We start from the raw sequence: 273,709 nt of genomic DNA, 5'->3' as shown, positions 1-273,709 counted from the left end.
ACCAAAGCACATACATTGCATTTAGAAAATTGCATTAAAGGTTTCCATAGCCTTTAAAGCGTACCTCCACTTTCAGTGAAAAAACAATTATAGTGTAGGAGTGTGCACAATAATAATTTTTCTAAATAGCTTGTATTACCGATTTTGCTTTAGCGGCAGAACAGACTGTGTAAAGTCCTTGCTGTTGGCTGCTCATCATTCTGCAGTTAGAGATAGAGCGTCCTTCTCGTCTCCATGGCTCCCGTGTGCAGAAGTACTATAGTACTGAAATTTTTTTTTATTTTTTTTTCTCCATATAATACCACAATACAGTAATTAAATGAGATTAGCAACCAGTGCCCAAATAGCCATGCTATACAGTACCCACATTTTACCACCATACTATACCCAAAAAATGCAGTAAAATGTGTCTAAATGATACACTTTACTGTCCTCAAATAATAGAATATACAGTGTGCAAACAATATGCCATAATGTACCAAATACAACTAGTGCACTATTTAGGAGAATATTTATAAATGTATATATGCCAGATATAATATAAACATGTATATAAACAGATTAGGCGCCCTGTTGATTAAGCTAGGAAACGCTAAACTCAGGTAGACGCTGACTTGCTGCTCAGACGGTGCACCGGTACGAATTAATCTGCGAGGAATAATTGGAAACCAAACATCTACATCCTAGGACATACGTATCCAGCACACACCGGGGTAGAAAAAGTTCTATCAATTTATTCAGTAAGAAATATAAATACCATTTCCCAGGCTATTGCCTAATAGGATGATTATAATATATTTAAAACACCAACTGGCAAGGTAATACAATACAAAAAGGAAAGAATAGGACTATCACCAATTGATTCTATCTGTAGAAGACCAAGCAAAAAATGGCATATATTAGTCAGAGCCACAGTCCATAGAAATATGTTAAAGGAGATGTCCGCCATGTACAATAATAATAATAGTAAGTTATTCATGAAGTGCACAACGTGTATATTAGCTTGTTTAGCTTATCAAGTTGGTATTCATGCTCGTTTGGCAAAATATATAGCCTGCAGGTTAAATATAGAGTACACAGCGTGTATAATTGCTCATAATGTTTATCAGGTCAGTAACGATGAAGAATTTAGCAAAACACATGGCCTCCAGATTATTAATATGTAGTTCATGTAGTAAGGCCAAAAAGGTAACTTTTTAGATTGTATGTAATGACGGGGTAGGGAGACAGACAGGTGAGTCCTAATCTACCCGCCACTCAGTCCCTGCCTACTTGTCCCGGCCCGTCCTAGGCGACGGCGTACAACTGGGCGACGGTCCCTACGCTCAATAAGTGCACGACAGACAAACAGACAAGGGTACACAGAAGTTAGGGAGATGGGGCAGTTGCCCACGGCAACACCGTGAGCAACGAGAGTAGTGAACGAGTCGAGTCAAACCAGGAGTGTACGAGGAACCAAACGCAGAGCAGGAGAGTAGTGAACGAGCTGAGTCAAACCAGGAGTGTACGAGGTACCAAACGCAGAGCAGGAGAATTGTCAGTAAAGCCAGGGTCAAAATGAAGCAGAGGACAAATCAGCAGCAGCAGCAGAGCCAGGACACAGACAGAATAACAGGCAAAGGAGGAGCAGGAAATGCAGGTATAAATAGACAGAGGGCGGGAGCTAGCTCCATCTGGCCAGGCTGTGATAGGCTCTCCCACTCCTAAGCCTCCCAGCCTGACTGGTATAAGATGGAGTCACTCTCTCAGACTTAGGAGCAGGTGCAGACTGAATACCCACGGGCATTGACACAGAAGCTGTGTCTGGCAGATCGTTTACAGTACCCCCCCTTTTAAGAGGCGCCCCTGGACCCTTTCTAGGTGGACCTGGCTTATTGGAGAAGCGAAGATGGAACCTCCTGAGCAATACCCCAGCGTGAACATCCCGGGCGGGTACCCAAGTCCTCTCCTCAGGCCCGTATCCTCTCCAATGGACCAGGTACTGGAGGGAGCCTTGGACCATCCTGCTGTCCACAATCTTGGCCACCTCGAATTCTACCCCTTCAGGGGTGAGAACAGGGACCGGAGGTTTCCTCGAGGGAGCCAAGGACGGGAAGCAGCGTTTAAGGAGGGAGTCATGAAAAACCTTGTGTACTCGCAAAGACGTGGGTAACTCCAGACGGAAGGAGACAGGGTTAAGGACTTCAATGACCTTGTACGGCCCTATATATCGGGGAGCAAATTTTTTGGACGGGACTTTAAGGCGCAAAATTTTAGAAGATAGCCACACCAGATCCCCGACCACAAACAAGGGGTTAGCAGAATGTCTTCTATCAGCCTGAGTCTTTTGTATTCTCTGGGATGCCTCTAGGTTCTTCTGAACCTGGGCCCAGACTGTGCACAGTTCCCGATGAACGACATCTACCTCGGGATTGTTGGAACTACCAGGTGAAACGGAGGAGAACCGTGGATTAAACCCAAAATTACAGAAAAAGGGGGAGACCCCTGACGAGTTACTGACCCGGTTATTAAGGGAAAATTCGGCGAGGGGAATGAAGGAGACCCAATCATATTGACAGGCAGAGATAAAACACCTTAAATATTGTTCTAGAGACTTATTAGTCCTCTTAGTTTGGCCATTAGTTTCAGGATGGAAGGCCGAGGAGAAGGACAGATCAATCTCCAACTATTTACAGAAGGCTCTCCAAAACAATGAAACAAATTGTACCCCTCTATCAGAAATAATATTGACAGGAACCCCATGGAGACGCAGGATGTGTTTGACAAACAAGGTAGCTAACGTCTTAGCATTGGGTAGTTTCTTGAGGGGCACAAAGTGGCACATCTTGCTGAAACGGTCTACTACAACCCACACCACCGACTTGCCTTGAGATGGAGGCAAATCGGTGATAAAATCCATGGAGATATGGCTCCAAGGTCTCTGGGGAATCGGCAAAGAACATAGTAAGCCCGCTGGTCAGGACCTGGGAGTCTTGGACCTAGCACAAATTTCACAAGCGGCGACGTAGGCCTTAACGTCTTTAAGCAACCCAGGCCACCAATAGTTTCTGGCAATGAGATGCTTGGTACCCAGGATGCCTGGATGGCCAGATAGTGCAGAGTCATAATTTTCCCTGAGTACCCCTAGCCGGAATTGCAGGGGAACAAACAGCTTGTTCTCAGGAAGGTTCCTGGGAGCTGAAACTTGATCAGCCGCAATTTCGGAGACTAAGTCAGAATCAACAGAGGAAATGATTATACCTGGAGGCAAAACACAAGCAAGATCTTCCTCCGAAGGAGGGCTGGCCATGAAGCTACGCGACAGTGCATCAGCCTTAATATTTTTAGACCCAGCCCTATAGATGACCAAAAAGTTGAATCTAGTAAAAAATAACGGCCATCGAGCTTGTCTCGGGTTTAGCCTCCGGGCAGATTCTAGGAAAACCAGATTCCTTTGGTCGGTAAGGACCGTTACCTGGTGCCTAGCCCCCTCCAGGAAGTGGCGCCACTCTTCAATTGCCCATTTAATGGCTAAGAGTTCGCGGTTGCCAATATCATAGTTACTCTCAGTGGGCGAGAACTTCCTGGAGAAGTAGGCACAGTGAAGGAAATAAGTATTTGATCCCTTGCTGATTTTGTAAGTTTGCCCACTTTCAAAGACATGAACAGTCTAGAATTTTTAGGCTAGGTTAATTTTACCAGTGAGAGATAGATTATATTTAAAAAAAACAGAAAATCACATAGTCAAAATTATATATAATTATTTGCATTGTGCACAGAGAAATAAGTATTTGATCCCCTACCAACCATTAAGAGTTCAGCCTCCTCCAGACCAGTTTCACGCTCCAAATCAACTTGGTGCCTGCATTAAAGACAGCTGTCTTAAATGGTCACCTGTATAAAAGACTCCTGTCCACAGACTCAATTAATCAGTCTGACTCTAACCTCTACAACATGGGCAAGACCAAAGAGCTTTCTAAGGATGTCAGGGACAAGATCATAGACCTGCACAAGGCTGGAATGGTCTACAAAACCATAAGTAAGACGTTGGGTGAGAAGGAGACAACTGTTGGTGCAATAGTAAGAAAGTGGAAGACATACAAAATGACTGTCAATCGACATCGTTCTGGGGCTCCATGCAAAATCTCACCTCGTGGGGTATCCTTAAACCTGAGGAAGGTGAGAGCTCAGCCGAAAACTACACGGGGGGGAACTTGTTAATGATCTCAAGGCAGCTGGGACCACAGTCACCAAGAAAACCATTGGTAACACATTACGCCGTAATGGATTAAAATCCTGCACTGCCCGCAAGGTCCCCCTGCTCAAGAAGGCACATGTACAGGCCCATCTGAAGTTTGCAAATGAACATCTGGATGATTCTGAGAGTGATTGGGAGAAGGTGCTGTGGTCAGATGAGACTAAAATTGAGCTCTTTGGCATTAACTCACATCGCCGTGTTTGGAGGAAGAGAAATGCTGCCTATGACCCAAAGAACACCGTCCCCACTGTCAAGCATGGAGGTTGAAACATTATGTTTTGGGGGTGTTTCTCTGCTAAGGGCACATGACTACTTCACCGCATCAATGGGAGAATGGATGGAGCCATGTACCGTCAAATCCAGAGTGACAATCTCCTTCCCTCCACCAGGACATTAAAAATGGCTCGTGGCTGGGTTTTCCAGCACGACAATGACCCGAAACATACAGACAAGGCAACAAAGGAGTGTCTCAAAAAGAAGCACATTAAGGTCATGGAGTGGCCTAGCCAGTCTCCAGACCTTAATCCCATCAAAAACTTATGGAGGGAGCTGAAGATCCGAGTTGCCAAGCGACAGCCTCGAAATCTTAATGATTTACAGATGATCTGCAAAGAGGAGTGGGCCAAAATTCCATCTAACGTGTGCAAACCTCATCATCAACTACAAAAAATGTCTGACTGCTGTGCTTGCCAACAAGGGTTTTGCCACCAAGTATTAAGTCTTGTTTGCCAAAGGGATCAAATACTTATTTCTCTGTGCACAATGCAAATAAATATATATAATTTTGACAATGTGATTTTCTGTTTTTTTTTAAAATATAATCTATCTCTCACTGGTAAAATTAACCTAGCCTAAAAATTCTAGACTGTTCACGTCTTTGACAGTGGGCAAACTTACAAAATCAGCAAGGGATCAAATACTTATTTCCTTCACTGTATATATTGTATATAGCGCTGAATCCTGTATCCTGTATCCGTCAGGTCAACGGGACTGACGGATTCAGTGTCAGCGGGTCCTGCAGGATCGAGCTGTTACCGATCACATCTAAGTTCATAACTTAGATGTGATCGATAATAGGTGACCTAATGGATTCAGGTCTCAGCGCTATATACAGCTGCTCTGTATACAGGATACAAAGCAGCTGTATCTCAAAAGTAACAATAATTTTCAATAAAAAGTAATTAAAACTTGCACCGATCGCATTAATAGATATCTTTATATATCATAGTGACATGTCCGAATTTTTCATCGGTGGGGGACCGAGCTAAAACGAAGCAGCAGAAGTGCTCGGGTGAGCGATGTGCCGCTTCTTTTATGAACCTTGACTTTCTATTGAGCCTGTACACTGCTCCAAGGAAAGCCAAACAGAATTGAAGCGGCACACCGCTCACCCGAGCATTTCTGCTGCTTTGTTTTAGCGACTAGTGGGGGGTCTCAGTGTTCGGACCCCACTGATCAAAACTTCTGACATGTCAAAAGTTTTTTAAAAAGTTGTTACATTTTAAAGAGAATCTTTCACCTGCCCATAGATGTGCATTTGAGTGAAGCATGTAATGGGGAGGGCTGCACAAACTCTGGGGCACTTTTTTTCCTACCCTCTTTCCTTATTTAGATATCGGTGCCGTAATATTTGGCGCCCGATATTTAAATAACCCCATGAACTGCCAATGGGCCGGTAATTGGCAAGGGGACGAGTAACATCGCTGTGACACTGCCCAATCCGCTACGGACAATGTCAACAGCAAGAGCTGGAGAGAGGAGATCATGTGCGCGTGCACACGCTCTCACTCTTCAGCTTTCGGCAGGCAAGTACAAGACTATGTGATCTCTCGCGAGAGATCAGTCTTGTCGTCCTTGTCTACCGAGAGCTAAAGAGTGAGAGCGTGCGTGCGCGCACAGCTCTGATGCCATGAAACAGAAGAAGAATTCACACTCTTCTTCTCCTCTTCTGTTCCTTAGTGGTGGTGGAGCTGCGCGCTCGCGAGCACGCAATCTCTCTTCAGCTCTTGCTGTAACGCTGTCCGTAGCTGATTGGGAGGCCATGATATGCTGCACTCAGCTGCACATGTATGGGGAGGTGAAAGGTTCTCTTTAAGAGAAAGGTGTTATAATTTTTTATTTTTATTTGATATGTTTTATTTTATGGGCCTCATTTTTCGAATTATTTTAATATGTTCTCGAAGGTAGCTATTTATTCATATGTTTGTACGTCTGTGGGGGCATCCATCTTTATTTTTATTTTTCATACTGGTAATTTTTGTTTTGCAGGTTCCACTGGACCATTTGGACTACGTCGTAGATTCGCCTTAGTAATGGCTGCTGTCTGATTGAGAGCGTCCATTACTAAGAAGGGGCTTAGTGTTATCCAGTAATAAGGCTATCACTAACCTCCTATTATTACCCCGGTACCCACCGCCACCAGGAGTACCGGGAAGAGCTGGGTACGATCCAGCACCCGACCGTCTGAAGAGAAGGGCAGGTACTGCCGTGGCTGCAGGCTGGTACTATCAGGCTTGGAATGGCCAAAAACCATGGCCCTTGCCACCCTGGTAATGCTAGGCTGATGCTGCTTTATTGTATCTAGCTGGTTATAAAAAATGGAGGGGATCTCACGTAAATTTTTTTCTATTATTTTTATTTTTTTTAAATGACGCGGGGTTCCCGCTATTTTTCATAACCAGCCAGATACAATAAAGCAGCTGCAGCCTAGCATCACCATGGTGGGAAGGGCCACAGTTTTTATCCCTTCCCAGCCTAGTAAAACCAGCCTGTGGCCGCCCTGCTGCCTTACCGTCGCTTCAGATGGTCGGGTACTGGATCGTACTCCCCTCGTGGCAGTGAGAACCGGGGTAATAATAGGGGTTAGTGATAGCCTTTTTACTGGCTAACACTAAGCCCTTTCTTAGTAATGGATGCTCTCAATCAGACAGCAGCCATTACTAAGGCCATAATAAAGTTTTAAAAAAAACAGACATAAGAAAAACTTTTTTATTGAAATCTAAACTACCCCATGCAATGCTCTTTCACCATTTTATGTTTTTTTTAAAAGTAGATCATCGGAGTAGTCCAATGAATCTGCGACGTAGTCCAAACACTCCAGCGGAACCTACCAAAAAACAGCAGTATAAAAATTTTAAAAACTTAAATTTGCCACAATAGAAACTAGAGGTCAAGGAAAAATAATTCCCCTTCATGTAACTCTGCTTCCTGTCAACTGAAAAGTCATCCGCCAGAGGGAAAAATGTTTCCCCATGGTGGAGTACAAAAAACTCAAATTCCCAGGTGAGGCTTTCTTGTACTTGCCATCAAGAAAATTTTTTCCTACTGGCGGATGATTTTTCCGTTGACAGGTAGCAGAGTTCTTTCGCAGCCTTGTTAAGGGGGAAAACTCGTCAATTGCCCAGTGCCCCCAGAATGGGCCGCTACTCTTGGGCCAGTGCTGTGTGCTTGCCCCGAAGACTAAAATTTGCCAGCCAACTCCTGGCCATTGGCTCCCTGCTCCACCATTTTCTCTTGTAGGCCACAGCCTGGTTTAGACCTGAGGCCTACAAGAGATCTGTAGCATGCTGATGACGTCAACTGCTCGGCACGATGACGTCACTGCATCATGCCGTCCACGCCGGGCCACTGAACTCAGTTAAAATTCATAAGTCTATTAGGTAATAAAAAGGGGGCATAAAAAAGTGGCATACAAAAGGGGGCATCCTTATTGTGGGGGCATAAAGCAGGCATTTGAGTGTGGCAGAAAAAGTGGCATTAGTACTGCATGGGGGCATAAAAGGCCGCATTACTACTGAGTGGAGACATTATTTCTGTGGGGACATAAAGGGGATATTAGTACTGAGTGGGAATTATATTACTGGGTGAGGGCCCTAAAAGTGGCTCTATCACTGAGTAAGGTATAAAGGGGACACTAACACTGTGTAGGGAAACAAAAGTAGCACTTACTGTGTGGGGCCTTTGGGGGAACAAAAGGGTGTGTGTGCTATTACTGTGTGGGGCACCTAGTATGGTATGTATAGGAAGTTTGTGTAGAGGTAGGGAATAGTTAGGGAGTGCGCTAGAAAAGCAAGGAGTCAAAGATATCTGTGTCATATTCTGTAGGTCTTAGGAAATCGTGTCCGGGAGAAGTTGTCATACCGGTCTTTGCTGGATGAAGAAGAAAAGGTGAAAGTGAGCGACTTCAGAGAAGACGTCACCTGTGAGTCACTCAATATAACTATACTGTAATCACTTTTATGGTCTGCAGATTTCCTCTGTATAACTGGCATCTACCTTTATATGGTCACTGTATGGTGGTAATATTGGTCTATATATATATATATATATATATATATATATATATATATATATATATATATATAAATTTGTGTGTTTATGATGTGGGGTATTCAGTATCAGTATGGGGTTATTATTCAGTAACTATTTGGTTATGGTGTGGCAGTATTATTCAGTAATAGTATGGGGGTATTATTCAGTCACTATGTGGTTATGGAGTGGCGCTATTATTCAGTAACAGTATGCTGGTATTATTCTGTCACTATGTGGTACTAATATGTTGTCATGGAGTGGAGGTATTATTCATTAACACTATGGTGGTATGATTCAGTCACTATGTGGTGGTAATATGCAGTCATCGTGTGGAAGTATTATTAAGCCACTATGTGGTTACGGTGTGGTGGTATTAATCAGTAACAGTATGGGGGGGTATTCAGTCACTATGTGGTTATGGTGTGGTGGTAGTATTCAGTACTAGGGGTATTCAGTCACTATGTGGTTATGGTGTGGGGGTATTATTCAGTAACAGTATGGGGTATTATTGGTAATGTTGGTCTTACAATCTATGTAAATTACTGTTGTAGGGGCTGTGGGGAAGTGTGAGTGTGGCAGCAGATGATTAGGTTAAGACAGTCTGCAGAGTGGAATGTGATGTACTTTGACATGTAGGTGAGACTTACGTGTGGGATGTGGGGCCATAACTTGTGTACAGCCCAAGGCCTAAGATTATATTAATCCACCACTGGCATCAAGCCAGCACAAGCAGACTACAACAATACAGAAGGTAGAGCAAAGAAACCATCCCAGGACGTGCCGCTTCAAAACAGCGCTAAGCGCGACCCGTCCTGGACTGGCCTGAATGTAATTGCAGAGAGTGACGCCGCAAATGAGACTGGCTGCCGAGGAAAGATATGGGGCAGTGCAGTGCAGACTGTACTACTTGCACTGCACTGGTTGGTAGTAAGAAGAAATCTTTTCTATACTTCAAACAGCACTTTAACAAATAAACATCAAATGTTTTCCTATTTAATAAATGTATATATTGCGTGTTTGATGTGTAAAGCTAGTAATGAGAAAACGTCGATAGATTTGGGGGGGCGCCTTTTTATAGTTCGCCTCAGGCAGCAGAGGGGCTAGGTTCACCCCTGGTGCATTGGACTGATTAGCTTTTTTAACGCATCTCGCCATGGCATGTGACCCACCACAAAACGTGCGCTCGTGGCGATATCTACAACTGGCAAACCATCTGCACTGACCATCACTGTAGGTGAACCAAACGCCGTTTTTGGAAATTTCTAGATTGAGTTGTACTAGCATGCTGTTGCCTTAAAAGTAGAAAAATATCTCTTTGGCAACATAAGATTGAGCCATAGGCCCACGTCTTTAGCACCCCACTTAATACCTGAATGTACAGCCAATTTTTATCTAAACAGCTCGTCATATGACAGCCATTACATTCCTCCAAAATGCCTATAAGCCTCTAGTATGATGTATATATGTTTAAAAAGACCACCTACATTAGCTTGAGGCTTTTCACATAAAACAGCTGAGAAAACACAAAACGCTTGAAGCCACTTCTGAAAAGACTTTGTAGTAGCTTTTTTCTTCTCATCTTTTTTTATCAACCTTTTTATCACTCTTAACAACTTCCTTAGCAGAAGACAACAACGAAAATAAATCAACATATTTGTTCCTCCATATCTTTTCTTTAACACTGAGTGATAAATGGTAGCCCAAAGGGGATGCTTCACGTGTTAATGCCTCTTTAAGGCACACTTCAGTAACACCAACCCCTTTTTCAATATTAGGTTTATTTACAACAGGCTCAATAGGGTTAACATCAGCAGAACCAGAAACACTAGCAGCACTAAGAGGCTGAACAGAAGGCTGAACATTAGGGTTAATAACACTAGACCGAGCATCAGCCAAAGAGCCCCAGCAGCCACTTCTATTCATCAGCTCAGACAAAGCCATTTAAAGAATTTAAAGCATAAAAATTTACATTTTGAGTATTGCCAGTAGCCAAAGGGTTACTCTGGCTGCTGCTGAACTCACCCTCCTGACGATGACTGCATATCTCCCAACTGTTCCGGATCCGGCAGAACAGTCCCGATTTCTCACCGCTGTCCCGCCGTCCCGGGCAGTCTGAAAAATGTCCTGCTGGGCGCCGCGGTGCCCCGGGTGCAACTCGGATGTAGAGATGTAGAGAAAAGAGGGGGGACCGCAGAGCATCTGTATCAAAACAGCTGATCGCTGCTGACAGGCGCTCTGCATGCCGGACGACTGCAGCAGCAATCAGCGTCAGAAGGAGGCAGGAGGTCTTGTTTTTGGCCCTTCCCAGCCTCATGATACGAGCCTGCGGCCGTCACTACAGATGGTCAGGTACTGGATCGTAAAGGCTCTTCACAGCACCCCTGGTGGCGGTGGGTACGAGGGTAATAATGTGGGTTAGTTGCAGCCTTTTTACTGGCTAACACTAATCCCCACTTTAGTAATGGACGCTGTCATTAGACAACTGCCATTATCAAGGCGCTAATAAAGTATTAAAAAAAATACAGAGACATAAGAAAATATTCTATATAGATAATCGAAGTAGTCCAATAAATGTACGACGTAGTCCAAACGGTCCAGCAGAACCTGCAAAACCAAAAAAGTTAGTAATATGAAAAATAAAAAAACTTCTCCTCACCTCCAGCGCCTTGTGTCTTCTTCCCTGCGCTGCAATAGAAACTAGACGTCAATGAAAAATAATTCCCCCATCATGTAACTCTGCTACCTGTCAGCTGAAAAGTCATCCACTACAGGGAAAAATGTTTCCCTATCATGTCTGATTCCCAGGTGTCTCTTTGTAGTACTCCGACATGGGGAAACAATTTTCTCTCTGGCGGATGATTTTTCTATTGACCGGTAGCGTAGAGTTACACAATTGGAAAAAAAATTCCCCATCATGTAAAGTCATTCACCAGAGGGTCTCCCTCTTGACTTTCATTGTTCTCATCCTTTTGGTTTGTCCTGCCACTGCTGCTGCCGTGATGAGCAAATGCCCAAGATAGGAAAAGTAACATAAAGAAGACATAACCTGATCCATAATATTTGTGATATCCATCCTTTTGGATTTTTGAACCAGTGCCAGATCCACTTCAGTCTGTATGCACGTGCATTTTCGTCTGATGGCGCAAGGGTCGCTTTCATCATCTCTCTCCTCACTGGCAAGGCCCTTGCATGGGCGAATCCTATCTGGGAGAGACAAGGACCAGAGACTTCCAGGGGTTCCTCCGGACATTTCGCATGGTGTTTGAGGAGCCTCAACGAGTCTCATCTGCAGCAGCTTCCTTGCTAAACCTACGCCAAGGAGACACCTCTGTGGGCGAGTACGCCATCCACTTCCGCACCCTGGCGGGAGAACTGTCGTGGAACAATGAGGCTCTGGTGGCTACATTCTGGCAGGGACACTCTCGGGCACTTTCCTAAGACTAAGGACGAACTTGCCGCATGAGATCTACCATCTACCCTGGATGACCTCATCCTTCTGTCCGCCCGGATTGATATGAGGATCCGAGAACGGCTCCAAGAAGTTCGTCAGGAGGGAGGCCTTCATAGTCCGGCCCCACCCTTGCAGCAACCTCTGCTGTCCACAGATGCCAATCCTCCTAAGGAGTCTGTGAGGGTGGACCAGGGTAAGCTATCTACCCAGGAGAAACAACGCAGACGCACTACGGGACTTTGTCTATATTGCGGCCTCGGAAGCCATCTTGTGCGTCTGTGTCCCCAAAAGCCCCAAAGCCTAGGGTTGGTAGGAGAGACAACCTTGGGTAAAATAGGACTACCGTCTAAATTGTCCATACCCGTGACCATAGTGTCCGGCGAGCAAACACATCAGGTCTCTGCATATCTGGACTCTGGATCCGCTGCTAATTTCATTTGTAGAGACCTGGTGGATCTTCTTCAATTACCCACTACACCTCTGGAGAGGCCGTTGATAGTTGCATCGGTAAATAGACTACCTCAGCATTTTCGGACGTCTTCAGCAAGAAGGAGGCAGAGACGCTGCCCCCACACCGGGCGTATGACTGTCCTATCGAGCTGATTCCTGGGGCATCCCTACCCCGGGATAGGGTATATCCTCTCTCCTTACCAGAGACTCTGTCCATGTCCGCCTATGTTAAAGAGAACTTGGAGCGGGGCCTCATACGGAAGTCTTCCTCCCCGGCAGGAGCTGGGTTCTTCGTAAAAAAAAAAATGATGGTTCTCTGCATCCCTGTATCGACTACCGAAGTCTCAAACAGATCACAGTGAAAAATAAGTATCCGTTGCCATTGATCTCAGAACTATTTGATCGTAGACGTGGTGCCAAGATTTTTTCCAAACTAGACCTGTGTGGGGCTTACTACCTAATCCGGATTCGCCTGGATGACAAATGGAAAACTGCATTTAACACCCGTGATAGACACTATGAATATCTAGTAATGCCCTTCGGCCTGTGTAATGCTCCCGCGGTCTTCCAGGAGTTCGTTAATGACATTTTCCATGACCTCCTCTATGTTTGTGTAGTAGTCTATCTTGACGACATCTTTATTTTTCCTCCAGATCCAATGACTCATCAGAGACATGTCCGTCAAGTTTTGCTGCGGTTAAGGGAGAATCGTCTGTACGCTAAGTTGGAGAAGTGCGTGTTTGAGAGAGATGCTCTACCCTTCCTGGGCTACATCATCTTGAATCGAGGTCTCGAGATGGATCCTGAAAAGGTAAAGTCCGTGCTGGAATTGCCACGCCCTCAAGGCTTGAGGGCCATACAGCGTTTTGTGGGATTCGCCAAATTTTACAGACAGTTCATCCCAAACTCTCCTCACTGATATTTCCTATCTCTAACCTCACCAAGAAGGGCATGAACGCCAAGATGTGGACTCCTGAGGCAGAGTCCGCATTCAAAAGCCTGAAGAGTGCCTTCACGTCAGCCTCTATCCTCCATCATCCAGATGTTTCTCTACAGTTCTCGTTGGAGGTGGACGCCTCCTCTGTCGGTGCTGGTGTTCCAGAGAGGTTCCAAGGGCAAGTCAATGGTATGTGGATATTTCTCTAAGCTCTTCTCTTCCGCAGAACGCAACTACTCGATTGGGGATCGGGAGTTACTGGCCATCAAATTGGCCCTGGAGGAGTGGAGACATCTACTAGAGGGCGCAGCTCATCCCTTCCTGACCACAAGAATCTCACCTATCTCCAGATGGCCCAACGGCTGAATCCAGGCCAGGTGGTCGCTGTTCTTTACCGGGTTCCAGTTTGAGCTCCATTATCGCCTGGCTGACAAAAATGTGAGGGTCGATGCCTTGTCCAGGTCTTTCGAGACAGAAGACACCATGGAGATTCCACAGAACAATATTGATCCGTCTTGCATTGTCCCTGCAAGTTGGGGACATTCCTCCAGGGAGGACTTTTGTGCGCCTGGCTGACAGAGGGAGAATCCTCCACTGGGGACACTCCTCTAGACTGGCAGGTCTCGGGTCTTACGGGTCCCCACGTGATCTGATTGCCCGTCATCTCTAGTGGCCCACGCTGCCCAAAGACATTATGGACTTTGTTTCTTCCTGCTCAGTGTGTGCAGCTAACAAGGTCTCTCACTCCAGACCTGCTGGCCTGCTCCAGCCATTGCCTGTGTTCGATGCTCCCTGGCAGCATATAGCTATGGACTTTATCACTGACCTGCCTCTCTCTGCTGGATGCAGTACTGTCTGGGTGGTGGTGGAGGATCGATTTTCGAAGATGGCCCACTTCGTTCCTCTGACCGGTCTTCCTTCTGCCCCTCAACTGGCCAAGCTTTTCATCCAACACATCTTCCGCCTGCACGGCTTGCTGCAGCATATTGTGTCTGTTCGGGGGGGGGGGTTTAGTTCACCTCAAAGTTCTGGAGAGCCCTCTGCGGACTCCTAGGTGTAAAGTTGGACTTTTCCTCAGTCTATCATCCTCAGTCCAATGGTCCGGTCGAGAGGATTAATCAGATCTTGGAGAACTACCTATGCCACTTCATCTCCAAGCAGCATGATGACTGGGTGCAGTTGCTCCCGTGGGCTGAATTCTCTTACAATAATCACACCAGCGAGTCCATAAGGAATACACCATTCTTTATTGTCTATGGCCAACACCCGCAAATTCTTCTCCTGGTGCCTGATACGTCCGAGGTACCAGCTGCTGACACTGCTTTTAGAGACTTTCTGCAGATCTGGCAGCAGACTCGATCCTCCATCCTGCTGGCGGTCGACCGCATGAAACGGAAGGCGGACACAAGGAGAAGAGAACCTCCTCAGTTTCCCCCTGGCACGAAGGCCTGGCTGGCCTCCAGGAAAATATTCGACTGAGGGTGCCATCATACAAATTTGCTCCCAGGTTCCTCTGACCCTTCGAGATCCTACAGCAGATCAACCCTGTCGCTTACAAGCTTCGGCTGCCTCCTACCCTCAAGATCCCCAACTCCTTCCATGTCTCCCTCCTGAAACAAGGGGTTCTGAACCACTTTACCAAGACTCCTAGCCCTGTGGTTGCCTCCAGCGGTCCTTCAGACTCCTTCGAGGTTAAGGAGATCTTGGATACCAAAAAAGTAAGAAGGAAGACTTTTTATTTGGTGGATTGGAGGGGGTTTGGTCCTGAAGAGAGGTCCTGGGAGCCAGAGAAGAACCTCAATACTCCTACCCTTCTGAAGAAGTTTCTCTCTCGCTCTGGCCCCAAGAAGAAGGGGCATAAGAGGGGGGATACTGTCATGCCCATGGCCACGGGCCGTCAGGCTCACTCACCTCCTGACGGCCGCAGCCATGGGTCTGCGAGCGCTGGCCTCAGTCTCCTCCTCAGGAGATGCCAACGCTCACTTCCGCTCACCTTGGCCGGGTCCTGTAGCACGCTCGTGCCTGCTCTTAACCCCTTAAGGACGCAGCCTAGTTTGGGCCTTAAGGCTCAGAGCCCATTTTTGAAATTTTACATATTTCACTTTATGTGGTAATAATAACGTCGGAATGCTTAAACCTATCCAAGCGATTCTGATAGACTGTTTTCTTGTGACACTTTGGGCTTCATGTTCGTGGTAAAATTTGGTCGATATATTCAGTGTTTATTGGTGAAAAATTGCAAAATTTAGAGAAAATTTAGAAAAAATAGCATTTTTCAGAATTTTAATGCATCTTATTGTAAAACAGATGGTTATACCACCCAAAATAGTTACTAGTTCACATTTCCCATATGTCTACTTTAGATTGGCATCGTTTTTTTAACATGATTTTATTTTTCTTGGACGTTACAAGGCTTAGAACATAAACAGCAATTTCTCTTTTTTTTAAGAAAATTTCAAAAGCCTTTTTTTTAAGGTACCTGTTCAGTTCTGAAGTGGCTTTGAGGGGCCTATGTATTAGAAACACCGATAAAACACCCCATTTTAAAAACTAGACCCCTCAAAGTATTCAATACAGCATTTAGAAAGTTTTTTAACCCTTCAGGCATTTCACAGGAATTAAAGCAACGTGGAGGTGAAATTTGCAAATTTCATTTTTCTTGCTGAATTTCAATTTTATTCAATTTTTTTTGTGTAACACAGAAGGTTTTACCAGAGAAACACTACTAAATATGTATTGTCCAGATTATGCCGTTTTTAGTAATGTCCCACATGTGGCTCTAGTGCGCTCGTGGACTAAAACACAAGCCCCAGAAGCAAAGAAGCACCTAGTGCATTTTAAGGCCTCTTTTTTATTAGAATATATTTTAGGCAGCATGCCAGGTTTGAAGAGGTGTTGAGGTGCTAAAACAGTGGGAATCTGCCAATAGTGACCCCATTTTGGAAACTACACCCCTCAAGGAATTCATTTATTGTTGTTGTTATCATTTTGACCACACCGTTTTTTCACAGCACCTATTTGAATTGGGCTGTGAAATTAAAAAAATTTAATTTTTTCCAATAAGATGTAATTTGTGATCAAAATTTCCTATTTTCACAGGGAATAAAATACCCCATTTTGTTGCCCAATTTGTCCTGAGTGCGGCAATGCCCCATTTGTGGTGATAAACTGCCGTTTGGGCCCATGGGAGGGCTCAGAAGGAAAGGAGCGCTATGTGTTTGTTGGAGTCCAGATTTTGCTGTATTGGTTTTCGGGTGCCATGTCGCATTTGCAGAGCCCCAGAGGTATCAAAGCAATGGAAACCCACCAGGAGTGACCCCATTTTGGAAACTACACCCCTCAAGGAATTCATTTATGGTTGTTGTTATCATTTTGACCACACAGTTTTTTCACAGCACCTATTTGAATTGGGCTGGGAATTAAAACAAAATTATTTTTTTCCAATAATATGTAGTTTTGGCTGAAAATTTCTTATATTCACAAGAAATAAAATACCCCATTCTGTTGCCCAATTTCTCCTGAGTGCAGCAGTACCCCATTTGTGGTGATAAACTGCCGTTTGGGCCCATGGGAGGGCTCAGAAGGAAAGGACCACCATTTGGCCTACTGGGGATTTTCTGGTGCGAAGTCATGTATGCAGAAGCTCCTGAGGTACCAGTACAGTTGAAACCCCCAAGAAGTGACCCCGTTTTAAAAACTACACCCTTGAGGCATTCATCTAGAGGTGTAGTGAGCATTTTGACCGGAGACATACACCCCATAAGCTGTAATGTGGGTTCTCACGGGTACGTCAATACCCTCAATGTGGCTGTTATCAGCTGCCTGGGCAAGCAGCAGGACTCAGAAGGGAAAGACGAGGGGGGATAAGCTGTGCGGAGTGCATCAGGGTAAGTAAAACTGGGGTAGATTAAAAATCAAGGGATCTATGATAAATTTTGAAGCACTCCTTCATACTGAGCCTTAGTTTTTCGGGACACGTGTCACATTGATATATTGTGTCCTCCCTTATCCCCCTCTTATAGCAGACTTTGTACCTCTTTTGACTTTTTCCTTTCTTGCCAGTTTGGGGAACTTCTCCTGGAAAGTGTTAAAAATCTACCAAGGACTCATCAATAGAAATACAATTCCAGGGGGTGTATGCTTGGGAAAACTGGGCACTGAAATGGTCTAATAGGGGTCTCCATTTATACAAACTGTCAAAACTGGTTTCATCTCGGGGTGGGCACGGCTCATTATCAGTATAATGTAAGAAGCGAAGTCTTGCCTAATTTATTTATTTTTTTTAGGTTCCAGTTCAGTTCTGAAGTTGCTTTTAGGGGCCTATATATTAGAAACCCCTATGAAACACCCCATTTTAGAAACTAGACCCCTCAAAGTATTTAGAAGAAAACAGCATTTAGAAAGTTTATGAAACCTTTAGGTGTTTCACGGGAATTTAGAGCAAAGTAGAGGTGAAATTTACATATTTTTTTTGTCAGAAAATCCTTTTTATACCATACTTTTTTATAACACAAAAGATTTTACCAGAGAAACGCAACTTAATACTTATTACTGAGATTCTGCAGTTTTGAGAAATATCCCACATGTGGCTCTAGTGCGGTAATGGACTGAAGCATCGGCTTCCGAAGCAAAGGAGCACCTAGTGCATTTTGAGCCCTCCTTTTTATTAGGCACCATGTCCGGTTTGAAGAGGTCTTGGGGTGCCAAAACATTGGAAACCCCCCAAAAGTGACCCCATTTTGGAAACTAGACACCTTGAGAAATTCATTGTAGTTTTCATAGGGTGCATGCGACTTTTTGATCAGTTTTTATTCTATTTTTAAGTGGCGCGGTGACTAAAAAACAGAAATTCTACTATTGTTTTTTTATTCTATTTTTTTTACAGCGTTCACAGTGCGCTATAAGTGACATATTCACTTTATTCTGCGGGGCGATACGATTACAGCGATACCAGATGTTTATAGTTTTTTTTATGTCTTATGGCGTTTGCACAATAAAATACGTTTTGTAAAAAATCATTTACTTTTTGTGTTACCTTATTCTAAGAGCCAGAACTTTTTTATTTTTCCATCAATAAAGCCGTGCGAGGACTTATTTTTTGCGTAACGAACTGTAGTTTCCATCAGTACTTTTTTTTAGGTACATGCGACTTTTTGATCTCTTTTTATTCTATTTTTTGGGAGGTGAAGTGACCAAACAATTGTGATTCCAGTATGGTTTATTATTATTTTCTTTTACGGCGTTCACCGCGCGGGATAAATAACAAAATAATTTTGTAGTTCAGGCCGTTACGAACGCAGCGATACCAATTATGTATAGTTTATTTGTTTGTTTATATGTTTTTATTAATAATAAAGGACTCATAAGGGAAAAGGGGGGATTTTTACTTTGATCACTTTTAAATCTTTTATTTTCTTATTTTTACACATCTTTTTTTAACTTTTTTTTTACTTTATTACTTTGTCCTACTAGGGGACTTGAGGGCAGGAGGCCCTGATCGCTATTCTAATACACTGCACTACATGCGTAGTGCAGTGTATTAGAGCTGTCAGCTACTCACTGACAGCAAGCATAGTGGGTCCTGACTTCGGCTAGGCTTCCACTAGGCTTCCGTCGATGGCATAGCCGGACGCCATTGTTTGGTGTCCGGTTGCCATAGTCACCATCGCCAGCCGCTATCGTATAGCAGGCTGGCAATTGTAGCTTAACCCCTAAAAAGCCGTGATCACTATTGAACACGGCTTTTCAGGGGTTAATCAGCGGGGACACAGCGATCGGTCCCTGCTGTAGGAGCTGCGGCAGCTGCTGTATGAGACAGCAGCTGTCACAGCTCCTGTATGTGTCGGGAGGATGGCCGAAATGGCCGTTACTCCCGAGACGTACTATTAGGTCATGGAGCGCGAACGCAATGGTTACCATGACCTAATAGTACGTCCAGGAGCGGGAAGGGGTTAAAGGGGCATCGCGCGCATCGGACTTTAATGTAAAATTAGCCCATGATTACCCTGGACTATAAGAGGGGCCCAGCCCCTTCCTTTCTTGCCTGAGCGTTTTTGTCATACCCAAAGTTTGTCTATGCAAATGGTCTCCTAGTGTTTTCCAGTTCCCAGTGTTTCCGGCTCCTGTATCCCGTGCTATCCTGGTCAAGTGCCATGCTGAGCTGTAGTCGTGCTGTGCTGCATACCATGCCTGTCCTGCTACACCACGCCTGACGTCCGCCTGCTGCCTAGTCCCAGCCGAGCCTGCCTTGCTACTGTCCGAGATTCCACAGGTACCCTACACGAACTATAGACTGTGACCTGCGCCCTGTTGGCCAGCTGCCATAATGTCAAGACGGTACGGCCCAGTGGGTCCACGAACCCTTGTCCAGATTCCAGAAGAATGCAGCGTTCTTCCCGGTAACCACCTAGGCCAATAAACTCTGAGAAAAAGGTAAGTACCAAGAAACCCCCACAAAGGGGGTGGGTAGAGAGGGAAACAGAAGAACATACCATTTATGTAATAATAATAAGGGTGAGGGGCACCGTTATTCCATGTGGCCCCTGGGCTTAAGGCTTGTTGCCTTACATTCCGCCTTCCTAGATTGTCCAGGGAGGTAAAAACCAATGGTGACGTGAAAACTAAAAGTAGTTTGTGAAAGTTTTGACATGCAAGTGTATCATGTAAGTATGATCAAGCCCGGACCATTAGGAGGGGTCCACATGGGATTACAATCATCCCTGTGGTTTCATTCTAAAGTTTTAACGTTTAAGCGGGAAAAGCTGCCCTGCTGGTGCTGGGCAGATTTTATATTTTGCCCAGCGATTGCCTGTCATTGGGCCTTAGTGTTGGCCCATGTGACATGGCAACACTGGGAAGATTTAGCTATGCCCTGTAACGGGAATTGGATTGGGAGGAGGGCGCAGTGGTCTGGTCATAACTCCCGCATATTCCTGAAGAGGATGGAAGAACGCTGCTCCCTCCCCTCCACCCTCTTTTTATTACGCTGCGTTCCAAATTATTATGCAAATGTTATTTTTCGCTGATTTTCCTAAATAGTCGATGCAAATGACAGTCAGTATAATCTTCAAGCCATCAACCATTGAAGTTTAATGCAAATTTTATTGAACAAATCTCCTAATGATAACAGATTTTTTTTTAGAAGTAAAAAACTCAAAATACACTGTTTCAAATTATTATGCACAACAGAGATCAAAACATTTTAAAGGTTGTGAAGAGAACTAAAATGGTAATTTGTTGAATTTGCATCATCAGGAGGTCATATTTACAGAAATCAAAAGCTCTTTCAATCAAAAAAACGTAACAGGCCAAGTTACATGTTAACATAGGACACCTTCTTTGATAACACCTTCACAATTCTTGCATCCATTGAATTTGTGAGTATTTGGACAGTTTCTGCTTGAATATCTTTGCAGGATGTCAGAATAGCCTCCCAGAGCTTCTGTTTTGATGTGAACTGTCTCCCACCCTCATAGATATTTTGCTTGAGGATGCTCCAAAGGTTTTCAATAGGGTTGAGGTCAGGGGAACATGCACACCATGAGTTTCTCTCCTTTTATGCCCATAGCAGCCAATGACACAGAGGTATTCTTTGCAGCATGAGATGGTGCATTGTCATGCATGAAGATAATTTTGCTACGGAAGGCACGGTTCTTCTTTTTGTACCACTGAAGAAAGTGGTCAGTCATAAACTCTACGTACTTTGCAGAGGTCATTTTCACACCGTCAGGGACCCTAAAGGGGCCAACAGCTCTCTCCCCATGATTCCAGCCCAAAACATGACTCCGCCACCTCCGCGCTGACATCGCAGCCTTGTTGGGACATGGTGGCCATTCACCAACCATCCAGTACTCCATCCATCTGGACCATCCAGGGTTGCACGGCACTCATCAGTAAACAACACGGTTTGAAAATTAGTCTTCATGTATTTCTGAGCCCACTGCAACCATTTCTTTTTGTGAGCATTGTTTAGGGGTGGCCGAATAATAGCTTTATGCACACTTCCAAACCTCTGGAGGATCCTACACCTTGAGGTTCACGGGACTCCAGAGGCACCAGCGGCTTCAAATACCTGTTTGCTGCTTTGCAATGGCATTTTAGCAGCTGCTCTCCTAATCCTATTAATTTTTCTGGCAGAAACCTTCCTCATTATGCCTTTATCTGAACGAACCCGTCTGTGCTCTGAATCAGCCACAAATCTTTTCACAGTACGATGATCACGCTTAAGTTTTCTTGAAATATCCAATGTTTTCATACCTTGTCCAAGGTATTGCACTATTTCACGCTTTTCGGCAGCAGAGAGATCCTTTTTCTTTCCCATATTGCTTGAAACCTGTGGCCTGCTTAATAATGTATAACGTCCTTCTTAAGTAGTTTTCCTTTGATTGGGCACACCTGGCAAACTAATTATCACAGGTGTCTGAGATTGATTACAATGATCCAAAGAGCCCTAAGACACAATACCATCCATGAGTTTAATTGAAAAACTAATAATTAAATGTTTATGACACTTAAATCCAATGTGCATAATAATTTGGAACACAGTGTATAATAACGATTTTCTTAATATTGTCATGGTCTGATTATTGTCACGGCTTTTATTGTAAGGTGGTAATGTTGCTTATTTAAGCCTTATTTAAAGTTAAGTCTTTAAGTCTTTAAGTCTTATTTAAAGTTACGAAATGGTTATTTATATTTATTAAAGTTTATTTGGTAACCTAAAGGCCGTGGCCAAAAAAATGTACACCATCGACCAGCCTGCTTGCCTTGTTTTATTTATTGTTTGTTTAAGTATGATTTGTAATCCCATGGTGTGCAGAAGCACAAGACTATCAAGATGACAAGGTTGCCAGGTAAGTAGAAACAAGTCCATTGTATCGTACGACTGGCAATGATTTTCTCATATAGCATTATAGAAGATATTGTATCCACTATCTCAGAAATCTATCATATTGGGGATTTCCACGTGAAGGCGATATGATTTGTGCAACCAATATATTGAAAATCTGATTATGTAGGCTGGAAGTCTGTCACCTAACAGATAAACATATAGCCATAGGGGGCAAGGGACCCTATAAATAGAGGTTTTACAACGGATTCAAAGATTGCGTGAATAAATAGGTCCACATACAATCACTAGGTGAATACAGAGAGTTTACCTAGTTGCAAAATATACATATAAAAAAATACAAAGAACTAAGTAAACAGACAAAACATATAAAGGCACCTAGTATTCACCTGGCTTATCTGGGGAGTGCCCGCTATTTTGTATTTTTCTAACACATAAAAGTCCCAATGAGAGTAGCGCAGGCTTCTGGACGCAGCAGTTCCAGATGAGCTCTGCTTTCTTTGTCTATCCAATGTTTCTAATTAGCCTGACTGTTTCAAGTTACCCCATACACAACCCATGACAAATCTCCAGATTCTAAAAGTTTCAAGACTACCCTTACATTCATGCGCATGCGTGCTCAGAGCTCGTACTGTTAGGAATGTCCTTGTGATTTGGTACTCCCTCCGATGCATCTTCGCATTCTTAAAAAGTAAAAACACGCCCAGTTGGCCATTAAGAAACGAATTGGCATAAATCTAAAATTTCTCATAACTTGCTAAAAAATGATTGTTTTTCAAAATAAAAACCACTGTTGTTATCGACATTACAGCGCCGATCAGATTATGTAGGAGATAGGGCACTTATAATGTGGTGACAGAGCCTCTTTAATTCAAACTGGTAGAACCAACACAAATTAATTCCTCACTTACAATAGATTTGTAGGCAAATAAGTTATTTGTTTCCAGAATTTTGAAACCAAGGGCATATCCACCATATAGATGGGTACCAGTAGTGGGGCAGCCTCTAAAACAATTTAAGTGTAAAGGATCTGCCAGGCACAGCTTCGGGGTTAACGCCAATAGATAATCAGTCTGCACCTGCTTCTATGTCTGTGAGACTGACTCCATCTTCCACCACTCAGGGTGGCAGGCTTAGGAGTGGGAGAACCTATCACAGCCTGGCCAGACGGAGCTAGCTCCCGCCCTCTGTCTATTTATACCTGCCTTTCCTGTTCCTCCTTTGCTTGTGATTCTTCTCGTCTGGTTTCCTTGCCCTGCCGCAGCTTCTTGTACCATTGTCCTTGCTTCATATTGACCCCGCTTGCTGACTACTCTCCTGCTCTGCGTTTGGTACCTCGTACACTCCTGGTTTCACTCGGCTTGTTTACTACTCTTCTACTCTGCGTTTGGCACCTCATACTCTCCTGGTTTGACTCGGCTTGTTCACTTCTCTTGTTGCTCACGGTGTTGCCGTGGGCAACTGCCCCTTTCTTCCCCTAGCTCTGTGTACCCTTGTCTGTTTGTCTGTCGTGCACTTATTGAGCATAGGGACCGTCGCCCAGTTGTACCCCGTCGCCTAGGGCGGGTCGTTGCAAGTAGGCAGGGACTGAGTGGTGGGTAGTTTAGGGCTCACTTGTCTGTCTCCCCACCCCCGTCATTACATAATCCCAAGCCTATACCTAGTCTATCCTGGTCCCTGACACCACTATGGACCCCCTTGAGACCCTGGCTCGCAAATGCAGGGTCTCTCCCTACAGGTCCAGGCCCTGGCTCAGAGGGTCAACCAGCCTGATGCTACCATGGTAGTCCCCCTCACCTCACCTCTTGAACCCCACCTCAAGTTGCCCGACCGGTTCTCAGGGGACCTGAAGACTTTTCTCTCCTTTCGGGAGAGTTGTAGGCTCTATTTTCGTTTAAAGCCCTACTCCTCAGGTTCTGAGAGCCAGCGGGTGGGTATAATTATGTCCCGGCTCCAGGAAGGGCCCCAAGAATGGGCCTTCTCCTTGGCTCCTGATGCCCCTGAACTTTCCTCTGTTGATCTTTTCTTTTCTGCTCTCGGACTCATCTATGACGAGACTGACAAGACTGCTTTTGCCGAAAGTCAGCTGGTGACCTTACGTCAGGGTAAGAGACCTGTTGAGGAGTATTGCTCTGACTTTAGAAAGTGGTGCGTAGCTTCTCGGTGGAATGACCCTGCCTTAAGGTGCCAGTTTAGGTTGGGTCTGTCGAACGCCTTGAAAGATCTGCTAGTTAGTTATCCCTCTTCTGACTCCCTAGACCAGGTTATGGCTTTAGCGGTACGACTTGACCGACGTCTCAGGGAACGACGACTTGAACGTCTTGATGTTTTCTCCTCTGACTCCCCCATGATGCCTCCCGAGGTTCCGTTGCTTCGTTCCTCCCCGGAAGACTCGGAGGTACCTAAACAACTCGGGGCCTCCGTGTCCCCCCAACAACGTAGAGATTTCCACAGGAAGAATGGTCTCTGATTCTACTGTGGGGATGACAAGCATCAAGTGAACAACTGTCCTAAGCGTAAGAATGCAGCCGGAGAACTTCCGCGCCTAAGTGATCATCGGGGAGGTCACTTGGGCGCACAGGTATTTCCCGTAAATATGAAACGTAATAAAATCTTGCTTCCCTTTCAGGTCTCTTTTGGTGGTAGGTCTGCTACCGGCAGTGCCTTCGTGGATTCAGGGTCTTCTGCTAATATCATGTCTGTGGAATTTGCTATGTCTCTAGCTATGCCTTTGATTGATTTGCCTAAACCTGTCCCGGTAGTGGGTATCGACTCCACTCCTCTTGCTAATGGTTATTTTACACAGCATACCCCTGTTTTTGAACTCCTTGTTGGCTCCATGCATTTGGAGCAGTGCTCTGTACTGTTAATGCAGGGATTATCGTCTGATTTGGTTTTAGGCCTTCCCTGGTTGCAGTTGCATAATCCCACGTTTGACTGGAATTCTGGGGACCTTACCAAGTGGGGTAATAAATGCTTGACGTCATGTTTTTCTGTTAATTCTATTTCTCCCCTGAGGTGGTGAACACGCTACCTGAGTTTGTTCAGGACTTCGCCAATGTTTTCTCTAAGGAGGCCTCCGAAGTGTTACCTCCTCACAGAGAATATGATTGCGCAATCAATTTGGTACCAGGAGCTAAGCTCCCTAAGGGTAGGATATTTAATCTCTCTTGTCCTGAACGTGAAGCCATGAGAGAGTATATCCAGGAATGCCTGGCCAAGGGTTACATTCGCCCCTCTACTTCTCCGGTAGGTGCTGGCTTCTTCTTCATAGGGAAGAAGGATGGTGGTCTTAGGCCATGCATTGACTACCGAAGCTTGAATAAGGTCACTGTAAGGAACCAGTATCCCCTTCCTCTGATTCCTGATCTCTTTAATCAGGTTCAGGGGGCCCAATGGTTCTCTAAGTTTGATCTACGTGGGGCGTATAACCTTATCCGCATCAAAGAGGGGGATGAGTGGAAGACTGCGTTTAACACGCCCGAAGGTCATTTCGAATACCTCGTCATGCCCTTTGGGTTGTGTAATGCTCCCGCGGTCTTCCAGAATTTCATAAATGAGATTTTAAGAGACTACCTGGGGTTATTTCTTGTAGTGTACCTTGATGACATACTTGTGTTTTCCAAGGACTGGTCCTCCCACATTGAGCATGTCAGGAAGGTGTTCCAGGTCCTTCGAGAAAACAAACTGTTTGCAAAGACTGAAAAATGTGTGTTTGGGGTGCAGGAGATACCATTTTTGGGCCAAATCCTCACTCCTCATGAATTCCGCATGGAACCCGCCAAGGTCCAGGCTGTGGCGGAATGGGTCCAACCCAGTGGCGGATTATCATATGGGCGTTTCGGGCGGCCGCCCGGGGCCCGAGGCTCCCAGGGGGCCCATGGCAGCCCGAAACGCACATTATCTCTTAAATCTATTCAGCGCGCTAGCGCTGCTAACGGCCGAAGATGGGGAGGAGCAGGGAATTCGCCGGGATCCAGGGGTAGGACACGCCTCCCTGACAGTGCGGGCCGCCGCCATTGAGTAACAGAACAGCGACGGACGGCTGTTCTGTTACTCCAAAGCAGCAAGAGAAGAGCCGGCGGGCGGTCACCGGCGCTGAGGTCAGTACAGGCTTATCCTCCTGCCCAACTGGTTCCTGACCGCTGGCTGTATTTTTACGGCCAGCGGTCAGGGACGGGTGCTTAAAACCCGAGCCATAGACTTTCTACGGCTCGGGTTTTAACTTGCTGCCCGCGCGATCGGGCAGCTGAATGTCGGGTCTCCGGCTGTCAGTGACTGCCGGGGACCCTGAGGAGAGGATAGAAGCAGCTTTCGCTGCTTCTGTCTTCTCTGATCTCTTTTACACAGCGTTCAATGAACGCTGTGTACAGGAATAGAGACAGCAGCAGCGGCGCTGTCTCTATTCCTCCCGGTGATCATGTGACAGGTCACATGATCGCCGGGTGCCGTTAGTGGCAGACTGTTGCTGGGTCTTACTAGACCCAGCACAGCCCTATTAGTGACAATCGTCACTGTGAGAGGGCTGATTTCCCCTGTAACTGGGGCTGCTGTGCAGCTCCAGTTACAGTGGAAAAACATGGTGTAAAACAAAGAAAAAGTAGATATAAAGTTCCCCAAAGGTCTTTTTTGACCTTTGAGGATCAGAACATAGTAATAAAAAATAGTAAAGTGCAAAAAAAAAATTAAATAATAAATACACATAAAATACCCACCCCAAAAAAAACGTTCCCCCCCCCCGCCAATCATTGTTGTAACGCTAGCGCTGACCCAATTACCCTAATATAGACATGTAATATATTAAAATTTACGGTAGACAATGACGATCACAAATAAAAGGTCTATTTTAGAGTAAAACTGTTATTACAAAAAAAAAAAATAGCTGAAACGTAAAAAAGCTTATTTTTTTACTATTATTTTCAAACTTTATGAATAAAAATTCTAAAATGGCAAAAAATGTGTGCATAAAAACGATAAAAAACGAAACCTGCATTGTCTACGGAAAAAACGTCGCAAAAATCACGTCGGTTTTATTTTTTTTTAATAAAAATGTGTGTTTGGTGCAACTTTGTAATTACGTTTTATTAAAAAATATTTTCACTTTTTGAGATACAGCTGCTTTGTATCCTGTATCCGTCAGGTCAGCAGGACTGACGGGATCAGTGAAACGGGCCCTGCGCTAAATTATAATCTTAGATGTGATAGATTTGAGGTGGATCCTGCGTGTCACTGATCCCGTCAGTCCTGCTGACCTGACGGATACAGGATACAAAGCAGCCGTATCTCAAAAAGTAAAAATATTTTTTAATAAAATCAATCAATCACACTGATACACACACATACTATATATATATATATAATTATAATATAAAGTTTTTAAATGTGTACATAACCTTGTGGCACTATATACAAGGGGGAGCGCTGTGTGGCACTATATACAAGGGGGAGCTCTGTGTGGCACTATATACAAGGGGGAGCGCTGTGTGACACTATATACAAGGGGGAGCGCTGTGAGGCACTATATACAAGGGGGAGCGCTGTGAGGAAACTATATACAAGGGTGAGCGCTGTGAGGCACTATATACAAGGGGGAGCGCTGTGAGGCACTATATACAAGGGGGAGCGCTGTGAGGCACTATATACAAGGGGGAGCGCTGTGAGGCACTATATACAAGGGGGAGCGCTGTGAGGCACTATATACAAGGGGGAGCGCTGTGAGGCACTATATACAAGGGGGAGCGCTGTGAGGCAAGGGGGGGCTGTGTAGTGCTATCCACCGTGGTATGTGTGTGGCGCTCTTTATAGGGGGGGCTTTTTGGTGCTATTTACAAGAGGGGGAGGGCTGTGTGGCGCTCTCTACAGGGGGGCTGTATGGCACTATCTATAGGGGGCTGTGTGTAACGCTCTCTACGAGGGGGATGTGTGATATATAGAGGGGGCTGTGTATGGCGATATCTATGGGGGTGTGTAATATCTACAGGGGCTGTGTGTGGCACTATGTACAGGGGGCTGTGTGTATGTGGTGTTTTACAGTGTGTGGTATTATTATATTCAGGCGCGCAGTGTTTGGTGCTATTATATTTAGGGGCACAGTATGTGGCACCATGATAACTTTATTTTCGTTTATAGGTGTGGAAATGTTGGAAAAGTGAGGAGACGTCTAAGTGGCAAATTCTGCAGAAATGAGTCATGGCCGGGAGAAGTCGTCATGAGCGCTGGACCGGATGGAGAAGAAAAGAGGAAAAAAACTACTAGAATCTGAGACGTCGTCACCTGTGAGTCACTAGATTTATAGAGAATCTGTCACCTCTCCTGACATGTTTATTATAGGAAATCCTTGTATTTCACAAAAAGTCTTTCTGCGGTCCAGAACTGATAGACAATTCCCCTTGTCAGGAGGTTGTGTCCCTGCACAGTGTGATCCTGTCAGTATGTTGGGACACCGCGCTGTGACAAGGGGAATCGTAACACTGTTAATGCTTGCCCAAAAAGGTAGTGTTAAAAATAGTTACGGTGAGGAAGGGGGGCCCAAGTTTGGGTAACAGCCCAGGGCCCATGGTCTACTTAATCCGCCACTGGTCCAACCTGCTTCCCTGAAGGCGTTACAGTGCTTCCTGGGGTTCGCTAATTATTACAGGAGGTTTATTGCTAACTTCTCAGTCATCGCTAAGCCTCTTACGGATCTCACTCGCAAAGGTGCTGATCTCCTCCACTGGCCTCCTGAGGCTGTCCAGGCTTTTGAGGTCCTTAAGAAGTGCTTTATCTTGGCCCCGGTGCTGGTTCAGCCCAACCAAATGGAGCCATTTATCGTGGAGGTTGACGCCTCCGAGGTGGGAGTGGGAGCTGTCTTGTCCCAGGGTACCAGGTCCCTCACCCATCTCCGTCCCTGTGCCTACTTCTCCAGGAAGTTTTCACTCATTGAGAGTAACTATGATATTGGCAACCGCAAACTCTTAGCCATTAAAAGGGCATTTGAAGAGTGGCGCCACTTCCTGGAGGGGGCTAGGCACCAGGTAACGGTCCTTACCGACCACAAGAATCTGGTTTTCCTAGAATCTGCCCGGAGGCTAAACCCGAGACAAGCTCGTTGGGCGTTATTTTTTACCAGATTCAATTTTGTGGTTACCTATAGGGCTGGGTCTAAAAATGTTAAGGCTGATGCACTGTCACGTAGCTTCATGGCCAGCCCTCCTTCGGAGGAAGATCCTGCTTGTATTTTGCCTCCAGGTATAATCATTTCCGCTATTGATTCTGATTTAGTCTCTGAAATTACGGCTGATCAAGGTTCAGCTCCCGGGAGCCTTCCTGAGAACAAGCTGTTTGTTCCCCTGCAATTCCGGCTAAGGGTACTTAGGGAAAATCATGACTCTGCACTATCTGGCCATCCAGGCATCCTGGGTACCAAGCACCTCATTGCCAGAAACTATTGGTGGCCTGGGTTGCCTAAAGACGTTAAGGCCTACGTCGCCGCTTGTGAAGTTTGTGCTAGGTCCAAGACTCCCAGGTCCCGACCAGCGGGCTTACTACGTTCTTTGCCCATTCCCCAGAGACCTTGGACCCATATCTCCATGTATTTTATCACCGATTTGCCTCCATCTCAAGGCAAGTCGGTGGTGTGGGTTGTAGTAGACCGCTTCAGGAAGATGTGCCACTTTGTGCCCCTCAAAAAACTACCCAATGCTAAGACGTTAGCTACCTTGTTTGTCAAACACATCCTGCGTCTCCATGGGGTCACTGTCAATATTGTTTCTGATAGGAGGGTACAATTTGTTTCATTGTTTTGGAGAGCCTTCTGTAAAAAGTTGGAGATTGATCTGTCCTTCTCCTCTGCCTTCCATCCTGAAACGAATGGCCAAACTGAGAGGACTAATCAGTCTCTAGAACAATATTTAAGGTGTTTTATCTCTGACTGTCAATATGATTGGGTCTCATTCATTCCCCTCTCCGAATTTTCCCTTAATAACCGGGTCAGTAACTCGTCAGGGGTCTCCCCCTTTTTCTGTAATTTTGGGTTTAATCCACGGTTCTCTTCCGTTTCACCTGGTAGTTCCAACAATCCCGAGGTAGAGGTCGTTCATCGAGAACTGTGCACAGCCTGGGCTCAGGTTCAGAAGAATACAAAAAACTCAGGCAGATAGAAAACGTTCTGCAAACCCTTTGTTTATGGTCGGGGATCTGGTGTAGCTATCGTCTAAAAATTTGCGCCTTAAGGTCCCGTCCAAGAAGTTTGCTTCCCGGTTTATAGGGCCGTACAAGGTCATTGAAGTCCTCAATCCTGTCTCCTCCGACTGGAGTTGCCTCCATCTTTTCGAGTACACGGCGTGTTCCATTCCTCCCTCCTTAAACGCTGCTCCCCGTCCTTGGCTCCCTCGAGGAAACCTCCGGTCCCTGTTCTCACCCCTGAGGGGTCAGAATTCGAGGTCGCCAAGATTGTGGACAGCAGGATGGTCCAAGGCTCCCTCCAGTACCTGGTCCATTGGAGAGGATACGGGCCTGAGGAGAGGACTTGGGTACCCGCTCGGGATGTCCACGCTGGGATATTGGTCAGGAGGTTTCACCTTCGTTCCCCCAGTAAAACAGGTCCACTTAGAAAGGGTCCGGTGGCCCCTCATAAAAGTGGGGGTACTGTAAAAGATCTGCCTGGCACAGCTTCGGGGTTAACGCCCATAGATAATCAGTCTGCACCTGCTTCTATGTCTGTGAGACTGACTCCATCTTCCACCACTCAGGGTGGCAGGCTTAGGAGTGGGAGAACCTATCACAGCCTGGCCAGACGGAGCTAGCTCCCGCCCTCTGTCTATTTATACCTGCCTTTCCTGTTCCTCCTTTGCTTGTGATTCTTCTCGTTTGGTTTCCTGGCCCTGCTGCAGCTTTTTGTACCATTGTCCTTGCTTCATATTGACCCCGGCTTGCTGACTACTCTCCTGCTCTGCGTTTGGTACCTCGTACACTCCTGGTTTGACTCGGCTTGTTTATTACTCTTCTACTCTGCGTTTGGCACCTCGTACTCTCCTGGTTTGACTCGGCTTGTTCACTTCTCTTGTTGCTCACGGTGTTGCCGTGGGCAACTGCCCCTTTCTTCCCCTAGCTCTGTGTACCCTTGTCTGTTTGTCTGTCGTACACTTATTGAGCGTAGGGACCGTCGCCCAGTTGTACCCCGTCGCCTAGGGCGGGTCGTTGCAAGTAGGCAGGGACTGAGTGGTGGGTAGATTAGGGCTCACTTGTCTGTCTCCCCACCCCCGTCATTACATTAAGGAACTATTAGGGTGAATATGGAACTAGGTATGCTCAAATTACATTTTTCATAGAATCTCAGCTAGGGTCACATGGTGGATGCTATCCGATTTTGTGGTACAAGAATAATGCCACCTTGGAGCGTCATAGAGAGTTTAAGGCCTTTCTCCTGTATACTCATACAATAAATAGGTTCCCATCAGGTTAAAGTAAAATACAACATAGAAAATAAATCCCATTTAACCCCTTCCCTCCAGAGCCAATTTTCGTGTTTTCATTTTCGTTTTTTCCTCCCAGCAATCCAAAAGCCATAACTTTTTTATTTTTTCATTGACATAGCCGTATAAAGGGTTGTTTTTTGCAGGACGAGTTTTAGTTTATCATGGCACCATTTAATGTACCATATAATGTACTGTGAAACTGGAAAAAAATTATTTGTGACGTGAAATGGCCGAAAAAACAGTGATTACGCCATTATTTCTTGGGTTTCGTTTTACGGCGTTCATCATTTGGTAAAAATGACAAGTTAACTTTATTCTACAGGTTGATATGATAACAGCAATACCAAATTTATATATATATTTTATGTTTTACTACTTTTACAAAGAAAGAACTAAAAAAAAAATGTTTTGTGTTGCCATATTCTGAGAGCCAAATTTTTTTTATATTTTCATAGATTATTATTTGCGAGACGAGCTGTAGTTTTAATTTGTACCATTTTGGGATACATGTGACTTTTTCATCACTTTTTATTCCAATTTTTGGGAGCTAAGATGACACTAAAACAGCAAATAACGTTAAATTGTGATAGTTCAAACTTTTATGGACGCGGTAATATCAGTTAAGTTAATTTGTGTTTTAACATCATTTTAGGGAAAAAAATGGGAAAATGTTTTTTTTTAACTTTTAATATTTTTTTATTGCACATTAAAACTTGAACCAGCGATTCAAGTGAACCAAACTTGAATCACTTGCACTATATTCTGCAATACTAATGTATTGCAGTATATTGTAATTTTGACTGCCATGAAAATTATCGTTACCCCGCGATCACAACGCAGGGGACGTGATGGGATGTTGGGGAGGGCTGCCCCATCTTTCTAATGGCTCAGATGCCGCGGTCGCGATTGACTGCGGCATCTAAGGGCATAAACGGGCGGAATAAAGGTGATCTTTGATTCCACCCGCTCAGTATGGAGCGCGCTCGGCCATTATGACCGCTCCATACAACCCCTTAACCCCTATCCGCACGAGGACGTAACTGTCCGTCGTTGCGGGAGGTTACTTCCCTCACGAGGACGTACAGTTACTGAGTTTTTCCCGGTGCACACTGTCGGCGACGGTGTGCACCGGGAACCGGGAGGTCAGCTGTCGCCGACAGCTGACACTCCCCTCTTGCCGGCCAGCGGTCCTTTGCCGCTGATTTAGGCGAATTAACCCCTTAAATTCGGCGATCGGTTGCAATCGCCGAATTTGAGGGGTTTCTAGCATACTGGCAGACCCCGGTCTGAAATCGCGGGGTCTGCCAATAGTTAGTATGGCAAACGGGTGCCAAACAATGGCTTCCGGGTCTGCCATGGACGGAAGCCCATCAGGACCAACCTTCGGCTGGTCCTGATAGGCTTCCTGTTAGAGTGTTCACTGTGTCGGGAACTTGGAGATCAGCTGTCCCCAACAGCTGACACTCCAGTGTTGCCGATCAGCGGCTCATCGCCGCTGATTTCGGCAATTAACCTGTTACATGCGGGGCTCGATTGCGATCTCCGCATGTAGCGGGTTTGTAGCGCATCAGCAGCCCGCATGCAATCGTGGGGGCTTCTGATGCTTGTGATGGCACCCGGGGGCCAAACAACGGCCTCCGGGTCTGCCATGTATGGAAGCCTATGAGGATCAGCCTCTGCTGATCCTCGTAGACCAACTGTCAGAGTGACTGTGACGTCACACTGACAGTTGGAATACGTTACACTACCTAGGTAGTGTAATCTATTCTAGCAGCGATCAAAGCTGCAGGTCAAAAAGATAAAGTGTAAAAAGTAAAAAAAAAGTTAATAAAAATGTTTTATAAAAGTGTAAAAATAAAAGGTTTTGTTTTCCTATAATAAGTCATTTATTATAGGGAAAAAATGAAAACGTTAAAAAAAAGTACACATATTTGGTATCACCGTGTTCGTAACGACCCAAGCTATGAAACTCTAATGTTCATTTTTTCGCACGGTGTACGCCGCAAACAAAATAAACGGAAAACTGTCAGCATCGCTATTTTTTGGTCACCACCCCTCCCAAGATATAGAATAAAAAGTGATCAAATAGTCTCATTTACCCCAAAATGGTACCAATAAAAACTACAACCCGTCCCGCAAAAAACAAGACCACCCACAGCTTTTTTGACGAAAAAATAGTTACGGCTCAGAATAGCGTGTCTCAGAAAATAAATAATTTTATAGAAACGTAATTTTATTGTGCAAACGCTGCAAACTTAAAAAAAACTATACACATATGGTATCGGCGTAATCGTACCGACTGGCAGAATAAATTAAAATGTAATTTATTGCGCACGGTGAACGCTGTAATAAATAAAGAATTTAAAGCGCCAAAATCGCTGTTTTTTGGTATCCTTAGCTCTAAAAAAGATCCTGAGGGGCCAAAATGCTCACTATACCCCTAGAAAAATTCCTTGAGGGGTGTAGATTCCAAAATAGGGTCACTTTTGGGGGGTTTCCACTGTTTTGGTCCCTCCGGGGCGTTGCAAACCCGACATGGCACTGAAAACCAATCCAGCAAAATCTGCGTTCCAAAATCCAAAAGGCGCTCTTTCCCTCCTGAGCCCTGCTGTGGGTCCAAACATCAGTTTGCGACCACATATGGGGCATTGCCGTAATCTGGAGAAATTGCTTTACAAAGGTTGGGCGGCTTTTTCTCCTTTATTCCTTGTAAAAATGAAAAAATTCTATGTTTCCACAGAAAAATAGGTGATTTTCATCTTCACAGACTAATTCCACTAAATTCTGCAAAAAAACTGTGGGGTCAAAATGCTAACTATACCCCTAGAAAATTGCCTTGAGGGGTGTAGTTTCCAAAATTGGGTCACTTTTTGGGGGTTTCGACCTCCTCAAACCTGACATGGTGCCTAAAATATATTCCTAAAAAAAGGAGGCCCCAAAATCCACTAGGTGCTCCTTTGCTTCTGCGGCCTGTGTTTCAGTCCATTAGTACACTAGGGCCACACGTTGGATATTTCTAAAATCTGCAGAATCTGGGCAATAAATATTGAGTTGCGTTTCCCTGGTAAAACCTTCTGTGTTACAGATTTTTTTTTATTAGAAATGAATTTCGGCAAAAAAAATGAAATTTGTCAATTTCACCTCTACTTTGCCTTAATTCCTGTAAAACGCCTAAAGGGTTAAAATACTTTCTGAATGTGGTTTTGAATACCTTGAGGGGTGCAGTTTTCAAAATGGGGTGATTTATGGGGACTTTCTAATATATAAGGCCCTCAAAGCCACTTCAGTCCTGAACTGGTCCGTGAAAAAATGGCCTATTGAAATTTTATTGAAAATATGAGAAATTGCTGCTAAAGTTCTAAGCCTCGTAACGTCCTAGAAAAATAAAAGTACGTGAAAAAAAATGATGCAAGCATAAAGTAGACATATGGGGGATGTTAACTAGTAACTATTTTGTGTGGTATTACTATCTGTTTTACAAGCAAATACATTAAAATTTAGAAAAATGCTAATTTTTGCTAATTTTTGCTAAAATTTGAAGTTTTTCCACAAATAAATATTGAATTTATCGACCAAATTTTTTCACTAACATAAAGTACAATATGTCACGAGAAAACAATCTCAGAATCGCTTGGATAGGTAAAAGCAATGGTGCAAGAATTCATCGTGGGCCCCCTACCCCTCCCCAACACCACCAGACCACTGCTGCGCCTATGCCCAGCCGCCTTGCCCAACAGCCCCCATGGAGGCCCACACAGTATAATGCCACTCATAGCCGCCCCCACACAGTATAATGCTCCCCATAGCTGCCCCCATAAAGTATAATGCTCCTCGTAGCTGCCCCCACACAGTATAATGCTCCCCATACAGTATAATGCCCCCCATACAGTATAATACTCCCGATAGCTGCCCCACACAGTATAATGCCCCCATAGCTGCCCCACACAGTATAATGCCCGCATAGCAGACCCCATACAGTATAATGCCCATCATAGCTGCCCAACACAGTATAATGCCCCCCATAAGTGCCCCCATACAGTATAATGCCCCCATAGCAGTCCCATGCAGTATATTGCCCCCATACAGTATAATGCCCCTCATAGCTGCCCAACACAGTATAATGCCCCCATACAGTATAATGACCCCATAGCCACCCCATACAGTATAATGCCCCCATAGCAGCCCCATACAGTCTATTGCCCCTCATAGCTGCCCCAACAAAGTATAATTCCCCCTTAGCTGCCCCCAGTCTATTGCCCCCATAGCTGCCCCATACAGTATAATGCTTCTCGTAGCTGCCCCATACAGTATAATGCTCCACATACAGTATAATGCCCCCCATACAGTATAATGCCTCCCATAGCTGCCCCACACAGTATAATGCCCGCATAGCAGACCCCATACAGTATAATGCCCCCCATAGCTGCCCCACACAGTATAATGCCCCCGATAAATGCCCCCATACATTATAATGCCCCAATAGCAGCTCCATATAATGCCACCATAGCAGCCCGATACAGTATATTTCCACCATAGCAGACCTCATACAGTATAATGCCCCTCACAGCTGCCCAACACAGTATAATGCCCCCCATAAATGCCCCCATACAGTATATTGCCCCATAGCAACCCCATACAGTATAAATGACCCCATAGCAGCCCCATACAGTATAATGCCCCTCATAGCTGCCCCCACACAGTATAATGCCCCCTTAGCTGCCCCCCCAGTGTAATGCCCCCATAGCTGCCTCACACAGTATAAAGCCCCATAGCAGAACCCCATACAGAATAATTGTAATGCCGGGGTAGGGAGACAGACAGGTGAGCCCTAATCTACCTGCCATTCAGTCCCTGCCTACTTGCAACGGCCCGTCCTAGGCGACGGCGTACAACTGGGCGACGGTCCCTACGCTCACTATGTGCACGACAGACAAACAGACAAGGGTACACAGAAGCTAGGGGAACGGGACAGTTGCCCACGGCAACACCGTGAGCAACAAGAGTAGTGAACGAGTCGAGTCAAACCAGGAGTGTACGAGGCACCAAACGCAGAGCAGGAGAGTAGTGAACAAGCCGAGTCAAGCCAGGAGTGTACGAAGTACCAAACGCAGAGCAGGAGAGTAGTCAGTAAGCCAGGGTCTATTTGGAGCAGAGGACAAAAGTACAAGCAGCAGCAGCAGAGCCAGGAAACAGGAGAATCACAGGCAAAGGAGGAGCAGGAAGTGAAGGTATAAATAGACAGAGGGCGGGAGCTAGATCCGTCTGGCCAGGCTGTGATAGGCTCTCCCACTCCTCAGCCTCCCAGCCTGATTCGTAGAAGGAGGGGTCACTCGATCAGACTTAGGAGCAGGTGAAGACTGACTAACCACGGGCGTCGACATAGAAGCTGTGTCTGGCAGATCCTTTACAATAATGCTCCTCATAGCTACCCAACACAGTATAATGCCGCCATACAGTACAATGCCCCTCATAGCTGCCCCCACACAGTATAATGCCCCATAGCTGTCTCGCCACAGTGTAATGCCCCCATAGCTGCCACCATATCAGCCCCCCATACAGTATAATGCCTCCATAGCTGTCCCACCGCAGTGTAATGCCCGGATAGCTGCCACCATATCAGCCTGCAATACAGTATAATGCTCCCATAGCTATCCCCCCACAGTGTAATGCCTCCATAGCTGCCAACATATCAGCCCCCAATAAATTATAATGCCCCCATACCTGTCGCCCCACAGTGTAATGCCCCCATAGCTGCCACCATATCAGCCCCCCTATAGAGTATAATGCCCCCATAGCAGGCCCCATACAGTATAATGCCCCTCATAGCTGCCCAATACAGTATAATGTCCCCATAAATGCCCCCATACAGTATAATGCCTCTCATAGCTGGCACCATATCAGCCCCCTATACAGTATAATACCCCCATATGTGCATAATAGAAAAGTAATAAAATTACTTACCTTTCCCTGTTCCCACGATGAGTGGAGGAGGAGATCCTTCTCTTCCTTTGCCCTGTGTTAAGATTTTCTGAACGAAATGACGCAACATGCGCATGTAGTCTAAGGCTGGATTCACACGAGCACATTACGTCCGTTATGTACGATGATAGGAGTCCCTGCCTCGCTGCCGGACAACTGTCCCGTACTGTAATCATGTTTTCAGTACGGGACAGTTGTCCGGCAGCGAGGCAGGGACTCCTAGCATCGTACATAACTATGATGCTAGGAGCCCTGCAGTGTGTTCGGTCCGGGACTTCCGGCCGAAATACGTTCCGTCCATTACGGACGTAATGCGCTTGTGTGAATCCAGCCTAACAGGGAGACAAAATCAAGGCACTACATTAAAGGGGTTTTCCCACGAGAGACAGTTATGACATATCCGCAGGATATGTCATAAGTGTCAGATAGATTCGGGTCCCATCTCTGGGACCCGCACCTATCTCCAGAACGGGGCCCCTGAAACCCTGTTCAGCTGCTGTGTCTTTCAGCTGAATGAGGTAAATTCCAACAATGAAAAATTTTATATGGTCGTGAGTTACGTAAACAGCGTAACTCGCTGACCTTTGCTGTTTCCGTAATTCCTATAGTAGTGAATGGCAGTTACAGAAGCAGCGTAGCATGCAAGCTATGCTGTTTCCGTAACTACCATTAAGTTCTATGAAACTTACAGAAACAGCGTAGCTCAGCGAGTTACGCTGTTTACGTAACCATGATCATATAACATTTTTCATGGTCGAAATTTACCTCATTCAGCTGCAACACACAGCGGTTGAACGGGGTTTAGAAGGCTCCGTTCTGGAGATAGGTGCGGGTCCCAGAGGTGGGAACCGCATCCATCTGACACTTATGACATATCCTGTGGATATGTCATAAATGTCTCTCGTGGGAAAACCCCTTTAACCCCTTAATGACCGGGCCTGTTTGGACCTTAATGACCAAGCGAGATTTGTTAAATCTGGTATGTCTGACTTTATCAGAGAATAACGTTGCGAAAGTTTTGAATATCCAAGTAATTCTGACATTGTTTCTTCGTCACATGTTGTACTTTATTTTAGTGGTAAAAGTAGACTGATACGATTTGCGGAAATTAATTAAAAAATAAAAAAAATTAAGAAATTTTATAAAAATTATAATTTTTCCCTATTTTTACTCTTTTACAAAAATGTTTTGAGCAATTTAGAAGACTTACAAATTTAGTAATAATTGTATAAATTTTGAAGTACATTTTGTTTTCCTGCACCAAGCCAGGTTTTCAGAGGCTCATAGGTGTCATAATGGTGGAAACCCCCACAAGTGACCCCATTTTGAAAACTACGCCCCTTAAGGTATTTATTAAGGGGTGTTGTAAGTATTTTGACCCACAGTTTTCTTGTAAGAATTCATGCAAAGCAGGCGTAAAAAAATATAATTTCACTTTTTTCATAAAAGTATCACTTTGAAGACCGAGTTCTTTGTAAAGCAACCACCACACCCCAAAATCTATCACCCTGTTTCTCCTGTTCTAAAAAATGCCCCCATTGTGACCCTAATGCGTTGCCTGGACACACGGCAGGGCCCGAAAGGGAGGGAGCACCCGGAGGCTTTCAGGACTCATATTTTGCTTGAAAATGTTTTAGGCACCACTGTACATTTGAAGAGGTTTTGAACTACTAGAACAATACAAACTCCCCATAAACGACCCCATTTAGAAAACTAGACCCCTTAAGGTATTTATCTAGGGGTGTAGTGAGTATTTTGACCCTACAGTTTTTTGCTAATTTTAATGCATAGCAAGTGAAAAAAAAAACAAAACACTTTTTTCATAAAAGTATCACTTTGAAGACCGATTTCTGTGTAAAGCGACCGTAAGAATGAAGAAACACACCCCAAAATCTATCACCCTGTTTCTCCTGTTTTCAAAAATGCCCCCATTGTGACTCTAATGCGTAGCCTGGACACATAGCAGGGCCCGAAAGGAAGGGAGCACCCGGAGGCTTTCAGGACTCATATTTTGCTTGAAAATGTTTTAGGCCCCACTGTATATTTTGAGAGGTTTTGAACTACCAGAACGATAGAAACTCCCCATAAACGACCCCATTTAGAAAACTAGACCCCTTAAAGAGGCTCTGTCACCAGATTTTGCAACCCCTATCTGCTATTGCAGCAGATAGGCGCTGCAATGTAGATTACAGTAACGTTTTTATTTTTAAAAAAATTAGCATTTTTGGCCAAGTTATGACCATTTTTGTATTTATGCAAATGAGGCTTGCAAAAGTCCAAGTGGGCGTGTTTAAAAGTAAAAGGGGGGTCCTTAAGTAAGTGTACACAAAAAGAATGAAGGGGAGACCCCAGGTAGTTGGCAGGCACACTATTAATTGACAAGAGAAAGAGGATCGCCCTGAGGCGACGAGCCAAATTTCCCAACTACCCAAATACATTTTTTCCTTATGTAAAATAATTAATCTTTATTCGCTACTTGTAGCAAGACAGACCACACAAATAGTTTTAAAATTCTCACTATCATAGGTCCGGATCTATGATAGTGAGAATTTTAAAACTATTTGTGTGGTCTGTCTTGCTACAAGTAGCGAATAAAGATTAATTATTTTACATAAGGAAAAAATTTATTTGGGTAGTTGGGAAATTTGGCTCGTCGCCTGATGGCGATCCTCTTAAGTAAGTGTGGTGTATTGTATTGTCTGTGTTTGCGGTAGAAGGAGGAGAGGGGGGCTTTAAACTCTCCGCCGCAAACACAAACTGCGTGATACAATACATTACAATCTCGTAATAAAGTTGTGTGAAGACCTCCGGGAGTCGCGAACCACTCACCGAGGTCCCGGTTCCAACTATATTTGCATCCTCAGGACGCAGATACGGTTGAATTTAATGCTGGAGCAAGGCGCTGATGGCTCATTCCTCCAGCATTCACTGTGCCGTAAGCCATTAGCAGCTTGGCGCAGACCGGCATGATTTACTGACGTCATCGCGCCTGTCTGCGCCTAGTCACTCTTAACAAAAGGCTTGCAAAAGTCCAAGTGGGCGTGTTTAAAAGTAAAAGTCTAAGTGGGCGTGTATTATTTGCGTACATCCGGACGTTTTTACTACTTTTACTAGCTGGGCGTTCTGACGAGAAGTATCATCCACTTCTCTTCAGAACGCCCAGCTTCTGGCAGATCACGCTGTGACGTCACTTCCCCAGGTCCTGCATCGTGTCAGACGAGCGAGGACACATCGGCACCAGAGGCTACAGTTAATTCTGCAGCAGCATCAGCGTTTGCAGGTAAGTAGCTACATCAACTTACCTGCAAACGCTGATGCTGCTGCAGAATCAACTGTAGCCTCTGGTGCCGATGTGTCCTCGCTCGTCTGACACGATGCAGGACCTGGGGAAGTGATGTCACACCGTGATCTGCCAGAAGCTGGGCGTTCTGAAGAGAAGTGGATGATACTTCTCGTCAGAACGCCCAGCTAGTAAAAGTAGTAAAAACGCCCCGATGTACGCACATAAACACGCCCACTTGGACTTTTGCAAGCCTCATTTGCATAAATACAAAAATTGTCATAACTTGGCCAAAAATGCTCGTTTTTAAAAAATAAAAACGTTACTGTAATCTACATTGCAGCGCCTATCTGCTGCAATAGCAGATAGGGGTAGCAAAATCTGGTGACAGAGCCTCTTTAAGGTATTTATTAAGGGGTGTTGTAAGTGTTTTGACGCAACAGTTTTTTGCTAAATTTAATGCATAGCAGATGAAATTTAAAAAAAATCACTTTTTATATAAAAGTATCACTTTGAAGACCGATTTCTTTGTAAAGCGAACATGAAAATGAAGAAACACACCACAAAATCTATCACCCTGTTTCTCCTGTTTTCAAAAATACCCACATTGTGGCCCTAATGCATTGCCTGGACACACGGCAGGGCCCAAAATGAAGGGAGCACCCGGAGACTTTCAGGACTCATATGCCCCAGAGGAAGCCGGAAGGGCGAAACCCAGGGTCAGGCGAGAGTGTTTGGCGTGCCGCCTAGAAATTTTAAAGATTTTTACTTACCTTGATGCTTTTATTTCTTGTTACTTCTGTGAGTATGGATTAAACTTGGCGTGGAGCAATCTTTTTTCAGAGGGTGTTGCACTATGTGTCTTCCTTTTTCTATCTATTAGAGACATAAGATCCTTTTCCTACCAGGAGTTCTTTGAATGTGGAGAGAGACGATAAGGAGCTTGGTGGAACTATAAGAATTACCATCCACACCCTCATTGGATTGTGGATTGTCCACTGCATTTTTCTGGGAGAGAGTCCATACTGAATGATATTGGACTGTTACAAGTGCCGTCTGAGCGGTAAACTTAACTGTACTTTATATGGGTATATAATGTTTTCTTCAAATTCTTATTACGTTTCCAGATAAAATAGAGGAGACGTGGTAGAAGGTTATTTTGTTAGAAATATGCCACATTAATAAATTTGTGCAGCATACAAAAGAGAAGTGAAGCCGTGTATTCATAACGGATACATGTTGCTATAGACGTATTTGCCTGTACTTATGACTATGTCTTGCTGAAGAAGCAGTTGTCCCGCATCTGTGCCATTATGATGTCATTATGGACAGAATTCTGTCCTAATATAAAATCAGTCAGAGAGGAAAAAATAAACTGTACTGGAGTGACGGGCAATATCTTCAAACAAATGGAGGAAAATGCATCCAACTATGTTGCAAACTCGAGTCTGTTCACTAGATAGAAGAACACCTGCAGGGCTGTCATGACAAGGTTTTTTTTTTTCCAGTGACTGGTTGTTCAACGTCTCTTTAGCTCCATCAATCCTTATGAGGGACGAATGTGCCAAGTGACGCGGTACACCATAACAGGCCCCTGCCCGGCAAGGTAGGAACCGCTATGTCCACAAAACAACCAATCACCTACAGAATATATAAAGGGGCAGTGTCCAAAACCATCTATAGAAACAGTAAAGGATTACTAATCCCTAAAATGATGTCAGTATTTCCAGAAGAACTGTAACATAGCCCATGGTGTATTGATAAGGAACAGCTCGATTATTAGAGATCCTCCAAAAAAAAATATCATGCCCATATCACGGTAAAGAATTAGGAATGTAACAGCTGTATGTGGCAGGACACAGTCATAAGAAAAAGGAAATATATCCTCAATTTATTCTTGTAACCATTGCTAAAATGCACGACTTCTACTACTTCAGGGGCGGCACGGGCCGCAGGTGTTGGATTTATCTACTAATAAATGCAATGCCCACATTTATTTTTTATTTCAAGAACACTTGTGGGGGTCCATGTTATGAATAGACAGATGTGGGCTCCTGCACAATAAACAGTATTCATTTGTGAGTGATCATGTCCAGGATTTAATTGTCCAAGAAATGTATAAAAAAAATCAAAAAGGGGGAAATTAGTTTTACAGTCTGAAAGAAATAATATACTACCTCCCCGTGAAAATCCCTCCCTCCCTTGGAAAGCCCAAAAACTAAACAAAAAATATGAATAAATGAAATTGACTCCCTAAAATAAATCCCCCACCCCACCCTTTTTGGTGTTCCCTAAATTATATATAAAATCAATAATTAGAAACGGTGTGATAGGTCTCAAAACAGGGGAAGTTGCACAGGCCTGGATTTGAAGGGCACATAGGGCAGTAAAACCGGGTATCCCTCCTCCTTCCATGTTTACTGCACACCCGGCATCTCCTTTGGGGGTATTCCTTATTCTCAGTGGCAGGGATGGGGTGAAGGAAGTGGCGCTCAGTGAGCCTTTTGACTTCCTCTGACTCAAAGGATTCTCCAGGTGCGGGGGGAGTCAAACAGGAGGTGCTCTATAATTTTCTCCTGATATAGGAGTAAACTGAGCGTTCCCTGGGTCTTGTAGAGCACATAGCTGTTGTAAGTGGCCATTTGGATGAGGTAGATCGCTACCTTTTTATACCAGGCCCTAGGTTTGCGCTTGACCAGGTACGGTTGTAGGACCTGGTCAGATAGATCGACTCCCCCCATGAACTTATTATAGTCCACCACGCAGACCGGTTTCCTCTTATCAGAGGTAGCGCCCCTCTCTCTCACTGCCACTGTGGTGTCCTCATGCACGGTGGTCAGCATGTAAACCTCCTTTTTGTCACTCCATTTGACAGCGAGCAACTGGTTGCTTGCAAAGGAGAGTGTCGCACCCATTTCTATTCTCCTGGACACCAGTTGTTGAGGGAAGTCGACTCTATTTTTGCGTACCGTCCCACAGGCCCCTGTATTAGCAGCATGGAGGGACTTATACAGGGGGACACTGGTGTAATAATTTTCGGTGTACACATGGTACCCTTTCTGTAGGTATGGCACCATGAGTTCCCAGACAATTTTCCCACTAATGCCAATATCCTCTGGGCATCCTGGGGGATTAAGGTGGCGGTCCCTGCCCTCATATATAAAAAAGGCACAGGTGTAGCCCGTTGTGCTCTCACACACCTTATAAAGCTTCACACCGTATCGGGCTCTTTTGGAGGGGGTGTATTGGCGAAACGATAGACGGCCCTTGAAGGACATAAGGGACTCGTCTACTGCTATTTTTTGTCTTGGGGTGTACAAATTTAGAAATGACTCAGATAGGAGGGAGATGAGGGGTCTTAACTTGTTGAGGCGATCATGGCCTGGGTCACTTCTTGGGGGGATTTGGGAGTTGTCTGAGAAGTGCATGAAACGCATTAGAGTCTCATAGCGCATTCGGGTCATGACAGCAGCAAATACAGGGGTGCTATGGATAGGGCTGGTAGCCCAGTAGGAGCGGATAGAAGGTTTTTTTTTACTATCCCCATGTTTAGTGTAATTCCCCCCAAAAATTTAATTTCACAGACGGTTGTGGTGATCCATCCTCTGGCATAGTTGCCTTGCGTATAAATTTGTCTGCTGGACAATTAGTTCCAGGACCTGATCGCCTATAAACAAATTAAAAAAATTATAGGGGGTAAAATTTGTGACATCAGTGTTGATTCCTGGAGTCGCTGTAAGTGGCGGAATTTGGGGGGAGAAAGAAAGTGCAGAATCCCACATTGCGGGAGGGACTGCAGTACTAGGCCCTGCTCCTGACCCTTCCCCGGTGACAGCTGCGTCCACCACCATAGGGCTGGGGGATCCAGTGGCAGAAGCAGAACTTGTGTCGTTTTCTGAGTCAAGTTCTGCTTCTGACGCAGTGTCCGTATCGCTGACGGAACCGCTAGAGCATAGCATGGCGTATGCCTGCTCTGCAGAGAACATTCTGCGGCTTCTGCGGTTTATTATTTTGTAACACTAAACTAACAAGTACATTTTTTTTTTTTTGTATCTTACATTTTTTTGGTATTTTTTTATATATATAATATAGACACAACACTAACAGAAAAAAATAAAAAAAAATACGGTAAACCGCAGTTAATAACAGCAACTAAAACAGCGAGAGAGAAAAAGAATTACGGAGATAACAAGTAATTACGGGTAATCTGGGGTAATTACGGGTAATCTGGAGTGATTACGGATAATATAGGAACACTGGCAAATATGTGGTGTATTTCACAGTATAATACAGCACAAGATTTGTATAGTATTTCTCTCTCTCCTATCACAGATCAACTACAGTGAGAGGAGGGAGGGAAAGAGCACAAATCCTGTGCTGTATTTTGAAAATATGGGACTATGGTCACTGTGATAGGTATATCACGGTGACCATCTGATCAGGGACCAATTATCAGGGTCCCTGATCAGTTTCTATGTACAGGCAGAATAGCTGCCTTACACTGACAGCGCATGCGTGCGCCATTTTTCTTTTTTTCCCGGCAGTTAGGGGTGGGGGGGAGACACGAACGGTGGCAGCAGGGGGCCTAACAAGTAGTTTTTTTATCTCCTCTCACCAAACATACATGGTGAGAGGAGATAAAAACCTCATTTACATTGGCAAATCCATTGTAACGGCGGTCGCCGGTATTCGTTGAAAACAGCGGTCCCCAGCTACCTCCGGCAGCTGAGAGCAGGGAGCTAAACCTCTCCCCGGCGGCGCTACTTTATTCCGATGCAGTGACATAGAAAGTCAATGGCATCGGAATAAAGCCCGTTAGTGACCGACATAGAAAGACTATGGACCGGTCACTAACGGGTTAATTAATGTAATATGATTAAAGCCGACATATAGTGGTAAAATATATAGTTTATTATATGTAGCAAACTTTGAAATGGTGGACATCTTTTCTTCTGTGCTTGTTTTAATAATTTTTCATATCACATTTGTGAGTTTACAATATGTTGTTCTACAAAGGGTTCTTAAAAAGGACCTGTCAATAGGTCTTATAAAGGGCCTTTTACACTGGCCGATTGCAGCGAGCGCCTATCAACGAGACATCATTGATCGGCGCTCGTTTGCTCCTGTCACACAGATGGGGACTAGTGGTCATTACTCCGATCGCTCGTCCCCATACAGTATTATCATGTTGGCAGCGCGTCTCCCTGTTTACACAGGGAGATGTGCTGCCGACAACGATAATATTTGACTTTATTAAATCTATACGAGCAGCAGAATATTGGGAGTTTGCTTGTTCATCTGCTGGTCGTTCCACTGTTTACACAGGGCAATTATCGTCAACGCTAGTCTGCCCGATAATCGCCCAGTGTAAAACCCCCTTACGTTGAATTGGTCTACTGACCTGAATAGCGCTGTTTCCAGTGCTGTTGTTTTATTCCTGAACTCCCCCGTTCCAGAGATATGACCCACTGCTGTGTTGGCTTCCCATATGCTAATTTGCTGTAGTTAGCCAACAGGGTGTGAACTACCCTCAATCTGCCTCGCACTTATTGGTCAGCATCAGGGGCAGGGAAGCTAGATTCACCCTGTTGATTAACTACAACAAATTAGCATATAGGGAGCCAACAAAACGGTGGGTCATATCTCTGGAACGGGAGGTCCCGGAAAAAAAATGCTAGAATCAGGGAGACCGCTATTCAGATCAGTTAACCAGTTCAACTTATATGACATAGTGACAAGACCTTTTTAACTTTAATATCTTCAGTGCAAAATGAAAAGGAGATGATTGCTATCTACTCCATGTTATCAAGTATTGACCAGTCTAAGCAGCAATTTATATTACACAAACCTGACCAGTTTACCCAATCTTATTTTTATAGCCTTTAGATAAATGTAGAAATGGAGCTTATTTTTATTATTTAATAAAAGTAAGGAGTGCATTCACAAAGTTTACATGGTTTCATCTAGCGTATTACTATGGTCTTCCACTTGTTGTGAACTTGTATAAGAATGTCCATAGTTAAGTTTCTTGAAGTCCTCTTTGATATCGAGAAATGATTTGTTCTTTGTTTCTGGTACAATGAAGTAGATGAAGCCAGCAATTAAAATGCATGCCACGAAGAAAAACATGAAGCAGTATTGATTCAATCCATTCTGGAAAAGAGGAACAAAAGTCAATACATGTGTAAAAGAATATGACACATAATACAATACTGTTTAAAGAAGACCTCCGGTAGAAACACAACTCTCCATGTCTGCATTCCCCCCCCTGACTGTATACCTCACTCTACACTTCTTTTATGTATCCTGTCAGGGGCGTAACTAGGAAAGACTGGGCCCCATAGCAAACTCTTGACCGGGGCCCCCCCGGGTGCCACCAGCAGCCCCCCTTATAAATAGTGCCCCCCTGTAGACAATGCAATATAGCCCCGCCTATACACAGCTCCCCATTGTGTATAGTGCCACACAGCCCCCCTTTGTGTATAGTGCCACACAGCCCCCCCATTTGTATAGTGCCACAAGACAATGGCGCATCCGAGAAAGTTGTATCAGCCAGGGAGATGTCACTCAAACATGGAAAGGTGGGTTTGGAGGCAGGACTATGCGACTCTTCAGGATAGCGGCACCGCCCCATGACCCTTTAATGAGTAATTAGCTCATAGTGTGCGCTGTTTTAAAAGAGGATTTTAAGGATTTTGCTGCATCTGAAAAAAAACATACAAGGGAATTTTGGTAATACTGTCAGGTCATGTATTACCTCATGGTGGAGGTTCAAGGGGTTAAAACTACCTGACAGATTCCCATTAAATATACAATGAATTGAGAACAATTCCATCTGCCCTGAAATTTTGTTATTATAAATATATCCTATATAATTACAGATCCAGAATCAAGCTCTGACATATATACAGTACCACAACCAAGCTCAGTACATAAATACAGTACCACAACCAAGATCAGTACATATATACAGCACCAGAACCAAGCTCAGTACATATATACAGCACTAGAACTAAGCTCAGTACATATATACAGCACTAGAACCAAGCTCAGTACATATATACAGCACTAGAACCAAGCTCAGTACATAAATACAGCACTAGAACCAAGCCCATACATATATACAGCACCAGAACCAACCTCAGTACATAAATACAGCACCAGGACAAAGCTCAGTACATATATACAGCACCAGAACCAAACTCATTACATATATACAGCACAAAAACCAATCGCATACGTTTATACAACACCAGAACCAAGCTCAGTACTTACATACAGCATCAGAACAAAGATCAGTACATATATAGACACAACACCAGAACACATACAGCTCAATTTAGTGCGACCCCTGCCGTATAGGTTTGTACGGTGTAAAACTACAGCTCCCAGCGTGGTCAGAACAATGGTGAGGATATGCTGGGAGATGCTGTTTCACAAAAAAAATCATAACACCATCATCTCGCTGCAGATCACACAGTGACTACATTACTGAATAGAGGCAGAATAAACATTTACATTAAGTGACTCACCAGTGACGTCTCCGATTCTAGTTATTTTCTTCTCCCTCCGGTCCAGACATCTATGATGGATTTCTACCGGCCATGACCCATTTCTGCAGTTTTTCGCTCAGATGTCTTCAGCTTCTAACTTTTAAAACATTTCTGCACCTATAAACAAAGATAAAATTCTCAACACCTCTAAATATAATAAAGCACCATACACTGCACCTCTAACTATAATAGCGCCATACACTGTGTCCCTGATTATAATAGTACCATACACTGTCACACACACACACACACACACACACACACCGTGCCCCCTGTAGATAGTGCCCCCATAGCCCCCTGTAGATAGTGACCCCCATAGAGCCTCTGTAGATAGTGACCTACATAGAAGCCCCTGTAGATAGTGTCCCACATACAGCCCTCTGTATGGACTCCAGAGCTGCAAGGCAATAGTGCTAAATACTAAGCCACCGTGCTGCCCTACATATAGCTTCCCCTATAGACAGTGCTCCACGTATAGCCCACCTCTGTAGATAGTCTCACATATAGCTCCCCCTGTATATAGTGTCCCACATATAGCCTACCCCTTTAGACCGTGCCCTACATATAACCACCCTGTAGTTAGTGCCCCACAGGTAACCCACCCCTGTATATAGTGTCCCATATATAGCCCACCCCTGTAGAAAGTGCCCTAAAAATAGCTCCCCTATAGTGCTCTACATATAGCCCACCCCTGTAGTGTCTCACATATAGCTCCCCCTGTATATAGTGCCCCACATATAGACCCCCCTGTAGATAGTGCCCCACATCCCCACATATACACCCCCCTGTAGATAGTGGCCCATATATAGACCCCACTGTAGATAGTGGCCCATATCCCCACATATAGACGCCCATGTATATAGTGGTCCACATATAGCCCACCCCTGTATATAGTGGCCCAAATATAGACCCCCCTGTATGTAGTGGCCCACATCCCCACATATAGACCCCCCTGTATATAGTGGCCCACATCCCCACATATAGACCCCCCTGTAGAGTGTGCCCCACGTCCCCACATGCTCACATGATTCCGTTCCCACACTGTCCACTGGCAATGCAGACCTGCTCTCTTCTGAGCAGGTCTGCTGGAGCTGAACGACGCGTCATTCAATTACGCTGATTGGCGGGGCAGAATGACTTGCCCCGTCAATCAGCACCTTTCAAGCACGGAAGCGGCGCGATTACGTCATTGTAACGTGCTGAATGGTCAGGCATTCAGCGCTAATGCATGTATTTGGCTATCACTAGGACCAGGGCCCCCTCCGGTGCTAGCAACGACTATGGGCATGAGAGGGCCTGTGTCGCCCCGGCCCATACTTGTTGCAGGCTCTGCAGCGCGGGCCCCATAGCAGCGGCGCTACCGCTGTAGCAGCCATGATGGCTGCTAGCGTTGTCACTGGGCATATGGGGGGGCATGTCAGCTGGCGGCACGGGCCCCCTCAAGTCGCGGGCCCTGTAGCAGCCGCTATGGCTGCTACCGCGGTAGTTACATAGTTACATAGTTAGTACGGCTGAAAAAAGACACATGTCCATCAAGTTCAACCAAGGGACGGGAAAAGGGAAGGAAAAATTTCTACACATAGGAGTTAATACTTTTTTGTTCTAGGAAATTATCTAACCCTTTTTTAAAGCCATCTACTGTCCCTGCTGTGACCAGCTCCTGCGGTAGGCTATTCCATAGATTCACAGTTCTCACGGTAAAGAAGGCTTGTCGCCTCTGCAGGTTGAACCTTTTTTTCTCCAGACGGAGGGAGTGCCCCCTTGTTTTTTGAGGGGGTTTTACATGGAACAGGATTTCACCATATTTTTTGTACGTGCCATTAATATATTTATATAAGTTAATCATGTCCCCCCTTAGTCGTCTTTTTTCAAGGCTAAATAGGTTTAATTCTTTTAATCTTTCCTCATAACTTAAATTCTCCATGCCCCTAATTAGCTTCGTTGCTCTTCTTTGTATTTTTTCCAACTCCAGGGCATCCTTTCTATGAACTGGAGCCCAGAACTGAACTGCATATTCTAGATGAGGCCTCACTAATGCTTTGTAAAGTGGCAATATTACATCCCTGTCCCGTGAGTCCATGCCTCTTTTAATACACGACAATATCCTGCTGGCCTTTGAAGCAGCTGATTGACATTGCATGCTGTTATTGAGTTTATGATTTACAAGTACACCCAGATCCTTCTCAACAAGTGAATCCGCCAGTGTAGCTCCCCCTAGGACATATGATGCATGCAGGTTGTTGGTACCCAGATGCATAACTTTACATTTATCTACATTAAACTTCATCTGCCAAGTGGACGCCCAAACACTTAGTTTGTTTAAATCTGCCTGCAATTCATGAACATCTTCCATAGATTGAACTATATTACATAGCTTGGTGTCATCTGCAAAAATAGAAATAGTGCTATTAATCCCATCCTCTATATCATTAATAAATAAGTTGAATAATAGTGGTCCCAGCACTGAACCCTGTGGTACACCACTTAGTACCGGGGACCATTCAGAGTAGGAATCATTGACCACAACTCTCTGGATACGGTCCTTGAGCCAATTCTCAATCCAATTATAAACTATACTTTCTAAACCTATAGTCCTTAATTTACCCATTAGGCGTCTATGGGGGACAGTGTCAAATGCCTTTGCAAAGTCCAAAAACACTAAATCCACAGCGGCCCCTCTGTCTAGGCTTCTGCTTACCTCTTCATAAAAACAGATTAGGTTAGTTTGACAACTTCGGTCCTTAGTAAAACCGTGCTGGCTGTCACTTATAATACTATTTTTTGTCACATAATCCTGTATATAGTCCCTCAATAGCCCCTCAAACATTTTCACCACGATGGATGTTAAGCTTACTGGTCTATAATTACCCGGGGAAGACCTAGAGCCCTTTTTGAAAATAGGCACCACATTTGCGCTGCGCCAGTCCCTTGGCACTATACCAGTCACTAGAGATTCTCTGAATATTATGAAAAGGGGGACAGAAATAACTGAACTAAGCTCTTTAAGAATTCTAGGGTGTAACCCATCTGGTCCCGGGGCCTTGTGCACATTTATTTTATTTAATTTAGCTTGGACCATATCTACATTCATCCAATTCAGTATATCAACTGATATATTAACAGCACTGGCACCGGCTACATCAGCTCCTCTTTCTTCAGTTGTATATACAGAGCTAAAGAACCCATTTAGTAACTCTGCCTTCTCTTGATCCCCTGTGACCAACTCCCCATTACCATTATCTAGGGGTCCTACATGTTCAGACCTTGGCTTTTTAGCATTTATATACTTGAAGAATTTTTTGGGATTTGTTTTACTATCCTTGGCCACCTGCCTTTCATTTTGTATTTTTGCTAATTTTATTACCTTTTTACAGATTTTATTAAGCTCTTTATATTTTACAAAGGCTGCAGATGTACCCTCAGATTTGTATTTTTTAAATGCCCTTTTTTTGTCATGTATTGCCCCTTTCACAGAAGGTGTAAGCCATGTGGGGTTTAATTTGAGTCGTTTATACTTGTTACCTATAGGAATAAATTTTGCACTATAATAACTCAAAGCAGATTTGAAAATCTCCCATTTATCATTTGTCCCATTATTTGACATTAGTTCTTCCCAGTCTATATCCTGAATTGCAGCCCTCATCCTGGGGAATTTGGCTTTCTTAAAATTAAATGTTTTTGCCCTCCCAGCCTGCGTTTGTTTTTTACAGTATAGGTAAAATGTAACTATATTATGATCACTGTTACCGAGGTTTTCACGAACATTGACATTCCCAACAAGATCTGCATTTTGGTCGGAGAGTCCCGTTAATAAAGCATCATTCTTTTATTTTAATTTTTCACTTAGGACAGACCTAAGTGAGTATTTAATTATACATAGAACAGGGTTATGGCACAAAGTCTGAGTAATCAAGTTCACCAACGGTGGGAGAATGGACCAGACCTAGCCCCCCTATTCGTTATCTTGGAAATGGTGTCAATTAAGCCCATTCCTGACGCAATCAGTTATGGTCTTCCTGACACAGCACCTGACGTGTCTCTTTATGCAGGAAAAAACATTTTTTATGTTTTTACTCATCCAGGTGACACATTGTACTAAGTAGTGAATTTTGCTGGATTCATTCCATGTTTATTTGTAAAAAAAAAACACTAACATTTTTTAAAAAATTGCTGTTTTCAAAATTTGAATTTCTCTGCTTATAAGACAGGTATACCACACAAAATAGCTACTAATTCACATTTGTAGGTCTACTTTGTGTTGGCATATCTTTTTAAACTTACTTTTCTTTAGTTTAGCATATATATGAAACCCTCCATATATCAACCCATTTTAAAAAGTGCAATCTCGAATTATTAAAAACAGCACTTTTTTTCTTAACCCTTTAGGGTTTACGTTTCTTTGCAGATATTAAATTTGAATCAATTTTTTTCTGTAAAACAGCAGGTGTTAATAGAGAAAAACTATTTCATTTTTCTTACCCTGACTCTGCAGTTTTTGGAAATATCCCATATGTGGCCCCAGTATGCTACTGGACCCAAACACAGGACTCAGAATTGAAGGAGCACTGAGTGGATTTTGGGGCCTCCTTATTATTAGGATGTTTTTCAGGTCACATTATTGGTTTGCATAGGTCTTGAGGTGCCAAAACATAAGTAACAGCCCCATTTTCCAAACTACGCCCCTCAAGGAATTCATCTAGGGATGTAGTGAGCATTTTGACCCCACAGGTTTTTCATAAAATAAATAAATATATTTTTTCTTAATATTTCGTTTTAGTTAAAAAAAATTCACATTCACAATGGGTAATAATAAAAAAAAAACACACAATTTGTTGTGCAATTTCCCCCAAGTACGGCAGTACATTATATGTGGTCGTAAACTGCTGTTTGTGCACATGGCAGGGCTCAGAAGGTAAGGAGTGCCATTTGGCTTTTGGAGCACAGATTTTGCTGGACTGGTTTTTGCAAAGCCCCCGAGGTACCAGTACGGTGGAAAACCCTGAGAAGTGATCCAATTTTGGAAACTACACCCCTCAAGATATTCATCTTTTACCACATGTTTTTCAGAAATTAATGCGGAGTGGATATTGCAAAGTGAAAACTGCACTTTTTCCACAGATATTCCATTTCAGTGTGCAATATGTGGTGCCTAGCTTTACCACTAGAAACATACACCGCATAAATTGTTAAGCAGATTCTCTCGGGTATGACAATGCCATATATATGGACATAAACTGCTGTTTGGGCACACTGTAGGACTAAAAATGGAATGAGAGCGGAATTTGCTTGGTAGTTTGTTTTTGGCTTTACTGGTATTTCAATTTATAATTTTAGGGTATATGTAAACTGTGTGAAGTACATCAGGGCATTATAAGGTGGTATAATAATGGGGTAAATAAATTATAAAATTAATTAGTCATAGATGTATGGTGCGCTTTGAAGCAATCCTTTATGCATGTTGTCCTTTCTTATCCCATTTTGGAAGATACTGCACCTTTTTTGGAATCTTTCCTTCTGGGGAACTTCGGCCTTGTACAATACGGACGCCTCTCTTTCTGCAGATGTGCTTGGACCCTCCCCTTTCTGGCTCCCAAATATTAGGGCCTTGATAACCATCCCTTGAAACTGAAGGTATTTTCCTGTCAGACCTGAACATTGGAATAGCTTTATACAATGCGGCACACATGTGTACAATGTGCATGGCCAGCTTTTTGTACCACAGCTTCATTTTATACGGCTTCAGCACTTCTTCTGAGAGATTAACCTCTTTCCATGTACCAAATAACATCCCTCTTGTCCTTATACTTGACGAACATCATGTTCTTGCTGCATAGTACCCTGCTCTTGCCTCTTCTGAGTGTTTGCCCAAGCATCAAGCTAGGAAGGCCACTCTGGTTTTTGCTCATGGTGCCGCATGCTGTAGTACTTCTGGAAGCGAAGTACTTAAAGAGTGAGATGCTGGTATAGAAGTTATCTACGTAGAGGTAGTAACCCTGGTCCAACAGTGGGTGCATCACATCCCGCACTATTTTCCCACTAACTCACAGGAAGGGAGGGCATTCTGGGGGGTTCATTCCTGGAGTCCTTCCCTTTTTGTAAACCCTAAACCTGAGGATGTACTCTGTGGTACTCTGACACAGTTTATACAGTTTAACTTCGTACCTCGCACTCTTACTGAACAGGTTTTGACTGAATTCAGGCCTGTTTAAAAAAGTTTTAGGGACTAGTCAATGGAAATGCACTTCTCGGGGGTGTATGCTTGGGCACACTTAACACTAAAATGATTAAGCCTGATCCTCCCGCCTATTGTGGCCTTCTGGACACAGCGATTTTTATCCTTTTTCCATCCCTGTCTTCCGAGAGCCACAACATTTCATATTTTTTATCGAAGTAGTCATATGAGGTCCTGTTTATTGCGGGACGAGTTGTATTTTGTAATGGCACCATTTTGGGGTGCATGTATTGGAAAACTTTTATCATTTTTTTCTGGGGTGGAATGGAAAAAAGACAGCAATAACGCAATATTTTGTGTTTTTTTATTGAGTTTCGTTTTCATGGCATTCACCATGCAGTATAAATGACATGCTACTTTAATCGGCGGGGCGATAACATTACGGAAATACCTAATTTTTTTATATTTTTACTACTTTTGCACCATAAGACCCTTTTTAACTGTTTAACGACCGCTTGCTCTCTTTTGACGGTGGGCGATGCAGGTCCTTAGTCTATAGCGACGTATTTTGGCATCGCCAAAGAAGAGGCTTATGAGCGCTCATTTCTTTAAACAGGAGCTGTAACTAACAGCTCCTGAACTAAGAGCAACCTGCTGAATACAGCTGGGATCAGAAAAAACTCAGACCCAAGCTGTTTAACCCTTTGAACACGGTCCGGAAACCCGGTGATGCGATCAGAGACTGGTGAAACCCTCTGCAGTCAGCCCAGGGAACCTAGAAAGATGTACTATTTCGAAGCAGTGGTAGAAAAGGGTTAAAAGTGTTTTTGAAAAATGAAAATCTAAATCATACGACGCCCTTCTCTCCAGAGATGTCTGCACATACGACCGCTCCATTCCACAGTGACCACAAGGGTTCGCTCGCGAGCTCAGTCCAGACTTAAGAAGCCAAAGCGCACGCAGGTGGGAGATTGAACTGATTGCACCCTGGGCTATAAGAAGGGCTGTGCCCCTTCCTCCCATGCCTGAGTGTTGTTGTCGTACCCAAAGTTCGTCTATCAAATAGTCTCCTAGTGTTTTCCAGTTCCCAGTGTACCTGTATCCTGTATCCCGTGCTATCCTGGTCAAGTGCCGAGTTGAGCTGTAGTCGTGCTGTGCTGTATTCCACGCCTGTCCTGCTACTCCACGCCTGACGTCTACCTGCTGCCTAGTCCCTGCCGAGCCTACCTTGCTACTGTCCGAGCTGCCACAGGTACCTTATACGAACTCTGGACTGTGACCTGCGCCCTGTTGGCCAGCTGCCATACCGTCAAGGCGGTACGGTCCAGTGGTTCCACGAACATAATGTGACACATAGCCACAATCATCATTTTTATTCCTGTGCAGCACAAATTTTACAATTAAAGCTTATCATGGATTGGCTTGTTTGTGTTTGAACAGTTCAGTTCTTACATCTTAACCATAATTGCTGTTAAATAAGACCCAAAGAAATAATACTTACGACTATAAATGGGAAAACCATTCCTATTGCAAAAAAACTTATCCAGTTTACAGCTCCTCCTATCATGTAAGCTCCTGTACGCCCTGATTGCGTGAATAACTCTGCAGTTAGGGTATTTGTGACACCACCTAGGAATTTGAAAAAACATAATAGTTTAGGTTAACAGAAAGGTTTCCTTTAACCAGAATTATTAAACCTGTTGTTATATGTCCTAAGAGCAGTATGCTTATCTAATAGTATGGGTGTAACTAATAGCCAGCATGGTGCACTACATGTAACCGTGTGACTGGCACACTTATAGAAGCTATATCGGTGTGCAATGATAATTCTAAGCAGCCACCCCCTCATGAATTGTAGGCGTGAGAGTGTCTGTTCATCAGTATATTGCACCTGAGCAATCTCCCTCAATGTAGCATTATGGTTTGTCTACATCCTGCTGGGAATTGGTGTGTGTACCTGTCCTTGTGAGTAAGCATGGTCTTTTTCAGTGATTTTAAATTAATAAAGTTATTTTTTGTGATTTATTTGTAATAGGAGTGTAGGGACTCGCAATACGATGAGGACCCTTGACGTGGGTTGCGAGCTTGCGTATTTTGGGCAAACTATCAACTAATACATAATGTTTATCATGGATATTTTTTGTTTATTATGGATATATTTTCCTGATGCAGCCAGGCCTTGTAATGTTGGTGGAGTATAGTGTGTCAGTACTTCGTGTGGTACATTTAGAAGGTGCTGGGTAGCCCGCCTGATCTAATAGTATGGGCTTAACTATTAGGATGTAAGCCAGCATACTTATACAGTGAAGGAAATAAGTATTTGATCCATTGCTGATTTTGTAAGTTTGCCCACTGTCAAAAACATGAACAGTCTAGAATTTTTAGGCTAGGTTAATTTAACCAGTGAGAGATAGATTATATATATATAAAAAAAAAAGAAAATCACATTGTCAAAATTATATATATTTATTTGCATTGTGCACAGAGAAATAAGTATTTGATCCCCTACCAACCATTAAGAGTTCAGCCTCCTCCAGACCAGTTACACGGTCCAAATCAACTTGGTGCCTGCATTAAAGACAGCTGTCTTAAATGGTCACCTGTATAAAAGACTCCTGTCCACAGACTCAATTAATCAGTCTGACTTTAACCTCTACAACATGGGCAAGACCAAAGAGCTTTCTAAGGATGTCAGGGACAAGATCATAGACCTGCACAAGGCTGGAATGGGCTACAAAACCATAAGTAAGACGCTGTGTGAGAAAGAGACAACTGTTGGTGCAATAGTAAGAAAATGGAAGACATACAAAATGACTGTCAATCGACATCGATCTGGGGCTCCATGCAAAATCTCACCTCGTGGGGTATCCTTGATCCTGAGGAAGGTGAGAGCTCAGCCGAAAACTACACGGGGGGAACTTGTTAATGATCTCAAGGCAGCTGGGACCACAGTCACCAAGAAAACCATTGGTAACACATTACGCCGTAATGGATTAAAATCCTGCAGTGCCCGCAAGGTCCCCCTGCTCAAGAAGGCACATGTACAGGCCCGTCTGAAGTTTGCAAATGATCATCTGGATGATTCTGAGAGTGATTGGGAGAAGGTGCTGTGGTCAGATGAGACTAAAATTGAGCTCTTTGGCATTAACTCAACTCGCCGTGTTTGGAGGAAGAGAAATGCTGCCTATGACCCAAAGAACACCGTCCCCACTGTCAAGCATGGAGGTGGAAACATTATGTTTTGGGGGTGTTTCTCTGCTAAGGGCACAGGACTACTTCACCGCATCAATGGGAGAATGGATGGAGCCATGTACCGTCAAATCCTGAGTGACAACCTCCTTCCCTCCACCAGGACATTAAAAATGGCTCGTGGCTGGGTCTTCCAGCATGACAATGACCCGAAACATACAGCCAAGGCAACAAAGGAGTGGCTCAAAAAGAAGCACATTAAGGTCATGGAGTGGCCTAGCCAGTCTCCAGACCTTAATCCCATCGAAAACTTATGGAGGGAGCTGAAGATCCGAGTTGCCAAGTGACAGCCTCGAAATCTTAATGATTTACAGATGATCTGCAAAGAGGAGTGGGCCAAAATTCCATCTAACATGTGTGCAAACCTCATCATCAACTACAAAAAATGTCTGACTGCTGTGCTTGCCAACAAGGGTTTTGCCACCAAGTATTAAGTCTTGTTTGCCAAAGGGATCAAATACTTATTTCTCTGTGCACAATGCAAATAAATATATATAATTTTGACAATGTGATTTTCTGTTTTTTTTTAAATATAATCTATCTCTCACTGGTAAAATTAACCTAGCCTAAAAATTCTAGACTGTTCATGTCTTTGACAGTGGGCAAACTTACAAAATCAGCAAGGGATCAAATACTTATTTCCTTCACTGTATAAGCTATATCTGTGTGCAATGATAATACTAAGCTACCATCCCCCTCATGAATTGTAGACGTGAGCGTGTCTGTTCATGAGTATATTGCACCTCAGCAATCTACCTCTATGTAGCGTTATGGTTTGTCAGCCTCCTGCTGGGAACTGATGTGTGTACCTGTCCTTGTGATTAAGTATGGCCTTTTTCAGTGGCAGTATGCTAGTAGGTGTTAAAGGAGTTGTCCATGACCGGACAACCACAGGATAATATGTGATCGGTGCGAGTCCGACATCCGGACCCCGCACCGATCAGCCGCTTAGGCTGCCTCCGGGCGCAGGATGTTTTGAAGGGTATGTATAATAACAGGAAAGGAAAAGGGGAAAGTAGTGTGATCAATTAATTATGAAAATAATAAATTCTTTATTAATAAATAGTTCAAATAACAATGTTAAATTTTTAATTCGTAGTGCCAATGAGCCTTCACTTGACACTGTAGACAAATAAATATATTGAGTAATCTTACTCCGTTAAAGATCATTTACAACCAGTGAGACAAGTAGCCTCAATCTTGGGTATATGTTTTTTACATTAGTTAGCCAGCAATCATTTAATGCTGAACAAGAGGTGTTGTTAAACATTCACTGTTAGAGCATTAGCTAAGAACTCTATCAGATTAGCGTGTCTCACAATACGGGCTATGAATGAACCCTGAACGCCTCGAATTACGCCTGAAAAAACGGCTCCATTACGCCTACAAACATCTGCCCATTGCTTGCAATGGGTTTTACGGTGTTCTGTTCCCACGAGGTGTAATTTTACGCGTCGCTGTCAAAATACGGCGCGTAAAAAGACGCCCGCGAAAAAGAAGTGCATGTCACTTCTTGGGACGTCTTTGGAGTCGTTTTTCATTGACTCCATTGAAAAACAGCTCCAATAACGTCCGTAAAATACGCCGCAAAAAATGCAAGTTGCTGAGTTGCTAAACAGCTCCGTATTTTCAGATGTTTTTGGTCACTGCGTGTGAACATACCCTGACAATTAGAAAAAGTATTCGGCACACACAGTCGTGGGTTTTAAATTCTTTGAATTTATTGCATTAGATGCCAGAGGTTTGGTGCGTGCAACGTTTCGGTCAGAGGACCTTCGTCAGGCACTATAAGTGTACAGAACGATACACGTAAGTATATTAGCATCATATACATATATAAACCATAAAAGTAACATATACCATGACATAAGTGAGAAATAAAAATAAAAATAAAATTTGAAGCAACAAACGTAAATAATAAAGTTAAAACAAGAACAGGGTCTAAGGAAAATCACATGTGAGATTCCTACGTTGTACATGATATACATATCATAAAGTAGTAAACTTCAATATTGCGTGTAAATGGATGGATGTATTTTAGATAGTGTGTAGAACACGGGTATGACTGGGTGTCTATTGGTCAAATAAGATACCGTCTATTGGTCTATCGTACCTAAAGCCATATGTTTTTCTAGGACGTTTTTGATCTTCAATGCGATCTTATTAGTGGGGTCCTGGTTCACAGGCAGGTACACGGATGTGTCCTGTAGCTGCCTATGTATCTCTCTGAAATAGGTGGACTTATCCATAATTACAATTGCTCCCCCCTTATCAGCAGGTTTGATAATTAACTCCTTGTCCCCGGTAAGGGAAGACAAGGCTTGTCTGTCCAGGTTACTTAGATTGGCCTGGCATTTGAACTGGCCTAGTCTAAAGTCATGATTAAATTTGTCCACATCTCTGTGGATCAGATTAATAAATGTCTCCAATGCAGGTGAGTTCTTTGGAGGGTTGAAGACACTTTTGTTCCTCAGTCCAAAGTCTCGAGAGGTTATCACGGGGCCCTCTGAAGGGTTAACATCTGTCCCTTCATTCCTCCGGGGCTCCTCCATGCTGGAGAAGTAAACCCGTAGGCGTAGGGATCTGAAGAAACAATTAAAATCCATGTCTAACTGGAACAAATCGTACCTGTATGATGGGCAGAAGGAAAGGCCCTTCTGGAGGAGGAGTAACTGGGCTGGACTCAGGGTTTTCGACAAAATATTGACTACCAGTGACTGTGATATAGAGGTCATACCTGTGATCTCGTCTCCATTGCCCGATTGATTTCCTCTTGGTTGCTTTCTGCCTCTCCTCGTCCTCTTCTTGGGCGTCTGCCCCATCACTGGAGGTGATAATTTTATTTTGCTATGAATCGGTTTTCCCAGAATATCCCTTCTCCGCGCGCTTCATGACTATCTAGAACCATTTGCCCCCCCGTGTGCACAGATCAACTATAATTACTATGCCTGCCAGTCTGTGACGGCAATCTGGGACACGATCAGGCCCCTTAATAACACTTATCAGAATCTACCATGCAGTGGATATTACTGATCATGCTTTTATCTATTTGACTCCAGGCCACCACTATTCCTATTTCTAACTCATCCTCCTAGAGATATAGGTGTCAAAACCCACCAGATCTGCGCTACTGTGGTTCCCCTTCAGTAGGACACGCCCCCGTCACGGCACAAGACTTAGCTCGATGCGAAACTAGCCAGGACTACGTAACAGGGATTTCCCCCAGCAGAGACACGCCCCCAAGAGTGGGCGTGATAGGTGTTTAGCGCCGGCCAATCAGCTGCTGGCAAGACTGAGTCACGCTATGGGAGACACCCCGAGCATCTCTCTGGCCAGGAAATAGAACGCCCTCAGTGTGACGTTGACAGCTCAACGCACGCTGAGGAACGCCTACTGCCCGCCCTACACGGGGATATTTAAACCACAAGTGTAACACTCTAGTTAGCGCCAAAATAAATGGAAACCCGCCATACCGATGACAGCGCCGAACTTCTGGACACACCAGCGACCAGTGGGAACGAGGTAAGACTATAATAGTCTTGTACTCACTGCAGTTCTTTTACCCAGTTACATCTGGGAGGCGGTAGAAAGTAACATACTCACCATATATTGCCTGACTTGTTCATCTAGACAGTTTATAGGAGTGATACTTCAATCTGATAGCACACCAGCAGCCTTCAGCAAATAAGTGCATGGGACGCCTGATCTCTAACAGACCTACTAGGTTAGCTAAGTTACTATGCGTTCTCTGCCCGCTTGACTATAAAACATCAATGTGTCGTACAAGTTATTATACCCACAGAACATCAAATGCACGATGTTTTCCCTGCTATGTTTTCTTTCCTTAAATACTGAAGTCTAGATATTTTGTATGTGGAATAAAAGCATCCACAGAACCTTTCACCAATGTATATTCTTCTTCTATCAGGGATTTGTGCAGCATGGAGCATTAAGATGGATATTGTCGATTATTAAATTGTACTGTGCATTATCTAGACCTCTGGGAGACATTCTATTCTATACCATACGTCTGACCATATCGTGATGTTGTGCCAAGGATTAAGATGTCATCCATCCATTTACACGCAATATTGATGTTTACTACTTTATGATATGTATATCATGTACAACGTAGGAAACTCACATGTGTTTTTCCTTAGACCCTGTTCTTGTTTTAACTTTATTATTTACGTTTGTTGCTTCAAATTTTATTTTATTTTTTATTTTTATTTCTCACTTATGTCATGGTATATGTTACTTTTATGGTTTATATATGTATATGATGCTAATATACTTACGTGTATTGTTCTGTACACTTATAGTGCCTGACGAAGGTCCTCTGACCGAAACGTTGCACGCACCAAACCCCTGGCATCTAATACAATAAATTCAAAGAATTTAAAACCCACGACTTTGTGTGCCGAATACTTTTTCTAATACGATTGGGTTGGGACCCTATTCGTGCACCTCCTCTGGTCTAGTGCACTCTGAACCAATCTATACCCTGACAATTGATTGTGAAGGCACGCTGCTGGTTAATTGCAGAGGCACTCAGATCTCTATTATACTGTGCTGGGGGTTCCGACATCGGACTGTAATGAAAGCCCAGTGATGGAGGAACCTAGTTAGGTGACAGTCACTGCGTGTCCGTCAGATTGCACAGAGACCAGCACAGCATATAAGGTACAATGCTGTGCATGGTCAAGTAAAAGAGTTACACAGGATGAACCGGGATCAGCTGTCTGGGTGTTTGTCAGCACATCCAGTACAGTTTAGGGCTGCTACGGCTCACTGAGCACACACTCTGTGTGCAGCGTCGACGATAGACTGTTGAAATGACAGTCTCTGCGTATCTATGACGCTGCTCTTTGTGGCTTTGTATTCATTGACTATTCTGAAAATACCCTTTAAGTTATATAGGATTCATTCTGTGTCTTTTAGGCCTTATTCACATGAGTGTGTGTGTATTGCGCGCGCAAAAAACACTGCATTTTGCGCGCGTAGCAGTTCCGTGTGGCATCAGTATTTGGTGCGTGCCTGCGTGATTTTCGCGCATATGGCATCGTTATGACTCTCTGTTTTTATGTTCACAAACATAAAAGCAGGAGGTGCTTTTATGTTTTCATTCATTTATTTGACAACTGTAACACGAATCACGTGCGCCACCCGGAAGTGCTTCCGTGTGCCGTGCGCGATTTTCACACACCCGCTGACTTTCTGATTTTCACACACCCATTAACTCACTGTCGTGAGTTTTATGCATCACGGACAGTCTGAACGTCCTCATTGCCTAACATAGGTACGTGCGACGCGCATGATTTTCACGCGCGTATCACGGACGTAAAATACGTTCGTGTGAATAAGGCCTCGCACGGACCTATATACAGTAAATAGAGAAATGAAGGAAAAAATAAAAGCACTTCCTTAATTTCTTTTTCTAAACATCAAAACCGCGTATCATAAGGATGGCATATGCGTGAAAATCACACAGCCACGCACCATTCACTGATGACACACGGAACTGCAACGCGCTCAAAACGCTGCATTTTTTGCACGCGCAAAATGCACACGTTCGTGTGAATAAGGCCTTACTCTGTTAATTAATTTATCATTATTAAGATTAAGATTACTCAATACATTAATTTGTCTACAGTGTCAAGTGAGGGGTCATTGGAACTGTTATTTAAACATTGTTATCTTAACTATTTATTAATAAAGAATTTATTATTTTCATAATTAATTGATCACACTACTTTCCCCTTTTCCTTTCTTGTTATTATACATATTATTGATATGGTGGTGTACACCTAGTGTGATCCAATACTTTAACTACTTGTTAAATTATAAGAGGGTAACATCTATTTTATATCTCCTACATGTTTTGAAGGGTATGCAGTAGTTGGAGCCAGAAGCAGATGGTTCTGCAGAACTGCAGCTCTGCTCTCATTCACTTAATTAGGAGCAGAGCTGGAGTACTGCAGCTTCGCCGTTATTCCGTTACCAGAGCCATCTGCTTCTGGCATAGACGTCTGGTGCCCGGAGGCAGCCGGAGCGGCTGATCGGTGTGGGGTCCGGGTGTCGGACCCCACCGTTCATATCCTGATGACCTATCCTGTGGATAGATCATCAGTTGTCTGGTCGCGGACAACCCCATTAAAGGCTATGTAAACCTTTGAATGGCATTTATTTATTTTTTTATAAAAAGGTCAGTCAGTGTGATTGGTGCAACTTTATAAATAGTTTTTATTAAAAATTATATTAACTTTTTGAGATACAGCTGCTCTGTGTTCTCTATACAGAGCAGCTGTATCTTTCGCTATTACCTGAATCCTTCAGTCCGCGGACCTGACGGTTTCAGTGTCAGCGGATCCTGCGTGTCTCTGACACACAGGATCCACCTGTAATCAATCACATGTAAATTCATAACTTAGATGTGATAGATTACAAGTGGATCCTGTGTGTCAGAGATATACACAGGACCCGCCGACAGTGAACCCATCAGTCCCACAGACCTGACGGGAACAGGATTTAGCGAATCATACAGCTAATCTGCATAGAGAATACAGAGCAGCTATATCTCAAAAAGTAAAAATAATTTTTAATAAAATCTATTTATAAAGTTGCACCAATCACACTGACTGACCTTTTTTTACATCAAAAAAATTCCATTCAATGGTTTACATAGCCTTTAGCTAGGTTCACATCACTTTTGGGCATTATGTTCAGGAGGACCATTTGAAGTATTCTGCCAAACGTATGCCCCAGACGTGTGTAACTGTATGCATATACAGGGGAATAAGTGTGCCATTGACTACGCTTTTCAAAACATTGAGGCAAAGGTATTCCAACGTATCCTGATCAAATGCATTCCAAAATTCATCTGCTGCCATTTGGTGCCAATGACAGCCTACAGACGTATCAGATGTATACGTCAGAAGAATTTCCCAACATATATGCTAAAAATGGAGGCAAAACTTATGTAAACCTAGTCATTATGCACTGAACACCCTCTTGAACTCCTAAGGGTATTACGGACGTAATTGGAGCTGTTTTTCAATTACGTCCCAAGAAGTGACATGCACTTCTTTGACGCGGGCATCTTTTGACAGCGGCGCGTAAAAAAAAGCCTATCTGCACAGAACACCGTAAGACCCAATGAATTCAATGAGCAGATGTTTGCCGACGCTTTGGAGCCGTTTTTCCGGCCGTAATTCCAGGCGTAAAACGCCTGAATTACGTCCGTAAATAGGGTGTGTGAACATACCCTTATAGGGGGCTGTATGTACACAAGCTCGTCTTTCTTGGCTTCTTTGCTAATAATTACCTGGTCCATGGTTTCTTTACATGAAAGGTGCTGTGCAGCTGGTAAAGTGGTTGGTCGACAGATGTGTTGATCTTTGCCACAAGAAAAATTTCTATATATACACTGATCAGCCATAACATTAACCCTTTCAGGACTGAGACATTTTTTGCTTTCTCATTTTCGTTTTTCACTCCCCGCCTTCCAAGAGCCATAACTTTTTTATTTCTCCGTCAATAAAGTGGTGTGTGGCCTATTTTTTGCGGGAGGAGTTGTAGTCTCTATTGGCGTCATTTAAAGTGCCATATAATGTACTAAGAAACTGAAAAAAAAATTCCTTGCAGGCTGAAAATGTCAACTTAACTTTATTCTGCGGCTTAATGTGATTACAGTGATATGAAATTTCTATAGTTTTTTATATTTTACTACTTTTACAAAGAAAAAACTATTTGTTAAAAAATAATTGTTTTGTTTCACCACATTCTGAGAGCCATAACTTTATTTTTTCCTCGACGATCTGTAGTTTTTATGGGTACCATTTTTTGGTACATAAAACTTATTGATCACTTTTTATTACATTTTGGTGACCAAAAAATATGTTTCTTTTTTACGGAGTTAACTGTGCGAGGTAAATAATGGTATATTGTAATCGTTTGGACTTTTACGGAAGCTGCAATACCAATTTTGTCTCTTTTTTTTTTTTTTTACATTACTTTAGAGGGAAAATGGGAAAGGGTTTTTTTTTCTAACTTTTAAGATTTTATCATTTTTTTCACTATTAATAACGTTATTTAACTTGTTTTTTTACACATTTTATTAGTCCCCCTAGGGGACTTGAACCAGCGATTGTCAGATTGCTGCTACAATACACTGAAATACTAATGTATTGCCGTATATTGTCATTTTTCCAGGCTTCTGCCTTAACAGAAGCAGACCTGAGGGCCTTCATTAGGCCCCTGGGCTGCCGTGACAACTATTGGCAACTCGCGATCACGTCACTGGAGGGCCGATGAGCTGTGGGAGGGCACAGGAGGGCCGCCTCCTCTTTTTAACGCCTCAGATGCTGCGGTCGTGATTGACCGCAGAATTTGAAGGGCTAAACGGCCAGGAACAGCACAATCACTGATCCTGGCCGTTAGTGCTGGGTGTCAGCTGTAAAACCGGAGCGTAAGGAGTGGGCTCATCACGTGAGCCTGCTCCATACATCACACACCCGCACCTTGACGTGCTATTACGTCGTGGTGCGCGAAGGGGTTAAAAATCACTTGCCCGGTGCCGGAAAACAGGTCTGACCATTAGAGGCATGGACTCGATAAAACTTCTAAAATTGGCCTGGGGTATCTGATACCAAAACAATAGCAGCAGATCCTTTAAGTCCTGAAGAACAGACTTGTATTTAAAGCCCATCCCATAGATGCCTGATCGGATTAAGTTCAGGGAATTTGTAGGCCAACTCAATACCTTGAATTCTTTGTCATATTCCTCAAACCATTCCTAAACATTTTTTGTACTGTGGCAGGGTGCATTAGCCTGATGAAAGAAACCACTGTGTATTTGGTCTGCAACAATGTTTAGGTACATCACAGGATGTGTCAAAGTATCAGCCACATGGATGCCAGGACCAAAGGTATTCCAGCAGAACATTTCCCACAGCATTACACGGTCTCTGCCAGCTTGCCTACTTCCCATAGTGCATCCTCGTGCCATTTCTTACTCAGGCAAGCGAAGCACACACACCCAGCCAATCACATGATTTAAAAGCAACGTGTTGTGATGCACTGTGTATTCTGACACCTTTCTATCAAAGCAGGCATTAACTTTTCAGCAATTTTTGCTACAGTAGCTCTTCTATAGGATTGGACTGGTTCAGCACTTGTCCTTCCTCGGAGCACTACTGGTGGGTACTAACCACTGATGCGCTGACTGTTCACTTGCTGTCTAATATATCCCACCCCTTGACGGGTGCTATTGGCCATTGTCAAGAGATGCTCAATGTTATTAACTTTAATGTTATATTAATTCTATGGCTGATTGGTATATATATATATATATATATATATATATATATATTTATATATATATGTATATATACACTACCGTTCAAAAGTTTGGGGTCACCCAGACAATTTTGTGTTTTCCATGAAAACTCACACTTATATTTATCAAATGAGTTGCAAAATGACTAGAAAATATAGTCATGACATTGACAAGGATAGAAATAATGATTTTTATTTGAAATAATAATTTTCTCCTTCAAACTTTGCTTTCGTCAAAGAATGCTCCATTTGCAGCAATTACAACATTGCAGACCTTTGGCATTCTAGCTGTTAATTTGCTGAGGTAATCGGGAGAAATTTCACCCCATGCTTCCAGAAGCCCCTCCCACAAGTTGGATTGGCTTGATGGGCACTTCTTGCGTACCATACGGTCAAGCTGCTCCCACAACAGCTCTATGGGGTTGAGATCTGGTGACTGCGCTGGCCACTCCATTACAGATAGAATACCAGCTGCCTGCTTCTTCCCTAAATAGTTCTTGCATAATTTGGAGGTGTGCTTTGGGTCATTGTCCTGTTGTAGGATGAAATTGGCTCCAATCAAGCGCTGTCCACAGGGTATGGCATGGCGTTGCAAAATGGAGTGATAGCCTTCCTTATTCAAAATCCCTTTTACCTTGTACAAATCTCACACTTTACCAGCACCAAAGCAACCCCAGACCATCACATTACCTCCACCATGCTTGACAGATGGCGTCAGGCACTCTTCCAGCATCTTTTCAGTTGTTCTGCGTCTCACAAATGTTCTTCTGTGTGATCCAAACACCTCAAACTTCGATTCGTCTGTCCATAACACTTTTTTCCAATCTTCCTCTGTCCAATGTCTGTGTGCTTTTGCCCATATTAATCATTTCCTTTTATTAGCCTGTCTCAGATATGGCTTTTTCTTTGCCACTCTGCCCTGTAGGCCAGCATCCCGGAGTCGCCTCTTCACTGTAGATGTTGACACTGGCGTTTTGCGGGTACTATTTAATGAAGCTGCCAGTTGAGGACCTGTGAGGCGTCTATTTCTCAAACTAGAGACTCTAATGTACTTGCCTTGTTGCTCAGTTGTGCAGCGGGGCCTCCCACTTCTCTTTCTACTCTGGTTAGAGCCTGTTTGTGCTGTCCTCTGAAGGGAGTAGTACACACCGTTGTAGGAAATCTTCAGTTTCTTGGCAATTTCTCGCATGGAATAGCCTTCATTTCTAAGAACAAGAATAGACTGTCGAGTTTCACATGAAAGCTCTCTTTTTCTAGCCATTTTGAGAGTTTAATCGAACCCACAAATGTAATGCTCCAGATTCTCAACTAGCTCAAAGGAAGGTCCCTTTTATAGCTCCTCTAAACAGCAAAACTGTTTACAGCGGTGCTAACATAATTGCACAAGGGTTTTCAAGTTTTTTCTAATCATCCATTAGCCTTCTAACACTGTTAGCAAACACAATGTACCATTAGAACACTGGAGTGATGGTTGCTGGAAATGGGCCTCTATACACCTATGTAGATATTGCATTAAAAACCAGACGTTTGCAGCTAGAATAGTCATTTAGCACATTAACAATGTATAGAGTGTATTTCTGATTAATTTAATGTTATCTTCATTGAAAAAAACTGTGCTTTTCTTGCAAAAATAAGGTAATTTCTAAGTGACCCTAAACTTTTGAACGGTAGTGTGTGTATATATATGTATATATTTTATTGTAAATTGTGTTTGTCATTTTTGTTTAATAAATAACAGAAAAACTGTTATAAAAACATTTGCATTGCCCTGTTCATCGGCATACTGTTTTGTTGCAATTTGCCATATTGTTAACATACCTGGTCCCAGACCAAAACTTAATATAAAAGCTAGAAGAGCTGTCATACTAAAATAGGGTACCGATGGGGACGAATCCTAGATAAAAAGAAAGAAAAAAAGTTACTTCAGTACTTATCATTGTAAGAACAAGGCCAACAGCTTTGAAAGTTGAACTGTTGGTAAAAAAAAAATCTGTTATATATTGAGAATGATAAAGGTCACAGTTCTGTATTTTGGATCATAATTAATCTGCTTTATTTAGCTACTGTAGCTCTTTCAGATATACAGATGATAATTTATAATAATTACCTGAAATGTAAGTGTTACTGTTAATACAATGCAAAACAATGCCATAAAGGTATAGCCTCCAATGATAAGAACCCGTCTTCCAGCTCTGTCTATGAGCAAACCCTGCAAGTAATAAATTAATTATTAATACAGGGAGGCAATTAAGAGAAACATCAGCTATGAAGAAAATATACTGAGATTTCATTTATAAGCCACATAAAGAACTTACATTTCCCCATATATTTGGAGCCAATTATATTACTGGTAACATAACTGGAGCATTCCAGTAATAACCTGAAGGGATTCTCTTGTATCTAGTCATGTATCTCTTAGGGTATGTGCACACGTAGTGACCAAAAACGTCTGAAAATACAGAGCTGTTTTCAAGGGAAAACAGCCCCTGATTTTCAGACGTTTTTTGAGCAACTCGCGTTTTTCTCAGCGTTTTCGCTGCGTTTTTTACGTCCGTTTTTGGAGCTGTTTTCATTGGAGTCTATGAGAAAACGGCTCCAAAAACGTCCAAAGAAGTGTCCTGCACTTCTTTGACGAGGCAGTCATTTTACGTGTCGTCATTTGACAGCTGTCAAACGACGACGCGTAAATTACAGGTCGTTGGCACAGTACGTCGGCAAACCCATTCAAATGAATGGGCAGATGTTTGCCGACGTATTGTAGCCCTATTTTCAGACGTAAAACGAGGCATAATACGCCTCGTTTACGTCTGAAAATTGGTCGTGTGAACCCAGCCTTAATCTCTTAATCTCTGTATCTCTTAGGGTATGTTCACACGGCCTATTTACGGACGTAATTCGGGCGTTTTTGCCCCGAATTACGTCTGAAAATAGCGCCTCAATAGCGCTGACAAACATCTGCCCATTGAAAGCAATGGGCAGACGTTTGTCTGTTCACACGAGGCGTATATTTACGCGCCGCTGTCAAATGACGGCGCGCAAATAGACGCCCGCGTAGATGAAGTGACCTGTCACTTCTTTGGCCGTAATTGGAGCCGCTATTCATTGACTCCAATGAATAGCAGCGCTAATTACGGCCGTAATTGACGCGGCGTTCAAGCGCCTGCACATGCCGGTACGGCTGAAATTACGGGGATGTTTTCAGGCTGAAACATCCCCGTAATTTCAGCCGTTACGGACCCCCGCCGTGTGAACATACCCTTAGGGTATGTGCACACGTAGTGACCAAAAACGTCTGAAAATACGGAGCTGTTTTCAAGGGAAAACAGCCCCTGATTTTCAGACTTTTTTTGCGCAAATCGCGTTTTTCGCGGCGTTTTTTACATCCGTTTTTGGAGCTGTTTTCATTGGAGTCTATGAGAAAACGGCTCCAAAAACGTCCAAAGAAGTGTCCTGCACTTCTTTGACGAGGCAGTCAATTTACGCGTCGTAGTTTGACAGCTGTCAAACGACGACGCGTAAATTACAGGTCGTCGGCACAGTACGTCGGCAAACCCATTCAAATGAATGGGCAGATGTTTGCCGACGTATTGTAGCCCTATTTTCAGACGTAAAACGAGGCATAATACGCCTCGTTTACGTCTGAAAATAGGTCGTGTGAACCCAGCCTCAATCTCTACCTACATTTAGGCCAGGTTTACATGCAGTGGAAAATGTGTGCAGCAAAATCTGTGCATTGCAAAGTGTGAAATCTACTGCAAAAATCCACAACATATAGGGCATGCAGTATATTTAAAATTTGCAGTGTATCCTAAAATTGTTTCCACTGCATGTGACCTTAGTGTGTAAAATACCCCAAGTGCTGGCATGATGCTAATGATTTAGGGTAAATATATTAAAAAAAACATTTTTATCATCCAGTAGAAATAGTCAAACATGATTTTAACCGGTTAAGGACTAGGCTGTTTTACAGCTAAATGCCCAGAGCAAATTTGACAATTTTGCTATGCGCTTATTTAGAGGACTATAACTCTTCAGGTGAATAAAGTTCATCTTTAAATTTTACACTCTTTTTAAAGGACAGATAGGGCTTTGTTTTAGTGGCATTTGTCAGTATATATCATTTTAATTTTTTTCTCTAAAGTGGGCAAAATTGGAAAAAAATGCAAGAATTTAGCAATTGCGTCAGTTTATGATAGCATTTTTCACACACGGTATGGACCACGGACAAAATTAATCTCCTTTCACATTCTTCCACTTCTCCCGTGCATGGGGATACCAAATATGTGTGCCTTATTCACTGTGCGGGCATGTGCCAGGGCTTGGCATAAAAGGAGGCTTTTTGGCCTTTTCGGTCCAGGAATTTAGCATTTGATTTTATAGCCGCATACTGTTTTCTGAGGGGCGTAATGCTGCTGAAACATTAGAAACACCCCATAAATGACTTCATTCACACAAGTAGACCCCACAAGGTTTCCTTCAAGGGGTTTATCATATTTTTAGCAAGTCCAGTTTTCTTCTGAAAGTTTCTTGAACAAGATGGAACAAAAAAAAATCAGCTATTTTTTAGCAAATGCGTCAGTTTAGGCTAGTATTTTTCACACACGGTATAGACCACGGACAAAATTAATCTCCTTTCACATTCTTCCACTTCTCCCGTGCATGGGGATACCAAATATGTGTGCCTTATTCACTGTGCAGGCATGTGCCAGGGCTTGGCATAAAAGGAGGCTTTTTGGCCTTTTCGGTCCAGGAATTTTGCATTTGATTTTATAGCCGCATACTTTTTTCTGGGGGGCGTAATGCTGCTGAAACATTAGAATCACCCCATAAATGACTTCATTCACACAAGTAGACCCCACAAGGTTTCCTTCAAGGGGTTTATCATATTTTTAGCAAGTCCAGTTTTCTTCTGAAAGTTTCTTGAATAAGATGGAACAAAAAAAAATCAGCTATTTTTTAGCAAATGTGTCAGTTTAGGCTAGTATTTTTCACACATGGTATAGACCACGGACAAAATTCATCTCCTTTCACATTCTTCCACTTCTCCCGTGCATGGGGATACCAAATATGTGTGCCTTATTCACTGTGCGGGCATGTGCCAGGGCTTGGCATAAAAGGAGGCTTTTTGGTCCAGGAATTCTGCATTTGATTTTATAGCCGCATACTGTTTTCTGGGGGGCGTAATGCTGCTGAAAGATTAGAATCACCCCATAAATTACTACATTCACACAAGTAGACACCACAAGGTTTCCTTCAAGGGGTTTATCATATTTTTAGACAGTCCAGTTTTCTTCTGAAAGTTTCTTGAATAAGATGGAACAAAATAAAATTAGCTTTTTTTTAACAAATGCGTCAGTTTATGCTAGCTTTTTCACACACAAAATGGACCACGGACAAAATTCATCGCATTTCACATTCTTCCACTTCTCCTGTGCATGGGGATACCAAATATGTGTGCTTTATTCACGGGCATGTGCCAGGGCTTGGCATAAAAGGAGGCTTTTTGGCCTTTTCGGTCCAGGAATTCTGCACTTGACTTTATAGCCGCATACTGTTTTCTGGGGGGCCTAATGCTGCTGAAAGATTAGAATCACCCCATAAATTACTTCATTCACGCAAGTAGACCCCACAAGGTTTTCTTCAAGGCGTTTATCATATTTTTAGACAGTCTGAGTTTTCTTCTGAAAGTTTCTTGAATAAGATGGATCAAAATAAAATTAGCAATTTTTTAGCAAATGCGTCAGTTTATACCAGCATTTTTCACACACGGCATAGACCAGGACCAAAATTAATCTCCTTTCACATTCTGCCACTTCTCCCGTGCATGGGGATACCAAATATGTGTGCCTTATTTATCACATAGAGATGTAGGAGGGCGGACGATAGAAGAAGCTTATTTCACAAATCGCTTTTTTTCAAAGCTGGTTTTACAAAACTCAACAGAGTTTCTATAACACTTCCAAAATATCTGCTCTTGAAGCAGAAATCCCAAAATATTCATCTAGGGGTATAATGGGAATTTATTTTTTGGGGTTTTCTAAAATAAGAAATTGCAGGTTTATGCAAATGGAGCTCTCCAGCAGATGAACTTTAGAAAATATGCAAACATGACATCCACCCCCCACCCATTCCCTCCCTCACCCGTGGAGTAAAATCAGGGGAAAAATAAAAACGTAATGTAGGGCAAATATATTTTCAACGAATTAACTAAAATCTAATAATTCAGAACAGTGTGGTATTTTTTAAAACATGGCTCAATGCACAGGCCTGGTTGCGAGGGACATGAGGGACAGAAATATCGGGAATCTTTGCGGTGACCGTCTTTTCTGCAGACGCTGCACTTTTTCTGGGGGTTGCTTCTGGTTGCTGTTGGGGGAATCCGACTGATGAAGTGTCTTTCAGTCAGTCGCGTGACATCCTCAGACTGGGGGAATTCTCGGGTGTCCTGAACATCAAAAATGAGGCCTTCAATCATTTTTTCATGGAAATCCAGGTATGTGTCTCTGCCTCTTTTTTGTAGAGCACAAATGAGTTGTGGATGGCCACCTGTAACAAGTAAATGGCCACTTTTTTGTACCAGGTTTTAGTTTTGCGTTTTACTAAATAGGGCTGTAAAACCTGGTCGCTTAAATCCACCCCCCCATGTGCTTGTTATATTCGGACACGCTCACTGGTTTGTGCTTGTCCGATGTTGCCCCTCTTTCCCTCACTGCCACTGTTCCTGCGGTATGAATCGTGCTTAGCACATACACATCTTTGCGATCCCTGAACTTGACCGCCAGCAATTCTTCAGATGCATAAGCACAGGAGTCCCCCTTTACCATGCGCTTCCCCACTAATTGCTGTGGAAAACCAATTCTGTTTTTGCGCATGGTACCACATGCCCCAGTCCTTGCAGCATGCAAATGCCTAAACAGGGGCACACTGGAATAAAAATGATCACAGTACAGCTGGTACCCCTTGTGAAGCAGAGGCTGCATTATCTCCCACACAATTTTGCTGCTGGTGGAAAGATCAAGGGGGCATCCAGGAACATTTATTGTGCGGTCCCGCCCTTCATAAATTCTGAAGGCGGTGGTATAGCCTGACCCGCTTTCACACAATTTGTAGAGCTTAACGCCATATCTTGCCCTTTTGGAAGGTAGATATTGGCGAAAGCTAAGTCTGCCATGAAAGTTGAGGAGGGATTCATCCACACTTACATTCTGCTCAGGGGTGTAGAGTTGCAGAAATAAATTATTCAGGGAATTTATTAGCGGTCTTATTTTGAACAACCAATCCCGGTTTGCATCGGTACTTGGGGGGGCCTGTGTTCGTTGTCATTGAAGTGGAGGAACCTCATTATTGTCTCATAACGAGACCTGGGCATTACTGCAGAATATACTGGGGTGGCTTGGGCGGGTCTTGTTGACCAGTAAGACCTAATGGAGGGCTTTTTGACAATACCAATATTTAGGGTGAGCCCCCAAATTTTTTTTAATTCCTGCCAATTGGTGGGCGTACAATCTCTGGCATGGGTGGATGAAGGTTTCTGCCTTATATATTGAGTGGCATATAAATTTGTTTAGTGGACAATCTGATTTAGGATGTCGTCCGTTATAAATAAATGGAAGTAATCCATTTGGACAAAATTTGTATTGTCCACGGTTATGCCAGGAGTGGCAGTAAATCCGTGGATTCTAGGCCCAAAAGATGGGGCAGGTGCCCATACAAGAGCCTGGACTGGAGGGACCAGGCTGTCCCATGCTACAGCGCTACTTGGCCCTGCGCTTTCATGTTCTGCAGTTTCAACTGCATCAGGGACAACGTCCCCTGAAGATGAACCTGAAGTGACGCTCTCATCGTCACTACCTAAAACAGGTTCCATCTCGGACGCCATCTCTGATGCGGTCTCCGACTCAGACCACAGCATGGCGTATGCCTCCTCGGCGCTAAACAACTTCCTCGCCATAACGTAACTAACACTAGCACTAACTAAACAAATTTTTATATGCACACTGTTTTATATGCAGAAATGCATGTGATCGCTGTGATTGGTTGTCACAGCGATCACATGTTCAGGGGCCAAAAGATTGGCCCCTGACATTCTGCCCAGTGCCCATGGCTGTCAGCAACGGCCAGGGCATAGAGCTGTGTGCACGCGATCGCGCGTGCACAGTCTCTGAAGTGCCGCCGTAAATAGTCTATATGGCGGACTTCAGAGACCCTGACCGCTGGCCGTATAAATACGGCCAGCGGTCGGGAACCTGTTAAAGAGCGATTGTACAGATGTAGCCATCTTCAACTTGATTCTGATAACTTGCTGGAGCGTGATATCACATAACAAAAGTCATTGAAAAGTCATTGAGAAAAAGTTAAAGCGTAACTACACGTTCGATCAAATTTTTATTTTCTAGCAGAATGTGTAATATAAATATATTTTGTAATATACTTTATTTATGAATTTGGGCTCCTTTTTGTGTTATATGTGTTTTAAATGGCCACTATGACACTTTTTTACTACATTTTATTTCTTGTATTTCTCCTGTTGCTAGCAGAAATCCATACACCGTTTGAATGTATCGGTGTACGGATTCTGCTGCCTATGAGTACGGGTGGGTGGTGGCCCCATCCGGACTTCAGATGTGCACGCCCCCATCGTGACGTCAGGAAGGTCTCTCTGCCTCTATGTACTATACAGTTCTCTATAGAGTAACCGACTGTTAGGGATCTGCCAGGTACTTCATCTAGGTATACTCCTGGGATTAATCAATCCACACCTGAGGCCAGACCTGTTCGACTGACACCATCTCCCACCAACCAGGGTGGCAGGCTCAGGAGTGGGAGAGCCTATCGCGGCCTGGTCTGTCGGAGTTAGCTCCGCCCCCTGTCCTTTATTACCTGCCCTGTTCTCTCCCTCAGTGCTTGTAATTCTTTTGGATTCCTGGCCCCACTGCTGCTTGCTCCAGCCTGCTTCTGCCGTGCTTCTGCCTTGCTGCAGTTCTGCTTGACCTGCTTTGCTTTGCCCCTGGCTTGCTTCTGTCTCCTTGCCCGCTTGGGTGTACTCACTTCGTCCTGGTCCTGACTGTCCGTTCGCCGCTCCGTTTCCTCGTGGCGTTCCGTGGCTACTGCCCCTTCCCTTGCATGTTCCCTGTTTGTTTTCCTGTGCACTTAGATAGCGTAGGGACCGCCGCCCAGTTGTACCTCGTCGCCTAGGGCGGGTCGTTGCAAGTAGGCAGGGACAGGGCGGTGGGTAGATTAGGGCTCACTTTCCCTTCACCTCCTTCCTGCCATTACATAATTACAAGCCCTTACCTAGTCTAGCATTTCTCCTACGCTGACGCTATCATGGACCCCCTTGAGACCCTGACCCAGCAGATGCAGGGCCTCTCCCTACAGGTCCAGGCCCTGGCCCAAAGGGTCAATCAGGGTGACGCTGCTTTAGTAGTACCCCTCACCTCACCTCTAGAACCCGACCTCAAGTTACCTGACCGGTTCTCAGGGGACCGTAAGACGTTTCTCTCCTTCCGGGAGAGTTGCAGACTGTATTTCCGCCTAAAGCCCCACTCCTCAGGTTCCGAGAACCAGCGGGTGGGTATCATCATATCCCGACTCCAGGAAGGGCCCCAAGAGTGGGCCTTCTCCTTGGCTCCTGACGCCCCTGAACTTTCCTCTGTTGATCGTTTTTTCTCTGCCCTCGGACTCATTTACGACGAGACTGACAGGACTGCTTTAGCCGAGAGTCAGCTGGTGACCTTACGTCAGGGTAGGAGACCGGTTGAGGAATACTGTTCTGATTTTAGGAAGTGGTGCGTAGCTTCTCAGTGGAACGATCCGGCCCTAAAGTGCCAGTTTAGGTTAGGATTATCTGACGCCCTGAAGGATCTGCTGGTTAGCTACCCCTCGTCTGACTCCCTTGACCAGGTTATGGCCCTAGCAGTACGACTTGACCGACGTCTCAGGGAACGTCAGCTAGAACGCTTCAGTGTGCTCCCCTCTGACTTTTCTGCGATCCCCCCCGAGGTCCCGTCTCCTCGCCCCTCCACGGAGGACTCGGAGGTACCTATGCAACTCGGGGCCTCCATGTCCCCTCGACAACGTAGGGAGTTTCTCAGAATGAATGGTCTCTGCTTCTACTGTGGGGACGACAAGCATCTACTGAACACCTGTCCCAGGCGCAAGAATAAGAAGCCGGAAAACTTCCGCGCCTAAGTGATCATCGGGGAGGTCACTTGGGCGCACAGGTATTTCCCGTTAATGTGAAACGCAATAAAATTTTGCTTCCCTTTCAGGTCTCGTTTGCTGGCCGGGCTGCCACGGGCAGTGCTTTCGTGGATTCAGGGTCATCTGCTAATATCATGTCTGTGGAATTTGCTATGTCTCTAAAGATGCCTTGTATTGATTTACCTTATCCTATCCCTGTAGTAGGAATCGACTCTACTCCCCTTGCTAATGGTTATTTTACTCAGCATACTCCTGTTTTTGAACTCCTGGTTGGCTCCATGCATTTGGAGCAGTGCTCTGTACTGGTGATGCAGGGATTATCGTCTGATCTGGTTTTAGGCCTTCCCTGGTTGCAGTTGCATAATCCCACGTTTGATTGGAATACTGGGGATCTCACCAAATGGGGTAATGAATGTCTTATGTCATGTCTTTCTGTTAACTCTATTTCTCCCCGGGAGGAGGTAAACACGCTTCCTGAGTTTGTTCAGGACTTCGCCGATGTGTTTTCTAAGGAGGCCTCCGAGGTGTTGCCCCCCCATAGAGATTACGATTGCGCTATCGATTTGGTGCCTGGTGCCAAGCTTCCTAAGGGTAGGATATTTAATCTTTCATGTCCTGAACGTGAAGCCATGAGGGTGTATATCCAAGAATGCCTGGCCAAGGGTTTCATTCGCCCCTCGACTTCTCCTGTAGGTGCTGGCTTCTTCTTCGTGGGGAAGAAGGATGGTGGTCTTAGGCCGTGCATTGATTACCGTAACCTGAATAAGGTCACCGTAAGGAACCAGTACCCACTTCCTTTGATTCCGGATCTTTTTAATCAGGTTCAGGGAGCCCAATGGTTTTCTAAGTTCGATCTACGGGGGGCATATAACCTTATCCGCATCAAAGAGGGGGATGAGTGGAAAACTGCGTTCAACACACCCGAGGGTCATTTCGAATACCTGGTCATGCCCTTTGGGTTGTGTAATGCCCCTGCTGTCTTCCAGAATTTTATTAATGAAATCCTGAGAGAGTACCTGAGTAATTTTCTTGTTGTGTACCTTGATGACATACTGGTGTTTTCCAAGGACTGGTCCTCCCACGTGGAGCATGTCAGGAAGGTGCTCCAGGTCCTTCGGGAGAATAATCTGTTTGCTAAGACTGAAAAATGTGTTTTTGGGGTACAGGAGATACCATTTTTAGGGCAAATCCTCACTCCTCATGAATTCCGCATGGACCCTGCCAAGGTTCAGGCTGTGGCGGAATGGGTCCAACCTGCCTCCCTTAAGGCGTTACAGTGTTTTTTAGGGTTCGCCAACTATTACAGGAGATTTATTGCCAACTTCTCGGTCGTCGCTAAGCCTCTTACGGACCTTACCCGCAAGGGTGCTGATGTCCTCCATTGGCCCCCTGAGGCCGTCCAGGTCTTTGAGACCCTCAAGAAGTGCTTTATCTCGGCCCCCGTGCTGATTCAGCCCAACCAAGAGGAGCCATTTATTGTGGAGGTTGACGCTTCCGAGGTGGGAGTGGGGGCCGTCTTGTCCCAGGGTACCAGCTCCCTCACCCATCTCCGCCCCTGTGCTTACTTCTCTAGGAAGTTTTCGCCCACGGAGAGTAACTATGATATTGGCAACCGCGAACTTCTAGCCATTAAATGGGCTTTTGAGGAGTGGCGGCACTTCCTGGAGGGGGCCAGACACCAGGTAACGTTCCTTACGGATCACAAGAATCTGGTTTTCCTAGAATCGGCCCGGAGGCTTAATCCTAGACAAGCTCGGTGGGCACTATTCTTTACCAGATTTAATTTCTTGGTTACCTATAGGGCTGGGTCCAAGAATATTAAGGCTGATGCTCTGTCACGTAGTTTCATGGCCAATCCTCCTTCTGAGAAGGATCCTGCTTGTATTTTACCCCCTGGTATAATCGTCTCTGCCACGGATTCTGATTTAGCTTCTGATATCGCGGCTGATCAGGGTGCAGCTCCCGGGAACGTCCCTGGGGACAAACTGTTTGTTCCCCTGCAATACCGGCTGAGGGTACTCAGGGAAAACCATGACTCCGCTCTATCTGGTCATCCTGGCATCTTGGGCACCAAACACCTCATTACCAGAAACTATTGGTGGCCTGGGTTGCCTAAAGACGTTAGGGCTTACGTCGCCGCTTGTGAGGTTTGCGCTAGGTCCAAAACCCCTAGGTCCCGACCTGCGGGCCTACTACGTTCCTTGCCCATTCCCCAGAGACCTTGGACCCATATCTCCATGGATTTTATCACCGATTTGCCTCCATCTCAGGGAAAGTCGGTGGTGTGGGTGGTAGTCGACCGCTTCAGCAAGATGTGCCACTTTGTGCCCCTTAAGAAGCTACCTAACGCCAAGACGTTAGCTTCTTTGTTTGTGAAACACATCCTGCGTCTCCATGGGGCCCCAGTCAATATCGTTTCTGACAGAGGGGTACAATTTGTTTCCTTATTTTGGAGAGCTTTTTGTAAAAAGTTGGAGATTGATCTGTCCTTCTCCTCCGCCTTCCATCCCGAAACTAATGGCCAAACGGAAAGGACCAACCAATCCCTGGAACAATATTTAAGGTGTTTCATCTCTGACTGTCAATTCGATTGGGTCTCATTCCTTCCCCTTGCTGAATTTTCCTTGAATAACCGGGTCAGTAACTCGTCAGGGGTCTCCCCGTTTTTCTGTAATTTCGGGTTTAACCCAAGATTCTCCTCCGTCTCCCCTGGTTGTTCCAATAATCCTGAGGTAGAGGATGTTCATCGGGAACTGTGCACTGTCTGGGCCCAGGTTCAGAAGAACCTAGAGGCGTCCCAGAGCGCACAAAAGATTCAGGCGGATAGTAGACGTTCTGCTAACCCCCGGTTTGTCGTCGGGGATTTGGTCTGGTTGTCGTCCAGGAACTTGCGCCTTAAGGTCCCGTCCAGGAAGTTTGCTCCCCGATTTATTGGACCTTATAAGATCATTGAAGTCCTCAACCCTGTATCCTTCCGTCTGGAGCTCCCCCCATCATTTCGCATACATGACGTCTTCCATGCCTCCCTCCTTAAACGCTGCTCCCCGTCCTGGTCCCCCTCGAGGATACCTCCTGTTCCCGTTCTCACCCCTGAGGGGGTGGAATTCGAGGTGGCCAAGATTATGGACAGTAGGATGGTCCAGGGCTCCCTCCAGTACCTGGTCCATTGGAGAGGATACGGGCCGGAGGAGAGGACTTGGGTACCTGCCCGTGATGTTCACGCTGGGGTATTGATCAGGAGGTTCCACCTTCTCTTCCCCACTAAACCGGGTCCCCTTAGTAAGGGTCCGGTGGCCCCTCATAAAAGGGGGAGTACTGTTAGGGATCTGCCAGGTACTTCATCTAGGTATACTCCTGGGATTAATCAATCCACACCTGAGGCCAGACCTGTTCGACTGACACCATCTCCCACCAACCAGGGTGGCAGGCTCAGGAGTGGGAGAGCCTATCGCGGCCTGGTCTGTCGGAGTTAGCTCCGCCCCCTGTCCTTTATTACCTGCCCTGTTCTCTCCCTCAGTGCTTGTAATTCTTTTGGATTCCTGGCCCCACTGCTGCTTGCTCCAGCCTGCTTCTGCCGTGCTTCTGCCTTGCTGCAGTTCTGCTTGACCTGCTTTGCTTTGCCCCTGGCTTGCTTCTGTCTCCTTGCCCGCTTGGGTGTACTCACTTCGTCCTGGTCCTGACTGTCCGTTCGCCGCTCCGTTTCCTCGTGGCGTTCCGTGGCTACTGCCCCTTCCCTTGCATGTTCCCTGTTTGTTTTCCTGTGCACTTAGACAGCGTAGGGACCGCCGCCCAGTTGTACCTCGTCGCCTAGGGCGGGTCGTTGCAAGTAGGCAGGGACAGGGCGGTGGGTAGATTAGGGCTCACTTTCCCTTCACCTCCTTCCTGCCATTACACCGACAGCAGAAGAGCGCAGGGAAGAGACTGTGATGAGCTCTGCTGCTGTCCAGACTATAGTGTGTGTAAGAGGCGCTCCAGTAGCAGAAGTGCAGGTCTGGCGCCCCCTCCCTGTCCCCTCTTCCCCCTGTCCACTGTGCTATAACCAGCAGTAGCAGAGCGCAGGGAGGAGAATGACAGTTCTGCTACTGTCCGGACTATAGTGTGTGTGAGTGGTGCTCCAGTAGCAGAAGTGCAGGTCTGGCGCACCCTCCCTGTCCCCTCGTCCACTGTCCTATAACTGGCAGTAGCAGTGCGCAGGGAGGAGAATGAGAGCTCTGCTACTGTCCGGACTATAGTGTGTGTGAGAGGCACTCCAGTAGCAGAAGCGCAGGTCTGGTGCCCCATCCCTGTCCCCTCGTCCACTGTGCTATAACCGGCAGTAGCAGAGCGCAGGGAGGAGAATGACAGCTCTGCTACTGTCCGGACTATTGTGTGTTTGAGAGGCGCTCACCACTTTTTTTCACCAATTTTCTTGGAGTGCTGCCTCTTCATTTTTTGGGGATTTCATTAACAAGTGTTCCTAGCCTCAACCTAGGAGGCCTGCACCCACTGCTGTTGCTGTGCTGCTTTACTCTTTTTCTCATTTTATATATACAGTGAAGGAAATAAGTATTTGATCCCTTGCTGATTTTGTAAGTTTGCCCACTGTAAAAGTCATGAACAGTCTAGAATTTTTAGGCTAGGTTAATGTTACCATTTAAAGATAGATTATATTTTTTTTAAAAACAGAAAATCACATAGTCAAAATTATATATATTTATTTGCATTGTGCACAGAGAAATAAGTATTTGATCCCCTACCAACCATTAAGAGTTCAGCCTCCTCCAGACTAGTTACACGCTCCAAAGCAACTTGGTGCCTGCATTAAAGACAGCTGTCTTAAATGGTCACCTGTATAAAAGACTCCTGTCCACAGACTCAATTAATCAGCCTGACTCTAACCTCTACAACATGGGCAAGACCAAAGAGCTTTCTAAGGATGTCAGGGACAAGATCATAGACCTGCACAAGGCTGGAATGGGCTACAAAACCATAAGTAAGATGCTGGGTGAGAAGGAGACAACTGTTGGTGCAATAGTAAGAAAATGGAAGACATGCAAAATGTCTGTCAATCGACATCGATCTGGGGCTCCATGCAAAATCCCACCTCGTGGGGCATCCTTGATCCTGAGGAAGGTGAGAGCTCAGCCGAAAACTACACGGGGGGAACTTGTTAATGATCTCAAGGCAGCTGGGACCACAGTCACCAAGAAAACCATTGGTAACACATTACGCCGTAATGGATTAACATCCTGCAGTGCCCGCAAGGTCCCCCTGCTCAAGAAGGCACATGTACAGGCCCGTCTGAAGTTTGCAAATGAACATCTGGATGATTCTGAGAGTGATTGGGAGAAGGTGCTGTGGTCAGATGAGACTAAAATTGAGCTCTTTGGCATTAACTCAACTCGCCGTGTTTGGAGGAAGAGAAATGCTGCCTATGACCCAAAGAACACCGTCCCCACTGTCAAGCATGGAGGAGGAAACATTATGTTTTGGGGGTGTTTCTCTGCTAAGGGCACAGGACTACTTCACCGCATCAATGGGAGAATGGATGGAGCCATGTACCGTCAAATCCTGAGTGACAACCTCCTTCCCTCCACAGGACATTAAAAATGGCTCGTGGCTGGGTCTTCCAGCACGACAATGACCCGAAACATACAGCCAAGGCAACAAAGGAGTGGCTCAAAAAGAAGCACATTAAGGTCATGGAGTGGCCTAGCCAGTCTCCAGACCTTAATCCCATCGAAAACTTATGGAGAGAGCTGAAGATCCGAGTTGCCAAGCGACAGCCTCGAAATCTTAATGATTTACAGATGATCTGCAAAGAGGAGTGGGCCAAAATTCCATCTAACATGTGTGCAAACCTCATCATCAACTACAAAAAACGTCTGACTGCTGTGCTTGCCAACAAGGGTTTTGCCACCAAGTATTAAGTCTTGTTTGGCAAAGGGATCAAATACTTATTTCTCTGTGCAAAATGCAAATAAATATATATAATTTTGACAATGTGATTTTCTTTTTTTTTTTTTTTACATAATCTTTCTCTCACTGGTAAAATTAACCTAGCCTAAAAATTCTAGACTGTTCATGTCTTTGACAGTGGGCAAACTTACAAAATCAGCAAGGGATCAAATACTTATTTCCTTCACTGTATATATATATATGTGTGTCTTTTATAGTGTGTGTGTGTGTGTGTGTGTGTGTATATATATATATATATATATATATATATATATATATATACATATATATTAGCAAAAAATGGCAGCATTCACAAAGAAGGCATGTGAAGTCTGGGTGCCAAGCAAGTAATCCCGGTCCTAAGAATTATATGTATATATATATATATATATATTTATATATATATATATATATATATATAGATACACATGAAGAAAATCTTGCAGCACTCCAAGTTCAAAGTATAAAATTGGTTTATTCAGACAACTTCAAAAAGGTGCGACGTTTCAATCCCACATTGCTTGAGAAAGATCCCAGTGTGGGATTGAAACTTTGCACCTTTTTGATGTTGTGAACATGTCCTATCTTTTCCAGGGATCATGGACGGGACTCATGCAGCACACACGGTTGTGTGCATTAGGGCTAAGGGTACCTCCACATATAGTGTATTTAGATGTGGAGAATCCACATCAAAATCCACAGGTATACACACTGAAATCTGTGCATAAAATCTGCACAGACTTTTGCATATTTTAGTTTGGATTTCAGTGCGTGGATATGCGGTTTTTGTGTTTATGTTTGATAGAATTTCACCCTTCGCATTGAAAGAGGTGAAATACACAGGGAACATCCGCACCAAAAATAGGCATGTTGCAGATTGTAAAATCTGCAGCTTGTCAATTTACGCGCGGACAAAACAGCAACGTGTACATGAGATTTTGAAAATCTCATGATCTAAAATGCTACTGTATTACGCAGCCGATTTTTTAGTGTATATATACTATATACTGCTGTCCTTATAGTATATACTGTGTAGTGTATACAGAGCTGTCTTTATAGTATATATACTGTGTACAGACCATATTGTACCTCATAGTGTATGGCTGAAGTGAGAGCAGGCAGAAAAAAAATGCAGGAATATGGAGGCAGAGGGGGATTCTGGAAGATGTGAGAACTGGGAGAGGAGGTATTTATCCGAGTGCTATCAGATACTTTATAAAACCAACTTTAGATAATTAGCATTGGTAAAGTAGAGAAGATGTGTCTGATATGGTAAATGCAAGATGTCAGATGCAAAAGACAACTGTGCTGAAAAAGGACCTTTGGTTTTCCTGATTGGCTGGCTGTTTAGATGCATGATGGGAATTATGGGCAGATTGAATATTGCATACAGTACTGGCAAACATCACACACAGCAAGACATGCCCCTAGCAACTGCCAGAATCAGGAAGTGTGAGAAAATAGATGTGGACGGTTTCACAAGAAAAAAAATTGCAAAAAAGGTATTTTGAAGTGGAAAAAAATTGCTAGGAGAAATGTATTGACATAGAGCGACATAATAGCAGTTTTCTCTATAATAGTTTAAATATTTTTTTTCGCGAAAGTTCAGCTACGCTTTAATGTTAAGAGATCTACCCATTGTTTATTTAATGCGTTAAAAGTCAAGGTAAAGATGGCTAGCGTACATCTGTACTTTCATAATAAAATGTTTGATATGTCATAGAGACATATCAGAAGTTTTGAATTGGTGGGGGTCTGGGTGCTGAGATCCCCTCAGTCGCTGAAACCCAGGGGCAGAAGAGCTCAACCGAGCACTCTGAACCTTCGACTGTGATTCGCGGTCCTTGCTGAAGACGAGCTTCAGCTGTACACCTCTTGCACATGACCGAGTTCGGGCCCTGAAAAACGGTCTGAGTGTCGGCTGGATTTCCCGGCCCAGCCACGGTACAGGTAAACGGGACTCCAGGCATTATAGACATTTTATGATGCTAGCTAGGAGTCCCTGTCTCCCCACGGAACTTCTGTTCCGTACTATATCATTGTTCAGTATGGAACAGCAGTTCCGTGGGGAGGCAGGGACTCCTAGCATCATAAAATGTCTATAATGCCTGGAGTCCCGTTTACCTGTCCCGTGGTCGGGCCGGGAAATGCGGCCGACACTCGGGCCATGAAAAACACAGTCGTGTGCAAGAGGTGTAACAAGGAGCGCCGATCACAGCCGAAGGTGCAAAGCACTCAGTTGAGCGTTTCTGCACCTTTGTTTCAGTGATAATGTGGGTTTCAGCACCCAGACACCCACCGATTCAAAACTTCTGATATGTCTCTATGACATATAATTTTTTTTTTAAGTACAGTTACTCTTTAAGTCTAAGGTTATTACAGACAGTATATCACTAGGTTATCTATATCGCAAGGTTATACAGTGCGCAAACACTTCAGATCAAGTCCATTAAAGGGGTTGTCCCATAATTAAATGTTATTCCCTAACCACAGGATAGGTGATAACATACTGATCGGTGGGGGTCCGATCGCTGGGATCCCCACCGATCACGAAAACAGGACCCCCGTTCCTCCGAATGAATGGAGAGACATGTTGAGCATGCGCCTTGTTGCTTCATTCATTCTCAATGGCACTGCCGGAGATAGTCAAGTACTGTACTTGGCTATTTTCCGGCAGTCCAATAGTCAGTGAATGGAGCGTCAGTGCGCATGCGCGACCAGCCCTTCCATTCAATCAGATCAATGGGACCCCATTCTCGTGATAAATGGGGTTTCCGAGTGGTCGAACCCCCCCAATCAACATGTTATCACCTATCCTGTGATTAGGGTCTAATATTTAATCTTGGGAAAATAAGGTGGCTTACTAAATAGACTGAGTAGTATTTTCAGCAGTTGCGTACATAGAAGAGTTGGCTCCCCATAGTAAACATCAAAATAGCTCCCACATTACGCTGTCATGTTTTGCCACAGTGAACAGAAGGGTATGATGTTTGTTTTCCCTTCCTTGTCCTTTCTATGATCCTTGGGCCAGTGCCCATTTTACTATTTGTTAGCAATGCAGTTCCTCTGGTGATAATCTCACCACCCAATAGCAAATGGGATTGGTCAAACTAGTCTTGGGCCCCCACTCTCCATTGGCCCCATAAAAGCTGCATAGAGGGCCTGTATGGTATGCATGCCCTTGATTTTCAGCTTATTGCAGAATGAGCAAACTAGAAGAGAAAAACCAAAACACGGAGTCACATAGTGCAGATTACCCAAGGAGGGATGAGGAAAAACAGGAGAGAACAGTGGTGTGCTAACCTTGTGGAGTTGTACAGCAAGGTACAACTCTGGGAAATGCATAAACAATTGAGTCAAGGATAATGCTGCAGCCAGGTCCAAATGAACGCAACAAGGATTGTTGTCAAATTGGAATAGAGGATATGAAGAAAAAGATTGAGGACCACAAAAGGCACTGATAATCCAAACAGTTGTTGTAAAATGAACAATGTCCAAAATGTAATAATGAATAATTGATATTGCAAAAGGCTACGCGTTTCGACGCCGAGCAGGCGTCTTCATCAGGCCAATATAATCATAAAGAAAAGACAGTTTAAATACAAAATAAATGATGCACACGACATAGAAAAAAAGCAGAAAAAGACGGCCAAATTATCAATTATTCATTATTACATTTTGGACATTGTTCATTTTACAACAACTGTTTGATACCAATAATGTAAAGAATATGCCAATATAATATGTCTAAACCAAAGTTAAACTCGCTTACGCATGTCATAGCAGTGATACATTCAGAGACTCCAGTCCCCAGTGTGACGTAAGGGATGTTTTCAGTGGGAATCCCAGATTTTTTAAACACGTAGTCTGCATAAAAATAGATCTGTAATACATAAGAACTAAGTTTGAAATGTATACTACACTTAGCAATGAGTGAAATACTGTAATGTCTACTTTAATGAATTAATACATTTTAAGTTACCAGTGTACCTATCACAGTTTCTTGTGTGTGTTTGTTTTAAACATAAAAAATAATAAGCATTTACATCAATAAAAACCTGGATAAACAATAAAAAAATTTAAAACTAGAATATGTATAAAAGAAAAGCAGCATACAATAAAAGTAGGAGTAGGAGGATAATAAACAAATATGTATACAGCCACAAATACCAATACAGATACTGTATGTAAATAAAGCATCATTTATCATCAGAAAGTGATTTATTGTTTAACTGGTTGCCAACACAGGACAAGAATGCTCGTCCTGAGCGGCGGGTTCTTCGCGCATTACGACGAGCATTCTCGTCCTGTGTGATAGCCAGTGTCCGCGAGCGATCGGGAGCAGGGCAACGGTTGTAATACACAGCCGCAGCCCCGCTCTAACAGTGGAGAGAAGAGAAACCTCTTCTCTCTGCCATTAACCCCTTGAATGCCGTGATCAAAGCTGATCGCGGCGTTCAAACACTTCTCTTTACAATGCCCAGTTGGTAAAAAGTAAAAAACAAAAACTGTTGTTTATTAAGAAACTAATTAGAATAAATCTAAAATTGTTCATAACTTGCTAAAAAAATGATCGTTTTTCAAAATAAAAAACACTGTTGTTATCTACATTACAGCGCCGATCAGATTAGAATCATTTATAATCTAGTGACAGAGCCTCTTTAAGCAGTAGGGTCCGCCAAAATTTATATGTCTATCGCCAAGATTGTCCAGGCATACTATTGTACCAGCTGAGGTCAGGTCAAATATTCAAGTGTAGGCTTTGAAGGGCCTACTCTACCGAGCAGGGCCAGTGACGCAGTGGGTTATGCGTCTGGCTACGATTAACAAGATTGTGGGTTCAGCTACTACCTGGCGCGAGAACGTTGCCTTATCCTATAGCCTCTCCACGGAATTTCCTCTTAGTTAAAGGGAACCTGTCACCAGCATTTCATCTATTAAACCAGCAATACCTGGTGGTAGTGGGTAAAATATCATTTCTATATAACTATAATTGTCTTCTTAGTCGGCTCTGTAGCTTTAGTATTCAGTTTTTTAATGTTCCAGCACTGTATGCTAATGAGCAGAAAAGAGTCAAATCTTCGTTTGAAAAGAGTCAAATCTTCGTTTGAAAAGAGTCAAATCTTCGTTTGAAAAGAGTCATAACTTCATTCTAATTTTTCCGAGTTTACTCCGCTTCCTTACTTTTGATTGACAGCTCCAAGCTAGATGTTCTCTCTGGCTTAAACTCCTGGTCGGGGTTAATGCTTCCAATTACAACCTGTAGGTTAGGGTATGAGTCAAGTAGACTCTTTGGCTCCGAGTGGATCAAAATTATGGAGAGCTTCTCTGACAAGAAGGGACAATCATTACTGCAGTCCTTTGTGGTAGACTTGGCCCCTAAAACATGGGAAAACCTCCTCTGACGCTACAGAAGTCAATACGAGCATAGTCCTGTGAGCAGGACTTAGTCAGCATGTTTTGAGAACCAACAATGAGAGACCCCACTATAACAAGAGTCTTCACAATGTACCACCAAGTCAAAAAATCCTCACACCAACATGGGTGGACAATATTTAAAGCATACCTTTTACTTCTGACTTTAGGATCACTTGAGTGGGGATATATCCACTATCCCTGAAACAACCCCTACAATTACTAGCAATCCCTGTATCTGTCTAATACAGGGATTCTGCCCTGAAAAGAATGACCCCTTTCGGAGCCTGTCCCTACTGGTAATTTCCTTAAAATACCCCCACAACATACCCAAGGATTTTAATTTATGTAAACAAGAAAATATCCATTTAATGACAGCAAGCCAAGATCTTGAAAATGGTGAGGAATTGAAGCAAAACAGTATAGTACAAAGTTATATAACTTCACTAAACAGCAATTAATAATGTAATCATCTTTTTGTACAGGTTAAAACATGTTGTATTGTTTATATTTTATCCAGTTAAAGATTATACAGATTATAAATGCATATTATTAGCAGTGCAAATTGGAAACGTGTGTGACCTGTTCAGTCTGGAAATCTGACCCAAACTCATTAGAGTATAATCAGAGATGACGGGTAGCTGCTATTAACCTGTGTCATCTCAAACCAGGAGAATGTTGCTCTTCAGCAATTGTGTCAAAAAACTTTGGCCACGTATTTATATGGTAAAATGGGGCTGGCTTTTTACTATCTGCGCCGCTGTATGATGCACCACTGGGTGCGGGGCATGTTCTGTATCATGGCACGATTTATTTTCTGCTGGATTTGTACAGAATCTGTCAGAGAAAAGCCATCATATGTCTCTGTTTGAAATTGGGGCCATATGGGAGTACAGTACCGGTCCATGGACAGAGCCGTAATACAGCTGTGTGTATTGCTGCTCACAATACAGTGCTCACTTTTTGTGTCTCAACAGCAACGAGTTATACAAGCTGCAAAGATCAGATATGTTGCCCTGCACTTTGTGACAATACCTATGACAGTCGTGATTATCAAGTACAACTTAATTTACCATCAATGTAAAACAAATGAGTGGAAAATAGCAAGAATAGTGCTTAGTTTGACTACTTGGTAAATAGCATAATGTGCACTGTATATTTGGTCTTACAAGAGATTATGTATAGGGAAAGTTTTTTTACTTACTGCATTGATGCCACTGAGCTGTTGTCCTATGTTGGTCACAATAACTGTAATAAGCTGCCATTTCACAGATTTATCAAAGAACAACTCCAGTATCTTTTTCTGTTTCTCACCATTTAAGGCACGTGATTCTTTTTGGATATCATCCATTTCAATTTGGTAGTGGTGTGAGCCATAAAATGATTTCAGAGCTAATTGAGGAAAATAAAATTGCACGGTTTGATGTTTAAAATGACATAGTTATATATTAAGGGTAAAAAAAAAAGAGAAAAATAAATCCATCACGATCACCTACTAGTTTAATTTAGTATTGTTCAATGCAAAACAAAACAAAGCCAGTAATACCCAACCCGATTTCCAAGGTAACACTAGCTGGCTTTGGAATGGTGACATTATAGCTGGTACTGTTCTGGGGTCACTCTCCCTGACTGTGTAATGGGGGGACTGTAGCTGCCTATGTAATGGTGGATCGTGGCTTGTACTGTTCTGGGGCACTGCAAATAGCTCTGTCCTTGAGTCACTTCGGCTGGCTCTATTGTTGAGGCATTGTGATTTGGATCAGTTCTGGGAAAGAAGCGACTGACCGTTTTCTGTTCTGAGGGCACTGTGGTCACTGTTCTAGGGCAGTGTGTGTGGTTCTATGCTGTGGCTTGCTCTGTTCTGGATGGATTGTGGTTGGATCACTTCTGAGGATGAAGTGACTGGCACTGTACTGTTCCCGGCTGTTATGCAGTTACTGTGACTAGCACTGTTCTAAAAAAAAATGTTCCTTGTTTAAAGGCTGTGTAAACCTTTGAATGGCATTTTTTTTTTTTTAAATAAAAAGGGTCAGTCAGTGTGATTGGTGCAACTTTATAATAAGTTTTTATTAAAAATTATTTTTACTTTTTGAGATACAGCTGCTCTGTATTCTCTATATTGAGTAGCTGTATCTTTCTCTAAGACCTGAATTCGTCAGTCCCGCGAACCTGACGGGTTCAGTAAAAGCGGGTCCTGCGTGCCTTTAACCATATAGTAGTAGTTTTGTCCTCACTCTTTGCAACATTGGCTTTGGTAAAGGTCACTGGAATTTTTTTTAATTTCCCTATGGAAAAAAGGCTTGAAATCACTGGTGTAAGACAAGAAAATCCGAATTTTCCAAAATTTTTCATATTAAAAGTGCTTTCCTAAACTACTTTTAAAATTTAAAAATGTCTGGCCGCACTAAATTGGTTCCAACAAATCCTCCAAAATAACTTTCTAATGATTTATTTCTCCTGACAAACCCCAGTCTTCTGGAGCGCTTCCAGTGTTGCATTAATGACTTCTGGGTTTTCAATCGTTCTAGACTAGATCCCCCATAATTCATAGCTCTGGCATCTCCAGACCCATCCAGCACACCTCCTCGGTTCAGTAACAGGCGCCATCTTTCTACTCCTAATAGTTTCCTGTAAAAGATCTTCCCTCTATGCCACTCTGCCCACTTATGACGCTGTGTACATTGAGGAGGCTGGAAGAGAGCTCTGTCTCAGAAAGGGCATCATTAGAAGTCCCAAATTCTCGTGTGGTCGGCATCACATGACCTGAGATTTGAAAACCAGGGCATTTTCGTCAGCATAAGTTATTTATAAAGTTATTAGCTCTGGCAACTGCAGTAATATAGCCTTTTCATAGTGATTAGGGGTCAGCAACCTTTGGCACTACAGCTGTTGTGAAACTACAACTCCCAGCATGCACTGACTGCCAAAGGCCTTATTATTCCAGCCAAAGCCTGTCAGAGCATGCTGGGAATTGTAGTTTTACAACAACTGGATTGCCAAAGGTTAATTACACCATAGTTAGGGGGGATTCACACGAACGTGATTTGGCAGCGTGTAGGCCGCGTGGTTTTCGCGCGGCACGCAATGCCCTATAGAAGTCTATGGGGCAGTACACACAGTCCGTGTATTTTGCGCAGCGTTTGTTTGCTGCGCAAAATACGCGACAGGTTCAATAACTCTGCGTATTTCACGCATCACGCACCCATTGAAGTCAATGGGTGCGTGAAAACCAGGCAGGTCGCACGGAAGCACTTCCGTGCGAACAGACTGAAACAGCGCACGAGCTGTCAAAAGGATGAATGGAAACAGAAAAGCACCACGTGCTTTTCTGTTTCCAAGCATCCAAACGGAGTGTCTTTGCGAGGAGCGAACCCCGACAACTGAAGCTAACTTCACCGGGTTCGGCCAAACTCGTTTTGGCCGAACCCGGCAAAAAAAATTCCGGTCCGCGACGTCGGGAGACATTCACTGTGCATGGTGCTGAAAGAGTTAAACTGTTTCAGCACCATGGACAGTGACTTGCGATCCCAAGATACATGAACCTGTAAAAAAAAACGAAGTTCTAACTTACCGATTACTCCTGTCTCCTTCCTGCAGTCCGACCTCCCGGGATGACACTTCAGTTCAAGTGACAGCTCCAGCCAATCACAGGCCAAGCACAGGCTGCAGCCAATCACAGGCTGCAGCGGTCACTTGGACTGCCGCGTCATCCAGGGAGGTGGGGCCCGATGTCAAGAGAGGCGCGTCACCAAGGACGCGTCACCAAGGCAACGGCCGGGAAGTTCTCGGTAAGTAGGAACTTTATCTTTTTTTTTTACAGGTTTTTCGCTGTTGTGTTCGGCATTCACTGTCGAGGGTGCTGAAAGATTTAGCTCTTTCAGCACCTTGGACAGTGACGGGCGTTGACAAGCCTCATCTCTATGATGCCGGCTGCGCGAAAATCACGCAGCCGCGCATCAGACACGCATGACACACGCAGCTGTCAAATGTTTTTTGCGCTCGCAAAACGCCGCGTTGTTTGCGCGCGCAAAAACGCAACGTTCGTGTGAATCTGCCCTTAGTCCCAGAAAACCCCTTTAATAAAAAATATAAAAACCATATTGGTATAAATTATAAAAGAGTGTAGTTTTAATAGGCTTTATATCTTACCCTTTTGGCATTGATATTCATCTTTTTTTTCTATTAGAAGGTATCTGGGACTCTCAGGAAAGCATGGTAGTGCCACCAGCTGTATAATAGCCGGAATGGCACAAGTGGACAGCAGTAAAGACCAGGAGTTTTCATTACCCAGCATCTCTCTACGATATATAAATAGACATATATCACTATTAAGCCTCTGCAACTGTCAAATGCTGAGAAACAATCCTACGAAAGATTTAGTGACACAAGCCGAGGTTAATATGTTTATAAGTTTAACATGGAAATGATTTTATCTCATTGATATAAATGCAATTTTCTAATTTCTGGGCAAAATAATAACTATTATTCTGATTACAATTAACAACATTAACTTAAAGAGGTTTTCCCAAACATTTCTCAAAATGATCTCTATTATATGAAAATTCTTTTAAATCCAGCATCCGTAAAGCCCATAAATTGCAAGATTGAGTATTATGGTCTTTAGGAGGCTACTGTATATTAAAAATACTTTACATCTTATTCTGTATGAGAATATAAGTTAAAATATGATCTGTAATAACCATCCATACCGTAACCCAACAATCTGTCCTGCCAAGATGCCAACAGTCAGGAAAATGTTAATGCTCACAGATGTAAGGCCCCTTATTTTCCTGGGAGCTACTTCTCCTAGATATAGCGGTTGCACACACATTCCAACACCTACAAAAGAAAGCAAACAATATTGTACAGTATATAAATAAATAAATCTAGATCATGGTCATTAATATATGGAGCAACTCTTCCTGTCAATTACCACATGTGCTGTCCACAGCACAACCCCCTGCCCCACTTGCGAACTCTTCTTACCAGTCATAAACTGGCTATACACGTTAGATAGATGACAGCCACACGTGTCGATTTCAAGACTGGGTGACAACAGTTCCTTATTGACAGACGTGTATAATATTGTCAACATCCCAGATGTCCCGCGGTGGCTTGTTTCCCTCTCCCATTGAAATACACATGCACACTCGGCCAGAACAAGCATGTATATTTATGGAGTAATCGGGAGAGATAGCTGTTGGCTTATGAGTATGGCCAGCTATAAATTCACTGAAATGATTTTATGAGTAAAACGTATAACTTTTATTTCATAACTCTCTAAAAACAGGGGTACAATCACCACTGTGAAAAGCCCCACCGTGTGTATTTAAAAACGTATTAAACAAACACTCCCAGTCCTGATTCATTTGTGAACCCACTATGACTGGGTGTACTTTAAAGATACCGATGTGGAATCAGCGTTTAAACATTGGTGTAAAAGTGGATAAGACCCTAAAACACACCGGAGCCTGCAGTTACCGCACCTAAATCTCCCAATGCTAAGGTACACATAAATACCACTGTCCCCTACGCAAAAATTCCTCACTTAACCTGACCCTACGCGTTTCTATACTTATCATCAGGGGTCTGTAGCTTGGTCACTCTGGCCAGGATGCCAGCGATACCCTTACACACTACCCCTCCCCTCCATAACTCCCATTATAGTCTATAGAAAATATAGAAACAGTTGACAGCATAGCTGGGGCCCCCGATCTTGAGAACCAATAATGAGCGGATAATTACCTCACTTTACATCCATATTCCCTTCAAGGGCACAGGCAGCTCCCAGGTATAGATTGTTTTTCTACTGTGTGAAACTAGTGCTCACTATAAAAGTGTTCTACTGTCGGTCACTGGTCGCTGGATAAAATCAAATCCTCTGAAAGATTTATCTCTATCGATAAAATAGAGGTTTCAATGCCATTGATCAGAAAAGGGATTCCTGCCATGGCGTGATTCACTGGCAGGCAAAGAGTTAAGATTCGGCTGGCATTTGCAAAGTGAAAATGGTAAACACTTTGCTTCAACACTTCACAGTCTATTAATATTTCAGACTTCCACCTCCATTCATTAACATCAACATTTGCATTTTTATCCTAAAAAAAGCTTTGTTCAGCCTCTTTTAGGTCCTGAATTAATAACGTCATGAAGGTGACATTGATGTTCGTTGTATTTCTTAGGTTTCCAGTTCTTTGTGCTTTTCTAATCTAACATTGTATATTCCTTTAAATGTTTCCAGACATGTGATTTAAAGTTTATATAGAACTAGTGTATAGACCTGGTTTCCAAGAACTGCAAGGGAGGCACAAATACATAGGAACACATCATTTCATATTAGCATCTGTTCTGTTTTATTCTTATTAGTAACTGAAACATTTTGTTAATCATTCCCATCAGTATACTCCGGTACAGATCCAGTACCTGGAAAGTCACTTGTGACTACAGTTAGCTCCAGTATTCCGGTCTCCACTATTCTCCTCCATGTCACATATACTGCGTTACAGGAGATTGAGACATGGAGAGTTGTTTGTAGGGCGCTGCTACATCTTTGTGTTGGTTTGCTTTGCATTGCAGTCACAGCGGATTTGCACTTGCCTATTTATTTCACTTTGTTACTAGGTGCTTGCTTACTTCATCTTTTGTATTGTACTTTTGGGGTAGTGACTGCCTTCATAGTGGTCATGTACTCCTCCCCCCTGTCAAAGGCTGTTTTTATTTAGTATAGGATAAAGTTGGTTCCTACATACCCTGACATTTTTTTTGTAAACCTAGGCCGAAGAGAGAGGTGAGTCTCCTACTGTACATGAATAATTATCAACACAAGTCTCACAGGGTAAATAACTGGTTAGGTGCCTCCAACATAGTGTTAATCACCTTCAAACTTAAAGTCAGTATAGATATAGCAAACTCCAATATGACATAAAGGAAACACATGAGAAACTCAGAAGAGACTCACACAGCGGAGCTTACCCCTGGATGTAATGACGTGGTCCTCAAAATCAGGGGGCGCTGCCTGATTTTGAGGACCACGTCATTACATCCATGGGTAAGGTTCGATGTGTGAGTCTCTTCTGACATACTATATCATCAGAAAGCTCCTAACCACATGTCAAGACATGTATAATCACTGTTGCTTAACCCCTTAAGGACATGGACTAGTTGGCACGTTCAGGACACAGCCCCAATTTTCAAATCTGACATGTGTCACTTTATGTGGTAATAACTTCGGAATGCTTTTACCTATCCAAGCGATTCTGAGAATGTTTTCTCGTGACACATTATACTTTAAAGAGGCTCTGTCACCAGATTTTGCAACCCCTATCTGCTATTGCAGCAGATAGGCGCTGCAATGTAGATTACAGTAACGTTTTTATTTTTAAAAATCGAGCATTTTTGGCCAAGTTATGACCATTTTTGTAGTTATGCAAATGAGGCTTGCAAAAATCCAAGTGGGTGTGTTTAAAAGTAAAAGTCCAAGTGGGCGTGTATTATGTGCGTACATCGGGGCGTTTTTAATACTTTTACTAGCTGGCCGCTCTGAAGAGAAGTAACATCCTCTTCTCTTCAGAACGCCCAGCTTCTGACAGTGCAGATCTGTGACGTCACTCACAGGTCCTGCATCGTGACGGCCACATCGGCACCAGAGGCTACAGTTGATTCTGCAGCAGCATCAGCGTTTGCAGGTAAGATCGACTTACTTTTACTTTTAAACACACCCACTTGGACTTTTGCAAGCCTCATTTGCATAATTACAAAAATGGTCATAACTTGGCCAAAAATGCTCGTTTTTTAAAAATAAAAACGTTACTGTAATCTACATTGCAGCGCCTATCTGCTGCAATAGCACATAGGGGTTGCAAAATCTGGTGACAGAGCCTCTTTAAGTTAGTGGTAAAATGTTGTCGATACATTCAGTATTTTATTGTGAAAAACACCAAAATTTAGCGAAAGACTGCAAAAATTTGAATTTTCTCAATTTAAATGTATCTGCTTATAAAATAAATGCTAATTAAGATTTCCCACATGTCTACTTTATGTTTGCATAGTTTTTTGAACAACCTTTTATTTTTCTAGGACGTTACAAGGCTTAGAACTTTAGCAGAAATTTCTCACATTTTCAATAAAATTTCAAAAGCCTATTTTTACAGGGACCAGTTCAGTTGTGAAGTGGGTTTGAGGGGCCCATACAATGCAAACCCCCATAAACCACCCCATTTTAAAAACTGAACCCCTCAAAGTATTCAAAACAGCATTTAGAAAGTTTATTAACCCTTTACAGAATTACAGCAAAGTAGGGATGAAATGTACAAATTTCATTATTTTTTTTTGCAGAAATTCATTTTTAATCCTTTTTTTTTTCTGTAACACAGAAGGTTTTACCAGAAAAACGCAACTAAATATTTATTGCCCAGATTCTGTAGTTTTTAGAAATATCCCACATGTGGCCCTAGTGTGCTAATTCACTGAAACACAGACCTCCGACGCAAAGGAGCACCCATAGGATTTTGGGGCCTCCTTTTTATTAGAATATATTTTAGGCACTGTGTCAGGTTTGAAGAGGTCTCGCAATGCCAAAACACCCCCAAAAAGACACCATTTGGCAAACTACACCCCTCAAGGAATTTATCAAGGGGTATAGTGGGCATTTTGACCCAAGGTTTTTTTTGCTGAATTTAGTGGAATGAAGCCGTGAAAATGAAAATCTAAATTCTTTCCAATAAAACAAAGACATTTTCTATTTTTACAAGGCATAAAGGAGAAAAAGCACCCCAACATTTGAAAAGCAATTTCTCCCGATTACAGCAATACCCCATAAGTGGTCATAAACTGCTGCTTGGACACACGGCAGGGGTCAAAAGGGAAGGATCACCATTTTGAGCTCAAATTTAGCTGGAATGATTTTCGGGTGCCATGTCCCATTTGCAGAGTGCTTGCGGGACCAAAACAGTAGGAACCCCCCAAAAGTGACCCCATTTTGGAAACTACACCCCTTAAGGAATCTATCTAGGGGTATAGTTGTAACGTCCATGGCCGCGGGCCGTCGGGTTTACTCACCCCCCGACGCCCGCAGCCATGGATCCGTGAGCGCTGGTCCCTGTCTCCTTCCCAGGAGACGCCATCGCTCACTTCCGCTCCGTCCTGCTGTGTCCCGTAGGGTGCGCGCGCTCGCGCACGGCCTTAAAGGGCCAGCGCGCGCACAATATATTTGTCATCATCATCAACTGTCCTGATTTCCTGGTCTATAAGAAGGCCCCAGGCATTCTGAACCTTGCCTGAGCGTTGTTAGTCTATCCCAGTCTGTCTTGCAAATGGTCCCTTAGTGTTTCCCGTTCCAGCTGTTACCCGTGCCCTGTTACCCCTGTATTCCGTATTGTTCTAGTTCCTGTGCCTACCTGAGTTGGAGTAGTGTCTTCTGCCACGTCCAGTGTCGTTTGCCACGTCCAGTGTCGTTTGCCACGTCCAGTGTCTTCTGCCACGTCCAGTGTCGTTTGCCACGTCCAGTGTCTTCTGCCACGTCCAGTGTCTTCTGCCACGTCCAGTGTTTTCTGCCAAGTCCAGTGTCTTATGCTTCATCGGATACTGCCCGCCACGTCTGGCGCGACCTGCCGCACCAGCCTCCATCTGTGCTGAAGCCACAGCCACCGTCCGGACTATTTCAGGTACCCAAGCGTTACTGTCTGCCATTGACTTTCGTATAGACTGTGACCTGGTCAGCTGCCTCCCCGCTATGGAGGAGCGGCCTAGTGGGTCCACATACCCTGTGTCCGTGACAATAGTAATTAGACCCCACTGGTCTTTTGCAAAATTTATTGGAATTAGGCCGTAAAAATTGCATATCAGCATTTTTTTCCACTAAAAAGTTGAATGTTTTCATTTTCACAAGGGATAAAGAGGAAAAAACCGCACAACATTTATAAAGCAATTTCTCTCCCGATTTTGGCAATACCACACATGTAGTCGTAAACTGCTGTTTGGACACACGGCAGGGCTCAGAAAGGCAGGAGTTTTTGGGTGCCCTGTCGCATTTGCAAAACCCTGAGGTACCAGAGTACAGTGGAAGCACCCAAGAAGTGACCCCATTTTGTAAACTACACCCCTCAAGGCATTTATCATTTGCCTGGACATATAACAGGGCTCAGAAGTGAAGAGTACCATGCGCATTTGAGGTCCATTTTGGTGATTTTCACAGCATTTGCTCACAATTGCAGGGCCCTGAGGTCAAATAGCAAAACAAACCCCCAAGTAGTGACCCCTATTTTGGAAACGACACCCCTTAAGGCATTTTAAGGGGTGTAGTGAGCATTTTGCCCCCACTAGTGTTTTTCCATTAGTAATTAATGCACAGTGGATGGAGCAAAGTGAAAATAGCAATTTTCCACTGATATGCCATTTTAGTGCGCAATATGTTGTGCCCTGTTTGTGCCACCAAAGATACACACCTCGTAAACAGCTAAGATGGTTCCACCGGGTATGGCGATGCCATATATGTGAACGTAAACTGCTGTTTGGGCGCACTGTAGGGCTCAGAAGGGAGGGAGCACCATTTGGCTTTTGGAGCACAGATTTTGCTTGGCAGTTGTTCTGTTTGGGGTTTTGCTGGTATTTCAATTTATAATGTGGGGGCATATGAAATCTGTGCAGAGTACATCAGGGCATAATAAGAGGGTATAATAATTCGCTAAATAAATAATATTTCAGAGATATGTGGCCAGTGTCGCACTGATAAATGGTGCCGATCTTATCCACTTTTGGACATTCTGCACATTCTGTATCGCTATAATCTCAGAGCCAGAACTTTTTTTATTTTTGAGTCAAAAAAGCTGTATAAGGGCTTGTTTTTTTGCGGGACGGGTTGTAGTTTTAATTGGTACTATTTTAGGGTACATGCGACTTTATGATCACTTTTTATTCCATGTTTTGGTGAGGTGAGGGGTGGTGATAAAAAAAATTGTATTTTTTTATTTTTTTGCGGTGTTCACCGTGCGGGAAAAATAATATTATACTTTTATAGTTTGGGTCGTTACGGACGTGGCGATACCAAATATGTGTACTTTTTTTCAACATTTTCATTTTTTTCCAATAATAAAAGTCTTATTATAGGAAAAAAAGCAGTGTTTATTTTTATTAACTTTAAACTTTTATTTTTACACTGTTATTCAACTTTTTTATTAACTTTTTTCAACTTTTTTTTTTGTCCCACTAGGGGACTTGAGGTCCTGCACCTCTGATCTTTACTCTAATGCATTGCACTACCCACGTAGTTCCACTACCCACTTCCATTCTAGGCAGACAGGAGGCCATTGTTAGGCTTTCGGTCTGCCAAAGCAGTCACCGGAACCCCGCGATTTCATTACAGGGTTCCATTCGGCTTGTAAACACCATAGATGCAGCTTTCGGTTTTGAGGGCTGCATCTAAGGGGTTAATCGGCCGGATCGGAGGCTAGCTCCGGTCCTGACCTTGAAGCAGTGATAGCATTAAGCTACCACTGCTTTAAAACTGTGTCTGCCGACACAGTGCCCTGTTAATGCAGTGACGTAATAGTCCGTCAGTTTGTGTTAACAGGACAACTCCTGTGACAGACTATTACATCACATAGCGGGTAGTGGTTAATGGATCAGGAGGGTTGGGCTTGTATGTCAGGCCATGTTTAATGAGACATCTCTTTATTAGTGGTGTTTGTGTAGGTTGTACTATGTCATTACAATCTTAGTACTATACTTACAAATGTTTGACCTACCCTATTTATATGAACGATAGACTTCTCTTTTGTTGTACATATATGTACTATATAGTTTGTAAAGTGCTTCACGGCAACAATGTAATCTTGTTGAGTGGTCCTCATTTAGGGCATGGCCAGACGTGGCGCGAATCTGCCGACACTGTCCGCATCAATGCCGCACATAATCTGCGTTGATGTGGATTAGCCGTTGCATCTTCAGGTGAAGAGTACTTCCCTTCTCTCTATCAGTGCAGGATAGAGAGAAGGGACAGCCCTTTCCCTAGTAAAAGTAAAAGAAATTCATACTTACCCGGCCGTTGTCTTGGTGACGCGTCCCTCTTTCGACATCCAGCCCGACCTCCCTGGATGACGCAGCAGACCATGTGACCGCTGCAGCCTGTGAGTGGCTGCAGCCGTCACATGAACTGAAACGTCATCCCGGGAGGCCGGACTGGAGGAAGAAGCAGGGAGTTATCGGTAAGTAGTAACTTCTATTTTTTTAACACGTTGATCTATATTGTGATCGGTAGTCACTGTCCAGGGTGCTGAAACAGTTACTGCCGATCGTTTAACTCTTTCAGCACCCTGGACAGTGACTATCTCTTGACGTCGCCTAGCAACGCTCCCGTAATTACGGGTGCACACACGTAGTCACCCGTAATTACGGGAGCCCCATTGACTTCTATGGGCATGCCCGTGCCGTAATAACAGCCCATGATTACGGGCGTTTTTACGTTAGTGTGCATGGGGCCTCAGTCTGGCTATAGACCTAGAGATAGGTCCAGCCAGAATGAAGAAATATCATCTTCTTAAAACCAATACGCTACGCAACACACATAACATCTGCGGATTTCATTGCAGAATTTTGAATCTCCATTGAAGTCAATGGAGAAATTCCGCAATGAGTCCGCAACAAGTCCGCTACACGTCCGCAACAGCCAGTGAATGCTGCGGACACCGAATTCCGCACCGCAGCCTATGGTCCGCAGCAGAGTTTTCCGCAACATGTGAACGAACCTAACTAAAAAGCAGTGGAAAGCAATGGAGAAAATGTCCGCTGGGGATTTCCGCAGCGGACTGGCTGCAGCGGAATTCCAGAGCAATTCCGCCACGTCTGGCCATGCCCTTAGGCTGTGTTTTATTTTAGATCCTCTACTGTTTTTATATATTGCTTTGTGTGATATTGTATTCAATAAAATTTGATATTTTTCTACCTTTGATTATATATAGTATTTGGACTTTTTTCTCATGTGTTTCCTTTATGCACATGAATAATGTTTAGTGTAGGGACACATCTTTCTGAGGTCGCCTTATCGTGACAGATGGCCCCCCAAAATGTAATCAAAATGTGCACAAAGAATCTCACATTTATAAGTATAGTAAATATAGCAGTAATGCAATGTAAAATAATCCATATATTTAATGTTGGAATATATCTTAGCACCCACAGTACTGCTGCATCTCTGTATTTGTTTGTAGGTCCCACAGACTAGGCACCAAAGTGTGTTGTTTTTTTTACCCTATAAAATATCAATTTTGTTGGTCAAGGAAACAGAAGAAATGGATTAGTGTGTGATGCTAACATGAGTGGACTGTAACTAAGTGTTATCTGAACATATAAATGAAATCCTCTAAATACTAAATTTTTCTATACTGACTAATGAGGTGAAATTAATTTAATTGTAACTACACCAATCAGACATAAGGCTAATATTGTATAGGTTCCCTTTGTGCCACTAAAACCGCTCTTAACCTTCGAGTCATGGACTCCACCAGACCTCTGAAGGTGTCCTGTGGTATCTGGCAACAATACAGGTAAGGCCTCCAGTCGACTGCGCTATTGATTCCGTCGAAAAAAACGGAAACCTGCCGGAACGGTGTCAAACGGAAACCATTAGCAGTGTTTCCGTCACCATTGATATCAATGGTGATGCAAACGGAAGCTGTGGTTTCCATTTGACTTTCCGTTGCGGGTTTCCACGACGGAAACCTCTGACGGAACTCCGGAACGGAAAGCGAATGGTTATATGAACATGCCCTTAGTCGGTTTTAGTGTCATAAAATTAAATTAAACATTAAACATATATATTTGAGTAAGTTGGTGTTAGTATTTAGTGTTTTATGTAAAAAAAAAAAAAAAAAGACAAAAAAAGTTCTATTATAATTTTTTTGTGTACAGCTCTTGACAGTATACAAGTGTACATTTACATGTACATAAATAATAAAAATGGCCCGCAAAACATTTATCGCAGATAGGGCCGGTCCTAGGATAGATGGCGCCCTGTGCGAAATGATCTTTCGGCGCCCCACCCCATCATTAAAAAAAAATACCCCATAAAAAAATTATAATGCCCCTTTAGTGCCCCCATTCAGTATAATAATAATAATAATAATAATATTTAATAATATATTACAACCCCTTCAAGGACACAGTATTTTGTCCTCTAATTGTGGCCACAGTATTATGCCACCTGTAGTACCTCTACACAGTATAATGTCCGCTTAGTGGCCCCCACACAGTATAGTGCCCCCCTGTAGATTTTGCCATATAGCCTCCCTGTAGACAGTGCCATAATCCCCCACCTCCTTTTTGTAGATCGTGCCATACAGCCCCCTACCTCCCGCTTGTAGACAGTGCCACACAGTCCCCCACCTCCCCCTTGTAGACAGTGCCACACAGTCCCCCACCTCCCCCTTGTAGACAGTGCCATACAGTCTCCCACTTCCCCCTTGTAGACAGTGCCCCCAAACGAAAACAAAAATTGTACTCACCTAGGCCTCGTTCCCATGACGAACTGAGCTGCTCCATGACGGGATCCTGTAGCCTAGTACATAGTTTCCCAACCTTTTGAGACTCGAGGCAGCACTGGAAAAATAAAATTTGCTCAGGGCCCCCTACCAAAAATTGTTTCGAGAAAGACAGACAGAAAACGGCTAAGAACAAGCACTACACTTGTAGGGTATGTTCACTCACGTTTTTTGTAAGGCAAAAAAAATCTGCCTCAAAATTCCTTCAGCAACTGACAGCGTTGTGTGACTTTTTTTTGTGTTTTTTCTTAAGCTGTTAAAGCGAATGCAAAAGACGCAGGAAAAAAAGCTCCAAACGAGCGCCGCAGGTATTTTCTGCCTCCTATTAATTTCAATTGGAGGTCAGAGGCGGAAACCACTTGAAGACCATCAGCCCCCCACTCACAGTAAAATGACCATCAGCCCGCCACTCACAGTAAAATGACCATCAGCCCACCACTCACAGTAAAATGACCATCAGCCCACCACTCACAGTAAAATGACCATCAGCCCACCACTCACAGATTCCCCCTGTAGGTAGCACCACACCGCCCCTTGTATGTAGCGCCACACAGCCCCTTGTAGGTAGCACCACATAGCCCCCTTGTAGGTAGCGCCAGACAGCCGCCTTGTAGGTAGCGCCAGACAGCCCCCTTGTAGATAGCGCCACACAGCCCCCTGTAAAGAGCGCCACACAGCCCCCTGTAGAGTGCGCCACACAGCCCCCTGTAGAGTGCGCCACACAGCCCCCTGTAGGGAGTGTCACACAGCCCCCTGTAGGGAGTGCCACACAGCCTCCTGGTAGGAAGTGCCGCACAGCCCCCTGCTATGGAGTGCCGCACAGCCCCCTGGTAGGGAGTGCCGCACAGCCCCCTGGTATGGAGTGCCGCACAGCCCCCTGGTAGGGAGTGCCGCACAGACCCCTGGTAGGGAGTGCCGCAAAGACCCCTGGTAGGGAGTGCCACACAGCCCACAGCCCCCTGGTAGGGAAGCTCCCTGGTAGGGAGTGCCACACAGCCCCCTGGTTGGTAGTGCCCCACAGCCCCCTGGTTGGTAGTGCCCCACAGCCCCCTGGTTGGTAGTGCCCCACAGCCCCCTGGTTGGTAGTGCCCCACAGCCCCCTGGTTGGTAGTGCCACACAGCCCACAGCCCCCTGGTTGGTAGTGCCACACAGCCCACAGCCCCCTGGTTGGTAGTGCCACACTGCCCACAGCCCCCTTGTAGTGCAAGGACTACGAAATGACCCTGATAGCTGGCGGGCAATAGACATTCAAAAAAGGACAACTGTGCAGGCGCACACAAAATACCCAGCTTTCCCAGCTATCAAATAAATGTGTGGAAATAAACTAAGATATAACTTTTATTTAGTCTAGCTAAAGGATTAATCTGCAATCCTGCAAACTGCAACGCTGTGACCGGGGTTTCCCCTGATGTCACTGTCCATATATGGACAGAGACATCAAGCAGCGCTCCAGGAGCGGAATTCCCGGCCACATGGGGATTCCGCTCCTTCAGAGAGCTACAGTGGCGCTAGTAGATAGCAGAGCAGGGAGATACCTCCCTGCTCTGCTATAGTGCCATCGCTACCGCTATAGCATCCGCAGCGGCTGCTAATGGCCCCACCGCCCTCATGCCTGGTGTCACCGCTAGCAGCTGCTATGGCTGCTACAGTGGTAGCAACGGCCACTAAGTTAAGAAGTGCCCGGGCGGAAAGGCGACTGCTGTTAGTGTGTGTATCCCCGCTGGTAGTTGCAAAGGCGCGGGGATACACACACCTGAAGGCGCCCCTCTTGCAGTGTGGCGGCTGGCGCCCTGTGCGACCACACTGGTCGAACGTATCCAAGGCCGGCCATGATCGCAGAGGAGACTTATGAGATGCTCGCATCGGACACAGATACTGCGAGTGATGCTGGGTCCGCTTTTGTTCTGTCCTCCTCCTCAAGTGACACTGAGGAACCTCGTCGCAGGAGGGTTAGCGTTCAGGTTACACCTGCACCTGAACCTAATTTGTTGCCCCCAACCTCCTAGACCCCCCAAGTACCAAACTTTACTGCTGCTGCAGGGGTCCAAGTCCAGACAGCAGGGCTGTCTGAAATTGTGTTTTTCCAGCTCTTTTCGTCTGACAGCATTATGGAAAAAAATTGTTGAAACAAATCTCTGTGCTCAACAATTTATTGCTGTCAACCCGGGTAGTTTTTATGCCAGGCCATACAGGTGGCATTCCACCGACAAAGCAGTAATGCTGCAGTACTGGGGATTGGTTTTGAATATGGGCCTAACAAAGAAGTAATCAGTGAGGGCCTACTGGTCCACAGATATTCTATACCACTACCCCTGTACCACTACCCCAGGGCTTGTTTTGAGGCAAGACAAAAGTTCTTACATTTTAATGATAATTCCCAGTGTCCTCCCCCCAATTACGGCTCTACAAAATTAGACCCCTTATTTCTCATTTGGCCCAAAAAATGTTCATCTTCCTATACCCCTGGAAGAGAAATTGCCATTGACGAGTCCCTGGTGCATTTCAAGGGAAGGATGACGTTTAGGCAGTATTTGCCCAACAAACGTGCCACGTATGGCATCAAAATACACAAGTTGTGTAAGTCGGAGTCGGGCTATGCACATACTTTTAAAATTTATGAGGGAAGGGACAGTCAGATTGAGCCACCAAGCTGTCCACCCTTCCTGACCACAACTGGGAAGATTGCCTGGGACCTCCTGCACAAACTGTTTAATCAGGGGTACCACTTGTATATAGACAACTGGTACACAAGTGTACTCCTGTTCAAATACCTGGGGTAGCAAAAAACTGTGGCGTGCGGGACGGTCCGCAAAAACTAGAGGCAGCTCCCAAAAACCCTTCTCAGCCAAACTCTGCAGCGTAGAGAGAGCCGGGCGCTCCAAACGAAGGGGTCCTGTTTTTAAAATTCAGGGATAAGAAGGATGTATTGATGTTAACATCCATTCATGACGCCATCTGTTCTTTTGTCCCTGTGCGTGGTGCAACCCCCACCACCACGTCACGGCCTGTCTGCATCCAGTCCTATAATAAATATATGGGGGGAGTGGACCTTTCTGACCAGATGCTCAAGCCGTACAATGCAATGTGGAAATCCAAAATTTGGTATAAAAAAATTGCAGCGTACTTTAGCCACATGGCATTGTACAATTCGTTTGTAATTTACAAGAGCACTGGTAAGGAGGGGACATACCTGGAATACCAGGAGAAGAAGGTTATAAAATCCCTTCTCTTCGGGAATGAGGTAGGAGAAAGTAGTGCAAGTAGTGATGTCCCCAGGATAGTTCCAGGCCAGCACTTTCCTGGTGAAGTGCCGCCCACAGAAAAAAAAGGCGCCCCCACAAAAAGTGTTGTGTCTGTGCCAAAAGAGGCCATACGAAAAGATACAACATACAAGTGCAATACCTGTCCCTCCCATCCTGGACTGTGTATGAAGAAGTGCTTCCGGATATACCACACCTCTCTGGAGTTTTAAATTTTGTTTTCACCCGTCGCTTTCATTTATAATTATCGTCCCTTCATTTACAATTACCATCCGTTTCATTTATCATAACCATTTCAGCATTTCAAAAATTGAACATCCCCATAAAACGAAAAATTTTCATTATACCTTTAGATGAATATCTAGGATTTGTAATATGGTGTAATATCTGCACAATTTTTTAGGCCTACGCAAACATGCCATGTGCCCAAAAATCATCCAAGTAAAATAAGGCCTCAAAATTCTTGTGGTGTTCCAATACTTTCTGGTCCTGCAATATGTTCAGCAACAAAAGAATTAGGGCCAATTTGGGGGTATTTCTAAACTCAGAATAAATAGACCAATAAATGTTGAGGTGCTTTTTCTTCACTTGCATGCTCTGTGTCTGAAAGTTCTGTCCTATAAATGAAGCATTTGTGAGAAAATTAAAAGTGTTCTTTTTCATGCCAGATTTCCACAAGATTCTCCCAAAAAAAACTGCGGTCAAAAAAGTGATCACACTCCTAGATAAATTCTTTGAGGGGGTGTAGTTTTCAAAATGGGGTCATTTCTGGGGGTTTTCCATCGTTCTGGGGGCTCAGAGTCTTTTGAAAGATCAAATGGTGCTGTTGAACCAATCATGCAAAATTTGGACCCTGAAAATCTGAGGCTGCCCCTTCACTTCCAGGCACTGCCATGTGTCCACACAACATATTTGGACCACTTAAGGGGTATCTATGAAAAATGCGGTCCAAATAGGCCAATAAATGTTGAGGTGCTTTTCTTCACTTGCATGCTCTGTGTCTGAAAAGTCTTTCCTATAAGGCCATGTTCAGACGTGGTGGAATTTTTCCGCTGCAAATGTAGGTGCAGATTCGGGGCAATTACGCAATGAATCTGCAGCAACATTTGCATATTTGACAGGTAATTCAGATGTTGCAGATATCATAGCGGACTTTCCACAGATTTCAGTCTTTGCATTGCAAAGGCTGAAATCCGCAGTGAAACTCCGCTTCTTCTCCGCAACATAATGAGCATGCTGCAGAGGGAGAATTCTGCACCGCAGCCTAAATTCTGCATAGTTATTTTCCGCAACGTCTGAACTAACTTTCCTAAAAATGTATAGAAACAAATGTAAAAGACGTCTGCTGCAGAATTCCACTGTGGACTGTCAGCAGCGGAATTCAACAGCAATTCTGCCACGTCTGAATGTGCCCTAAATGAAGCATTTGTGAAGAAATTGTAAATATTCTTTTGCACGCCAGATTTACACAAGATTCTGCAAATTCCTTGAGTGGTGTAGCTTCCAAAATGGGGTCACTTTTGGGCGGTTTCCACTGTTTTAGTCCCTCGAGTGCATTGCAAATTTGGCACTGAAAACTATTCCAGCAAAATCCACGCTCCAAAATCCAAATGAGGCTCCTTCTGTTCTGAACCCTGCTGTGGGTCCAAACAGCAGTTTATTACCACATATGGGGTATTGCCTTAATCGGGATAAATTGCTTTACAAATGTTGGGGTGCTTTTTTTCATTTATTCCTTGTAAAAATAAAACATTTCTATGTTTTTTCAGAAAAAAGGTAGATTTTCATCTTTACACACTAATTCAAATAAATATAGCAAAACAACGGTGGGGTCAAAATGCTAACTACATTCCTAGAAAGATTCCTTGAGGGGTGTAGTTTCCAAAATGGGGTCACTTTTGGGTGTTTTCACTGTTTTGGCCCCACAAGACTTCTTCAAACCTGACATGGTGCCTAAATTATATTCTAAAAAAAAAAGGAGGCATCAAAATCCACCAGGTGCTCCTTAGCTTCTGAGGCCTGTGTTTCAGTCCATTAGCACACTAGGGCCACACGTGGGATATTTATAAAGACTGCAGAATCTGGGCAATAAATATTGGTCTCTGAAAAAGTAGCCTTTTGAAATTTACTTGAAAATGTGAGAGATTGCTCCGAAAGTTCTAAGCCTTGTAACGTCCTAGAAAAATAAAAGGACATTCAAAAAACGATGCAGACATAAAGTAGACATATGGGATATTTGAAATAGTAACTCTTTTGTTTGGTATTACTATATGTTTTACAAGCAGAAACATTTAAATTTAGAAAAGTGCACATTTTTACTCATTTTCTCAAAATTTTGGTGTTTTCACAAATAAATATTGAATTTATCAACCAAATGTTTTCACTACCATTAAGTAAAATATGTCACGAGAAAATAATCTCAGAATCACTTGGATAGATAAAAGCATTCCCAAGTTATTACCACATAAAGTAAAAAAATCGGCTTCGTCCTCAAGGCCAAAACAAGCTCAGTCCTGACTGGGTTAAAGGGCTTTTCTGATCTTTAAAAATTTTGTGCAGATGGTTTAAAGAGGCTCTGTCACCAGTTTAAAACTTCTCTATCTCCTACCTAATCTAATAAACGCTTTGATGTAGAAAACTACTGTTTTTTGTGTTTTTTAAAAAAAAAAGTTTATTAGTGACAATGTTTCATTTATACAAACTTTTTGTAAAAGCCCAACTTGGAGTTTTTTTTAGTTTCACCAAGTAGGCGTTGTAAAGAAAAGTGTATGACGCTGACCAATCAGCGTCATACACTTCTCTTCATTTATGCCCAGTTTTATTCACAGCACAGCGTGATCTTGTGAGATCATGCTATGACGTCACTTACTCCTGCAGTTCCTTCACCGGAGCAAAGGGAGAATGACTAGACATCGGCTCCAGCCGTGTCAGGATGATTATCCTCCTCAGCAGCAGTCTTCGCACGGCTGAAGGCGTTGTCTGGTGATTCTCCCGTCGTTCCAGTGAAGGACCTGAGAGAGGAAGTCACGTCACAGCGTGATCTCGCAAGATCACGCTGTGCTGTGAATAAATCTGGGCATGAATGAAGAGAAGTGTATGACACTGATTGGTCAGCGTCATACACTTTTCTTTACAACACCCACTTGGTGGAACTAAAAAAAATGCCCAGTTGGGTTTTTACAGAAAATTTGCATATATGTAAAAATGATCAGAACTTTGTCACTAATAAACGTTTTTTTAAAAAAAACAAAAAAACTGTGTAGTTTTCTACATCAAAGCATTTATTAGATTAGGTAGGAGAAAGAGAAGTATTAAACTGTTGCAGAGCCTCTTTAACTACAGTAAGATTAGTGGACTTACTAATGTACTGTCTGTAGCTGAAATGTCTCTGTGAGTCAGTCTCACATGTAGTCACATGACTATGCTCCTGGTGTTTATCTGCTGCTTGTGTGACGTTCCATACACTAAACACATGGTTATCTCCCCAGTCCTGTAGTATATGGGAGGTAATCCATCACATGCCTCTAAAGCTAAGTGGACACAGTGTTTGTGCACTATGTTTAACACATAAGCCGGGAAAAGCTCTTGGGCATATATATTAAATAAATTCATAGGCCCCCATTCACCTGAAAAAAAGCACCCCTACACGTCTGGCGGGACAGCAGGACGTTGCCCGGAATCAGGGCGGATGGGAGTCATGCAGCAGAGCAGTGTCTCAGTAGCAGACAGTGAGTAACCACAGAACTACCTTGCACCTTGTAATAGAGAGGCATGCAGGCAGCTGTAAATATAGGCCACGTCTGTGAGAGGAGTAAGGCATCATGGGAACTGTAGTCCTTTACAAGATAAACCCACTTAAAGGAATTCCTGGCAGCATCAAAAGAGAACCCCTTTAACCCCTTAGTGACCACTAATACGCCTTTTTACGTGATTCACTAATGGGCTTTAGGCTAGGCTGACGCCTTTTCACGTCAGCCTAGTCTAAGTCCTGCACGGGTCTCCCGTGCAGGCAGGAGCCGGGGCTCTGCTGTCTGATGACAGCTGAGCTCCTGCTCCAACCCGTTAAATGCCGCCGTCAATAGCGACCGCGGCATTTAACTTTGTTTACAGAGGGAGTGCGCTCCCTCTGTCACCCATCGGCGGCCCGCGAATGCAATCGCGGGTCTCCGATGGGGTGTCATGGCAGCCGGGGGACTGATAAAAGCCCCCAGGTCTGCCCTGGACATATGCCTGTTAGGACGCGCCGGAGGCACGTCCTAACAGATTGCCTGTCAGATTTACACTGACAGGCAATAATGCTCTGGTATACGAAGTATACCAGAGCATTATAGCAGCGATCGGAACATCGCACAGTAAAGTCCCCTAGTGGGACTAATAAAATAAGTCATCAAAGTGAAATAAAGATTATTAATAAAAAGTACAGTAAAAAAATTAATAAAACCATTTTTTTCCATAAAAAGTGGTTTTATTTAGTAAAAGTGTAAAAAAAAAAAAAAAAGTACACATATGTGGTATCGCCGCGACCGTAATGACTCCATTAATAAAGTTAATATGTAATTTAAACCGCAAAGTGAACACCGTAAAAAAAAAACGCAAAAAACTATGGCGAAATTGCAATTTTTTCCATTGCCCCCCAAAAAAGTCATAATAAAAATGAATCAATAAGTCCCATGTACCCCAAAACAGTACCATTCAAAACTATGTCTTGTCCCGCAGAAAACAAGCCCAAAAAATAACTACATTGATGGAAAAATAAAAAAAATACGGCTCTTGGAAAGCGACGATGCAAAAACAAATAATTTTAGTTCAAAAGTGTTTTTATTGTGCAAAAGTCGTAAAACATAAAAAAACCTCTACATATGTGGTATCGCCGTAATCGTACCGACCCATAGAATAAAGGTAACCTGTTATTTACGTCGCATAGTGAACGGCGTCAATTTAAAAACGCATAGAACAATGGCGGAATTTCAGTTTTTTTTTATAATCCCCCCCAAAAAGGTTAATAAAAGTTAATATAAAAATTATATGTACCCAAAAATGGTGCTATTAAAAAGCACAACTAATCCCGCAAAAAACAAGTCCTCATACAGCTATGTAGACGAAAAAATAAAAACGTTATAGCTCTTTGAATGCGACTATAGAAAAACGAATAAAATAGCTTGGTCATTAAGGCCTAAAATGGGCTGGTCACTAAGGGGTTAAAGAGGCTCTGTCACCAGATTGTAAGTGCCCTATCTCCTACATAATCTGATCGTCGCTGTAATGTAAATAACAGTGATTTTTATTTTGAAAAACTATCATTTTTGAGCAAGTTATGAACAATTTTAGATTTATGCTAATTCGTTTCTTAAAAGACAACTGGGCCGGTTTTTAACTTTTTACCAACTGGGCGTTGTAAAGAGAACTGTATGACGCTGACCAATCAGCGTCATACACTTCTCTTCATTCATGGTTAGCTGTACTCACAGCACAGCGTGATCTCACGAGATCACGCTGTGCTGTCACTAACTCCCACATTAAGGGAACAGTGTCATCACAATTTTTTTTTTCATATGTTAAAGATGTTAGTGCTTTATTAAAAACGTTTATATTTATTTGTGTGTTTGTGTTTTACTTTTTCTTATTTTTACACTTTTTCTTCCCTATGGGGGCTGCCATTTTTTGTTCCATTTCTGTATGTGTCGATTAACGACACATACAGACATGGAATACGGCAGCCACAGTCCCATAGGGACTGCGAACGGCTCCCGTCCCATCCACTTCTGTGTACGCCGTCTGTGTGGGAACTGCGAATGCGCCGCTCCCACACAGTCCAATTTGAAATTGGCGCCGTCCGGCGCCATTTTCCTGTGGACCAGAAGTCGCGGCCGGACAGTAAGATTACTACTTCCGGTCGCGGCTTCCGGACTTGTGCACTTGGACCAGCGGCAGCAGACGGAGCGGACGGGCCGGAGGGAGCCGCGGCGGCAGGAGCAGGTAAGAGATTTCAATGTATGTTCGTGTTTGTGTACGTTTACTACTGTATGTAAATCTACTACACTGTGTGTTAGCTCAAAAAATGGCGACACACAGTGTAGGAGGTTAGACCGTTCAAACCCCTCGTTTATCCCGGCACTAGCCAGGATAAAGGAGGGGGGGATGCTGAGAGCTCACTAGAGCGAGGGCTTTTTACCCAATTTTGCAATGCTGCAATTTTGGGAATAGCTCCATCTAGTGACCAGCAATGGGAAATATTATAAATTAGAATCTAATTTATAATATTTCCTGACTCGTGAAAAAAATAAAAAAATTTTTAACAATGTTTAATCACCTACACACTAAATGTTTAATTAAAAAAAAAACAACACGTTTTTCTGGCAACACATTCCCTTTAACTTTACCGAAGCGTCTTGAGAGTGAATAGACATCACCTCCAGCCAGGATGCGATGTCTATTCACACTCCCGACACTTCGGTAAAGTTTCTGTGGGACTTAACTCACAGCACAGCGTGATCTCGCATGTTTAAAAAAGTTCAGTATAATGGTATGAAGTTGTTACATCTAGACAAAAAGTCACGTTAATAGAATTCCTACTCAAACTGAAAGAAATAGTAATTAAAGTTTAATTTCCTTCAGACTAAAATGCCTTAGTAGATACTTTCTTTGCAAAATCCTGGGACACTGCAGCAATTACTTGAGCGTTTATTTGTAAAGATCGAAAACTGTGGAGAAATACTAATACACTCAGACAGGTGACAGGCTTGATATACTGCCTATTTATTAATGGATAATAAGGAACGCCGGGCTGTGAGGATGAGAAAGCTTTAATAAGGAAAACCGCTTGTTTTGTGGTTTATTCAGTGGAGTATTTTGCCCATCTTACATTCCCTCACCTTTCATAAATTAACCAGTCTATTCTTTCTTAACTTTAAACCACGAAGGTCTGAGGTCAGATTGAATAAAATACTTTTTTTGTAGTAGTAGTTATTGAAGCTAAAGTTAGAAATATTTGAGTGCTCCATAGCTATATATTACTTATCATTTATGCAGGGGTATCCACTCAAATGTGCCACTGTCCCCAGTGAGGCTCACAATCTAATTTATCTATCTTGGACACACATATTAGGGTCCAGTACATAACTATAGGGGGTACAGACGTTGCAGTTGCACCCAGATTTCTAGTGCCGAGGGAGTTCATTCCTCTGCTTCATAGGAGGCCACCAGTACTATAAACCATGCATTATAATTGACGGCCTAAGAGCTTTATGTTCACACTGAGTTTTTTGACGCGGAAACCGTGCCGCAAAACTCGTCAAAAATGGCCCGAAAATGCCTCCCATTGATTTCAATGGGAGGCGGAGGCGTATTTTTCCCGCGAGCAGTAAAACCGTCTCGCGGTAGAAAGAAGGGACATGCCCTATCTTCGGGCGTTTACGTCTCTGACCTCCCATTGACATCAATAGAAGGCAGAGAAAGTGTATTTCGCAGCTTTTATGCCCGCGGTGCTCAATAGCCGTGGGCGAAAAAACGCAGCGAAAATCGGCGTGCAGGGAGAGGAAAATCTGCCTCAAACTTTGAGGCAGAAATTCCGCCTGCAAAAAACTCAGTGTGAACATAGCCTTAAAGTGTTATTGTTAGAACGCTCTGTGTTTTACAAGCTACACGATCTTCACAAATAAGAGTTCTTCAAATAGGAAGGTATTTACAATGTCAAGATAAACTGTTCATCTCACAATACAGGCACATTGGTTGGGGTGGTAAAACAGCTTGCTGCATATCCCTGTTGGTTTCTTTTAGGCCTCATGCACATGGCCGTGCCTGTAATCACGGCCCGCGGTCACGGACGCCGACAGCCACCTGCATTTGCGGGTCGTGCGCCCGTGAAAAGCAAAAGACAGGACATGTCCTATCTTTTGCGGTACACTTCTACAGCCTGGACACCTTCCCGGAAATCAACGGGAAGGTGTCCGTGGACAACAGACGTGAATGGTCCGTAATTTCGGACTGTAATTATGGTCCGCAATTCCATACGATTTTTACGGTCGTGTGCATGGGGCATTAGCAAAATGTTTAACACAATTTATTGTATGCTGCTGCGTAACAACATTGCTTATTATTGAGTAACAATAGTCTATGAATGGCTCTAGCTTGAAGGTTGACCTTTCTTTATAGAAATTCTTATCTTGTGTGATGCAAACTTGTATTAAGGTCAGGGCAACACAACAACATCTGTTATCTATGGTGGTACACTTCTTTCTCTAGTGCCACATCTGTCAACAGGTTGGGTGTGATATTGCAACTCATTCCCATTCACTTCAATGGAGCTGAGCTGCAATACCAGGCACAAACCATTGACAGATGTGGTGCTATTTTTGGAAAAAAGTAGCCATGTCTTTCTAATTCTTTACAACCTTTTTAACCCCTTAGTGACCAAGCTTGTTTGGACCTTAATGACCAAGCCAAATTTGTAAAATCTGGTATGTGTGACTTTATCAGAGAATAACTCTGTGAAAGTTTTGAATATCCAATTAATTCTGACATTGTTTTTTCGTCACATGTTGTACTTTATTTTAGTGGTAAAAGTAGACTGATACGATTTGCGGAAATTACTTGAAAAATTGAAGAAATTTTGTAAAAATTATCATTTTTCCCTATTTTTAACTGCAATAGGTCACATATGTACACACATACTGTACAATTTTTTTTATTAAATATATATTTCCATCTCTTTACTCTATTTTGGCAGCACTTTTGAAAAAAAAATAATAATTTTTGAGCAATTTAGAAGACTTACAAGTTAAGTAATAATTTTATAAATTTTGAAGTACATTTTGTTTTCCTGCACCAAGCCAGGTTTTCAGAGGCCCATAGGTGTCAGAATGGTGGAAACCCCCACAAGTGACCCCATTTTGAAAACTAGACCCCTTAAGGTATTTATTAAGGGGTGTTGTAAGTATTTTGACCCCACAGTTTTTTTGTAAGAATTCATGCAAAGCAGGCATAAAAAAATATAATTTAACTTTTTTCATAAAAGTATCACTTTGAAGACCGATTTCTTTGTAAAGCGACCATGAGAATGAAGAAACACACCCCAAAATCTATCACCCTGTTTCTCCTGTTTTAAAAAATGCCCCCATTGTGACCCTAATGCGTTGCCTGGACACACGGCAGGGCCCGAAAGGGAGGGAGCACCCGGAGGCTTTCAGGACTCCTATTTTGCTTGAAAATGTTTTAGACCCCACTGTACATTTGGAGAGGTTTTGAACTACCAGAACGATAGAAACTCCCCATAAACGACCCCATTTAGAAAACTAGACCCCTTAAGGTATTTATCTAGGGGTGTAGTAAGTATTTTGACCCTACAGTTTTTTGCTAAATGTAATAAATAGCAGGTGAAAAAAAAATTAATTTAACTTTTTCCATAAAAGTGTCAGTTTGAAGACCGATTTCTTTGTAAAGCGACCATGAGAATGAAGAAACACACCCCAAAATCTGTCACCCGGTTTCTCCTGTTTTAAAAAATGCCCCCATTGTGACCCTAATGCGTTGCCTGGACACACGGCAGGGCCCGAAAGGGAGGGAGCACCCGGAGGCTTTCAGGACTCCTATTTTGCTTGAAAATGTTTTAGACCCCACTGTACATTTGGAGAGGTTTTGAACTACCAGAACGATAGAAACTCCCCATAAACGACCCCATTTAGAAAACTAGACCCCTTAAGGTATTTATCTAGGGGTGTAGTAAGTATTTTGACCCTACAGTTTTTTGCTAAATGTAATAAATAGCAGGTGAAAAAAAAATTAATTTCACTTTTTTCATAAAAGTGTCAGTTTGAAGACCGATTTCTTTGTAAAGCGACCATGAGAATGAAGAAACACACCCCAAAATCTGTCACCCGGTTTCTCCTGTTTTCAAAAATACTCCCATTGTTGCCCCAATCTGCTTATTAGACGTGTGGCTGGGCCAAAAAGAGAGGGAGCACCCTTTGGCTTTCAGGGCACAATTGAATAAATTCTAGGCCCCATATCATGCATTTAGAGGCATTGAGCTGCCTGAACAAAAAAAAAAACACGCAGAAATGACCCCATTTTAAAAACTAAACCCCTAAAAGGTATTCATCTAGTGGTGTAGTGGGCATGTGTACCAACATTTTTTAAAGGAGGAAATAATGGGTATTATTTCAGACACTATGGGTATATAATGTTTTCTTCTAACTCTTATTACGTTTCCACATGAAATAGAGGAGACGTGGTAGAAGGTTATTTTGTTAGAAATATGCCACATTAATAAATTTGTGCCGCATACAGAAGAGAAGTGAAGCCGTGTATTCATAACGGATACATGTCGCTATAGACGTATTTGCCTGTACTTATAACTATGTCTTGCTGAAGAAGCATTTGGTGCCATTATGATGTCATTGTGGACAGAATTCTGTCCTAATATAAAATCAGTCAGAGAGGAAAAAATAAACTGTACTGGAGTAACGGGCAATATCTTCAAACAAATGGAGGAAAATGCATCCAACTATGTTGCAAACTCGAGTCTGTTCACTAGATAGAAGAACACCTGCAGGGCTGCCATGACAAGGTTTTTTTTTTCAGTGACTGGTTGTACAACGTCTCTTTAGCTCCATCAATCCTTATGAGGGACGAATGTGCCAAGTGACGCGGTACACCATAACAGGCCCCTGCCTGGTAAGGTAGGAACCGCTATGTGCACAAAACAACCAATCACCTACAGAATATATAAAAGGACAGTGTCCAAAACCATCTATAGGAACAGTAAAGGATCACTAATCCCCAAAATGATGTCAGTATTTCCAGAAGAACCGTAACAAAGCCCATGGTGTATTGATAAGGAACAGCTCGATTATTAGAGATCCTCCAAATAAAAAAAATAAAAAAGATCATGCCCGTATCACGGTACAGAATTAGGAATGTAACAGCTGTATGTGGCAGGACATAGTCATAAGAACAGTCAAAATAAAAAAATTGTGGATGTGGGATTTTGTACTGGACAATTAATTCCAGCACTTGATCACCCACAAATAAATAAAAAAAATCATAAGGGGTAAAATTAGTTTCACGGTCTGAAAAAAATGTGCTCTACAACCTCTCCCACAAGAAATAATCCCTACTTGGAAAGCCCACGAACTAAAAAGAAAATATAAAGAAATTGACTCCCTAAAAAGACCCCCAACCCATTTTTTTTTTTTTTGGTGTTAAATTCTAGTAATTTGCAACCGTGTGAAAGGTTTCGAAACAGGGGTAGTTACAAAGGGCTGGTTTTGATGGACACATGGGGCAATAAAAGCGGGTATCCCTCCTCCTACCATGCTTGCTACATACCCGACACCTTCTTTGGGGATATTTTTGGGTCTCAGTGGAAGGAATAGGGTGTAAAAAGTGGCGCTCTGAAAGCCTGCGCACATCCTCAGATTCGCAGGATTGTGCCGGTATAGTGGACTCAAAAAGGAGATGCTCAATGACCTTCTCCTGAAATTGAAGGAAAGTGAGCGTTCCTTGGGCTTTTTTGAAAATAACAAAACTGTTATCAACCTGGTAGCAACCTGGATGAGGTAGATTGCTACCTTTTTGTACCAGGCCTTATTTTTGCGCTTCACCAGGTAAGGCTGAAGCACCTGGTCGGAAAGGTCTACACCCCCCATGAATTTGTTATAGTCTGTTACACAGACAGGTTTCTGCTTTGCAGTGGTAGCCCCCCTCTCCGTAATTGCCACAGTGGTGTCCGTGTGTACGGTGGACAGCATGTAGACATCCTTCTTGTCGGCCCACTTCACTGCAAGCAATTCCTGACTTGCAAGGGCCATGGATGTTCCTTTTCCCAAACGCCTGGACACCAACTGTTGTGGGAGTCCCACTCTGTTCTTCCGTACTGTCCCACAGGCCCCTGTATTTGCAGCATGGAGGGCTTTATAAAGGGCAACGCTTGTATAAAAATTGTCTGTATAGACGTGGTACCCCTTGTGCAGAAATGGCTCCATTAGGTTCCACACAATTTTGCCAGAGGTGCCAATAGTTTCTGGGCAGCCTGGGGTATGAATTTGGCAGTCCCTACCTTCATATATTTTGAAACCGCAGGTGTAACCCGTTGTGCTCTCGCACACTTTGTACAATTTCACCCCATATCTGGCTCGTTTGGAAGGGATGAATTGACGAAAGGAAAGACGCCCTTTGAAGCTCATGAGCGATTCATCTACAGACAAATTTTTATCAGGGGTATACAACTTTAGAAATAAATCACTTAGAAGGGTGATTAATGGCCTTAATTTATTAAGCCGATCATAGGCTGGGTCACTTCTTGGGGGGACTTGGGAATTATCAGTAAAATGCATGAATCGCATTAGGGCCTCATAGCGGTTTCTGGACATCACTGCTGCAAATACAGGGGTAGCGTGGACAGCACTAGAAGTCCAGTAGGACCGGACAGAGGATTTTTTAACCAAACCCATATTGAGGGTAATGCCTAAATTTTTTTTTATTTCTGGGACACTTGTGGGGCTCCACATTCTGGAGTACATAGACGCAGGCTTTTGTAGAATAAACTGCCTAGCATACAGATTAGTCTGCTGGACTATCAAGTCTAGGACCGTATCACATATAAATAAATTAAAAAAATTATAGGGGGTAAAATTTTGGACGTCAACACTAATTCCTGGGGTCGCTTCAAATTGAGGTACTTGGGGGGAAAATGATAGTGCAGGATCCCACATCATGGGAGGGACTGCAACACTCGGCCCTGCACTTGACACCTCTACAGCGACTGACATATCTACCACCATAGGACTATGGGGTTCAGCGGTAGAACTAGAATCGTCACTGTCACTGTCGGGAACAAATTCTGAAGCGGTGTCTGTTTCGCTTTCAGAAGTGTCGGAACATAGCAAGGTAGGTTTGCTCCGCACTGTACATACGCTGAGACATATTTATAGATATGTGTATATATATATATATATATATATATATATATATATATGCCCTATAAGTCCTAACCCTAAAGTAAACCTAAAAACCTAAAAACGACACAAATTATTATTATTTTTTTTATATATTTTTTTTTTTATATAACAGACGTAAAATAAATTCTAACGGCCCTAAACACGAATGCTAACCTAGCCCTAACCCTAAAGTAACGCTAAACTAGCACTAAACCTAAAGTAACGCTAAACTAGCACTAACGCTAAACTAGAAATAACGCTAAACTAGCACTAACGCTAAACTAGCGCTGACTAATATAGATTTTATATATTATATATATATATATATATGTATATATTAGAACGATGATTTTTTTTCACTTTTTCTTTCTTCACAGAACAGGACGCAGACTGATCTCTCTCTCCACTCAGAACAACTACAAAGGGAGGAGAGAGAAACACAGCCCATGTCCTGGCTATGTTATGAAAATAACTGTCAGTGATCTCTGTGATAGGTTTTATCACAGAGATCACCTGATCAGGGACCAGTCACAACGGTCCCTAACTGTTGCTGTGCCAGCTACCAACATAGGTAAGCTTTGCACTGCGCATGCGAGCGCCATTTTGGGGGGGAATCGGACGAGGGGGGGGTCGGACCAGGGGGGGAGGTCGGACATGAAGGGGAATCGGACGGGGGGGGGGATCGGACATGGGAGGGGGGCCACACTAATTACCCGTTCTCTCTCCTCTCTAAGGAGTTATTCCATGAGAGGAGAGAGAAATGGCAACGATCTGATGCTTTACCGTGAACGCAGTGAAATAACATGACCAGAGACCACTCGTGATGGTTTCTGATCACTGCTCCGAACACTCAGCTACCTCCGGTAGCTGAGAGAACGAAGCTATGCACTGCGCATGCGTGCACCATTTTGGGGGGGGATCGGGGGAGGGGGAGGGTCGGACGTGGGAGGATCGGACGTGGGAGGGGTGGGGGAACACTAATTACCCGTTCTCTCTCCTCTCTAAGGAGTTATTCCATGAGAGGAGAGAGAAATGGCGATGATCTGCCGCTTTAGCGTGAACGCAGTGAAATAACGATTCACGGCGATCACGTGACCAGAGACCACTCGTTATGGTCTCTGGTCGTTGCTCCGAACTCTCAGCTACCTCCGGTAGCTGAGAGAACGGAGCTCTGATCTTCCGTTTCGGCGCTACTTTAGGCTAAAGCGATCACGTGAAAAGGCGTCGCCTTAGCCTAAAGCCCATTAGTGAGGAACGTAAAAAGTCACTAAGGGGTTAATAGATTGGAGGCAGCTTCAATAGGAAATGTTATTACATACAGACTTTACTCTTATATTTACCAGTATGTGCTGTTCAGGTTAAAGGGTATATCTTAGTATATGTCTGTTTTGTTACATAAGGAACTTTTATAGCTATTATAAAAATTCCTTCCACTACATGTATAATTTCAGGTGATGCGTAATATCATTAAGATATAAAACCATTGACCTTTGTTTTAGGTCTGTCTTTTGAATTCACATTGTGGACCTTTACTAACAATACAATAGGTTGAATGTAACTATGTATTAAAAAAAAAAGTATTTGCATATACATTACCTGCATTTACTCCTATTAGGAATCTGCCAACTATCAAAAATTCAAATAATCCAGCTGGTTGTGCAATTCCCATGAAAAGAGCAGCAAGAATTGCTACAACGTTATTCACCAGTAGAGCCTGTTTCCTGCAATACAGATGAGCAGACAATTTAGTATATGGAGGAAATCAGAATTGATCTAAAAGTTATTGGCTTCAAATGAGACAGGGATAGAAATGTAAGTCATTCATATTAATTTCCCTGTATGTATCTTTCCACATAAGGTGATACTGCTTTGTAGCTCTGTGCTGTTAACTTCTCATTGACATCCCAGGGTAGCCCTGCTTATGTACAAGCTGTCTTGCCCATAGAAACATCCTTTTCTTTGGAACTGTAGTAGGACTTTGAGGCCCGCAGGTGTATAACCGACGGGCCTGATACTGTAGCGTTAGGAAGGGGTTAAAATAGCTGAGGCAGAAGGCTAGGAATTAGGTATGCAGCTTCGGATACAGCCAATGGCAAGGTTGCATTGGCTGTGCTGCAATTGGTGCACTCGAGTAGGGAGGGGTGGTCTGCGGTTGTCCCCATCCCTCCATTGAACAAAGACCCTGAGATCCTGCTCTCCGGCCTCTTTTGCGGCCATAACTCGTGCAGTTGTAAGGGTATGTTCACACGCAGTGAGCAAAAACATCTGAAAATACAGAGCTGTTTTCAGGAGAAAACAGCTCCTGATTTTCAGAAGTTTTTTTTAACAACTCGCGTTTTTTACAGCCGTTTTTGGAGCTGTTTTTCAATGGAGTCAATGAAAAACGCCTCCAAAAACATCCCACGAAGTGTCCTGCACTTCTTTTGACGAGCCGTCATTGTACGCGCCATATTTTGACAGCGACGCGTAAAATAAAGGCTCTTGGGAACAGAACATCGTAAATCCCATTGAAAGCAATGGGCAGATGTTTGTAGGCATAATAGAGCCTTTTTGTTCAGGCGTAATTCGAGGTGTAAAACGCCTGAATTATGCCTGAAACGACTGCGTGTGAGCATACCCTAACTCTACTCACCGGAAAGAGATGGAGGACTCCATTAGGACGAGTCTATTGTAGGAGGGACCTGGTTGGTTGCAGGCTTTCTTGGACGAGACCCGCTCCTCAGCTCCTGCGGCGCCGACTGTACTTTCGGTCCGGAGGTCAGGGAGACCATCAAGACCGCTAGCACGCCTCTCTCCTTCCCAACATGTGAGTCTGCGGGCTGCCTCACACATGTCTCCCTACAGCAGGGCGTCCACCCCTCCCCCATCAGATCCGGCCGAGCAAGCTTGCTAATCGGTGGAGGAAGGGTTTATGGAATTCATTCCACCCTCACCTGGGCTTAATGCCCCCTCCGGTTTGGGGCCTGCTAGGCCACGCCCCGCAGCCACACGGTCCGCAAGCGCAGGTGGCAGGGAAGTGGCTTCCCATGCAGCCAGCCTGGCGGAACTACCGAGGGGTGCCCCCCTTCCCCCAGCATATAGGCCGGTACCTGCAGCAGCTGGGACGACCGCATCACTTCTGCACAGCGCGACGCAAGCAACAGCAGCAGGTATGTGGCATGAAATGTTGCCACCTCCCTTAGATGTAGAACCCCCACTCTCCCTGGCGACAGTGGAGACAATATATTTGACACTAAGAGAGGTCAGCCATCCGTCCCCCCTCCCGTAGCATCCGCTGCTATAGCTGGTTCTGTCTTAAAACACAAGGACCTGGGCCCAGCATATGTATTACCCACTGATCACTCAGAATCCCGCTGATCACAATCACGAGAGGGTTCTGTTGGTCATAGGTCCCACTTCAGCCGCAGGCGTTCTTCCAGGCGTCATGGCTCGCGTCGCTCTAGACGTCGACGCACCTGGCGTAGGAGAACTTCTTCATCCGGCAGTTCATTCGAAACTTCTCCCAGGCATTCACGTGACCGTTCCTCCAACCGTGGCACTTCAGTATGTGGCCACGACGCAAGGAGGCGCTCTCGCAGTGTAATGTCCGTGGCTGCGGGCTGTCAGCTCCGTTCTCCCCGTGACAGCCACTGCCACGAGACGGCAAGCGCTGGCCCCAGCCTCCTCAGGAGAGGCCAGTGATCGCGTCTACTCACCACAGCCGGATCCCGTAGGATGCGGGCGCACGCTCGTGCCCGCTCTTAAAGGGGCAGTGCGCGCACCGGAACTCGTTCATGAACCTTGACCCTTGAGTACTCTGGACTATAAGAGGGGTCCAGCCCCCTAGTTCTATGCCTGAGCTTTGTTGTGTATTCCTAGTCTGTCTTGCAAATGCCCCCCTAGTGTTTCCTGCTCCCAGTGTTTTCTGTTCCTGTAACCTGTATCCTGATCTTGTGCCGTGCTTAGCTGTAGCCGTGCTGTGTTGTATACCACGCCTGTTCTGTTTCTCCACAACGGACGTCCACCAGCTGCCAAATTCCTGCTAAGCCTGCCTTGCTACTGTCAGAGCTGCCACAGGTACCTATACGAACTAGAGACTTTGACCTGCGTCCTGTTGGCCAGCTGCCTTACCGCCAAGGCGGTACGGCCCAGTGGGTCCACAGACCCTCCGTGACAGTAAGCTCAGGCCATGGACCCCGCTGGTCGATCCAAGAGCATGACGACGTCACAGGAGATGCAAGCGGATTTTATGGATCTCCAGTCTCGACAGGACCAACTCCTCCAGGCTTTGAACATTCTCGTACGTCAGCAGGAGGCACGAGCTGCCGTTCCTCCTACTACACCTCCTGGCAGTGTTGATCCTCAGACTACACCTCCTGGAAGTGTCGACTCTCGTTTTTCTTTGCCTCTTCCGGACCGCTATGATGGAGATGCAGATACCTGTCGTGGATTTTTGAACCAGTGCCAGATCCATTTCAGCCTGTATTCTAGGACATTTTCATCTGACGGGGCAAGGGTCGCTTTCATCATCTCTCTCCTCACTGGCAAGGCTCTTGCATGGGCGAAACCTATCTGGGACAGACACGGACCAGAGACCCGTGGCTTCCAAGCCTTTCTTCAGACTTTTCGAATGGTGTTTGAGGAGCCTGGACGGGTCTCATCTGCAGCGGCTGCCTTGATTAAACTACGCCAAGGAGACACCTCTGTGAGCGAGTACACCATCCACTTCTGTACCCTGGCGGGAGAACTGTTATGGAACTATGAGAGCCTGGTAGCTGCATTCTGGCATGCACTGTCTCCTAAAATTAAGGATGAACTTGCCACTCGAGACCTGCCATCTACCCTGCATGACCTCATCCTTCTGTCCGCCCGGATTGATATGCGGATCAGACAACGCCCCCAAGAGGTTCGTTGGGAGGGAGACCTTCCTAGTCTGGTACCTACTTTGCAGCAACCCCAGCTGTCCTCAGATGTCGATCCTCCTAAGGAGTCTGTGATGATGGACCGGGGTAAGCTATCCACCCAGGAGAGACAACGAAGACGCACTTCGGGACTTTGTCTATATTGTGGCCTCGGTGGCCATCTTGTGCGCCTGTGCCCCCAAAAGCCTCAAAGCCTAGGGTTGCTAGGAGTGACAACCCTGGGTAAAAAAGGACTTCCGTCCAAATTGTCCTTACCCATGACCATAGTGTCAGGCAAGAGAACGCATCAGGTCTCTGGATCCGCTGCTAATTTCATCCGTAGAGATCTGACGAACCTTCTGCAATTACCCACAACCCCTATGGAGAGCCCGTTGACAATTGCTTCAGTGGATGTTCTTCCCCTGCCAGATCCAGTTATTGCTGTGACCAAACCACTGAGGCTCCAAGTAGGGGCCCTCCACTCCGTACTGCTGTTGTTCTATGACCTACCCAGAGCCGTTGATCCTGTGTTGCTGGGCCTGCCTCGGCTCCGAATGCATGCCCCAATCCTGGACTGGAACTCTGGAGAGGTTCTCCAGTGGGGCCCCGAGTGTCACAATCGTTGCCTGGGACAGATTCGTTTGGCTCAGTCTCCTCTGCCTCAGTCACTGGCAGGATTGCATAGTCATTTTGCTTAATTTACGGACGTCTTCAGCAAGAAAGAGGCGGAGACACTGCCCCCGCATCGGGCGTATGACTGTCCTATCGAGCTGGTTCCTGGTGCATCCCTTCCCCATGGTAGGGTATATCCTCTCTCTCTGCCAGAGACTCTGTCTATGTCCGCCTATGTTAGAAAGAACTTGGAGCGGGGCTTTATACGTAAGTCTTCCTCCACGGCAGGAGCCGTGTTCTTGTTCGTCAAAAAGAAAGATGGCTCTCTTCGTCCCTGTATAGACTACCGGGGTCTCAACCAGATCACGGTGAAAAATAAGTACCCATTGCCATTGATCTCAGAATTATTTGACCATATACGTGGTGCCAAGATTTTTTCCAAGTTAGACCTGCGAGGGGCTTACAACCTAATCCGGATTCGCCAGGGTGACGAATGTAAGACTGCATTTAACACCCGGGATGGACACTATGAATATCTAGTAATGCACTTCGGCTTGTGTAATGCCCCCGCGGTCTCCCAGGAGTTTATTAATGACATTTCCCGTGACCTCCTCTATGTTTGTGTGCTAGTCTATCTTGATGACATCTTGATTTTTTCTCCAGATCCTATGACTCATCAGAAACATGTCTGTCAAGTCTTGCTGTGGTTAAGGGAGAATCATCGGTACGCCAAATTGGACAAGTGCGTGTTTGAGAGAGATGCTCTACCCTTCCTGGGCTACATCATCTCAAATAGAGGTCTCAAGATGCATCCTGAAAAGGTAAAGTCCGTCCTGGAATGGCCACGTCCTCAAGGCTTGAGGGCCATATAGTGCTTTCTGGGATTCGCCAATTTTTACAGACAGTTCACCCCAAACTTCTCTTCACTGACATCTCCTATCTCTAACCTCACCAAGAAGGACATGAACGCCAAGGTGTGGACTCCTGAGGCAGAGTCTGCATTCAATACCCTGAAGAGTGCCTTCACGTCAGCCTTTATCCTCCATCATCCAGACGTTTCCCTACAGTTCTCGTTGGAGGTGGACGCCTCTTCTGCCAGTGCTGGTGCACTCCTGTTCCAAAGAGGTTCCAAGAGCAAGTCTAGGGTATGTGGATATTTCTCTAAGCTTTTCTCTTCCGCAGAGCGCAACTACTCGATTGGGGATCAGGAGTTACTGGTCATCAAATTGGCCCTGGAGGAGTGGAGACATCTACTAGAGGGCGCAGCTCACCCCATCCTGATTTTTATGGACCACAAGAACGTTACCTACCTCCAGACAGCCCAACGGCTGAATCCTCGTCAGGCCAGGTGGTCACTGTTCTTTGCCTGGATCAAGTTTGAGCTCCATTATCGCCCGGCTGACAAGAATGTCCAGGTCTTTTAAGACAGAAGACACCATGGAGATGCCCCAGAACATTATCGACCCGTCCTGTATTGTCTCAGTCAATCCACCTCAAGTTGGGGACATCCCTCCAGAGAGGACTTTTGTGCGCATGGCTGACCGAAGGAGAGTCCTCCGCTGGGGACACGCCTCTAGACTGGCAGGTCACGCGGGGACCCGTAAGACCCGGGATTTGATTGCCCGTCATTTCTGGAGACCCACGCTGCCCAAAGATGTTATGGACTTTGTTTCCTCCTGCTCTGTGTGTGCAACTAACAAGGTCGCTCACTCCAGACCCGCTGGTCTGCTCCAGCAATTGCCTGTGCCCGATGCTCTCTGGCAGCATATAGCTATGGACTTTGTTACTGACCTTCCTCTCTCTGCAGGATGCAGTACTGTCTGGGTGGTGGTGTACGGCCCAGTGACATACAGATCCTCGAGGCAGGGGCATAGCTAGGGGGGGCAGGCGGGGCATGTGCCCCGGGCGCAACCCGGTGGTAGGGAAGGAGGGGGCGCCGAAGAGCAGCTGATCGCTGCTGATAGGCGCCCCGTATGTGGGACACCTGCAACAGCTTAGGAAGAGCCAGGACATTAAGGCGTTCTGACTGGGGTCTGTGACGGCCAGGGAGTGGACCAGTCCAGTCACCTGACCTCGCGTCAGTGACATGAGGTCAGATGACTCAGGTCAGGGGACAGGTCCACTCCCGTGCTGCAGCCTTCCAGCTCTGCCTCTACTCTGTGCTCTGTGCTCTGCCGAGAAGCAGAGAGGAAGCTCCGCCCACACACAGCCCGTCCTGACCTTTGATGCTGTCAGCAAGGCGACATGGTGAGTGTCTGTGTGTGTAATGTGTGTCTCTGTGTTTGTATGTGTACAGTGTATTTGTGTGTGTATGTGTGTGTAGTGTGAATACAGTGTGTGTCTGTGTTTGTATGTGTATGTTACAGTGTGTGTGTGTGTGTGTGTGTGTGTGTGTGTGCGTCTCTGTCTATCTGTGTCTCTGCATGTATTTGTCTCTTACATCTACTACATTATCTGTACTCAGAGAGTTATCACTGTGTTATCTGTGGTGTTACATAGGACTGCAGGTAACGTCTGCCACATTATCTGTACTGTGTAGCAGAGCTGAGATTGTAATTTAGCACAATGTGTTATCTGTGGTGTTACATAGGACTGCAAGCAACAGCTACTACATTATCTGTACTGTGTAGCAGAGCTGAGATTGTAATTTAGCACAATGTTTTATCTGTGGTGTTACATAGGACTGCAGGCAACAGCTACTACATTATCTGTACTGTTTAGCAGACCTGAGATTGTAATTTAGCACAATGTGTTATCAGTGGTGTTACATAGGACTGCAGGCAACAGCTACTACATTATATGTAATCAGAGTTATCACTGTGTTATCTGTGGTGTTACATAGGACTGCAGGTAACACTACTATCTGTATTTAGAGAGTTATCTCTGTGTTATCTGTGGTGTTACATAGGACTGCAGGTAACACTACTATCTGTATTTAGAGAGTTATCTCTGTGTTATCTGTCGTGTTACATAGGACTGCAGGTACCATCTACTATATTATCTGTACTCAGAGAATTATCACTGTGTTATCTGTGATGTTACATAGGACTGCAGGTACCATCTACTATATTATCTGTGCTGTGTACATATGTGCCTGTGTGCGTATATATGGGTCTGTTTGTGAATGTGTCTTTGTGCTTCTATATTTGTGCCTTTTATGTATTTGTATATGTTCCTGTCTGTGTATTTATCTGCCGGTGTGTGTATATGTGTCTGTACGTCTATATATTTACCTGTATGTATGTATTCCAGATGTGTGTATGTATATTTGCCTGTATGTCTAAATATCTGTCTTTATGTATCTACAGTATATATGTTCCAGCGTGTCCATATATGTGGTTAATGTTTGGTTTGTGTAGGGGGCGGCAATAGAGAGTCCCGCACAGGGCGCCATCCAACCTAAGGCAGGCCCTGGCTGTCACCGACCCTAGTCAGAAGAAACTCCGCCGCTGCCTGCGCCGCATGACCTCCTCGGCTCCTCCGGTAAGTCACACTAGGCAGAGCGGAGAGTGGTAGAGGTAGGCTACCGCTCACCGGTCTGTTCACAGTGTGGCGCTAAGTACAAGGGGGGAGTGTGGCACTATTTAAAAAGGGGGGAGTGTGCTGCTATCTACAAGGGGAAGCAGGCTGTGTGTGGCACTATCTACAAGGGGGCTGTGTGTGGCACTATCTACAAGGGGGCTGTGTGTGGCCCTATCTACAAGGGGGGCTGTGTGTGGCCCTATCTACAAGGGGGAGGGAGTGTGCTGCTATCTACAAGGGGGGAAGCGGGCTGTGTGTGGCACTATCTACAAGGGGGGCTGTGTGTGGCGCCATCTACAGGGGGCTGTGTGTGGCCTCTTTAATTTATTTTCTTTTAATTTATTTTTATGTTAATTACATTATAGAACTATATCACTTGTAAAATGTAGAAATGCTTTTACACTCGAGTTACATTAAAAAAATTGTGAAAAAAAATGACACCTCATTGATTGGTAGGGAAAGAAAACATGGTGAGGGGGAAGGAGATGTCGGGAAAGAGGTTGGGGGGGGGGCGCCAATCTGAACCTTTGCCCCGGGTGCTGGAGAACCTAGCTATGCCTCTGCCTCGAGGTCTTCGCAATCGGTGGCACCAACTGTCCCTGCTACTCCAGCGCTGACACAGGGGACACTTGCACTTCCACCGTTATCGTCAGACACCGTTTCCGCTCCGGGTCCGGGTGAGTCCGACTGCCTTTGGGCATGCTCTACAACAAATGCATCTGATCATTTTTTATTGTCTGTGTTAAAGTCTCTTCTGGCAGGTAGCGCTGGGGGCCGGGTCGAACCCGTGGCTGCGCTAGTGATAGTGAAGTCTTTGGTTGAGGCTTCTACGTCTACCCCCACGCTGCCTGTCTTCAGAGATACTTATTTTTGTGGTATAGCCCCTCTGGGGGCTCATTTATCTGATGACACTAGATAAAATTTACAGAAACGAGTATATTGATATTTGGTCCCTGGTCTCGGTAGAGTCGGGGACTATAGATAAAGAGAGGTGTTTTGAAAGGGGAGTCCCGTCCAAGCCAATAGTGGCTAGGACTTTTAATAATTGGATACAAGCATTTGCGATATTGGGCTATGTCGTTTCCCAGCATTTCCCTGAAAAATCTTTCCAGATGTTTCTGTACTTGGATACAATTTTTAGTGCTCACAAGTCATATGGTGGCGGAGCGTGGTGGCAGTACGAGGAGGAGTTTAGGAGGAGGATGTCCCAGCGGCCGGAGATTGGGTGGGATACTAAAGCAACAGATGTATGGCTGCAACTTATGATGTTGCAGCGGCCCTTTCAGCCCGCCGCTCCCTCCTCTACGGCCATTACCAGTTCCTCTCCCGGGGCTGGCGGCCCCACCATGCGACGGTCCGGGTTGTGTTGGCTCTTCAATGAAGGGCACTGTAAATTTTATGGTTCCTGTAAATTCAAACCCGAATGCTCTAACTGCGGGGACGGACATGCCGGAGTTCGATGCTCACGGCGGGTCCCCCCACCCGCTTGGCCTCCACACAGCGGCAGTGTCGAGGACCCCAGTACGCGTCAGCTTAGGACCGGTTTTATGCTTGATTTTTTCATCCCTTTTAAGCATAGCCATACGCCGGTATTTTCGAGCAACTTGAAATCGGCCAGGGACTTCCCTTCGATAGTTAAGGAAAAGTTTATGAAGGAAGTAGCTATGGGTCGCATGGCGGGCCCCGTTTCGGAGTTACCTTTCCGTAATCTTTGTATTTCTCCCCTCGGCGTGGTACCTAAAAAGGAGTTAGGTAAATTTTGTTTAATACATCACCTATCATATCCCAGGGGTAGCTCGGTCAACGACGGTATTAGCAAAGCTATAGCTGCAGTTTCTTATATTTCGTTTGATCGGGCCGTCGATTTAGTTAGTTACTCTGGGCGGGGGAACCTCATGGCGAAATCTGACATTGAGTCTGCTTTCCGGCTCCTGACGGTTTAAGAGGACTGTTTCTACCTATTAGGTTGCCAGTTAGAGGGACAGTTTTATTATGCCCATGAGGTATTCAATTTCCTGTTTTTATTTAAAAGTTTTTAGTTCCTTTCTCGAATGGGTTTTGCGTGAAGAGACTAGTGCTACAACCGTAATGCACTACCTAGATGATTTTTTTTTCGTCGGCCCTCCCGATTCGTCTCGTTGCCAGTATCTTTTAGATTCGTTTAGCTTTTTGTCATGCAGGTTTGGGGTACCGCTCTCTGTGGAGAAGACAGAAGGCCCCACTACAACTATTTAATTTTTGGGTATTGAGATTGACTCGTTGGAAATGGTTTCTCGGATAAGGTTGAGAAATTGCGGGCCCTGCTAGTTTGTGCAGTGTCAGTTAAGAAAATGCAATTGAGGCAAGTTCAGTTACTGGCAGCTTTATTAGTTTTTGCCAGCAGGGTTATGCCCATGGGACGTGTTTTTTCCCGCCATTTGTCGATGGCTACGGCCGGTGTAGTAATACCCTCTCACCTGTTTAGGTTATTAGCGGGAACCAGAGCTGACCTGCAGGTTTGGCATACTTTTTTGCAGGACTATAACGGGCGCACTTGCTCCCCCACAGTTTCTAGTACGGATTTTTAAATGTTTACAGACGCCTCTGGTAGCCTGGGTTTCAGGGGCGATATTTGGGTCAGCATGGTACGCGGCTCCTTGGCCCGAGGTTTGGCGTGACAGGGGACGGTGTGGTAATCTCACTTTACTGGAACTTTTTCCTATCATTGTGGCAGTGGAATTGTGGGGAATTGAAATGGCGTTGAGAATTTCGGAATTAATCCCTCCTAGTGTGTCCCGTCCGGGCGGATTATTATTTGAAGACATTAGCCTGTCTTTTTCTGGCCTTCGTTTTCGAATTCGTAGGTCTAAAACGGATGGTACGGGCTGCTGGGTTTCATTACGAGGTAGGCGGGCACGGTTGCCCGGTAGCAGCGGTTACCTCTTACATGTCGGTTCGGAGTCCCAGCCCTTGTTTTTTGTTGCATATAGACGGAGCCCCCCTGACTAAGTTTCAGTTTTCAGCAGTTCTCAAGGGGGCCCTAATAGCATCCAGGTTCCCTCCAGGGGATTTCGGCACCCACTCTTTTCGTATAGGTGTGGCTACCACCGCCAGCAAATTGGGTCTTACATATACTGAGGTGGGTCTCATAGGGCGGTGGCATTCACAGTGTTTTGCAGGTTACGTTCATCCTGATTTGGTATTGCATTACATTTTTCTTTTGCATTTATGTAACAGGCCTTTAGTTTGGATCATAGGCCATTCATATGTGTTCTGGGCTGAAAGGAGAGCTGCCATAAGGCCCGGGGGCCTATCATGGGGTTTTCAGGAAGCGGAGGTTTACTGGAGAGGTCTGAGGGGTCTGCGGTGGCTTCAGGCGATGCCAGAAGTGGTGGGAATCAGTCGTCACCGGTTGGTGCCGGCAGTGTTTGTGTTTCACATAGGGGTAACGACCTATGCTCTGTCCGTCTCTGGGAATTGATCACTCTAATACATTCTGACCTAGAGCGTTTTGCCTACTTCTTCCCTGAACTTGTGCTTGTTTGGTCGGAAATAATTCCCAGGATAGTTTGGCACGGTGCTTGAGATGGCAATGCTATCGAGCATGGCAGGAGGATGTTGAACATGCGGGTATCCCGTTTTGTGAGAGACAGAGGTGGGGTGGTGATTAGGCACAGGCAGCTGGGAGGGGATAATAGATGCCTTTTGCTACCAGATGGCGTCCACTTGACAGACATAGGGTTGGACATATTCCTTTCGGGCCTGCAGGATGGCATTGAGCAGGCTCTTTTTCTGTTGGCTGGGGGTCGTGGTGGGGGGGAGGATCGTGTAGTGTGATTACACGCCCTCCTAATGGCGTTTTTTCTATAAGGTGGTCTTACCTAGATGCCCACTTATTTAGTTGGCCGCCATACAGGTTTTACCTAAGTTGTTATATTTGTGGTTATATATTTAATATTTAAATAATAAATAAGTCTGTGGCCGACCCCGAGTCAACCCATGTTTAAAAGAAAAGCCATGTGTTAAGTTCATTTTAAGGAATATGCATTCCTAGCACAGGTTATGGTTTAGAGGTTAGTTGTTTTATGCAGACAGTCTAGGAATCTTACAGATCACAGGGTTCCAGCCTCCAATCACAGGACCTATATTAGCTCCTTGTGACAAAAAGCCATTCACAGATTGTTGCTTTTGCATATCCAGATATCCAGGATGAGTGTGCAGAAATATAATAAGCATTGTTGGTTGTAAGAGTTTGGTTTCGAACAAATAGTTTTTACAATACTGTAGTTCTCCTTTAAACAAACATTGTAGTTCCAAATTAAGACTACATGCAGATGTGTCGTCTCTGGACTTACATCTTACGTTCTGTTCACTCTGCGCTATTTAGTCCTGTAAAACGACAGACACCCTCACAAAACCCAACGGAACCTAAAAGGCTTTTCCGAGTTATTCCCAGCATTCCAACTCTGCCGCTCCGTTTCTCCCCGCCGCTATGTATTGACATAGCTGCAGTAATGATGTGCCCGTATACCCACGTGATCGCTGCAGCGAAGCACTGGCCTCAGGGATCCTGTGCCGTATAACCACTGAGTCCAGTGATTGGCTGCATCGATCATGTGGGTATACAAGCACATTAACGCTGCAGCTATGTCAATACACAGCGGCGGGGAGGAACGGAAGCAGCAGCGCTGGAATGACAGGGATCCATGAATTGAGCAATGGCTCTTTTTTTTTTTCATCCCTCCTACCGTGGCTAATTTTTTTAAATAACTCGGGAAACCCCTTTAATAAAGTCAATGGGTTTTTTCGGGCACCGTAAGTGTCCGTGATGCATAACATTTGGCTTGCAGCTAACTGAACGCTTCATCTGAATAGTCATTTAACCATTTAACATGTTAATAGCATATAAGTTAGATGTAATTGAAGTGAAGCTCTGCCTTTTATAAAATTGGCTATAGTCAGCAAATGTAAAATCTAGAATCTTTGTAATATATCATTGTTATATTTTTTTGCTGATTTCACTTGTTGACAGTTTCCGTGGAGCAACACACAACATGATGATTTAATACAAAGCAGAAGGGTTTTTACACTAAATGGCTATGTGTCCATGCACATGATTGTAGTATGGATCCATGTGGTACAGATGAGTAATACCACGCCCTAAGAATTCTATACCTCTTTGTGCTCATGTTCGAATCAGCAAGAACAAAAATCATGGCATTACAGTGCCTCATGTTCCAAATATGAATCAAATACAGACATAAGTACAGAAATAAATAGATCAATAATAGTCTGACCATTTTTTTTGAAGACTTTATTGGCTTTAAACCTCTTAGGCCCCATGCACACGAACATGCTTTTGCGGCCGCAATTCCCCCGAAAATCCATGGGAGAATTGCGGCCCCATTCATTTCTATGGGCTCATGCACACGACTGTGGTTCCCACAATCCGTGCATTGCCCAGGAGCCTGGACCGCAGAAAAAACGAACATGTCTTATTACGTCCAGGCTCATAGGAAATAATGAACGCGGCCATGTGCACGGCCCGCGATTCGCGGGCGGCTCGCGAATGACACTCCGCGGCCGGATGACCCGAAAATCACAGCCGTGCACATTTTCCCATCTTGGACAATTATGGCATATCCACAGGATACGCCATAAATGGCTGATAGATGCAGGTCCCACCTCTGGGACCTGCACCTATCTCTAGAACGAGGCCCTCTGACCCCCATCCTACCTTGTCCAGCTCCCCTGTCACTGCCTGTCAAAGAGGTTGGGAGTACGGAAATAGCCGAGCTCGCTGAACTACGTTGTTTCCGGAACGCCCAAAGAAGTGAATGGGAATTAGGTAGCATAGAAAGCTCGGCTGTTTCTGAGACTCGGGGGCTACAAAAACAGCGTAGCTGGATGTGCTATACTGTTCTTGTAACTCCCATTCACTTCTTTAGGAGTTATGGAAATAGCGTAGTTCCTGTGTTTCCGTATTCCCCCCACCTTGTCGAACAGTGGCCAGGGAGCAGCGGGAGCCGGACAAGGTAGGACAGCATTCAGGGGCCCCCGTTCTAGAGACTGGACCCACACCCCTATAAGGACTGTGTCAATTTAGGCCTTGAGAACTAGAACAATTTTTAGATTTTTCCTCTCTTCATCCCAGCGGTTTTAGCTTTTTTATTTTTTTGTTCGGCATAGTTGTATGAGGCTTTGTTTTTTGAAGGACGAGTTTTAATGGTACATATACACTACCGTTCAAAAGTTTGGGGTCACCCAGACAATTTTGTGTTTTCCATGAAAACTCACACTTATATTTATCAAATGAGTTGCAAAATGACTAGAAAATATAGTCAAGACATTGACAAGGTTAGAAATAATGATTTTTATTTGAAATAATAATTTTCTCCTTCAAACTTTGCTTTCGTCAAAGAATGCTCCATTTGCAGCAATTACAGCATTGCAGACCTTTGGCATTCTAGCTGTTAATTTGCTGAGGTAATCGGGAGAAATTTCACCCCATGCTTCCAGAAGGCCCTCCCACAAGTTGGATTGGCTTGATGGGCACTTCTTGCGTACCATACGGTCAAGCTGCTCCCACAACAGCTCTATGGGGTTGAGATCTGGTGACTGCGCTGGCCACTCCATTACAGATAGAATACCAGCTGCCTGCTTCTTCCCTAAATAGTTCTTGCATTGGAGGTGTGCTTTGGGTCATTATCCTGTTGTAGGATGAAATTGGCTCCAATCAAGCGCTGTCCACAGGGTATGGCATGGCATTGCAAAATGGAGTGATAGCCTTCCTTATTCAAAATCCCTTTTACCTTGTACAAATCTCCCACTTTACCAGCACCAAAGCAACCCCAGACCATCACATTACCTCCACCATGCTTGACAGATGGCGTCAGGCACTCTTCCAGCATCTTTTCAGTTGTTCTGCGTCTCACAAATGTTCTTCTGTGTGATCCAAACACCTCAAACTGAGATTCGTCTGTCCATAACACTTTTTTCCAATCTTCCTCTGTCCAATGTCTGTGTGCTTTTGCCCATATTAATCTTTTCCTTTTATTAGTCAGTCTCAGATATGGCTTTTTCTTTGCCACTCTGCCCTGAAAGCCAGCATCCCGGAGTCGCCTCTTCACTGTAGACGTTGACACTGGCGTTTTGCGGGTACTATTTAATGAAGCTGCCAGTTGAGGACCTGTGAGGCGTCTATTTCTCAAACTAGAGACTCTAATGTACTTGTCTTGTTGCTCAGTTGTGCAGCGGGGCCTCCCAATTCTCATTCTACTCTGGTTAGAGCCTGTGTGTGCTGTCCTCTGAAGAGAGTAGTACACACCGTTGTAGGAAATCTTCAGTTTCTTGGCAATTTCTCGCATGGAATAGCCTTCATTTCTAAGAACAAGAATAGACTGTCGAGTTTCACATGAAAGCTCTCTTTTTCTAGCCATTTTGAGAGTTTAATCGAACCCACAAATGTAATGATCCAGATTCTCAACTAGCTCAAAGGAAGGTCAGTTTTATAGCTCCTCTAAAGAGCAAAACTGTTTACAGCGGTGCTAACATAATTGCACAAGGGTTTTCAGGTGTTTTCTAATCATCCATTAGCCTTCTAAGACAGTTAGCAAACACAATGTACAACTAGAACACTGGAGTGATGGTTGCTGGAAATGGGCCTCTATACACCTATGTAGATATTGCATTAAAAACCAGACGTTTGCAGCTAGAATAGTCATTTAGCAGATTAACAATGTATAGAGTGTATTTCTGATTAATTTAATGTTATCTTCATTGAAAAAACTGTGCTTTTCTTTAAAAAAATAAGGAAATTTCTAAGTGACCCTAAACTTTTGAATGGTAGTGTAGATATGCTATCTTTTAATTTATATTTATTTTTGCAAAATGCAGAAAAGAAGTAGTTCTTCTCCAGCTTTCATTTTATTTTTTGTACAATTTACATCGATCATCATAAATGATGTTACCAAATATGTTTATATTAATTTATGTTTTGGGACTTAGATTAAATACATTTTATTTATTGTAAAATATTGTAAAATATGCACATTTGTGTGTAGATTTTTTTTACAGATTTGTATTTATTTACCACTACTTTTTTTTTATTTATTTTAAATTTTCTTTTTCAATGTCATATGAGGATTTTCAATTTTGATCTTTATTTTTTTAACTATAATGCATGCATATATCTAAAAGCCGGTACATTATCCTGTGTACTGATGACAGTTCTTAGGACAAGTATGCCCTAACCACTGAAAATATGGTCAGGCAGCCCTGGAGTTCTTCAATTGACCCTGGGCTGTCTGTCTATATAAAGTATGGGCCTTGATTGCCTCACTGGTATCCCTGTGTTGTGATCAGAAGGAGGTCACCCCCTCACCCTTTCCCATTGAATGCTTCAATCAGCTTTGATTGCAGTATTCAGAGCATTAACGGCGCAGGTCAGAGGTTTAAGTGGGGCTGCAGCTGTGTATTACAGCCATTGCAACGCTCCTGTTCGCACGAGCATACTGGCTATGCCTGCGCAATCAGCAGGATGAGTATGCGTTAACATCCTGCCGCTCATGACGAGCACGTTTGTCAAGTGTCGGCTACCAGTTCATATAAAGATAAAATAATATGGACAATGATAAACCATGCTGGCTATTTGATATACAGTAGTGAAAAATACTTCCATGTGAATAGCTGACTATCATTAGCTCTGAGTTTAGATCCTTTCAAATACAGAAAAAATATGAGAATGAAGTACAAGTGTGTGAGTTGGCCTTTGTGAAGAAGTATAGGAAGAGCAGTAGTAATAGTAATGAAGCTGACATTATATACATGTGTTAAATATGTAAATATATGTGTATTGCCAGCTCTAGTGAGAAATAATATCAAATCATAAGAATCAAGTCAGCGGAGAAAATGCTTACATAGCCCTTATTCCTGTACATAATATATGTTAATCACATAAGGTCTGGTTTTCTTTTCTTTGTATCAAATTCTGGTCATGTCCGTTTATGAACCCTCATTATTATGCTCACTATGTAAGACATGGTTATTTTTGCAAGGAAATATATGGATGTGAATGATGGAATTGTTGGCTAAGCCGCTCAAGCAGTATTTTCCTGCAGTTCAGTGACACCACGCTTCTATCCTGGCAGGTAATTTTTTTTAAAGAAGTTCTCTGGAACTATAACATTGATGGCCTGTCCTAAACATAAGCCATAAATGTTATAGTCCTGGAGTACCGCTTTAGGCAAATTTCTGAGGGGCAAGTTACATGTGAGCAGCAGCTTATTGTCTGCTAACTCCCTGCAACTTGAAGTCAGAGGAGCACTGTTACATGGAAAGGTGTTTTATTGTGTCTAACACCGTTATGAAGAGCGCATGTGGGGGGTGCGGGCAGGGGCATAACTAGGAAATACTGGGCCCCATAGCAAACTTTTGACTGGGGCCCCCCCTCCCCTGGGTGTCACACAACCCCCCCCCCCCCTTGTAGATAGTGCCTTTTTTACAGCCCCCCTGTAGATAACGCCATACAGCCCCCCTGTAGATAACGCCATACAGCCCCCCCCTGTAGATAACGCCATACAGCCCCCTTTGTAGATATCTACAGAGGGGGGCTGTATGGCGTTATCTACAGGGGGGACTGTATGGCGTTATCTACAGGGGGGGCTGTATGGCGTTATCTACAGGGGGGTCTGGAGTGTGAAACTCACTGCAAGTTCTATGTTGGTGCGTTTTCACACATTGAAGTCAATGGGTGCGTGAAAACCACGCAGAACACACGGATGCACATCCGTGTGTTGTGCGTGATTTGCGCATCAGTTCCATTTTTAAAAAAAAGTGCTTTGTGAGTGCGTGACAAACACATGCCACTTGCACAGCACAGATGCAATAACGCACCCGAACAAGATTTACACGCGTTTTTTACGCTCGTAAATCTGTCATGCTCGTGTGAATGTAGCCTTACACTTTTTGAGGCACAATGGGAGTCACTGTTATGGAGCACTGTGACTGTTACTATTATGGGAACACTGTGGTTGATAATGTTTTGAGGAACTGTGCCTGTCTCTATAGTGTGAGTACTGGTGTTGTTCCTGTAACAGCGGCACAATGGTGGCACTATTAGAACACTGGAGCTGGAAATATTATGACGTTTCTGTTGTTGGAATGTGATCACTGTAATGGGTCACTCTTTTTTTGTCATCATTGTGGGGATACTGTAGTTGTTTGGTACTGTGGCATCTGAAAAACTTGTCATTTCGTGTGCAATGCATGAATTTAACTGTCGCGCTTTTCCATTTTTATAAGGGTGCGTCCGCTTACCTGCCAAGCTTTACTGCTGCATGCCCACCAATGAATGTCCCAAGGAGACCTCCAACTGTAAACACTGAAACAATTACTGACCAGATGAGGGTTAATATATCTTCATCTAACTGGGAGTGGAAGCGTGAAGACCAGGTTTCATTAATAAACATGTGTACATGCTGTAATGGAGTAAAAAAAAGTTTAGAAAATAGAAGGGATCTTCAGAATATCAACAGTGACCACTTTGCATCCATTTATCTTCTCATTTTATTATGCAGTTTTTGAGATAACTGTAGATAAACCTAACATCAGCAAAATGTTCTGCAAGAATCTCAAATCACTGTAAATTCTCTCGAAGACGAAGCAATTAGCATACAAATTTTTGTATAATTGTTCACTTAGAGATAATCGCCACATGTCATAGCGTGCAACGATTGAATGACAGACAATAAATGATTCGGTTTTCGTGATTTGGCCACATCTACCCGAGTGAAAGATTATTGTTTGTCACCTCCTGATCCCCTTGTCTAATCAGAAATCTTTCAGTCGTAAAAAGTTCAGAGATGAGGTGTGGGCCAACGAGCAATGATAGTAACAGCTATACAGCGAAAATCTTTAGCAATTATTGTCACATGTAATAGGCCATCTTTTAAACACAAAAAACTCACTAAATCATCACTCATCGCTCGCTCATGATAGAATATCTGCTTGTCTAATAGGAACATAAGCCTTATTTGACATATTTTAAAGCGTTTCTTGTCAATTTTGTACATATATTTAAGTTTGAAAGTTCTGGGGATTCAAATGAGAGAATGTTTTTATGAACAGGATTACCTCAGTCATCTTCATTTCCCTGCGTAGTGAGCCCCGCTGCCCGGCGTTCTGGCCCCACCTCCTTGTGACTCCATCCTCTCCCTCCTCTCTACTCAACATCTGGTGGCCGCGCTGGCCTCCGACGCGCTCTACTGGGTACTAGAGTGCGCACGCGGACATTTGTATTCTTAAAGGGTCAGCGCATACCAATTTTAAAATCATCACCTGGACTGCTATAAAATCTCCTCCTGCTCTGGTAATCATTGCCAGAGCGATTTGGTTCTTAGTTTTTACTCGTGTTCCTAGTTCGCCTGCTATCTTGTTTGCGGAATCCTGCTCTGACCAATTGCTACGTTAATGAATTGAATCTCTCCCGCCTTCCCAGACCTGTTGCTACATTTGTCGTTCTGAACCACTGCCGCCTGCCCAAAGCCATTGCTTTGTTTATCAGTCTGCCTCTACCAACATCAGCCGTCACTAAGGAGACTACTCCGGGGGTAGTAACCTGGAGCTAATTCCACATCCCTGTACAGGGGTTAAAGGTTGAAGACCGGGGGTTCCTTTAGACCCTGCTCCCTGGAGTAGCCCCAAGTCAAATCCCTTGGTGACAAGGAGGGTTCACACACCCCCTGCTGGCCCTACTACAGCCCAATCTTTGGGCTGTCATTCCACCCAGCTTGTTTTAAATGTGCTAGAATGTGGAAATATGCTCAATGTCATGCCTTCATTAGGGCATATGAAGACAATAGAGTGGGGTTCCCCTCACAAAACCCCACTCTCCTAGTGTAAAGGGTTTTCCAGACACAGGTTAATCAGCCTTCATCAGCTCCAAGGTCTGCTAGAGTGACGCGATCTGTTACCACTCAGGCTGGCAGGCTGAGGAGAGGGAGAACCTATCACAGCCTGGCCTGACGGTGCTGCTCCCGCCCTTGGTCTATTTATACCCTCACTTGCAGCTTGGTCCTTGCCTGTGATTGTCTTGTTTCCTGGCTCTGAGATTCCTGCTATTTACCTGATTGACCGTTTTTTCATATCGACCCTGGCTTGACTTACGATTCTCCTGCTCTGATTTTGCTACTACGTACTCTCCTGGTTTGAATCGGCTCGTTCACTACTCCTGTTGCTCACGGTGTTGCCGTGGGCAACTGCCCCACTTCCCCCTTTGCTTCTGTGTGCCCTTGTCTTGTGTTGTCTGACTTGCACTTACTGAGCGTAGGGACCGTCGCCCAGTTGTACGCCGACGAGGGACCGTCGCCCAGTTGTACGCCGACGTTTAGGACGGGCCGTGCAAGTAGGCAGGGACTGAGTTGCGGGTAGATTATGGCTCACCTGTCCGTCTCCCTACCCCAAATCATTACACCTAGCTAGAACAGTTCCTGTCGCTCTGGCAGACCCAGTGCAGTCAACAATAAGAGGCTGCTCCCTCAGGTGATAATAGATGACTGCTGGGGGTCCAAGCACAGTGATCCCCTCTACCCCTCTATCCCCCCCCCCCCCACCCGTGATCAGTTTATCATCAGAGAAGAAGATTGGATATTTAATTTGATTCCTTCAACACTGAACACATTAGGTGATGTTCTTAGAGGGAATTTAAAAGAACAGCTTAGGGTCATAACAAGTATGTAACAGTAATATCTAATCACAGGAGCATTTGTTTGACCCTTTTAAAGACTAGAGACAGTTTATAATTTTTTAGCATTTTAATCTTGTCTATTTTTTGCATATAGAACTTTGAAAATCTTTACCATTACTAGAGCTATAATAAATAAAAATACTAAAACAATTTAGGTTGAACCCATATTAATTTATTCATAAATTCTAAAATAGTATACTAAAATCGGTTCACTATCGTCTTGCAATTAAATTAACTTATATTAGTGTGTTTAGGGGTAGAGTTGATACAGGAGGTTTATTTGTTTTTTTTGTTTTTTTACCCCGGTATTATTTCTTCTTATTATATTTACCCATTTTGTTTATTTTATTAAAATAGTATGTCCCTAAAGCAGTTTAAATGGAACCTGTCACCAGCATTTCACCTATTGAACTTTACTTATCCCTCACTGGCCACTGCTATCAAAAGTTCATTGCCGTTATCCCCTCTCCTAAACTCTTCCTCCGACTGTAAATAACAGTTTGCAAACATTTCGCGCTTTTTTATCGTAATAATCCGGAGTCCCTTTGTGTACACACACCAGAAGAGGACATCAATGCACAAGCGCAGGATTTTGTGTGCTGGGGGAAGGCGTGGAGCTGTCAATCAAAAATAAGGAGGCGGGGTAAACTCGGAAAAGACTTGAGGAATGAAGATATTACTCTTTTCAAATGAAGATTTGACTCTTTTCAAATGAACATATGACGCTTTTATGCTCATTAGCATACGGTGCGGGAACACTAAAAATCTAAATACTATAGATACAGAGCCGACTAAGAAGACAATTATAGGTTATATAGACATGATTTTTCACCCACTACCACCAGGTATTGCTAGTTTAATAGGTGAAATGCTGGTGACAGGTTCCCTTTAAGTTGTTCTATGATATTTGTCAAGAAAGGAGCTGATCAGGGTCCAGAAGCTTTTATCATATACCTGGTTCCCTAGGATCACCTGATCAGTCTCATGATCACCAGGGAAGGGACAGGAAGCTACACTATTGTCACTTCTAAAAAGGCATGTGGGGGATATGATAAAATCAAATCAATAAATGGCTGCACCTAGAATGAACACGCAATAGGGGCATTATAAGCAATTGTAGAATTCACCCAGTTGTAATTTGGCTTATGTGATTTCTAGACCTCCAACTCCTTATTTTCTTAATTACACAACACAATGCAGTGTCCTAACAATTGGAATATTATGTGCACATTTTTTTTGTATTTTTTAATAATTAGGTACTGCAACATTACTCATCATAACTGGATAGTTTTATGAGATAGTTTACATAATCCAGGGATATATTTTTATTTTAGGTCCAGTCTTGAACTGAAAAGAATAAATCATTGGCATAACATAGCGTGATAATGCCTTAATAGTTCTTTAATGGTAGAAACAATTTCATAGATGTTCCCATTCAACCATTCTCTCTGTAATGAATGTTTTCATTCTTGTATGTTTTTTCACAAAACAGTAATTCAAAAATCCAAACAAAGCATAAAAAGTTTTACTTACAGATGTAGGTGCATTAATAATTGATAAATTATATCCATATTGAAATGCCCCTCCGATTCCTACTGCACAGACTGCCCAAAAAAGTTTTTTTGTTGGAATCTACGGAGACATAAACAAAAATGTTATACATATATATGTCAAAACAGAGATCCATGTGGATACATAAGTATAACTTTATATAAGGTTTAGCACAATAAAGGTAAATAATCTAGCACAAACAGGCTTATGTTCTTTTTGGCCAAGTTTGTAATATTGGGCATGGTATAAATGGAATACATCTATCTATCTATCTATCTATCTATCTATCTATCTATCTATCTATCTATCTATCTATCTATCTATCTATCATCTATCTAATCTATAAGTAGCAACACCTCAAAAACAAACATCAGTATTGGGTGCTGAGCGAACTAGAACCCGATCCCAGGTCCACATATACAAGTTGATTTTAATTGAAGCCAGTGGTTTATTCATCCAGGTCAAATGCAATGTTTCAGCCCCATCGCAGGGCTTTTCTCAAGCTTGACAGTGTCCTAAAATCTGTTTCTAGACAAAAAAACTTCCTTATGACATCTCCCACATCTTATCAACAGCTGCCCCTTTTCTGGTTCCACAATTGCCCCACAAAAGAGTATTGCCTTAAAATTATACCTTAGAAATCTCTACATAAAAACAATATGAAAGAGACCTAAATGGATTGAGTTGCAGCACCATGCCTAGTCACATATTGACTTACTGCCCCTTTTTTCTGCTGATTGGTATAGGTCCACGGCCACCACTAATCATACATTGCTGGCCTATCATAAGGATAGGCCACCAATGTAATATTCTGGAAACTCCCTTTAACAGCCAGAAAGACGGCTATGAACAATTACTAGATAATGTGTCCAGCTCCATTTTTTGGATATACTTAAATAGATCAGTTTTTTATAAATTTTAACCCCTTCAGGACTGAGCTTGTTTTGGCCTTGAGGACAAAGCCGATTTTTTCAAATTTGACATGTGTTAACTTATGTAGTAATAACTTGGGAATGCTTTCACCTATCCAAGTGATTCTGAGATTGTTTTCTAGTGACACATTGTACTTTATGTTAGTAATAAAATTTGGTCGATAAATTTAATATTTATGTGTGAAAAACACCAAAATGTGCATTTTTCTAAAATTAAATGTATCTGATTTTAAGACAGACAGTAATACCACACAAAATAGTTACTATTTCATATATCCCATATGTGTACTTTATGTTTGCATCGTTTATGGAACATTCTTTTATTTTTCTAGGACGTCACAAGGCTTAGAACTTTAGCAGCAATTTCTCATATTTTCAAGAAAATTTCAAAAGCCCATTTTTTCGGGGACCAGTTCAGATCTGAAGCGGCTTTGAGGGCCTTATATATTAGAAAGACCTCATAAATCACCCCATATTGAAAACGGAACCCCTCAAAGTATCCAAAACAGCATTCAGAAAGTGTTTTAACCCCATAGGCGTTAAATTTCATTTATTTTTGCCAAAATTCATTTGTAATACAGTTTTTCCTGTAGCACAGAAGGTTTTACATGAGAAATGCAACTTAATATTTATTGCCCAGATTCTGCAGTTTTTATAAATATCCCACATGTGGCCCTAGTGTGCTTATGGTCTGAAACACCGGCCTCAGAAGCAAAGGAGTACCTAGAGGATTTTGGGGCCTCCTTTTTTAAAAAAATATATTTTAGGCACCATGTCAGGTTTGAAGAGGTCTTGTGGTGCCAAAACAGTAAAAAAAAAAAAAAAAGTGACCCCATTTTGGAAACTACACCCCTCAATGAATTTATCTATGGGTATAGTTAGCATTTTGACCCCACAGTTTTTATGCTAAATGTATTTGAATTAGTCTGTGAAGATGAAAATCTACTTTTTTTCTGAAAAAACAGACATTTAATTTTTACAAGGAATAAAGGAGAAAAAACACCCCAGCATTTGTAAAGCAATGTCTCCCGATTACGGAAATACTCCATATGTGGTAATAAACTGCTGTTTGTACCCACAGCAGGGCTTAGAAGGGAAGGAGCGCCATTTGGCTTTTGGAGCTGAGATTTAGCTGGAATAGTTTTTGGGTGTCATGTCGCATTTGCAAAGCCCATGAGGGGCAAAAACAGGGGAAATACCCCAGAAGTGACCCCATTTGGGAAACTACACCATTTAGAATTAGGCCGTAAAAATGAATATTAACATTATTCTCACTAAAATGTTGAATTTTTTAATTTTCACAAAGAATAAAAGGAGGAAAAAGCACCCCAACCTTTGCAAAGAAATTTCTCCCGAGTATGGCTATACCCCACATGTGGTCATAAATGTTTTTTTATTTGAAATGAATTAACCCTTTCTGGACTGATCCATTTTTTGCTTTTTTATTTTCGTTTTTTACTCCCCGCCTTCCAAGAGCCATAACGTTTTTATTTTTCCGTCAATAGGTGTGAGGACTCATTTCTTGCGGGGCCTACTGTAGTTTTTATTGGTACCATTTTTTGGTACGTATAACTTTTTGAGCACTTTTTATTAACATTTTTTTGAGAGCTAAGGTGACCAAAAAACAGGGATTTTGGCTTTTTCAATTCTTTATTATTGACGGTGTTCACCGTGCATGTTATATAACAGTATATTCTAATAGTTCAAACTTTTATGGACGCAGCGATACCAATTTTGTGTATTTTTTTGGTTTTTTACATTGCTTTAGTGAAATAATTGGGAAAAGGGTTTTCTTTTGGACTTTAAATAGTTTTTTTCACTAATAAGTTTATTACCTTTTTTTTCTTTTACACATTTTATAAGTCCCCCTAGGGGACTTGAACCAGCGATCATTAGGTCGCTGGTACAATACACTGCAATACTAATGTATTGTAGTATATTGTCATTTTTGCAGGCTCCTATAACAGCGCGATCACTGTTCCTGTCCGTTGGTCACTGGTGTCAGCTGTAGTACACAGCTGACACCCGCTATGTAATGTAATGTGTTCTAACTGTCATTGTGACGTGACCGTCACTCTGACAGGAAGACATTGTCTGGCGTCCGGTTGCCATGGGTACCATCGCCAGCCCCTTTGATTTCACGTGCGGGCTGCTGATCTGTGCTAAACTCCTTACATGCGGCGATCACAATCGACCGCCGCATCGAAGGGGTTAACTGCCGAAATCAGCGGCGATGGACTGCTGATCGGCAACAGGGAATGCAGGGCAGACACACTGCACAGTTAACCACCGCTGCGGTGTAGCACCACGCGGCAGTTAACCGTCAAAATACAGACGTAGCTGAACATCAAAGTGTGCGAAGTTACTGCTCACCTTGATGTGCAGTTACGTCAAGGTTAATAGATCAATTGTAAATAATTGTGTATTGTTATTGATTGTCATACACTTTTTGTGCAAACAAAACCCTATTTAACACCGTCCTGCTTTGGCCACTCTGAGATTGTTTTCTCGTGACACGTTGGACTTTATGTTAATGGAAAATTTGGTCGATACAGTCAGTATTTATTTGTGAAAAACACCAACATTTAGAGAGAAATTGCAAAAATTTTAATTTTTCTAAATTTAAATGTATCTGCTTTCAAGACAGGCAGTTATACCACACAAAATTGTTGCTAATTAACATCCCCCATATGTCTACTTTAGGTTGGCATAATTTTTTGAACATTCTTTTATTTTTCTAGGACGTTACAAGGCTTAGAACTTTAGCAGCAGTTTCTCTCAGTTTCAAGAAAATTTCAAAAGGCTATTTTTTTAGGGAGCAGTTCAGTTGTGACATGGCTTTGAGGGCCTATATTAGAAACCCCCAATAAGTCACCCCATTTTAAAAATTTCACCCCTCAAAGTATTCAAAACAGCATTTAGAAAGTTTCTTAACCCTTTTGGTGTTTCACAGGAATTAAAGCAAAGTAGAGGTAAAATGTACAAAATTTCATTTTTTTTTGCAGAAATTCATTTTCAATCCATTTTTTTTAAACAGAAGGTTTTACCAGAGAATCGAAACTCAATATTTATTAGCCAGGTTCTGCAGTTTTAGGAAATATCCCACATGTGGCCCTAGTATACTAATGGACTGAAACACAGGCCTCAGAAGGAAAGGAGTACCTAGAGGATTTTGGGGGCTCCTTTTTATTAGAGGCACCATGTCAGGTTTGAAGAGTTCCTGCCAAAACAGTGGAAATCCCCAAAAGTGACCCCATCTGGGAAACTACACCCCTCAAGGAAATTATCTAGGGGTATAGTGAGCATTTTGACCCCACAGTTCTTTTGCAGAAATTATTGGAAGTAGGCCGTGAAAATTAAAATCTACATTTTTTCAAAGAAAATGTAGGTTTAACTATTTTTTTCTCATTTCCACAAGGACTAAAGGAGAAAAAGCACAGCAACATTTGTAAAGCAATTTCTCCCAAGTAAATCAATACCTCATATGTGGTCACAAATGACTGTTTAGACACACAGCAGGGCTTAGAAGGTAAGGAGCGCCATTTGGCTTTTGGATATCAAATTTAGCAGGAATGGTTTGCAAAGGACATGTCGCATTTGCAAAGCCCCTGAGGGACCAAATCGTGAAAATGCCCAAAAGGTGACTCCATTTAGGAAACTACACCCCTTGAGGAAATCATCTAGGGGTGTAGTGTGCATTTTGACCCCACAGAATTTATTAGAATTGGGCAGTGAAAATAAAAACAATAATTTTTCTTCAATAAGACGTAGCTTTAGTTCAAAATTTTTAATTTTCTCAACAAATAAAGGAAAAAAAGACCCCCAACATTTGTAAGCAACTTCTCTAGAGTACGTAAATACCCCATATGTGGTCATAAACTGCTGTTTGGGCAAACGGCAAGGATCAGAAGAGAAGGAGCGCCATTTGGCTTTTGGAGTGCAGATTTTGGATTGGTTTTCGGCCGCTATGTCGCATTTGCAAAGCCCCTGTGGGACCAAAACAGTGGAAACCCCCAAGAAGTGACCACAATTTGGAAACTATACCCCCTCAAGGTATTCCCCTAGGGGTGGAGTGAGCATGTTAACACCACAGGTGTTTTGCAGAAATTAGTGTTCACTCGATGTTGCAGAGTGAAAATTAGATTTGTTTGCATAGATATGCCAATATGTGGTGCCCAGCTTGTGCCACCATAACAAGACAGCTCTCTAATTATTATGCTGTGTTTCCTGGTTTTAGAAACACCCTAGATATGGCCCTAATCTTTTTCCTGGAAATGCGACCAGGCTCAGGAGTGAAAGAGTACCATGCGAAGTTGAGGCCTAATTTGACGATTTACAAAGTATTGGTTTACAATTGCAGCGGCTCTGATGTGAAATAATAAAAAGAAACCCCTGAGAAGTGACCCCATTTTGTAAACTACACAACTCAAGGCATTTATTAAGAGGTTTAGTGAGCATTTTCACCCCACAGGCTTTTCTATAAATGATTGCGCTGTGTATGGTGCAAAGTAAAAATTGCAATTTTTCCTTAGATATTCTATTTCAGTGGCAAATATGTCGTGCCCAGTTGTGCCACTGGAGACACACACCCCAAAAATTATTAAAAGAGTTCTCCCGCTTATGGCGATGCCATATATGTCGAAGTGAACTGCTGTTTGGGTACACTGTAGGGCTCAGAAGAGAGGGAGCACTATTTTGCTTTTGGATCGTGGATTTTTCTTGGTAGTAGTTCTGTTTGGTATTTTAATGGTATTTTAGTTTATAATGCGGGGGCATATGTAAGCTGGGCAGAATATATTAAGGGTATAGTCAGGTGGTATAATAATGGGGTAAAATAATCCATAGATATGTTACGCTGTGAAGCAATCGTTTCTGCACAGGTCAGGGATGCGGTGTAAGTATTATTGGTACAATTTTGGGGTGCATGCGACTTTTTGATCCCTTTTTAGCCTATTTTTTGGGAGGCAAGGTGTAAAGGGTTTGCCAGACACAGATTCTGTGTCGACGCCCGAGGTTAATCAGCCTTCATCTGCTCCAAGGTCTGCTAGAGTGACGCGATCTGTTACCACTCAGGTTCAGACCGTGCAAGTAGGCAGGGACTGAGTGGCGGGTAGATTAGGGCTCACCTGTCCGTCTCCCTACCCAGAGTCATACATAATCACAGGCCCTATACCTTTTCTTACCCTGGTCCCTGACTGTACTATGGACCCCCTTGAGGCCCTGGCTCAGCAAATACGGGGTCTCTCCCTACAGGTCCAAGACCTGTCTCAGAGGTTCAACCAGCATGATGCTACCCAGGTAGTGCCATTCACCTTACCTCTTGAACCCCACCTCAAGTTGCCTGACCGGTTCTCAGGGGACCAGAAGACTTTTTTCTCTTTTCGGGAGAGTTGTAGACTCTATTTCCGATTAAGACCCCACTCCTCAGGTTCTGAGAGCCAGCAAGTGGGTATAATTAGGTCCCAGCTCCAGGACGGCCCCCAGGAATGGGCCTTCTCCTTGGCTCCTGACGCCCCTGAACTTTTTTCTGTTGACCTTTTTTTTTTCTGCTCTTGGGCTCATCTATGACGAGACTGACAAGACTGCCTTTGCCGAGAGTCAGCTGGTGACCTTACGTCAGGGTAAGAGACCCGTTGAGGAGTACTGTTCTGACTTTAGGAAGTGGTGTGTAGCTTCTCGGTGGAATGACTCTGCCTTGAGGTGCCAGTTTAGATTGGGTCTGTCGAACGCCCTGAAAGACCTGTTTGTTAGCTATCCCACTTCAGACTCTCTAGATCAGGCTATGGCTTTAGCAGTACGTCTTGACCGACGTCTCAGGGAACGACGACTTGAACGTTCTGGTGCCTTCACCTCTGGCTCCCCTATGATGGCTCCAGAGGTTCTGTTGCTTTGTTCTTCCACGGAGAACTCAGATGAACAGATGCAACTCGGGGCCTCTGTGTCTCCCCAATAAAGTAGAGATTTCCGCAGGAAGAATGGTCTCTGCTTCTACTGTGGGGATGACAAGCATCAATTGAACTCCTGTCCCAGGCGCAAGAATAAGCAGCCGGAAAAACTCCCGCGCCTAAGTGACCATCGGGGAGGTCGCTTGGGCGCACAGGTACTTCCCGTAAATATGAAGCCTAATAAAATCTTGCTTCCCATTCAGGTCTCTTTTGATCGAAGGTCTGCCACCGGCAATGCCTTTGTGGATTCAGAGTCTGCTGCTAATATTATGTCTGTGGAATTTTCTATGTCTCTAGCTATGCCATTAATTGATTTGCCTAAACCTGTCCCGGTAGTGGGTATTGACTCCACTCCGCTTGCTAATGGTTATTTTTTGCAGCATACCCCTGTTTTTGAACTCATTGTTGGCTCCATTCATTTGGAGCAGTGTTTTGTGTTAGTGAGGCAGGGGTTATCGTCCGATTTGATATTAGGCCTTCCTTGGTTGCAGACGCATAATCCCACTTTTAACTGGACTACTGGTGATCTCACTAAATGGGGTAATGAATGAATGACGTCATGTTTTTCTATTAATTTGATTTCTCTCGTTGAGGAGGTGAACACTCTACCTGAGTTTATTCGGGACTTCGCTGATGTCTTTTCTAAAAGGGCCTCCGAAGAGTTACCTCCTCATAGAGAGTACGATTGCGCAATCGATTTGGTACCAGGAGCTAAGCTCCCTAAAGGTAGTATATTTAATCTCTCTTGTCCTGAACGTGAAGCCATGAGAGAATATATCCAGGAAAGCCTGGCCAAGGGTTACATTCGCCTCTCTACTTCTCCGGTAGGTGCTGGCTTCTTCTTCGTGGGGAAGAAGGAAGGTGGTCTTAGGCCGTGCATCGATTACCGAAATGTAAATAAGATCACTGCAAGGAACCAATATCCCCTTCCTTTGATTCCTGATCTCTTCAATCAGGTTCAGGGGGCCCAATGGTCCTCTAAGTTTGATCTTCCGGGGGCTTATAACCTTATCTGGATCAGAGAAGGGGATGAGTGGAAGACTGCGTTTAATACACCCGAGGGTCATTTCGAATATCTCGTCATGCCCTTTGGGTTGTGTAATGCTCCCGCGGTCTTCCAGAATTTTATAAATGAGATTTTAAGAGACTATCTGGGGGTATTTCTTGTAGTGTACCTTGATGATATACTTGTGTTTTCCAAGGACTGGTCCTCCCACATTGAGCATGTCAGGAAGGTGCTCCAGACCCTTTGAAAAAACAAACTCTTTGCAAAAACTGAAAAATGTGTGTATGGGGTGCAGGAGATACCATTTTTGGGTCAAATCCTCACTCCTAACGAATTCTGCATGGACCCTGACAAGGTTCAGGCTGTGACAGAATGGGTCCGCCCTGCTTCTCTGAAGGCCTTACAGTGTTTCCTGGGGTTTGCTAATTATTGCAGGAGATTTATTGCTAACTTCTCGGTCATCGCTAAGACTCTTACGGACCTCACTCGTAAAGGTGCTGATCTCCTCCACTGGCCTCTGGAGGCGGTCCAGGCTTTTGAGATCCTTAAGAGGTGCTTTGTCTCTGCCCCAGTGCTGATTTAGCCTAACCAAATGGAGCCATTCACGTGGAGGTTGACGCCACCGAGGTGGGAGTGGGTGCTGTCTTGTCCCAGGGTACTAGGTCTCTCACCCATCTCCGTCCCTGCGCCTCCTTCTCCCAGAAGTTCTCCTCCACTGAGAGAAACTATGACGTTGGCAACCGCAAACTCTTAGCCATTAAATTGGCATTTGAAGAGTGGCGCCACTTCCTGGAGGGGGCTAGGCACCAGGTACCGGTCCTTACTGACCACAAGAATCAGTTTTTTCTAGAATCTGCCCGGAGGCTAAACCCGAGACAAGCTCGATGGGCGTTGTTTTTTACAAGATTCAACTTTGTGGTTACCTATAGGGCTGGGTCAAAAAAAATTAAAGCTGATGCTCTGTCGCGTAGCTTTATGGCCAGCCCTCCTCCTGAGGAGGATCCCGCTTGTATTTTGCCCACGTATAATCATATCCTCTGTGGATTCAGACTTAGTCTCCGAAATTGCGGCTGATCAAGGTTCTGCTCCCATGAACCTTCCTGAGAACAAGCTGTTTGTTCCCCTGCAATTCCGGCTAAGGTAGCTCAGGGAGAATCATGACTCCGCACTATCTGGCCATCCAGGCATCCTGGGTACCAAGCACCTCATTTCTATAACCTATTGGTGGCCTGGGTTGCTTAAAGACGTTAAGGCCTACGTCGACGCTTGTGAAATTTGTGCTAGGTCCAAGACTCCCAGGTCCCGACCTACGGGCTTACTATGTTCTTTGCCCATTCCCCAGAGACCTTAGACCCATATCTCCATGGATTTTATCACCAATCTGCCTCCATCCCAAGGCAAGTCGGTGGTGTGGGTTGTAGTAGACCGCTTCAGTAAGATGTGCCACTTTGTACCCCTCAAGAAACTACCCAATGCCAAGACGTTAGCTACCTGGTTTGTCAAACACATCCTGCGTCTCCATGGGGTTCCGGTCAATATTGTTTCTGACAGAGGGGTACAATTTGTTTCATTGTTTTGGAGAGCTTTCTGTAAGAAGCTGGAGATTGATCTGTCCTTTTCCTCGGCCTTCCATCCTGAAACTAATGGCCAAACTGAGAGCACTTATCAGTCTCTAGAACAATACTTAAGGTGTTTTATCTCAGACAGTCAAAATGATTGAGTCTCCTTCATTCCCCTCGCCGAATTTTCCCTTAATAACCGGGTCAGTAACTCGTGTGTGTTGTCTGTCTTGCACTTATTGAGCGTAGGGACCGTCGCCCAGTTGTACGCCATCACTTAGGATGGGCCGTGGAAGTAGGCAGGGACTGAGTTGCAGGTAGATTAGGGCTCACCTGTCCATTTCCCTACCCCGAGTCATTACACAAGGGGACCAAAAACCAGCAATTCTGGAATTGTTTTTTTTTTTTTTTATACAGTGTTCACCATGCGTTCTAAATTACATGTTAACTTTACTCTGCGGGTCAGTACGATTCCAGAGATACTAAATTTAAAGCACTTTTTTATGTTTTACAACTTTTTGCACAATAAAATTACTTTTGTAAAAATAATGTATTTTTTCTGTCGCCATGTTGTAAGAACCATAAATTTTTAATTTCTCTGTCAACTGAGCTGTATGAGGGCTTGTTTTTTGCGAGACGAGATATAGTTATTATACGTACCTATTTTGGATACATGCAACTTTTTGATCACTTTTTATTCCAATTTTTGTAGTGACCAAAAAACTGGAATTCTGGCATTGTGTTTTTTACACCGCTCACCGCATGGAATAAATAACATTATATTTTTATAGTTCAGGCCAGGCCATTACGGACGCGGCGATACCAAATATGTATGGTTTATTTATTTTTTCAATAATAAAGGACTTGATAAGGGAAAAAGGGCAATTGTGTGTTATTTTATTACTTGAAACTTTTATTTTACTTTTTACAACTTTCATTTTTACTTTTTTTACACATTTATTTTAGTCCCACTAGGGGACGTGAAGGTGCAACTGTCAGATTATTTTTCTAATACATTGCACTACCTATGTAGTGCAATGTATTAGATCTCTCAGTCATTCGCTGACAGCAAGCCGATTAGGCTTCCGTAATGGCAGAGCAGGAGGCCATTGTTAGGCCTCCTATTGCCATAGCAGCAGTCGGCAGCCCTGCTATAGCATGGCAGGGCTGCCGATCTCCTAACAACCACAAAGATGCCGCGATCTCTTTCGATCGTTGCATCTAATGGTTTAATGGTAGGAATCAGTGCTAGCTCCGGTTCCTGCCATTAAGGTGGATGTCAGCTGTAACATACAGCTGACATCCACCGCTGATGACGCCGGCACAGCTCCTGAGCCGGTGCCATCTTGCCGGCAGCCACGGAAGACTTTCAGGCCTCGCCTCCGGTCGGGGCCTGAAAGTCTTCCATACTAGGCATACCAGGAGGCCAGTGTTAGGCCTCCGGTTGCTTTTGTAGCCACTGGCAACCCGGCAATTTCATTGCTGGGGTGCCGATGAGCCTCAAACACATTAAATGCAGCGATTTCTTTTTACTGCTACATTTAAGGGGTTAATGGCAGGGATCGGAGCAAAGTTCGGTCCTCGCCATTACCCCAGGTTGTCAGCTATAACATGCAGCCGACACCCAGGGATGATGGCACCGACTTGTATGGATACCACCATTTGTTGTATGGATACAGCAAAATGCGGGAAGCACTAGCTTTCCATGACATATCCATATGACAAATATCGGGAAGGGGTTACATAAATAAGATCTGTTATGATTTTCATTTCGAAACATCTTTTAGTCAGAAAAGACAGACGTAAACAGAAGAAATCTCAGCCCATGAAATGTCACAGTTCCATTACAACTTTGGAACATGTCAGAGATTAATAATGGAGAAGATAGGTACACATCAGTCCTGGCATTTTAATGTTTCCTTTATTCAATCTTACATCATGTGGACAGAGAACACCAAGAGTGTTCACCACAGCACCATCACGTGACATTTCAGGGAGACATTCCTCCTTCCTCATGCGTAAGAACACGAAGTATAACAACCAGCAGTCACATGACCATACAAATCATACATGTAAACACATTATATTATTCTTAAAGCAGAAGTCCTATATAAATACAACATTGTTGTATAAATAGCTCAGTGCTGCAATAAAAGTTTTATAAATAGCAACCTAGAAATTCCTCATTTAAACCATTGGGTTGAAACGTACATAACTTTGTGATTCAATATGTTTCCGTTTGTAATAATCTCATACGATTTCTTAATCCCAATCTGTTCTAATATCTACCAATGTACTTCACTAACCATAAATCTTTTATCGACAAAATTTCTAGCTACCCATGTTTCACCAAGTTTCTGTACTATCTTGGTAGTATCCCTTACTGTGGGTATGTGGACCCACTGGACTGTACCGCCATAGCGGGATAGCAGCTGGCCAACAGAGTACCAAGTAATATATAAATAGTCCAAGCACAAGGTTACCTGTAGTTGTTCAGACAGTAGTAACGGCTAGACACAGATGGGACTTTAACCCCTTCAGGACCAAGCTCATTTTGGCCTTCAGGACCAGACCCATTTTTTCAAATCTGACATATTTAACTTTATGTGGTAATAACTCCGGAATGCTTTTACCTATCAAAGCGATTCTGAGATTGTTTTCTCGTGACACATTGGACTTTATGATAGTGGAAAAATGTGGTCGATAAATTCAATATTTACCAGTGAAAAACACCAAAATTGTGTGAAAAATTGCAAAAATTAGCATTTTTCTAAATGTAAATGTATCTGCTTGTAAGACAGACAGTTATACCACACAAAATTGTTGCTAATTAACATCCCCCATATGTCTACTTTAGATTTGCATCATTTTTTGAACGTCCTTTTATTTTTCTATGACGTCACAAGGCTTAGAACTTTAGCAGTAAGTTCTCACATTTTCAAGAAAATTTCAAAAGGCTATTTTTACAGGGGCCAGTTCAGTTGTGAAGCGGCTTTTAGGGCCTTATATATTAGAAACCCCCAAAAAGTCACCCCATTTTAAAAACTTCACCCCTCAAAGTATTCAAAACAGCATTTAGAAAGTTTCTTAACCCTTTAAACGTTTCACAGGAATTAAAGCAACGTAGAGGTGAAATTCACAAATTTCATTTTTTTTTGCAGAAATTCATTTTTAATCTATTTTTTTTGTAACACAGAAGTTTTTACCAGAGAAACACAACTCAATATTTATTGCCCAGATTCTGCAGTTTTTAGAAATATCCCACATGTGGCCCTAGTGCGGTAATGGACTGAAGCACCGGCCTCGGAAGCAAAGGTGCACCTTGTGGATTTTGGGCCTCCCTTTTATTAGAAAATATTTTAGGCACCATGTCAGGTTTCAAGGGCTCTTTCGGGGCCAAAACAGTGGCAATCCACCAAAAGTGACCCCATTTGGGAAACTACACCCCTTGAGGAAATTATCTAGGGGTATAGTGAGCATTTTGACCCCGCAGGTTTTTTGCAGAAATTATTGGAAGTAGGCCGAGAAAATGAAAATCGGCATTCTTTCAAAGATAATGTAGGTTTAGCTAATTTTTTCTAAATTTTCACGAGGACTAAAGGAGAAAAAGCACCACAACATTTGTAAAGCAATTTCTCCTGAGTAAAACAATACCCCACATATGGTTATAAACGGATGTTTAGACACACGGCGGAGCTTAGAAGGGAAAGAGAGCTATTTGGCTTTTGGAGCTCAAATTTAGCAGGAATGGTTTTCGGATGCCATGTCGCATTTGCAAAGCCCCTGAGGGACCAAAACAGTGAAAACGCCAAAAAAGTGACTCCATTGAGAAAACTACACCCCTTGAGGAATCCATCTAGGGGTGTAGTGAGCATTTTGCCCCCACAGGTGTTTCATAGATTTTATTATGAAATGTTAAATACTTTTGTGTCAAAAAAGACAAAAGTATAATAGGTATGATACCTTTATTGGCTAACCATAAAAGTTCTATATGCAAGCTTTCAGAGCGCAGAGGCTCCTTGTTCAGGCGGTTTACAAATGAATGACTTAGAAAAAATCACAGCATTTAGATGTTACACAAAGACAATTAGTACATGAAGTGATATATCATTAAGATAAGCCGGGGCATTAAAACTGAGTCAGTCTGATGGGGGATGTGACGTGTGTCCATGCAGTGGCTAATAAATCCTGGTGTTAGATTGAGGCCTTGTGTCAATGACTGGAATTTTATCATCATCTTGAATTCCCAAATTTTTCTTTCTCTGTTGTTTTTAAAATGACCCTTCAGAATGAGTACCTTTAAATCTGCCAAACTGTGATCAGGTCCAGAGAAATGTTTTCCCACGGGTGTATCCACCTCCTGTTTTATTGTATGTCTGTGAAGATTCATCCTGGTTTGTAGTTTTTGTATTGTTTCTCCAATGTAGATTCCTTTATTGATGCACCTAGTACACAGGATCATGTAAACTACATTGGAGGATGTACAGGAGAACCTGCCAGTGATTTTATAGTCCTGCTGCGTGTTTGGTATATGGATGGTGTTTGATGACCAGATGTTGGTACAGGTCTTGCATTTTCTACTGTTGCAAGGAAAAGTGCCAGTCTCTGATGGTGGTGAGAGGGCACTTCTGACCAGGAGATTCCTTAGGTTTGGTGGCTGTTTGTAGGCAAGGAGTGGTAAATCTGGGAATAGTTCCTTCAGTTTATTGTCTTTGTTAAATATAGGTTGGAGATCAGCAGCAATTTTCCTCAAGATGTTCATTTGGGGGTTGTATATGACCACTAGGGGAACCCTGCTGTTGTCTTCCTTCTTTTTGTACTCCAGAAGATTGCTCTTGGAATTCTTGTTGCTCTGTAGATCTGATCATCTATAATCCTTGGATGGTATCCCTGTTGTAAGAATGTATTCCTCAGTGATAGCAGGTGTTGTTTTGTGTCTTCACAGTCTGAACAGATCCGTATGTATCGCAGAGCCTGGCTGTAGATGATGGATTTCTTTATGTGTCTCGGATGGAAGCTGTTCCATCTCAGATATGCTGGACGGCCTGTAGGTTTATGGTAGATTGTTGTTTGTGTTTGTATGGTATTGTCTCTCATGTCATGTCCAGAAAATATGAGGATGGCATAGCCGCATGCCAACACTTTCTTCAAAAGAACAATCTAGCGACAGAGCCAGCCCTACAACTCATCAGGTTCGTACTCCATCACAATTATTTTTTATTTGACAAAGACATATATCTGCAATGTATGGGAAGCGCTATGGGTAGCAAAATGTCACCACAATATGCTAACCTGTTCATCGCCAAACTAGAGGAAGAGTTTTTATCAACCTGCGCAACTAAACCTCTAGCATATTTCCGGTACATTGATGACCTGCTGATAATCTGGACAGGCTCTGAACATGAACTGCTTTCTTTCCATAAAAACTTCAACAAGTTCCATCCTACCATCAAACTCACTCTCAACTACTCTACATCTCAAATACATTTTCTGGACATGACCATATACATGAGAGACTATACCATACAAACAACAATCTACCATAAACCTACAGGCCGTCCAGCATATCTGAGATGGAACAGCTTCCATCCGAGACACATAAAGAAATCCATCATCTACAGCCAGGCTCTGCGATACATACGGATCTGTTCAGACTGTGAAGAAACAAAACAACACCTGCTATCACTGAGGAATACATTCTTACAACAGGGATACCATCCAAGGATTATAGATGATCAGATCTACAGAGCAACAAGAATTCCAAGGAGCAATCTTCTGGAGTACAAAAAGAAGGAAGACAACAGCAGGGTTCCCCTAGTGGTCATATACAACCCCCAAATGAACATCTTGAGGAAAATTGCTGCTGATCTCCAACCTATATTTAACAAAGACAATAAACTGAAGGAACTATTCCCAGATTTACCACTCCTTGCCTACAAACAGCCACCAAACCTAAGGAATCTCCTGGTCAGAAGTGCCCTCTCACCACCATCAGAGACTGGCACTTTTCCTTGCAACAGTAGAAAATGCAAGACCTGTACCAACATCTGGTCATCAAACACCATCCATATACCAAACACGCAGCAGGACTATAAAATCACTGGCAGGTTCTCCTGTACATCCTCCAATGTAGTTTACATGATCCTGTGTACAAGGTGCATCAATAAAGGAATCTACATTGGAGAAACAATACAAAAACTACAAACCAGGATGAATCTTCACAGACATACAATAAAACAGGAGGTGGATACACCCGTGGGAAAACATTTCTCTGGACCTGATCACAGTTTGGCAGATTTAAAGGTACTCATTCTGAAGGGTCATTTTAAAAACAACAGAGAAAGAAAAATTTGGGAATTCAAGATGATGATAAAATTCCAGTCATTGACACAAGGCCTCAATCTAACACCAGGATTTATGAGCCACTACATGGACACACGACACATCCCCCATCAGACTGACTCCAGATGCCTTAACTCCTAAGTCATCACCCCTATAACCTCAGTTTTATTGCCCCGGCTTATCTTAATGATATATCACTTCATGTACTAATTGTCTTTGTGTAACATCTAAATGTTGTGCTTTTTTCTAAGTCATTCATTTGTAAACTGCCTGAAGAAGGAGCCTCTGCGCTCTGAAAGCTTGCATATAGAACTTTTATGGTTAGCCAATAAAGGTATCATACCTATTATACTTTTGTCTTTTTTGACACAAAAGTATTTAACATTTCATATTGTCTCTGGCTAACACGGTACTACACTAATTTTTACTGTACTTCGTGAAGATAGATTTTATTAGAATTGGGCAGTGAAAATAAAAAAAATCCTTTTTCTTCAATAAGACGTAGCTTTAGCTCCAAATGTTTCATTTTCTCAACAAATAAAGGAAAAAAAGAACCCCAACATTTGTAAAGCAACTTCTCTGGAGTACGGCAATACCCCACACGTGGTCATAAAATGCTGTTTGGGCACACGGCAGGGCTCAGAAGGGAAGGAGCGCCATTTGCTTTTGGTGTACAGATTTTGCTGCATTTGGTTTCTGGTCACTATGTTGCATTTGCAAAGTCCCTGTGGGACCAAAACAGTGGAAGTGACCCCATTTTGGAAACGACACCCTCAAGGTATTCACCTAGGGGTGTAGTGAGCATGTTAACCCCACAGGTGTTTTGCAGAAATTCATGTGCACACGATGTGGGAGAATGAAAATGGGAATTTTTCCTTAGATACGCCAATATGTGGTGCCCAGCTTGTGCCACCATAGCAAGACAGCTCTCAATTATTATGCGGTGTTTCCCTGTTTTAGAATCACCCTACATGTGGCCCTAATCTTTTGCCTGGACATTCGACAGGGCTCAGGAGTGAAAGAGTACCGTGTAAAATTGAGGCCTAATTTGGCGACATATAAAGTATTGGTTCACAATTGCAGAGAAGTGACCCCATTTTGGAAACTGCACCCCTCAAGGCATTTATTAAGAGGTGTAGTGAGCATTTTCACCCCACGTGTCTTTTCCATAAATGATTGCGCTGCGGAAGGTACAAATTAAAATTTTTCCCTAGATATGCCAATTCAGTGTCAAATATGTCGTGCCCAGCTTGTGCCACTTTTTTTTTATATACAGCGTTCACCATACGTTATAAACTACATGTTACCTTTATTCTGCGGGTCAGTACGATTCCGGCGATACCAAATTTATAGAACTTTTTTATAACTTTTTGCACAATAAAATTACTTTTGGAAAGAGAATGTATTTTTTCTGTCGCCAAGTTGTGAGAGCCGTAACTTTTACATTTTTTCGTCGATGGAGCTGTGTGAGGGCTTGTTTTTTTGCGAGACGAGGCATAGATTTTTTAGGTACCATTTTTGGATACATATACGACTTTTTGATCACTTTTTATTTCAATTTTTGGAAGACAGTGACCAAAAAAACAGTAATTATGGCAGTGTTTTTGAGGTTTTTTTTTACGGCGTTCACTGCGCTGGATAAATAACATAATATTTTTATAGTTCAGGTCGTTACGGTCGCTGCGATACCAAATATGTATGGCTTTATTATTTTTTTCTATAATAAATGACTTGATAAGTGAAAAAGGGCGATTGTGTTTTGTGTTATTATTTGAAACTTTTATTGTATGTTTTATAACTTTTATTTTTACTTTTTTTACACTTTTTTTTACACTTTACTTTAGTCCCACTAGGGGACTTGAATGTCCAACTGTTTGTTTGATGTTCTAATACATTGCACTACCTATGTAGTGCAATGTATTGGAACTGTCAGTTGTTCACTCAAAGCAAGCCGATCAGGCTCCGCCTCTGGGCGGGGCCTAATCAGCTTACGTAATGGCAGACAGGAGTCCATTGTTAGGGCTCCTGTTGCCATAGTAACAGTCGCCAGCCTTGCCATCGCATGGCAAGGCTGACGATTTTCTTCAAACCTCTAGGATGCAGCGATCACAATGGATTGCTGCATCGAAGGGGTTAATGCCAGGAATCGGAGCTAGCTCCGGTTCCTGCCGATAGATCGGGGTGTCCGCTGTAACATACAGCGGACACCCACTGCTGATGACGCCGGCTCAGCTTCTGAGCTGGAAGCAGAGCCGGCGCCATCTTGCCGATGGTACCGGAAGCCTCCTGGGCCCCGCCGACAACGGGGCATAGGAGGATTCCGTTACTGGGGGACCGGGAGGTAAGCATTAGCCCTCCGATCGCCTTTGCAGCCACCGGCAACCCAGCGATCACGTTGCTGGGGTGCCGGTGGCTATAAACTCCTCACATGCTGCGATCTCTATTGAACACAGCATGTGAGGGGTTAATCGGTCGGATCGGAGGCTAGCTCCGGTCCTGCCCGATACCTCAGGGTGCCAGCTGTAACATACAGCTGTCACCCGGCGGTGATGTCGCTAGGCTCAGCTCCTGAGCCAGCTTCATCTCCATGACGTACAGTAACGTGAAAATGCGGTAAGACACCAGTTTTCTTGACGTTAATGTACGTGATCCGGCGGGAAGGGGTTAACAGGAGACACCAGACGTGGTGTAACACAGCAGGCGGAACCGGTGGCACAACACGACTTCAACAAGTTTAAGGCACAGGAACAAATAGCACAGGATACAGGGAACAGGTAGCAGGACACGGGAAACAACGGGAACAGGATAACACCAAGGGAACATTTGCAAGACTAACATAGGAAAACACAACAATGCTCAGGTAATGAAAAAAGGGGCAGGGCTCTTCTTATAGTCCAGGGTGATCATGGGCTAATTAGTGATAATTCCCATGAGAGCGCACTGGCTCTATAAGGCCGGGCACAAGCGTGTACGCACTCTCTACAGGACACAGCAGAAATCTATGGCAGAGATCGCCGCCATGGATGCTACAGTATCCCCCCTCTTACACTCCCTCTTCTTTGGGCCAGAGCGAGAGAGGAACTTCTTAATGAAAGCAGGGGCACTGAGGTTCTCTTCTGGCTCCCAGGTCCTCTCTCATGGACCAAACCCCTTCCAATCCACCAAATAAAAAGTTCTTCATTCTACTTTCTTGAAGTCCAAGATCTCCTAACCCTCAAATACATCGGAAGGACTGCTGGGAGCAACTGCAGAGCTAGGCGTTTTTGTGTAGCAGTTGAGGACTACAGGCTTCAGGAAGGACATATGAAAGGAGTTGGGGATTCCGAGGGTAGGATACAGCCAAAGCTTGTAGGAGACAGGGTTGATTTGCTGTAGGATCTCAAAGCGTCCGAGGAACCTGGGAGCAAACTTGTACAAGGTACCTTTAGACGGTTATTCCTTGAAGAGAGACAGACTTTGGTACCCACATGATAAGGAGGCAGCTCTCTTCTTCTATCCGCCTTTCGCTTCATGCAGTTGACCGCCAGCAAAATAGAGGATCAGGTTCGCTGCCAGATATGTAGAAAGTCACTGAATGCAGAGTCAGCTGCGGGCACCTGGGACTTAGCTGAAACAGGAAGAGGAATTTGTGGATGTTGGCCATAGACAATGAAGAACGGTGTAGAAGCAGTGGACTCACTTGTGGGGTTGTTGTATGAGAACTCGGCCCAAGGAAGGAGCTGTACCCAGTTATCATGCTGCATGGAGATGAAGTGTCGTAGATAATTCTCCATGATTTGGTTAATCCTCTCGACTCGACCATTGCACTGGGGGAGGTAGGCTGAGGAAAAGTCCAACTTCACTTCCAGGAGCCTACAGAGGGCTCTCCAGAATTTCCAGGTAAACTGAACCCCCCGATCAGACACGATATGAAGAGGCAAGCCATGCAAGCGGAAGATGTGTTGGATGAAGAGGTCAGCCAGTCAAGAAGCAGAAGGCAGGCCGGTCAATGAGCCATCTTCGTGAACCGGTGCACCACCACCCAGACCGTATTGCATCCAGCAAAGGAAGGAACGTCTGTGACAAAGTCCATTGCTATATGCTGCCAGGGAGCATTGGACACAGGCAGGGGTTGGAGCAGACCAGCAGGCTTTGAGTGAGCAACCTTGTTGGCAGCGCACACAGTGCAGGAAAAGACAAAGTCCACAATATCTTTGGGCAGCGTGGGCCACCAGAAATGACGGGCAATCAGATCTCGGGTTGTACGAGCACCAGCGTGTCCAGTCAGTTTGGAGCTGTGCCCCCAGCGAAGGATTCTCCTCCTGTCTGCCAGGTGCACAAAATTCCTCTCCGGAGGGATGTCTCTAACTTGCAGAGGATTAACAGAAATAATACAGGACGGATCAATGACACTTTAAGGAGACTCCACGGTGTGCGTTTTGCGGGAGAAAAAGTATAGAATAATAGCCACATACCACTGCCTTCCCTTTGGAACCACTCTGAAGAGAAGTGCACCTGCACCAACAGAGGAGGCATCCACGTCCAACGAAAACTGTCGAGATACATCAGGATGATGGGGTGTTGAGACTGACGTGAATGCACTCTCAAGGCTATTAAATGCAGATTCTGCCTCTGGAGTCCACACCTTGGCATTCATACCTTTTTTGGTGAAGGTAGAGATGGGAGCCGTCAGTGAAGAGAAGTTTGGGATAAACTGCCGATAGAAGTTGGCAAATCCCCCCAAAAAACGCTGTATGGACCTCAAGCCTTGAGGACGTGGCCATTCCAGGACGGACTTTACCTTCTCAGGATCCATCTTGAAGCCTTGATCCGAGATGATGTAGGCCAGGAAGGGTAGAGACTTCTTCTCAAACACACACTTCTCCTGCTTGGTATACAGCCGATTCTCCCTTAATCGCAGCAGAACTTGACGGACATGTCTCCGATGAGTTGTCGGATCTGGAGAAAAAAATCTAAATGTCATTGAGATAGACCAGAACACAGACATAGAGAAGATCTCGGAAGATGTCATTGACAAACTCTTGGAAGACCGCGGGAGTGTTACACAGACCAAAGGGCATTACCAGATATTCATTGCGAACGTCTCAGGTGTTGAATGCTGTCTTCCATACGCCACTCCGGCAGATCCGGATCAAGTTGTAAGCCCCACATAGGTCTAGTTTAGAGAAAATCTTAGCACCTCGTATGTGATCAAATAGTTCGGAAATTAATGGCAACTTTTGTATGAAATTTTGTATGAAACTCCTCTCCAGATTCTCCTTGATATAGGCCGACATAGACTGAGTCTCTGGCAAGGAGAGAGGGAATGCCCGTCCATGAGGAGGGGACGCATTAGGAATCAGACCCAGCAGTACAGGGTTGACGGCTTTGGGCAGGACAACAAATGAAATTAGCATCCGGTTTGGTCTCAGATACAATTGGATCGAGCATAGGCAGCCCATTCACTGAGACGACAGTCAAAGATGTCTCCAGAGCGACTATGGGCAACTGGAGAAAATCCACTAGGTCTTTTTGGCTAAAGTTATCTGCGGATCCAGAGTCCAGATAGGCAGAGACCCGGTGAGTCTTTCCGCAGGACATAGTGTATGGATGGATGGTTTTGAAGAGTTTTTTTTATTCAGCTCTGTATCGCCTAGGTCTCTCCAACGAATCCTAGGCATTTGGAGTTCTTTGGCTTCTGAGGGCAAAAATGCACAACATGGCCTCCGAGGCTGCAATACAGACAAAGTCCCGAAGTGCATCTGCGTTGCCTCTCCTGGACGGATAATTTGAGCCGGACCACCTGCATAGGCTCCTCTGGTGGAATAACTGGTGAGAGCAACAGGGATTGCTGGAAAGTAGGAGCCAGCATAAGAAGTCTTCTCTCTCGACAAACCTCTTGGGATCGCTCCCGGATCCTCATGTTAATCCGGGTGGCGAGAAGAATGAGGTCATCCAGGGTCGGTGGCAGATCCTGAGCGGCAAGCTCGTCTTTAATCTCGGAAGGCAGTCCCTGCCAGAATGTAGCCACCAATGCCTCATTGTTCCAGGACAGCTCTGCTGCCAGGGTGCGAAACTGAATGGCATACTCGCCCACGGAGGTGTCTCCCTGGCGAAGGGTCAGCAGAGATGCAGCAGCAGCTGAGACTCGCCTAGGTTCCTCAAATACAGAGAGGAAAGCCTGTAGGAAACACCGGAAGTCACGGGTCTCTGGTCCCTGATGTTTCCAGATAGGATTTGCCCATGCTAGGGACTTGCCAGTAAGAAGCGAGATGATGAAATCGATCCTTGCACCATCAGACGGAATTGCTTTGGCATGTAGGCTGAAGTGGATCTGGCACTGGTTCAGAAAACCCCTGCAGGTACTCACGTCTCAGTTGAAGTGAGAAGGTAGTGGCAGCAAGAATCGGGAGTCAGTACTGGTACTGCCAGGAGGTGTAATAGGAGGGACAGCCAGAGGAGCAGGAACGGGTGCCTTGATGGCTGCAGTTTGCGCATCCAGTTGCTGTGTAATGGAGTTCACTGCCAGGAGAAGTTGGTCTTGGCTTGACCGAAGGTCTCGCAGGTCTGCCTGCATGGCTTGTGATGCCGTCATGGTCTTGGGTTGACCAGCGGGGTCTATAGCCTGAGCGTACTGTCACGATCTGTGGGTATGTGGACCCACTGGGCCGTACCGCTGTGGCAGGATAGCAGCTGGCCAACAGAGTAGCAAGTACTATATAAATAGTCCAAGCACAAGGGTACCTGCAGTGGTTCAGACAGTAGCAACGGCTACGCCCAGATGGGACCTTGACAGCAGACACCAGACATGGTGTAACACAGCAGGCGGAACCGGTGGTACAACACGACTTCAACAGGTTTAAGGCACAGGAACAAATAGCACAGGATACAGGGAAAAGGTAGCAGAGCACAGGAAACAACGGGAACAGGATAACACTAAGGGACCATTTGCAAGACTAACATAGGAAAACACAACAACGCTCAGTCAATGAGCAAAGTGGCAGGGCCCTTCTTATAATCCAGGGTGATCATGGGGTAATTAGTGATAATTCCCATGGGCACGTGCTGGCGCTTTAAGGCCAGGCACAAGCATGCGCTCGCACCCTACGGGACACAGCGGACCGGAGTGAAAGTGAGCGCTTGCGTCTCCTGGGGAGGAAATGTGGACCAACGCTCAGAGATCTATGGCTGCGGCCGCCGGGGGGTGAGCAATCCCGATGGTCTGCTGCCACGGTCGCTACGAATATTCAGTTTATGTTTATTCAACCGCAGGAAATGATTACTAGCACTAACAAACATCAAAGTTTTCTAGTTAAATGTGTCTGTTATTAGATTCCAGTATATCATGAATGGCAAAAGCTTCTCTCATATCTTGTGACTATCACATGCTTGACAGAAATGTAACAAAGCTATTCTCACAAATACTTTAAAGGCTATGTACACCTTTGTCAGCATTTTTTTATTTTTTATTAAATGAATGTATTTTGTGTTTTAAGAAAGTATTTAGGCCATTAAGCCCCTGAACCCCTGAGGACGCTGTCTAGCACAGCGAAACATGTCGGGGGGGCTCTGATACCTACCATTTTAAATCTAATATGTACCTCCGTTGCTCTCTACATATGTTATCTGTTTGACTCGCTGGTCTGCAGCCGCGAGCATTACCGATCATAACACACATACACATGGTCTAATGTGCACTGCTCGTTTATACCTCAAACGGAGGTGATGTTACTTATTTTAATCATTCAGTGTAGTCAGTCTTTTTGCTTTATAGAAGCACAATAAAATTTGTTCATTTATTTATTTAGTCATTGTCAGTTGGATTAAGAGGAATTTCTCTGCTGGTAGCAGCTTTTTGTAAAGAAAGTATTAAAATCACTTTTATGATGCTTCTGGCATACAGTGGTTAGCAACTACCAAAAGTGGTCCAAGAAAGGACAACTGGTGAACCTGCGATTTGGTCATGGGCGCCCAAGGCTTATTAATGCGCAAAGGCTAGCCTGTCTGGTCCGATCCCACAGAAAAGTTGCTGCAGCACAAATTTCTGAAAAAGTTCATGCTGAATAGAAAGGTGTCAGAACACACAGTGCACCAAAGCTTCCTGCGTTTGGGACTGCATAACCCCAGACTGGTCAGAGTGTCCATGTTGACGCCTAGGAGAAAGTAAAAAAGACACGGTGCCACATAGGGCAATAAGAGCAGGATAAAAATGGAGCTACTAATATAATGAAAAGTGCTCACCTTTAAGATCTAGACACTGGCAGGTGTCACAACAGGGGGAGAGAAATGTATATAGCTGCTGCCGGGTCCGTAACACAACAAAACAAGGTTTGCTGTCATGTAACAGTAAAAAAGTTTTTTTTCCAATCCTTTTTTACATGTTGACGCCTGTCCCTGCCAAATAACCTACATTGGGCACGTGAATATCCAAACTGTACTATCGAGCAATCGAAGAAGGGGGCCTGGTCTGATGAATCACGTTTTCTTTTACATCATGTGGACAGCTGAGTGCATGTGCATCGCTTAACTGGAGATGAGATGGCACCAAAAGGCACTATGGGAAGAAGGCAAGCCACCATCACCTACCAAAACATTGTTGCAGACCAACCACATCCCTTCATGACAGCAGTATTCACTAATGACAATAGCATAAGATTTATATATTTTTGAGTTGCGTTTTTTTTTTTTCTGCTTTTCCGCCGCAAAAAACGCAACATCTGCTATTTGTTGCAGGTTTTACCTTCCCATTTAATTAAATGGGGAAAACCAGCAACAAATAAGCAGCGATTACGCAAATACAATTGACATGCTGCGGAATAAAAAAACGCACCGGAGGTCAATTTCTGAGTGTTTTCTTCTGCTCAGCATTTACGCTGCGTGTGGATGAGATTTGTTTAACTCTTCCCCAACCGATGACGAAAATGAACGTCATGGTCGGCTGCTAGGTCGCGCATCATGACGTTCATTTTCGTCAATATTTCAAACTGTCATTCTGTGTAAACAGAGTGACAAGCCCGCGCTGACAGCTGTCCTAGACAGCTGTCACATCAGTCTTGCCGGTCAGCGGACCATCGCCGCTTCTTTCGCCAATCAACCCCTTAAGTGCGGCGACGAATTGCCGTCGCCGCATTTACAGGTAAGGTGTCACGAAAAAATATTTTTTTATATAATATTGCTTTTAGTATGTCATTAAAATACATTTTATTTATTTGTGTTTTTGTGTTGTACTTTTTATTTTTTTCTTTCTTTTACTTCTCTATGGGGGCTGCCATTTTTTTTTTCATCTCTGTATGTGTCGATTAACGACACATACAGAGATGGAATACGGCAGCTACAGTGCATAGGAGTCAATGAACGACTCCCGTCTATTGTATCTGCTCTCTGGCTCTGTACTGCGCAGACGCAGGTCAGAGTCACACAGCAGAGCAGCTGTTTGCAGGGAGATAGCAGGCGCCATCATGAAGACCAGCTGCACTGCAGGTAAGGTGTGTGTCTCTGTCTGTCCCCCTCTCTATCTCACAGACTGCCGCTTTCGTGACCCCCGATGGGCCCCCCACGACGGGACCCCCCCACCCCTAACGGCCCCCCCTGACTGACCCCCCGGTGGGACCCCCCCCTTAACGCCCCCCCCTCCCGACGGGACCCCCCCCAATGCCCCCCCCCCCCCGATGGGCCCCCTCCCTGTACAAAGGACACATGATGTAACTGTCCTGGGAAAGCCCTGAACGGTAAATCTCTCTAGTTGTGCTGAGACTGAGAGGTTCATTAGTCACATCCCCAAACAGTCTCAGCACAACTAGGGAGATTTACCGTTCAGGGGTCTGGGAAAGCTGGGTGACCACCATTACCCCTCCTACTGGAGTGTGAGAGGTTCATTAGTCACATCCCCAAACACACTCCAGTAGGAGGGGGTAATGGTGGTCACCCAGCTTTCCCAGAAGTAGATATAACCAGGAAAGGGCTGGATGGACGGGCTGAGGGTGCACAGGGATTTTGGTGATCCCCCTCTGTCATGTGATTGGACCTAGGTTACCGGTTCATCAGATGGGGTTCATGTGAATATAAATCTGTCCATAACAAGAGACCGTTCACTCAGGACAAGCCCTGCCCTCATGCCATAGTTGTATGGCTCTGTCTGCAGTGATGGCGGTGGGTAGCTCTGACACCCGCCTCCCCCGTTGTGTCATCTCAGGTCAGAAGGGGGTGTCCGGATTGGAGACAGCGCCGCACCTGTCCTCAGGTTGTGTCTGGTATTGCAGTTCACCTCCATTGAAGTGAATAGGACAGAGCTATAATACCACACACGACTTGAGGACAGGTGCGGCGCCATGTTTTCCTGGACGACCCCTGTAAGACTTCTCCCGTGTGTGTGTGAGGCAGAGCGGAGTGTGCACGGGCGCCACTGATATTTCATAGCCTCTTATCAGCTGTTTTGAAGAATCAGTGGCGAGCACCCCCCCCCCCCCACACACACACACGCGCACAAATCCCCCAAACACGCAAAATCAAGTGTAATCAAGCATTTTTCTTTTTGTGGTTTTTGGCGCGTAAAATGTGCAAAAAAAACGTGTCAAATACACGGCGTGTGAACCGGTCAACTGAAAAGTCATTCACTTCACTTTCATCATTCAAAGGGTATGTTCACACGCAGTGTTTTCAGCTGAAAAATTGGAAGCAGAACGCCTACAAGCATCTGCCCATTGGTTTCAATGGGAAATACGGCGTTCTGTTTCGACAGGACGTTTTTTACGTGGTCGTTTTCCAAAACCGGCACGTAAAAAGACCCCCGCCAAAATTAAGTGCACATCACTTCTTGGGACGTTTTTGGAGCCGTTTTTAATTGACTTTATAGAAAAACAGCTCCAAAAACGGCTATAAAAAACGTGAGTTTGATTAAAAAATGGATGAAAATCAGGAGCGGTTTTCCCTTTGTTTAGTCAGCATGTGAACATACACTTAGCCTTTTGGTGTGTCCTATAACTTCTGCCAGCTGCAGAATCACACCCAAAATGGCTGCCGGACACTGCTTAGCAATTTGAAGACACCTTTTCCTGGCTTGTAAGAGGGGGGGTGAGATTCCCTCCCACATTTACCACAGCTGTGAGTCAGGTTGCTTTGCCTTATTCAGCTTGCTGTAATTCTGGGAAGTGCTCCCTTGGTGGCCAACATAAGAAAACATGTAAAATTATTATTTAATTTTTAATACTTTCCACCATATGGAAGAAAAAAAAAAATACAGCAAAAAACGTAAAAAATATAATAGCAATAAGTAACGACACTTAAAAAAAAGGTTCAATTCGCGACACATTCCCTTTAAATGGTTTGAAGCACATCGGCAGCCCCCACGACATGATTTTGGGGGCTGCCGATGCTTGTTGTGGCAATCGGAGGCTAGACAATAGCCTCCGGGTTGCCATGTACGGAAGCCTCGGAGGAGCATCCTCCTGCCGGTCCTCCTCGGCTTCCTGTCAGAGTGAGTAGTGTAGTGTAAAGTACTCTAGCAGTGATCAAAGCTGCAAGTCTCAATGGTCCCTCAATGTGGACATGTGGGACAAGTAAAAAAAAAGGAATAAAATTGTTTTAAAAAAAAGTGTAAAAATAAAAGTTATAAGTTCTATAAACACAAAATGCATTTTTTTCCTATAATAAGACTTTTATTATAGAAAAAAAATTAACACGTTAAAATGTACACATATTACACATATTTGGTATCACCGCGTTCGTAACGACCCCAACTATAAAACTATGTTATTTTTCCCGCACGATGAACACCCCAAAAAAATCAATAAAAAACTACGACAGAATTGCAATTTTTTTGGTCACCACCGTTCCCAAAATAAAGAATAAAAAGTGATCAAAAAGTCGCATGTACCCAAAAATAATACCAATAAAAACTTCAATCCGTCCCACAAAAAACAAGCCCTTACACAGCTATTTTGACTAAAAAAGAAAAAAATTATGGCTCTCAGAATATGGTGACACAGAAAATGATTTTTTTTATAAATAAGTGACTTTAATGTACAAACGCTAAAAAAAGGGAAAAAAACCTATATACATATGGTATCGCCGTAATCGTACCAACTCGCAGAATAAAGTTAAAAAAAAAAAAAAAAAACGGTGTCAGAATTCCTGTTTTTTGGTCAGGATTGCAAAAAAATTTAATAAAAAGTGATTAAAAAAAATCTCATGTACCCCAAAATGGTACCAATGAAAACTACAGATTGTCCCGCAACAAATAAGCCCTCACAAGGCTCCGGTGGTGAAAAAATAAAAAAAGTTCTGGCTTTCAGAATATGGCGATGCAAAATGTGCAGAGTGTTCCAAAAGCAGATAAGATCGGACGCCATTTATCAGTGTGACGCCGGCCACACATCTATGAAATATTATTTATTTACCCCATTATTATACCCTCTTATGATGCCCTGATGTTCTCCTCACAGATTACATATGCCCCCACATTATAAACTGAAATACCAGCAAAATCCCAAACAGAACTACTACCAAGCAAAATCTGCGCTCGAAAGGCAAAATGGCGCTCACTCTCTTCTGAGCCCTGCAGCGTGCCCAAACAGCAGTTTGCGCCCACACATATGGCATCGCCATACCAGAGAGAATCGGCTTAATGTTTTATGAGGTATTTGTCTTCTGTTGCACAAACTGGGCACAACATATTATGCACTAAAATGGCATATCCGTGGAGAATTGCAATCTTCACTTTGAACCATCCGCTGTGCACTAACCCCTTTGCGCACTATGACTTAATTGCCCATGATGGTGCGGGGGTTGATGTATGGAGCCGGCTCACGTGCTGAGCATGTCAGCTGTGTATTATAGCTGACACCCGGGACTAACGGACAGGTACAGCGATCGCTCTGATACAGAAGCCTGTAAGAATACAATATACTGCAATACATTAGCATTGCAGTATATTGTACCAGCGATCCAAAGATCGCTGGATCAAGTCCCCTAAGGGGATTAATAAAATGTGTAGAAGAATTAGTTATTAGTAGTGAGATTTTTTTTTTTTAAGTTAAAAAAAAAACACCTTTTCCCATTTTTCTTTTAAAGTAATGTAAAAAAAATGAACAAAATTGGTATCGCTACGTCCATAAAAGTCAGAACTATTACAATATACCATTATTTAATTTGCACAGTGAACACCTTAAAAAAATGTAGTAATTGAAACCGCCAAAATCGCAGTTTTTTTTTGGCACCTTAGCTCTAAAAAAAAAATGTAATACAACTTTTTAATCACTTTTTATGTACCAAAAAATGGTACCAATGAAAACTGCAGCTCCTCCCGCAATAAATAAGCCCTCAAACCACTCTATTGATGGAAAATTAAAAAAGTTATGGCCCTTGGAATGCGGGGACTGAAAATCTAAAATAAGAAAGCAAAAAATGAATCAGTCCTGAAAGGGTTAATTCATTTCTAATGAAAAAAAAACGTATGACCACATGTGGGGTATTTCCGTACTCGGGAGAAATTGCTTTATAAAAAATGGTTGTTTTTTTTTTCCTCCTTTATCCCTTGTGAAAATGAGAAAATGCAACATTTTAGTGTAAAAAATTTTGATATTAATTTTCGCGCCCTAATTCTAATAATCTCTGTGGGGCCTAAATGCTCACTATACCCCTAGAAAAATTCCTTGAAGGTTTTTCCAAAATGGGGTCACTTTTGGTGGGTTTCCACTGTTTTGGTCTCTCCAGTGCATTGCACATGCGACATGGCACCGAAAACCATTACAGCAAAATCAGAAATCCAAATGGCACTCCTTCCCTTCTGAGCCCTGCTGTGGGTCCAAACAGCAGTTTATTACCACATATGGGGTATTGTCGTAATCGGTAGGCATTAAAATATTAAAAATTTCTATGTTGTATCAGAAAAAAAGTAGATTTAAATTTTTACAGACTAATTCCAATATATTTAGTGAAAAACCTGTGTGGTCAAAATGCTCACTATACCCCTAGATAAATACCTTAAGGGGTCTAGTTTTCTAAATGGGGTAGTTTATGGGGAGTTTCTATTGTTCTGACAGCTCAAAGCTTCTTCAAATGTACAGTGGGGCCTAAAACATTTTCAAGTAAAATATGAGTCCTGAAAGCCTCCGGGTGCTCCCTTCCTTTCGGGCCCTGCTATGTGTCCAGGCAACGCAATAGAGTCACAATGGGGGCATTATTGAAAACAGGAGAAACAGGGTGATAGATTTTGGGGTGTGTTTCTTCATTCTTACGGTCGCTTTACACAGAAATCGGTCTTCAAAGTGATACTTTTATGAAAAAAGCGTTTTGTTTTTTTTTTCACTTGCTATGCATTAAAATTAGCAAAAAACTGTGGGGTCAAAATACTCACTACACCCCTAGATAAATACCTTAAGGGGTCTAGTTTTCTAAATGGGGTTGTTTATGGGGAGTTTCTATCGTTCTGGCAGCTCAAAGCCTCTCCAAATGTACAGTGGGGCCTAAAACATTTTCAAGCAAAATATGAGTCCTGAAAGCCTCCGGGGTGCTCCCTTCCTTTTGGGCCCTGCTGTGTGTCCAGGCAACGCATTAGGGCCACAATGTGGGTATTTTTGAATACTGGAGAAACAGGGTGATAGATTTTGTGGTGTGTTTCTTCATTCTCATGGTCGCTTTACAAAGAAATCGGTCTTCAAACTGATACTTTTATGAAAAAAAGTGAAATTATTTTTTTCACCTGCTATGTATTAAATTTAGAAAAAAACTGTGGGATCAAAATACTTACTATACCCCTAGATAAATACATTAATGGGTCTAGTTTTCTAAATTAGGTCATTTGTGGGGGTTTCCATCATTCTGAGACCTATGAGCCTCTGAAAACCTGGCTTGGTGCAGGAAAACAAAATGTACTTCAAAATTTATAAAATTATTATTCAATTTGTAAGTCCTCTAAATTGCTGAAAATTTATTTGATTTTTTCAAAAGTGCTGCCAAAATAGAGTAAAGAGATGAAAATATATATTTAATTAAAAAAATTGTACAGTATGTGTGTACATATGTGACATATTGCAGTTAAAAATAGGGAAAAATTTTAATATTTACAAAATTTCTTCAATTTTTCTATTTTTTAATTAATTTCCGCAAATTGTAACAGTCTACTTTTACTACTAAAATAAAGTACAACATGTGACGAAAAAACAATGTCAGAATTACTTGGATATTCAAAACTTTCACAGAGTTATTCTCTGATAAAGTCAGACATACCAGATTTGACAAATCTGGCTTGGTCATTAAGGTCCAAACAGGCCCGGTCATTAAGGGGTTAAATCTCACCCAATTTGTTGCTACTGTATGCTGATAATCTGTAGTATTTACGCTACGTGTGAATTTACCCCAAAGGTGTCCATAGTTTTTAAGCAAGAAATTATTACCTGCTCCTAATCTTGTATAACTATATTCTGATAAATAAAATCCTAAAATTGTCAAATACAATTTTTAACCTGATTTACACCAGGTGCTTAAAGGCTGTGTAAACCTTCGAACATATATATACATATATATGTGTTTTTTTTTTTGTTTTTTTTTAAATAAAACAATGAATTATGTTCAATTATGATGTATTAACCCCTAAACAATATGTACATGGCAGCGGTAAAGGGAAAGTATGGAGCAAGGTCACGGGCTAGGTTCGCTCCATACCAATACAGCCGACACCTAACTGCAACAGGTGGAATCAAAGATCACTCCCCTTTTCCCATGTTTTTCCTAAAGTAATGTTAATAAAAAAGTTAACATAACTGGTATCGCCTCATCCGTAAAAGTCCAAACTATTACAATCTAGTTATTTAAATGGAAGGTATCATGATTTATTTATTTTTTATGTATAATATTGCTTTTAGTATGATAATAAAATACATTTTATTTATTTGTGTTCTTGTGTTCTTTTTTTTCATCTCTGTATGTGTCGATTAACGACACATACAGAGATGGAATACGGCACATACAACCCCATAGAGAATGCGAACGGGAGCCGTTCCATTCACTGCAGCGTACGCCGTCTGTGTAGGAACTGTGCATGCGCCGCTCCCACACAGACCAAAAGGAAGGTCTTTGGCAGAGCGAAATCCGGCGCCATTTTCATGTGGACCGGAAGCTGCGGCCGGACAGTAAGATGACGGCTTCCGGCCATATGTTCAAGGAAGCAAAGGCGCAAGGCAGAGGAGCGGAGGCGGCAGCGGCGGCAGGAGCAGGTAAGTTATGTTTGTGTATGTGATGTGTGTTTTACGTTCGTGTATGTTTGTGTTATACTGTCTGCTGAGCACTGTATCTAATCCTCCTACACTGTGAAGTCGCTCAGAAAATGGCGGCACACAGTGTAGGAGGTTTGACGATTCAAACCCCCTCCTTCTCCTAGCACTAGTGAGGACACTAGAGAGTGTGTGTCTACCCCAAATTTGCAGCATAAAGCAATGAGGTTGCTTTACCACATTGACCATGCTGCAATTTTGGGAAGTGCTCCCTCTAGTACCCTGCACATGGAAATGTTATAAATTAGAATCTAATTTATAATATTTCCTGACTTGTGAAAAAATAAAAAATAAATAAAACAATGTATAATCACTTAAATACTAATTGTTTAACTAAAAAAAAAAAAAAAAAATTCTAGCGACACATTCACAACCCGCTTGGTGAACGCCGTAAAAAAAAGAAAAGTGAAAACACCCAAATTGCTGTAACCGAAGCAGTCAGTCCCACTGACCTGACACATTTGGCTCTGAGCACAAGATACAGCTTTTATGTATCCAGGATACATACAGTAGAAGCTGTATCTAAAAAAGTAAAACACAATTTTCGATAAAAAAAACAATTACAAAGTTACTTAAAACACCATAATACATTGTTTTATGGGGGAAAAAAATAGTTAAAAGGTTTACATCGCCTTTAATAGCACCACTATTATCTATTGAAAAGGGAAATTGTTATTTATAAAACAGCTTATGAATTCCCATTTGCACATACAATATTTGATTGTTGTACAGCACATTAATTTATAAAGGAAAGAATTAATGTAAAATATGTATTGATGGATTTCTAAACTGAGAATATTATTATTTTCTCGTTTGTTTTTTCTAATACAAGTTGCCATCATACCAATATCTAGAACCCAACAATCTTTATTGACTTTTTTTCATTGAATGGGAAGTAGCTGAAAGACCTTTATGAATTTTCAACTTCTTTCTAATGTGTGTTCGGCCAGCATCACACACACAGTTTTGATGCATATGTTGGTTCAGTTTTTGGCTCTGTTTTTTTGAGCCAAACACACAAGTGGACACAAAAAAAGGAGAGGCATCAGTCTTTTCTTTATACCTTTCCTACTTTTTGGATCTACTTCTGGCTTTGGCTCAAGAAACTGATTCAAAAACTGCATCAAAACTACTGACCCGCAGAATAAAGTTAACATGTAATTTATGACGCGTGGTGAACGCTGTATAAAAATAACTAAAAAACTGTGGCAGAATTGCTGTTTTTTGATCACCTTGCCTCCCAAAAAAAAGGATAACAATTGATCAAAAAGTTAAGGCTCCAATAAGTCAGGAAAGAAAAATATGCAGTTGTGCCGGCCCGAGGGGAACATTTCTTCTGTTTCACATGGTGATTTATCAAGGCCCTAAAATTATGGAACCAGGAAGCGGAGGGCCCAAACATATCTGCTGGAAGCGAGGGTGCCCGTATTATACCAGGACAACACTTCCAAGCAAAATTTCCCAAACTGCAAAGGTGCGGAGTGTGGACCAAAAGGGGTAAAAGAAAGGACATTTATCAATTCAACACTGGCCTATGCATAAAGGATTGCTTCACAGTGTAACAAATATCTATGTATTATTTTATTGTTTACCCCATTATTATACCACCTGACTATGCCCCTGATGTACTCTGCACAGCTCACATATGCCCCCACATTATAAACTGAAATATCAGTAATACTAAAAAATAAAACTACCACACAAAATCCACGCTCCAAAAGCTAAATGGCGCTCCTTCCCTTCTGAGCCCTATAGCGTGCTCAAACAGTAGTTTACTTCCACATATATGGCATCGCCATACCCGGGAGAATCCTTTTAACAATTTTTGGGGTGTGAGTCTCCAGTGGCATAAGCTGGGCACGACATATTTCCCACTGAAATGTCACATCTAGGGAAAAATTAAATTTTTTACTTTGCACCATCCGCATGCCTTGAGGGGTGTAGTTTCCAAAAAGGGGTCACTTCTCAGCGGATCCTTTTATTATTTCACATCAGAGCCCTGCAATTGTGAACCAATACTGTGTAAGTTGCCAAATTAGGCCTCAATTTCGCATGGTACTCTCTTACTCCTGAGCCCTGTCGATAGTACAGGCAAAAGATTAGGGCCACAGGTAGGGTGTTTCTAAAACCGGGAAACACAGCATAATAATTAGAGAGCTGTCTTGTTATGGTGGCACAAGCTGGCCACCACTTATTGGCATATCTATGGAAAAATTAAAATTTTCACTCTGCAACATCGAGTGCACACTAATTTTTGCAAAACACCTGCGGGGTTAACATGCTCACTACACCCCTAGGTGAATACCTTGAGGGGTGTAGTTTCCAAAATGGGGTCACTTCTGGGGGGTTTCCACTATTTTGGTCCCACAGGGGCTTTGCAAATGCGACATAGTGACCAGAAACCAATCCAGCAAAATCTGTACTCCAAAAGCCAAATGGCACTCCTTCCCTTCTGAGCCCTACTGTGTGCCCAAACAGCAGTTTATGACCACATATCAGGTATTGCCGTACTCCGGAGAAATTGCTTTACAAATGTTGTGGTTCTTTTTTTCCTTTATTGAGAAAATGAAAACATTTGAGCTAAAGCTACGTCTTATTGAAGAAAAAGGATTTTTTTTTTATTTTCACTGCCCAATCCTAATAAAATCTATGAAACATCTGTGGAGTCAAAATGCTCACTACAACCCTAGATAAATTCTACAAGGGGTGTAGTTTCCTGAATGGAGTCACTTTTGGGCAGTTTCCACTATACTGGTTCCTTAGGGGCTTTGCAAAAGCGACATGGTTCCAAGAAATCAATCCAGCAAAATCTGTACTCCAAAAACCAAATGGCGCTCCCTCTCTTCTGATCCTTGCCGTGTGCCTAAACAGCAGTTTATGACCACATATGGGGTATTGCCGTACTCCAGGGAAGTTGCTTTACAAATGTTGGGGTTCATTTCTTTCCTTTATTTGTCGAGAAAATGACAAATTTTGAGCTGAATCTATGTCTTATTGAAGAAAAAGGATTGGTTTTATTTTCACTGCCCAATTCTAATAAAATCGATAAAACCCCTGTGGGGTCAAAATGCTCACTACACCCATAGATTAATTCCTCAAAGGGTGCAGTTTCCAAAATGGGGTCACTTGTGGGAGGTTTCTACTGTTTTGTCCCTTCGGGGGCTTTGCAAATGCGACCTGGCCTCCGCAGACCATTCCTGCTAAATTTGGGCTCCAAAAGCCTAATGGCGCTCTTTCTCTTCTAAGCTCTGCCGTTATGGGGTAGTGTTTCAATCGGGAGAAATTGCTTTACAAATGTTGCAGTGCTTTTTCACCTTTAGTCTTTGTGGAGATGAGAAAAAATTTGCTAAACCTACATTTTCTATGAAAGAATGTCAATTTTAATTTTCACGGCCTACTTCCAATAATTTCTACAATAAACCTGTGGAGTCAAAATGCTCACTATACCCCTAGATAATTTCCTTGAGTGGGTCTAGTTTCCCAAATGGGGTCACTTTTGGGGGATTTCCAATGTGTTGGCACCGCAAGAGCCCTTCAAACCTGACATGGTGCCTAAAATTTATTTTATAATAAAAAGGAGGCCCCAAGATCCACTAGGTACTCCTTTGCTTCTGAGGCCGGTGCTTCAGTCCATTAGCACACAATGGCAACATGTGGGATATTTCTAAAAACTGCAGACTCTGGGCAATAAATATTAATTTACATTTGTCTGGTGAAACCTTCTGTGTTATAAAAAAAAATGGATTAAAAATGAATTTCTGCAAAAAAAAAGGAAATTTCTAAATTTCACCTCTAGATTGCTTTAATTCCTGTGAAACGTCTAAAGTGTTAAGAAACTTTCTAAATGCTGTTTTGAATACTTTGAGGGGTGACGTTTTTAAAATGGGTTGACTTATTTGGGGTTTCTAATATATAAGGCCCTAAAAGCCACTTCACAACTGAACTGGCCCCAGTAAAAATAGCCTTTTGAAATTTTCTTGAAAATGTGAGAAATTGCAGCTAAAGTTCTAAGCCTTGTAACGTCCTAGAAAAATAAAACAATATTCAAAAACGATGCCAATCTAAAAGTAGACATATGATGGATGTTAATTAGCAACAATTTTGTGTGGTGTAACTGCCTGTCTTACAAGCAGATACATTTAAATTTAGAAAAATGCTAATTTTTGCATTTTTTCCCTAAATTTTGGTGTTTTTCACAATTAAATACTGAATGTATCGAGCAAATTATGCCAGTAACATGAAGTCCAATTTTTCACGAGAAAACAGTCTCAGAATCGCTTGGATAGGTGAAAGCATTCCAAAGTTATTACCACATAAATTGAAACATGTCAGATTTGAAAAATGAGGTTCGGTCAGGAAGGTCAAAAATGGCCAAAGCGGGAAGGGGTTAAATATCGAGATTAGCTCCCTTGACACATTAGTTAAACTTGCTGATAACAAGAACCTGAATAGTGACCTGTACATCAAATCTACTGATCATAACAGTTTGTTACACTACAGTAGCACACATCCTCGGTCTACAAAAATCTATTTACCTTGATCACAATTTAAAAGAGTGGTTAATATAGTTTCAGATCTTACACTTTGCAATACCAGACTATTAGAGATGTCTGACAGATCTAAACAAAGAGGATACCCATGTTCTTTACTGGTTGACGAACGCAAGAGATTACACAAAGTGAGCCCCTCCAATACAGGCAAAGCCAAGTGACTAGCCTGCATCTCCACCTATCACCCTCTCTTATCTAAGAAAACATTGGCCCTTAATGAACAATGCCTACCCCACAGTCAAGAAATTTTTGTCTCCTCCGTAAACCTGTTATAAGAGATTCCTCAACATCCACGATAGATTAGTACGAGCTGATGTAGGCAGTCTGAAATAAATTTCTCGCCAACAGTTTTTTAAGACAAGAAGGTTTCAATACTCCTCCATACTTGGAATCAGTACCTACCAATAGTCCAAAGGGGACTAATCGTGAAAGGACTAATACACTGAGTTTTTCAGTTTTGCAAGTGCTATGCCCCTATGTATCTCAAGACGGAGTATGTGCATATGGTAGCTACGGTAACCACACGCTCGATGACTTCACACATAGACACGCTATTCACCCCAGTATGTGCTTTGCATGTTACAGTTGGAGTGTCCGATTACAAAGGGAACCACACGTCCTATGACCTCACATGCTCATACATGTAACACTCCTGACCCTGGAGGGTAAGTGGCACAGGCTTCAGTACTATAAAAGGGAATCACTGATAATTGAGTATTCACTTTAGTAACTAGCTTCAAATTATTTTTTCTATAGTCATAACATTGAGTTTTGTTTATTCTTATAGATAACTCTTGAGAAAGGCTCGTTGTTTATATTTTGTTTTTCACGTATATTGGCATTCAGTTTGCATTCATTTTTTGTTTAACATATCTTCAATAAAAACAAAAATGTAAGTATATAGTTGATGACAGTACCGTGACCATCACATGTTGGCTGGATTAAGAAATGGGAATACAAAATAATTTTTGTTATCTGTTAGACAGAAGTTTGTCAGTCTGCTAGTCAAAACAACTACTAAATAATTTTATAACAATATTTCCATTATCAAGACAGCTGGCTTATTAATGAGATCTTTATATATTTATGCAGGGCATTATCAAATCATCTGATTCTCCAAAGCAACAAGCTAAAAGCAGTATACTTTAAGGTCAATCAGTTTTCCATCTAACTGGTCATAGTTTAAAGCAATTAACCCCAGAATCTTGGTCTAATTTCAGGAATGATGCACTTTGGTTATATAAAACGAGTAGGGAGGACAGAAGGCGGTTGTAAACAATATTATATTATTTTCCTTGGGTGTAATTGATTGTACTTTCTATGGAAATTACTGACTCATAACTTTAATGACATTTTCTAACGTTATGCCAACATGTTTTTATTTTTTTAAAGAAAAAAGCAGCATAAATTATTATTTTTTATTATTATTGAAATTTTCCCAATGTAGCAAAAGTGTTTGGGAAAGGGAAGGAGTATTATGTGAGGGTTGGATAAAGCTTAGAAGAGTTTGTCAACAGAACACAAAAATTGTGTGGCTTGTGTTACCAGTTGTTCAGGCTGTGGTTTGCTTCAGGTGCAAGATGTGGGTTATTAGGGCATGCTCACATGGCTTATTTTCATAGTTCATATGAGGTTTATTTTCACGCAGCTGCATTAAAAAACACCTCTTAAAAATATGCTTTGTAAAATAAAGTTAAATGCCCTTTCTTAAGAGATTTTACGAGCTAATTTTTCCCAATTCCCTTTGACACTTCAAAAAACGCTTTAAAAATATGCTTCAAAAACGCTTGCAAAAATCAAAAACGCTTTTAAAATCAGCTCCAAAGACGCCTGGATTCAGAGGCTGTTTTCTCTTGAAATCAGCCCCATATCCTTCAGCCTGAGCATATGCTGTGTGAACTATGCCTAAGGCCGCATTCACTTGTGAAGAATTTTTCAGCTCCAAATGTTGGTGCAGATTCGGGGCAATTACGCAATGAATCTGCACCAACATTTGCATATTTGACAGATAATTCTGACGTTGCAGATATCACAGCGGACTGGCCACAGATTTCAGTTTTTGCATTGCAATGGCTGAAATCCGCAGTGAAATTCCACTTCTTCTCCGCAACATAATGTGCATACTGCGGAGGGGAAATTCTGCACCGTAGCCTAACTTCCACACAGTTATTTTCCGCAACGTCTGAACTAAGTTTCCTAACAATGTATAGAAACAAATGTAAAAAACGGCTGCTGCAGAATCGTACTGCGGACTGTCCGCAGCGGAATTCAACAACAATTCTGCCGTGTCTGAACGTGGCCTGAGTATTTAGATATCCAGTATTGGTTTATATGTTATGTCTGTTCATAATCAACTTTTTGGGTGACCCTGGAGACTTAGGCATCATATCTGTGGAACTAGGTTTGCATTCTAAAGTTTATTTAAACTTATTAGTGGCGTCTGGGGGGAATATATTGGAGGACATGAGAAAACCATAGACATATATGCATACAGTACAATGTGGATACATGTGTTTTGTAGGAAAACCCCCTTTAATGACAGAGCGGGGAGATACCTCCCTGCTCTGCCGTAGTGTTCAGTGGTGTTGCGCTGTAGCAGCCATAGTGGCTGCTAGCGGAGCCTCCGGTCATGGGGGGCCGTGGGCTTCATGCCGCGGGCCCTGTAGCAGCCGCTATGGCTGCTACAGCGGTAGTTACGCCACTGGTTACCCAGGGGTTATGTCAGTGTTGTGTAAGTGTAGATTGTTTTGATGGTGCCTCTGAAGTGAGCATTAGGTTTGTGAATTGGACTTCCCAATCCTCGTAAGTACATTTTCTGGTAACATTGTATACTTAACTATATGCTATAGATGTGTTACATCTTTTGGAGAAGTTTCCTTCCTTGAAAGTTTACTGTAGCTGATCAGCCTAGCTTCTGTCTGACATAGTTGTCTTTCAAGCCAACTATGTCAAGGGCTTATCTCTTAGGTTCTTGGGCTAAGGTTTGAAGGGGGAAGTATCCGATCTGAATGGTAAGCATTGGATGCCTAAGTTTGGATTTTTGAGGAAGTATGTGTCTCTTATTCAATCTTCAATGAATCTAAAACTCGCGCCCTGTGCGGCTCATGGACACTGCTGGGAGCGGGCCGCTAATGTTGCCCTCCTGTACTACCTTGACAGTGTGAATGACAAATTAATCACCCGCAGTTCATCTCCACCTCAGGAACTGGCTAGCATCAGGACCTGGTGTGTGGGTCCTCATGTGGCAGGGGGGGCCTGTGGGCCCCCTGGACTATGGGGCCCAGTCATAATTGTGACCGCTGCGTTCCCTATAGTTACACCACTACGTGGTGCTGAAAATTAACTTTACTAAGGAAACTCGTAATTAAGTCTTATCAAGCATATTAAGAAGAACGATACATAGAATTTATACTGCAGGTTTCTTGTATTTGTAGTTGCAGGCACACGTTAAGTAATATTACAGTAAATATTAGTTATTTTCCTTATATTACTGGAAAGAAAAGCTCATTAAGTTATGTTCAAATCTTGTTTTTATGCTACATTTGGCTTATACATAGGAATGCTATTAGGTAAATGCTGAAGGTATCCATAGCCTTTAATGGACCTGATGTATGCCGGCATACCTTTTTTTTATTTTATTGAAAATGTAGTTGACTATGCTTTTTAATACAAAGGGACCTCGCAAAACACTGTATACGTGCAGTATATGTTTTAGTTTTTACAACGGGAGTTAATGGGAGACATATACAACTGTATGGCTTACAACTGCATATTTTGAGGCTCTACAGTACATTTGGTGTATACATTGGATGATTCTCCCAGTGTATACCAAACGTAGATCATAAACAACATGTGAAGAGAGCCTTACTTAAAACAATATTACACTGCACTGGATTTATCAACATCGGTAGAAATATACCTAATGTTACATTTTGTTATTCTACTATATAGTTTCTTGTGTGCTAAACAGATACAAATGGGAGTCCCGATGGCACCAGATTTGCGTAAAGGGGTTGTCCAGTCCCCAAAAAATTGATGGTCTATCCTCAGGATAGGCCATACCTCCCAATTGTCCCGGATTCAGCAGGACAGTTCCGGATTCCGGGCGGTGTCCCGCTGTCCCGGGCGGCGGAGGGTATGTCCCGCTGTCAACTCTATCTGCGTCCTCAGGACGCAGATACAGTTGAACCCAATTCTGAAGCAGGGAATCATCAGCTCCCTGCTTCAGAAATAGTTCAGAGCGGAGGAGCAGAGAGCGCTCCTCCACTCGCCGGTGAATCCCCGGGCACAGTTCTACTTTAACCGCTGTGCTCGGGAAAGCCCTTGACGTTACTGTCCATATATGGACAGTGACGTCAGTGGCTACTCCTTGAGCGGAAACCCCGTTGCCGATTATCTGGCCAGGGATTCCACTCCTAGATGAAAACCCCTGAGGTCACTGTCCATATATATGGACATTGATGTCAGGGGCTCCTCCTGGAGCAGAATCCCCAGCCAGAGTCGGAAACGGGGATTCCATTCAAGGAGAAGCCACTGACGTCACTGTATATAATTGGACAGTGAGATCAGGGCTTCCCTCGTTGAGCTAAATCCCTGGCCTATGCTTTGGCTGAGGATTCCGCTCCTAGAGAGGGAGTCCGAATGCAGCTGTCTACAGGGGGGGTTGGCACTATCTTCAAGGTGGTGTGACACAATCTAAATGGACACACTGGCACTATATAGGGGCACTATCTACAGGGGACACTGTGGTGCTATCTACATGGGCACTATCTACATGGGCACTGTGTCACTATCTACAAGGCCACTGGCACTAGGGACAGCTAAGGGGGCATTAAACTGTATAAGGGCAGTTAGGTGGCATTATACTGTATGGAGGCATCATGCTGTTTTTCGGGCAGCTTTGGGGCATTAAGCTGTATGGGGGCAGCTATGGGGCATTATACTGTATGGGGGAATTATACTGTATGGGGCATCTGTGTGGGCATTATACTGTATGGGGGCATTATACTGTATGAGGCAGCTATGGGGCATTATGCTGCATGTGGGCAGCTATGGGGCATTATGCTGTATGGAGGAATTTGTTTGGTAATTATACTGCATGGGGGCATCGGTATGGGCACTACACTGCATGGGAGAATCTGTGTGGGCATTATACTGTATAGGGGCATCTGTGGGCATTATACTGTATGGGGGCATCTGTGTTCGCTTTATACTGTATGAGTTCATCTATGGGGCAGTATACTGTATGGTGGAAGCTATGGGGGCATTAAAATGTATGGTGGCAGCTATGGGGGCATTATACTGTGTGGAAGTAGCTATTTGGTATTATACTGTATGGGAGGTACTATGGGAGCATGATAGCACTACGCGCTCCGCATCGGTTGTCCCTCTATGTGATACTTGAAAGTTGGACGATATGGGATAGGCCATTAATATCTGATCCGTCGGTCCGACCCCCGGCACCCCCACCGATTAACTGTTTTGAAGGGGCTGCGTTGCTTGTATGAGCGCTGCTTCCCCTTCATATCCTTTACTGCTTACACTTGTAGCGGCGGTTCACAGTAATACAGCCTTCTCCCATTGAAGTGAATGAAAGAAGGCTGTAATACTGTGAACTGCTGCTACAAGTATGTCAGCTATTCACAGTACTTTCACTGACAGTAATGAAAGGGAAGCAGTGCTCGTATGAGTGCCGCAGCCCCTTTAAAACAGCTGATTGGCGGGGATCCAGGGAGTCAGACGCTGAACGATTAGATATAGATGGATAGGCCATCAATTTTTTGGGACTGGACAACCCCTATAAGAGAGTTTTCCACAAAGACACACAATGAAAGCTGCTTAATATTAAATAAGCATTAAATATAAAGCTAATATAAGCAAGTCTCATTGAAAGAGCAATTAATAGCACATATATTCACCGTTCAGCCATAATATTAAATCCAGGGCCGGCCTTAGGATAGATGACGCCCTGTGTGAAATTATCTTTCGGCACCCCAACCCCATAAAAAAAAAAAATGCCCCATAAAAAAAGTATAATGCCCCCACAGTATAATGCCCTATATAGTGCCACCACACAGTATAATGCCCCTTTAGTGCCCCCCACACAGTATAATAATAATATTTAATAATATAATATATTATAACCTCTTCAAGGACACAGTATTTTGTCCTCTAATTGTGCCCACACAGTATTATGCCCCCTAAGTGCCCCACACAGTATATTTTCCCCTGTAGTAGCCCTACACAGCATAATGTCCGCTTAGTGGCCCCCACACAGCATAATTCCCCCCTCCCCTGTCTGCCACACACAGCCCCCCTCCATAGAAGATAGTGCCCCCTGTAGATTGTGCCATATAGCCTCCCTGTAGACAGTGTCATAATCCCCCATCTTACCCATGTAGACAATGCCATACAGCCCCCCATCTCTCCCTAGTAGACAGTGCCCCCAAACAACAAAAAATTGTACTCACCTAGGCCCCGTTCCCATGACGAACTCAGCTGCTCCACGACGGGATCCTTGCATAGGTCAGCGTGATCCTGTAGCCTAGTACAGAGTTTCCCAACCTTTTCGGACTTGAGGTACCTCTGGAAAAATAAAATTTCCTCGGGGCACCCCTACCAAAATTTTTTTGAGAAAGACCAAAAATAGCTAAAAACAGGCACTACATTCATAGGGTATGTTCACACAGGAATTTTGAAGCTGATTTTGAATTGACAGCGCTCTTAGGGGGGATTCACACGAGCGTGTATTCGGTCCGTGCGGGCCGCGTGGTTTTCACGCGGCACGCATGGACCAATACAAGTCTATGGGGCAGTACAGACAGTCCGTGCTTTTTGCGCAGCGTTTGTCTGCTGCACAAAAAGCGCGACAGGTTCAATAACTCTGCGTATTTCGCGCATCACGCACCCATTGAAGTCAATGGGTGCGTGAAAACCACGCGCACCACACGGAAACACTTCCGTGGGACGAGCGTGATTCGCGCAACAGCAGTGAAAAGGATGAATGAAAACAGAAAAGCACCACGTGCTTTTCTGTTTCCGAACATCCAAACGGAGTGTCTTTGCGATGAGCGAAGCCGGACAAGCGAACCGAACTTCACCGGGTTCGGCCGAACTCGTTTTGGCCGAACCCGGCAAAAAAATTATCGGTACGCGACGTCAGGAGATAGTCACTGTCCATGGTGCTGAAAGAGTTAAACTGTTTCAGCACCATGGACCGTGAGTTCCGATCCCAATATATATGAACCTGTAGAAAAAAAACGAAGTTCTGACTTACCGCTAACTCCCGGCTTCTTCCTCCAGTCTGACCTCCCGGGATGACAATTAAGTCCAAGTGACAGCTCCAGCCAATCACAGGCCAAGCACAGGCTGCAGCGGTCACATGGACTGACGCGTCATCCAGGGAGGTGGGGCCCGATGTCAAGAGAGGCGCGTCACCAAGGACGCGTCACCAAGGCAACGGCCGGGAAGTTCTCGGTAAGTACGAACTTTTTCTTTTTTTTCTACAGGTTTTGCGATATTGTGTTCGGTATTCACTGTCGAGGGTGCTGAAAGAGTTAGCTCTTTCAGCACCTTGGACAGTGACGGCCGTCAACTAGCCTCATCTCTATGATGGCGGCTGTGCGAAAATCACGCAGCCGCGCATCAGACACGGATGACACACGCAGCTGTCAAATGTTTTTTGCGCGCGCAAAACGCCGCGTTGTTTGCGCGCGCAAAAACGCAACGCTCGTGTGAATCTGCCCTTAGACCTTTTTTGCGTTTTTTTTTTTAAACCGTTGAAGCTAATGCAAAAGACGCAGGCAAAAAAGCAATCCAAACGGGCGCCGCAGGTATTTTCTGCCTCCTATTAATTTCATTTGGAGCTCACAGTTGGAAACCACTTGAAGACTATCAGCCCCCCACTCACAGTGAAATGACCATCAGCCCCCCACTCACAGTAAATGACCATCAGCCCCCCACTCACAGTAAAATGACCATCAGCCCCTCACTCTCACTAAAATGACCATCAGCCCGCCACTCACAGATTCCCCCTGTAGATAGTGCCACACAGCCCCCTTGTAGGTAGTGCCACACAGCCCCCTGTAGATAGTGCCACACAGCCCCCTTGTAAGTAGTGCCACACAGCCCCCTTGTAGGCAGTGCCACACATTTATGGACAATGACGTCACTGGCTTCTCCTGGAGTGGAATCCCCGGTCACAGCGTCGGGTATTCCACTCCAGGAGAAGCCCCTGATGTCTCTGTCCATTTATGGACAGTGATGTCAAGGGCTTCTCCTGGAGTGGAATCCCCAGTCACAGAGTCGGCAACGCTGTGGACGGGGATTCCGCTTCAGGAGTTGCCCCTGATCTCACTGTCCATATATGGACAGAGACATCAACCACTCCGTCCAGGAGCGGAATCCCGAGCCACACGGGGATTCTACTCCTTCAGGGAGCTACAGTGGTGCTAGTAAATAGCAGAGCAGGAAGATACCTGCCTGCTCTGCTATAGTGGCATCAGTACCGCTGTAGCAGCCGCAGTGGCTGCTAGCGGCCCCGCTGGCCATGGGGGGGCAGTTCTGACAGGTGGCACGGGCGCCCACATGCCTGGTGTCGCCTTTAGCAGCTGCTGTAGCTGCTACAGCGGTAGCGACGCCACTGATTGAAGAAGCGCCCAGGCGGAAAGGCGGCTCCTGAGTCGCCGAGCCCGGGCGCTTCTGAAACAAGCAGGGAAAGGGAGCCAGCGCAGTGCCCTCTTCCACCTGCTGGAGTGATGCGCCCCGTGCAATGGCACAGGTCGCACACCCCTAAGGCCAGCCCTGATTAAAACTACCTGCCTAATATTGTGTAGGCCCACCTCGTGCCACCAAAGCAGTTGTGACCCATCGAGGCATTGATTCCACAAGACCTCTGAAGATGTCCTGTGGTATCTGGCTCCAAGACATAAGCAGCAGATCCTTTAAAGCCTTGTTCACACGACAGATTTTTCCAATGGAAATATCTGACTAAGTTCTGACGATATTCCACGGCAGAATTTCGAGGCTGTCCTTTGGATTTCTGCTGTGCTTTGGCAGTTTACAGCCGTGTTTTTCAAACGCAGATTATCCCCGTTCAATGGGGATAATCTGCTGGTGGCTTCCGAAGTCAAGTAGAGACGTGTCACTTCATTTTTTTCAGCAAGGCAGTTTGCTAATCCACCTACTGCAAATTGAATTATATTAATGGGAGCCTTGTTGCAGACAGAATTCACGCTGATCAGCAGGAAAATACTGTTATGTACGCAGGGCCTAAGTCGTGTAAATTGCGAAGTGGAGACATCTATGGATTGAACTTGTTATTCCAGCATATCCCACGGATATTCAATCAGATTGAGATCAGGGATATTTGAAAGTCAAGTTACAACCTTGAACTCTTTGTCATGTTCCTCAAACCATTCCTGAACAATATTTGCAGTGTGGCAGGGCGCATTATCCTGCTCAAAGAGGCCACTACCATTAGCCAATACTCTTGCCATGAAGTGGTGTACTTGGTCTGCAACAATGTTTAGATAGGTGATACGTGTTAAAGTAACATACACATGAATCCAAAGAACCAAGCAGAACATTTCCCAGCAGAACATTGCCCAGAGCATTACACTGCCTCTGCCGGTTTGCCTTCTTCCCATAGTGCATCCTGGTGCAAGCTCTTACCCAGGCAAGCAACGCACATGCACCCGGCTGTCCAAACAATATATAAGAAATAGTGATTCAACAGACCAGGCACCTTCTTCCATTGCTCCATGGTCCAGTTGTAATGCTCACATACCCATTGTAGGCATGTAGGAACATCATATTTGGAAGTTAATGTGATGGTGGAGATGCTCTGCTGAATCTTGACCAGAGCCAGCCTTAGGCTACAGGGTGCCCTCTGAGAAATTGCCCTTTGGTGCCCCCCACTCCATTTATCATTTTCATGTATTGTAGGCATTTGGTGCTTTTGTTTGTACTGTAAGGCCCCTGTTCACATGGCGTGTATTTGTTGCGCAAAAAAACTTGTCAAAAATGCTTGGTTTAAGCTTCTCATTGGCATCAATGGGATACCGCACTGTTAGTGCATACGATGCGTTTGTTTAAAAATGCATCGCGTAAAAAAAAACAAGACAGGTCAATTCTTTGGCACGTAAAACGCTCCGAAAATGCGCCAAAAATGTGCCTAATTCCCATAGTCAATGGGAGTCCTGATTGAACAGCAAAAAACACAACGAATACACGTCAAAAACGCCTGTAGTTTAAAAAGCGCTTTACAAAAACGCTAGTATTTTTAACATGTTAACACGTTGTTGTTTTTTAGCACCGTCTGAACAAGGCCTATGTTTTGTTAGGGTTGTTTTCACATTACGTCCTGCCTGTTCATTTATCATATGCGACGGAAAATCTCCTGGCGCATACATTAAATGGACACAAAAAGCGTGCAGTAGAAGATTTTTTTACTGGACGCCACTGCATGAAATAGTGCACTCCCATCCGAACTGTGGCTTTTTTACCCTCCATCAGGTGTACGGGACTATTTACGATACGTTCTGTGAGCTTTCCCATTGCATACATTAAACGGATGGGCAGGATGTAATGTGAAATTACCTTTACTCCGTTTTCTCAAAAGCAATCTTTTGTATAACAGCAAAAAAATATTAAAACTGTTGTCCCTGTGGGCAATGTTGGTACTTTTTATCACTTCTTATTTAACTCACACTGTGAAGGCCGTACTTTAAATGGTGCCAATAGAAACTACAACTTCTCCCGAAAAAATAAGCCCTCACACCACTCCATGGACAGAAAAATATAAAAAAGCTATGGCTCTTCCCAGACGTTCCTACAAACATAGAACAGAGGTGAGGGGAACCCCCAGAGCAGGAACATCTGGGAAGAGAGAGGTAATTTTTAATTCTTTTTTTATTTTAAGTTCTCCTCTACTTCTTCAACAGAATTTATTTTTAACCCCTTTAACGTAAGGTGTACAAGGGTCTAAAAAGGCAACAAATGGTAAATGTTCACTATGGAGGAACTGAACAATGTGCCCATCTGCCATTTATTAACAGTGTCGTTCAGTGTCCCCTTGATGCCTATTTGCCATTTACTGCCCCTTTAGCACCCTTTGTCACAGAAGAACAAGAACAATAAATGGACAATAAATGGCAAATGGGCATCGAAGGGGCACTAAACAGAAGGACACTAAAGGCGCAATAAGTGTCAAATGGGTACAAAGGTGACACTCAATCCTCTGCCCATTTGCAATTTTTGCCCTTTTTAGGCCCCCATCAGTGCCCCCATACAACCAAAGCCCACAGTCTGACTGACCTGCTGGGCTTCTCAGAAAGAGTACACTGTGCCCACTGATGCTGCTGGAGCTGAGCCCTGGGAAATAGTGGTTCATACCAGACCAGGAATACATGGGAAGGTAGTCTCTTCCCTGTCTTGCATCCTGAGTGATACGCTTGATCATCACTCAGGACGTAAGACGAAGAGGGTGAGCTGGTGAGCGGTAGCTGCTGCGCAGCTAGTATTGAGGTCAGTGAGTGACACCTGACCCGCTGGCGCTCCAAGCAGTAGCCGCAGTGCGGGGCATGTTTACACGCTGGCGCACTCCTTACAGCATGGCGCCCGGCGCCCTGTGTGACCGCGCCGGTCGCACGTAGCTAAGGCCGGCCATAATCTTGACAACTGGCTATTAATAAAACAAGCATTAATTCTGCACTTTACCAGAAAAATCTTACAGGCAGAAGTTAGAAAAGGTTGCAGATAATACACACCCCATCCTCATTCTACCTCTCTGCACTGATCAAAGTGTTTGTGAAAAGGCAGCAGTGGAGCTGTAGGAAAGGAAATCATACTATCTGCAGCGTGAAAACAGCAGCACATACAATCCCTACCAAATCATGACATCATTGTGTCCAAAATATTCACCTATAATTCTATCAAATTAGAAGTTAAGCTATATGCCGCATATACTTTGGCAACATCACACATCATTTTATCATATATGAAAAGTAAAACATCTGAAACAAAAAATACATGCATGTTAATTGGATTCCTTTAAAATATGTATGAAAGGGGGGGAATATTCTATTGTTACCCCCACTGGATACAGGGACTGATGTAAATGGATTATCAGTACTGCACTGTGGAAGATGTTGGTGCTACATAGTAATAAAATGATAATACAAAATCACACAATAAAAATATTGTTCAGCCAGCTGCAGCAATGACATATATACATTAGTTCGCTGTTATACCATCTCTTCATAGATTTTAAACATACAGCACTCATGAGAGGAATAAATCTGGTAGATGTAAAGAACTTTGTCCGACTCCCAATTAAAAGATTTACACTAAATGGATTCTCGTGAACACACACCATTCATTCATCCATCCGCATTACTGATAGATACTGGTCACTTACCCTGTTTCCACTCCTCTTGTGTAATAAGGGCTGATATTCCATTGCTGTCGCCAACATTGCTGTTCCTCTAGCTAACGGAAGAAATGTCTTTGCCTTCCTCTCTCTTTCTCTCCCTTTCACTCAGTGAACACAATATCCAGCATTATACTATCGGGAAAACCATGCAAATTAAAAAGGATCATGCAGACATAATTTAGTACAAGCTGCTTTCACAACTATAACCTATGCGTGTAATTTTTTTTAGATCATTTGAGTCTGTAGGATATATGGTTAATTAATTCCAAAAACCTGAAACGTACCTTGAATATCTCCATCTTATTTCGCTTTGGATAGGGAAATTTTTACACTTTACGTCACTTCAGGAATTTTCATGTGACTGACTGTGTGGACGTTTTTTTTTCTTATGTCTATTCTTAAACCCTGTCTACTGTCTCAGTTTCAAAGTTTATGCAAAGACAGGAGTGAGTGAGCCAACTTTTTCATTATGCCCTCATAATTCTAGATTGCAATGAGAGATAAGAGTTGTATTAGACAGACAACCCCTTTGGTTACGTAAAAAAATAAATATATATATATATATATATATATATATATATATTATATAAGAAAGTTACACTAAAGTAAATATACACTAAACACACTTCCTTCAAGTAAGATATAATAATAATAATAATAATAATAATAATAATAATAATAATAATAATAGTTACAAATAATTATAGGAAAACTCTACCTTTGTGATTATTTTTTTTACAAAACTACTGCCGTTGTCTAACAACCAGCAGCACAGACCTTGTGTTTTTGTGTAACTATACAATTCTATAGCATTCAGTTCATGCAGATGGTTCATATAAGTGCTACCAGTTGCAGCAGCCATTACAATAAATCTAAAGCATTGTAAGTACATCTCCAGAAAGTGGAGGCATTGTTTAATTAAAACCATTCTTGCCAGCCCTCCTGGATTGTCCAGGAGCCTCCCGAAAAAGAGTAGACCACCATCACTCCCAGCAGGGCAATGTTTTATACAGACGGAGTCTGTTCGGTTGAAGCAGTCAATTACTGACTGCTCCTCCGAATAAACTACTTTCTCTGAGCTGACCTTTGCAAATAGAAATCATGACTTATCAAAAGATTAGTAAGCAGCCACTTTTTGGCTGCTCACATGTCACTTCCTGCAGCGACGCTGAAGTGACGAGGAGAAGAAGGACTCAGGAGGTCTATATGTTATTTCCTTGTAATGGTAACATATTGGCTGACTTTATGGGTGCACTCTCTGGCTGCCACTGTTTATAGGGGCCTTCTTTGGCACTTGGACACTATTTATGAGAGCACTCTGGCTCTTCTTATGGGAACATTCTGGCTTTCTTTATGTAATCTCTTTGACTTTATTTATAGGAGCACTTCAGCATTGTTTACTGGTACTGGTTTTTGATTGACAGATCTCCCTATGCATGAAGAAGCCAATGAGAGCTGTCCAGCACCCGAACCTGGCACCCAAGCTCCTTCTAGTAAAACATAGTTTCGTGTAATCAGGGCACTTTTTTATATATCCCCGCAGTTAGGACAGCAGCATGAACGTGCTGACCGGTTTCCTTTGAATGCCAACATAAAATATACTACTGTATACTATCTACTTTACAATAAAACAAAGTGATTGTGTATAATGTATTACCTCTGCTCAATCTTCTTCTTTTGGTCTTGTGAGATTTTAGACTAGCTTGCAGTTCTGTGCTAGAAACAAGTACCCGACTATCAGAATTTCTGGAGTATTGAATGAGGAATTAAAGGAAGTTGACTTTATTTTTACTATTATTAATATAATTATAATACCAATCCTCAAGATCAATTAAATATTGTGGCAACAGTTGTGTCAGCAAAATGTAAAGATGTTTTTTTTTATTTAAAAGTAGATTTTGCATGAAATAAAAAAAAAGGCATCAAATTCTAAGCAAAATAAATGTTTATGTATAAAAAAGAAACAATATATGAAATGATGCGTGGTTGGGAATTTTAGGATAAATTAAGGATAATGCTAGAAATCTGTAAAAATTGCAGTCTTAGGCCGAATTCATACGAGCGTGTTTGGTACGTGATATACAGACTGTATGTCGGCAGTATTTCCCGTACCGAACACACTGCAGGGAGCAGGGCTCCTAGTGTCATAGTTATCTATGACGCTAGGAGTCCCTGCCTCGCTGAGGGAAAACTGTCCCATACTGTAATCATGTTTTCAGTACGGGACAGTATTTCCACAGCGAGGCAGGGACTCCTAGCATCGTACATAACTGTGATGCTAGGAGCCCGGCTCCCTGCAGTGTGTTCGGTCCGGGAAATACTGCCGACATACAGTCTGTATATCACGGACCGAACACGCTCGCGTGAATCTGGCCTTAAAGTGAATAAGAGACATTTTTAGAGTGACTTTTACAGCAACTGGTTTGCAGCATCCTTAATTATCACTGTGCCTGGCATCAGAAAAGACTAAGGGCTTATTTACGCGAGCGTGTTAAATGTCCATGGGGCGGCCATTGAAACGGCGGCCGTCCCACGGACCTATGCAATTCAATGTGGCCATTCACACAGCCGTTGTTTCAACGGACAATGGGAAAAGTCCGTGCGAAAATAGGACATGTCCGTTCTTTTCGCGCATCATGCATCCCTCCATAGACTCTCAACTATGGGGGATGCATGACATCGCGTCCTGCAGCGCTGAGCATGGATGCACCTCGGACGTGAAAAACTGCAGTTTTTCATGTCCGAGATGCGCAGCGTTCGTGTGAATCAGGCCTCAGCATTTGAGTCTGGTATATTTTAAGAATCAATTTCCAGATACCAGTTTACATTAATAGTAATTGAAAGCAATGTGTCCAGTAATCTAATATAGCTCTGTTTTTTCACCACCTATGACATAGTTACGTAGTTAGTTAGTACGGTTGAAAAAAGACACATGTCCATCAAGTTCAACCAAGGGACGGGAAAAGGGAAGGGAAACATTTCTACACATAGGAGCGAATATTATTAATTATCTAAGCCTGTGGCTAGAATTTCAAAGTCTATAGCTGATCACATGGCACATGTAAACATCATTCCACAGCTCTCAACTTTGTTAAAGACATCCTAGTTGTACATACCTCCCAAGTCTGTAGTTGTCTGTATATTTCAGTAGTCACTAGTGGTATGGATTATGTGCAGAGCCAATAAATCTCTCAGTATTTTTTCCTTTAATCCTTTAAGATTTAACATGGAGACTGATGCACTCCTTCCATTGTCTTGGAACTGTACATGTGGTAGATAATCCAGCAATGGGGGAGGGTCCTTTCAACAGCTGAACAAATCCTGGCTACTTTAATATGGAAGCTACAGTTGTCCAATTTCTTCAAATGCAAACAAGTCTTCATGGGTCAGACACACCTTTTTAGGCTGACCTTACACATAAAGATGACATGAAAGAAATAAAGTCAACATAGTAAAAAAAAAAACTATTTCTCTACCTATTCCTCCAGCTTGACCAAATCCCTCTGTAATATTTTATTATTTTCTTCTGTGTTGATTACTTTACAGAGCTTAGTATCATCTGCAAATTGAAATTATACTCTGTAAACCCTCTACAAGGTCATTAATAAACATATTAAAAAGTATATGACCTAATACCAAAATGGCTGCCATCAATTAGTGGGGAGAGTGTATAAGGGTTAGTAAATTCTTTGTTAGGCTGTGTTCACATCAGCATTCCTTACTGCAGAGGGGTTCCGTTTGAGGTTTCTGTCGGGTTAACCCCTCAACGGAAAGGCAAATTGAAACCTTAGCTTCCGCTTCATTCACCATCGAACTCAATGGTAACAGAAACCTAGCTAATGGTTTCCATTTGTCACCGTTGTGACAGGGTTCCGTTTAGACGGAATCAGTAGCACAGTCAACTGAACTATTTGTTCCGTCAAGAACAATAGAACCCTGTCACAACGGTGAGAGATGTATGGTGAGGGAAAACGGAAGTTAAGGTTTCAGTTTGCCCCCACATAGTATAGCCCCTTTAGTGCCCCCATACAGTATAATAATAATAATAATAATATTTCATAATATAATATATTATAACCCCTTCAAGGACACAGTAATTTTTCCTCTATTTTTGTCCACACAGTATTATGCCCCCAAAGTGCCCCACAAAGTATATTTTCCCCTGTAGTACCCCTACACAGTATAATGTCTGCTTAGTGGCCCCCACACAGTATAATGTCACCCTCCCCTGGCTGCCACACACAGCCCCCCCCCATTGTAGATAGTGCCCCCTGTAGATTGTGCCATACAGCCTCCCTATAGACAGTGTCATTATCCCCCACCTCACCCATGTAGACAGTGCCATACAGCCCTCCACCTCCCCCTAGTAGACAGTACACCCAAACAAAAAAATATTGTACTCCCCTAGGCCCCGTTCCCATGACGAACTGAGCTACTCCACGCGGGGTCCTTGCGTAGATACTGTAGCCTAGTACAGAGTTTCCCAACCTTTTTGGATTCGAGGCACCACTGGAAAAATAACATTTCCTTAGAGCACCCCTACCAAAAATTCTTTAGAGAAAGACAGAAAACAGCTAAAAATAAACCCTAAGAGTGTAGTGCATGTTCACACAGCGTTTTTTGTAAGGATAAAAAAAATCAGTCTCAAAATTCCTTCAGAAATTTTGAAGCAGATTTTGAATTGACAGCATTGTTTAACCTTTTTTTTCTAGGTTTTTAAGCCGTTGAAGCTAATGCAAAAGACGCAGGCAAAAAAGCACCAAACGAGCGCCACAGGTATTTTCTGCCTCCTATTAATTTTAATTGTAGCTCAGAGGTGGAAACCACTTGAAGCCCCGCAGTCACAGTAAAATGACCATCAGCCCCCCACTCACAGTAAAATGACCATCAGCCCCCCACTTACAGTAATAGGACCATCAGCCCGTCACTCTCACTAAAATGACCATCAGCCCGCCACTCACAGATTCCCCCTGTAGATAGTGCCCCACAACCCTCTTGTAGGTAGTGCCACACAGCCCCCTGTAGGTAGTGCCACACAGCCCACAGCCCCCTTGTAGATAGCACCCCCTCCCTTCCTGTAGATAGCGCTACTGTAGCTCTTCCACTCCAGGAGAAGCCCTAGACTGTCCATAAGTGGACAGTGACATCAGGGGCAACTCCTGAAGCGGAATCCCCGTCCACAGAGTTGCCGACGCTGTGACCGGGGATTCCATTTATGGACAGTGACGTCTAGGGCTTCTCCTGGAGTGGAATCCCTGGTCACAGAGTCGGCAACTCTGTGGACGAGGATTCCACTTCAGGAGTTGCCTCTGATGTCACTGTCCATATATGCGTTCCATCCAGGAGCGGAATCCCGAGCCACACGGGGATTCTGCTCCTTCAGGGAGCTACAGTGGCACTGGTAGATAGCAGAGCAGGGAGATACCTCCCTGCTCTGCTATAATGGTGTCGCTACAGCTGTAGCGACGCCACTGAGTGAAGAAGCGCCCGGGCGGAAAGTCGGCTGCTGAGTCGCCGGGCCCAGGCGCTTCTGAAACAAGCAGGGGAATGGAACCAGCGCATCATCCCCTTCCATCTGCTGGAGTTATGCGCCCTGTGTAAAGGCACAGGTGGCACACCCCTAAGGCCTTTCCGGACACCGCACACAAGGTCCTGATGTCGAACAGTGGCAGAATGTTATATGCAATGCAGCACAGGCCTCGTTGTGTGCTGCGTCACATACAACATCGCAACGATGTCCGGTGTCAGGACATTGTATGTGCCACAACGCAGACCTTTGAAGGCCCATGATGGGTCTGCCTGCAGTCCCAGGGGGTGCGTTACAGCCTATACTTATAATCAGGGGCGTAACTAGGAAAGACTTGGCCCCATAGCAAACTTTTGACTGGGGCCCCCCCCTCCCCTGGGTGTCACACAACCCCCCCCCCTTGTAGATAGTGCCTTTTTTACAAACCCCTTTTTTGAGAACACCATACAGCCCCCCTGTAGATAACGCCATACAGCCCCCTTTGTAGATATCTACAGAGGGGGCTGTATGGCGCTATCTACAGAGGGGGCTGTATGGCGTTATCTACGGGGGAGCTGTATGGCGCTATCTATGGGGGGGCTGTATGGCGTTCCCTACAGGGGGGACTGTATGGCGTTCCCTACAGGGGGGGACTGTATGGCGTTCCCTACAGGGGGGGCTGTATGGCACTATCTACAGGGGTGGGCTGTATGGCGCTATCTACAGGGGGGCTGTATGGCGTTCCCTGCAGGGGGGGGGCGCTGTATGGCGTTCCCTGCAGGGGGGGCACTGTATGGCGTTCCCTGCAGGGGGGCGCTGTATGGCGTTCCCTGCAGGGGGGGGCGCTGTATGGCGTTATCTACAGGGGGGACTGTATGGTGTTACCTACAGGGGGGGTCTGTAGGGAACGCCATACAGCCCCCCCTGTAGGGAACGCCATACAGCCCCCCTGTAGGGAACGCCATACAGCCCCCCCTGTAGGGAACGCCATACAGCCCCCCCCTGTAGGGAACGCCATACAGCATCCCCCCCCCTGCAGGGAACGCCATACAGCGCCCCCCCCTGTAGGGAACGCCATACAGCGTCCCCCCCGTGGGGAACGCCATACAGCCCCCTTGTAGGGAACGCCATACAGCGTGTCCCCCCCTGTAGGGAACGCCATACAGCGGCGTCCCACCTGTAGGGAACGCCATACAGCATCCTCCCCCCCTGTAGGGAACGCCATACAGCATCCCCCCATGTAGGGAACGCTCCCCCCTCCCAAAAAAATGTGACCTACAGTGTGTCCTAATAAAAGACATGTATCCCATATCCACAGGACAGGGGATACATGTGTAATCGCTGGCAGCGATAAAGAGAACAGGGGACTGAAAGTCCCCCAAGTTCTCCATGACTAACCTCTGACTTCCGGGGTCTGTGTCGGCAGCTCACTAAAAATGAAAGGAGCGCTCCATTCATTTCTCCGGAGCTGCCGACACAGACCCCGGAAGTCCGAGGTTTGTGATGGAGAACTTCAGGGGAATTTCAGTCCCCCGTTCTCCTTATCGCTGCCAGCGATCACACATGTATCCCCTGTCCTGTGGATAGGGGATACATGTCTTTTGTTTAATGGCAGAGCGGGGCGATACCTCCCTGCTCTGCCGTACTGTTCAGTGGCGTCCCGCTGTAGCAGCCATAGCGGCTGCTAGCGGAGCCTGCGGCCATGGTGGGGGCCCGTGCCGGCGGGCAACACGGGCCCCCTCATGCCGCGGGCCCCGTAGCAGCCGCTACTGCTGCTACGGTGGTAGTTACGCCACTGCTTATAATACAAAAGGTGTTTAAATTAAAGAGATGAAAATGGAAGTGTGGGTTTGTCCATTAAATAAAGGTAAACAAAGCCTGGTTACTAACAGATCTGTTTTTCTCAAGAAAGATTGGGTAGTGTGAACCAGGGCCAGCCTTAGGATAGATGGCGCCCTGTGCGAAAACTTATTTTTCGGTGCCCCACCCCATCGTAAAAAACATGCCCCATAAAATAGTATAATGCCCCCCACAGTATAATGCCACTTTAGTGCCCGCATACAATATAATAATAATGATAATATAATACAACCCCTTCAAGGACACAGTATTTTGTCCTCTAAGGCTGGGTTCACACGACCTATTTTCAGGCGTAAACGAGGCGTATTATGCCTCGTTTTACGCCTGAAAATAGGGCTACAATCCGTCGGCAAACATCTGCCCATTCATTTGAATGGGTTTGCCGACGTATTGTGCAGACGACCTGTAATTTACGCGTAGTCGTTTGACAGCTGTCAAACGACGACGCGTAAATTGTCTGCCTCGGCAAAGAAGTGCAGGGCACTTCTTTGCAACGTAATTTGAGCTGTTCTTCATTGAACTCAATGAAGAGCAGCTCAAGATATACGAGCGTCACAGACGCCTCGTATATTAAGAGGAGCTGCTTTTACGGCTGAAACGACGCAGCTGTTTTCTTCTGAAAACAGGCTGTCATTTCAGCCGTAAATGACAGCTAGCGTGTGAACATACCCTAATTGTGCCTACACAGTATTAAGCCCCCTAAGTGCCACACACAGTATATTTCCCCCTGTAGTGCCCCTACACATTATAATGTCTGCTTAGTGGCCTCCACACAGCATAATGCCCCCCACCTCTGGCTGCCACACACAGCCCCCCCTTGTAGATAGTGCCCCCCTGTAGATTGTGCCATACAGCCTCCATGTAGACAGTGCCATAATCCCCCACCTCCTCCCTGTAGACAGTGCTATAATCCCCCACATTCCCTATGAAGACAGTGCCATACAACCCCCACCTCCCCCATGTAGATTGTGCTATACAGCCCCCCACCTCCTTGTCGTAGACAGTGCCCCCAAACAAACAAAATTGTACTCCCCTAGGCCCCGTTCCGACAATGAACTGAGCTGCTCCATAACACCGATGATGGGATCCTTGTGTAGGCCGACGTGATTCTGTAGCCTTGTACAGAGTTTCCCACCCTTTTCAGACTCGAGGCACCCCGGGGAAAAAAGTCAGCCCCCCACTCACAGTAAATCGACCATTAGCCTCTCGCTCACAGTAAAATGACCATCAGCCCCCCTCACAGTAAAATGACCATCTGCCCCTTGTAGGTGGGTGCCACACAGCTCCCTTGGAGGTGGGTACCACACAGCCCATTTGTAGGTGGGTGCCACACAGCCCCCTCGTAGGTAGTGCCACACATACCCCCTCATAGGTAGTGCCACACAGACCCCTCGTAGGTAGAGCCACAGACCCTTCGTAGGTAGTGCCACACAGTCCCCTCGTAGGTAGTGCCACACAGACCCCTCATAGGTAGTGCCCCGCAGACCCCTTGTAGGTAGTGCCACACAGTCCCCTTGTAGATAGCACCCCCCCTTCCTGTAAATAGCGCCACTGTAGCTCCCTAAAGGAGCGGCTCTCCATGTTGCTGGGGATTCCGCTACTGGACAGTGCGCCTGATGTCTCGGTCTATATATGGACAGTGAGATCAGAGGTAACTCCTGAAGCAGATTCCCCGTCCACAGCGTTGCCGAGACTGTGACTGGGGATTCCAATCCATGAGAAGCCCCTGACATCTCTGTCCATTTATGGACAGTGACGTCAGGGGCTTCTCCTGGAGTGGAATCCCCGGTCACAGCATTGGGGATTCCACTCCAGGAGAAGCCCCTGACGACTCTGTCTATTTATGCACAGTGAGTGGAATCCCCGGTCACGGCATCAGCAAAGCTGTGGACGGGGATTCCGCTTCAGGAGTTGTCCCTGAAGTCACTGTCCATATACGGACAGAGACATCAGGTGCTCCGTCCAGGAGCGGAATCCCCTGCCACACGGGGATTCTGCTCCTTCAGTGAGCTACAGGGGCGCTAGTAGATAGCAGAGTAGGGCGATACCTCCCTGCTCTGCTATAGTGTTCAATAGTATTTTGTCACAAGGACGCAGATACTATTTAATGTGGCATCGCTACCACTGTAGTAGCCACAGTGGCTGCTAGCAACACCGCCGGCCATGGGGGGGCCATCCTGACGGGCGGCACGAGCGCCCTCATGCTCGGTTTTGCCATTAGCAGCTGCTATGGCTACTACTGGCAGTAGCGACGCCACTGAGAGAAGAAGCGCCCGGGCGAAAAAGCAGCTGCTGAGTCGCCAGCCCGGGTCAAAAGGCAGCTGCTGAGTCGCCGGGCCCGGGCACTTCTGAAACACAAGCAGAGGAAGGGAGACAGCGCAGCGCCCCTTCCACCTGCTGGAGTGATGCACCCTGTGCAATGCCACAAGTCGCACACCCCTAAGGCTGGCCCTGGTGTGAACCATGCCTCGAGTCAAACAACTTTCCAAATACGTATTATAGTATGAAGATGTAAAAGGTGACAAAAGCATTTTCGCTGCATCTGTAAATGTGTACATTTGCAGTTAGACAAATTATCTACAAATGGAAAAAATCGGGGCTGTTGCTACTCTTTAGGAGTGGAAGTCCCGATAAGTTCACTCCAAGAGCACAATGGGAAATTCTGAAGGAGAAGCGAAATTATTTATTTTTAACAGCAGAAGAGTTACTGAAGACTCAATAAACTGCAAAAACAAACACCATGAAGGAAGTCACTTCTGTAAAAAAAAAACACATTGCGGCCTGTTTCAAGTTTGTCAGTGACCCACTGGATGTTCCACAATGTTTCTAGGAAAATGGTCTATGGACAGATGAGACAAGAGGGTAACTTTTTAGCACAAACGCACAACACTATGTTTGGAGGAAAAAGAACATTGCACACTCACACAAAAACCTCATCCCAACTGTGAAGCATGGTGGATGGAGCATCATGGTTTGGGGCTGCTTTGCTGCCTGAGCAGATAGATGCCTTGCGATCGTTGAGTGAAATGTTAAATACTTTTGTGTCAAAAAAGACAAAAGTATAGTAGGTATGATACCTTTATTGGCTAACCATAAAAGTTCTATATGCAAGCTTTCAGAGCACACAGGCTCCTTCTTCAGACAGGTTAACGCAAAAAATGGATCAGTCCTGAAAGGGTTAATTCATTTCTAATGAAAAAAAATGTATGACCACATGTGGGGTATTTCTGTACTCAGGAAAAATTGCTTTACAAAAATTTGTTGTTTTTTTCTCCTTTATCCCTTGTGAAAATGAGAAAATTCAACATTTTAGTGGAAAAAAATTGTGATATTCATTTTCGCGGCCTAATTCTAATAAATTCTGCAAAAGACCCGTGGGGTCTAAATGCTCACTATAACCCTAGAAAAATTCCTTGATGGGTGTTTCCAAAATGGGGTAACTTGGGGGTTTCCACTGTTTTGGTCCCTCCAGGGCGTTGCAAACGCGACATGGCACCAAAAACCAATCCAGCAAAATCCGTGCTCCAAAATCCAAATGGCGCTCCTAGCCTTCTGAGCGCTGCCATGGGTCCAATCAGCAGTTTATTACCACATACGGGGTATTGCCATAATCGGAAGAAAATGCTTTACAAATGTTGTGGTTCTTTTTTTCCTTTATTTCTTGTAAAAATGTAAAATTTCTATGCTTTTTCAGAAAAAAAGTAGATTTTAATTTTCACGGCCTAATTCCACTAAATTCTGCCAAAAAGCTGTGTGGTCAAAAAGCTAACTAAACCCCTAGATAAATTCCTTGAGAGGTGTAGTTTCCAAAATGGGGTAACCTTTGGGGTGTTTCCACTGTTTTGGTAGGGGCGTTGCAAATGCGACATGGCACCGAAAACCATTCCAGCAAAATCTGTGCTCCAAAATCCAAATGGCGCTCCTTCCATTCTGAGCCCTGCTGTGGGTCTAATCAGCAGTTTATTACCACATATAAGGTATTGCTGTAATCGAGAGACATTGCTTTACAAATGTTGGGGTGCATTTTCTTCGTTATTCCTTGTAAATATTAAAAATGTCTATGTTTTTTCAGAAAAACAGTAGATTTTCATTTTTACAGACTAATTCCAATATATTTAGCGAAAAACCTGTGTAGTCAAAATGCTAACTATACCCCTAGATAATTTCCTTGAGAGGTGTAGTTTCCAAAATGGGGTCACTTTTGTGGGGTTTCCCCTGTTTTGGTCCCTCCAGGGCATTGCAAACGCGACATGGCACCGAAAACCAATCCAGCAAAATCTGTGCTCCAAAATCCAAATGGCACTCCTTCCCTTCTGAGCCCTGCTGTGGGTCCAATGAGGAGTTTATTACCACATATGGGATAGTGCCATAATCGGGAGACATTGCTTTATAAATGTTGGGGTGCATTTTCTTCATTATTGCTTGTAAATATTAAACATTTCTATGTTTTTTATGAAAAAAAGTAGATTTTAATTTTCACAGACTAATTTCAATATATTAAGCGAAAAACCTGTGTGGTCAAAATGCTAACTATACCCCTAGATAAATTCCTTTAGGGGTGTAGTTTCCAAAATGGGGTAACTTTTGGGGTGTTTCCACTGTTTTGGCACCACAAGACTTCTTCAAACCTGACAAGGTGCCTAAAATATATTCTAAAAAAAAAGGAGGCCCAAAATCCACTGGGTGCTCCTTTGCTTCTGAGGCCTGTGTTTCAGTCCATTAGCTCCCTAGGGCCACATGTGGGATATTTCTAAAAACTGCAGAATCTGGGCAATAAAATATTGAGTTGCATTTCTCGGGTAAAACCTTCTGTGTTACAATTTTTTTTTATTAGAAATGAATTTCGGCAAAAAAGATCGTTGAGTGAAAAATTATTTCAATGGTGTATCAAAACATTTTATAGTAGAATGTAAGGGCAGCAGTACATGAACTCAAGCTAAACATTACAATGATTTAAAGCAAACAAGTAAATCAACTAAAGAATGGTTAATATTTAAATGTGTGTATTTTGGAATTGCCAACTCAGACTCCTGACCTTAACCCTATCGAGATGCTGTGACATGACCTGAAAAATGCTATGCACACAAGGCATCCCATAAATATTTATGAACTGAAACACATTTACAGGGGGAAAGGGCCTGTTCACATCAGCGTTGGCTTTACATTCATGGGTTCTGTTGCAGCTTTCCGTCAGAGGAAACCATGAACGGAAAGGCAAACGGAAACCATAGCTTCCGTTTGCATTACCTTTAATTGCAATAGTAATGCTTCAGTTGCAAATGGTTTCTTTTTGTTTCCGTTCCGTAAGTTTTCCGGTTCTTTAGCGGAAACAATAGCGTAGTCGACTACGCTATTGCTTCCGCTAACAACAGATTGAAAAAAATAAAACACATCAAAAAGCTGTATGTACCCCAAAATGGTACCAGTGAAAACGTCATCTCATCCTGCCAAAATCAAGCAAGAAAAAAAAACTCAGTTGATGGAAAAATAAAAAAAAGTTAGAGATCTCAGAGTATGGCAACACAAAAATAAGGCCTAATGCACTGTGGTGATTTTGCTGTCCGCAAAACCACGGATCCGTTGTCTGTAGTTACGGTCCATTTGTTTGCAAAAAATACCTTCACTAGTGACTTTGTGTGTCATCAGTATTCACAGAGTGCAAACAAAAGGAAGGCTGGAATTGAGGTGACCAGTGTGTCCCAACTCCCTCAGTAGGTCAAATGATCCGCAAATACAAACAGTAAAATGACATGTCCTGAGTTTTTTGCGCATCCATAAACATCATGGTAGTGTGCATGGGGCCATATAAATGAATGAGGCCGTGTGCTATCCGCAAAATTGTGTTTGGCACACAGACCAAAAACCACGGTTGTGTGCATTAGGCCTAAAAATATATATTTTTAAAGGGATTTTTTTGTACAAAGGTAGTAACACATAAAAAGAACGACCTAAGTTTGGTATCGCCGTAATCGTACTAACCCGCTAAATAAAGTTTACCTATCATTTATAGCGCTCGGTGAATGTCGTAAAAACAAAACCCCAAAAAACAATGGTAGAATTGCTGTTTTAGAAAAGTTATACATTATAACGCATTCTTAAGTAGTTAAACATTTTATTTCACTATAAAAAACATAACAAAACCATTTAATCCCACTAGGGACTAGGCTCCCCCCCAGTTGTTAGAAGCAGATGGGGAGGCAGTTGTGACGGCAGTGTTTATTTACTGCAAAGGCCCTGGCTGCACCAACGGATTTAGCAATATAACTGACTTCTGTTGAGTTTATTTTTAAAAAAAAATTGAATTTTGCCGTGGTCTATGACCAATGGTGAGGTCCAGGCAACACCATGTTCTGGCCAGTGAGAACCCAGTAGAAAAAAATGTGAAAAGCCATGGACTAGACTAAATCTCTAATATGATACACTCCAATACTTCTATATTGCAGTGTATTATGCCTGTCAGCATAACGCTGACAGGCATCCTATTGTGCACTGCCTGTTATCTCACTGGTTTTTCTATTTGTTCCTTTTGGGCGGGGTCATTTTTTTATGATTTTTATGTCAGCATTATGACATCACAGAGAGAAAGAGTAATACCTCATTTGCAATTTACTTTATCTAAATGGCCAGCAGTGTTGCCTTCAGAATGGTGGAAATTCAAGTCCATGACATCACAATCAGTATGGTTGCTACCGCAGGAGTTGTTACCTTTTTTTCTACTCAATGGCCTGATATTCAGTATATTAGCCACCATCATCTGCTTTTTGCAGATACACACAGATGTCTGGGTTATAAAAGCCATTTAAAGAGGATCTGTCATCCTGTTAGCAAAACACCTGCTCCCTCAAGGTCGCTGTCACGCTCTGTGGGTATGTGGACCCACTAGGCCGCACCGCCGTAGCGAGGAGGCAGCTGGCCAATCAACAGAGCACCCAATCAATACAAAGTCCCGCTCTAGGGTACCTGAATAGTCCAGACAGTGGTCGAGGCTTTAGCACGGATGGAGGTGGCTGCAGCAGGTTACGCCAGATGTGACGGATGACAGCAGGTGCAGCAGGTTGTGCCAGACGTGGCGGATAACACTGGACGTGGCAGATGACACTGGACGTGGCAGATGACACTGGACGTGGCAGATGACAGCAGGTGCAGTAAGACATGACTCCAACACTAACAGGCTCAGGAACAAGGACACAGCACGGGATACAGGATACAGGTACCAGGGCAGGGGTAACAACAGGAACAGGATAACACTAAGGGACCATTTGCAAGGCTGACATGGGAATACTAACAACGCTCAGGCAATGAGCAAAGGGGCAGGGCCCTTCTTATAGTCCAGGGAATCATGGTCTAATTGATGATGATGATTCCCATGTGCGCGCGCTGGCCCTTTAAGGCTGGGCACGAGTGTGCGCGCGCACCCTACGGGACACAGCGGACTAGAACGGAAGTGAGCGCTGGCGTCTCCTGGGAAGAACATGCGAGCCAGCGCTCACAGATCCATGGCTGCGGCCGCCGGGGGTGTGAGTAAATCCGACGGTCCGCAGCCATGGATGCTACAGTCGCTATGATGACGTCTCTAGCTTCTGGGTGATTCTTCCTTTGCCTTGAGCCTATCTCTTTTCCCTGTCCATCTGCCAATCAGCTGTGGGGTTGAGGTAATCTCTAACATTATATATTCACAAGCCCAAAATATATTTAATTTTTTCCACAATGGAACCTTTGCAAGCCCTGGTGGACCAGATGCAAGATTCGACTCAGCTGGTCCAAGTTCTGGCTATACGGGTTCAACAGCATGAAACTGCGCAGACCCGAGCAGTCACTCCAGCGGCATCTCCTGTGCAGCCAAAAGTGAACTTACCTGATTATTTCTCTGGTGATCTTAAGTCTTTTATAAATTTTTGGGACAGCTGTAAATTATATTTTCGTCTGAGGCCTATCTCCTCTGGAGCTGCGATACAACGAGTAGGTATCGTCGCTTCACTCCTGCAGGGTGATCCTCTAACCTGGGCCTTTTCATTGAACTTTTGTCTGTGGTAACTTTTTTTTCTGCTCTGGGATTAATTTATGGAGAACCAGATGTCACTGCAGTAGCGGAGGCCGAGATGTTATCTCTCCAGCAAGGACTACGTCCTGTCGAGGAATATTGTTCGGAGTTCAGATGATGGTCTATTTCTTCTCAATGGAATGATGCTGCTCTCCGTTGTCAATTCTGCCGAGGCCTTTCAGAAAGCGTAAAAGATCTCTTAATCAATTATCCTCCGCCTCTTACTCTAGAGCAGGGGTCCCAGCATGCGGCCCGTGGGCCGCATGCGGCCCGCGGGACACAGAGCCGCTAGTATCGGCTCTGCACCGGTACTCTGTGAAATCCCTGACATCGCTGTCCATGAACAGACACGCAATGTCAGGGTCTTCCCCAGAGCGGAGTCCCAAGCAGAGCGCTAGCATAGGTTCTGCTCCTGGATTCTGTGGAAATCCCTGACATCACTGTCCATATATGGTCTTCCCCAGAGCGAAGTCCCGGGCAGAGCGCTAGCATAGGCTCTGCTCCCGGGACTCTGTGGAATCCCTTGACATCGCTGTCCATGAATGGACAAACGATGTCTGGGGCTTCCCCAGAGCCTGAGTCCCGGGCAGAGCGCTAGTATAGGTTCTGCTCTGGGACTCTGTGGAATTCCCTGACATCGCTGTCCATAGTTTTGTCAGGGTCTTCCCCAAAGCGGAGTCTTGGGCAGAGCGCTAGCATAGGCTCTGCTCCGGGACTCTGGAATCCCCTGACATCGCTGTCCACATATGGACAGCGATGTCTAGGGCTTCCCCAGAGCTGGACAGTGATGTCAGGAGCACAGCTGGAGTCCCAGTTGAAGCGCTAGTAGTGCTCTGCCCGGAACTCCCGCACTGGGGTTGCCCCTGACATCTCTGTCCATATAGGAACAGTGATGTCAGGAGCAGAGCTGGAATCCCAGGCAGGGTGCTAGAAGTGGCTCTGCTCCGGGACTCCAGCTCTGGGCAAGCCCCTGACATCACTGTCCATATATGGACACTGATGTCAGTTGCTTCCCCAGAGACTATACTAGTGCTCCGCTCTGGGACACCAGCTCTGGGGTTGCCCCTGACATCACATTCCGGAACAGTGACATCAGGGGCTCCTCCAGCAGAGGAATCCCTGGCCAAAGCGTCGGCAACGCTCTGGCTGGGGATTCCACTACTAGAGGGAGCCTCAATGGAGCTATCTACTGGGGGTGTCTGTGGTACTATCTACAAGCAGTGTGTGTGGCATTATCTACAGAGGGCACTGTGGCAGCATCTACAGAGGGCACTGTGGCAGCATCTACAGAGGGCCCTGTGTCAGCATCTACAGAGGGCCCTGTGGCAGCATCTACAGAGGGCACTGTAGCAGCATCTACAGAGAGCATGGTGGCAGCATCTACAGAGGGCACGGAGGCATCTACAGAGGGCACGGTGGCAGCATCTACTGAGGGCCCTGTGGCAGCATCTACAGAGGGCACTGTAGCAGCAGATACAGAGGGCACTGTGGCATTATCTACAGAGGGCACTGTGGCAGTATCTACAGAGGGCAATGTGGCAGTATCTACAGAGTGCACTGTGGCAGTATCTACAGAGGGCACTGTCGCAGTATCTACAGAGGGCACTCTGGCATTATCTACAGAGGGCACTGTGGCAGTATCTACAGAGGGCAATGTGGCAGTATCTACAGAGGGCACTGTGGCAGTATCTACAGAGGGCACTGTGGCAGTATCTACAGAGGGCACTGTGGCAGTATCTATAGAGGGCTCTGTGGCACGATCTAAAAAGGGGCTGCCTAATTTTGACATTTGTGTGTCTGCCAAACGCTGCCAACTGAGCTGCTGGACTGCATTTAGCGACACTTAAACTGGAAAACTGTATTGTTGAAATAAGCACGTGGAGAACTCTCGCAAATTTCCGGTAAGTTTAAACCTAGCGCTATTATTATAGTAATGTAGTATTGTTATAGTAGTTCAAATAACGAATTAATTAATAATAATTTTGTAATGTATCAAATTTGAAAGTAATGCGGCCCGTGAACTTCACATTTTTTCTATATGAGGCCCACATACCCGGCCGAGTTTGAGACCCCTGCTCTAGAGGATACTATGAGCCTTGTAGTACGTCTGGACTGACAACTACGCGAGCACAAAAATGAAAAGATTTGTTATGGCTGCTCCCCCTCCCTGTGCTGGGAGCCCTTCTTCTGATGCTCAAGGACCTATGCAGTTGGGTTCCACTATGTCCTCTCAGGAACGGAGACTTTTTAAAAAACAGGTTTTTCCCCACATTTTCTAAAAAAATCCTTTTGACTGTGGATTTGTGTTTTGATAAGGTTTGTGTTTCCGGACTAGCTTTTGTAGATTGTGTTTCTGCAGCAAATTTCCTAGTTCTCCAGGTTGCTAAAAAATTGGTTATCCCTCTTGTTCAATTGAGTACCCCAGTCAAAGTTTCCGCTATTGATAATACTCCTCTCATTCAGGGGTCAGTCAAATTTTCTACTCCGCCTGTTACATTGAAAGTGGGTACTTTACATACTGAACAAATTTCTTTCTTTATTTTAGAAATTTTGCTCTCCGAAATAATATTGGGTATCCCATGGTTACAGACACATAATCCAGTTATTGATTGGGTGAAAGCAGATGTGGTTAACTGGAATACTAAATGTTATGATTCTTGCATGTCTTTGTATACTACTAATATCGTTTGCACCGCACCATCATTGCCTGAGTACATTCAAGATTATGAGGATGTTTTTTCGGAATTGGGTAGTGATTCTCTCCCTCCTCATAGGCCGTACAACTGTCCTATGATACTGCTCTCTAATGCTAAACTACCCAAGGGACAGATGTATAATCTTTCTGCTCCGGAAAGACAGGCCATGAAAGACTATGTTAAAGACAGTCTCCATATGGGCCATATTCGTCCATCTACTTCTCCGGTGGGAGCCGGGTTTTTCTTTGTTATAAAAAAAAGATGGCAGTTTAAGACCCTGTATTGACTATCGTGAAATGAATAAGATTACTGTAAAGAATCAATATGCTCTTCTGCTTATCCCGGACCTCTTTAACCCCTTCAGGACTCTATTTTGGCCTTGTGGACGCAGCCAATTTTTTCAAATCTTACATGTGTCACTTTATGTGGTAATAACTTGGAAATGCTTTTACCTATCCAAGCGATTCTGAGATTGTTTTCTCATGACATATTGTACTGCATGTTAGTGGAAAAATGTGATCAATAAATTCAGTATTTGTTTGTGAAAATCACCAAACTTTAGAGAAAATTTGCAAATATTTGAATTTTTCTAAATTTAAATGTATCTGCTTGTAAGACAGATAGCAATACCACACACAAAATAGTGACTAGTTAACATTTTCCATATGTCTACTTAATGTTGGTATCGTTTTTTGAACATCCTTTTATTTTTCTAGGACGATACAAGGCTTAGAACTTTAGCAGCAATTTCTCACATTTTCAAGAAAATTTCCAAAACCTATTTTTATAGGTACCAGTTCAGTTATGCAGTGGCTTTGAGGGTCTTATATATTAGAAACCCCCATAATTCACCCAATTTTAAAAACTGCACACCTCAAAATATTCAATACAGCATTTAAAAAGTTTCTTAACCCTTTAGGTGTTTCACAGGAATTAAAGCAAAGTAGAGGGGAAATTTGCTGAATTTAGTGTAATTAGAACGTCAAAACTTCTATTGTTTTTTATTCTTTTTTTTTTACGGCGTTCACTGTGTGCTATAAATGACATATTTAATTTATTCTGTGGATCGATGCGATTACGGCGATAACATATGTATGTAGGTTTTTTATGTCTTACGGTGTTTGCACGATAAAATCACGGTTTTAAAAAAATTATTTCATTTTTGTGTCGCCATATTCTAAGAGCCGCAACTTTTTTTTATTTTTCTATCAGAAAAGCTGTGTGAGGGCTTGTTTTTTGCGGAACAAACAGTCGTTTTTATTGGTACATGCAACTTTTTGATCCCTATTTATGCAATTATTTGGGAGCTGAAGTGACTAAAAATAGCGATTCCGGTATAGTTTTTTTTTGTTTTTTTTATGGCGGTCACCGTGCGGGATAAACTACATTATATTTTTATAGTTCAGGCTGTTACGGACGCGGCAATACCAATTATGCACAGTTTATTTATTTTTTTCATATTTTTCTAATAATAAAGAACTTTATAAGGGAAAAAGGGCGATTTTAAAATTTTATTATTTTGACATTTTACTTTTGTACATTTTTTTGTAACTTTTTTTAACTTGTTTTTTTTTTAGTCCCACTAGGGACTTGAAGATCCAATTGTTGGATCGTTGTTATAATACCCTGCAATACTTATGTATTGCAGGGTATTATACCTGTCAGTTTCACACTGACAGGAGGCATATTAGGTCCTGCCTCTGGTCCTGCCTTTGTTAGGCTTCCGGTTGGCATAGCAATCACCCCCCGCAACAATCGGCCCCCCGCAATCGCGTAGCGGCGTGCCGATGTTGCTATAACAACTTAAATGCGGCGATCGTTATTGACTGACGCATTTAAGGGGTTAATCGGTTCGGATCACCGCTATGATCCGACCCGATGTTTTCGCCCAGTACTAAGGCTGCTAGTAGCAGCCCGTACTGGGAGATGCCGGGCTGCGGGGACCACCTGTGTGCTCTGTTAGGAGCGCACGTAGATTAACGGGCTGCAGGCACAATGACCAGTGCTGCAGCCCGTTAATCTACATGGGGTGGTTGGGAAGGGGTTAAATCAGATCTCAGAAGCCAAGTGGTTCTCTAAACTAGATATACGTGGGGCCTATAATTTGGTTCGTATCCGCAATGGGGATGAGTGGAAGACAGCATTTAATACTGCAGACGGACATTATGAGTACTTGGTCATGCCTTTTTTTTTAAGTAATGCTCCAGCAGTTTTTCAAAATCTGGTCAATGATATTTTCAGAAATTTTATTGGACGCTTTGTGGTGGTGTATCTGGATGATACTCTTGTATTTTCTTCCGATTTGTCCTCTCATATCCAACATTTAAGGTCAGTCCATCAAGTTCTGAGGGAGAATTGTCTGTATGTGAAATTTGAAAAATGCTTGTTTGGAGTCCAGGAAATTAATTTCTTGGGATATGTGCTGTCTCCTCATGATTTTCATATGGACTCCACTAAGGTTCAAGCAATTCTTGACTGGGTTCAACCCACTTCATTAAAAGCTCTGAAGAGATTCTTTGGTTTTGCTAATTATTACCGGAAATGTATTCATAATTTTTCCTCCATTGCTAAACCTCTGACGGATCTTATTAAAGTGGGTTCTGATCTTGTTAATTGGAAACCTAGTGCAGTCTCCGCCTTTAAAACGTTAAAACAGTGTTTTATGAAAGCTCCTGTTTTGGTTCAACCTAACCTTTTTAGTCCTTTTATTGTTGAGGTTGATGCCTCAGAAATAGGTGTGGCGGCCGAGTCATCTCAAGGATCTTCTGTGTTGACTAATTTGTGTCCCTGTGCTTTTTTTCTCGCAAATTTTCTTCCACTGAAAAAAACTATGATATAGGTAATCGTGAGTTTCTTGCTATTAAGTGGGCGTTTGAAGAGTGGTGCCACTATCTGGAGGGAGCCAGACATCAAATTACTGTATTGACTAGCCATAAAAACCGGACTTTTTCATTATCAGCCAAAAGACTCAACTCCAAACAGGCTAGGTGGGCTTTGTTCTTTACCAGATTTGACTTCATTGTAACCTACAGACCCGGGTATAAAAATTTCAAAGTTTTTGCTCCTCACAGGTCCCCGACTTTCATCCTGAACCTATTTTGTCTAAAGGGATAGGGGTTTCTGCAATATCATCTGATCTTACTTCTGAAATTAAAGAATGTCAGCAACTTGTTCCGCAAACAATTCCTGCAGGGAGACCTTTGTACCTCCTCAGTTCAGATTTAGTTTGCTCAATGAGTTACATGATTCTGTTTTGTGTGGTCATCCAGGAATAACTGGTACTAAAAAATTGGTCTCGCGGCTCTATTGGTGGACGTCTTTGTCTCGTGAAGTGAGTTTCTATGTTTCTGCTAGCGATGTCTGTGCTCGTGCTAAGTCTCCTTGAACTTGTCCTATGGGTGAACTACAGCTATTGCCTGTTCCACAGAAATCTTGGTCTCATCTGTCCATGGATTTCATCACTGATTTACCTCCCTCTGAAGGGAAGACTGTCATTTGGGTGGTGGTGGATCGTTTTAGTAAAATGTGTCATTTTATTCCATTACCTCAACTCCCTGATTCCAAAACTTTGCCTAAACTATTTCATGATCAAGTGGTTCGCCTGCATGGTATTCCAGAAACTATTGTCTATGATAGAGTTGTACAATTTGTGGCTAGCTTCTGGAGGGCCTTCTGTAAGAAGCTTGGGGTACAGTTGACGTTCTCTTCTGCATTCCATCCAGAGACTAATGGTCAAACCGAGCGTTTTAATCAAACCGTAAAACAATATCTTAGGTGTTATATTGCTGATAACCAAGTAGAATGGTTCTCATATCTTCCTTTAGCGGAGTTTGCTATAAATATGCACCACCATGTTGCTCTTGATACCTCACCATTTTTCTGCAATTATGGTTTTTATCCTCGTTTTGGTTAATTTTCCGCCTCTTCTAGTAATAACCCTGAGGTCGAAGTTGAATGAAATAAACTGTGCACAGTTTGGGCTCAGGTTCAATTGAACCAGAAGTTATTCAGAAGAAAAAGTCCTCTATTTTGTGTGGGTCAAAAGGTGTGGTTTTCTACGAAAAATCTGCGGTTTATTGGTCCTTATGAAATTGTTGAAATTATTAACCCTGTGTTATTTCATCTTGCTCTTCCTTCATCCTTCAGGATTCATAATGTATTTCACAAATCCCTCCTAAAAACCATTTTTTCCACCATCCAATCCACTAAAGAACCCTCCTCCTCTAGTTCTAGTACAGGGAGATATGGAGTTTGAGGTTCAGAGGATTGTGGATTCTAGAAGGGTCAGGGGTATTCTACAGTAGTTAGTGCACTGGAAGGGGTATGGGCCAGAAGAACGTACTTGTGTTCCTGCCTATTCAGTACACGCCAGTCGTTTGGTAAAAAAAATTCATTCGAAGCGTCCTTTAAAACCTAGGCCAAGGCTTAAGGGCCCGGAGGTCCCTCGTAGAAGGGGGGGGGTACTGTTAGGAAAACACCTGCTCCCTTAAGGTTGCTATGGCAACTTCTCTAGCTTCTGGGCGGGTTCTTCCTTTGCCTTGAGCCTATCTCTTTTCCCTGTCCGTCTGCTAATCAGCTGTGGGTTTGTATTTATGCCTTTTTTTCCACTTGTCCTTTGCTTGTGAATTTCCTCCTTTGGTTTCTGATCAATCTTCTGACATCACCAGCACTTACCGATTTTGATCATATGCTCCCGGCTGGTCTTGACCTTTTGCTATTGCTGTTATCCGCTTGCCTTCTGTTTTGAACTTTCAGTTACCCTCTGGCTGTCTGGTTTCCAGCTCAAGTTTGCCTGCACTCTGCTAAGACAACCTGGGTTCTGAGCAGCAAAGTCCATCCCACCGGCTCATCGGCTCTGGAAAACACCTCAGAGTAGCGTTAGACGCTGTCAATCAGAGTGGTTGAGGATTTGGGGTTGCAGTTTACGTGCACGCTTTCTCCCAGCAAACTCCAGCAGCCTTGAGGTAACTGCTAACTCCCAGGTTTATAGGGCCGTACATCACCTCTCCCTGTTTTAGAAAAAAATAGTATACCCCATGAAATAACCAATTTTCTGATAGGGAAATCCAAATCCCCAACATACACAGAGATAAATGATAACATTCTGGCTCGCTACAGCTGCCACAAAATGATGTTTAGGAGCTTATTGCAGTACATTTATTATTGTGTGGAATGTATAGAAAATAATCAGTAAGTGGCTGGCCTCTCTTGAGATGGCTATTATCAATGTTCGTAGGTACACCAACAAGAAAACATTGCATATTGGAAGATAGCCAGCAAGAAACCGATACTCGAAAGCAGGGCCGGCGTTGACTCAAGCACATGTAAATTAACACGTACATCTTTCCATATGCTCACTAATGCAGACATCCATGTTGCCTGTCTTTATTTACAAAAAAATGTGGCACAATTTGTGGAACAGTGATAACATGGCAGTGTTATAGGTAGAAAAATCATACAATAAAGTAATTCTGTCTTCCATTAATTCAAGTAAATCTCTAATTATAATAGCAATAAGTAAATAGTCTGTTTTCCCTTTCTTTTTTTAACCCCTTAACGACCGCCCACCGTCTTTTGACGTCAGGCGGTGCATGTACTCAGTCTACAACGATGCCTTTAGCCCCGTGTACCCCTGAGGACGCTACTAGTTAGCGAAACATGTCGGGGGGGCTCTATGTGTTTTAATCTCCTGCCTTAGCCGAATTTACTCTTCAACAAGCCATATGGTGTTTGCTGGTTGTAACTGACTCCTTGTGTGTCGGCCAGCATTTACTTCTGGGTGCTTCTATACTCTGCTGGTTCCTCCAGCGAATTACTTCTACTTTGGCTTTAGGCAGTGACAGTTTTAAACCTATATATGTGGTCTGTCTTTTGCTACACGTAGCTTAATAAAAATTTGAAATTTAAACTTTATTCTTTACTACGATTGGGTGGTCAGGAAAAAGGGTTCTGTTTGCCTGCAGGCATTCCTCCTATTTGATCATATGTATTGTACCTGCTGACTACCCAGGGTCACAATTGTTTTCTGTCTGTGCACAGTCTGGGCCCAGGTTCAGAAGAACCTAGAGGCGTCACAGAGAATACAAAAAACTCAGGCAGATAGAAGACGTTCTGCTAACCCCTTGTTTATGGTCGGGGATCTGGTGTGGCTATCGTCTAAGAACTTGCGCCTTAAAGTCCCGTCCAAGAAGTTTGCTCCCCGGTTTATAGGGCCGTACAAGGTCATTGAAGTCCTCAATCCTGTCTCCTTCCGACTGGAGTTGCCCCCATCTTTTCGAGTACATGACGTGTTTCCTGCCTCCCTCCTTAAACGCTGCTCCCCGTCCTTGGCTCCCTCGAGGAAACCTCCTGTCCCCATTCTCACCCCTAAGGGGGTAGAATTCGAGGTGGCCAAGATTGTGGACAGCAAGATGGTCCAAGGCTCCCTACAGTACCTGGTCCATTGGAGAGGATACGGGCCTGAGGAGAGGACTTGGGTACCCGCCCGGAATGTTCACGCTGGGGTATTAGTCAGGAGGTTCCACCTTCGTTTCCCCAATAAACCAGGTCCACCTAGAAAGGGTCCGGTGGCCCCTCATAAGAGGAGGGTACTGTAAAGGATCTGCCAGGCACAGCTTCTGTGTCAACCCCCATAGGTAATCAGTCTGCACCTGCTTCTATGTCTGTGAGACTGACTCCATCTTCCACCACTCAGGATGGCAGGCTTAGGAGTGGGAGAGCCTATCACAGCCTGGCCAGACGGAGCTAGCTCCCGCCCTCTGTCTATTTATACCTGCCTTTCCTGTTCCTCCTTGCTTGTGATTCTTCTCGTTTGGTTTCCTGGCCCTGCTGCAGCTTCTTGATCTATTTGACCCTGCTTCATATTGACCCTGGCTTACTGACTACTCTCCTGCTCTGCGTTTGGTACTTCGTACACTCCTGGTTTGACTCGGCTTGTTCACTACTCTCCTGCTCTGCGTTTGGTACCTCGTACACTCCTGGTTTGACTCGGCTCGTTCACCACTCTTGTTGCTCACGGTGTTGCCCTGGGCAACTGCCCCATTTCCCTTAGCTTCTGTGAACCCTTGTCTGTTTGTCTGTCGTGCACTTACTGAGCGTAGGGACCGTCGCCCAGTTGTACCCCGTCACCTAGGGCGGGTCATTGCAAGTAGGCAGGGACTGAGTGGCGGGTAGATTAGGGCTCACATGTCTGTTTCCCTACCCCCTTTCATTACACTGCCCTCTTGTTCTTTGCCTGAGCGTTGTTCGTTACCCAAAGTTTGTCTTGCTAATGGTCTCCTAGTGTCTTCCAGTTTCCAAGTGTTCCCTGTTCCTGTATCCTGTTTCCCGTGCTATCCAGATCTAGTACCGTGCTGAGCTGTTGTCGTGTTGTGCTGCATTCCATGCCTGTTCCACTACTCCACAACTGACGTCTACCTGTCGCCTGGTCCCAGCCTAGCCTGCCTTGCTACTGTCCGAGTTGCCACAGGTACACTTTCTGGACTATAGACGCTGTACTATACCTGTTTGGTCAGCTGCCATCCCGCTAAGCAGTACGGTCAAGTGGGTCCACACCCCGCATCATGACTAAGATCACTGGCTTCAGCAGCCAAAGCTTGTAGGAAACAGGGTTGATTTGTTGCAAAATCTCGAAGGGTCCAAGGAACCTGAGAGCAAACTTGTATGATGGCACCCTCAGCCGGATATTCCTAGAGGACAGCCAGACCTTAGTGCCTAGAAGGAACTGGGGAGGCTCTCGTCTTCTTGTGTCTGCCTTTCTTTTTATGCGGTCGACCGCCAGCAGAATAGAAGAATAGAAATCTGCTGCCAGATTTGTAGAAAGTCCCTGAATGCAGAGTCAGCTGCAGACACCTGGGACGCAGTGGAAACAGGAAGAGGTATTCGAGGGAGTTGGCCATAGACAATGAAGAATGGACTCTTAGTGGTGGACTCAATAGTGTGGTTGTTGTAGGAGAACTCAGCCCAAGGAAGCAGCTGCACCCAGTTATCATGCTGCCTGGAGATAACATTTCGTAGATAGTTCTCCATAATTTGATTTATTCTCTCGACTTGACCATTGGACTGGGGATGATAGGCAAAGGAAAAGTCCAACTTCACACCGAGGAGTACGCAGAGGGCTCTCCAGAACTTTGAGGTGAACTGAACCACCCGATCAGACACAATATGTAGAGGCAAGCCGTGCAGACGGAAGATGTGTTGGACGAAGAGACTGGCCAGTCGAGAAGCGGATGGTAGGCCGGTCAGTGGAACGAAATGAGCCATTTTGGAAAATCGGTCCACCACCAACCAGACCGTACTGCAACCAGCAGAGAGAGGCAGGTCCGTGACAAAGTCCATAGCAATATGTTGACAGGGGGCATCGGGCACAGGCAGCGGCTGGAGCAGGCCCGCCAGTTTGGAGTGGGAAACTTTATTTACTGCGCACATTGTGCAGGAGGAGACAGAGTCCGTTATGTCTTTGGGCAGCGTGGGCCACCAGAACTGACAAGCAATCAGGTCTCGGGTCTTACGGACCTGCCAATTTGGAATTTCTTCTTCTGTCAGCCAGACGCACAAAAGTCCTCTCCGGGAGAATGTCTCTAACTTGCAGAGAATTGACAGGGATGATGCAGGACGGGTTAATGATATTCTGTGGAGACTCCATAGTTTCCTCTGTCTCTAACGACCTAGACAAGGCATCGGCCCTCACATTCTTGTCGGCCGGATGGTAGTGGAGCTCAAACTGCAACCGGGCAAAGAACAGAGACCACCTGGCCTGACGGGGATTCAGTCGTTGGGCCGTCTGGAGATAAGTGAGGTTCTTGTGGTCCGTAAATATCAAGATGGGATGAACTGCGCCCTCTAATATATGTCTCCACACCTCCAGAGCCAATTTGATGGCCAGTAACTCCCGATTCCCAATCGAGTAGTTGCGTTCTGCGGAACAGAAGAGCTTAGAGTAATAGCCACATACCATTGACTTGCCCTTGGAACCTCTCTGGAACAGGAGTGCATCAGCACCGACAGAGGAGGCGTCCACCTCCAACGAGAAACATCTGGATGATGGAGGATTGAGGCTGAGGTGAAGGTACTCTTCAGGCTATTAAATGCGGCCTCTGCTTCTGGAGTCTACACGTTGTCGTTCATGCCTTTCTTGGTGAGGTTAGAGATAGGAGATGTCAGTGAGGAGAAGTTTGGAATTAATTGTTTGTAGAAATTGGCGAATCCCAGGAAGTCCTGAATGACCCTCAAGCCTTGAGGGCGTGGCCATTCCAGGACAGACTTTACCTTTTCAGGATCCATCTTGAGGTCTTGATTCGAGATGATGTAGCCCAGGAAGGGTAGAGCATCTTTCTTAAACACGCACTTCTCCAACTTGGCGTACAGGCGATTCTCCCTTAACCGCAACAAAACTTGACGGACATGTCTCTGATGAGTCATTGGATCTGGAGAAAAAATCAAGATGTCATCAAGATAGACCACAACACAAACATAGAGTAGGTTATGGAAGATGTCATTAACGAACTCTTGGAAGACCGCGGGAGCATTACTCAGGCCAAAGGGCATTGCTAGATATTCATAGTGTCCGTCACGGGTGTTAAATGCAGTCTTCCATTCGTCACCCCGGCGAATCCGGATAAGGTTGTAAGCCCCACGCAGGTCTAGTTTAGAAAAAACTTTGGCACCACGTATGCGATCAAACAGTTCAGAGATCATGGCAATGGATATCTATTTTTTACCGTGATCTGGTTGAGATCCCGGTAGCAAGAACGCAGAGAACCATCCTTTTTCTTGATGAAGAAGAGCCCAGCTCCTGCCGGGGAGGTCGACTTCCGTATGAAGCCCCTCTTCACGTTCTCTTTAACATAGGCAGACATGGACAGAGTCTCTGGCAAGGAGAGAGGATATACCCTACCATGGGGAAGGGATGCACCAGGAACTAGGTCCATAGGACAGTCATACACCCGGTGTGGGGGCAGTGTCTCCGCCTCTTTCTTGCTGAAGACATCCGAAAATGCAGAATAATGACCAGGCAATCCTGCCAAGGACCAAGGCAGAGGAGGCTGAGCCGAACGAATCTGTACCAGGCAACGGTTGAGACACTCGGGGCCCCACTGGAGAACCTCTCCAGAATTCCAGTCCAGGACTGGGGCATGTAGTCGGAGTCAGGGTAGGCCCAGGGGATACATGCATTATCGATAAGGAGAACGGGGACCGAAAATTACCAAGAGCGCTACATGATAAGCTGTGACTTCCGCGTTCTGTGTCCGGCAGCTTCATAGAGATCAATGGGATTCTTCTGCACATGCGCGATTGGCTCTCCATTGATCTCTATGGAGCTGCGGAACAGATAAGCCGTACACAGAACCCGGAAGTCCAGTCTTCTCATATAGCGCTTTGGGTGACGTTCGCTCCCCTTATTGCTGGGGGTCCCAGCGGACAGACCCCCAGCGATCTCACATGTAGCCCCTATTCTGTGGATAGGGGATACATGTATTTTATGGCAAACCCAGGGGCGTAACTAGGAAAGACTGGGCCCCATAGAAAACTCTTGACCAGGGCCCCCCCCCGGGTGCCACAAGCAGCCCCCCTTATAAATAGTGCCCCCTGTAGAATGTGCCATACAGCCACCCGGTAGACAGCGCTATATAGCCCCGCCTATAGACAGTGTCACACCCCATTTTTAGATAGTGCCATACAGCCCCCTGTAGATATCGCCATAAAGCCCCCACTGTATATAGCGCTATACAGCTCCCACTGTATATAGTGCCACACAGCCCCCTCCCTTGTATACAGTGCAGCACAGCCCCCCCCCTTAGTAGAAAGTGCAGCACAGCCCCACCCTTAGTAGAAAGTGTCACACTCAGCCCCCTGTAGATAGAGCCACAGCCCTCCCCGTTGTAAATAGTGCCATACAATTCCCCCATGTGTATAGTGCCACACAGCTCCCACATGTGTATAGTGCCACACAGCTCCCCCTTGGGTATAGTGCCACACAGCTCCCCCTTGGGTATAGTGCCAAACAGCTCCCCCTTGGGTACAGTGCCACTCAGCCCCCCCCCGCCACTTGTGTATAGTGCCACACAGCCCCCCCCCTTGTGTATAGGGCCACAAGGCAACGGCGCATCCCAGAAAGTTGCATCAGCCAGGGAGATGTCATTCAAACATGGAAAGGTGGGTTTGGAGGCAGGACTATGTGACTCATCAGGATAGCGGTACCGCCCCATGAACCTCTAATAAGTAATTAGCATATAGTGTGCAGCGTTTTAAAAGTGGATTTTAAGGATTTTGCTGCATCTGAAAAAAAACATACAAGGGAATGTTTGGAAATATTGTCAGGTCATGTATTACCGCATGGTGGCGGTTCAAGGGGTTAAAACTACCAGACAGATTCCCATTAAATATACAATGAATTGAGAACAATTCTATCTGCCCTTCAATTTTGTTATTATAAATATATCCTATATAATTACAGATCCAGAACCAAGCTCTGACATATATACAGTACCACAACCATGCTCAGTACATAAATACAGCGTTAGAACCAACCTCAGTACATAAATACAGCACTACAACCAAGCGCAGTACATATATACAGCACTAGAACCAAGTTAAGTACATATATACAGCACCACAACCAAGCCCAGTAAATATATACAGCACTAGAACCAAGCGCAGTACATAAATACAGCACTACAACCAAGCTCAGTACATATATACACAGCACCAAAACCAATCTCATACGTATATACAGCACCATAACAAAGCTTAGTACTTACATACCGAATCAGAACCAAGATCAGTACATACTGTATATACAACACCAGAACAAATACAGCTCAATTTAGTTCAACCCCTGCCGTATAGGTTTATACGGCGTAAAACTACAGCTCCAAGCATGGCCTGAACAATGGTGAGGATATGCTGGGAGATGCTGTTTCACAAAATAAAAAATCATACCACCATCATCTCGCTGCAGATTACACAGTGACTACATTACTGAATACAGGGAGACTAAACATTTACATTAAGTGACGTCTAGTTCTTTTCTTCTCCCTCCGGTCCAGACATCTATGATGGATTTCTACCGGCCATGACCCATTTCTGCAGTTTGCTGCTCAGATGTCTTCAGCTTCTCACTTTTAAAACATTTCTGCACCTATAAACAAAGTTAAAATTCTCAACACATCTAAATATTTTAAAGCACCATACACTGCACCTCTAATTATAATAGCACCATACACTGTGTCCCTGATTATAATAGTAGCATACACTGTCACACACAAACACCGTGCCCCCACTAGATAGTGCCCCCATAGCCCACTGTAGATAGTGACCCCCATAGAGCCTCTGTAGATAGTGACCTACATAGAAGCCCCTGTTGATAGTATCCCACATACAGCCCTCTGTAGATTGTGCCCACATATGGACTCCAGAGCTGCAAGGCAATAGTGCTAACCATAGAGCCACCGTGCTGCCCTACATATAGCTTCCCCTATAGATAGTGCTCCACATATAGCCCACCTGTAAAGGATCTGCCAGGCACAGCTTCTGTGTCTACGCCAATAGGTAATCAGTCTGCACCTGCTTCTATGTCTGTGAGACTGACTCCATCTTCCACCATTCAGGATGGCAGGCTTAGGAGTGGGAGAGCCTATCACAGCCTGGCCAGACGGAGCTAGCTCCCGCCCTCTGTCTATTTATACCTGCCTTTCCTGTTCCTCCTTGCTTGTGATTCTTCTCTCTTGGTTTCCTGGCCCTGCTGCAGCTTCTTGAACTACTTGTCCCTGCTTCGTATTGACCCTGGCTTACTGACTACTCTTCTGCTCTGCGTTTGGTACCTCGTACACTCCTGGTTTGACTCGGCTTGTTCACTACTCTCCTGCTCTGCGTTTGGCACCTCGTACTCTCCTGGTTTGACTCGGCTCGTTTACTACTCTTGTTGCTCACTGTGTTTTCGTGGGCAACTGCCCCGTTTCCCTTTGTTCTGTGTTTCCTTGTCTGGTTGTCTGTCGTGCACTTACTGAGTGTAGGGACCGTCGCCCAGTTGTACCCCGTCGCCTAGGGCGGGTCGTTGCAAGTAGGCAGGGACTGAGTGGCGGGTAGATTAGGGCTCACTTGTCTGTTTCCCTATCCCTGTCATTACAGCTTCCCTTTCAGGTCTCTTTTGGTGGTAGGTCTGCTACCGGCAGTGCCTTCGTGGATTCAGGGTCTTCTGCTAATATCATGTCTGTGGAATTTGCTATGTCTCTAGCTATGCCTTTGATTGATTTGCCTAAACCTGTCCCAGTAGTGGGTATCGACTCCACTCCTCTTGCTAATGGTTATTTTACACAGCATACCCCTGTTTTTGAACTCCTTGTTGGCTCCATGCATTTGGAGCAGTGCTCTGTACTGTTGATGCAGGGATTATCGTCCGATCTGGTTTTAGGCCTTCCCTGGTTGCAGTTGCATAATCCCACGTTTGACTGGAATACTGGGGATCTTACCAAATGGGGTAATGAATGCTTGACGTCATGTTTTTCTGTTAATTCTATTTCTCCCCCTGAGGAGGTGAACACGCTACCTGAGTTTGTTCAGGACTTCGCTGATGTTTTCTCTAAGGAGGCCTCCAAAGTGTTACCTCCTCATAGAGAATACGATTGCGCTATCGATTTGGTACCAGGAGCTAAGCTCCCTAAGGGTAGGATATTTAATCTCTCTTGTCCCGAACGTGAAGCCATGAGAGAGTATATCCAGGAATGCCTGGCCAAGGGTTACATTCGTCCCTCTACTTCTCCGGTAGGTGCTGGCTTCTTCTTCGTAGGGAAGAAGGATGGTGGTCTTAGGCCGTGCATCGACTACCGGAACTTGAATAAGGTCACTGTAAGGAACCAGTATCCCCTTCCTTTGATTCCTGATCTCTTTAATCAGGTTCAGGGGGCCCAATGGTTCTCTAAGTTTGATCTACGGGGGGTGTATGACCTTATCCGCATCAAAGAGGGGGATGAGTGGAAGACCGCGTTTAACACGCCCGAAGGTCATTTCGAATACCTCGTCATGCCCTTTGGGTTGTGTAATGCTCCCGCGGTCTTCCAGAAATTCATGTCTCACATATAGCTCCCCCTGTATATAGTGTCCCACATATAGCCCACCCCTGTAGACTGTGCCCTACATATAGTCACCCTGTTGCTAGTGCCCCACAGGTAACCCACCCCTGTATATAGTGTCCCACATATAGCCCACCCCTATAGAAAGTACCCTAAAAAATAGATCCCCTATAGATAGTGCTCTACATATAGCCCACCCCTGTATAGTATCTTACATATAGACCCCCCCTGTAGATCGTGGCCCACATATAGACCCCCCTGTAGCTAGTGCCCCACATCCCCAGATATAGACCCCCCCTGTAGATACAGCCCCCACTTTAGATAATGCCACTCACAGATTTATGGGAAAAAACTTTACATACACACATGATCCCGTTCCCACGCTGTGGCAGGTCTGCTGAAGCTGAACGAGCACCGTCCAATGACGCTGATTGGCGGTACAGAATGACTTGCCCCGTCAATCAGGGCCTTTCAAGCATGGAAGCCGCGCAATGGTGTCATCGCGCCGCTAGCCAATCAGCGTCATTGTAAGGAGGTGGATGGTCGGGCATTCAGTGCTAATGCATGTATTTGGCTGTTGCTAGCACCGGGGGCCCCCTCCGGTGCTAGCAACGCCTACAGACATGAGAGGGCCTGTGTCGCCCGGCCCATACTTGTTGGAGGCTCGGCGGCGCAGGCCCCATAGTAGCGGCACTACCACTGTAGCACCAATAACGGCTACTAGCGGCACCACCGGGCATATATGGGGGCGTGTCGGCTGGCGGCACGGGCCCCCTCAAGCCTCGGGCCCCGTAGCAGCCACTGGGCAAACCCCTTCAACTAGTTAAATGCCGTGGTCAATAGCGACCGTGGCATTTATAGGGATTTTTCTATGAAGGGCATTTATGACATATCCACAGGATGTGTCATAAATGTCAGATAGATGCAGGTCCCACCTCTGGAACCCGCACCTATCTCTAGAATGGGGCGCCCTAAACCCCGTTCTAGCTTTCTGTGCTCTCCCGGCCACTTGATTACATGTGGAGTTACTGAAACAGCGTAACTCACTGAGCTACGCTGTTTCCGTAACTCCCATAGAACTGGACTGCTTCCGTAGCTGCCATTCACTATGGGAGTTAGGGAAACAGCATAGTTACGCTGTTTCAGTAACTCCACATGTAACCAAGTGGCCGCTGGTTCAAGTCCCCTAGGGGAACTAATAAAATGTGTAAAAAAAAAAATAAAAAAAAATATGTTAGATACATTTTTAGGAGTGTAAAAAAAAACAAAAAAAAATGGTTTCCCATTTTTCCCCAAGCACAATGTAAAAAATAAAATAATTTTGTCCCGCAACAAAATAAGCCCTCACACCGCTCAATCGATAAAAAAAATATTAAAAAAGTTTTGGCTCTCAGAATGTGGTGAAACAGAATAAATAATTTTTTAACAAATAAATTTTTCCTATTTTCTGTTGTCTAAAACCTGGGTGCATCTTATGGTCAGGTTCGTCTTATAGTCCGAAAAATACGGTAATCAGTTTTCTTTTTGAACAATTAAAAAACCAACAGCCCAGGGATGATTATAAAGAATTCATCCAACTTTGCTTCATTCTTTTAGGACGTCTTCCTCCAAAAGACATTTCTTTTAGAGTACCTGGCGCTATTCATCACGCCAGATGAATGGCAAAGGCCATTTATTCTCTCAAAATATATTTCAGGGATCAATTTTCGTTAACTGATTTAAAGAAAGAAGGTATTGAAGATATGTGTTTATTTATAATCAATATTTATGTAAAAGCGTGGTTCAACGCCCCTAAACCCAATAGTGAACGGTTTCATGGTTGTTAATGACGCAGCTGAAAGGGGTATAAAATTAATCAGAGACTTCAATTCCTCTTTGACGAAAGACGAAGAACAACGACGGTTTCTGTTACAAGTTGTATCTGAATGTAGACAAATTTTTCCTGACTCTTCAAAAGCCACCATATCTAAGCCATTACCACATTAATCTGAAAATGTTAAACAATAATAATGTAGTAATATGTATAATATCATAATATAATTAATAAAATGCATTTGAACACTATTTGTTATCATTTTTACACCTTCCTTGCTCTTCTTTTCCGCTAATTCCTTCATTTTCAATTTGGATTTTGTTGCATTTACTTTTGAAAACACCTCCAACTAAACCATGAAAATGAAAAATACAAAAAGCAAAATCTGGAAAGCAGATGTAATTGAATGTTGTAATGTCTTTAGGCCTTTGCATGAAAAGTCACTTTTGAGGATAAGCACCACGACCTGACCCAAAAAATGCTAATTACCAATAAATCTATAAGTTTTAGCAACAAAGTCATGAGAAATCAAACTTCAAGGCAACAAAATTTCCTATGAAATGAGACAAGAATCAGGTTTCTAGGACGAATGGTTTCCATTTTAATCCTTTAACGACCGTTGACGAAAATGAACGTCATGGTCGGCTGCTAGATCGCGCACCATGACGTTCATTTTCGTCAGTATTTCAAACCGTCACTCTGTGTAAACACAGAGTGACAGGCCCGCGCTGACAGCTGTCCTAGACAGCTGTCGCATAAGTCTCGCCGGACAGCGGACCATCGCCGCTGCTTTTGCCAATTAACCCCTTAAGTGCGGCGACGGATTGCCGTCGCCACATTTAAGTGGTTTGAAGCACATCGGCAGCCCCCACGAAGTGATTGTAGGGGTTGCCGATGCTTGTTGTGGCAATCGGAGGCTAGACAATAGCCTCTGGGTTGCCATTTACGGTAGCCTCGGAGGAACAGCCTCCGGCCGGTCCTCCTCGGCTTCCTGTCAGAGTGACAGTTACGTCACAATGACAGTTAGGGTATGTGCACACGATAGCTGCCTTTTACGTCTGAAATTACAGACTGTTTTCAGGAGAAAACAGCTCCGTCGTTTCAGACGTAATTGCTCCTCCTCGCATTATGCGAGGCGTCTTTGACGGCCGTAAATTTGAGCTGTTCTTCATTGAATTCAATGAAAAACGGCTCAAATTACGTCCAAAGAAGTGTCCTGCACTTCTTTGACGAGGCAGTCATTTTACGTATCGTCGTTTGACAGCTGTCAAACGACGACGCGTAAATGACAGGTCGTCGGCACAGTACGTCGGCAAACCCATTCAAAAGAACGGGCAGATGTTTGATGACGTATTGGAGCCTTATTTTCAGGCGTAAATCGAGGCATAATACGCCTCGTTTACGCCTGAAAATAGATTGTGTGAACCCAGCCTCTGAGTACATTACACTACGTGTGTAGTGTAATGTACTCTAGCAGCGATCAAAGCTTCAAGTCTCAATATCCCCTAGTGGGACAAGTAAAAAAAAGTTATAAAAATGTTTTTAAAAAAGTGTAAAAATAAAAGTTATAAGTTATATAAACACAAAATGCTTTTTTTCCCTATAATAAGTATTTTATTATAGAAAAAAAATTAACACGTTAAAAAAGTACACATATTTTGTATCACCGCGTTCGTAACGACCCCAGCTATAAAACTGTAATGTTATTTTTCCCGCACGATGAACACCCCAAAACAAATCAATAAAAAACTACGACAGAATCGCAAATTTTTGGTCACTACCGATCCCAAACTAAAGAATAAAAAGTGATCAAAAAGTCACATGTACCCAAAAATAGTACCGATAAAAACTACAACCCGTCCCGCAAAAAACAAGCCATTACACAGCTTTTTTGACTAAAAACTAAAAAAATGATGGCTCTCAGAATATGGTGACAGAAAATTATTTTTTTTATAAATAAGTGATTTTATTGTGCAAACGCTAAAAAAAAGGAAAAAAACTATATACATATGGTATCGGCGCAATCGTACCAACTCGCAGAATAAAGTAAAAATGTCATTTATAGCGTACGGTTAGCGCCGCAAAAAGAAAACCTAAAAACGGTGTCAGAATTCCTGTTTTTTGGTCAGGATTGCAAAAAAATTGAATAAAGAGTGATAAAAAAAAATCGCATGTACCCCAAAATGGTGCCAATGAAAACTACAGATTGTCCCGCAACAAATAAGCCCTCACACGGCTCCGGTGGTGAAAAAATAAAAAAGTTCTGGCTTTCAGAATATGGCGATGCAAAATGTGCAGAGTGTCCAATAGTGGATAAGATCGGGCGCCATTTATCAGTGCAACACTGGCCAGATATCTATGAAATATTATTTATTTACCCCATTATTATACCCTCTTATTATGCTCTGATGTACTCCGCCCGGCTTCTTACATATGCCCCCTCATTATAAACTGAAATACCAGCAATACCCCAAACAAAACTATTACCAAGCAAAATCTGCGCTCCAAAAGCAAAATGGCGTCCCTCCCTTCTGAGACCTGCAGCATGCCCAAGCAGCAGTTTGCGCACACATATGGCATCGCCATACCCGAGAGAACCCGCTTAACGTTTTATGAGGTATTTGTCTTCTGTGGCACAAACTGGGCACAACATATTATGCACTAAAATGCACTAAAATCAGTGGAAAATTGCAATTTTCACTTTGAACCATCCGCTGTGCACTAACCCCTTTGCGCACTATGACTTAATTGCCCGTCATGGTGCGGCAGTTGATGTACGGAGCCGGCTCACGTGCTGAGCCCGCTCCATACGCTGCGGGTGTCAGCTGTGTATTACAGCTGACACCCGGGACTAACGGACAGGTACAGTGATCGCTCTGTTACACAAGCCTGTAAGAATAACAATATACTGCAATACATTAGTATTGCAGTGTATTGTACCAGTGATCCAATGATCGCTGGTTCAAGTCCCCTAAGGGGACTAATAAAATGTGCAGGAGAATTATAGTTATTAATAGTGAGAATTTATTTTTTTTTACAGTAAAAAAAAAAAACCACCTTTTCCCATTTTTCTTCTAAAGTAATGTAAAAAAAATGAACAAAATTGGTATCGCTACGTCCGTAAAAGTCTGAACTATTACAATATACCATTATTTAATTTGCACAATGAACACCTTAATTTTTTTTTAATAATGGTACCAATAAAAACTGAAGCTCCTCCCGCAAGAAATAAGCCCTCACACCACTCTATTGATGGAAAAATAAAAAAGTTATGGCTCTTGGAATGCGGGGAGTGAAAATCTAAAATAAGAAAGCAAAAAATGGATCAGTCCTGAAAGGGTTAATTCATTTCTAATGGAAAAAAAACATATGACCACATGTGAGGTATTTCCGTACTCAGGAGAAATTGCTTTATAAAAATTGGTTGTTTTTTTCCTCCTTTATCCCTTGTGAAAATGAGAAAATGCAACATTTTAGTGGAAAAAATTTTGACATAAACTCTGCAAAAGACCCGTGGGGTCGAAATGCTCACTATACCCCTAGAAAAATTCCTTGAAGGTTTTTCCAAAATGGGGTAACTTTTGGTGGGTTTCCACTGTTTTGGTCCCTCCAGTGCATTGCAAATGCGACATGGCACCGAAAACCATTCCAGCTGAATCAGAAATCCAAATGGCGCTCCTTCCCTTCTGGACCCTTCTGTGGGTCCAAACAGCAGTTTATTACCACATATGGGGTATTGTCGTAATCGGGAGACATTGCTTTACAAATGTTGGGGTGCAATTTCTTCGTTATTCCTTGTAAATATTAAATTTTTTTATTTTGTTTCAGAAAAAAAGTACATTTTCATTTTTACAGACTAATTCCAATATATTTAGCGAAAAACCTGTGTGGTCAAAATGCTAACTATACCCCTAGATAAATACCTTAAGGGGTCTAGTTTTCGAAATGGGGTAGTTTATGGGGAGTTTCTATCTTTCTGGCAGCTCAAAGCTTCTCCAAATGTACAGTGGGGCCTAAAACATTTTCAAGCAAAATAGGAGTCCTGAAAGCCTGCGGGTGCTCCCTTCCTTTGGGGCCCTGCCGTGTGTCCAAACAACGCATTAGGGCCACAATGTGGGTATTTTTGAAAACAGGAGAAAGAGGGTGATAGATTTTGTGGTGTGTTTCTTTATTTTCATGTTTGCTTTACAAAGAAATCAGTCTTCAAACTGATACTTTTATGAAAAAAGTGAAATATTTTTTTTTTCACCTGTTATGCATTAAATTTAGCAAAAAACTGTGGGGTCAAAATACTTATTATACCCCTAAATAAATACCTTATGGGGTCTAGTTTTCTAAATGGGGTCGTTTATGGGGCGTTTCTATCGTTCTGGCAGCTCAAAGCCTCTCCAAATATACAGTGGGGCCTAAAACATTTTCAAGCAAAATAGGAGTCCTGAAAGCCTCCGGGTGCTCCCTTCCTTTTGGGCCCTGCCGTGTGTCCAGGCAACGCATTAGGGCCATAATGTGGGTATTTTTGAAAACAGGAGAAACAGGGTGATAGATTTTGTGGTGTGTTTCTTCATTCTCATGGTCGCTTTACAAAGAAATCGGTCTTCAAACTGATACTTTTATGAAAAAAAGTGAAATTATTATTTTTTTCACCTGCTATGTATTAAATTTAGCAAAAACTGTGGGGTCAAAATACTTACTATACCCCTGCATAAATACCTTAAGGGGTCTAGTTTTCTAAATGGGGTCATTTGTGGGGGTTTCCATCACTCTGAGACCTATGAGCCTCTGAAAACCTGGCTTGGTGCAGGAAAACAAAATGTACTTCAAAATTTATAAAATTATTATTACATTTGTAAGTCCTCTAAATTGTTGAAAATTTATTTTATTTTTTCAAAAGTGCTGCCAAAATAGAGTAAAGAGATGGAAATATATATTTCATTAAAAAAATTGTACAGTATGTGTGTACATATGTGACATATTGCAGTTAAAAATAGGGAAAAATTGTAATTTTTAAAAAATTTCTTCAATTTTTCTATTTTTTTATTAATTTTCGCAAATTGTATCAGTCTACTTTTACCACTAAAATAAAGTACAACATGTGACGAAAAAACAATGTCAGAATTACTTGGATATTCAAAACTTTCACAGAGTTAGGGCATGCCCAGACGTGGGGGAATTCTTCCGCAACTGTCCGCATCAATGCCCAAAATGTGCAGTAAATTGATGCGGACTAGCCGCTGCATATTGAGGTGAAAGTACTTCCCTTCTCTCTATCAGTGCAGGATAGAGAGAAGGGACAGCACTTTCTCTAGTGAAAGTAAAAGAATTTCATACTTACTGGCCGTTGTCTTGGTGACGCGTCCCTCTTTCGGCATCCAGCCCGACCTCCCTGGATGACGCAGCAGTCCATGTGACCGCTGCAGCCTGTGATTGGCTGCAGCCGTCACTTAGACTGAAACGTCATCCTGGGAAACCGAACTGGAGGAAGAAGCAGGGAGTTCTCGGGAAGTATGAACTTCTATTTTTTTTACAGGTTGCTGTATATTGGGATCGGTAGTCACTGTCCAGGGTGTAGAAACAGTTACTGCCGATCGCTTAACTCTTTCAGCACCCTGGACAGTGACTATTTACTGACGTTGCCTAGCAACGCTCCCGTAATTACGGATACACACACGTAGTCACCCGTAATTATGGGAGCCCCATTGACTTCCTCAGTCTGGCTGTAGACCTAGAAATACACATAGGTCCAGCCAGAATGAAGAAATGTCATGTTAAAAAACCAATACGCTCCGCAGCACACATAACATCTACATTACATCTGCGGACTTCATTGCGGAATTTTGAATCTCCATTGAACTCAATGGAGAAATTCCGCAATGAGTCCGCAACCAGTCCGCCACACGTCCGCAACAACCATTGTATGCTGCGGACACCAAATTCCGCACCGCAGCCTATGCTCCACAGCGGAATTGTCCGCAACGTGCAAACGAACCCAACCACAAAGCTGGGGAAGGCAATGGAGAAACGGGTCCGCTGCGGAATTCCAGACCAATTCCGCTACGTCTGGCCATGCCCTAATTCTCTGATAAACTCAGACATACCAGATTTGACAAATCTGGCTTGGTCATTAAGGTACAAACAGGTCCGGTCATTAAGGGGTTAAGGAGGAAAAACGTTGATTTTTTTTTTTGTTAAACTTTAACCTCAATGAGGCACGGGTTAACGTTATCAAGTTGAGCTGAAACTTTGCCAACCACATTTTTTAGCCAATTGAAAACTTTAAGGTGGGTCCCCCAGTAAAATTAGAATATTGATTTTTTTGTGACCAGCCTAGTGAGCACACATTGATCGCCGCTGAGCCATATCGCAAACAGTGGCTCTGCCTCTGTTGGGAAGTGGGCTGCTAAATGCCCAGGTCAGTGACACCTCCAGCATAGACGATCAGTTGGTCCCCGGGTTGATGGTCTATTAGACTTTGGCGCATCCTGTCCTTGTGGCCGGACACTGAGATATTGCCCAGAAAATCGATCTCCCTCATGTGCAGGTTCATCTGGACTTCTCTTTGTAGAAATAGGGGAAGCATGGGTGCGTTGCACAAACAGCTGCACTTTTGGTTCAGGACCAAGAAAATCTTCAGTACTAGTGTAACGCTCCACAAGGGAAACAAGCTGGTCCAATGTTTTGGGTTCTCCCTGATCAACCCACCGATGTATGTCGCGAAGAAGACCACTAACATAGTGGTCCAGTACTATCTTATCCACAATGTCAGAGGAACTCAAAGTTTCTGGTTGGAGCCACTTGCGCACTAGGTACAAAAGATCAAACATCTGGGAACGTGGCGGCTTGCTTTTTTCAAACTGCCAGTCATGGACTCTGCGAGCCCGAACAGCTAAGGTGACCCCCAGATGAGCCATTATCTCTGCTTTAAAAAAGCCATAGTTATTAGCTTGTTCTGAAGTTAGATCAAAATATGCCTTTTGTGGCTCACCAGTTAAATAGGGTGCCAGAACCTCTGCCCATTCACCGGGTGGGAGATTTTCTCTTTCAGTAGGCCTCTACAACATCATCAGATGTCATCTTTTGTAAAGCACGTTGCACAGTTTTCCTCCCAATTAGAGACACAGGAGGCCTTTCCTCCCTTCCCTCTGGGTGAGATATAACAGTTTCTCTAAGCACAGCAACATGTTCCAACAATAGGCGGTTGGTTTCTTGTTGTGCCGCTGTTGCTTGCTGCTGCAAGTTCGCCTGCACGAGTTGCTTAACAAGGTCCTCCATCACACTTGACTGGCTTTGTAGGGTAGTAGCAGCTTTTAGCCAGGACATAAATAGCTTGCAGATTTCAAAACAGACAAGTTTTCATGCCGTTGCCCCTAGCAACAGTGCCCGCATCCTCCACTAATTGTCGGGATCGGAGGGTGCAGGGGGGATCGGATAGCATGCAAAACAGTTCTAGATGTAGGCACACCATAGCTGTGACAGTTTATTTGCAAATAAAGTACAACAAAGTTTCACTCTTTACAACAGAGATCAACATTTAGTCCTTACTTCAGGTATTAAACCGCAAGGGTATGTTCACACGCAGAGTCAAAAACGTCTCAAAATACGGAGCTGTTTTCAAGAGAAAACAGCTCCTGATTTTCAGACGTTCTTTGTGCCACTCGCGTTTTTCGCTGCGTTTTTTTAGCTTTTTTCAATAGAGTCTATGGAAAACTGCTCCAAAAACGTCCCAAGAAGTGTGCTGCACATCTTTTTAAAAACAAATTAAAAAAAAAATGTCCCAAAAAAAGTGTAATTATTTTGCAGAAAATATATTTTTATTGTCCCTAGATTACATAAAAGCAAAAAACCTACACATATTAGGTATCTAAACAACCATAATAACCTGAAGAATTAATGTGACAGGTTATTTAGTGTGAAACCTGAACGGGAAAAAAAATAAACAAGAAAAACTATGCCGAGAATCGCTTTTTCCTATATTCACGCCGTAAAAATATTTTTTTTCTACCCCCAAACTGCGAAAAAAAAATACTATTTCTCCTGCATAAAACAAGGCCTCATACAGCCATATCAATGAAATAATAATATGTTATGGCTGCTGAAATTCAGAGAGGCAAAAACAGAAAAATTTAGCTGGTCATTAAGGCCTATTCAGGCCCGGTCATTAAGGGGTTAAATACTGATCCATTGACTTCTATGGGGCCGTTGAGCTGTGAAAACGGTCAAAAATAGAACATGTATTCATTTTTGACGGTCATTGTTCATGGGTCTTTAAAAAACAGCCGTGTGAATACACCCATAGAACTTTATTGCTCTAAAAACTAGCATGTAAATGTAGACTTAGCATGCCGCTCACTGATTTTATTTGATGAGCATTTTTACAAGTGTGTCTTGCAAGTATAATAAAGTATCCTTGTTTTTATGGAAACAGTATACAGTATCACACTATTGCAGTCTTTAATGACGTAACTGGGTTTTTCTGCAAATATCCCCTGTATTCGTGAACGTTTCCCACTGCAAACACCTGGTTAATTGAAAACCATAGCGGTGAACGGGAGAAATACTGGTCTCAGAACTGTGTGTGAATACTGTTTTTTACTAGCACATCTACTTCTAGTGGACAAATATTTGGAACCTTGCTATATGAGACGGGCTTATCCTGGTAACGTGGAGCGGTGAAGTATAGTTTTTTATTTATATTAACATTTATAAAGTTGCTGGGGTCTCTTTATTACTTAATCTGCACCATTATCCTATTTGGATTCACTGTATTACATATATATATATATATATATATATATATATATATATACTGTGTGTGTATATATATATATATATATATATATATATATATATATATACACTACCGTTCAAAAGTTTGGGGTCACCCAGACAATTTTGTGTTTTCCATGAAGACTCACACTTATATTTATCAAATGAGTTGCAAAATGACTAGAAAATATAGTCAAGACTTTGACAAGGCTAGAAATAATGATTTTTATTTGAAATAATAATTTTCTCCTTCAAACTCTGCTATCGTCAAAGAATGCTCCATTTGCAGCAATTACAGCATTGCAGACCTTTGGCATGACTTGCCTAAGTAGAGTCGTGTGTTATTGAACATTCTACTTATCCCTTCTTTTCCCACCCCTACCTCTGAGAAAAAGACATGTGACAGCCGAGGTTGGATGTGAAATGGCCACAGCAGCCGTTTATTAATTTACATAGTTTTATAAAATGCAATTTTGATCCGAAACATTCAGATAACTAATTAGGAATCCAACCAGAGAATTCCTCCTATAATTCACATGACCTAACATAGGTCAGAATCATAAATAACAATTAACATTAACATTAATCCGAGCAGGGGAAGTCCTTGAAGCCATTTTTAGATATGCTTTACCTCGAGTTAGCCATCTGCAACCACCACCAACAAATTACCTCCAGCCGTAAACCAGCTCGGAGGCACCGCTCACCTCTGCAGATGGCTCCAACCACCAAAAGACCACTTCAAAGGGATAACACCCTATGAAGTCTTCAAACCATGTACCTTTTTTGGGGGACGCATACCCCCGATGCGACCCCCCCACCATTTCGTACTGACCGACCTCAAGGACTCCCCCCGCCAGCTGCTATGACACCTGGACCTGCTCAAATGAAAAAATAAAACAGCACGTTAAATAAGCATACGATAAAACAAAACAATCATAGACAAACGCACACAAAGAACAACACAAGGGACACAACCAAATAAAGGGCGGGAGGGTGGGAGCTTGTAACTTTTGTGTGCTCTTCCTCCCGCTGCTTCCGGCTCAATGCCGTAAACAGCGGGAAGACTGGTAACGTCCCCTGACTCCTCCCTACCCCTCTTCTACCTCCCCCTGCTACTCCCTCCATCTCCCTCTTGATTAACCCTTTCCCTACTAGGTCCTGTCATGGAGGCTTCCCTTTGAAGCCCTGCGTGCTGCATCCAGCCTCTTCTTGACTTGCCTAAGTAGAGTCGTGTGTTATTGAACATTCTACTTATCCCTTCTTTTCCCACCCCTACCTCTGAGAAAAAGACATGTGACAACCGAGGTTGGATGTGAAATGGCCACAGCAGCCGTTTATTAATTGACATAGTTTTATAAAATGCAATTTTGATCCGAAACATTCGGATAACTAATTAGGAATCCAACCAGAGAATTCCTCCTATAATTCACATGACCCAACATGGGTCAGAATCATAAATAACAATTAACATTAATCCGAGCAGGGGAAGTCCTTGAAGCCATTTTTAGATATGCTTTACCTCGAGTTAGCCATCTGCAACCACCACCAACAAATTACCTCCAGCCGTAAACCAGCTCGGAGGCACCGCTCACCTCTGCAGATGGCTCCAACCACCAGAAGACCACTTCAAAGGGATAACACCCTATGAAGTCTTCAAACCATGTACCTTTTTTGGGGGACGCATACCCCCGATGCGACCCCCCCACCATTTCGTACTGACCGACCTCAAGGACTCCCCCCGCCAGCTGCTATGACACCTGGACCTGCTCAAATGAAAAAATAAAACAGCACGTTAAATAAGCATACGCTAAAACAAAACAATAATAGACAAACGCACACAAAGAACAACACAAGGGACACAACCAAATAAAGGGCGGGAGGGTGGGAGCTTGTAACTTTTGTGTGCTCTTCCTCCCGCTGCTTCCGGCTCAATGCCGAAAACAGCGGGAAGACTGGTAACGTCCCCTGACTCCTCCCTACCCCTCTTCTACCTCCCCCTGCTACTCCCTCCATCTCCCTCTTGATTAACCCTTTCCCTTCTAGGTCCTGTCATGGAGGCTTCCCTTTGAAGCCCTGCGTGCTGCATCCAGCCTCTTCTTGACTTGCCTAAGTAGAGTCGTGTGTTATTGAACATTCTACTTATCCCTTCTTTTCCCACCCCTACCTCTGAGAAAAAGACATGTGACAACCGAGGTTGGATGTGAAATGGCCACAGCAGCCGTTTATTAATTGACATAGTTTTATAAAATGCAATTTTGATCCGAAACATTCGGATAACTAATTAGGAATCCAACCAGAGAATTCCTCCTATAATTCACATGACCCAACATGGGTCAGAATCATAAATAACAATTAACATTAACATTAATCCGAGCAGGGGAAGTCCTTGAAGCCATTTTTAGATATGCTTTACCTCGAGTTAGCCATCTGCAACCACCACCAACAAATTACCTCCAGCCGTAAACCAGCTCGGAGGCACCGCTCACCTCTGCAGATGGCTCCAACCACCAGAAGACCACTTCAAAGGGATAACACCCTATGAAGTCTTCAAACCATGTACCTTTTTTGGGGGACGCATACCCCCGATGCGACCCCCCCACCATTTCGTACTGACCGACCTCAAGGACTCCCCCCGCCACAGCGAAACAGGCCTTGACCACCTTAAGCCTGTGAGTTCCGCCACACCAGCACCGCCCTTTCAATTCCTTCTGCTAGCGCCAGGCTCCACAAATCAATCCCAACCTCGGTCAGATGCACCCCATCACTCCTCCAGTAATTCCCTACTCCTGACTCCAAATCCCTGTGCCGCACACAAATGCCCCCATTCTTGGCCACAAAACGGGACACCGCCCGATTTACTTTAATGCGAGCCTTATTGACCCTCTCCACTGACCGAGCCAGCCGCCAATGCTTCCTTGGAACAATGTCGGACCAAACTATCACTAGTCCGGGATAAGATGCCCACAAACACAACATATCATGTTTGATATCCCGCACCAACTCCCAAAAAGGGCGAACCCCCAAATCATTTCCCCCCACGTGCAATACCAGGACTTCCGGAACCCTATCCAGCCGAGAGTATGTCTGAAACTCTGCTAAAACCCGGCTCCACAACATACCTCTAAATCCCAGCCAATGCAAAACCGCGTCCTGCTGCTGAATGCGCAGCTGGCGGCCGTCAGGGCGGACGTCCGCCCTCAAAGCCCCCCAATGCACGTAAGAGTGGCCCAACAACCACACAAGACACAGGAGCTGATCTGAAACGGAAAAGAAAATTAAATACAAGCACACACGCTTTTAACACCAAATAACAACATGACTCATAACAAATGAGGGCACACGTAGGACCTAAACCTGTTGGACTCCCAACGGCCAATGCGCCGCACCCCCTCGTCGTCCAACCCCCAGCGCCCCGCCTCGGTTGCTGCGCCAATCCTAAAGGAGTGAGATGAGTAAGGGCCCGCAGCGACTCCGACCGCCGCCAAGCATTTTTTAAATACTGCGCCAAATTGATATCTGGACAAAAATGACCCATCCTCGTGACGTAGCAACGGCAACTCGGGCGACCCCACCTGTGGTTTAAAAGCACGCATACAAGCGACCGGACACATCGCCGATCCCGGGAGGGCAAACAAAACTATGCGCTTTCCTTTGCCCATTTGGTCATTTTTTGACCGCCGCAACCATACCTCGAGTCTATCCCCATATAGACCCACCTCCTCCAGTCTCAACCCCCCTGCCCGCTTGGTACTAGGTGAAACCAGCTCGCCAATTCTAAGAGCACCAAAAAACGCTAAGGAAAATGCTAACTGAAATAACTCAACCTCGGACGAAGAACGACAGACAGACACTAGCGATACGCCCAAAGAAACGAGGAGAGCAAAAGACACGGGCCGTCTACAATCTGCTTCGACCCTACCTCGACGCAGACCCTTCAAAGCTTGTCCTACTAAAAATTCTTTAGACACATCCCGAAAGCCCCGCAACTTAAAACCAAAAGCCAACGCAGAAACGAAACGATTGACCTTCGCCAACGAAAACCCCGCCTCCCAAGCGTCCCCCAACCAATACAAAAGTGCCACCAACCTGTCTTGATCCGTGCTGACGTTACCCAACTCTCTTACCCACTCCTCCCACTGCTTCCAACAAGCAGAATAAGCACTCCATGTTGTACGTGCCAATGACCTTTCGACCAATCGCTCTACGGGACCGAAACCAGATCCCAGAGATGTTCCGGACAAGCCAAACCGAGACGCTCCGCTCCCGGTGCCAATTGACGAAATCAATCCCACTGCGAGCGAGAAAGAGCATCAGCGATACAATTCCGTACCCCCGGCACATGCACCGCCACCACCCACACGTTCAAAGACAAACACACCAAAACTAAATGTCGCAACAACTGAACTACCGGAGGAGAGGATGCGGTGATGTTATTAATGGCCAGCACCACCCCCATGTTGTCGCAGTAAAAACGGACCTTCTTATCCCTGAGCCTGTCCCCCCAAATGGTTGCCGCAACCACGATAGGGAACAGCTCGAGCAGGGCCAGATTCCGCGTGAGTCCACTGGACACCCAGCTAGCCGGCCAGTTACCTGCACACCAAGGACCACCCCCGTACGCACCAAACCCACCTGCCCCAGCCGCATCCGTAAAAAAAATTAAGTCACTCGTATCCTGCGCTGGAGCCATCCATAGAGAGCGACCATTATACTGACCAAGAAAATTATCCCAAACCTGCAGATCAGCCCGATGCTCTTCCCTGAGCCGCACAAAGTGATGTGGCGCACGAACCCCCGCCGTCGCTGCCGCCAAACGTCTACTAAAAACCCTCCCCATCGGCATAATCCAGCAAGCGAAATTCAACTTCCCCAGCAGAGACTGGAGATCGCACAACGTCATCTTCTTCAACCTACTAGCCCGCCGTACCTCCTGACTCAATGACCCTAGTTTATCCGCAGGAAATCAACACTCCATTGCCACCGAATCAATTTCAATTCCCAAAAAACAAATGGTAGATACCGGGCCCTCAGTCTTTTTTGGCGCCAAGGGGATCCCAAAATCCTTCACAACCTTCTGCAATGAATGCAGAAAATTACCGCAAATAGGCGAACCCCCCGGGCCGATGCACAAAAAATCATCCAGGTAATGTATCAAAGAGTCGACCCCGGCTACGCCCTTCGTCACCCATTCCACGAAGCTACTAAATGCCTCGAACTACGCGCAGGAAAGGGAACACCCCATCGGAAGACACCTATCCACATAAAAAGCCCCATTCCAAAAACAACCCAACAACCATTGGCTCTCTGGATGAACCGGCAACAACCGGAAAGCCGCCTCAATGTCGGTTTTGCTAACAGCGCGCCGGGCCCCGCAGCGCGAACTAGCCCCACCACCTTGTCGAATGATGTGTACACTACGACGAGCCCTTGGGAAAAGATAAATGCTGAATTAAACGAAATTTTTGGGGCTCTCGCTTTGGCACAATACCCAATGGGGACACCACTAAATCCTTTATTGGCGGATCAACAAAAGGCCCCGCCATGCAACCCAACGAAACTTCTTTAAACAGTTTTTCCGATCTCGGCATGCAAGTAAGCCGACTTAAGATTGCGCCGCGTCGCCGGAACCTCATAAGGAGGCGGAGGAATAATGAAACCAACACGAAAACCTTCATAAATTAACTTGGCCGCAGCCCTATCTGGATACTCATTTAGATACGGGACCATCCTTTCCACCCTCACCGGCGACAACCCCTTGACCAGCCAAGGAGGACTGGTTCCCTGACCGCTTCTTCCGCATACACTTGGCAGCCCCGTGGGATGAACCATTACATTCTGAACACACGTGCTTGAACTTACATGTGGCCCCGAACTTACACTGGCCATCATTAAATTGCCAGCAGAATCCCAGTTTTGCCCCTGAACCTTGCCCGGCCTGGCTAGACTGACCTCCTTGGCCAACGCTCCCGGGAAAGGACTGCTTCACCGGAGCCGTCACCCTCAACCAAAGCGCAATATCCTTCTGGTCCCACCGAATCGCCGGCCGAACCGCCTTTCGCTGTCGGAATTGCTCATCGTACCTTAACCACGCCTGACCCCCGTATGCCCTATGAGCCTCCCCGATGGCATCAAAATAGCAAAATAACGCCGAGAAATTTTCAGGCGCCTTCTCTCCGATCACGCTGGCTAAAATGGCAAACGCTTGCGACCAATTGACGAACGTCTGCGGGATAAGCCTATACCGCCGACGTTCCTCTTCCTCCTTCTTACTCTCGTCCCGCTTGCCTTTATCCAAATTGAATTTTGCAAGCGGCAGAAGAGAAAAAATCTCCACAAACTCGTTCTTCCAGATCCGCTCGCGGACCTCCTGTTTTAGGTGTGCCCCTAACGGACCCTCGAAGCATACATACACCTCGCCACGAGCACGATCATCAAGTCGCACCCGATCGCCCTCTTTTTGCGCCTCGGTCTGCACGGATACCGCGACCGCCTCCTTAGACGCCGCCAACCCTTCCACAATCCCGGGACGCGACTGTAACGATCCAACCTCACGGGGACCTTCCCAAACTACCGCCGAGGACCCTGCCGTAACTACCGGCGCCGCAGCCCTATCTAAGCGCCCGACCAACTCCCGCAAGCAACCCACTAAATCCGCTAAGCCAACGCCGTCGCGCCCGACCGCGCCGCTACCGGCAGCCGATGCCACGCTTGCTGCCCCCCAACACCCGACATAAAAATTGCTGGATACGGCAAAGAAGGAGTTACGCACTCACCGGGCAGCCCAGGCGCTGAGTTCCCGTCAGCCGGACAATCCTGACCTCGCCGAAAATCGTCCAATTCGCCATCCTCCAGATCCTCTCTCGCTGACGACTGGCCATCCCACCGACATCTCCTACACGGGGACAACGACATACTGAAAGATGTGCCGGCCACCTGCCGCCCGACCGCAGGGACCCAGACTTCCGACCGGACCTGTTACCTCGTCGCCGCTGATGATCTAGGCGTCCTCCTTGAAGGTCTCGAGGAAGCCTGCCCCCTGGCCGGAATATCACCATGCGGGGCGGCCGTAGGCTGTTCTCTGGATCTTGCGTCCGATGGAGGAGGGGTGACAGGGAGCCCGGCCTGCGACCCCCTGTGTACCGCCGGACCTCGTCGCGGCTGGGGATTCCTGCCAGGACGCAGGGCCTGGGAAGAGGCGGCCCTCCCAGCTGCCTGGCCTGCAGCGTCCTTTGAAGGGCTCCCCCTGCGACGCCGTGTCCGCGGGACCACCTCCGGGCTGAGGCGTTCTGGAGGGCGGGACCGCCGGGAGCGACGGGGAGACCCGGCCTGAGCCACCGCCGCCCCTGACGACGCTCTCTGCTTCATGCGAGCAGGAGCACTGGTTGCCAACTCCCCCCCCGCCGCCACAGTACTAGCACTAGGGAGGGGGCCGGGGGAGGGGAGTCTGTCCCCCTGAGCTACTGACCCTGAGCGCCGGGCCTGGCGTGGAGGCGAGTCAGTTTCCGGGATCCTGGACAGTGCAGCCACGGTCTCCTCCAACCACCCGGGACCGTGGAATGCAGCTGCCGCACGCAGCTGTTCAAACATGCCGACCTCCGACATGGCAGGTAAGCACGGAGCGGGGCAGCAGAGGGAGCTTGTAACTTTTGTGTGCTCTTCCTCCCGCTGCTTCCGGCTCAATGCCGAAAACAGCGGGAAGACTGGTAACGTCCCCTGACTCCTCCCTACCCCTCTTCTACCTCCCCCTGCTACTCCCTCCATCTCCCTCTTGATTAACCCTTTCCCTACTAGGTCCTGTCATGGAGGCTTCCCTCTGAAGCCCTGCGTGCTGCGTCCAGCCTCTTCTTTCTAGCTGTTAATTTACTGAGGTAATCGGGAGAAATTTCACCCCATGCTTCCAGAAGCCCCTCCCCCAAAGTTGGGTTGGCTTGATGGGCACTTCTTGCGTACCATACGGTCAAGCTGCTCCCACAACAGCTCTATGGGGTTGAGATCTGGTGATTGCGCTGGCCACTCCATTACATATAGAATACCAGCTGCCTGCTTCTTCCCTAAATAGTTCTTGCATAATTTGGAGGTGTGCTTTGGGTCATTTTCCTGTTGTAGGATGAAATTGGCTCCAATCAAGCACTGTCCACAGGGTATGGCATGGCGTTGCAAAATGGAGTGATAGCCTTCCTTATTCAAAATCCCTTTTACCTTGTACAAATCTCCCACTTTACCAGCACCAAAGCAGCCCCAGACCATCACATTACCTCCACCATGCTTGACAGATGACGTCAGGCACTCTTCCAGCATCTTTTCAGTTGTTCTGCGTCTCACAAATGTTCTTCTGTGTGATCCAAACACCTCAAACTTCGATTCGTCTGTCCATAACACTTTTTTCCAATCTTCCTCTGTCCAATGTCTGTGTGCTTTTTCCCATATTAATCTTTTCCTTTTATTAGCCAGTCTCAGATATAGCTTTTTCTTTGCCACTCTGCCCTGAAGGCCAGCATCCCGGAGTAGCCTCTTCACTGTAGACATTGACACTGGTACTATTTAATTAAGCGTCCAGTTGAGGACCTGTGAGGCGTCTATTTCTCAAACTAGAGACTCTAATGTACTTTTCTTGTTGCTCAGTTGTGCAGCGGGGCCTCCCACTTCTCTTTCTACTCTGGTTAGAGCCTGTTTGTGCTGTCCTCTGAAGGGAGTAGTACACACTGTTGTAGGAAATCTTCAGCTTCTTGGCAATTTCTTGCATGGTATAGCCTTCATTTCTAAGAACAAGAATAGACTGTCGAGTTTCACATGAAAGCTCTCTTTTTCTAGCCATTTGGGGAGTTTAATCGAACCCACAAATGTAATGCTCCAGATTCTCAACTAGCTCAAAGGAAGGTCAGTTTATAGCTCCTCTAAACAGCAAAACTGTTTACAGCGGTGCTAACATAATTGCACAAGGGTTTTCAAGTGTTTTCTAATCATCCATTAGCCTTCTAACACAGTTAGCAAACACAATGTACCATTAGAACACTGGAGTGATGGTTTCTGGAAATGGGCCTCAGGACAAATACACCTATGTAGATATTGCATTAAAAACCTGGCGTTTGCAGCTAGAATACTCATTTAGCACATTAACAATGTATAGAGTGTATTTCTGATTAATTTAATATTATCCTCATTGAAAAAAACTGCTTTTCTTTCAAAAATAAGGAAATTTCTAAGTGACCCTAAACTTTTGAACGGTAGTGTATATATATATATATATATATATATATATATATATATATATACTACTGTCACTTCTTGAGACGTAATTGGAGCCGTTTTCCATTGACTCCATGGAAAAACAGCTCCAATTACGTCCTTAATGGACGCTGCGAAAAACGCCTGTACATGCCATTACGTCTGAAATTCCGGAGCTGTTTTCTCCTGAAAACAGCTCCGTAATTTCAGTCGTATCAGACGCTGCCGTGTGAACATACCCTAATACTGGCCTCCCGGTGTGCCTAGCATGGAAAACTTCCAGCCCCCGCCCTGAAAGGCTTCCGTAGCCGCCGGCAAGATGGAGCCGGCTCACCAGATGGGACTAAAGTAAAGTGTAAAAAAAAGTGAAAAAAAAGTTGTCAAAAATATAATAAAAGTTTTAAGTAATAAAATAAAACACAATCGCCCTTGTACCGTATCAAGTCCTTCATTATTGAAAAAATAAATAAACCATACATATTTGGCATCGCTGCGACCATAACGGCCTAAACTATAAAAATATTATGTTATTTATTCCACGCGGTGAACGGCATTAAAAAAAAAACGTAAAAAATAATGCCAGAATTTCTGGTTTTTGGTCATTTTGCCCTACAAAAATTGAAATAAAAAGTGATTAAAAAGTCGCATGTACCCAAAAATGGTGCATATAAAAACTATAGCTCATCTCGCAAAAAACAAGCCCTCATACAGCTCCGTAGACTAAATTTTTTTAAAGTTATGGTTCTCACAACATGGCGACAGAAAAAAGACATTCTTTTTACAAAAGTAATTTTATTGTGCAAAAAGTTGTAAAACATAAAAAAGTGCTATAAATTAGGTATCGTCGGAATCGTACTGACCCGCAGAATAAAGTTAACATGTAATTTATAACACATGGTGAATGCTGTATACAAAACCCCTAAAAAAACTATGGCAGAATTGCTGTTTTTTGGTCACCTTGCCTCTCAAAAAATAGGATAAAAAGTGATCAAAAAGTCGCATGTACCCCAAAATGGTACCAATAATAATTACAGCTCATACCGCAAAAAAACTGCCCTCATACAACTACATCTATGAAAAAATAAAATTAGTTAAGGCAAGTAATAAAAAATATGCAGTTGTGCAGATCAGAGGGGAACATTTCGTCTGTTTCAAGAGGCGATTTATCGGGGCCCTAAAATTAGGGAACCAGGAAGGGGAGGACCCAAACATATCTGCTAGAAGAGAGGGCGCCCGTATTATACCAGGACAACACTTCCTAGAAAAATTTTCCAAACTGCAAAGGTGCGGAGTGTGGACCAAAAGGGGGATAAGTAAAGACACCATTATCAGTGCGACACCAGCCTGTGCAGAAAGGATTGCTTCACAGCGTAACACACATCTATGGATTATTTTATTGTTTACCCCATTATTATACCTCCTGACTATGCCCCTGATATACTCTGCCCAGCTTACATATGCCCCCACATTATAAACGGAAACACCAGCAATACTCAAACAAAACTACTACCAAGCAAAATCTATACTTCAAAAGCCAAATGGCGCTCCCACCCATCTGAGCCCTACAGTGTGTCCAAACAGCAGTTTACTTCCACATATATGGCACCGCCATACCCGGGAGAACCCTTTTAACAATTTTTGAGTTGTGTGTCCACAGTGGCATAAGCTGGGCACAACATACTTGCCACTGAACTGGCATATCTTGGGAAAAATTTTAATTGTTACTTTGCACCTACCGCAGCACAATCATTCATGTAAAAGACCTGTGGGGTGAAAATGCTCACTACACCCCTTAATAAATGCCTTCAGGTGTGTAGTTTCTAAAATGGGTTCACTTCTGGGGGGTTTCTTTTATTATTTCCCATCTGAGCCTCTGCAATTGTGAACCAATTCTGTGTAAATCGCCAAATTAGGCCTCAATTTCGCATGGTACTCTCTCACTCCTTAGCTCTGTCAAATGTCCAGGCAAAAGATTAGGGCCCCATGTAGGGTGATTCTAAAACCGGGAAACACAGCATAATAATTAGAGAGCTGTCTTGTTATGGTGGTACAAGCTGGGCACCACATATTGACCACATCTATTGAAAAATCCCATTTTCACTCTGCAATATCGAGTGCACACTAATTTATGCAAAACACCTGCGGGGTTAACATGCTCACTACACCCCTAGGTAAATACCTTGAGGGGTGTAGTTTCCAAAATGGGGGTCACTTTTGGGGGGTTTCAACTGTTCTGGTCCTACAGGGGTTTTGCAAATGCTACATAGCGACCAGAAACCAATCTAGCAAAATCTGTACTCCGAGAGCCAAATGGCTCTCCTTCCCTTCTGAGCCCTGCCGTGTGCCCAAACATGAGTTTATAACCACATATGGGGTATTGCCTTACTCGGGAGAAATTGCTTAACAAATATTGGTGTTCTTTTTCTGCTTTATTTTTTGAGAAAATGAAAAATTTTGCGATAAAGCTACGTCTTATTGGTAAAAAAAAAATATTTTTATTTTCACTGCCCAATTCAAATAAAATCTATGAAACAGCTGTGGGGTCAAAAGCCTCACTACACCCCTAGATTAATTCCTCAAGGGGTGTAGTATCAGAAATAAAGTCCCTTTTGGTTAGGGTTCCACTGTACTTGTACCTTAGGGGCTTTGCAAACGCGACATGGTGGCAAGAAACCAATCCAGCAAAATTTGTGCTCCAAAAGCCAAATGCCGCTCCTTCTCTTCTGATCCTCGCCATGTGACCAAACAGCAGTTTATGACCACATATGGGGTATTTCCATACTCCAGAGAAGTTGCTTTACAAATGTTGGGGTTCTTTTTTGAGCTAAAGCTACATCTTATTGAAGAAAAAGGATTGTTTTTATTTTCACTGCCCAATTCTAATAAATTCTATGAAACACCTGTCGGGTCAAAATTATCACTACACCCCTAGATGAATTCCTCAAGGGGCGTAGTTTCCTAAATGGTGTCACTTTTTGGGCGTTTTCATTGTTTTGTCCCCTCAGGGGCTCTGCAAATGTGACATGGCCTCCGCAAACAATTCCTGCTAAATTCGAGCTCCAAAAGCCAAATGGCGCTCTTTCCCTTCTGAGCCCTGACGTGTGTCCGAACAGCCGTTTATTACCACATATGGTGTACTGTTTTACTCGGGAGAAATTGCTTTACAAATTTTGCAGTGCTTTTTCTCCTTTAGTCCTTGTGGAAATAAAAAAAAAATAAGCTAAACCTACATTTTCTTTGAAAGAATGTAGATTTTCATTTTCACGGCCTACTTCCAATAATTTCTGCAAAAAACCTGCAGTGTCAAAATGCTAACTATACCACTAGATAATTTCCTCAAGGGGTGTAGTTTCCAAAATGGGGCCACTTGTGGGGGTTTCCACTGTTTTGGTCCCTCAGGGGCTTTGCAAATGCGACATGGCCTCCGAAAACCATTCCTGCTAAATATGAGCTCCAAAAGCCAAATGGCGCTCTTTCCCTTCTAAGCCCTGCCGTGTGTCCAAACAGCCGTTTATTACCACATATGGTGTACTGTTTTACTCGGGAGAAATTGCTTTACAAATTTTGCAGTGCTTTTTCTCCTTTAGTCCTTGTGGAAATAAAAAAAAATAAGCTAAACCTACATTTTCTTTGAAAGAATGTAGATTTTCATTTTCACGGCCTACTTCCAATAATTTCTGCAAAAAACCTGCAGTGTCAAAATGCTAACTATACCACTAGATAATTTCCTCAAGGGGTGTAGTTTCCAAAATGGGGCCACTTGTGGGGGTTTCCACTGTTTTGGTCCCTCAGGGGCTTTGCAAATGCGACATGGCCTCCGAAAACCATTCCTGCTAAATATGAGCTCCAAAAGCCAAATGGCGCTCTTTCCCTTCTAAGCCCTGCCGTGTGTCCAAACAGCCGTTTATTACCACATATGGGGTATTGTTTTACTCGGGAGAAATTGCTGTACAAATTTTGCTCTTTCTCCTTTAGTCCTTGTGGAAATGAGAAAAATTTAGCTAAACCTACATTTTCTTTGAAAGAATGTAGATTTCCATTTTCACGGCCTGCTACCAATAATTTCTGAAATAAACCTGCAGTGTCAAAATGCTAACTATAACCCTAGATAATTTCCTTATGGGGTGTAGTTTCCAAAATGGGGTCACTTTTGGGTGATTTCCACTGTTTTGGCACCGCAAGAGCCCTTCAAACCCGACATGGTGCCTAAAATATATTCTAATAAAAAGGAGGCCCAAAATCCTCTAGGGGCTCCTTTGCTTCTGAAGACGGTGCTTCAGTCCATTAGCACACTAGGGCCACATGTGGGATATTTCCTAAAACTGCAGAACCTGGGCAATAAATATTGAGTTGCGTTTCTCTGGTAAAACTTTGTGTTACAAAAAAAATGGATTAAAAATGAATTTCTGCAACAACAAAAAATTTAATTTGTAAATGTCAGCTCTACTTTGGTTTAATGCCTGTGACACGTCTAAAGGGTTAAGAAACTTTCTAAATGCTGTTTTGAATACTTTGAGGGGTGCAGTTTTTAAAATGGGGTGCCTTTTTGGAGGTTTCTAATATATAAGGCCCTAAAAGCCACTTCACTGAACTGGCCCCTGTAAAAATAGCCTTTTGTAATTGCTGCTAAAGTTCTAAGCCTTGTAACATCCTAGAAAAATAAAAGGATGTTCAAAAAACGATGTCAATCTAATGTAGACATATGGGGGATGTTAATTAGCGACTATTTTGTCTGGTATAACTGCCTGTCTTACAAGCAAATACATTTAAATTTACAAAAATGTTAATTTTTGCAATTTTTTTCTAAATGTTGGTGTTTTTCACATTTAAATACTGAATGTATCGAGCAAATTTTGCCAGTAACATAAATTCCAATGTGTCACAAGAAAACAATCTCAGAATCGCTTGCATAGGTTAAAGCATTCCGAAGTTATTACCACATAAAGTGAAACATGTCAGATTTGAAAAATGAGGCTCTGTCAGGAAGGTCAAAAGTGGCTAAAGAGGGAAGGGGTCAATACTGTCCTAAATGTGGACAGAACAAAAATAGGCCAGACAAGCATAAACGACGCAAAATTTTTAAATCAATTTCTCTTGGTTGGCATACTTTAGATCTTGGAAAAAGGGTGCATGCCGTTAATATATCTAGTAGATTTTATGACTCTTTTAAGCCACCCTCCTTTTTTAGACACTTTTAAAACTAGGACACTGCAAAAAGTATCTAAAACACATAATTAATTATTTTAATATTATAGTGCATACTAAACTGCATATCAAAATGTAAATATTCATAATATATTTTAATCTGCATTCAGTTTGTGTAATATTTATGTAAATGTCCGATCCTAGGTTTTGAAAACGTTTTTTGGGTTTTCCTAATAATCAGATAAGTCATATATTAAAGGGTAACTAAACATTCAACAAATTTCTGACATGTCATAGTGACATGTAAGAAGTTTTAAATGGTGGGGGTCCGAGCACTGAGACCCCCACTAATCGCTAAAATAAAGCAGCAGAAGCGCTCCTGTGAGTTCTTAGCCGCTTAATTTCTGTTCGGCTTTTTCCGGAACTCAATGTAGCGGTGTACGGGCTCAATAGAAAGTCTATGGGCCCGTACACCGCTACATCGATTTCCAGAAAAATCTGAACAGAAATGAAGCGGCTCAGTGCTTACATAAGCGCTTCTGCATCTCCGTTTTAGCGATCGGTGGGGTTCTCAGTGCTCGGACCCCCACCAACCAAAACTTCTGACATATCACTATGACATGAACGTCTCACTTCTGACATGGTTGAACGTTTAGTTACCCTTTAAGAAATTATTCTATTGGAGTAATGTTAATGTTAAAATGACTCGAGTCCAGCCACTATGAAACAATGGTCAAAATACTCTTGCTTTGCATGGTGTAGCCAGCAGATGGCGCACTGGTATAATTTACTAGCTACACCACTTTCTGTTGATGTCCTATGAAGCATATAATGACATGCCCAGTTAGATAGTTTAATTATATTATTTTGGGGAGTAGTTAATATTGCAGAACAATTAAAAGCTTGTTAGAAATGGAGATGCACAAATATGAAATAAACATTCCTTGTGTGAATTTTAAACTTTTTTTTTTGCGTGGGTATTATTTTTCTTAAATTTGTTTTCTTGTATTGTCCTTTATTTGTGGAGCAAGCTACATAAGCTGAGCACACAGCTTTCTACAAATTGTGCCCATAGAAGATTATAGATTGAGATGTGTCTGGTATAAACATCATTATTTGTAATTACAGCATAGACTATTCTGTTTCTGCCAGTTGCAGATAGTTGAATGCTGGAATTTGGTTGCATAAAAAGTGCAGCCCTAGCCTTCCTTTCCTTTTGATGAGATTTACCATTGTCGTACACCAATTATATTGTTCCATATATTAAACGTGACAGCCACTTTCTTCACCCCTGTTAGTAGCATCGCTGAGTTATAAAGATTTTTTGATGGTTGGTTAACAATTTAATGTTGGGACAGTTCCTCTCAACAAAATGCCATCCTGGGGATCAGCTGACTGCCACAGGTCTGGCTGCTCAATCCTTGCGCTATTAGGGTATTTGCACACACAAACTCAAAAACGGCCGAAAATAAGCTGTGTGAACATACCCTTACTGGCAGGGGCGTAGCTAAAGGCTCATGGGCCCTGGTGCAAAAGTTCATCTTGGGCCCCCCAAACTTCTTCTCATGGCCGACAGCCAGCAGCTTTCAGTGACTAAACGATGCAGCACTAGTAGCCAGGTGTGTCACTAAGGTCTTAATATGTCACGGGCAATAGCCCCAATACATATGTCCCCCCCAAAAAAAAATGTGTGTTGTGTGTATGTATATACATACATATGTATGAGACAGCATATCTATAGCACTATGACCCTATAGCTATGAATAGGATTACATAGAGTGGCTCAGCAGACAGTATCACACATGATAGGCTTAGCTATATGGCCCATCTCGCTGACATTGCGGCTCCAGCGCTGAACCCCAGAAAGGTAAGTCTAATAATTGTTTTGCTTTTTTATGTGTTACAAATTTTTTTTATGTCTGTGTTTTTTTTTACAGGTTCGGTTGTTGGGTTACTTCGGATTCGAGGACTACTGTTATGACAGAATTTTTTTCCCAATAAAATGGTTAATGAGGGTTGTGTGTTTTTTTTCTTATTTCAATAAAATATTTTTTCTGTGTATTTTTTTTAAACTTTATTACTACCGCCTTATCAATAGACACTGGCTGACAGCGTCCATTACTAAGGCAGGGCTTAATGCTAGCCGTTACAGAGGCTGTCACTAAAGACCCATTATTAGCCCGGTACCCACCGCCACCCGGGGTACCAAGAAGAGCTGCATATGATCCAGTACACGACATCTGTAGCGATGATCAGGCACTGGGGTGGCCACAGGCTGGTATTATTAGGCTAGGAAAGGCCAGAAACAGTGACCTCCCACCATGGTAATGCTAGGCTGCTGCTATGTTGTATCTGGCTGGTTATGAAAAATGGGGGAACCCCACATCATTTTTTCCAATTATTTTTTATTATATATTTTTTAAATTACGTGGGCTCCCCATTTTTATAACCAGCCAGAAACAACACAGTAGCAGCAGCCTAGCATTACCAGGATGAGAAGGGCCACTGTTTTTGGACTTCCCAACCTAATAATACCAGCCTGCAGCCGCCCCAGTACCCGACCATCCATACAGATGGTCATGTACTGGATCGTAACCCAGCCCTTCCTGGCACCCCTGGTGGTGTTGGGTACCAGGGTAATAATGGGGGTTAGTGTTAGCCTCTCCACCGGCTAATACTAAGCCCTGCCTTAGTAATGGACGCTGTCAGCCAGTGTCTATTAATAAAGCAGTAGTAATAAAGTTTAAAAAAAATACAAATACACTGAAAGAATATTTTATTGAAATAAAAAAAACCCACACAACCCTCATTAACCATTTTATTGAAAATAAAAAAGGTAATCGAAGTAGTCCTGGAATCCAACGTAGTCCAACAACTGAACCTGTAAAAAAAATCACCAAAAAAACCATTAGTAACACATATGGTAGGCTTAGATACAGGGCCCATGTGTGATACTGTTTGTTGGACCCTGTATCTAAGCCTATCACGAGGTAGGCTTAGAAACAGGGTCCAGCAGATAGTAATCTTATACAGTATAAGATTACTGCCTCCTGGTGCCCTGTATCTAAGCCTACCATGTGTTAGGCTTAGATACAGGGTCCATCAGACAGGATCACACATGGGCCCTGTATGTAACCCTACCATGTGATTGGCTTAGATACAGTGCCCAGCAGACAGGATCATACAATGTGTGATCCTGTTGGCTGGGCCCTGTATCCAAGTCTACCACATGGTCGGCCTAAAGGGTTGTCCAGTCCCTAAACATTGATGGCTTATCTTCCTCAGCATAGGCCATCAATAGCTCATTGGTCGGGGTCATACTGCCGGGTCCCCTGCCAATCAGCTGTTTTCATTGTTACCCTTCATTCCGGTAACTTGCCCACACTGTGAATCGCCGACACAGTGCGATTCACAGGGCCCCCAGCAGACAGTAATATTATACTTACCCTCCTCTTCGTCTCCAGCCGCAGCGGAGGTCCTGACTCCACCCAGAGTCGGGATGTTGTGCGCGGCGCATAGCGTTGTGTTGTTATGATGCGAAGAGATGTCGGGACCTCTGCTGCGCTCCGGAATGAGGAGGGTAAGTACTGTCTGTTACTATAGTAACGGGCCCGTTTAGTTTATTACAAAGGCCCCAGTTACTACTGTAACATTTTATAGACGTGGTGTGGGAGGCCATGGGCCCCCCTGGCTTCAGGGCCTCGTAGCAATTGCGACCCCTATAGCTACACCACTGTATGTATGTGTGTGTGTGTGTGTGTGTGTGTGTGTGTGTGTCTTTATATATATATATATATATATATATATATATATATATATATATATACATATATATTTCTAGATAGCTAGAAAATAGATATGAGATAAAAATAAATATATAATAATCTATATAAAAAACAAATTTATATAAATAGATAGATAGATAGATAGATAGATAGATAGATAGATAGATAGATAGATAGACGGTCAGCACTGAGGTGTGACTGCTCAGCATGACACACAGTGAAGGGGTTAATAGCTGCATTACTAGTTGCTACTTACATATGGTGTGGGGTCAGAGAGCAGCAGTAGTCAGGATTCCTGAGCTCTGTAACAGCGGACACTGCAGCTCGTACTGCCGGGGAGGAGCAGACATGCACACGATCTTCTTGCTGTAGCCATTCCTTTCCCTCTGCACAGGTCACGAGGGAGAGGGAAACAGCAAGAAGTGAGCTGATTGGGTGGAAAGTTGCGACCGCTGCGACCCCTATAGCTACGCCACTGCTTACTGGCAGGAAACACCTCAGACACTTCAGGAGAAATATAATTCTACACGGCACCCATTCACGTAGTCGTGGCAACTCCTTTAATATGTTATGCTTTGCCTCTATACCTCTGGAGCTTTTGGCTTGCGGAATTGTTGTGTATTTTCACTATTTCCACTGGACCACACCCATGTAATCTAAGCCACACCCCTTGCCGAGCGAGTCGCAAAAAGTATCTAAAACAGGGAAATAAATATGGGGTACGGCATGTGCACCAGAATTCAGTCTCCATTTGAGCCAGAATTCTGGCGTATATTGGAAGGAAATTATCATTCTTTCTATGTACGTTTTCTGATTAAGAAAACTGACCAATGCCTCAAAAGTTGCAATTTGCAATTTTTGAGGCATTTGCGCCACTCATGGCACTTTACTTAAAAGAACAGCCAGAGATGCACTTAATTTATTAAGAGGCGGGCGTCTCTTAATAAATTAGCCAAATTTTATTCCAGCACTCTTAAGGCCGGGTTCCCACACGTCAGATACGATCCAACCTAGAACTTGTAGCACATTCCGTCCAATTTCCACTGCGGAAAGCAGCGCTACAAAAAAAAAACTTTCATATTTACCCTGGGTGTTGTCATGGCGATGTGTCCCCCCGTTGTCGTGCAGTCCGGCCTCCTGGGATGAATCTGCAGCTCATTTGACAGCTGCAGCCTGTGATTGGCTGCAGCAGTCACATGGGATGAAATGACAGCCTTAGGATAGATGGCGCCCCCTGCGAAATTATCTTTCGGCGCCCCACCCTATCATAAAAAAAATGCCCCATAAAAAAAGTATAATGCCCCCACAGTATAATGCCCTATATAGTGCCCACATACAGTATAATAATAATAATATTTAATAATATAATATATTATAACTCCTTCATGGACGCAGTATTTTGTCCTCTAATTTTGCCCACACAGTATTATGCCACCTAAGTTACACACACAGTATATTGCCCCCTGTAGTACCCCTACACAGTATAATGTCCGCTTAGTGCCCCCCACACAGTATAATGCCCCCCGTCCCCTGGCTGCCACACACCCCCCCCCCCTTGTAGATAGTGCCCCCCTGTAGATTTTACCATACAGCCTCCCTGTAGACAGTGCCATAATCCCCCACCTCCTCCTTGTAGATCGTTCCATACAGCCCCCCATCTCCCCCTTGTAGACAGTGCCCCCAAATAAAAAATATTGTACTCACCTAGGCCCCGTTCCCACAACTAACTGAGCTGCTCCACAACGGGATCCTTGCGTAGGCCAGCGTGATTCTGTAGCCTAGTACAGAATTTCCCAACCTTTTCGGACTCGAGTCACCACTGGAAAAATAAATTTCGTCAGGGCACCAAAAATGTTTCCAGAAAGACAGAAAACGGCTAAAAACAAGCACTACACTCGTAGGGTATGTTCACACAGCGTTTTTCATAAGGCAAAAAACAATCTGCCTTAAAATTCCTTCAGGAATTTTGAAGCAGATTTTGAATTTACAGCGTTGTTTGACCTTTTTTTTTTTTTTGCGTTTTTTTGCGTTTTTTTTAAGCTGTTGAAGCTAATGCAAAGGACGCAGGCAAAAAAGCTCCAAACGGATGCCGCAGGTATTTTCTGCCTCCTGTTAATTTCAATTGGAGCTCAGAGGTGGAAACCACTTGAAGACCATCAGCCCCCACTCACAGTAAAATGACCATCAGCCCCCACTCACAGTAAAATGACCATCAGCCCCACACTCACAATAAAATAACCATCAGCCCGCCACTCACAGTAAAATGACCATCAGCCCGCCATTCACAGTAAAATGACCATCAGCCCGCCACTCACAGATTCCCCCTGTAGATAGTGCCACACAGCCTCCTGTAGATAGTGCCACACAGCCCCCTGTAGATATTGCCACACAGCCCCTTGTAGGTAGTGCCACACAGCCCCCTGTCGCTAGTGCCACACAGCCCCTTGTAGGTAATGCCACACAGCCTTTTGTAGGTAGTACCACACAGCCCCCTGTAGGTAGTGAGACACAGCCCCCTTGTAGGTAGTGCCCCACAGCACCCTGGTAGGTAGTGGCACACAGCACCAAGTAGATAGTGCCACACAGCCCCTTGTAGGTAGTGCCACACAGCCCTTTGTAGGTAGTGCCACACAGCCCCCTGGTAGGTAGTGCCACACAGCCCCCTTGTAGATAGTGCCACACAGCCCACAGCTCCCTTGTAGATAACACCCCCCCCCCCTTCCTGTAGATAGCACATATAAGGACAGTGACATCAAGGGAACTCCTGAAGCGGAATCCCCGACCACAGCGTTGCCGACGCTGTGACCGGGGATTCCACTCCAGGAGAAGACCCTGTTGTCTGTGTCCATTTATGGACAGTGACGTCACTGGCTTCTCCTGGAGTAGAATCCCAGTCACAGCGGTCATATATGGACAGAGACATCAAGCTCTCCATCCAGGAGCTGTTTCCCCGGCCACACGGGGATTCCGCTCCTTCAGGGAGCTACAGTGACACTAGTAGATGCCTCCCTGCTCTGCTATAGTAGCGTCGCTACCGCTGTAGCAGCCGCATGGGGGGGGAGCGCACTCATGCCTAGTGTCGCCGCTATGGTTGCTACAGCGGTAGCGACGCCGCTGAGTGAAGAAGGGACCGGGCGGAAAGGCGGCTGCTGAGTCGCCGGGTGCTTCTGAAACAAGCAGGGGAAGGGAGCCAGTGCCACCTGCTGGAGTGATGTGCCCTGTGCAATGGCCTGGACGAAGAAACACGGAACAACAATGCCCGGGAGGTAAGTAAAAGCTTTTATTGAATTCAATGGGGAAAAAGCGCATCAGAAAAGCATGAAAACACAGCATAAATTTACATGTTGCGGATTTAAATCAATTTATGAATGTTTTCACTGCAGTGTGGACATGAGATGTCTAAATATCATTCACTTTGCTCCTACTGTAAATGCTGCCGAATTTCCGCACAGAATTTGCGGGAATACGCGGGAATTCGGCCTTAGACTGGCATCTAAATCCCCCTGCATAGTATGTCTGCCCTATTTTCTATGCTGTAGGGCAGTGGTACCCAACCACTGGGTTGGGTGTCACATATAACTCACAACTCCCTGCTGTGTGGCTCGACATAGGTGCCCTTGCTACAATATGACATCCACATTAATAATAATACAAACATATCTTTTCCCCAGAAATTGCCAATTTTGTTGGTGGAATGTGTTAAATTTCAAACTGAAATAATTACTTGCAAATTGAAATTTCATGATTTTGTGTTTCTCAACGTTTAATATGTTAACATCTTTTACTTAAATTTGGCTCTCGGCCATCACACGAAATTAAATGTGGCTCACAAGGTATAAAAGGTTGGGGACCGCTGGTCTAGAATATGCAAATTACTAAGTGGTAAAGTGTTTGTCATTTCATCAGGTGTTTTCTATTCCATTGGGTGATGAGGAACTGAACGCTATATAAATGGGTCACCTGCTCATTGCCCGAGGGGTCCTATGATGATGTGTTTCACAGGGGCAATCTGAGGGTGGATCCACTCCACTGTAATTTCGAGTAGTCTGCAGTGTGCTCATTTAGGCCAAAGCCCCACGTGGCGGAATTGCTCTGGAATTCCGCTGCGGACGCTCCGCAGCGTTAATCCGCAGCGGACACGTTTCTCCATTGCCTTCCACTTCTTTTTAGTAGGGTTCGTTTAGACGATGCAGAAAATTCCGCTGCGGAGCATAGGCTGCGGTGCAGAATTTGGTGTCCGCAGCATACAATGGATGTTGCGGACCTGTGGCGGACTGGTTGCGGACTCATTGCGGAAGTTCTCCATTGACTTCAATGGAGATTCTAAATTCCGCAATGAAGTCCGCAGATGTAATGTACATGGTTATATGTGCTGCGGAGCGTATTGGTTTTTTAACATGACATTTCTTCATTCTGGCTGGACCTATGTGTATTTCTAGGTCTACAGCCAGACTGAGGAAGTCAATGGGGCTCCCATAATTACGGGTAACTACGTGTGTGCACCCGTAATTACGGGAGCATTGCTAGGCGACGTCAGTAAATAGTCACTGTCCATGGTGCTGCAAGAGTTAAGCGATCGGCAGTAACTGTTTCAGCACCCTGGACAGTGACTACCGATCACAATATACAGCAACCTGTAAAAAAATAGAAGTTCATACTTACCGAGAACTCCCTGCTTCTTCCTCCAGTCTGGCTTCCCAGGATGACGTTTCAGTCTAAGGGCAGATACACACGAACGTTGCGTTTTTGCGCGCGCAAACAACGCTGCGTTTTGCGCGCGCAAAAACCATTTGACAGCTGCGTGTGTCATCCGTGTCTGATGCGCGGCTGCGTGATTTTCGCGCAGCCGCCATCATAGAAATGAGGCTAGTCGACGGCCGTCACTGTCCAAGGTGCTGAAAGAGCTAACTCTTTCAGCACCCTCGACAGTGAATGCCGAACACAATATCGCAAAACCTGTAGAAAGAAAAGAAAAAGTTCGTACTTACCGAGAACTTCCCGGCCGTTGCCTTGGTGACGCGTCCTTGGTGACGCGCCTCTCTTGACATCGGGCCCCACCTCCCTGGATGACGCGCCAGTCCATGTGACCGCTGCAGCCTGTGCTTGGCCTGTGATTGGCTGGAGCTGTCACTTGGACTTAATTGTCATCCCGGGAGGTCAGACTGGAGGAAGAAGCCGGGAGTTAGCGGTAAGTCAGAACTTTTTTTTTCTACAGGTTCATGTATATTGGGATCGGAAGTCACGGTCCATGGTGCTGAAACAGTTTAATTCTTTCAGCACCATGGACAGTGACTATCTCCTGACGTCGCGTACCGATAATTTTTTGGCCGGGTTCGGCCAAAACGAGTTCGACCGAACCCGGTGAAGTTCGGTTCGCTTGTCCGGCTTCGCTCATCGCAAAGACACTCCGTTTGGATGTTCGGAAACAGAAAAGCACGTGGTGCTTTTCTGTTTTCATTCATCCTTTTCACTGCTGTTGCGCGAATCACGCTCGTCTCACGGAAGTGCTTCCGTGTGGTGCGCGTGATTTTCACGCACCCATTGACTTCAATGGGTGCGTGATGCGCGAAATAAGCAGAGTTATTGAACCTGTCGCGCTTTTTGCGCAGCAGACAAACGCTGCGCAAAAAGCACGGACTGTCTGTACTGCCCCTTAGACTTGTATTGGTCAATGCGTGCCGCGTGAAAACCACGCGGCCCGCACGGACTGAATACACGCTCGTGTGAATCCCCCCTAAGTGACGGCTGCAGCCAATCACAGGCTGCAGCGGTCACATGGACTGCCGCGTCATCCAGGGAGGTCGGGCTGGATGCCGAAAGAGGGACGCGTCACCAAGACAACGGCCGGTAAGTATGAATTTGCGGAGTTTTGCACCACATGCGTCTTTTGACACGTTTTTTGCCACTATACTTGCCGCGGTTTTTGCCTTGATTTTTTGAGGTGTGTTTTTTAAGCTATTTCTTCAAGAGAAAATAACCGTGAGCATTTTTTACCGTAAAACACGTAAAAAATAGCGTAAAAAACTCATTTATTTCCGTCTTCCATTGATTTCAATGGGGTTTTTGAGGCGGAAAATGCCTCAAGATAGGTGATGTCGCTTCTTTTCCCCGCAAGCGTTTTTTTTTTGCTTGCGGGAAAAAAACACCATCACCTCCCATTGAAATCAATAGGAGACAATTTCGGACGTTTTTTGCGCGCCAAAAATCTCAGTGTAAACAGGGCCTAACACTGTGACGGCTGTGGGGTATGTGGTCCCACTAGGCCGCTCCACCGTAGCGGAGTAGCAGCTGGCCAAACTACAGTCAATGAAAGTCTATAGCACAAGAGTACCTGTATGAAAGTTCTGACAGATTCGAGATGTAGCAATGCAAACGACTTTTTACAGTACCATAAAAAATTGCTGAAAAGTAGGAGTGCAGAGCCCAACAGGACTGGATCCAACCATCCGACACAATAGCAGCAAAAAGGGGATAGAGGCAACATGTCCAAGGACGAGATGTAGCAGATGCTTTGGCACTGATGATACTTGGCACCGATGACACTTGGCATGGCAGATGACAGGTGGCGTAGCAGATGACAATTGGTGTGGCAGATGACACTTGGCGTGGCAGATGGTGCTTGGCGTGGCAGAGTGGATGAACTCGACTCCAATACTAGACTTCGCTCAGGAACAAATACAGTTACTGGACATGGGATACAGGATACAACTAAGGGAACATTTGCTGAACGAACATGGAAAGACACAACAGCGCTCAGGCACAGGAAGGAGGGCAGGACGTACTTAAATAGGGCAGGAAGGACAGGGATAGGTTCGGGAAGAATATAGTAGTGCGCATGCTAGCCCATTAAGAGGCCACCAGAGCGCGCGCACCCTACAGGAGCGAGGCACAGATGATAGCAGTACATGCCCCGGGGAGGAGAAGCAGGACGCCGGCAAGAAGGTAATAGATGCTGGCGGCCTCTAGAGGAAGGCGGATAACGGCAAACAGCGACCGCCAGCGCTACAAACACAATATCAGCACATGGTTGAAAGTAACCAATCACTGTTCAAAAATCACCATTATGCTTATGCGTTTCAAGCCACTTTTGTCCTAAGTCTTAGTTATCGTGTTTCTGGTGCTAGTTTCAAACATTGTGCGAAAACCTGACAATTAAACTGGTGGGGAAATAATCAATCAAGAAACCAATCAAAGCCTATGTTTTTAAGTCCAGTGATTTTTAATGACCCCTTCAGTCAGGGCACTGGTGGGGGTCCATTTTCACCGCCATTACCTTCCTCTGACATGTCTAAGTGACATATTAGAGAATAATAAAGCTGAGAAACCCTCTGAAATACATATATTCTGCTACCCACTACATCATTCACATTTACAAAAGTATTTCTTACTATAATCACTGTGAGGAGTACTGATTAAGTTTAACCCCTTAACGCACCATGACGTAACTGTACGTCATGGTGAGCAGTAAGTTCGCGCACCTTGACGTACAGTTACGTCAGTGCTTTGACAGCTAACCGCCGCGCGGCGCTACACCGCAGCGGCGGTTAACTGTGCAGGGTGTCAGCCCTGCTCTCCCCGTTGCCGATCAGCGGCCTGTCGCCGCTGATATCGGCAGTTAACCCCTTAATTGCGGCGCTCGATTTTGAACGCCACAATTAAGGTCTTTAGCGCCGATCGGCAGCCCCCATGTGAAATCACGGGGGCTGGCGATGGTACCCATGGCAACCGGACGCCAGACAATGGCTTCCGGGTTGCCATGTACAGAAGCCTATGAGGACCACCCCGAGGGTGGTCGTCGTAGGCTTCCTGTCAGTGTGACTGTCACGTCACAATGGCAGTTGGAATGCATTACACTACGTGTGTAGTGTAATGTATTCCAGCAGCGATCAGAGCTGCAAGTCTAAGTGTCCCCTAGTGGGACAAGTGAAAAAAGTAAAAAAAAGAATAAAAATGTTTTAAAAAAAGTGTAAAAATAAAAGTTATAAGTGACATAAACATGAACTGCTTTTTTCCTATTATAAGTCTTTTATTATAGGAAAAAAAATGAATACGTAAAAAAAAATGACACACATTTGGTATCACCGCGTTCGTAAAGACCCCAACTATAAAACTATAATATTATTTTTCCCGCACGGTGAACGCCGCAAAAAAAATAAATGAAAAACTATGCCAGAATCACTATTTTTTGGTCACCGCCCCTCACAAAATATACAATAAAAAGTGATCAAAAAGTCGCATGTACGCCAAAATAGTACCGATACAAACTACAACCCGTCCCGCAAAAAACAAGCCCTTACACAGCTTTTTTGACTGAAAAATAAAAACGTTACGGCTCTCAGAATATGGTGACACAGGAAATAAATTATTTTCTAAATAAGTTATTTTATTGCGCAAACGCTGCAAAACATAAAAAAACTTATATACAAATGGTATCACTGTAATCGTACCGACCCGCAGAATAAAGAATAATGGTCATTTATAGCCCAGGGTGAACGCTGTAAAAAAAAAATAAAAATCATTGTCAGAATTGATGGTTTTTGGTCACCTTGCTTGCCGAAAAAATTGAATAAAAAGTGATCAACAAAATTGCATGTACCCCAAAATGGTACCAATGAAAATTACAGATTGTCCCGCAACAAATAAACCCTCACACAGCTCTGGTGGTGAAAAAATAAAAAAAGTTCCGGCTCCCAGATTATGGCGATGCAAAATGTGCAGAGTGTTCCAAAAGTGGATAAGATCGGGCACCATTTATCAGTGCGACGCCGGCCACATATCTGGGGATTATTATTTATTTACCCCATTATTATACCCTCTTATTATGCCCCTGATGTACTCTGCCCAGTCTACATATGCCCCCACATTATAAACTGAAATACCAGCAAAACGCCAGAGCTACTACCAAGCAAAATATGCACTCCAAAAGCCAAATGGCGTCCCTCCCTTCTGAGCCCTACAGCGTGCCCAAACAGCCGTTTACGTCCACCGATATGGCATCGTACCAAAAAATGGTACCAATAAAAACTACAGCTCGTCCCGCAAAAAATAAGCCCCCACACCGCTCTATTGACAGAAAAATAAAAAAGTAGTGGCTCTTGGAAAGCGGGGAGGAAAAACGAAAAAGCAAAACATGAATCAGTTCGTAAGGGTTAATTACTTTCTAATGAAAAAACATTTATGACCACATGTGGGGTATTGCCGTACTCGGGAGAAATTGCTTTACAAATGTTGGGGTGCATTTTCTCCTTTATCCTTTGTGAAATTGAAAAAATTCAACATTTTAGTGGAAATAATGTTGATATTAATTTTCACGCCCTAATTCTAATAAATTCTGCAAAAGACGTGTGGGGCCTAAATGCTCACTATACCCCTACATAGATTCCTTAAGTGGTGTCGTTTCCCAAATGGGGTTACTTTTGGGGGGCTTCCACTGTTTCGGTCTCTCAGGGGCTTTGCAAATTCGACATGACACCCAAAAACTATTCCAGCTAAATTTGAGCTCCAAAAGCCAAATAGCGCTCCTTCCCTTCTAAGCCCCGGTGTGGGTCCAAACAGCAGTTTATTACCACATATGGGGTATTTACGTAACCAGGAGAAATTGTTTTACAAATGTTGGGGCGCTTTTTCTCCTTTATTCCTTGTAAAAATTAAAAATGGCTACCTTTTTTCAGAAAAAAAAGTAGATTTTTACCTTTACAGACTAATTCCAATGAATTCAGCAAAACAACTGTGGGGTCAAAATGCTAACTTTACCACTAGAAAAATTCCTTGAGGGGTGTAGCTTCCAAAATGGGGTCACTATTGGGGGGTTTCCACGGTTTTCATCCCTCCAGTGCATTGCAAACGCGACACGGCACTGAAAACTATTCCAGCAAAATCAGAAATCCAAAAGGTGCTCCTTCTCTTCTGAGGCCTGCTGTGGGTCCAAACAGCAGTTTATTACCACATATGGGGTATTGCTATAATCGGAAGAAATTGCTTTACATATGTTGGGGTGTTTTTTCTACTTTATTCCTTGTAAAAATTTAAAATTTCCCCATTTTTTCACAAAAGAAGTAGATTTTCACCTTCACATACTAATTCAAATAAATGTAGCAAAAAAACTGTGGGTTCAAAATGCTAACTATACCCATAGATAAATTCCTTGAGGGGTATAGTTTCCAAAATGGGGTCACTTTTGGGGGGTTTCCACTGTTTTGGCAGCACAAGACCTCCTCACACCTGACATGGTACCTAAAATATATTCTAAAAAAAAGGAGGCCCAAAATCCACTAGGTGCTCCTTTGCTTCTGAGGCCGGTGTTTCAGTCCATGACCGCACTAGGGCCACATGTGGGATATTTCTAAAAACTGCAGAATCTGGGCAATAAATATTGAGTTGCATTTCTTGGGTAAAACCTTCTGTGGTACAGAAAAAATTTGTTACAAATGAATTTTTGAAGAAAAAAAATGAAATTTGTAAATTTCACCTCTACTTTGCTTTAATTCCTGTGAAACGCCTAAAGGGCTAAAATACTTTGTGAATGCTGTTTTGAATACTTTGAGGGGTGCAGTTTTCAAAATGGGGTGACTTCTGGGGACTTTCTAATATATAAGGCCCTCAAAGCCATTTCAGAACTGAACTGGTCCCTGAAAAAATAGCCTTTTGAAATTTTCTTGAAAATATGAGAAATTGCTGCTAAAGTTCTAAGCGTTGTAACGTCCTAGAAAAATAAAAGAATGTTCAAAAAACGACGCAAACATAAAGTAGACATATGGGAAATATAAACTAGTATGTATTTTGTGTGGTATTACTATCTGTTTTACAAGTAAATACATTAAAATTTAGAAAAATGCTAATTTTGCTAATTTTCTCTAAATCTTGGCGTTTCTTACAAATAAATATTGAATTTAACGACGAAATTTTTTCAGTATCATAAAGTACAACATGTCACGAGAAAACAATCCCAGAATCGCTTGGATAGGTAAAAGCATTCTGGAGTTATTACCACATAAAGTGACACATGTCAGATTTGCAAAAATGGGGCTGGTCCTGAAGGCCAAAACAGGCTTAGTCACTAAGGGGTTAATAAATGGAAATAAAATCATGAATGTGTTTGACCCCAGTATAACACGTAGATTTGATGTTCTGGCTTGTTCAATTAAATGATGCAACAAACAGATGGTGAGTTCTGATGTTGGTGTTATTATTGATGAGCTCTGATGTCATCACCTCAACATTAATTATGAAATGTATAATAAGACATAATGTGCTACAGATTTTTAACTGGCATGTGGCACTACAACAAGTCTGCTTGGATTTCTGCATAAAACCATCTGTCCTCTAGTCCCTGTTTAATTGCATTCATATAACTCCCCAAAGACTTCAAATATCATTATAATTTACACTAGAACAAGAGATATATGTACTTAATATGTAAGTAATACTAATATGCAATAGACAATTAACACTAAAGCGTAATGGGTTCTTACTGTTTTATTGCAAACAGCCTCCCACTAGAGGATCCGGTGAGAAATCACTATGGACAATAGTGGATGATCGCTTAAAGTGGACATGTACTTTTTTTATGGGTTATGGTTTTTTTTATGGCCTAACACGTTATGGATGCCTTTGTACAAACGAATGCACAGTGGCAAGTGAAACACACACAAAACAAATTTTATAGATGGGGAAATCGCACAGGGTCTCTATTGGCTACTATAGCCAATGACAGGAAACCATTCAAACCTATCCTGGCACTACGTGATCCAGTCACAGAGAATTTATTTACAGACCCATGGACTTCTATTGGCCACGGGTACCTCCCCGTATGCTTACGGGAAGGTGCCCGTGCCGTTGAAAAATATAGAACATGTCCTATTTCAGGCCGTAATTACGGCACGGGCAGGCCCATAGAAGTCTATGGGGCTCTCGTAATTACGGGTGACTACGTGTGTGCACCCGTAATTACGGGAGCGTTGCTAGGGGACATCAGGGTATAGTCACTGTCCAGGGTGCTGAAAGAGTTAAACGATCGGCATGTAACTCTGTGAGCACCCTGGACAGAAACTACCGATCACAATATAGATCAACCTGTGAAAAAAAAAAGATGTTCATACTTACCCAGAACTCCCTGCTTCTTCCTCCAGTCCGGCCTCCTGGGATGACGTTTCAGCCCATGTGACCGCTGCAGCCAATGACAGGCTGCAGCAGTCTCATGGACTGCCGCGCCATTCAGGGAGGTCAGGCTGGATGCCGAATGAGGGACGCATCACGGCCGGGTAAGTATGAATTTCTTTTACTTTTACTACGGAAAGGGCTGTCCCTTCTCTCTATCCTGCACTGAGAGAGAAGGGCTGCCGATTAGTGCAGTGCAATTTTGCAGCGAAAACGTGCCCGTAAATACGGGTGGAATACTGGTGACACTGGACCCATATTTACGGGCACGGGTCCGTAAATACTGGTGCAATACGGATGAATACGTGTGACCAAGGACCCGTATTTACGCCAGTATTTACTGGAGGAAAAAAGTGTGCATGAGGCCTAACATAACAGAAAAAAGGATGTACACAAGATTGGAACTTCTTCAGAAATATCCGAAGGTTCAATTTCCGCACTTCATGTACTTACAGGCGAAAAGTTACATATCCACTTTATTACCCAATATAACTGACAAGGATTGGAGTCCCGCTATACACGCAAAATTTGCAACAATCACAAATATTAAGGGGGCGATATCACGAAACTATCAGTCCATACATACACTGATAGATTATACAAATGCAGAAGTTCCTCCTTCCAAGTGGGTATTGGATGATCCAGCTCTTACATATCAAACAATATTGTTGGCTTTGGAACAGGCTCAAAAATGTCTTCCATCATCCAGGTACTTGGAAATGAGACTGAAGATAAGCCACAGAGCATACCTTACACCTTCAAGGGGATACCTTATGGGAATATATGACAGCCCCAATTGTTTCAAATGCGGACAACCTGATGCAAATCTGTACCATTGTTTGTAGACATGACCTATAATTCAACAATATTGGGATAAAATAAAAATTTTACACTATAGCACATCTGACTAATTTCGTTCCTAATGATGCTCTTTGGGCCATTTTGGACAAGGATGCCTGTAACTATTCAAAGGGGGCAGGTAAATTGTTACACATGATAGCTGCGGCAGTTGTAAAATATATCCTAATAGTGTGGCTACAAAAACAGGCAGCGCAATTCAAGATGTTTTTGGACAAATTTACCTTGATATTTAAAATGGATTGGACAGAGACCCTGAACCGTAAGGAGATACTTATAGAATATTTTTTTGAATCCTGGGGTAGTTTTGTCTCAGTTCTCCCACAACGAATCAAAGAGGCAATACGAGATAACTTCCAGGCCACTGTCTGGTATCAAGAAAGGATATTGATGGGATCTCCGCCAATATGATTTCAAAAGAAAGAGGCAATGCAAACACGGGGGTAACAACACACACACTTCTAGCTTGGATAATGGGATCGAGAGTCTCGTATTAAATATGACTCTGGAACATTCCAATTGAGATATCTCCTGGAGTATGGGGTACATGGACATTATTGAGTGGCAGTGTCTTTGGGGGTGTAAGGAGCATGGCTGGTTCTGGGCTCCTTATCGGAGCTATTGTTTACACTTGTTCAGATTACACTTTGATGCTTCAATCGGTACTAATATTAATTCTAATGCTTTAATGATACCTTCTCTGTATTATGCAATTTCTCGATATATAGGTACAGGCTCTTGGGTATATCATCATGCTCCATTGAAACCCATAGGCATGATTGCATGGGAGTGTTGTGCATACAAAGATATCGGTCAAGGCACTTATTCCTGATAACTTGCTGTTTTTTTGTTGTTTTTTTTCATGTTGGAAAAAACTAAAATATATTATTTTGTGAAAATCACAATAAAAACATTTAGGAAAAAAACAAAAAACAAAGGACATTTTGTCTACTACTAGTATTGATTTAAAGCTTAACCGAGAACTCATTTCAGGTATGCTCAGCCCTGGACAGTTGCCTAACCTGCATAATCAATATGCTGTAGAGAGAATGGGGTTAATAGGACTGTGAAGGAACTCCTAATCCTGATAAGAGGCAGGGGACTTGTATATAGTGCATAATGCACTAATGACAATGTAGCACACGAACGTGTACTGTGTTACTGCATATACAATATGTAATGTGACATCCACTTCATTTCTTGTGATCAACAGGATTTGGAGTGGTGTCACAATCAGGGCTGGCCTTACTTTGGATGGTGCCCTGTGTGGTACCTTCTGTTTGTCCCCCTTTCCCATATAGTGTTTCGTCATACAGTATACAAATAGCCATATTAAACAGTGCCTAATTCTAAGTATCATGCAGTGCCATATGTTGGCCAAATAACTCTTCTAAACACTTGATTAAATAAAAATGCTATATAGTAGTGCAGCATTGACCCCTATACACTGCAAAATAATGTACTATACACTGCTTAACCCCTTACTGTACCAGGACGCACCGGTACATCCTGTATTGCAGTGCTTTAAGGCACCGGGACGTACCGGTGCGTGCCGGTGCGTCCTGGCTAAAAACTCTCACCCTATCAAAGGACAGCGGGACAGAACTGTGCCATCAACTGTTTATGATAGTTGACACAGTAAGATGGCTGGGGACCTGTGGCGAAACCGGGTCAGTGGGGGTCGGTTTACGCCAGGAGAATGTGGGCGATAGATTCAGGCGACACAGATTAACAGGGGACAAGCCACAGCGGCGCGTTTATTAACAGGGACAGACACACACAGAAACAATGCACCGCTGCTTCTCCCCTCTGGGCTGGATGGGACAGGCTACCTCACTATGGGGTCTCTCCACTGTACCTTTCATCCTTTGGGGTGTCTCCAGATCCTCCTTAGTTAGATGGGACTCCAGCACTTGTCCTCTATTACTGTCCCTAGGTCAGGTACCATCTCTGAGGTAGACAGCCCCTGCCTGCAGCTCACACTGCTATCTCATCCTCTCCTGGGCAGCAACTAACTGAGAACTCATCCAGCACCACTATATCCCTCACTCACCCCTCCCTCAGGAAACAGGCCAGGTGCATCCTGCTCTTGCCCCCTCCTTTTTCTTATTTACATTAGACAAGTTCCGCTCTCAGCCTGTGACTCATTCGCCTTCAGTGTAAGATTAACTCTAGAGGGGGAGGACAGTGAAGCAGCACTGAATACAATACAATACAAATCAACTGGTTATCAAACATAACGTAATGCAGTTTGAGGGGACATATCTAGCACTGGGCGCCATCTAAGCTATGGCACCCGGATGGCGGGAGTGCGACGGTTTGCGGCAGGCTTAACCTGTATTTGGGTACAATGCCTGTAACCGTCACCCGTTCCGCCACAGACCTCCCCCAGCTTAGATCCAGAATCAGTCCTGCTGACCCTCTGTCGGGTCAGTGATGAGATCTGAAAAAAAAACAAAAAAAAACACAGATTTTGACCCTGGGTAGTCAGCAGGTACATTACATATAATCAATAGAAGGAATGCCTGCAGGCAGACAGAACCCTTTTTCCTGACCACCCAAAAGTTAATAAAGAGTATAAAGAGTAAATTATTATTTTCAAATTTTATTAAGCTACGTGTAGCAAAGAACAGACCACATATAACAGTTTAAAATTATCACTGCCAGAGACCGAAGTTACAATGAAGGCAACCAGCTGGAAGAACCAGCAAGGTATTGGACAGCCAAGAGTAAATGCCGGCTGACAGTCAGTCAGGAGGCAGAAAGCCACACTTAAAGTAAGGCAATAAATTCGGCTAGGCAGGAATTAAAACATTTAGAGCCCCCCCCCCCCCCCCGACATGTTTCGCTAACTTGTAGCTTCCTCAGGGGTACACGGGGCTAATGGCGGCGCAGCGAGAAACTACTCCTCTTAAGGGAGTGTAAAGTGACGTGGGTGGGAGGTGGGTGTGAAAGCAGACAGCCAATGGATCTCCTTGGACCCTGGTGGGGGTGTCCAAACCGATATATTCCGTAAAGCTACAGATACTAATAGTTTCCTGCACTGGGATAGCCATCACCCTCCTGCCCTTAAAAGAGGGATACCTATTGGTCAATATTTGCGAGCTAAGCGTAATTGCTCTGATGAGTTATCTTTTCAGAGAGAGTGCGACGGACTTTATCAAAAATTTCAGGCACGAGGGTATCCCAAAAAATGGCTACATAGGGCCTATGCTAGGGCTAGGGCGTCTCATAGATCTGACTTACTCTCTGACAGAGGTACTAAATCTGCATTGCCAACATCGTCCAGTGCCATCCGTTGCATTGGCACCTTTGATGTGTGTTCCTCCCAGGTGGTTGGGGTGTTGAAAAGACACTGGTCCATCCTCACTGCTGACCCTGACTTAAAAGATGTCATTCCTGCCAACCCTGCTATCACCTATCGTAGAGGGAAAAATCTACGTGACCTTCTGGTGCATAGCCATTACTCATCAACCTCTTCCAATACTTCATCCACTTGGCTTAAATCACCTGTCACGGGTTTTCATCCCTGTGGTAGGTGCTCCTTTTGCCCCCTGATGCCAAAGGTTAAGAGCTTCACTAACCCAGTGGATGGGAGGTCGTATAACATTAAGCAGTTTCTCAACTGTCAAAGTAGTGGGGTTGTGTATTTAGCTAGATGCCCTTGCCCGAAGCTATACGTGGGCAAGACTCTGCAGGAATTGAGGAGGAGAGTGTCTAGACATCTTAGTACCATAAACCTCAAGGAGGATACCACCCTCTCCAGACACATGCATAGGGTTCATCCCGATAGTCCCAAGTTGCTCCAATTTTGGGCCATTATACAGCTAAAGTTGGGACCTAGGGCTGGTAACTTGGATCGTAGGCTCCTACAGGAGGAAGCACAATGGATCCACCGTCTGGGCTCTTTGACTCCTCAGGGGCTTAACGAGGGATTCACATACAGTGCGTTTTTGTGATCTTGTTGTCCCTTTCCCTGCATTCCGTATGGACATTTTTATTCTCCACCTCATTAATATATAATGTGTCGGTTTCTGGCATCCTTAATCGACTTATGTATACTTATCTGGCCCCTCCTAATGGAGCGGCTTTGCTTTGATATATTGTTTATTTCACTTACTATCTCAATATTTGACCATATATATTTCTTTAATATGGCGGCTTTTATTATTTGTTGTATTGTAATAAAAGATTATTTTTTTTATTTTTATTATATATTTTTTTCTCTATAGTGTTGTACTGGTGAAAATGGGGGGTTTTCTGTGTGTGACTTTACATCCAAGCCATATATATAGACATCTACTGCCTTACCATAGTGGAGGCTGGTGTTGTGCTTTTTTTGCTAAGTGTGGAGGGACACTGACGACGCTTATGTATATCTGGTATTATCCCTGTGATCTGAGTTCATTCCTGACCTCTTGGCTTAGGCGCCTTGCTCTCAATTGCCATCGCGGTTTTGGCTGTGCATCCATTGTCGTACATCGACGGAGGATGCACATCAATCCCTACACTAAGTCCAGGGGAACACCTACGGCGCTATCGCCGAGTTGTTATGTCCTTCCTGTACTTGATATACTTTCTAAGTTCTAATCTTGCCCTACTGCGCAGATGCAGGCGCGTTGCCTTGAATCGCTCTTAATGTCAGACCTGACATCATTGTTTGCACTAAGTCCAAAGGGACTTCTACTGCGCCTGCGTCGATCTGTCACATTCTCTCCCTACTCGGCACTATTCTAAGTCCTTTCCTTGCGCTACTGCGCAGGCGCCCTTATTCTTGACTGTCTTTGGAGTTTCGGATGTGCGCCTGCGCTGCTTGACATTTAACATTGGTTATGTGATACATGGTCACTTATTGGCTGTATCCTCTTTTCCAACGCCTGCTGTGTCTTGCTTCGCTCCATTGGCTGTCTGCTTTCACACCCACCTCCCACCCACGTCACTTTACACTCCCTTAAGAGGAGTAGTTTCTCGCCGCGCCGCCATTAGCCCCGTGTACCCCTGAGGACGCTACAAGTTAGCGAAACATGTCGGGGGGGCTCTAAATGTTTTAATTCCTGCCTAGCCGAATTTATTGCCTTACTTTAAGTGTGGCTTTCTGCCTCCTGACTGACTGTCAGCCGGCATTTACTCTTGGCTGTCCAATACCTTGCTGGTTCTTCCAGCTGGTTGCCTTCATTGTAACTTCGGTCTCTGGCAGTGATAATTTTAAACTATTATATGTGGTCTGTTCTTTGCTACACGTAGCTTAATAAAATTTGAAAATAATAATTTACTCTTTATACTCTTTATTAACTTTTGGGTGGTCAGGAAAAAGGGTTCTGTCAGTGATGAGATCTGGGCCCGGTGCTGTCAGTCTCCGCCCATCAGTGTCCTGCTGCCGAGAGAGTCCATCAGCATTCCCGTGGTCCCGGCCCTTTTTATGAGAGATGGTAAAGTTATAGGATTGTAAGGCCAGGCTCCACCGTAGTAAACGCCCATTGTCCCCGGCGGTTTGGTTCAACCAACTGAGAGGACTGTGGTCTGTGACTATTGTGAACTCCCTCCCATAAACGTAGGGCTGGAGCTTCTTTAGAGCCCACACGACAGCCAGGCTCTCCTTCTGAATGGTTGCGTATGCCCTCTCTCGGTCCAGCAACTTCCGGGAGAGGTACGCGACCGGGTGTTCGTGGCCCGCCTGGTCCACTTGGCTCAGTACCGCTCCCAGCCCGACGTCGGAGGCATCGGTTTGGACTATGAACCGCCGGTGGAAGTCAGGGGCAGCCAGGACAGGGGAGGTGGAGAGGGCAGTCTTAAGGCTCCCGAAGGCCGCCTCACAGTCAGGGGACCAGGGCATCAGTCGACTGAACCTTTTGGACGTCAAGTCGGTCAAGGGCTTGGCCAGGGTACTATACTGCGGGATGAATTTTCGGTAGTACCCTGTGACTCCCAGAAAGGCCCTAACCTGCTTCTGGTTGGCCGGCCGGGGCCAATGGAGAATGGCCTCCACCTTGGCCGGCTCGGGGCGGATCTGTCCGCTGCCCACTCGGTGCCCCAGGTAGGCGACTTCTGCCATCCCCATCTGGCACTTGTCGGGGCGGATGGTGAGGCCGGCGTACCGGATGCGCTCCAGGATCTGCGCCACGTGCCCCAAGTGTTCCTCCCAAGTCTCACTAAAGATAGCGATATCGTCCAGGTAGGCCTGGGCAAACTCCTGACACCCCACGAGGATCCGGTCGACCACCCTCTGGAAGGTCGCGGCGGCGTTCTTTATCCCGAACGGCATGCACGTAAATTCAAACAGGCCGAACGGGGTGATGAACGCCGAGCGCTCTTGGGCTTCCTTGGTCAGAGGAATCTGCCAGTAGCCCTTGCTGAGATCCAGAGTGGACACGAAGCGTGCCCCTCCCAGCCTATCGAGCAGCTCATCAATCCGGGGCATCGGATAGGCATCCGTAACGGTTACCTCGTTCAGCCGCCGGTAGTCTACACAGAACCTCGTGGTTTTGTCCTTCTTGGGGACCAACACAACGCCGGCGGCCCAAGGACTGTGAGATGGTACAATGACCCCCATCTCCAGCATTTCTTCTACTTCTTTTCTCATCGCGGTCAGCACTGAGGGAGCCACTCGGAAAGCGGGCTGCCTCAGGGGTCGGGCTCCTCCAGTGACGACCTCGTGAGCGACTAGGGAGGTACGTCCGGGGGACGCGGTGAACAGGGCCTCCTGGGCTGCTAACACCTCCCCCATCTCCCTACTTTGCAAGCGTGATAGCTGTACTTAAAGCTGCACATCTGCCAGCCCTGTCTGGCGTCGGGCCTCTGCCAGTAGGTCAGGGATGCGGTCCACGTAAGGGTTGTCCATGGGCGGGCAGCATATCGCGACCGCTCCTACCTCCCTTACCACATAGGCCTTGAGCCGGTTTATGTGGTAGTTCCGTACCCGCTTTTCTGCCTTGTCGTGGGCTACTAGGTAGTTCGTCGTCCCCTGTCGCCCCACTACAGTGTACGGTCCAGCCCAATTGGCCTGCAACTTGTTGCCTCGTACTGGCGCGAGGACCATTACCTTCTCCCCCACCCCCAGCTCTCGGGGTCGGGCCCTACGGTTGTACTCGTCCCGTTGACGGCTTCGAGCTACTTCCAATCGCTGATGGGCCAAATCCATCAGCCGTGCTAGGCGCTCCCGCATTTGGCTCACATAGTCTACTACCGGGATATCCGGGCTTGCAAACTTCCTGTAATGGCAGGGGGTAGGGAGACGGACAAGTGAGCCCTAATCTACCCGCCACTCTGTCCCTGCCTACTTGCAACGACCCGCCCTAGGCGACGGGGTACAACTGGGCGGCGGTCCCTGCGCTCAGTAAGTGCACGACAAACACGACAAACATACAAGGAACACAAGCAAGGAAAAGGGGCCGTTGCCCACGGCAACACCGTGAGCAACCAGAGTGGTGAACGAGCCGAGTCAAGCCAGGAGTGTGCGAGGTACAAAACGAAAAGCAGAAGAGTAGTCGGTAAGCCAGGGTCGGTATGGAGCAGGATCAAAAATAGCAGGAGCTGTAGCTGGGCCAGGAACCACAAGGAAAGAAACAAAAGCAATAACAAGCACCGAGGGACAGGAAGTGCAGGCTTAAATAGACCGAGGGCGGGAGCTAGCTGAGTCTGGCCAGGTTACGATAGGCTCTCCCACTCCTAAGCCTGCCAGCCTGAATGGTGGAAGCAGGAGTCAGTCTCAGGGATGTATTCTCAGGTGCTGACTGATTAGTTCTGGGAGTTAACCCCGAAGCTGTGCCTGGCAGATCCTTTACAGTACCCCCCCTTTTATGAGGGGCCACCGGACCCTTTCTAAGTGGACCTGGCTTACTGGGGAAACGCAGGTGGAACCTCCTGACCAATACCCCAGCGTGAACATCCCGGGCGGGTACCCAAGTCCTCTCCTCGGGCCCGTATCCTCTCCAATGGACCAGGTACTGGAG

At 44.1% G+C, this 273,709-nt stretch overlaps 1 protein-coding gene across 1 annotated transcript; it reads right to left on the bottom strand.

Moving 5' to 3' along the window:
* Positions 1 to 46,888: 46,888 nt before the first annotated feature.
* On the bottom strand, positions 46,889 to 164,515 carry LOC142652441 (solute carrier family 2, facilitated glucose transporter member 11-like). Its single transcript, XM_075828104.1, has 12 exons — positions 164,396 to 164,515; positions 142,812 to 142,910; positions 138,851 to 139,011; positions 121,137 to 121,261; positions 93,523 to 93,652; positions 92,963 to 93,111; positions 90,018 to 90,205; positions 87,171 to 87,281; positions 69,366 to 69,467; positions 69,077 to 69,152; positions 56,175 to 56,302; positions 46,889 to 47,101 (listed from the first exon to the last, which is right to left on the bottom strand). The coding sequence occupies exons 1-12, from the start codon at positions 164,513 to 164,515 to the stop codon at positions 46,898 to 46,900; spliced, it is 1,593 nt and encodes a 530-aa protein (XP_075684219.1). The 3' UTR covers positions 46,889 to 46,897.
* Positions 164,516 to 273,709: the final 109,194 nt, after the last annotated feature.

The sequence above is a fragment of the Rhinoderma darwinii genome, chromosome 1 (genome assembly GCF_050947455.1).
Source record: "Rhinoderma darwinii isolate aRhiDar2 chromosome 1, aRhiDar2.hap1, whole genome shotgun sequence".
NCBI classification, from domain to species: domain Eukaryota; kingdom Metazoa; phylum Chordata; class Amphibia; order Anura; family Rhinodermatidae; genus Rhinoderma; species Rhinoderma darwinii.
This window is presented reverse-complemented; position numbering and strand designations above follow the sequence as displayed.

Excerpts from the sequence above, each read along its gene's own strand:
- LOC142652441 (XM_075828104.1), bottom strand. The coding sequence starts at position 164,515 with ATGAGGATCCGGGAGCGATCCCAAGAGGTTTGTCGAGAGAGAAGACTT. Across the intron at positions 121,262-138,850 it reads GCAGCAGTAAAGCTTGGCAG|GAAACAGGCTCTACTGGTGA; the intron begins GTAAGCGGACGC and ends TCTGTATTGCAG. Across the intron at positions 47,102-56,174 it reads TGGTTTTCCCATTTATAGTC|AATGGATTGAATCAATACTG; the intron begins GTAAGTATTATT and ends CCTCTTTTCCAG.